The sequence below is a fragment of the Stegostoma tigrinum genome, chromosome 1 (genome assembly GCF_030684315.1).
Source record: "Stegostoma tigrinum isolate sSteTig4 chromosome 1, sSteTig4.hap1, whole genome shotgun sequence".
Classification (NCBI taxonomy): Eukaryota; Metazoa; Chordata; class Chondrichthyes; order Orectolobiformes; family Stegostomatidae; genus Stegostoma; species Stegostoma tigrinum.
This window is the reverse complement of record NC_081354.1, coordinates 164226204-164514561: the sequence shown is the minus strand read 5'-3', so window position 1 is coordinate 164514561 and position 288358 is coordinate 164226204. Positions and strand designations below refer to the sequence as shown.

At 42.9% G+C, this 288358-nt stretch overlaps 2 protein-coding genes across 6 annotated transcripts; both read right to left on the bottom strand.

Annotated features, from left to right (window-relative positions):
* Positions 1–69066: 69066 nt before the first annotated feature.
* Positions 69067–226592, bottom strand: ccdc142 (coiled-coil domain containing 142). 3 transcript variants are annotated; one of them, XM_059649983.1, is made up of 13 exons: positions 226033–226589; positions 217906–218056; positions 212002–212063; positions 204086–204215; positions 188329–190023; positions 173062–173148; positions 170600–170764; positions 137192–137367; positions 106888–107037; positions 89561–89675; positions 88371–88551; positions 86195–86403; positions 69067–69949 (listed from the first exon to the last, which is right to left on the bottom strand). In XM_059649983.1, the coding sequence occupies exons 1-13, from the start codon at positions 226249–226251 to the stop codon at positions 69684–69686; spliced, it is 3606 nt and encodes a 1201-aa protein (XP_059505966.1). In that variant the 5' UTR covers positions 226252–226589; the 3' UTR covers positions 69067–69683. The 3 variants fall into 3 exon arrangements, with proteins under 3 accessions (XP_059505966.1, XP_059505968.1, XP_059505967.1); XM_059649984.1 differs by having other exon boundaries at positions 69798–69949; positions 86184–86403; positions 226033–226592; XM_059649985.1 differs by lacking the exons at positions 212002–212063; positions 217906–218056 and having other exon boundaries at positions 226033–226588.
* An 11551-nt stretch (positions 226593–238143) lies between these two features.
* slbp (stem-loop binding protein) lies at positions 238144–268559 on the bottom strand. Of its 3 annotated transcripts, none has more exons than XM_048558942.2 (8): positions 268450–268559; positions 267591–267743; positions 256183–256293; positions 247227–247289; positions 246410–246544; positions 243483–243632; positions 243089–243206; positions 238144–239103 (listed from the first exon to the last, which is right to left on the bottom strand). In XM_048558942.2, exons 2-8 carry the CDS (start codon positions 267674–267676, stop codon positions 238993–238995), a joined length of 774 nt encoding a protein of 257 aa, XP_048414899.1. In that variant the 5' UTR covers positions 267677–267743; positions 268450–268559; the 3' UTR covers positions 238144–238992. The 3 variants fall into 3 exon arrangements, with proteins under 3 accessions (XP_048414899.1, XP_048414806.1, XP_048414990.1); XM_048558849.2 differs by having other exon boundaries at positions 268397–268553; XM_048559033.2 differs by lacking the exon at positions 243483–243632 and having other exon boundaries at positions 268397–268555.
* Between the last annotated feature and the right edge of the window lie 19799 nt (positions 268560–288358).

Here is a 288358-nt window from a genome sequence, read left to right as displayed (position 1 = left end):
GTCTATGCATTCACATACTCATAAAATTACTGATTTAGATCTCATTTATTTTTTCATTACTCTGATTCACCTACTGATTTGTTACTGTCTATACTAGTACCAACATTATCACCAAGTAAATGCTGACTTTCGGCTATTCTCAATTTTTCCTAAATCCCTGACAAACCCTTCCAATACTGCTAGCAAAATACTCTCCAGGGAGCTCGGTCCTATCTTTGTTCAGGCAGAACTCATCCTGCTTGTACGGGTGCCATCTCCCTGACAGTCATTCCCAGTGACCCAGGAATGTAAAGCCTTCATTCCTGCAGCATCTTTACAGCCACACATTCATCGGACTTATCTTCCTAGTTCTGTACTCACTTGTACATGGCACTGGGAGTAATCCAGAGATTACTACATTTGAGGTCCTGTTTGCTAACTTCAGATTTTAGGGAGCTATGATGAAAATATATTTCTAGAAAGTTTGTGGAAGTGGTGAAGTCACTGGTTTCAGAATTCCAGAGGCCGAGGTACAGGTTCAAGTTCAATCAAGGTCGCCGCTGAAATTTAAATTCATTTAATAAATCCTGCATTGAAATTTAGTCTGAGTAAAGGTAACCATGAAATTGTTCTTGATTGGAAGTAAAAGCCCATCTCATTCATAAATGTTCTTTGCAGGAAGGAAATCTGCCATCCTTACCTGGTCTGGCCTACACATGATTCCAGACCCTCGGCAATATGGCTTGATCTGAAATGGTTCAGTAAACAACTCAGTTTAAAGATGTTTAAGGATGCACAAATTATTAAAAAACTAAAAGTTGCTGGAAAATTCTCAGCAGGTCAAAAAGCATCTGAGGGGAGGAATGAAGTTAAAGTTTCAGATCAATGACCTTTCTAATGAAAAGTAATCAAGTTGAGATGTTATGTCAGCCAGATTCTGCCTGACCCAGTGATTATCACTAACATATTTGCTTTTAGTTTAAGAGTGGAAAAGTGGAATTCCTGTTATCAGGTGTCTGCTGGCACGTACAGGGCATTTTGGGTCTATCTACATTGAATGTGTTGCTGCAGTTTAAGACACTGTTCACCACTACTTTTGAGGGCAGTTAAGGATATGCATTATTACTGACTTGTCAGGGATGTACCAGATCCTGTGAATGAATAAACAAAAGGCACGTATCAAATTTCTGCTCACAAGGAATAGCACACTCAAACACTGACCTCAATATCTTTCTTAGGCAGGCAACAAAAATTTACAAGGATGTTGCCAGGATTCAATGGATTGAGTTATGAGGAGAGGTTGGACAAGCGAGGACTTTTTTCTTCAGAGCATAGAAGACTGAGGGGGGAATCTTACAGAAGCGCATAAAATCATGACAGAAAAGGATAGGGTGAATGCATTATTTTTTTCCCAGGGTTGGGAAATCGAGGACCAGAGGGCATCAGTTAAAGGTAAGAGGGGAAGGAATATATGGGAACCTAAGGTGCAATTTTTTGGCACAGAGGGTGGTACACGTATGGAATGAGCTATGAGCAAAAGTGGTTAAGGTGTGTACATTCACAACATTTAAAAGGCATTTGGACAAAAACATGAACATGAAAGGTTTATAAGGATATGGGCCAAGTGCAGGGAAATGAGGTTAGTGTGGATTGACATTTTGGTCAGCGTGGAACAGTTTGGGCCAAAGGACCGGTCTCTGTGCTGTAAGACTCTGTAACTCGATGACTCTACAACACACTTAATGAGAAACCTGCCTGATGTTGTCCATACTTCAATCAGAGCAAAGAGACGCTTGTATAATCCATCAAGAAACAGAATAAAATGTCATTATGTTACCATGTACATTTCATTGTGACCTCTAACTCAAATTTAAACATACGTTCTCATCTCTTTGCTTCTAATATTGAGACAACATTTGAAATTAGGTTCTGCAAGAAAGTTTTGTCCACACAAGCCTTTGCTGGATCAGGCACTTCAGTAATTTCTTCATTCTCTACATCAGATGGTGTTGTTCTAGGAGAGAACTGTTAGCTATTTGGGGGTGTGATTTGTCCAGATATCAGCTGGATAATGCACTAGTGAGTTTTGAGAAGATTTGTAGCTCAGGTTGAGGTTCTCGATGTAAGTTTGCTCGCTGAGCTGGAAGGTTAGTTTTCAGATGTTTCGTCACCATTCCAGGTAACATCATCAGTGAGCCTCCGACGAAGCGCTGGTGTTATGTCCCGCTTTCTATTTACCTGGTTAGGTTAACCTAAACAGATAAATAGAAAGCGGGACATAACACCAGCGCTTCGGAGGCTCACTGATGATGTTACCTAGAATGGTGACGAAACGTCTGGATAATGCACTTTTCAGCAGGCTGTTTGTTTAAAAATGTAAGCTGTGCTGCAAAAGTCCATTGTGTGTGTGTGTGTGTGTGTGTGTGTGTGTGTGTGTGTGTGTATAGCCTGGGTTTCAATTTGGTTTACATGCTGCATCAAGTTGTTATTGGCAAGACCTGACAATCAGACCACTGAGGCATTCACCGCAGTGAACTATTAGCCTGTTATCGAACCAACATCAGATGAACTATCAGTTACTGGTTGTGACGATGAAAGGAATGTTAGAGAAAGTGTCCATTATCACTTGGTCTTGGCACAGCTCAATGAATTTCAAAGTGTTTGGATGGAGGGGCAAACTAATTTATGCCTCAGGACTAAAGCATACAAGCACAGTGAGTGTTTAGATAAGCTGTCAGCCATGGCAAACACTATCTGATATCGTGGCGAACACTGTCCGATGACCCTTCTTTGGAACTGATGGTGGACAGGAAATTGTCAGTTTATATGCGGAAAATAGGTTGCGGGAAATGGGGAAGGGTTAAAGCAATATGTGAGGATAGAGCCCAAAGAGAGAGAAGAGCAGTTGGACAGATAAAGGAGTAGATAGCCCTCTGGCTAGGAGGTCGAATAGCTGTTAATGGGGACTGTTAGTGACTAACAACAGGTAGTGTATAATGTCAGACTGTGTCGTAACAAGGCCTGTCTGAAAACTAACCTTCCAGCTAAGTGAGCAAACTCACATCCAGAACCTCAACCTGAGCTACAAATCTTCTCAAAACTTGCTAACTGTGGTATTGCTCATGCTTTTGCACAGGTTTCATGTGAAATAATTTGCAAAGCATAAAACATTCTGAAAGAAAGCAAAAAGTTTTTGAGATCTCCTCGTATGTATGAACTGAGAGTTTTTGATTGGTTCCTGAAATTGCAAAGTGTTTCTCCTGGTCTTCAGTTATAACTTGTGGTAGGAGATTGGCAAACCCTTTGCCAAAGGTAATGGGAATATCCAACTATATTTACACTGGTTTGATTGTCTGAGGATGTCGCAGGGGAATTTACCAGACTTTTCTTTCCTTTCCACTGCTGCCTCACAGCGCCAGGGACCTGGGTTTGATTCCACCCTCGGGTGACTGTCTGTGTTTTGTTTCCACCAGGTGCTGTGGTTTCCTTCCACAGTCCAAAAATTTGCAGGTTAGGTAGATTAGCTATGGAAATCCAGGGTTGTGGGTGAATGGGTCCGGGTGGGATGCTCTTCAGAGGGGCAGTGTGAACTTGTTGGGCTGTTTCCACACTGTAGAGATTCTACGATTTACCACTTGTGCTTTCTGGGAGATAAACTAGTAGGGATTGGCAATCAGATGGAAGGAGTTTTTAGCGAAAATTTGTAGCTCGGGTTGTGGATGCAATTGTTCATTTGCTCCCCGAGCCCATTGTTCCATGGTGTGCAGATGTTTAATTACCCTGCTAGGCAACATCATCAGTGCGACCTCTAATGGCCCAGTAGAGCCACTTTTGTCAAAGGTCACAACAGTGACTGTACTGGGACAAGGGAACAACAGACATGCAAGGGAATTTCTGGAGGCCTGATTCTCAACACTGGATTCCATTAACAAACACACAAAAATAGACCCTGTATACAGACCATTGTAAAACAGAACTGGAAGTGACAAGACCCACCACACCAGAGAATCATATAAATGCAGAATGGAGCAGAACACCAACGCTTCGATTAGACATCACACCGATGATGTTGCCTAGAATGGTAACAAAACATCCGCACACCATGGAACAACTGGCTCAGGGAGCAAACGAGCAACCGCAGATGGAAGGAGAGTTTAGTCATGATGTCATTGTCACATGTGGTGTGGAAAGGCTTGATGGGTGAAGCTGTTTCATGTCATGTGTTTGTATTGCTAAGCTTATAGAATTGAGCTTGTGAGTTAACAATCTGTCTGAAACCTTCAGCAGGAAGAAGGCAATCCAGAGAGAGAGAGACCAATTATTGATTTCCTGCAGTGTGGAAGCAGGCCATTCAGCCCATCAAGTCCACACTGACCAACAGAAGACCATCCCACACAGACAAAACCACCACAGCTCCCGCTGTATCCCTGTAACCCTGCATTTCCCATGGCTAACCCACCTAGCCTGCAGGTCCCTGGAATACTATGGGCAACTTAACATGGCCAATCCATGTAACCTGCACATCTTTGAACTGTGGGAAGAAACCAGACCACCCAAAGGAAACCCCCATAGACACAGGGAGAATGTGCAAAACTCCACACAGACAGTCCCTGAGGGTGGAATCAAACCCAGGTCCCTACTGCTGTGAGGCTGCAGTGCTAACCACTGAGCCACCGTGCTGCCTGGGAATTCTGGATAGTCAGTTAATCTGCCTGGTTTAAAAATTTAAACAAAGTCAACATTTAACTGTCAATCAAAATTAATTGCTGCATTCTCTATGTCAATCCCTCCTCCAAGTTTCCCATTATAAGGTAAAAACGTTAATTTTCCTCTTGGATTTGTATTCTTGTGTAGGATGAAAAGAATTAATAAAATAGCTAACAAATGTTCAAAGTTGCTGCTCAATCTCTGACTTTTGAAGGAAATTACTTCACCAGTGACTTGTGGAAAGCACGATGGTGTGATGTAACCTGAAAACATATGATAAATTTCTACCTGAAAACACTTCCATATAAGTTAGAAATATTGAGGTCAAGTTGATAGCTTGAAATTAACAGGAGGATAAAAAATAGTTTTAAAAAAGAATGAAACAAGTGGTATGCAATGTTATTTTGTGAGCATTCTGAGTGGATTACGCAAGAAATCAAAGTGATCAGAGTTGCAGCAACACCAAATTAAGGAGAGCACTGTAGCTTGGCAAAGTGGCCAAGTTTTGTTTTTTAAAATTGAAACATATGTCAGTAAAATAACAATAGAGCTGAGTGTAAAGGTTCTGCCGACTCACTGGAAATAAAAATCTTAACTGTCTGAATACTGTTCAGCCAGTGGAGGATAAAGATCAAGAGATCTGTCGTAATAGTACTCGTCAGGATACATTTTCAATCTGGTTAAGGCAAGTCAAGAACATTGTTCCTCAGGAAGAAAGCACTTAACACTTGAAATTAATTTCTGGGCAAGCTGGGTAAGTAGAAGCATAAACCTTACTACAATTTAAGAGGCAGATGGATACTATTGGAAGCTAAGACAAATGAGCTAAGATGAATCCAAAGCTTCCATCATCCTCCTTATCTAAAACAAGTAAATGTGGAATTTGCTGTTGATTATTACATTGCCATTTTGGCTCATCTAACACAGAGAGGCAGTGGTGTAGTGGTAATACCATTTGACGAGTCGTAATGGCCACTGGGGTACCACACTGGAAATCAAACCCCACTATTCCCAGTCACCAGCAATGTGGAAGCATTTAACCAAACTATCAAAGTCTTCAATTTACCCTGACTGATGAATCAAAGTCAAAATAAAATGCTCATCAGGTTTCTGTAGGAAAATAGCCACTTATTGCAAACAGATTGTCTTTGGCAGAAAATCATGGAAGCCCTACAGTGTGGAAGCTAGCCATTCAGCCAATCAAGTCCACACCAACCCTCCGAAGACCCTCTGAATGTGGATAAATGTGTGGTTATCCACTTTGGTGACAAAAACAGGAAGGCAGATTACTATCTAAATGGAGTCAAGTTAGATAAAGGGGAAGTACAATGAGATCTGGGTGTTCTTGTACATCAGTCAATGAAAGCAAGCAGCAAAGAAAGCTAATGGCATGCTGGCCTTCATAACAAGAGGAATTGAGTATAGGAGCAAAGAGGTCCTTCTGCAGCTGCACAGGGCCCTGGTGAGACCGCACCTGGAGTATTGTGTGCAGTTTTGGTCGCCAAATTTGAGGAAGGGCATTCTGGCTATTGAGGGAGTGCAGCGTAGGTTCACAAGGTCAATTCCCGGAATGGCGGGACTATCATATGTTGAAAGATTGGAGCGACTGGGCTTGTATACACGAGTTTAGGAGGATGAGAGGGGATCTGATTGAGACATATAAGATAATTAAAGGATTGGACACTGTGGAGGCAGGGAGCATGTTTCCGTTGATGGGGGGTCCAGAACCAGAGGACACAGTTTAAAAATAAGGGGTAGGCCATTTAGAACAGAGTTGAGGAAAAACTTCTTCACCTAAAGAGTGGTGGATATATGGAATGCTCTGCCCCAGAAGGCAGTGGAGGCCAAGTCTCTGGATACTTTCAAGAAAGAGATAGATAGAGCTCTTAAAGACAGTGGAATCAAGGGTTATGGGGATAAGTCAGGAACAGGATACTGATTGTGGATGATCAGCCACGATCATAATGAATGGTGGTGCTGGCTCGAAGGGCTGAATGGCCTACTCCTGCACCTATTATCTATTGACCATCCCACCCAGATCCACCCCCTTACCCTAGTCTTGTAACCCTGCATTTCCCATGGCTAATCCATCCACCCAACACCCTGGACACTACAGTTAATTTAGCATGGTCAATCCACCTAACCTGCACACCTTTGGGCTGTGGGAGGAAACCCACACAGACACAGGGAGAACATGCAAACTCCACACAAAGATGCCCAAGGCTGTAATTGAACATGGGTCCCTGGTGCTGTGAGGCAGCAGTACTAATCACTAGGGCACTGCACCACTCATAATGTGAATTACTAACATATAACTTCCTGTAATTTAAATTCTAGCCATTTTTAAAGTTACCATACACATGCAAAGAAACACGCAGAGACATGGCACAAATATTGTAGGTTGGAACAAAGGAACAAAAAAGTGTTAGAGCATAGTCCTGACACCAGTCTGGATTACAGACATCCATGCGAAACCTTCCTTCTGTTTCCTTCTGATTCCTTTTGACTCAGTGAGGAGGACACAAGGTGTAGACTCACTGAACCTTAACCTTTCAGTCACCAGTTGAGGACTGATACTTCCAGTGTCTCTGAAGCCTTTTTTTCCCATTCATCTCTGAAAGAAGGAAGTTTGCAGAGAATGAGAGCAGCTAGCTTCCTGGGATTTCCTTTTGCTTCTCCATTCATGGAACAGAGAGAGGGAGAGGAGTGTTTCTGCACTCACAAGTAGTATTGGCCAAACGCAAAACTATAGCCACTAACCCAGGAACCAATCAGAAACTAGCTACTATGTTGAGTTCTCCTGAACACAAACAACCAGTCCGAGTTGAACAACCAATCAGAAGTCTGTTACTGGGCAAATCTGCCCATGGACAAACAGAACTGAGGTGTCCAGCAGCTTTCCCCTCACTGCTGGAATAAGGCAGCACTGCACTTACAACACACAAATAGCTCCAGTAACTGTGTTCCCTTTAAAAACGGCAACATGTCTTCCCACAGTGCCTTAGTTCAAACAATATCTTCTTCTATTGTTAAGTCCACAGTCCAAAACGATAAAAGTGGTATTTACATAAGTCAGAGGTTCAGGCTGGACTCCAGAGGTGAGGTGAGAGCCACCGCCTTTGACATCAAGCAGCATTTGACTGAACATGATGCCAACAAACCCGAGCAAAACTAGAATCAATGGGAGACAAAAACTGAAATTGCAGGAAAAGCTCAGCGGGTCTGGCAGCATCTGTGGAGAGAAATCAGAGTTAACATTTTGGGTTGACTGACTCTTCCTCGCATCAGAATAGAGTCAATGGAAATCAGGTGGAAATCCTTCTGCTATTTGGAGACATGGACTATTGTACAAAATGTGGAGGAATGGAATTGTGGGAGATATAGCAGTTTGGATCGGAAATTGGCTTGCTGAAAGAAGACAGAGGGTGGTAGTTGATGGGAAATGTTCATCCTGGAGACCAGTTACTAGTGGTGTACCGCAAGGGTCGGTGTTGGGTCCACTGCTGTTTGTCATTTTTATAAATGACCTGGATGAGGGCGTAGAAGAATGGGTTAGTAAATTTGCAGATGACATTAAGGTCGGTGGAGTTGTGGATAGTGACGAAGGATGCTGTAGGTTGCAGAGAGACATAGATAAGCTGCAGAGCTCTGCTGAGAGGTGGCAAATGGAGTTTAATGCAGACAAGTATGAGGTGATGCACTTTGGTAGGAGTAACCGGAAGGCAAAGTACAGGGCTAATGGTAAGATTCTTAGCAGTGTAGTTGAGCAGAGAGATCTCGGTGTCCATGTACACAGATCCTTGAAAGTTGCCACCCAGGTTGACAGGGCTGTTAAGAAGGTGTACAGTGTTTTAGCTTTTATTAATAGAGGGATCGAGTTCCGGAACCAAGAGGTAATGGTGAAGCTGTACAAAACTCTGGTGTGGCCGCACTTGGAGTATTGTGTACAGTTCTGGTCACCGCATGATAAGAAGGATGTGGAAGCTTTGGAAAGGGTGCAGAGGAGATTTACTAGGATGTTGCCTGGTATGGAGGGAAGGTCTTACGAGGAAAGGCTGAGGGACCTGAGGCTGCTTTCATAGAGAGAAGAAGGTTGAGAGGTGACTTAATTGAAACATAAAAAATAATCAGAGGGTTAGATAGGGTGGATAGGGAGAGCCTTTTTCCTAGGATGGTGACGGCGAGCACGAGGGGGCATAGCTTTAAATTGAGGGGTGAAAGATATAGGACAGATGTCAAAAGTAGTTTCTTTACTCAGAGAGTAGTAAGGGAATGGAACGCTTTGCCTGCAACGGTAGTAGATTCGCCAACTTTAGGTACATTTAAGTCGTCATTGGACAAGCATATGGACGTACATGGAATAGTGTAGGTTAGATGGGCTTGAGATCAGTATGACAGGTCGGCACAACATCGAGGGCCGAAGGGCCTGTACCGTGCTGTAATGTTCTATGTTCTATACGTGGCTCAAAGGAAGATGATTGTAGTTGATTAAGTTCAGTCACTGATGGAACCCCTCAAGGCAGCATCCTAGGCCTAACCATCTTCAGCTGCTTCATCTATGATATTCCCTCCCTCATAAGGTCACACCTGGAGATGTTCAGTGATGATGCCACAATAATCAATACCATTTACAGCTCCTTAGGTATGGAAGCAGCCTATGTTCATTCGCAGATGATAACATCTGCAATTAATGTATCACACAATTACCCTGCAATGACCATCACAAACAAGACAGAATCTAACCACTGTCTTTCATATTCAATAACACCGCTATCGCTGAATCCCCCAACTACCAATGTCCTGGAGGTAACAATTGACCAGAAATTGAACTGGGCTAAATATTGTGGCTGCAAGAGGGGGTCAGAGGCTACGAATTCCATGATGACTAACTCACTTCATATCTCCCCAGTGTCTGTATACATTTTACAAGGCACCACTCAAAAGCAGATGTAAGACTGCCCGCTTGCCACCAATATTGGACAATTGCATGCTATTCTGGTCTCCCCCTATTTGAAGGATGTTGTGAAACTAGAAAGGGTTCAAAAAAGATTTACAAAAAATCTTTCCAGAGTTGGAGGGTTGAATTGTAGGGAGAGGCTGAACAGGCTGGGTCTATTTCCCCAGAGCACCAGAGGCTTAGAGGTTTATAAAATCATGAGGGGCATGAATAGAGTAAGTTGACAAGATCTTTGCCCTGGGGGTAGAGGATTCCAAAACTAGACAGCATAGGTTTAAGGTGAGAGGGGAAAGATGTAAAAGGGGCCTAAGGGGCAACTTTTTCATGCGGAGGGTGGTGTGTGTATGGAATGAGCTGCCTGAGGAAGTGGTGAAGGCTGGTACAAATATAACATTTAAAAGACATCTGGATGAGCGTATGAATAGGAAGGATTTAGAGAGAGAGGAGCCAAATGCTGACAAATGGGACTAGATTTTTATAGGACATCTGGTCAGCCCATTGGATGAGTTGGACCAAATGGTCTGTTTCCGTGCTGTATATCTCTATGACTCTATGACTGTATGAATGCAACTCCAACACCATTTAAGATGCTTGACACCATTTCGGACAAAGGAGCTTGCTTCAGTGGCACCACATAAACCACCTTGAACATCCACTTCCCATCACTAATCAATGCATAACGGCAGCAGCGCCTACCTTCTACAAAATACAGCAACTCAGCAAAGCTCCTTCGAAAACTTCTTCCAAATCCGTAGCCTTTACCGTCCAAAAGAACAAGGGCAGAGATGCATGGGATCAATATCACTTGCAAATTCCCCTCTAGATCACATACAATTGTGATTAGTAAATATATTGCTGCACAATCAGTGTTGCTGGGTCAGAATCTTGCAAGTCTCTTACTAATATCACTATGGAAATTCTTACAGCCAAAGGACTGCAGTGGTTCAATGAGAAAGCTCACTGCCACCTTGTCTAGTGCAATCAGAGATGGGCAATAAATGTAAGCTTCACCAGCATACCTTGAACAAATAACTTTTTGTTTAAGAATCAGGAGCCTAGGGGATACTACATGTGTATAATTTAAACAAGAACAATTGCTGAATTTTCTGATGACAGACTAAAGGTTGAAAAGTAAGTTGTGAAGGGGATGTAAGGAGTTTGCAAAGGGATGATAGGTTATAGACAGAAACATTGAGAACAGGAGTTGCTGTACACAATGTTTGCAAGGCCACATTTGGAGTACTAGTACAGTTTGCATCACCCAGCTATTGGAATGATTATTTTCATTATTCATTTGTAGACGTAGGCATCACTTGCTGGCCAGCATTTATTGCCATCCCTAGATGCCTCTGAGAAGGTGGTGGTGAGCTGCCTTCTTGAACTGTTGCAGTCCATCTGCTGTGTTTGACCCACAATACCATTAGGGAGGGAATTCCAGGATTTTGACCTAGTGAAATGGAAGGAACGGTAACATATTTCCAAGTCAGGATGATTAGTGGCTTGGAGAGGAACTTGATGTTCTAATGTATCTGCTGTCCTGGTCCTTCTAGATGGAAATGATCGTGGGTTTGGAAGGTGCTATCTGAGGATCTTGTAGCTAGTACATTCTGCTGTTACTGGGCGTCAGTGGTGGAGGGAGTGGATGATTATGGATGTAGTGCCACAATCAAGCACGCTGCTTTGTCTTGGATGGTTCAAGCTTCTTGAGTGTTGTTGGAGCACTCATCCAGGCAAGTGGGGAGTATTCCATCACACACCTGACTTGTGTTCTGTAGATGGCATATAGACTTTGGGGACTCAAAAGGTGAGTTACTCACCACAGCATGCCTAGCCTCTGATCTGTCCTTGTCGCCATTGTGTTTACGTGGCAAGTCCAGTTGATCAATGGTAACCCCCAGGATGTTGATAGCGGGGGAGGGGGTGTGTGAAGATCATTGATGGTATCACCATTGAATATGAACGGGTGATGGTTATATTGCCTCTTATTTGTGGTAGCCATAGCCTGCCATTTTTGTGGCACAAAAGCTACTTGCCACTTGTTAACCCAAGCCTTGATATTGTCCAGATCTTGCTGCATTTGGACATAGACTGCTTCAGTATCAGAGGAGTTACCAATGTTGCTGAATATTGCACAATCATAGAACATAGAACATAGAACATAGAACAGTACAGCACAGAACAGGCCCTTCAGCCCACAATGTTGTGCCGACCATTGATCCTCATGTATGCACCCTCAAATTTCTGTGACCATATACATGTCCAGCAGTCTCTTAAATGACCCCAATGACCTTGCTTCCACAACTGCTGCTGGCAACGCATTCCATGCTCCCACAACTCTCTGCGTAAAGAACCTGCCTCTGACATCCCCTCTATACTTTCCTCCAAACAGCTTAAAACTATGACCCCTCGTGCTAGCCATTTCTGCCCTGGGAAATAGTCTCTGGCTATCAACTCTATCTTTGGTGAACATCCCCACTTCTGACCTCATGAAGGAGGAAAGGTCATTGATGAAGCAGTTGAAGATGGTTGGGCCTAGGGCACTACCCTGAGGAACTCCTGCAGAGATGGCCTGGAGCTGAAATGACTGACCTCCAATAACCACAACCATCTTCCTACGTGTCAAGTATGATTCCAAGCACCAGAGAGTTTGTCCCCTGATACCCATTGATTCCAGTTTTGCTAGGGATCCCAGAAGCCACACTCAGTCAAATGCAGCCTTAATGTCAAGGACTGTTACTCTCACCTCACTTCTGGAATTCAGCTCTTGTATTCATGTTTAAACCAAGGCTATAATGAGGTCAGGAGCTGAGTGGCCCTAGTTGAACGCAAACTGGCTGTCTGAGCAGGTTATTGCTGAGTAGGTGCTGCCTGATAACACTGTTGAAGGCATCTGTGATCATTTTACTAATGATTGAGAGTGGAATGATGGGGCAGTAATTGGCTGAAAAAAAAACAGAAGTTGCTGGATAAGCTCAGCAGGTCTGGCAGCATCAGTGAAGAGAGAATCAGAATTAACATTTCGAGTTCAGTGACCCTTCCTTAGACTGATGGGGCAGTAATTGTCCAGGTTGGATTTGTCCTGCTTTTCATACTTGGGCAATTTTCTATACAGTTGGGTAGACGCCAATTGTAACTTTACTGGAAGTGCTGGGCGAGGGGAGCAACAAGTTCTGGAGCAGAAGCCTTCAGTACTATTGCTGGAATATTGTCAGGGCCCATAGCCTTTGCAGTATCTAGTGTCTCCAACCATTTCTTGATTTCACATGGAGTAAATTGAATTTGCCGAAGACTGGTATCTGTGATGCTGAAGGAGACTGAGATGGATTTAAACCGGAAAGGGTGCAAAGTGTGTTACTGAGACCAGAGGGTTTGAATGATATGGTGTGGCTGGATAAGTTGGGACTTCTGTCCCTGGTGTGTAGGGGGCTGAGGGGAGACCTTATTGAGATTTATAAATTCATGATGGCAATAGATAAGGTGAGTAGCCAAGGTCTTTTCCCCAAGGGTAGGGGAGTCCAAAAGTACCAGGCATGGGTTTGAAGTAAGAGGGGAAAGATGGAAGAAGGACTTGAAGGGCAACCATTTCACATGGGTGGTGGTGTTTATATGGAGCGAGCTGCCAGAGGAAGTGGTGAGTACAATTATAACATTTAAAAGACATTTGACAAGGACATGGTTAGCAAAGGTTTAGAGAGATATGGGGCATATGCAGTCAAATGGGTTCTAGTTCGGATAAGGAAACCAGTTCAACATGGATAAGCTGGGCCGAAGGGTCTGTTTCCATGCTGTATACTCTATGACTGTGTGGAAAATTATGAAATTATCCATTTTAGCCATGATACAAGACTCTAGTTAGGCAGATGTCTCTAGCTGGTGCATGTACCTATACATGTGTATGTGTATTTCTAAATGGACTGTATGTTCTTTGCTGGGATAGACGTGTGTTGCTGTGGTACTTCTTCAGGGTGCAGTTTCATAGGCACCAGAAGTCTTTCATTATCGTTTGGAAGTTTCTATCCAATAGGATTCAACTCTAAACAGTTCAGATTTGAAATTCTATAGGGATTTTCCACGCCTTTGATTGGTCTACAATTTTTGTTGGGTATCGTGCTAGTTGTCCACCTGGTAATGACAGGAAAGTGGTAAATCACTGTGGATCGCTCCTTCGCCTACAGGGATGCTCCAAGGATTTTGGGTGGAGAGGAATGGGGGGCTGGGGACAGTGGAGGGAATGGGGCTTCTAGTGGGAAGGCATCACATTTTTGGCCTGGCCTGACCTTTTCAGACACACATGTACCCAGGAGAGTTGTCCAGGTTTGAATAGGTGAAGGATGACACTTTCCTTCCTTTGTCTGGAGATGCTGATGCAAGCTTTCTGCCCTCACTCCCACCCCAATCTTTCCAGTGATTCTTAAAGCACCTCCAGGACATTGTGTGGCTTTGTGGCTCATTATCTCCGGCACTGTGCCACCGAGCAAGAGACAGCAATTTGATTTTTGACATGCAGTGTGTTGTCAAATTTCTAAAGAGCTGAGAATGTCAATCTTTACAAACTTCGCAGCTTTGTATTGAATTGCAGAGGTGACACTCTTGACCTTGCCCAGGGCATGATTTTCACCAGCTAAGCAATGGGTCAGTCACCTCAGTCAATCGGCAGTTCAGGCTCAGAGCTATCACTGTTGAGCAGGATTACATTACAGCTGCTTCATTACTCCCCTGAGTTAAAAATTAAAATAAATTCCTTCATTTTAATGAGCAAGTTACAAATGCCATCAGAGAGGACATCAATACCAGCAGAGATGCTAATAGGGATCTATTTTGAATTGATGCATGTTACACGTCTCAAAGTTCAATTGTGTGTGTGTGTGTCTAACTGTTTATCTGTCTTGTGTGTAGATGAATGGAGACAAGAGTCAACGAGATGCTAAATACCTGGGTTCTTGCTTCTCATCAAGATCCAGCAATTTTTGCGAACTTTCTCATGATAACTTCAGCCTTAGCTCAGCATAATTTACAGAGTAGATGAGATCACTTTTCACTTTCGACAGTACCTTTATCACATCTACATTTGATTGCACTGACTGAAAATATCATTTCCAAATTTAAACAAAGCACTCCGAATCCAATTCATTCTGATTTGAACTTAAAAGTATCACGTATCTCAGTACCAATTATTGATCACTTGCCAAATAACAGCCAGTTGTCGTGGTGCATACAGGCACCAACGATATAGGCAGAAAACGGGATGAGGTCCTACAAGCAGAACTTAGGGAGTTAGGAGCCAAGTTAAAAAGTAGGACCTCAAAGGTAGTAATCTCAGGATTGCTACCAGTGCCATGTGCTGGTCAGTGCAGAAATGAAAGAATAGCCAGAATGAATGCCTGGCTTGAGAGATGGTGTAGGAGGGAGGGATTCAGATTTTTGGGACATTTGAACCAGTTCTGGGGAAGGTGGGACTATTACAAATTGGACAGTCTACACCTGAGCCAGACTGGAACCAATGTCCTTAGGGGTGCTTTTGCTAATGTTGTGGGGGAGGGTTTAAACTAATGTGGCAGGGGGATGGGAACCAAATATTGGACAGAAAAGAGGTAGTAATGACAGCCTGTAGGGAACTAGATAATGGAGTCAGTGTGACTAAAGGGAATAGCAGTTGGGAAGCAGATGATGAACACAAAGGGACAGGTGATCTGAGGTGCATTTGTTTTAATGAGAGAAGTGTAGTAGATAAGGCAGATGAGCTTAGGGCTTGGATCGGTACCTGGAGGTATGATGTTATTGCTATTACTGAGACTTGGTTGAGGGAAGGGCATGACTGGCAACTAGTTGTCCCAGGATATCGATGCTTCAGGCGGGATAGAGAGGGAGGTAAAAGGGGTGGAGGAGTTGCAGTACTGGTCAAAGACGATATCACAGCCGCACTGAAGGAGGGCCTCATGGAGGACTCAAGCAGTGAGGCAATATGGGCAGAACTCAGAAATCGGAAGGATGCAGTAACAATGTTGGGGCTGTACTACAGGCCTCCCAACAGCGAGCGTGAGATAGAGGTATCAATATGTAAACAGATAATGGAAAGGTGTAGGAGAAACAGGGTGGTGGTGATGGGAGATTTTAATTTTCCCAACATTGACTGGGATTCACTCAGTGTTAGGGGTCAAGACGGAGCAGAATTTGTAAGGTGTGTCCAGGAGGGTTTTCTATAAGAGTATGTATGTAGCCCAACTCGGGAAGGAGCAATACTGGTGTTGGGGAATGAACCCGGCCAGGTGGTTGATATTACAGTAGGGGACTACTTTGGAAATAGTGACCAAAATTCCGTAAGTTTTACAATACTCATGGACAAGGATAGGAGTGGTCCTAAAGGAAGAGTACTAAACTGGGGGAAGGCCGACTATACCAAGATTCGGCAGGATCTGAGGAATGTAGATTGGGAGAAACTGTTTGAAGGTAAATCCACATTTGATATGTGGGAGGCTTTTAAGGAGAGGTTGATTAGCATGCAGGAGAGACATGCTCCTGTGAAAATGAGGAATAGAAAAGGCAAGATTAGGGAGCCATGGATGACAGGTGAAATTGTGAGACTAGCCAAGAGAAAAAAGGAAGCATACATGAGGTCTAGGCAACTGAAGACAGACGAAGCTTTGCAAGAATATCGGGAATGTAGAGCGAATCTGAAAAAAAGGATTAAGAGGGCCAAGAGAGGACATGAGATATTGCTGGCAAACATGGTTAAGGAAAATCCCAAAGCCTTTTATTCCTATATAAAGAGCAAGAGGGTAACTAGAGAAAGGGTTAGCCCACTTAAGGACAAAGAAGGTGAGTTATGCGCTGAGTCAGAGAAAATGGGTGACATTCTTAACGAGTACTTTGCATCGGTATTCACCAAGGAGAGGGACATGACGGATGTTGAGGTTAGGGACAGATGTTTGCTTAGTCTAGGTCAAGTTGACATAAGGAAGGAGGAAGTGTTAGGTATCCTAAAAGACAATAAGGTGGACAAGTCCCCAGGTCCGGATGGGATCTATCCCAGGTTACTGAGGGAAGCGAGAGAGGAAATAGCCAGGGTCCTAACAGATATCTTTGCAGTGTCCTTAGACACGGGTGAGGTCCCAGAGGGCTGGAGACTTGCTAATGTTGTCCCCTTGTTTAAAAAGGGCAGCAAGGATAATCCAGGTAATTATTGACCGGTGAGCCTGACGTCAGTGGTAGGGAAGCTACTGGAGAAGATACTGAGGAATAGGATCTATTCCCATTTGGAAGAAAATGGGCTTATCAGTGATAGGCAACATGGTTTGGTACAGGGAAGGTCATGTCTTACCAACTTAATAGAATTCTTTGAGCATGTGACAAAGTTGATTGATGAGGGAAAGGCTGTAGATGTCATATACATGAACTTCAGTAAGGCGTTTGATAAGGTTCCCCATGGCAGGCTGATGGAGAAAGTGAAGTCACATGGGGTCCGGGGTGTGCTAGCTAGATGGATAAAAACCTGGCTGGGCAACAGGAGACAGAGGGTAGTAGTAGAAGGGAGTTTCTCAAAGTGGAGACCTGTAACCAGTGGTGTTCCACAGGGATCTGTGCTGGGACCACTGTTGTTTGTGATATATGTAAATGATCTGGAGGAAGGTGTAGGTAGTCTGATCAGCAAGTTTGCTGATGACACTAAGGTTGGTGGAGTAGCAGATAGTGAAGGGGACTGTCAGAAATTACAGCAGAATATAGATAGACTGGAGAGTTGGGCAGATAAATGGCAGATGGAGTTCAATCCTGGCAAATGCGAGGTGATGCATTTTGGAAGATCAAATTCAAGTACGAACTATACAGTAAATAGAAAAGTCCTGGGGAAAATTGATGATCTGGGTGTTCAGGTCCATTGTTCCCTGAAGGTGACAACGCAGGTCAATAGGGTGGTCAAGAAGGCATATGGCATGCTTTCCTTCATTGGGCGGGGTATTGAGTACAAGAGTTGGCAGGTCATGTTGCAGTTGTATAGGACTTTGGTTCGGCCACCTTTGGAGTACTGTGTACAGTTCTGGTCGCCACATTACCAAAAGGATGTGGATGCTTTGGAGAGGGTGCAGAGGAGGTTCACCAGGATGTTGCCTGGTATGGAGGGTGCTAACTATGAAGAGAGGTTGAATAGATTAGGATTATTTTCATTAGAAAGACGGAGATTGATGGGGGACCTGATTGAGGTCTACAAAATCATGAGGGGAATAGACAGGGTGGATAGTAAAAAGCTTTTTCCCAGAGTGGGGGACTCAATTACTAGGGGTCATGAGTTCAAAGTGAGAGGAGGAAAGTTTAAGGGAGATATGCGTGGAAAGTTCTTTACACAGAGGGTGGTGGGTGCCTGGAACGCGTTGCCTGCGGAGGTGGTAGACGCAGACACGTTAGCATCTTTTAAGATATATTTGGACAGGTACATGGATGGGCAGGGAGCAAATGGACACAGACCGTTAGAAAATAGATGACAGGTTAGACAGAGGATCTTGATCGGCGGAGGCTTGGGAGGGCCAAAGGGCCTGTTCCTGTGCTGTAGGTTTCTTTGTTTCTTTGTATAACACAGCCCTACTGTGCCTTCAGCATCAATTCCCACCCCATTCCAATCCCTGACCATCCACCCAACATTCCAAAAATCCCAGCCAATGGACAGGCTGAAAAGATTTAATTGTAAGGGTACATCCAGCATTGTTGCACTGTTCAGTTACATCATGGCTGATTTTTACTTCAGCACCATTTACCAGTTTCCTATCCCTCATCTCCCTTATCCAATAAAAATCCATTGATTTCAGCTTTGAGCATTTCAGTTGATGCAGAATCTGTTTCCTTTCAGAGGGGACAGTAACAGACTTCGACCACCCTTTGTGCGTAAAAAAAAGTACTTTCTGGTTTCATCCCAAGACTGCACAACCTAAGTTTTAAGATCTTTCCTATTCTGGATTTCTTCTCTGTGTACCCTTTAAAAATTCTCATCATTTTAAATACATTAATGAGATCATTCCTCAACCTTCTAAACTTAAGGAACTACCAGCCAAATTTATGCATTATGTTTTTGTAACTTAACCCCTGAAATGCAGGTAGCATTTAAGTAAATTTGGAATTATCTGTACAAGGGCAATAAATATTGTGTCCAAAGCTGTATTCTAGATGGGGTCTGGAAAGCACAATATCCTGCTCTTATATTCCAGACCCTTCAAAGCAAAGGACAACATTCCATTCAGAGATAATGAGAACTGCAGATGCTGGAGAATCTGAGATAATAAAGTGTACAGCTGAATGAAAACAGCAGGCCAAGCAGCATCTTAGGAGCACAAACGCTGACGCTTCAGCCAATCTTCGAGCCATGCCAGCACCTTGTCCCTAACACATTGAGCTCTTGTCTTGTTAAGCAGCCTCCTGCGCAGCACCTTATCAAAGGCCTTCTGAAAAGGCAAATAGATTACTTCCACCAGCTCTTCTTTGTCTAATTTGCTTGCCATTGTCTCAAAGAATTCTAACAGATTTGTCAGGCATGACCTCCACTTGACAAAGCCATGCTGACTCCACCCTATTTTACCATGCACTTCCAAGTGTCAGCAATAATGGACTCTAAAATGTTACTAATGACCGAGGTTGGACTAACCAGCCTATAATTTTCCATTTTCTGCCTCTCTCCCTTCTTAAACATTACATTACTCAAATTCTAGTTCTCTGACTTTTCCAGACTCCAGTGATTCCAGAAAGATCACCACCAATATCTCCACATTCTCCTCCGCTATCTGCTTCAAAACTTTGGAGTGTAGTCCATCCGATCAAAGTGATTTATCCACCTTCAATCCTTTCAGATTCCTCAAAAACTTGACCTTAGTGATGGCCATTACACTTACTTCTGCCCCCTGACTCTCTTGAAGCTCTGGTATGTTGCTGGTGTCTTCCCCTATGAAAACTGATGCAAAATACCTATTCAGTTCCTCCGCTACTTCTTTGCTCCCTATTAGGAATCCCCCAGCCTCATTTTGCAGTGATCCAATGTCCACGTTTTTGTTTTATTCATATACACAATGTGGGTGTCATTGGCCAGGCTGGCATTTATTTCCCATCCCTAACTACGCTCTGGGCAACTTAGTAGCAACTTCATTGCTGTGGATCTGGAGTCACATATAGGCCAGGATGGCAGATTTCCTTCCCTAAAGGTCATTAGTAAACAAGACGGTTTTTCCAACAAGTGACATTGGATTCACAGTCATCATCAGACTTTGAATTCCAGATTTTTATTGAATTCAAAGTCCACATCTGCCATGGCAGGATTTGAACCCAGATCTCCTATCATTGCCGAGGTATCTAGGTAAATAGTCTCCTGATAATACCACTAGGCAATCACCTTGCCTCTCTCAACCTTTTATAGACCTTTAAAAAATCTTGAAATCTTCTTTTATATTATTAGCTAGCTTACCCTCATACTTAACATTCCCTCTTATTGCTTTTTTATGTAAATTATCCTCTGCTGGTTTTTAAAGCTTTTTCAATCCTTTGGCTTCCCACTCTGTTAATCTTTAAGAAGGCAGCACACCACCACCTTCTAAGATAACAAAGTGTGGAGCTGGATGAACACAGCAGGCCAAGCAGCATCTCAGGGGCACGAAAGCTGACGTTGCGGGCATAGATCCTCTGATGAAGGGTCTTGTCCCGAAACGTCTGCTGTTGTGCTCCTGAGATGCTGCTTGGCCTGCTGTGTTCATCCAGCTTCACACTTTGTTATCTTGGATTCTCCAGCATCCACGGTTCCCAGCATCTCTGCTCACACCACCACCTTCTCTTGGGTAACTAGGGACATACAATAAATACTAGGCCAGTCAGAAAGGTCCACATTCCTTGAGTGATTAAAAGAAATACAAACAGCAAAAGACAGATAAAGTGTACAAGTGAACTTTCACATTTCAATAGTAAGCCAAGTACTTAAGCTGTTGAAGAAAAAAGTTGTGTGGGACTCATCAGCTGCAATATGATATCATATCACAATTTTGGAGAACTTTTCAATTATGAAGAGTTTACATCTGCCATTTATGACATTATCATAATTCCTGAAGACTTCCACCCTGTCTAACACTGCCAATGATTGTTATTTAAGCTGGCAGCTAATGCAAAGGATAAAGTGGATATATTCATGGCATGCTAAGGCTTGTTTGGGTGGTGCACAATTTATGGTTCATTTACTCACGATTAATAGACAATAACTAACTGTGCAAAATGCTCTATATACAGTTCTTTTGCAAGAAGCAACTGGCACATTCTGCAACATGAACTGAGCTTCATGGGTGTGGCTGTCGTTAGTTCTGGAATGAATAATTTATTTCTCAGCAAGGGAATATTTGTCCTTCAGATGGGAAATCCAATTACAAGATAGCCATAAGACTCTGTCCCCTCTTGCAAAGCCCATTCTGTTTTCCATTTACTGGCAGCCAGTACTGAGGGCAAGCTCAATATTTCATTGAGAAAAACTTCTGTAAACAAATGCTGAATTTGTAATCAGTGTAAATGGAGGTAGCGTACTCACTCAGTTTTTGCACATATTTCGGAAAATTAACATCATAGATCCCACTCTGGAAATATTAATGCAAATAAATAACTTCATTCTGCATTTTTATTGATATTTATAATATACATTTTAAATTATATCTACATTGTATATTAAAAATACTCTTATGGACCACATTTATCCACATTTTGTCTACATTTGAAGCATTGTGTCTAGTTCTGGACACCACACTACTAGAAGGATGTGGAGACTTTGGAAAGGGTACAGAAATAGTTTACCAGGATGTTCTGAGGAAGGGTGACGAGACCCAAAGCATTAACTCTGATTTCTCTTCACAGATGCTGCCACACCTGCTACTGAACTTTCTAGCAACTTCTGTTTTTGTTACCAGGATGTTGCCTGGTTTGGAGGGTATTAGCTACGAGGAGAGATTGGACAAACTTGGTTTGTATTCACTTGAATGTTGGAGGATGAGGGGGCAACCTGATAGAAGTTTACAAAATTACCAAGTTCACAAAGAGGCATGGATAGAATGGATAGTTGTAGCATTTTTTCCAGGGCAGAAATGTCCATTACCAGGGGATGCAGGCTAAGGTAGATGGGGGTAAGTTTAAAGGTGATGTGAAATGCTGCTTTTTTTTTACACAGAGTATGGTAAGTGCTTGGAATGCACTACCAGAAGAGGTGTTGGAGGCAGGTACAATCCCAACATTCAAGATGCACAATAACATATTTATAAATAGGCAGGAAATAGAAGGATACAGACTGCATAAAGGCAAAAGGTTTTTCGTTTAGAAAGGTATCCTGTGTCGGTGCAGTTTTGATGGACCAAAGGGCCTGTTCCTGTGCTGTACTGTTCTGTGTGCTATTTAAAAAGGAAAATGTTTTGCTGAAATGACAGACTTCTCCAAAGAGAGGACGCAGTGGCATCAGTTCCAGAAAAGCATAACCACTGGATATTTCCATTATAAAGGTAGACAGGTAATTATAATCGATAATTAAACTGAGGTGTTTCACCTTCCCAACTTGCTCTACCGTCCTGAAGGACGAGGGTAGCAGATACATGTGACCACCACCTACAGGTTCCCCTCCAAACTACTCACCATCCTGACCTGGAAATGTTTCACAGAATCATTACAGTGTAGATCAAGACCATTTGGCCCATTGAAATTACACCAAACCTCTGAGAGCATCCTGCCCCAGACTCAACCCCATCCCCAAACCCTCATTTCCCATGGTTAACCCACCTAGCCTGCACATTCCCAGACACTAAAGGGCAATTTATCTTGGTCAGTCTACCTAACCTGTACATCTTTGGATGGTGGGAGAAAACCAAAGCACCTGGATTAAACCCACACAGACACAGGGAGATTGTGCAAACTCCACAAAGACAGTAATCCAAAGCTATAATTAAACTAGGCACCCTGACGCTGTGAGGCAACAGTGCTAACTCCTGAGCCACCACATGCTGTCCTATCGTTCCTTCACTGTTCAGAACTTTTGACAGCCTTGCCAAAAAGCCATTCTTCAGAAATGAATCGTGGCAAATATGATGCCCAGTGCAAACATGAAAACATTGAAAATTTAAATGCTGTATTTTAAGAAATGAATACAAAATATATTAATGATAACAAGGTGTACAGCTGGATGAACACAGCAGGCCAAGCAGCATAATTCTTTCTGAAGAAGGGCCTAGGCCCAAAATGTCAGCTTTCCTGCTCCTCTGATGCTGCTTGCCCTGCTGTGTTCATCCAGCTCTATACCTTGTTATCTCAGATTCTCCAGCATCTGCAGTTCCTACTATTTCTGAAACAAAATATATTAAAGTGGCTGAAGTGTACAACATGAGTCTGTGACCAATACCTGATTTCATTTGAATCTGAGTGAAGGGGCTTCACAGTCACTTGTGAAATTCACTCAACCCAGTGCTTGTAAACTTTGGTTCATGTATAAGCAATGAAGTTTGCATTTAGCTAATCTCCATGTTGCATGATAAACAAAAGAGATATCAAAGTATTAGTTTGTACCACTTGTTTCTCTCATTGGTAAAGTTGGGGTTCCAGGTACAGTCCAGCACTTAATCTAGGGCAGCATTCTAGAACAGTATTGAGAGAATACTGCATGGCTAGATAGGCTAGCCTTTTGATGAGCTGCCTAACTCCAACTCTGCCCTCCTATTATACAGCTGCATGTAAAATATCGAAGAATGCTATTGACTAAAAAGCAAAAACATTCAACATGCACCATGAAACACAATTAGCAAAAAAATACATTTATGCAAGAAACAAGATTAAATTATTTCAACAGGTTTGGCCAAAATATAAAGTGATCTTTAAGCTTCTTAAACAGCAAACCGCATTAGGCCACAGAAAAATCTGGATAGTATTAATTTTAAGTTAACAATGCCACTCATCTTTAGTGAACTCAATCTCAGTGAAAGACAAAGTAAGCAGTTACAGGAACCCAGTCACCTCAAAGTTCCTCTCTAAATCAAACAATAAATGCAACCTTCTCAATATCACCTACATAGAACATAGAACATAGAACATGTTGGAACAAAGTTGAAAACATCAAGGGGTCATTTACAGGTTGTGAAATATTGCACTGTATGGAGCTGACTGGGACTCTCAGAATATGGTAAGCCACTATTTAAATGTAAGTCTTTCGAACTATCAATCTGGATAATTAATTTGAAGAAACATAGGATTAGCACAGAAAAATGTGGCGATTTTATTACTTTGAACATTGAAACAGAAAAGACAACTCTGTTCTGCTGAAAAAAGGGAACATTATCACAGTTCTGTTGGATGCAAAATCTTCTGCCAGAAACTAGTTCTAGAATTTCCTGCCATCTGGTGTATTAATGATGATGGAAAACCTGAGGTTTAATTACTTCACAAATGATGATTAGTTTAACAGCTAGCTTCTACAAATTGTTGTCACTGCCTGAAGTCACGCTGAGTAGTTTATAAAACATTCTTAAACAATGTTGATGTTACTCTGAGCCAGCAGCCTTCTGGGATACTTGCTGCTCCACTGTGTATTGTTTCTGACTGCTGTTGGTCAGCTACGATAATAAAATGTGAGGCTGGATGAACACAGCAGGCCCAGCAGCATCTCAGGAGCACAAAAGCTGACGTTTCGAGCCTAGACCCTTCATCAGAGAGGGGGATGGGGTGAGGGTTCTGGAATAAATAGGGAGAGAGAGGGAGGCAGACCGAAGATGGAGAGAAAAGAAGATAGATGGAGAGAAGAGTATAGGTGGGGAGGTAGGGAGGGGATAGGTCAGTCCAGGGAAGACGGACAGGTCAAGGAGGTGGGATGAGGTTAGTAGGTAGGAGATGGAGGTGCAGCTTGGGGTGGGAGGAAGGGATGGGTGAGAGGAAGAACAGGTTAGGCAGAGGCAGGCTGGGCTGGTTTTGGGATGCAGTGGGTGGGGGGGAAGAGCTGGGCTGGTTGTGTGGTGCAGTGGGGGGAGGGGACGAACTGGGCTGGTTTAGGGATGCAGTGGGGGAAGGGGAGATTTTGAAGCTGGTGAAGTCCACATTGATACCATTGGGCTGCAGGGTTCCCAAGAGGAATATGAGTTGCTGTTCCTGCAACCTTCGGGTGGCATCATTGTGGCACTGCAGGAGGCCCATGATGGACATGTCATGTAAAGAATGGGAGGGGCAATTGAAATGGTTCGCGACTGGGAGGTGCAGTTGTTTATTGCGTGCCGAACGGAGGTGTTCTGCAATGCGGTCTCCAAGCCTCCGCTTGGTTTCCCCAATGTAGAGGTAGCCACACCGGGTACAATGGATGTAGTATACCACTTTGGCAGATGTGCAGGTGAACCTCTGCTTAATATGGAAAGTCATCTTGGGGCCTGGGATAGGGGTGAGGGAGGAGGTGTGGGGGCAAGTGTAGCATTTCCTGCGGTTGCAGGGGAAGGTGCCAGGTGTGGTGGGGTTGGAGGGCAGTGTGGAGCGAACAAGGGAGTCACAGAGAGAGTGGTCTCTCCGGAAAGCAGACAAGGGTGGGGATGGAAAAATGTCTTGGGTGGTGGGGTCAGCTATTGGGCAGCCAATAGAAATTTTTATATTTTCTGGATCATTAATGTCCATTCCCAGATCTGTGAAATGTTTGGTCCCCATTAGGTTCTAGGGGACTGTTGTCAACTTACTTATATTGTGCTGCCAATTGCCAAGATAAATTCTGTGCCTCCAACCCCCGTTAATACAACAGGCATAACTACTCACAAGGGCAGGGCTCCTCCTGCTCAAGTCAATTGTACTCTCTGCATTCGACTTAAATTGCTCTCCCCTCTCCCATCTCTGTCTTTCTTGCTCTTTTCCTTTAGGTACTCAGAAAACTGCACTTCCATTCTGAGAAACTGATATCATTCAATTGTGAGCCAGTAGCAGTTTTTTTTAAAAAATTCCATTCAGGTAGGAAAAGTACTGTGTCACTATAAATATATCAATAAAGTCAACCAAAAAGCCATCAACACCATCTGTCAATTTCTACTGATAACCTAGTACTTCTACAAAATACTTAGTCTCTGTCTGTGAAATTAAATTTACCCTTCCTATTGGTAATCCATCGAAATTCACATCCAGAAAGGTGAAAGGACAAAGTGTATTAACCCAACATTACAGCCTGTCCTGTCCAAAATTAACTCAGCAGCTGGAAGCAAATGAGTTTTTGTGACCAGAAGGCAGTTCCCAGTTAGGTTCTGTGTCCCTTGTTATTCATGTTATGTATCGATTGCTTAGATTATGTGTGGGAAAATTTTAAAATCTTTTCACTGTACTCATTTGACTACATGCAACAATAAAGCTAATTCAATTCAATTTAATTGGATACAGCCTTGAAGTGCCATAAACTACAAGGGTGTGGCGAGGAGCAGGAAAGTGGGATTAAAGCTGGCACAAGCACGATGGACCGAATAGCCACAATTTGTTTTTATTATTTTTGTGTCTGTAAGGTGTTCTTTAATCCCTGAGGAAGGACTAAGTGCAGTTATTTCCCCATCACCATTACAAAGACAAAGGAGTTGAGAAGGATGAGGGGGTTCTGATTGAAACTTACAGAATACTGAGAGGCCTGGATACAGTGAATGTGGAGAAGATGTTTCCATTAAAAGGAGAGACTAGGACCTGACGGTACAGCTCAGAGTGAAGGGATGATCTTTTAGAACTGAGATGAGGAGGAATTTCTTCAGCAAGAGGGTGGTGAACCGATGGAATTTATTGCCACAGATGGTTGTGGAGGCCAAGTCACTGAGTGTCTTTAAGATAGAGGTAGATAAATTCTTGATTAGTAAGGGATCATGGGTTACTGGAGAAGAAAGAAGAATGGAGTTGAGAAACATATCAGCCATGTTTGAATGGTGGAGCAGGCTCGTTGGGCCAAATGACCTAATTTTGCTCCAATCTTTTATGGTCTTATGGAGACATAGAGTCATACCGCACAGAAACAGAACCTTTGATTCAATCAGCTCATTAACCCCAATGAAACTAGTCCCACCTGCCTGCTCCTTGCCCATATCCCTCCAAGCCTTTCCTATACATGAACCCATCCAAATGTCTTTTAATCATTGTAATTGTACCCACATCCACCATTTGGGTAATAAAAAATTTTGCTCCTTCTCTAGTAAGAGCAGCCCCACATTGATAAAGCAAATTTTCTCAAGCACAATTGACAAATTCTTCATCATTCAAACCTTTAACATTATGGTAGTCCCAATCAATGTTTGGAAAATTAAAAATCCCCATTATTACAACTTGATTATGCTTACTTATATCTGCAATCTCCCTGTATGTTTGTTTCTCAATTTCTCTCTTATTATTGAGGGGTCTATAGTAGAATCCCCTCAAAGTGATCTTTCCTTTCTCACATAATAATAAAATGTGAGGCTGGATGAACACAGCAGGCCAAGCAGCATCTCAGGAGCACAAAAGCTGACGTTTCGGGCCTAGACCCTTCATCAGAGAGGGGGATGGGGGGAGGGAACTGGAATAAATAGGGAGAGAGGGGGAGGCGGACCGAAGATGGAGAGTAAAGAAGATAGGTGGAGAAGGTGTGGGTGGGGAGGTAGGGAGGGGATAGGTCAGTCCAGGGAAGACGGACAGGTCAAGGAGGTGGGATGAGGTTAGTAGGTAGCTGGGGGTGCGGCTTGGGGTGGGAGGAAGGGATGGGTGAGAGGAAGAACCGGTTAGGGAGGCAGAGACAGGTTGGACTGGTTTTGGGATGCAGTGGGTGGGGGGGAAGAGCTGGGCTGGTTGTGTGGTGCAGTGGGGGGAGGGGATGAACTGGGCTGGTTTAGGGATGCAGTGGGGGAAGGGGAGATTTTGAAACTGGTGAAGTCCACATTGATACCATATGGCTGCAGGGTTCCCAGGCAGAATATGAGTTGCTGTTCCTGCAACCTTCGGGTGGCATCATTGTGGCAGTGCAGGAGGCCCATGATGGACATGTCATCAAGAGAATGGGAGGGGGAGTGGAAATGGTTTGCGACTGGGAGGTGCAGTTGTTTGTTGCGAACTGAGCGGAGGTGTTCTGCAAAGCGGTCCCCAAGCCTCCGCTTGGTTTCCCCAATGTAGAGAAAGCCGCACCGGGTACAGTGGATGCAGTATACCACATTGGCAGATGTGCAGGTGAACCTCTGCTTAATGTGGAATGTCATCTTGGGGCCTGGGATGGGGGTGAGGGAGGAGGTGTGGGGACAAGTGTAGCATTTCCTGCGGTTGCAGGGGAAGGTGCCGGGTGTGGTGGGGTTGGAGGGCAGTGTGGAGCGAACAAGGGAGTCACGGAGAGAGTGGTCTCTCCGGAAAGCAGACAGGGGTGGGGATGGAAAAATGTCTTGGGTGGTGGGGTCGGATTGTAAATGGCGGAAGTGTCGGAGGATAATGCGTTGTATCCGGAGGTTGGTAGGGTGGTGTGTGAGAACGAGGGGGATCCTCTTGGGGCGGTTGTGGCGGGGGCGGGGTGTGAGGGATGTGTCGCGGGAAATGCGGGAGACGCGGTCAAGGGCGTTCTCAATCACCGTGGGGGGGAAGTTGCGGTCCTTAAAGAACTTGGACATCTGGGATGTGCGGGAGTGGAATGTCTTATCGTGGGAGCAGATGCGGCGGAGGCGGAGGAACTGGGAATAGGGGATGGAATTTTTGCAGGAGGGTGGGTGGGAGGAGGTGTATTCTAGGTAGCTGTGGGAGTCGGTGGGCTTGAAATGGACATTACCCCGAAGCCTCTTTCCTTTCTCACATGTAGTTTTTACCCATATATTTTCATTGGACAATTTTTCAGAAATATCTTCCTTAGTTACAGCAGTAATGTATTTCTTAATCAAAAACACAACCCCTCCCCCCTCCTTTCTTGCCTCCTTTTCTATCCTTCCTACAGAATCTAAATCTCAGAAGATTGAATTGCCAGTCTTGTCCATCTCTCAGCCAAATTTCTGTAATATTTTCCAAACTGTGCTATTGATTCTAAAATCATTTGTACATTACAAGCGCATGGCACTCCCAATGTTTTTGCGAAACTGCCATTTAAAGGATCTAATGCCTTGATGTCGTCAGCAGAACTGGAGACAAAATGACTGCTTAAGCAAAATTGCTGTTAAACATGGTCATTGTTCCATTATTCATTCTGTAACTGTTATCTGCTTAACAATGTACTTGCCTGAGGAAAAAAACTAGGGTTGCCCCAGTGCTGATCAGTCAGGGCCAATAAATAGCAATCAGGTACAGTTACTCGTAGTGATACAATTTAAACTAATTGAAACACAACATTTACAGCTGAAATACGTATAGCATTTGCATTTGTGTAAAGAGGACTTTGAATTTTCATCTCATTATTCAAGATGCTTTCCTTCCTAAAACTAGATAATCTTTTACTTAAATTGTTGATAGGGTGGTGAAGCTGATGTTTGACCTTTAAACCGATTGCATTTAAACAATATTATTACACTGATACGTTAATGATGCACTGATTTAATCCAGAAATTTCCCAGGTGGGTCTGTCCTATGAGCAGCTAATAAATTACTCTGAGAAAAAATGGGCCTGGAGTTTCCAATGTGTGGAGCTGGATGAACACAGCAGGCCAAGCAGCATCTCAGGAGCTCAAAAGCTGACGTTTCGGGCCTAGACCCTCTCTGATGAAGGGTCTAGGCCCGAAACGTCAGCTTTTGTGCTCCTGAGATACTGCTTGGCCTGCTGTGTTCATCCAGCTCCACACTTTGTTATCTTGGATTCTCCAGCATCTGCAGTTCCCATTATCACTGGAGTTTCCAATGACTGGATAGCCATTTCCTTAGTGTGAAGGGGGTTTGCATGGTAGGGATAAGATTCTTGAGGAATCCATGACATGGCAGAAACCAAGGAAATTGTGCAGGAAATTGAAAATTCCCTTATACCAGGAACCCTCCAGGAGAATCCATTTATGTTTGAGCATTTGGAGGGTTCTCCGGAAGTTGTATAAACAGTAATTCAGGAAGTCTAGGCAATGAGAAACCTAATCTAACTCCTGAGTAAATATTACACTAACCACACTCCTCCATGTACCACATTCACCTCCCAGCACATCTACCACAAACTCCTTATGTTGCGCACCTGGCCCTGAAACTTCTCCCAACCAGTCCTGACACCATTTTACATACTCCCACATTTGGGACCTGAAACCTTTCCAAGTGCTGGGCTCCAGAATTAACATCACCCTCTCCCTCATCACTAGACCCAACATTCCTTTGTTTGCTGCCAAAGCCACACCAACTGACCCTAAGAAGATCATTAGCTGCTTGGCCCCTTTGTCACCTTGCACCCTGGCATCTGACACAGTAGGCATGTCTTACCACTTAGCACACCCATCTAAGTACCTGGAACCCTACTGAGCTGGCAGCCTACCCTTCTGACACATCCCACACTGAACATATATCTCCCCTTTTGCATGAGCTGTCAAAGTGGCAGCCTGTGATGCTGGGACCTTTGTATTACAAATACAGCAGCTGACTGCTGTGAAAAAGGGGACTTTGGTTTGATTTGTCCCTGAATGAGCTACACATGCAGGATTCACCTGTCAGAATAAAATTATATCTCCACATTTTCTGCAGGATTCCCAACCAGAATGTCCAGTCAAAAATCCAAGCTCTTTCATTCCATAATGGAGTGGAGCAGCAAACTACGCATGAGTGCCACTCCTCAGAAAATCCCCCCCTTACTTTCCGAGGTGGTCAATCTACTCTGGGCATTATTACCACAAAGCGCATCTGGTTTAGCAAATTAACTACTGAGTTTAAGTATTATAATTCAAACAAATTAAACGGCATTTAAACCAATTGCTGAGGGATGGGACAGCTTCTGACATTTCTTTTGAAAGCAACCAAGTCATCTTTTTCCTAAAATATTAAGCAGGCTTTAAGGTTCATCAGTATGATTATTTCTTAGCCTTTTTACATCTGAGGCATAAATCAGTCTGAGGAGAATATCCTCTTTTTGCCAAATCACTGTATGGACACTGGGTTTCAGCCTGAAGGTTTATAAGTGCAAGATTTCAGTGTTTTACTGAAAAGGGATAATTTTTATCAATTGGCAGATTCCACCCCCAACTCCTACAATCTCCTTGATCAATACTAAAATTGGTCTTCAGAATTATTATGTGAATGTCACATGCACACAGGCTCAACAGACTGTATGGCCTCCCCTGTGCCACAATAATCTATGAAAGATGATTAGTTCATCATCAAATAGGTTTCTTTAATGTTTAAGTGCCTATACTTCCTGTCTCATTGCAAATGAGATTATGAATGATCAAACAATTACTATTCATTAACAGAGACTGCAGCTTGTCAAGGAGTATCTTAGTTCCTAAGTAATCTAGATTTGCAACCTAGTTCCAGGAATTACAATCTATCTTGTGATACAATATATTTGAAGGAAGTGTACTGACAGCTATATAGAAACTGCACAATCCAATGACTTTTATGTATTACCTGCCACAAAAAGGAACGAAACAAAACAAGGTGACTCATGTGCCAGAACCCTTATGAGATCAATAATCCAGGAGTCCTGCAGTGAGTAACTCACCTCCTGCCTCCCCAAAGCCTGTCCACCATCTACAAGGCAAAATGTCAGGCTTTGTGGTGGAATTCTCTTCAATTACCTGGACTGCAACTCACTGCAGTATTCCTAGCCAGTAACCTGCTCTTGTAGTACTGGTATTTGCACAGCCAGTCCAGTTCAGTTTTTGGTCAGTGGCAATAGCCAGCATATTGATAGCGTAGGGAATTCAGTGATGGTGATGCCATTGAATGTCAAGTGGCAATGGTTATATTCTGTCTTGTTGGAGATGGCCATTGCTTGGCACTTGTGTGACACAGATATTAGTGCCAGTTGTCAGCCCAAGCCTGCCTGCCCAATAAAAACCAAAGGAACTGCAGATGCTGTAAATCAGGAACAAAAACCAAGTTGCTGTGAAAGCTCAGCAGGTCTGGCAGCATCAGTGGAGGAGAACACAGAGTTAAAATTTTGGGTCCGGTGACCCTTCCTCAGAGAACGGCCTGGATATTGTCCAGATCTTGTTGCATTTGAACATGGACTGATTCAGTATCTGAGGAGTCACAAATGGTGCTGAACATTATTCAATGATTGGTGAGCATTCCCATTTCTGACCTTATCATGGAGGAAAGGTCAGTGATGAAGCATGTGAAAACGAATGGGCTCAGGACACTACCCTGAAGACCCCCTGCAGAGATATCCTGGAGCTGAAACACTGATCTCCAACAACCACAACCATCTTCCTCTGATTCAGATATGACTCCGACCAGCAGAAAATTTTCTCCCGATTCCCATTTTGCAAGGGCTCCTTGATGCCTCATGTGATCAAATGCAGCCATGATGTCAAGGGCTGGCACTTCCACCTCACCTCTGGAATCCAGCTTTTTTGTCCATGTTTGAACCAAGGCTGTAATGAGGTCAGGAACTGAGTGGCCCTGACAGAACCCAAACTGAGTGTCACTGAGCAGGTGCTTTTTTTTAGCACAATTGATGACACCTTCCATCACTTTACTGATGATTAACAGTAGACCAATGGGCAGTAATTAGCTGTGTTGGATTGATTCCATTTTTTGTGCACAAGACATATTAGGTTGCTTGAACAGCAACTCATATTCTGCTTGGGAACCCTGCAGCCCAACGGTATCAATGTGGATTTCACAAGCTTCAAAATCTCCCCTTCCCCCACTGCATCCCAAAACCAGTCCAGCTCATCTCCACCTCCCTCACCTGTTCTTCCTCTCACCTATCCCCTCCTCCCACCTCAAGCCGCACTTCCATTTCCTACCTACTAACCTCATCCCACCCCCTTGACCTGTCCATCCTCCCCGGACTGACCTATACCCCCTCCCCCCACCCATACTCTCCTCTCCACCTATCTTCTCCTCTATTCATCTTCGGTCCACCTCCCCCTCTCTCCCTATTTATTTCAGAATCCTCCCCCCATCCCCCTCTCTGATGAAGGGTCTAGGCCCGAAACGTCAGCTTTTGTGCTCCTGAGATGCTGCTTGGCCTGCTGTGTTCATCCAGCCTCACACTTTGTTATTTTGGAAAATTTTCCACATTGTCAAGTAGACGCCAAAGTCGTAGCTGTACAGCATCAGCTTGGCTCAGGACATAGCTAGTTCTGGAGCTATTTCTGTATCATTGCCGGTATATTGTCAGCCACTATAGTCTTTGCAGTCTGCAGTGCCATTTCCAGATATCATATGGAATGAATTGAATTAGTTGAACTCGTTGCAAATATTCAGCCTTACCTTTTGCACTGATGTGCTAGGCACTTCTGTCAGTGAGGATGGGGATATTTGTGGAACTTCCTTCACAAGCGAGTTGTTTAATTGTTCACCACCATTTACGGCCGGATGTTGCAAGGCTGCAAAGCTTTGATCTCATCTGTTGTTTGAGGAATTCCTTAGTTATCACTTGCTGCTTAAGCTGTTTAAGAGCATAACACCATAAGAACTAGGAGCAGGAGTAGGCCAATCTGGCCCCTCAAGCCTGCCCCACCATTTAATAAGATCATGGCTGATCTTTTTGAGACTCAGCTCCGCTTACCCACCCACTCACCATAACCCTTTAATGTTCAAAAATATATCTAACCTTGCCTTAAAAACATTCAGCAAGGTAGCTTCACTGGGCGGGGAATTCCACAGATTCACAACCCTTTGGGTGAAGAAGTTCCTCCTGACCTCAGCCCTATATCTGCTTTCCTTAATTTTGAGGTAATGCCCTCTAGCCCTAGTTTCACCTGCTAGTGGAAACAACCTCCCTGCCTCCACCTTATCTATTCCCTTCATAATCTTATATGTTTCTATAAGATCTCCCCTCATTCTTCTGAATTCCAATGAGTATAATCCCAGGCTACTTAGTCTCTCCTCATAATCCAACCTTCTCAACTCTGGAATAAACTCAGTGAATCTCCATTGCACCTCCTCCAGTGCTAGCATGTCTCTTCTCAAGTAAGGAGACCAAAACTGCACACAGTACTCCAGGTGTGGCCTCACCAGGGCCCTATACAGCTGCAGCATAACCTCCTTGTTTTTAAACTCCATCCTTCTAGAAATGGCAGACAAAATTCCATTTGCCTTCTTACTCACCTGCTGCACCTGCAATCCTACTTTTAGCAATTCATGTAGAAGGACACTCAAGTCCCTCTGCACAGCAGCATGCTGCAATTTTATTACCATTTAAAACATAGTCCATTTTGCTGTTATTCCTGCCAAAATGGATGACCTCACACCTATCAACATTGTACTCCATCTGCCAGACCTTTGCCCACTCACTTAGACTATCCATATCCCTCTGCAGATTTTCAGTGTCTTCTGCACACTTTGCTCTACCACTCACCTTAGTGTCATTTGCAAATTTTGACACATCACGCTTAGTCCCCAACTCCAAATCATCTATGTAAATTGTTTGGCACGTAAGACTTCCTGTTTGGTAGCTTCACCAGTTTAGCACCTCATTTTCAGGCATACCTGGTGCTACTCCTGGCATGCCCTTCTGCACTCTCCATCGAACCAGGCTTGATCCCCTTTCTTGATGGTAATGGTTGAGTGGGGAATGCCAGACCGTGAAGTTGCACGTCACATTAGATTTGGCTGCTGTTGATGGCCCACAGCGGCTCGTGGAAGCCTTTCCTTTCAGTTTCCAGGTTCCCTGAGGTCCAGTAAATCCTTCCAAATATCTTAAATCAGAAGATCCCAGGATTGTTCAAATCAGTTTGAACATGGATGAAACATTCTATCAATTTTGATGGAGTTAAACATATTTCAGTACAACTCTAAACATCTACCAGTTGATCAGTGAATAATTGAACAATTCTTATGGTCACCAAACAGTACAGATAGCCTTCCCTCCGTTTTCTACATCCCAACAAACTGTGCACCAATATGATAACGTTGCCTCCAATTCAATGCCCTTTCTTCCTGGTCAGTAGTCCTTTAATGAATCATAGCAACGTCCTGATGGAGTGATACAATTAACTCACTGCTCATTTCACAAACATGGCAAAATGATGGAACAGCTCATTCAACCTCCACAGTTATTGGTTAACACCAACAGCACATTAAGAAACATCCTGGGAGAGGCCAAAAAAAAAATCCAAGGCTAATTTAAGGGGAAAAAGACATGCTAAACACCTCTTCACTGTGCTGAATTAGTCCAGAGGCCACATGGACCACGATTTCTCTTACTTAGCACTTCACTAACTTTTTGTTTGACAGGTATTCAACTCAGCTAGGAACAGCAATAAACCTCTTTTAAAAGGTGTGTAGCCAAACAGCACTCAGCACACAAATCACTACCACTTTCCATTGGTCTCTCATTCATTGATGAACGAATAAGAATTAGAATTACCTTTATTGTCATACATATTCACGTGAGTACAGTGAAAAGCAGCCCAGTTCTGCCCTTGCATAATTTATATTTTGACCCTGGTCTACTCAAACTTATGTAATTGCAGTAACTCATTAGTGTGATTGCAGTTTGGTCCCATCGCTAATTTAAGCATTTTGATCAGATTGGTCTGGAGTAAATAGTCTCAGATTTTTAAACATGCCTAGGTAAATCATGGGTTTTTACCTGGGTATCATTCTTGTGGCTGCCCTCGAACTTTCTCCAAAGCCCCATTATGTACAGGAACCAGAAGTTAACGCATATGGACCGACACAGTGACACTTTAGGCTGCCAAAGTAAATCTTCTGGGCTTGCCATTGGGGTACATCAAAGATGTCAAAGCAAGTTTTAATAACAATAAGCCTGAGTTGCTCCAATATTGTGGCAATTGACAGACTAGGGGTAGTGAAGAACAAAAACGAAGTTGCTGGAAAAGCTCAGCAGGTCTGGCAGCACCTGTGAAGGAGAAAACAGAGCTAACATTTCGGGTCCGGTGACCCGTCCTCAGATGCCACCAGACCTGCTGAGCTTTTCCAGCAACTTTGTTTTTGTTCTTGATTTACAGCACCCACAGTTCTCTTGGTTTTTATTAGGGTAGTCAAGAGATTAAGAGAGAAAGAGAGTGCTCAGTTCACTATACACAGTAAATGGGTCGTAGGCAAACACTGTACCGATAGGTGTTATCTTCAAAATTCTTCTGGAATATCCTGCGGAGTTAACAAAACTGTGCTATCTTTGGATACAGTGTAACAAAGATTAAGATTTAAGCATTGTAAAAATGTATCCAAATAAGACAGCTAAGGATTATATAAAACAATGTATAACATGTAACATCTTACCTCTCTTAAGCTAACAGTTAAATTGACTGGCACACTTTTAATGTATACATTTAATTCTCAAAAGATTAAATTTTAATAAATAACACAAACAGTTTATTTTATTCATTTTAGAACATATTCAACTTGTGAGTAGATAAATGTGATTAATGATGCAAAGATTTTGTTACAATTAGAAAATGAATCCTAAATGATTTTTTTCAATTTTTTTTGAGGTATCAAAAGTTTCGCTAGCAGCCTAGTAAAGCCAGATTCCTGTGAGTTCAGGCAGGTTTAGTAGGTAAGAAGGCAATTCACATTGGAAAGCGAGTCACAGTGGAAAGCAAGGAATTTTGGAGAAGATAGACAGGATTAATTCTTTTTACTTTTATTCATAACATGACTGACATGGAGGATAAGAGCATTCTTAATTAATTCTGCTCCTGAAAAATGAGAAACCATTAGAAATAGACTTAAAAAGGATGAGCTACTGAATTATAACAAATTTCTAAATGCCAGAGATGGAGGTATGAAGACACTTACTGGTGACTTTCAATCTTCAGTTTATGATCCCCAGCACCATCAAATCAAGGTTGTTGCCCTTGTGTTTAAAGCCTCCTGTTATTATTCTCTGGCTATAAATTGGTTAGCACCACTAACCCCAACCCCACCTCCCCACCTCACCCACAAAATGGACATGGGGATTGAAATGCGATTAACCCACTGCTCATTATGTGAAATGCAGGCAAAACAGCAACTTTATGTTGCTTGTTAATTATAATGATTGCTTCAAAGTTCATTGGCTTGCATGCATCACCTGGAGGCTGATGCAGTTAATATTCTGCACAACTTAAAGCAGTTCTACACTACTTACACTGAGCCTGCATCTCTTAATACAGAGATGAATTGTGGCTGAATCAGGCATAGGAAGTTGTTCTATAACTAAATCTGATCACTGAAAGACAGAAGAATATCTAGCTAGAGGAGAATGCTGACAACACAATCGTCAAACACTACAGTGAAGTCTCGATAGAGGAGGTGGGAAGAAGGGGAGGTGACTTGTGTTCTCAGGGTAGCAAGAGGCCCTCTAGATTCATAATCAAAATGCAGACGGCACAGATAGTCATGAGGATTAATGCAAAGGAACAGGATGCACTGCTGGAATAAGTTCCATGGGCTTACATGTGTTCTCAAGATTAATGAATGAGCTTCCAAGTGTCACATCCTACCATCGGCACCAATAATCTCAGCCTCTGCTCATTTTCCAGCACCGACATAACTCACATAGAAACAATCATCAGTCTGGATCAAACTTCCTCTCAGTGGGGAATGTAGGATATAGGGGCATAATTTCACAATAAGGGACTGATGTCTAAGATGAGGAGAAATTTCTTCATGTAGACTGTTGTGAGTCTCTAGATTTCAATTTTCAATTGCTGGAAGTATATAAGGCTGGGATGGATAGAAAGATAGATAGATAGATAGATAAACAGACAGACAGGAATATGTAGATAGATAGGTACATAGACAGGTAGAGAGAGAGAGAAATAGCTAAATAGGTAGATAAAGATATAGGTAGATAGATAAACAGATATATGGTGTTAGGAAGATAGATATATAGATAGAGAGAGAGAGAGAGAAAGATAGAGAGAGATATGCAGATAGATAGAGAGATAAATTGGTAGGTGGATAGATAGATAGATAGACAAGCAGATAGACAGATAGAGAGATATGTGGATGGATGGAAGGATGGATGGATTCATGGACAGGTAGACAGATACATAGACAGCTAGAGAGGTACGCAGATGGATGGATGGATCGACAGACAGACACAGAGATAGATAGAGAAATATGTGAATGGACGGATGGATGGAAAAACTGGGTTTTGGATACCATGGGTTATCAAGTGATTTGAGAAGTGGGCAAGCAAGTGGAGTTAAGCCACACATTCAGTAATGATTATTTTGAATTGCAGAATGGGTCATATACAACATTCCTTCTAATGTTACTTTCTTCTGCACAGACCTCTGAGGTACTGGTGTGGCATTGATGTCCAGAGAGTTCAGCGATGTGACCTACTTTCTGTGTATGTGGAAGATCAAAGTGGTTGTGTGTGGCCACAGCCTGGAAGGAACATTAACATGCTCTGCTCCTACTCCTGTGTTTATGCTCATACGTGCACTCAGAGCTGTGCAGCCACTCAACGACACATAGTTACTTCGCCAGCCTCCATAAATGACGGCATGTCTGCAGCCGCACAGATTAAAACTGGGAAGGCCATGTACTGTAAGAAAATAAGCATATGCTCAACAAAGTAATGAAAGGGAACGGTGTCTTCATGACTGTGTTGTCAGCACTACTGCAAGTCTCACAGTCACATCTCACAGTTTGTGCACATAAGAATGTCCAGCTAAACGACTGCATCATCAGCACAACACTCCAAATATTCCACATCTGCTGGTTCTTTTATCCACCTTTATTACATTCACAAAGGGTTCTCATAAATGTATCAAACACAATTCCCCTTCCATAAAACCATGCTGACTCTTTCTGACCAGGAAATAAAAGGAGGGACAGAATGTGTGAATGCCATATTGTACCAGGGAACCATAAAAGCGCAGGGAAATTTGATAATAAACAAACCTTAACAGCATAGTATCTTGTGACAATGGGAACTGCAGATGCTGGAGAATCCATGATAATAAAATGTGAGGTTGGATGAACACAGCAGGCCCAGCAGCATCTCAGGAGCACAAAAGCTGACGTTTCGGGCCTAGACCCTTCATCAGAGGGGGGGATGAGGTGAGGGTTCTGGAATAAATAGGGAGAGAGGGGGCCTACAGACTAAGGGGGTGGCCATGGGCACCCGCATGGGCCCCAGCTATGCCTGCCTCTTTGTAGGTTACGTGGAACAGTCCCTCTTCCGCACCTACACAGGCCCCAAACCCCACCTCTTCCTCCGTTACATTGATGACTGTATCGGCACTGCCTCTTGCTCCCCAGAGGAGCTCGAACAGTTCATCCACTTCACAAACACCTTCCACCCCAACCTTCAGTTCACCTGGGCCATCTCCAGCACATCCCTCACCTTCCTGGATCTCTCAGTCTCCGTCTCAGGCAACCAGCTTGTAACTGATATCCATTTCAAGCCCACCGACTCCCACAGCTACCTAGAATACACCTCCTCCCACCCACCCTCCTGCAAAAATTCCATCCCCTATTCCCAATTCCTCCGCCTCCGCCGCATCTGCTCCCACGATGAGGCATTCCACTCCCGCACATCCCAGATGTCCAAGTTCTTCAAGGACCGCAACTTTCCCTCCACAGTGGTCGAGAACGCCCTTGACCGCGTCTCCCGCATTTCCCGCAACACATCCCTCACACCCCGCCCCCGCCACAACCACCCAAAGAAGATCCCCCTCATTCTCACACACCACCCCACCAACCTCCGGATACAACGCATCATCCTCCGACATTTCCGCCATCTACAATCCGACCCCACCACCCAATACATTTTTCCATCCCCACCCCTGTCTGCTTTCCGGAGAGACCACTCTCTCCGTGACTCCCTTGTTCGCTCCACACTGCCCTCCAACCCCACCACACCCGGCACCTTCCCCTGCAACCGCAGGAAATGCTACACTTGCCCCCGCACCTCCTCCCTCACCCCTATCCCAGGCCCCAAGATGACTTTTCACATTAAGCAGAGGTTCACCTGCACATCTGCCAATGTGGTTTACTGTTTCCATTGTACCCAGTGTGGCTTCCTCTACATTGGGGAAACCAAGCAGAGGATTGGGGACCGCTTTGCAGAACACCTCCGCTCGGTTCGCAATAAACAACTGCACCTCCCAGTTGCAAACCATTTCCACTCCCCCTCCCATTCTTTAGATGACATGTCCATCATGGGCCTCCTGCACTGCCACAATGATGCCACCCGAAGGTTGCAGGAACAGCAACTCATATTCCGCTAGGGAACCCTGCAGCCCAATGGTATCAATGTGGACTTCACCAGCTTCAAAATCTCCCCTTCCCCCACAGCATCCCAAAACCAGCCCAGTTCGTCCCCTCCCGCCACTGCACCACACAACCAGCCCAGCTCTTCCCCTCCACCCACTGCATCCCAAAACCAGTCCAACCTGTCTCTGCCTCCCTAACCTGTTCTTCCTCTCACCCATCCCTTCCTCCCACCCCAAGCCGCACCTCCATCTCCTACCTACTAACCTCATCCCACCTCCTTGACCTGTCCATCTTCCCTGGACTGACCTATCCCCTCCCTACCTCCCCACCTATACTCTCCTCTCCACCTATCTTCTTTTCTCTCCATCTTCGGTCCGCCTCCCCCTCTCTCCCTATTTATTCCAGAACCCTCACCCCATCCCCCTCTCTGATGAAGGGTCTAGGCCCCAAATGTCAGCTTTTGTGCTCCTGAGATGCTGCTGGGTCTGCTGTGTTCATCCAGCCTCACATTTTATTATCTTAGCATAGTATCTTACTGCACAAAGCCTTCAGAATGTGTTCGATGGATTGTTGGCACAATTCGAGGTAAGCTGAGTTTACAAGGACTTTAAACTACATTAATAGGGGAAGAGCTCAGGAAAGGTTCATAAAGTTTCTAGAACAAGTAACAGGACAGACAGTATGGATAAAGGCAGGAATCTAACTTAGGGCACGGCAGCTAAGGGGAAAGCTAAGAGAAGGAGGCTAATCAATGCAGGACTAAGAGTATTGTACATAAATGCACACAGTGTACAAAACAAGGTGAATGAGCTTGTAGCACAGATTGAAATTGGTGAAATTGGTCTTTTTGGGTATGACAGAGAACGTGGCTGCAAGGGGATCAGGGCTGGGAATTAAATTTTCAAGGATTTGTGTCCTATCGAAAGGACAGGCAGAGAGGCAGAGCAGCCAAGGTTGCGCTGTTAGAAATGAAATGAAATTAAATCAATAGCAAGGGACAATATAGGATCAGAAGGTGTGGACTCTGTCTAGGGTAGAGTTCAGAAACCGCAAAGGAGAAAAGACCCTGATTGGAGTTGCATACAGGCCTCCTAGCAGTAGTCAGAATGTGGGGAAGTAAATAAATCAGAAGACAAAAAAGGCATGTATGAAATGCACTATTACAATAATCGTGGGGGACTTCAATATGTAGGTGGACTGGAAAAATCATTTTGGTAGCAAATCCAAGAAATGGAATTCGTGAATGTCCACGAGATTTTTTTTGGAGCAGCTTGTGGCAGACCCCACTAGGGAACAGGCAATTCTGGATTTGCTAATGTATAATGAGGCAGACTTGATTAGGGAGCATTGGGTAAAAGGATCCCTGGGGAGGCAGTGACCATAATATGATAGAATTTACCCTGCAGTTTGAGAGGGAGAAGCTGGAATCAGATGTAATGGTATTACAATTGAATGGAGGAGCTAACCAGGGTTAATTAGAAGGGGAACCTAGCAGGGAAGACAGTGAAGAAGCAATGGCAGGAGTTTCTGGGGGTAATTCGGGAGGCACAACAAAATTCATCCCAAGGAAGAAGAAACACACAAGGCAACATGGCTGACAGGGGAAGTCAGAGACAGCACAAAAGCAAAATAAAAAGCATTCAATGTGATGAAGACAGTTGGAAGCCAGATGATTGGGAAGGATCCCACGGGGCTAGAAAATGGCTAATGTTACACCGTTGTTTTAGAAGGCAGGGAGGCAGAAGACAGGAAATTATAGGCTTAGTCGCTGGTAAAATTTGAGAATAAATGAATGAATGAAATAGCTCCAGCTTTATTGTCACATATACTCAATGAGTACAGTGAAGAGTTTATATGTCACCACTTACAGTGCTATCTTAGGTACAAAGGTACCTAAATACAGCTTCTTTAGTTACAAGGTCTTAAAAAATAGAGAAATAAAATGTCCAGCATTGCAGAAATAAAAGTCCAGAACAGCAGTCTTCCAAACCATAGCAGCTGGCACCTAGCTTCCAGACCACGTCAGGCTTCACCTTAAAGTATTTGGAACTGCATGGTAAAATAGGGCTGCGTCAGTGCAGCATCATCAAGAGGTGTCCTGTCTGATAAATATCTTAGAATTCTTGGAGGAGATGAATAAGTTAGAGAAAGGAGAACCAAGGGTCTAGGCCCGAAACATCAGCCTTCCTGCTCCTCTGATACTGCTTGGCCTGCTGTGTTCATCCAGCTCTACATCTTGTTGTATCAGTTGATGAGATCTATTTTGATTTCCAGAAGGCCTTTGACAAAGTGCCAGACAGGAGGCTGCAAAATGACATAACTGCCCATGGTGTTTGGGGCAAGGTATTGGCATGGATAGGGGATTGGCTGACTGGCAGTAGGCAGGGAGTGGGTATAAAGGGGCCTTTTTTCATGATGGCAGCCCCTGAGAGTTGGAGTTCTGCAGGGGTCAGTGATGGGACCACATCTATTCATGTAATACATTAACGATGTGGGTGGAAGAATTGAGGGCATTGTTGTTAAGTTTGCAGATGACGCAAAGGTAGCTGGCGGGACAGGCAGTATTGAGAAGTGGGGAAGCTCAGAGTGAAGGGGAAACCCTTTTGAGTTGAGATGAGGAAGAATTTCTTCACCCAGATGGTGGTGAATCTGTGGAAGTCATTGCCACAGAGGGCTGTGGAGGTCAAATTTATTTTTATTCATTCACAGGATGAAATCATCGCTGGCTAGGCAGCATTTATTGTCCATCCCTAATTGCCCAGAAAGCAGTTCGCAGTCAACCACATTGCTATAGGTGTGGAGTCACATGTAGGCCAGACCAGGTAAGGTTGTCAGTTTCCTTCCCTAAAGGACATTAGTGACAATGAATTTATGGTCATCATTAGATTCGTAATTCCAGATATTTATTGAATTCAAATTTCACCATCTGCATGGCGGATTCGAACCCGGGTCCCCAGAACGTCATCTGGGTCTCTGGATTAACAGTCCAGTGATAACACCATTAGGCCATCACCTCCCCGATAAATCATTAGAGATTGATAGGTTCTTGATTAGAAAGGGGATCAAGGGTTACGTGGAGAGGGTAGGATAATGGTGTTGAGAAATATATAAGCCATGATTGCATGGCGGAACAGACTTGATGGACCAAATGGTTTAATTCTGCTCCTATGTCATCTGGTCCTACGCATGACTCCAGCAATGTGGTTAATTTTTAGCAGCTCTCTGGGCAATTAGGGATGGACAGTAATGACATCTTAGCCGGTTACTCCTGCATCCCATGAATAAATAATAAAATAATTTCTGGACAGTTACTGAGACTGCATGTGCTGTCCCACATTACTGGTTCAGAAACAAGAAATGTTTTTGACCACTATAACCTGTTGTATGTTCCACTGGATATCACATGGGTTAAAAAAAGTGGAACAGGTCCAGTGAAAGTTTTCCACAGTGAGTGTAGAGTTCTCAAAGAGATGTCATTTTAGATTCAATAAAGCTCTAAGTGAATAGTTTCCAGCTCCAAAGCAACTTACCCAGGCTCAGAGACTGCTTACTTAGTCAAACCATGGTAAATATATCACTAATATGTTCAGGAATGTTATACTTGGATCAGGAAAATGCCTCAATAAGGGCTTCTGTATAACATGTATAAATGAATGTTGGAGCTTTTCCCCTTGGTCAGGCACCCAACATCCCAGAATGCACAATCTCTTTACTATTAGGTGACAGTGTCTCAATAATCATTCTGTACTATCTCACACTTCTCTGCTACTTTCAGCAACATGGAAACTACATTTTGGGCAACAATATTTTAGCTGTGAATTAATGCATATTCATTAGAATTAAGGTGGCAGTACTAGGTCAGCCAGGTGGGCCTCGTAGAATATGAATTCCCTAATTGGGGCTGTTAATCTGGTCCAATCAGGGAGCCCTGGCTGGCATATAAGAACAGAAATGTCAGATATCCTGTTCACTCTGAGTTCTGGACCTGTGTCAATGATTGCTATGTATAAGTAAAAGGTGACTTAGTGAAGGTCTGTGGAGTTATTTTCAGGGAGCATGTTTGATCAGTCCTGACCTCTGAATCTGATCACCCAATAAATGCCATTAAGGAATACTTTAATCATAAAGCCATGAACTGTTCTTGACATGAGACTTATGTACTTTTTCATAAATTTCTGGCATGTATCTGCTTAACTTCCTTTTAAGTATAAATTGTTAATGCTTGTGCATGTTGACGGGCTCCAAATTCATCAGATGAGCAGAAATCAATAAAGTATCTTAAGGGGCATGTTTAATATGATATCAACTAATTATGTTTTCAGGCTTTTAGGTATTAAAACGCTAAGTTAATCTTCAATCTTAATGCAGATCTTGAAGTTAGGTAATATTATTCAATACAACTAGAATGCATTTTCTCATATATGCAATCCTAGAGATTCCTCCACTCCCTTGCACTAAGGGAGGTTTCATCAGGTTAGAAGAAAATTCTACTCTTCTATTGGATAGTCGCATCACATTTGTGTCTGTAATGTCTGTCTCTTGTAGCCTTTCCTCTCTTTTCTGCAGTTAGTTTGTGCTCTTTTGAATATTCTTTTCATTCTTACAAAGTTTCAATTAACTACCTTACACATCACCCCCTTTCTGAACACAAAAAAACCTTTCCTATTTTAACATTGTTTTCTAGGACCTTAAGACTGCTTTACTAGTTCAATCTTCCCTCCCCTCTTAATCTTAAGGTTTTAAAAACCTGATATTTGGCATTTCTGTTCACTAATATTTGATTTGTTTTGACTTCCCTCTTATTATTTTCAACCTTGAGATTTCCTTTCATCCCTTGTTCTCTTTTTGGTAGTTTTGATCACATCAACTCTCCTGGTCATGGTTCTATTCAGTCCACTTCCCTGCTCTCTTCTTTCAATCATATAAACCCTGTGAGCCCACTCCCTTGAGCTCACATCCTCATCAATCTCCAGCAAACCACAGGCTGACAATGCACTTAACTTCTTTGCAACTGACAAACAACAACCACCTTTATATTGCTGAAAAGATAGGTAAAAAAGATTTCATCTTACATTTGTAATTGCTAATGCAAGAATGTCAAATTTTAGATGATCATAAGGTATGCTGATTGGTTGGTGGGTTGACTCTGAGGGGTTGCCAATGGGAATGAAAAACATTGACACTTTTATCCTTGCTATGCCTATGTCATCTCAGCTCCTAGGTGAGATTTTACCACTCTCTTTAACAATGCTAACTTTCCAAAAGCATTATTTTAAAATCCAGCTCCCATTCTTCATACAGTACTACACCGGTGCAAAATCACAAAGGCCATTCTTCATATAGGAGGCCTGGGGTGATAAAATCAAGTTTTAAAAAAATGACTTATACAAAAGGTGTGCAGTTTGACCCTTTACTCTTTGGAGTTTTGAACAATTTAAAAGAGCTGTTTATCAAGTTGAAACCTCTATGATTTTGAGTGACTATGACAGGGTAGAGCCTGAGGAGATATTTCCTCTCCCAGGGAATCAAGAATGAGGTATACAAATTAAAAATAATCCTTCTAGTTTAACAACATCTTTCCTATAGCAGGGAGACCAGAAATGAATGCAGTATTCTAAAAGTGGCCTCACCCAATTCCCGTACAACCCTAACATAACATCCCAACTCTTATACTCAATGCTCTGATCAACGAAGGCAAGCACGCCAAATGCCTTCTTCATCACCCTGTCTACCTGCAACTCCATTTTCAAGGAAATGTGAACCTGCACTCCAAGGTCTCTTTGTTCAGCAACACACCCCAGGGCACTATCATTTACTGTATAAGTTCTGTCCTAGTTTACCTTAACTAAATGCAACACCTCACATTTATCTAAATTAAAATCCATCTGCCAATCCTGGGCCCACCTGCCCATCTGATCAAGGTCCTGTTGTAATCTGAGATAGTCTTCTTCACTGTCCACTGTACCACCTATTTTGGTGTCATCTTACTAACCACTCCTTCTAGATTCACATCCAAATCATTTATATAACTGACAAAAAACAGTAAACCCAGCACAATCATTGCAGCACACAGCTGGTCACAGGCTTCCAGTCCGAAAAAAACAATCTTCTATCACACCTGAGATAACAAGGTGTAGAGCTGGATGAACACAGCAGGTCAAGCAGCATCAGAGGAGCAGGAAAGCTGACATTTTGGCCTAGACCCTTCTTCAGAAAGACCATTCTTCTATCACACCCTCTGTCTCCTACCTTCAAGCCAATTTTGTACCCAATTGGCTGGGTCTCCCTGGATTCCAAGTGATCTAACGTTGGTAACTAGTCTACCATGCAGAACCTTGTCGAACACCTTAGTGAATTCCATATTGGCAATGTCTACCACTCTGCCTTCACCAACCTTTCTCATCTCTTCAAAAAACTCAATCAGGTTAGGTAGACACCATTTCCCATGTACAAACTCATGTTGATTTTCCCATCCAAATGCATGAATTTCTGTCCATCACAGTCCCCTCCAACAACAAATAATATGGACTTGATTTTCCACATTTTGCAGAGTGTATGTTTAACTAGGCCGAACAGTACAGTACCATACAGTAACTTCAAAAAACAATTTATTATAAATAAATCAAGTAGAATAACTTACCAGGTATTCACCAAATAGCTTTATCCCTCTAGTAAAGAAGGATCCAATAACCAATGGCTGACAAAGGCAGAAAAAGATAGGAGTACTTCCTTCCTTTCGCTGAACTCTCTCTAACTCATTGAACTTTTGTGGCAATTGTTTTGACTGGATTTGATTTGATTTATTGTCATGTGTATCGAAGTACAGTGAAAAGTTTTGTTTGCGAGCAGTCTAATAATGGCAGGGAAGAAACTGTTCTTGAACTATGGTTTTAAGAAGAGTATTTTGTCCATTTTTAATGAAGAGACTGTGGTATATAGACTGTTCCAAGTCAATAAAGGAAACAGAACTACGGTTTTAAGTTAGCTTTCAGCAGTTGTAGGGATTTTAAAGTCGGCTGTGAAAGCCATTATTCCTCTTTCTGTTAAAACTAAAAGCTGAAGTTCTCTCTGGTGCTAGAATTGCATGTAGGACAATCTATTTTACTGAATTTGCCTTTACCAAGTGTGTTTTTTTTTGGGACGTTACCATATTGGAACAGTTGCTGTTTAGTAGCTAAAGAATATTATTCTGCTCAGTTTTCCAATGGAGTTAAGTTATTCCAATTCTTAGCGAGTTTTGAGAAGATTTGTAGCTCAGGTTGAGGTTCTGGATGTGAGTTTGCTCACTGAGCGAGCAAACTTACATCCTATTCCAATTTTTTTTTGTTTTTATTTTAACTATAGCGTAAGAATAAAGTATGTTTTGCTTAAAGCTAAGTAGTGTAACTAATCAAATTATGTCTGGAACACAGCACTTTACACTTGTTTTTAAATGAGATAAATGTTAGGATCTAGCCACCTCATTAATTAGCTGCAGCTTTCTAAGAGAGCTGTACACCCATTTTAAGGTTGGGATAAAGTTTATTTTAACTTAGAGTAATTTTTACCTGATGTACAAGAACTAGGAAATTTAGGTCTTTGGCAAGAGATTCAAGAGACGCACTAGTGAGTTTTTTTTGTAGTGAATGTTAATGATCTGGAAGTCACTGCTGATGAGAGAAATAGTGAAAGGTTATTGAGAAATTATCTTGTAGGGCTAATTGAACAGAATAGGGGAAAGGAGGCTGGTTAGTTTGTTCTATAGGCAGCCAGCATAGCATTGGTGGAACAAGTAACCCTTAGCGCTGTAACAACTCTATGGCTATGATTTTCTAACTTTGGAAAAAAATCAGGAAAGTGGCACTAGCTGAGTAGCTTCCACAGAGATCTTCCAGCTTTTACATATGCACAATTGGCCAAATGGCCTCCTTTTGAGATATAAGAATTCCACAATTTAGTGAAATGAATACTGAAAGAATAAACATGCAAAATATACCATCAGTCACATGGACTGACTGCTCCAAAGAAGGAACAGCAATATATTCCAAGTCAGGATGAGGAACGACTTGAAGGGGAACTTTCAGGTGGTATTGTTCCCACATATCTGTTGCTGTTGTCTTTCCAGATAGTACTGGTTTGGTAGATGCCATCCTTGGTAGAAAGTATGATCTTGATTAGGTATATTCTCATTGTCTTCAGGTGGCAAACCCACAAATTGCCTGTACATAGCTAGTGATGCCAGCTGTGATAGCGTTTGTGCTTCTCAGTCAGAAGATGATGAGTTTAAGTCCCATGAGTACACAAATTAAGGCTGACTCCCCACTGCAGTGCTGGGAGACAGCTGCACTGTTAGAGATAACAAAGCGCGGAGCTGGATGAACACAGCAGGCCAAGCAGCATCTTAGGAGCACAAAAGCTGACGTTTCGGGCCTAGACCCTTCATCAGAAAAGTTAGAGATGCTGCCTTTACAATGACACTTATGACCAAAGCTGTATCTGTTCTCTAGAATCATAGAATCTCTACAGTGTGGAAAAAGACCATTTGGTCCATTGAGACTGCAATGACCTTCTGAACAGCGTCCCACCCAGACGAAACCCTCACTCTATTACTCTAACCCTGCACTTAGCACTGTTAAACCAACTAGCTGACACATCCCCAGACACTACAGGGCAATTTAGCATAGCCAATCCTATTTTGAAGAGCAAGGGAGTTATCGAAGTATCCTGGCTAATATATACCTCAATAAACATAAGGCCAAATTATCTGATCATTAACATATTTCTATTTGTTGGAACTTGCTGTGCATAAACTGGTTGCTGGCTCCTTTGTTACCCAAATGGTCCATAAAGGGAATAGGGAGAGAGGAATAATGACCAGAAATATAAAAATAGCTCTACTGTCCCAGAAGATTACTACAGTTTACAATTATACTGAAATAATATTTTAATTTAATAATTTCCAAGGCTCAATAGATCTTGCTAATTTTCAATTCATTATATTTGGCAGTCAATGCAACATTGTATATTAGGTGCCGAGTAGCAGTTAGTTCTTTAACTAAACAGGTACATCATAGATATAATGCTAACATTGTCTTAATACTGACTTAATATAATGATTACTCCAATTCCTTGACGGCAATATGGGATAAGCAATAAATGCTGGCCTTGTCAGAAATTCTCACATTCGAAGAACAAATTTTAAACAATTAGAAATCTACAGATGCAGATATCCATATGTCTACTTAGAATCAGTTGACAAATAAAGAAAAAAATACAAAAATGATTATTTATCTTTAATGCATTAAAGTGTGAAGCTGGATGAACACAGCAGGCCAAGCAGCATCAATGAAGGGTCTAGGCCCGAAACGTCAGCTTTTGTGCTCCTGAGATGCTGTTTGGCCTGCTGTGTTCATCCAGCTTCACACTTTATTATCTTGGATTCTCCAGCATCTGCAGTTCCCATTATCTCTAAAAATGGCATTATATAGTTCTTCCCATGAGCACCAGTTGTCACAAGTAGGTTCGGAAGGCAAGGGTTGAAGACGACACAAATAATCTACAGTGTCACATACACAGGTTAAGTGAATGTGCAAAAACATTGTAGATGATGTGGGAAAGTGTGAGGTTATGCAATTTGGGGAGAAGAACAGGAGAAAATTATTATTTAAATGGAGAAGGACTGCAGAAATCTGTAGGTCAGAAGAATTTGGGAGGCCTTGAGCATATGTCATGAAAAAGCTAGCAGATAGGATCAGCAGAGAACATAGAAGGCAAATGGAATGTTGGCCAAAATTTCAAAGGTAATGAAATATAAAAACAGGGAGTCTAACTAAAACAAGATAATAAAATGTGAGGCTGGATGAACACAGCAGGCCAAGCAGCATCTCAGGAGCACAAAAGCTGACGTTTCGGGCCTAGACCCTTCATCAGAGTGTGTTCATCCAGCCTCACATTTTATTATCTTGGAATTCTCCAGCATCTGCAGTTCCCATTATCTCTGAGTCTAACTAAAACCATAGGTTTGGAAGATCCTAAGGAATCTGAGTGCACGGATGCAGCGCAGGTGGCTTGTACACATGAGTGTTACTCCGTTAGGTATCAGTCACTCTGTAGCCTCTCTCAGTGAATGCTGAAGTTGATGGATGGACTGGTAATCAAGTGGGCTGCTTTGTCCTGCATATTGTTAATTGCTTTCTGTTTTGTAAACAAAATAAATATGGTTGGCAGAGACTAGTTGGACTGAAGGATCTGTTTCCATGCTGTATGACTCTGTGCTTCTTTACAAGACCACACCTAGCATTCTGTGAATAGTTTTGGTCCCCATACCCAAGGTTAGACTGCCAGCAGAGGCAGTCCAGAGAAGATTCAGGTATGCAGGGATTTTCTTATGAGGAGTGGTTGAGTAGCTGGGGTTTGTACTCGTTGGACTGCGGAGAGCAATCAGAGGGCACAGCAGTGACACAGAGTGAGTATAAAACTAACTGAACTCAGGAATCATGGCCTAGTCTGCAGGGAGCAGTCGGAGGGCAGAGCAGCAGCACAGAGTATGTGCACACAGCAGTGACACAGAGTGAGTATAAAATTACCTGAGCGCAGGGATCGCAGCCTAATCTGCAGGGAGCAGTCGGAAGATGGAGCAGCAACACAGACTGAGTATAAAACTAAATGAGCTCGGGGGCACTGCCTGGCTGCAAAAGAAAAACTGGAGTGATGTCACAGGGAAGCTGTGACCTGATTGGCAGGTAGGAAATCTGCATTAAAATTGAAAAAGAACATAGCAAACACGTATTAATAAATTAACTCAATAATAAATTTGTATACATCACTAAAGGATTCTTCTAATTAGAGATGGCTGGGCAGATAAAGTGCTGTAGCAGTATGATGTAGGAGCTGGCAGTACCCATTGCGAGCTGCAGTGACCACATCTGCAGCTAGTGTTGGTTGCTCGAGGAACTTTGGCTGAGAGGTACCGAGCTAGAATCTGACCATTAAATACTGCGGCACACCCAGGAGGGGGAGAAGTACCTGGACACTTTGTTTCAGGTGGTGGTCACACTTGGTAGATTAAACACTTCAAATTCAGTCGGTGATCAGGACAGCAGTTTGTGATTGCAAGGCAGGTTGGGGAGTCCTGAATTCAGGAACAGAGGAGCCTCAGCTCTTGACCTTGTCTAACATGTATGAAGTGCTTGCTACCTATAAGGGTGAGAAAAAGGGCTGTGGGGAGGATGAACCAGCTGACCACTGCACCATGGTACAGGAGGCCGTTCAAGAGGGGGGAGCAAAAAGACAAGTGGTAGTTGTAGGGGACTCTATAATTAGGTGAATTGGTAGCATCTTTTGTGAGGATCAAGAATCCCTCGTGGTGTGTTGCCTGCTCAGTGCCAGGATGAGAGACATTTCTGACCGGCTTGAAAGGATACTGAAGCAGGGGGACGAGAATTCAGTTGTTGTGACCTACGTTGGGTCAAACAACACAGGCAAAGCTGAAGGAGGACCTGTTGGGGATTATTAAGCACTCGGGACAAAATTAAGGAATAGGTCCTCAAGGGTTATAATCTCCAGGTTACTACCCGAGCCGTGTGCAAATTGGCTTAGGGATAAAAAAATTAGACAAGTAAACACATGGCTAAAGGAGTGGTGTGGGAAAGAGGGGTTCCACTTCATTGGGCATTGGCATCAGTTTTGGAACAAGAGGGATCTGTAATGTTGGGACAGTCTCCACCTGAACCATTCCAGAACCAGTGTTCTAGCAAAAGAGATAAATAGGGTGGTTACTAGGACTTTACACTAGTGAATTGGTGGAAAGGGAAGGCGGTAACGACAGGATGAGTAATGGTAAATAGAAAAGGAACTGCAGGTTAGCATGTATGCAGGAGGGTTTAACTACATTGAAGGCTACAAAGCAAGTTAACAGGAAGGAAAACTCAGGAGATATTATTTTTGGAGATGTTAGAATTCAAAAATCGGGCACCAAATAATAACATCACATTGGGGCAGGCAATAAACAAAAATAAATACCTGTAAAAATGATACAGCAATTATTATGTGGGATTTTAATCTAAATGTCGATTGGTCAAACCAGGTCAGTCAAGGCAGCCTTGAGGAGGAGTTCATTGAATACATTAACGATAGTTTTCTTCTTGAACAGTATGTAATTGAACTGATGAGGGAGCTAGCTATCCTAGATCTGGTCCTGTGTAATGAGACAGGAATAATAAGTAATCTAGTAGTTAGGTTTCTCTTGGAAGGGACGATCGCAGTATGGTTGAATTTCGAATACAGGTGGAAAGTGAGAAGATAAAATCCAACACCAGGGTCCTGCGCTTAAACAAAGAAGGTTAACATAGGATGATGGAGACGTTGCCTAAAGTAGACTGGAAACTAAGACTTTATGGTGAAATAGTGGAGGAATAGAGGAGGACTTCCAAAGCAATTTTTTAAAGTGCTCAGCAACAGTGTATACCAGTGAAAATGAAGAACTATCAGGCAGATTCTTCGCTTGCGAAGATCAGTTGGGAAGAGATTCGTCAGCGATTTCGTTGGCACAACCGTTGGTGGCTGTACAGTCCTATCCTGGACCTGCAGATCCTGGGGCAGTGCGGGCAGGGGAATGCTCTGGACAGTGGGGCTTGAGATGAGGGCTCCTTCCTGCGTTTCCATCTGTCCTCTGCAGCTGCTCTCCTTGAACATTCAAACTGCTCCGTCATCATCGTAGTTTTCTTTCACCACGTGTCCCTGTCAGAGGCCAGCTTTTGCCAGTCCATTGAGGCGATGCCGGCCTGAGACAGCTGTTGCTTCAGTTGATCCTTGCAGCGCTTGTGCGGGGCACCGTGGTTTCTTTTGCCGTCGCATGGTTCCCCGAAGAACACTGTCTTGGGTATTCTGGTGTTGTCCATCCGAAGTTGCTTCAGGAGAAGGGTCGCTTCGATGCTGGGGAGCCGGGCCTTTTCCAGCACTTCGTTGTTAGAGACTTGGTCCTGCCAGGTGATGTCCAATATAGAGCACAGGCAACGTTGGTGGAATCGTTCCAGCAGCTGCATCTGTTTCTGATACAGAACCCAGGCCTCGGAGCCGTAGAACAGTGTGGTGATGACCGCGGCCTTGTAAACCTGGGTTTTCGTTGACATGCTTATCGAGTGGTTTCCCCATACACGCTTCCGCAGTCCATAAGACCATAAGACCATAAGATATAGGAGTGGAAGAATGGCCATTCGGCCCATCAAGTCCACTCCGCCATTTAATCATGGCTGATGGGAATTTCAGCTCCACTTCCCTGCACTCGCCCCGTAGCCCTTGATTCCTTCTGAGATCAAGAATTTGACGATCTCTGCCTTGAAGGCATCCAACGTCCCGGCCTCCATAGCACTCCGTGGCAATGAATTCCACAAGCCCACCACTCTCTGGCTGAAGAAATGTCGTCTCATTTCAGTTTTAAATTTACCCCCTCTAATTTTAAGGCTGTGCCCACGAGTCCTAGTCTCCCCGCCTAACGGAAACAACTTCCTAGTGTCCACCCCTTCTAAACCATACACTATCTTGTAAGTTTCTATTAGATCTCCCCTCGACCTTCTAAACTCTAATGAGTACAATCCCAGGATCCTTAGCTGTTCATCATACGTTAAACCTACCATTCCAGGGAATCATCCGTGTGAATCTCCGCTGGACACGCTCCAGGGCTAGTATGTCCTTCCTGAGGTGTGGGGCCCAAAATTGGACACAGTATTCTAAATGGGGCCTAACTAGAGCTTTATAAAGCCTCAGAAGCACATTGCTGCTTTTACATTCCAACCCTCTTGAGATAAACAACAACATTACATTCGCTTTCTTAATTACGGACTCTACCGGCAAGTTAACCTTTAGAGAATCCTGGACCAACACTCCCAGATCCCTTTGTACTTCTGCTTTACGAATTTTCTCACCATTTAGAAAATAGTCCATGCCTGTATTCTTTTTACCAAAGTGCAAAACCTCACATTGAATTTCATCAGCCATTTCCTGGACCACTCTCCTAAACTGTCTAAATCTTTCTGCAGCTTCCCCCACCTCTTCAGTACTACCTGCCTGTCCACTTATCTTTGTATCATCAGCAAACTTCGCGAGAATGCCCCCAGTCCCTTCATCCAGATCATTAATGTATAAGGTGAACAGCTGCGGCCCCAACACTGAACCGTGCGGGACACCACTTGTCACCGGTTGCCATTCCGAAAAAGAGCTGTTTATCCCAACTCTCTGCCTTCTGTCAGACAGTCAATCCTCAATTCAAGCCAGTAGCTCACCTCGCACACCATGGGCCCTCACCTTGCTCAGCAGCCTCCCGTGAGGCACCGTATCAAAGGCCTTTTGGAAGTCTAGATAAATTACACCTACTGGGTTTCCCTGGTCTAACATACTTGTTACCTCTTCAAAGAATTCTAACAGGTTTGTCATGCGCGACCTCCCCTTACTAAATCCATGCTGGCTTGTTCTAATCTGACCCTGCACTTTCAGGAATTTAGAAATCTCATCCTTGACAATGGATTCTAGAATTTTACCAACTACCGAGGTTAGGCTAATCAGCCTATAATTTTCCATCTTTTGCCTTGATCCTTCCTTAAACAGGGGGGTTACAACAGCAATTTTCCAATCGTCTGGGACTTTCCCTGACTCCAGTGACTTTTGAAAGATCACGACCAAGGCATCCGCTATTTCCTCAGCCACTTCCCTCAGAGCTCTAGGATGTAACCCATCGGGGCCAGGAGATTTATCAATTTTTAGACCTTTTAGCTTTTCTAGCACTTTCTCTTTTGTAATGCCTACCATGCTCAACTCTGCCCCCTGACTCTCCCTAATTATTGGTATACTACTCATGTCTTCCACTGTGAAGACTGACGCAAAGTACTTATTAAGTTCTTCAGCTATTTCCTTATCTCCCATCACTAGCCTTCCAGCATCAATTTGGAGCAGCTCAATATCTACTTTTGCCTCTCGTTTGTTTCTTATGTATTGAAAGAAGTTTTTACTATCATTTCTAATATTACTAGCTAGCCTACCTTCATATCTGATCCTCTCCTTCCTTATTGCTCTCTTTGTTATCCTCTGTCTGTTTTTGTAGCCTTCCCAATCTTCTGCTTTCCCAGTGCTCTTGGCCACTTTATAGGCTGTCTCTTTTTCTTTGATATATTTCCTGACTTCTTTTGTCAGCCATGGCTGTCTAATCCCACCCCGGATAATCTTTCTTTTCTTTGGGATGAACCTCTGTACTGTGTCCTCAATTACACCCAGAAACTCCTGCCATTGTTGCTCTACTGTCTTCCCTGCTAGGCTCTGCTTCCAGTCGATTTTCATCAATTCCTCTCTTATGCCCCTGTAATTACCTTTATTTAACTGTAATACCATTACATCCAATTTTGCCTTCTCTCTTTCAAACTGCAGACTGAACTCTACCATATTATGGTTGCTGCCTCCTCAGTGTTTCCCTTACTTTAAGGTCTTTTATAAAGTCAGGCTCATTACATAGCACTAAGTCTAGAACAGCCTGCTCCCTTGTGGGCTTCATCACAAGCTGTTCCAAAAAGCCATCCTGCAAAGATTCCATGAATTCCTTTTCTTTGGATCCACTGGCAACATTATTCACCCAATCCACCTGCATATTGAAGTCCCCCATGATCACCGTAACCTTGCCTTTCTGACATGCCTTATCTATTTCTCGGTGCATCTTGCGCCCCTGGTCCTGATCACTGTTAGGAGGTCTGTACATAACTCCCATTATAGTTTTTTTGCCTTTGTGGTTCCTCAATTCCACCCACACAGACTCCACATCTTCTGACCCTATGTCATTCAGTGCCGTAGATTTAATTTCATTCTTAACTAATAAGGCAACCCCACCCCCTCTGCCCACCTCCCTGTCTTTTCGATATGTTGTGAATCCTTAGATGTTTAACTGCCAGTCCTGAACTCCCTGCAACCATGTCTCTGTGATGCCTACCACATCATAATCATTCAAGAGGATTTGTGCTGTTAATTCATCTACTTTGTTGCGAATACTACGAGTATTCAGATAAAGTGCCTTAATGCTAGCTTTCTTATCATTATGAGAGAGGTTGGAAATCCCAAGATGTCTTAAGCTATCCTTCCTTTTTGCTGTATTCCTAGTCTGCCTCGAGCTTAAATCCACCTGTGCACATGCTATCCTGTTGTTTATCTTGCCATTTGACTCCACACTCCCTGTCTCTTTCACTTTCCCTTCCCCCCGACTCAGAAGTTTAAAGTCCTACTGACCACCCTATTTATCCTTTTCACTAGAACACTGGTTCCAGATCGGTTCAGGTGGAGACCGTCCCAACGGTACAGATCCCCCCGGTTCCATAACTGATGCCAATGCCCCATTAAATGGAATTCCTCTTTCCCACACCAATCCCTTAGCCGCGTGTTTACTTCCCTAACTTTCTTTTCCCTATGCTAATTAGCACGTGGCTCAGGCAGTAATGTGGAGATTATGGCCCTTGAGGACCTGTACTTCAATTTCTTTCCTCGTGCTTCACAATCCCTGAACAGGTCCTCTACCCTAGCTTTGTCTATGTTGTTAGTCCCAACATGGACCACAACAACTGGGTCCTCCCCCTCCCGCTCCAACATCCTTTCAAACCGGTCGGAGATATCCCGCACCCTGGCACCGGGCAGGCAATACACCATGCGGGACTCCAGATCCGGCTTGCATAGGATATTATCTGTCCCCCAATAATAGAATCCCCTATAACAACTCCCTGTCTTTTTGCTCCCCCCTCTTGAATGGCCTTCTGCACCACGTTGCCGTGGTCAGCTGACGCAGCCTGTCCACAGTCCTTTTCCTCATCCGTACAGGGAGCAAGAATCTCATACCTGTTGGGCAAGGTCAAGGGCTGAGGTTCCTGCACTCCTGAACTCTGAATCCCCCTACCTACCTCACTTACAGTCACACCTTGTCCCTGAACACTTTCTGAATTTGAGTTATTTAATCTACTGGGTGTGACTGCCTCCTGAAACAAAGTGTCCAGGTAACTCTCCCCCTCTCAGATGTGCCGCAGAGTTTGAAGCTCAGATTCTAGATCATTTACTCTGATCCGGAGTTCTTCCAGCAACCAACACTTGCTGCAGATGTGGTTGCTGCCGTTCACAATGGGATCAGCCAGCTCCCACATCATACAGCTACAGCACATCACCTGTCCAGCCATTACTACTTATTTAGTGAACTTTTACAATTTGTGTATTAAACAAGGGGGCATAGCTTTAAATTGAGGGGTGAAAGATATAGGACAGATGTCAGAGGTGGTTTCTTTACTCAGAGTAGTAAGGGAATGGAACGCTTTGCTTGCAACGGTAGTAGATTCGCCAACTTTAGGTACATTTAAGTCGTCAGTGGATAAGCATCTGGACGTACATGGAATAGTGTAGGTTAGATGGGCTTCAGATCAATATGACAGGTCGGCACAACATCGAGGGCCGAAGGGCCTGTACTGTGCTGTAATGTCCCATGTTCTATGCTTTCTAGTACTTCTCTGCTACACTCTTTTTCAATTAAGCAATTAAACTTTTAATCAATTACACAATACACAAGATATAAATTGAAAAGCATTACTGTAACAGTTCTCGGTTAGAGCTCCCGCCCTTTCTGCTGCTGAAACGGGAATGGAATGCTCCACCAGTCAAGGTAGATATTTGCTAATCTTTAAAGCAGAGACTCACCCACCTGTAAGCCTCTGATCAATGCTCCCGCTCTTCCTGCTGCGAGTCTGTGGACTTTTAATTAGGTTAGAGGAGGAGGGAGGGAGGGAGGTCCTACTGTGTAGGACCTGGGGCTTCGAGGTAAGTGTTTAAAAAACAGTCACTTACCTTCCCAACTGCCTCTCTGCTCTGACCTCACTTCCACCTGGCTCCCGCTGCTCTCTGCTGAAGAAAAGCCCGAAGGCGCTACTTGCTTTCGCAAGGCGTCGACGTCTCCTGTGACTGTAGCATCGTTGAAGATTATGCTTCCCAGGTACGTGAAGCATTCGACCGTGTTGAGGGGGTGGCCGTCGATCGAGATTCGAGGTGGGTTCTATGCGCTACATGGTGGATCCTGGTACAGGATCTCCATCTTCTTCAGACTGATTGTTAGCCCGAAAACCTTTGCAGCTTTGGAGAAGCGTGTCACTGCAGTCTGTAGCGCATCTTCTGTGTGTGTGAGTAGGGTGCAGTCGTCCGCATACAGCAGCTCCATGATGGGATCCTGTGTTGACTCTGTGCGAGCGAGGAAGCAGCGCAGACTGAAGATATTGCCGTCCGGGCGGAAGCAAATGTAGGTGCTGTTCGTGATGCCCTCCTTCGCTTCCTGCAACATCATGTTGAAGAAGACAGCGAACAGCGTTCATGCCAAGGCGCAGCCCTGTTTCACGCCGTTGCTGATGGGGAACGGGTCAGATAGGTCATCGTTGTATTTCACCTTGCCGCTCTGAAGTGAAGTTGTTGTAGGATGGTTAAGAACTTAGGAGGGCATCCGAGTTTCCCCCCGATTTTCCATAGTCTGTCGCGGCTGACAGTATGGAAGGCTTTGGTGAGGTCAATGAATGCCGCGTACAGTCCAACGTTCAGCTCACGGCATTTCTCCTGAAGTTGGCATAGTGCGAAGATCACGTCGGACGTGCCTCTGTTCGCTCTAAAACCACATTGACTTTCTGTCAGGTTGTCCTCTGCAATGGTGGGAATCAGTCTGTCCAAGAGGATTCTGGAGAGAATCTTCCCGGCCGTACAGGGCAAAGTGACACCTCTGTAGTTCGAACAGTCCGATTTCTCATCCTTGTTCTTATAGAGGGAGACTATCACAGAGTCACGCAGATCAGCTGGCACCTCACCCTGTTCCCAACAGAATGCAAATAGGTTGGTGAGTTCGTTAGGAGTGAAGGTCCTCTTAATTTGTATACTTCTGCAGAGATTCCATCGATACCGGGGGCTTTGTGGAGTTTCAGCTTAGAGATGGCGGATTGAACCTCATCCAGCGTTGGTGAACGGTCGAGTTCGGATCTGATGTCCTGCTGCGGGATTCTCTCGATGGACACTGTTTGTACTTGGCGATTGTCCGCGAAGAGGCTCTCATAGTGTTCTGTCCATCGCTCCATAATGGCTTCTTTGTCAGTAAGCAAACTGGCACCGTCAGCAGAGCGCAAAGGGGCCTGAAGTTGGCGGGTCGGTCCATACATCATGCGCAGAGACTCATAAAAAGCTCTGGTGTTGCCAGTGTCTGCATACTGCTGTGTTTGTTCTGCCAGTTTTACCACCAGTCGTTTTGCATCGTTCTGAGGTCGGCTCGCAGGGTACTGCATGCAGCTCTGTATTCTGCTTTAGCTGTTTGGTCGTCAGATCTGGAGAGCAAGGTCTGATGGGCAGAGTGTTTCTCCTGGAGGAGAGTCTGTATCTCACTGTCATTTTCGTCAAACCAGTCTCTGTTCCTCCTAGAAGTGTATCCAGCCACCTGAACAGCTGTATCTCACATTGCAGACTTCAGGTGATCCCATGTCTTTCCTGTGTTTCCATCTGTGACCGATGAGTCCTTGGATTTCAGTCTCTCCTCTAGCTTGGACTGGAATTCGTCACAAAGATTGCAGAACTTGCTGACATGGATTTTCTTGGAACATGGTCCCCTCTTCTTTGTCAACGCCAGGGGCGTCAGGAATAAGGTGGGTGAACTTGCAGCATAGATTAGTACCTGGGATTTCGATGTTGTGGCCATTTTGGAGACATGGATAGAGCAGGGACAGGAATGGTTGTTGCAGGTTCTGGGATTTAGATGTTTCAGTAAGAACAGAGAAGATGGTAAAAGGGACGGAGGTGTGGCATTGTTGGTCAAGTACAGTATTACAGTTGCAGAAAGGATGTTTGGGGACTCGTCAACTAAGGTATAATGGGCTGAGGTTAGAAACAGGAAAGGAGAGGTCACCCTGTTGGGAGTTTTCTATAGGCCTCCGAATAGTTCCAGAGATGTAGAGGAAAGGATAGCAAAGATGATTCTCGATAGGAGTGAGAGAGACAGTTGTCATGGGGGATTTCAACTTTCCAAATATTGACTGGGAACACTATAGTTTGAGTACTATAGATGGGTCAGTTTTTGTCCAGTGTGTGCAGGAGGGCTTCCTGACACAGTACGTACATAGGCCAACAAGGGTCGAAGCCACATTAGATTTGGTACTGGGTAATGAGCCCGGCCAGGTGTTAGATTTGGAAGTAGGTGAGCACTTTGGTGATAGCGAACACAATTCTGTTATGTTTACTTTCGTGATGGAAAGGGATAGGTGGGTAGGCGTTATAGCTGGGGGAAAAGCAATTACTATGAGATTAGGCAAGACTTAGGGAGCATAGGATGGCGAAGGAAACTGCAAGGTATGGGCACATTAGAAATGTGGAGCTTATTCAAGGAAAAGCTCCTGTGTGTCCTAGATAAATGTGTACCTGTCAGGCAGGGAAGAAGCTGTACAGTGCGGGAGCCATGGTTTACGAAGGAGGTGGAATCTCTGGTCAAGAGGAAGAAGAAGGCTTATGTTAGGATGAGATGTGAAGGCTCCGTTAGGGCGCTTGAGGGCTACAAGGTAGCCATGAAAGACCTAAAGAGAGAGAGCTCAGAAGAGCCAGGAGGAGACATGAGAAGTTGTTGGCGGATAGGATCAGGGTAAACCCTAAGGCTTTCCATAGGTATTTAAGGAATAAAAGAATGACGAGAGTAAGATTAGGGCCAATCAAGGATAGTAGTGGGAAGTTGTGTGTGGAGTCAGAGGAGATAGGGGAAGCACTAAATGAATATTTTTCAACAGTATTCACTCTAGAAAACAACAATGTTGTCGAGGAGAATACTGAGATACAGGCTACTCGACTAGGTGGGATTAAGGTTCACAAGGAAGAGGTATTAGAAATCCTTCAGAGGATGAAGATAGATAAGTCCCCTGGGCCGGATGGGATTTATCCTAGGATCCTCTGGGAAGTCAGGGAAGAGATTTCCAAGCCTTTGGCATTGATCTTTAACTCGTCATTATCTACTGGAATAGTGCCAGACGACTGGAGGATAGCAAATGTGGTTCCCCTGTTCACGAAGGCGAGTAGAGACATCCCTGGTCACGAGTTTTGAGAAGATTTGTAGCTCAGGTTGAGGTTCTGGTTGTGAGGTTGCTCGCTGAGCTGGAAGGTTAGTTTTCAGACGTTTCGTCACCATTCTAAGTAACTTCATCAGTGAGACTCCGACAAAGCGCGGGTGTTATGTCCCGCTTTCTATGGTTTCCTTGAGTTGCTGATGTCATTTCCTGCGTTGGAGGTGTCATTTCATGTTCTTTTCCTCAGGGGATGATAGATTGGCTCCAAATCAATGTGTTTGTTGATGGAGTTCCGGTTGGAATGCCATGCTTCTGGGATTGAACACATTGATTTGGAGCCAAGCTACCATCCCCTGAGAAAAAGAACAGGAAATGACATCACCAACGCAGGAAATGACACCACCAACCCAAGGAAACCTAACCAGAAAAAAAGAAAGCGGAACGTAACACCAGCGCTTTGTCGGAAGCTCACTGATGATGTTACCTAGAATGGTGACGAAACGTCCGAAAACTAACCTTCCAGCTTCAGCGAGCAAACTCACATCCACAACCCTGGTAATTATAGACCAGTGAGCCTTACCTCAGTTGATGGTAAAGTGTTGGAAAAGGTTATAAGGGATAGGATTTATAATCATCTAGCAAAGAATAAATTGATTAGGGATAGTCAGCACGGTTTTGTGAAGGGAAGGTCGTGCCTCACAAACCTTATTGAGTTCTTTGAGAAGGTGACCAAACAGGTAGATGAGAGTAAACCGGTTGATGTGGTGTATATGGATTTCAGCAAGGTGTTCGATAAGGTTCCCCACAGTAGGCTATTGTACAAAATGCGGAGGAATGGAATTGTGGCAGATACAGCAGTTTGGATCGGAAATTGGCTTGCTGAAAGAAGTTGATGGGAAATGTTCATCCTGGAGACCAGATACTAGTGGTGTACTGCAAGGGTCGGTGTTGGGTCCACTGCTGTTGTCATTTTTATAAATGACCTGGATGAGGGCGTAGAAGGATGGGTTAGTAAATTTGCAGACGACTCCAAGGTCGGTGGAGTTGTCGATAGTGACGAAGGATGCTGTAGGTTGCAGAGAGACATAGATTAGCTGCAGAGCTGGGCTGAGAGGTGGCAAATGGAGTTTAATGCAGACAAGTGTGAGGTGATGCACTTTGGTAGGAGTAACCGGAAGGCAAAGTACTGGGCTAATGGTAAGATTCTTAGCAGTGTAGATGAGCAGAGAGATCTTGGTGTCCATGTACACAGATCCTTGAAAGTTGCCACCCAGGTTGATAGGGCTGTTAAGAAGGCATACAGTGTTTTAGCTTTTATTAATAGAGGGATGGAGTTCCGGAACCAAGAGGTTATGGTGAAGCTGTACAAAACTCTGGTGCGGCCGCACTTGGAATATTGTGTACAGTTCTGGTCACCGCATTATAAGAAGGATGTGGAAGCTTTGGAAAGGGTGCAAAGGAGATTTACTAGGATGAAGGGAAGGTCTTATGAGGAAAGGCTGAGGGACTTGAGGCTGTTTTCATTCGAGAGAAGAAGGTTCAGAGGTGACTTAATTGAAACATACACAATAATCAGAGGGTTAGATAGGGTTGATAGGGAGAGCCTTTTTCCTAGGATGGCGACGGCGAGCACGAGGGGGCATAGCTTTAAATTGAGGGGTGAAAGATATAGGACGGATGTCAGAGGTAGTTTCTTTACTCAGAGAGTAGTAAGGGAATGGAACGCTTTGCCTGCAACGGTAGTAGATTCGCCAACTTTAGGTACATTTAAGTCGTCATTGGACAAGCATATGGACATACATGGAATAGTGTAGGTTAGATGGGCTTGAGATCGGTATGACCGGTCGGCACAACATCGAGGGCCGGAGGGCCTGTACTGTGCTGTAATGTTCTATGTTGTATGTTCTTGCTTTCTGTTGGAACAGTGTGTTTGTAACCACCAGTCTGAGTTCTGTGCAGAGCTCCAGAAGCAGCCTCCCGTTGTCGTTACAGCTTCCAATGCCATGTCAATCCAGGACTCCGGGCCATGCCTCTGAGTCGTTGCCCAACCTCGCAATGAAGTCACCTAGGACGATGAGTTTGTCTTTCGTGCTGACTTTCAGGAGGAGAGACTTGAGCTGGTCGTAGAAGGCTTCTCTGACTGTAGGCTCAGTTTGTAATGTGGGGGCGTAGATGCTCACAAGAGTGGCAAACTGGTTGGCTTGTCGTGGGAGTCGCAGGGTCCTGAGGCGATCCGAATGGCCGATTGGTAGGCTTTGGAGCTTGGCGGCGATTATCTTCTTGATCATGAAACCTACTCCTGAGAGTCTGTTGTCAGTGCTGCTTCTGCCGGACCAGAACAGTGTGTTGCCTGCACCATGTTCTACCAACGACCCTTGGTCTGCAAAGCAGACTTCACTTAGAGCAGCGATATCGATGTTCAGCTGGGACAGTTCGCGTGCGACGAGGGCCGATCGTCTTTGCGGGCATTCATTTGCTGGCGAGTCTTGCATTGTGCGTACGTTCCAGCAGGCTAGCTTGAGGTTTGTTGAGTGTTTAGATTTAATCTGTTTGTTCTTACCACTTGAGGGAGATGCCCGTTGGCCGCGGCGAACTAACCAGGTGATGGTAAGGCAAGCTTTCTTTGAACCACCTTTTCTAGGTCCGTCTCCATTCGGAGCAAGCAGTGCTGTCCCTGAAGAGGGCTGCTTGGTCACTCAGAGGGCTGCCGAATGCTGTTGTTGCCTCGAGTCAACAGGCAGATGACCCATTGGTCTGAGCCGCCTAAATGCAGAGTTGAGACTGCGACTTCCAGTGTCATCTAACACCTGCCGGTACGCCCCTCCTCCATCGCTGTAGGACTTTTCTTCTCGCCTGCGTTGCGTAGTTTTACAGTGACAGTTGGTGCGCGCGAACCGTCGCCACTCTTTAGGCCAGGGGACGTTACACAGTGGCACAGCAAGCTGAGACGACTGCGGCGGCTGCGAGGCTGTAGGTTGAGATTCAGAGTTTTCCTTCGCCTAGAGGAACTGCCTGCTGAGGCTGACGAGTTCTCTCAACCCGGGTTTGGAGTCAGAGTTGTCCTTCTTCTAGGCTGGACTGCTCCGCTTTGGTAGACATGGTTATTTTTGTTGTTGTTACTAGTTTCGATGGCGTATGTCAGCAAACAATAAAATACGCCACTGCAGCACCTTCCAGCTGCTGGGGATCTATCTTCGCATCCACCGGAGGCCTCTCCTTCAGCCGGCTGCTGTCGTTGCTATGGCTGTGAGGAGATTGTCGCCAAGCAGCAGCGAGTGGACAGTGCACAGTCAACCTGACTCTGCGGCGATCCTAGCGCCAGCCGACATTGTAGGAGTTGGGGTTATGTGCGCGGGTTTTGTGCAGGGGTGTGTCTGTGTCAGGGTGTGTGTCATTCTGGGTCTGTGTGTCTCAGTGTATGTACGGGTCTGCATCTGAGGGTCTGTGTCAGTGTGTGGGGGTGTGCATCTGGGGGTGTGTCAGTGAGTGTGTGTGTGGGTGTGTGTCTGGGGGTCTGTGTCAGTGAGTGTCTGTGGGTGTGCATCTCGGGGTGTGTGTCAGTGAGTGTGTGGGTCTGTGTCTGAGGGGGTGTGTGTCAGTGAGTGTGTGGGTCTGTGTCTGGTGGTGTGTGTGGGTCTGCATCTAGGGGTGTGTGTCAGTGAGTGTGTGGGTCTGCATCTGGGGGTGTGTGTGGGTCTGCATCTGGGGGTGTATGCCAGTGAGTGCGTGGGTGGGTCTGCATTTAGGGTGTGTGTGTGTGTGTGTGTCAGTGAGTATGTGGGTCTGTGTCTGGGGGTGTGTGTCAGTGAGTGCGTGGGTCTGCATTATGGGGGTGTGTGTGGGTAATCAGCTGTGGCTGCCTAACGAAATAAGAGGGGCTATCAAATTGAAAGATAAGGCACACAAAGTGGCAAAGGCCAGTGGGAAACTAGCAGATTGGGAAAACTTTAAAGGTCAACAGAAAGCCACAAAATAACTATACAGAAAAGCAAGACAGATTGAGAGTAAATTAGCTCAGAATATAAAGACAGATAAGCAAATGCCTCTACAAATATATAAAATGAAAAAGAGTGGCTAAGGTAAATATTGGTCCTTTTAGATGATGACAAGGGGAGTTTAAAATGGGAAATGAGGAAATAGCCGAGGAACAGGTATTTTGTGTTGGTCTTCACAGTGGAAGACATGAATAACATGCCAGTAATTGGTAACAAGGAGACTAAGGTCGGTGAGGACTGAAAAATGATCATTATCATGAAAGCGGTAGTGTTGCGCAAGCTAATAGAGGTAATGGCTGGCAAGTCTCTTGGCCTGATAGAATGCATCCCAGGGTACTAAAAGAGATGGCGGGGGAAATAGCAAATGTGGTTATGGTAATTTTCCAAAATTAGCTGGACTCTAGGGCAGATCCAGCAGATTGGAAAATAGCAGATGTTACATCATTGTTTAAAAAAGGAGGCAGACTAAAGATGGGGAATTATATAATGGTTAGCTTAACTTCTGTAATGTGGAAAATGCTTGAATCTATCATCAAGATAGAAATAACAAGACTTCAAGATGGAAACTGTCCCATTGAGCTGATGCAGCATAGATTTACAAAGGGCAGATCATGTTTAACTAATTTACTGGAATTCTATGAAGACATTACAAATGCGGTAGACCCAGTAGGTGCGTTGTTACTGGATTTTCAAAAGGCATTAGACAAGGTACCACACAAAAGGCTGCTACGTAAGATAACGGTGCACGGCATTACAGGCAATGTATAAGCATCAATAAAGGATTGGTTAACTAACAGGAAGCAAACAGTGGGATAAGTGAGCACTTTCCTGGTTGGTAATCAGTGACCTGTGGTGTGCCTCTGTGATCAGTGTTGGGACTGCACTTGTTTACAACTTACATAGAGAATTTGGAGTTGGGGACCACATGCAGAATGTCAAAGTTTACAGATGACATTGAGAGAAGTGGTAGAGCAAAGTGTACAGAGGACTCTGGAAGTTTGCAGAGGGATAGAGATAGTTTAAGTGAGTGGGCAAAGGTTTCGCAGATAGAGTAAAATGTTGATAAATGTGAAGCCAACCATTTTGTAGGAAAACAGTAAAAAGGACTATTATCTGAATTGTAAAAATTTGCAGCATGCTGCTGAGCAGATGGACCTGAGTGTCTTTGTGCACGAATTGGTTGGTTTACGGGTGCAACAGGCAATTAAGAAGGCAAATGGAATTTTGTCGTTCTTGGCTACATGGATTGAGTTTAGAAGCAGGAAGGTTATGTTACTGCTGTATAGGGTACTGGTGAGGCTACACCTGGAGTACAGAATGCAATTTTGATCTCCTTACTTGAAAAAGTATGTATTGGCACTGGAGGGAGTGCAGTGGAGATTCACTAGGTTGATTCTGGAGTTGAGAGGGCTGGTTTATGAGGACAAACTGAGTAGCCTGGGATTATATTCATTGGAATTTAGAAGAATAACGGGGGACCTTATGAAGACATATAAAATTATGAAGGGAATTGATAGAAGTAAGGAGGATCTTTCCACTGGCAGGTGAAACTAGAACAAGTGGGCACAGCCTCAAAATTAGGGGAAGTAGATTTAGGACTGAATTGAGGAGGAACATCTTCACTCACAGGGTTGTGAATCTGCGTAATTCCCTGCCCAGTGACGTAGTTGAGGCTTTTTGTTTTTAAAGATGGATAATTTTTTGAACGGTAAAAAAAATGAGGATTATGGTGAGAGGAAGGTAAAGGGAGCTGAAGCCACAAAAACATCAGTCATGATCTATTGAATGGTGGAGCAGCCTCAAAAGGCCAGATGGCCTACTCCTGCTCTTGGTTCTTAAGCTAACAGGCCAGTTTGAAATACATAAAATTTTCGTGGTCTTGACAAGGTAGATTTCACAAGATCATTTCCCCTTGTGAGAAAGTCTAAGATCAGAAGGCATAACCTCAGAGTAAGGGTCACCTATCTGTGACAGAGATGAGGAGAAATTTGCTCTATGGGGTTAGTGATCTGTGGAATTCTTTACTGCACAGGGCTCTTGAGCTGGGCCATATATTCAAGGCTGAGATAGAAGGATTTTCAATCAGGAAATGACTCAAGGATAATGGAGATAAGGCAGGAAAGAGGGGTTGAGAATGATTAGCCATAATTTCATTGCATGGTGGGGCAGACTAAACTGCTTACTTCTGCTCCTAGATCTTAAAGTTTTATGATATAACAGTCTACAGATCTGCACCCAAAACACTAATCTGTCCTTTCCCTTTAGGGAAAGTTTATAGAACTTATTTGTAGCATGGGGGTGGTTCCTTAATAAATTACTTCTAGAACATACAACATAGAACATTACAGCACAGTACAGGCCCTTCGGCCCTCAATGTTGTGCCGACCTGTCATACCGATCTCAAGCCTATCTGACCTACACTATTCCATGTACGTCCATACGCTTATCCAATGATGACTTAAATGTACCTAAAGTTGGCAAATCTACTACTGTTGCAGACAAAGCGTTCCATTCCCTTACTACTCTCTGAGTAAAGAAACTACCTCTGACATCTGTCCTATATCTTTCACCCCTCAATTTAAAGCTATGCCCCCTCGTTCTCGCCGTCACCATCCTAGGAAAAAGGCTCTCCCTATCAACCCTATCTAACCCTCTGATTATTTTATATGTTTCAATTAAGTCACCTCTGAACCTTCTTCTCTCGAATGAAAACAGCCTCAAGTCCCTCAGCCTTTCCTCATAAGACCTTCCCTCCATCCTAGTAAATCTCCTTTGCACCCTTTCCAAAGCTTCCACATCCTTCTTATAATGCGGTGACCAGAACTGTACGCAATACTTCAAGTGCGGCCGCACCAGAGTTTTGTACAGCTTCACCATAACCTCTTGGTTCCGGAACTCCATCCCTCTATTAATTAAAGCTAAAACACTGTATGCCTTCTTAACAGCCCTGTCAACCTGGGTGGCAACTTTCAAGGATCTGTGTACATGGACACCGAGATCTCTCTGCTCATCTACACTGCTAAGAATCTTACCATTAGCCCAGTACTTTGCCTTCCGGTTACTCCTACCAAAGTGCATCACCTCACACTTGTCCGCATTAAACTCCATTTGCCACCTCTCAGCCCAGCTCTGCAGCTTATCTATGTCTCTCTGCAACCTACAGCATCCTTCGTCACTATCCACAACTCCACCGACCTTAGTGTCGTCTGCAAATTTACTAACCCATCCTTCTACTCCCTCATCCAGGTCATTTATAAAAATGACAAACAGCAGTGGACCCAACACCGACCCTTGCGGTACACCACTAGTAACTGCTCTCCGGGATGAACATTTCCCATCAACTACCATCCTCTGTCTTCTTTCAGCAAGCCAATTTCCGATCCAAACTGCTGTATCTGCCACAATTCCATTCCTCCGTATTTTGTACAATAGCCTACTGTGGGGAATCTTATCGAACGCCTTGCTGAAATCCATATGCACCACATCAAGCGGTTTACTCTCATCTACCTGTTTGGTCACCTTCTCAAAGAACTCAGTAAGGTTTGTGAGGCACGACTTTCCCTTCACAAAACCGTGCTGACTATCCCTCATCAATTTATTCTTTTCTAGATGATTATAAATCCTATCCCTTATAACCTTTTCCAACACTTTACCAACAACTGAGGTAAGGCTCACTGGTCTATAATTACCAGGGTTGTCTCTACTCCCCTTCTTGAACAGGGGAACCACATTTGCTATCCTCCAGTCATCTGGCACCATTCCAGTAGACAATGACGAGTTAAAGATCAATGCCAAAGGCTCGGCAATCTCCTCCCTGGCTTCCCAGAGGATCCTAGGATAAATCCCATCCGGCCCAGGGGACTTATCTATCTTCACCCTCTGAAGGATTTCTAATACCTCCTCCTTGTTCAGGTTTTGCTTCTGTGTTGTGAATGAATACTTTGTCTCTCTACCCCACTTAATTAGCACCTCTCCCCACAGTTGTACATGCAACTCATGCAAGAAGAATGTGTGTGGCACACAACTATACAGGAACTCAGCTGTTGTCACAAACTGAATGCAACATCAATCAATGCCTTATAAAGAGGCTGCATGGATTCAAAATAATTTAGGACTTGGTGCAAAGAGGAACATTACATTTTTAATGTTTGTGATTTGAATACAAAATCTTCTCTAGGAAAGATAATTAAAGACTGCAGGCACACATTATAGTTTCTTTTGCCTGACTTATACAACTAAGCAACTTCCAAGTTTCAATATTATAAACAGTTTTGGAGGCAGTATAAAACACCCAAAGATTAGAACTTTAGGAATAATGGCCCATTATGGTTCAGCATTCTTTATATTTAAAAGTATGATAAATTATTATGCTGTACATTTGAGTCAAAAAGTACTGGCTTTCAAAATAGCATTCTGAACTCCCTCAAAGACAAGACAACATAAAATCAACAGTAGCACAAATGGTCAAAAAATAATATCCACAGCTTTACCTTGCAAAGTTATATGAAAGGCATTTCATGAAAGGAGTTTTATTTGGGTTGATCAGGAGCTACTGTAGTGCCAATGTTGCAGAATGACAAGACTGCTCAAGACTATCTTGTGAATTTGGCTAAATTACTGACCATACAGAAGTCTGGGTTGCTCAAGACCATGAAATAGCAACACATTTATTTAACTTCAAAATAATTTCAAAAATACCTTAAAGTGCTGTGTCGTAAATACATTTCTGTGAATCAACTATCCAAAATAATAAACCAGAACAGCACTGACAGGTCACTGTTCTGCAGTTGTATTTATACAAGGCAAGCGGAAAACATTCCGACGCCTGTTGCTGTCCATTCGAAGGGCGAGCCACTCCTGCTGATTCATGGCTAAATAAGACTCTGGGTGCCCGGTTGCTTTAATCTTATTCAGCACATCAGAACCCGTGGATGCTTCGGGCTGAAAGTCTGCTCGAATTCTTTCAGTCCGCAAATCCAGGCTGTCAAGACTGTTCAGGCTCCCATGACTGAAATCAACTGTCCTGGTTGAAGAAGAGCCTACAGTAACGAGAAAAAAAATCAAAGAATCAAAAAGCCTGTTCTCGTGAACCTATGATAGATCATGAACAGGTTAAAATGTTTGAGCCACAGAAGTACTGTTGCTGTCAGTAACAGGGCTGCATGTGGGCTCTTGCCAGGGGCCCATCCTCTCCCATCTGCTTTCCATCTTTGTTTTACATTTGCTTCTGCTCTTTTCTTTTGTTCTATTTTCCTTTTGTTTTTATCTCCTCCTTCTCCAAAGTGGTTAGTGGCAGATGTGGCTTCTCCAGGCAATTGGAGGCACCAGCAGATGGATGCATTCTTCCACCATTCGGGGTCTGTAGCAGTGGCAGGGATGTAGTTCTCTTGGTGTTCAGAAGCGGTATTAGCAGCGGTGAGGTAATATTCCCAGCATTGGGGGCTGGCGGCAGTGACAGCAGACTCGTTGAGAGGGCTGCGCCAGCAAACCAACATCTGCAGCTGAAGCAAGACTCGTGGCCTGGTAGCGGCCTGCCATCGCAGTGGAGTCAGGGACTCTTGGTTGCAGGCTGAGTGTACAGCTGCATCAGTAAAGTGGGCCCAGTGGCTAAGAGATGACACCTAAATTGGAGTGATTCCTAAACTGGTGGGTCTGGTGCAGGCAGAGGGGGCAGTGGAGGTCTTCCTTGAGGCGAAGTGCTGGCATGGACTGGTTCAGAAAGAGTGATATTCTGAATTTTAAGCTTCATCATTTTTCTAATTTATTCTTATGACCTATAATGCTGGGCTATTCCTTTCTTTACCTGTCTAATTTTGTTTTGTATTCTAAGAATTCAATCTTCAGTTTCTGCCAGATACCTTTGTACCTAAGATGGTGCTGTAATGCTGCAACTTTAAGCTTTTTGCTGTATTCATTTGAGTACGTGACAATAAAAAAATTCAATTCAATTCAATAGTACACAGCTGATATTAATATCAAATCCGCAGCTGATAAAAGCATTTTATGATGACAGATTGGAGAACTATTGCTATGACAGAAATGTAAGAACATGAGAAATAGGAGCAGGAGCCTGCAGCTCCTCTTATCTGCCTTTTCATCATAAGACTAAATTCCTTTACTGTTCAAAAATCTATGTTCGCCTTAAAACATTCGGTGAGGTAGCTTCAACTGCTTCAGTTGGCATGGAATTCCACAGATTCACAACCCCTTGGGGGAAGAAGTTCCTCCTCAACTTTGCAACTATTATAAAGGATGTAATAACAGAATATTGAGGAAAAGAATAAGAGTCAACATGGGATTTATGAGAGAAAAGTCACGTTTGATAACCTTATTTAATTTTTTTAAAGGATATTACTTGTAGTATTGATAAGGGGCAGCCAGTGGATGTGATGAATTTGGACTATAGAAGTCTTTCAATAAGATCCCCCATAACATGTTAGTAAATAAAATTAGACTGCATAGGGTTATATGAAATATATTCATAAACATTGATAATTGGTTACGAGTCAGAAATAAGAAAGTAGAACTAAATGGATCACTTTCAGAATGTCAGGCTGTTACTTGTGGGGTACCAAAAGCATCAGTGCTAGGTCCACAACTGTTAACAAAATGTATAATGATTTGGACGTGTAGACCAATTATAATATTTCCAAAATTTGCTAATGCCATAAAACAGGTGTGATGTGGAGGTGCCAGTGCTGGACTGGGATGGACAAGGTCACAGAGGTCACACAACAACATAGATAGATAGAACATTACAGCATAGTACAGGCCCTTCGGCCCTCGATGTTGTGCCGACCTGTCATACCGATCTCAAGCCCATCTAACCTACACTATTCCATGTACGTCCATATGCTTGTCCAATGACAACTTAAATGTACCTAAAGTTGGCGAATCCACTACCGTTGCAGGCAAAGCGTTCCATTCCCTTACTACTCTCTGAGTAAAGAAACTACCTCTGACATCTGTCCTATATCTTTCACCTCTCAATTTAAAGCTGTGCCCCCTCGTGCTCGCCGTCACCATCCTAGGAAAAAGGCTCTCCCTATCCACCCTATCTAACCCTCTGATTATTTTATATGTTTCAATTAAGTCACCTCTCAACCGTCTTCTCTCTAATGAAAACAGCCTCAAGTCCCTCAGCCTTTCCTCGTAAGACCTTCCCTCCATACCAGGCAACATCCTAGTAAATCTCCTCTGCATCCTTTCCAAAGCTTCCACATCCTTTTTATAATGCGGTGACCAGAACTGTACACAATACTTCAAGTTCGGCCACACCAGAGTTTTGTACAGCTTCACCATAACCTCTTGGTTCCGGAACTCCATCCCTCTATTAATTAAAGCTAAAACACTGTATGCCTTCTTAACAGCCCTGTCAACCTGGGTGGCAACTTTCAAGGATCTGTGTACATGGACACCAAGATCTCTCTGCTCATCTACACTACCAAGAAACTTACCATTAGCCCAGTACTTTGCCTTCCGGTTACTCCTACCAAAGTGCATCACCTCACACTTGTCTGCATTAAACTCCATTTGCCACCTCTCAGCCCAGCTCTGCAGCTTATCTATGTCTCTCCGCAACCTACAGCATCCTTCGTCACTATCCACAACTCCACCGACCTTAGTGTCGTCTGCAAATTTACTAACCCATCCTTCTACGCCCTCATCCAGGTCATTTATAAAAATGACAAACAGCAGTGGACCCAACACCGACCCTTGTGGTACACCACTAGTAACTGGTCTCCAGGATGAACATTTCCCATCAACCACCACCCTCTGTCTTCTTTCAGCGAGCCAATTTCCGATCCAAACTGCTATATCTCCCACAATTCAATTCCTCCGCATTTTGTACAATAGCCTATTGTGGGGAACCTTATTGAACGCCTTGCTGAAATCCATATACACCACATCAACCGGTTTACTCTCATCTACCTGTTTGGTCACCTTCTCAAATAACTCAATAATGTTTGTGAGGCACGACCTTCCCTTCACAAAACCGTGCTTACTATCCCTAATCAATTTATTCTTTGCTAGATGATTATAAATCCTATCCCTTATAACCTTTTCCAACACTTTACCAACAACAGGTTATAGTCCAACAGGTTTATTTGAAATCACAAGCTCTCAGAGTGTGGCTCCTTTGTCAGGTTAAGTGAAGAGAAGAACACACACAGAATTTATAGGCAGAGAAATCAAAAGATCGTACAAATTGTGTAAGTGGAGCATTGATAGGCTGAATAATAAGTCTTTGCAGGTGATCAAAAATGTTAGATTTTGTCTTTATTTTTATTCATTCACAAGATGAGGGCGTCACTGGATAAGCAGCATTTATTGCCCATTCCTAATTGCCCACAGGACAGTTAAGAGATGTAGATATGAAGTTGCATGTAGGCCAATCCAGGTAAGGATTGCAGTTTACTTCCCTAAAGGATAGTAGTGAGCCAGATAGGTTTTCCAACAATCAAAAATGGATTCACAGTCATCATTAGACTCTGAATTCCAGATATTTATTGAATTCAAATTCCACCATATGCGAAGGCAGGATTGAAACCCAGGTCCCGAGAATGTTATCTGGATCTTTGGATTAACAGTACAGCAATAATACCACTAAGTCCTTGCCTCCCCTTAGATGGTGTAAGGAAAGTGTCAACAGCTGAATAGCAAGTGAAGGGATGACTGACCTATGATCTGATTAATTTAGGCAGAGAGATACTTAGAAAAAATCAAAAATAAGATCATGCTGGAGACAAACCAAATTGTCTGGAATAATAGGATAGATGTAAGAGCCGCATGCTAAGGGTATAACCAAAGTAACGTAATCTAAAACTGTACAAATTAATTGCAGTAAAATAGCTGGAAACAGGTTCTGAGGAAGATGGAAGGAGACATCAAAAAATACTTGGATAACCTACCTGAATAGGCTAGAATATGGCAATTGAAATAATCTGAAATAACTCACTTTGGCAGAAAGGCAGCATATTTCTTAAATGCTCAGTTTGAGAAGAACAGGTGTCTTGTTCGTGTGTCACTTGAAGTTATCATGCAGGTGCAGCAAAAATTGAAGCTAGCAAATGGTGTTATGCTGCACTCAAATCCCCTTGGGTGAAGTAAAGATGTCTTGCTGGAGATGGACAAAATCTTGAGGAGATCTCTCCCAGAGTTTTCTGTACCATATTGGTCTACTTGTCAAGAAGGGTATATCTACCATGGAGGGAGTGTAAAAGGGCTTCATTAGATTAATCACTGAGGTGACAGTGTCTTTTTATGAGGAGACATTGGAGGAGATGGACTCTGCATTTCCTTGAATTTTGAGGAATATGGGGTGATGGCATGAACTGACAAATACAAATGTTTCTCCTAGCTAGTGACTCTATATCCAGGGACATAATCATGGAACAAGGGCAAATGTATTTAGGCTAAAATGTGGAGGAATTTTCTCAACCAGAGGTAGTAGAAGCTCTGGTGGAAACTCTAGTGATATTGATCACATTTAAAATAGAAATCAATAGATTTTTGGAGACTAATGCTATTAATAAACATTGTGCAAGAATGTAGTACCGACATGAATGGGTCTTCCATGATCTAATTGAACTGTGGAGCAGGGTAACGGGCTGAATGGCCAACATCTGCTTCTCTGTTTCTCTGATTTATTGGTCTGCCATGTTGAACACCACTTGGAAGAAACACTAAGGGTACTCAGGGCATACGGTGAGGAACTCCAGTTTCCAACTTCTAAAGTGGCTTGATAAAAACCACTAGTGATGGAATTGGACAAGTTCTGATGGACATAAATGCAAAACTGTGTACGTGGCAGATGTTGCGAAGAACCAATAAGAGCATAAAATACACTTAGTCGTCTCCTTCGTAATGTATATGTTGCAACTGTATTTACATGGCAGCATCTAAGAGTGACCACAGCACAGTCATTATGAGAACGTGAAAATGATTCTGCCTCCAATGCATTCTGAGGCAGAGAATTCCAAAGTTGCACAATTCTCAGAGAAAATAACTTCGTCATCTCAGTCTTAAAAGGGCATGCTCTAATTTTAGAAAGGTCCTACATAGCTGAACTCCTTCACTGTATGAAATATTCTTTCCACTTACACCTTGTCAACACTACTCAGGATCTTAAATACTTCAATCAAGTTACCCCTCATTCTTGTCCAACACAGGACTTCATGCATACCAATCAGCAGAAAATAAAAACTTTCCACAATGGATGGATCAGATCAAAGCTTGCATTCTGGACATGTCCAGTCATGGATGACGAACAATTAAACATTTAATCAGAGGATGTGGCTCTGCACCCAGGTCTTCAATGATGACACAGCCCAGTGTGCCAGTGTGCAAAAGACAAAGCTGAAATAGTTGCTTCCATCTTCAGCCAGAATTGCTATTTGTTCCATTTTGGCTTCTACCTGATAGCTCCAACTTCATTGATATCAGTCATCACCCAATTCGATTTACTCCATGGTGGATGTACTGGATATGGAAAAAATGATGGGTCCTGACAGGTTGCCTAGTTTAATACTGAAGACTTGCATTCCAGAAAGCCACGCATTTTCTAAGCTCCTACCTGACAGGTATAATACTAGCACTTACTAACAAGATGAAAACTTGTCCAGGTATGTTCTCTCCACAAATACTGGTCAAATTCAATGTGGTTAATGATTACTCAATCAGTAAATGTTGAATTAATAGCAAAGTGATGGAAAATGACATTAATATTGCAATCAAACAGCACTCACTTGGAATACTTGGAATATGATGTTTACTAATGCTTAGTTTAAGTTCAAATTGGAGTATTCAGCTCCTGATGCGCAGAAGAATAGAACTCAAGAGGTGAGGTGAGAATGACTGCCCCAGACATCAAGGCAGCTTTGGACCAATTGGGGCTCAAGGCGTCCACTACTGAATATTCCACCATAAATGTCTTGTGTGGCTGTTACAGTTGACAAAAATCTTAACGTGGTTACTCACAAAACTACTGTGGCTACAAGAGCAGGTCAGAGGCATGGAATTCTAGAACACAGAACATAGAACATTACAGCACAGTGCAGGCCCTTCGGCCCTCGATGTTGTGCTGACCTGTCATACCAATCTCAAGCCCATCTAACCTACACTATTCCATGTACGTCCATATGCTTATCCAATGACAACTTAAATGTACCTAAAGTTGGCAAATCTACTACCGTTGCAGGCAAAGCGTTCCATTCCCTTATTACTCTCTGAGTAAAGAAACTATCTCTGACATCTGTCCTATATCTTTCACCCCTCAGTTTAAAGCTATGCCCCTCGTGCTCGCCGTCACCATCCTAGGAAAAAGGCTCTCCCTATCCACCCTATCTAAACCTCTGATTATTTTATATGTTTCAATTAAGCCACCTCTCAACCTTCTTCTCTCTAATGAAAACAGCCTCACGTCCCTCAGCCTTTCCTCGTAAGACCTTCCCTCCATACTAGGCAACATCCTAGTAAATCTTCTCTGCACCCTTTCCAAAGTTTCCACATCCTTCTTATAATGCGGTGACCAGAACTGTACACAATACTCCAAGTGCGGCCGCACCAGAGTTTTGTACAGCTTCACCATAACTTCTTGGTTCTGGAACTCGATCCCTCTATTAATAAAAGCTAAAACACTGTATGCCTTCTTAACAGCCCTGTCAACCTGGGTGGCAACTTTCAAGGATTCTGTGACAAATAACAAAACTTCAGACTCTCCAGAACCCACCCACAATTAAAAACTCTCAAGTTAGGAGCACAATTCAATCCTCTCTACTTGTCTGAACAAACTCCAATAATAACTCAAGAGACTTGATAACATGCCACTTGATAAGGTGGCTTAGTGGTTAGCATTGTTGCCTCACAAGCACCAGGGACCCTGGTTCAATTCTACAGCCGGGTGACCGCCTGTGTGGAGTTTACATATTCTCCCTGTATCTGCGTGGCTTTCCTCCAGTTTCCTCCCACAGTCCAAAGACGTGCAGGTTAGGTGGATTGGCCATGCTAAATTGTCTGTAGTGTTCAGGGATGTGGAACTTAGGTGGGCTATAGCGGGATGGGTTGACATGGACTTGGGCCAAAAGGGTCTGTTTCCACACTACAGGGATTCTGTAAATCATTTTAAATGTTTACATCCTTTACCAAAAGTTCACAATGACAGCAGCGCACACAAGATACGCTGCAGCAACTTACAAGTCTCCATTGACAATTCCTTCCGAACTTACAAATCATTCAACAAGTGCAGAAGGCATTTGTGAGGACTGCCAACCACAAGCTCCCTTCCTAACTCAATACTGGTACACTTATCACAGAGACGTCTGCATGAAGAGGGGAGTATATTCTGAAGAAGTGGGTAATAATTGATCTTACTGGTGATGTTCATCTCCTATGAAGAAATAAGAAGGAAAATCCAGTAGAAGTAAGGAAACATACTTTGTAATGTGCTAGCCACTCATAATAGGAAGACTGGACACGATTCTTCAAAAGGAAGGTTGATGTTGGGATAATGAATGAAATGGAGTTAATATGACAAAATTTAAAACTGAAGTTAACACTCAATGAAAGATCTTACTTGGCAAAGGAATCATCTCAAGCTATTCAGGCTGATGTAACCACAGCCTTCTTATGCATTCCTAATCCAACCTAAGTTAAATAATCAAACTAAGATCAACTTCATCAACAAAGCTGATATATAGCAAGTCTTTACCAACAGGACAGAGGTTGAGATGTTGCATCATACTACAAACTGAAGAATTTTAATAATATTTTGAAGATGTCAAGACTGGGAGATCAAAACATTTCTTTCCACGTCTACACAAACATAAACTTGATGTCAAAAATAAAGTTGCTCCAAATCATCTTTAGAAGTTCCAGTTCCTAAACAAACTTCAATTTTGTCATACTTTGTCAGAAATGTCTGTGGTGCTGAAAAACTTATTCATAAATTCGGTTGTCCCAAGACTTATACAAAGGAACAAAGAAACCTACAGCACGAGAACAGGCCCTTCAGCCCTCCAAGCCTACGCAGATCAAGATCCTCTGTCAAACCTGTCATCTATTTTCTAACGGTCTGTGTCCATTTGCTCCCCGCCCATCCATGTACCTGTCCAAATATATCTTAAAAGACGCTAACGTGTCTGGGTCTACCACCTCTGCTGGCAATGCATTCCAGGCACCCACCACCCTCTGTGTAAAGAACTTTCCACACATATCTCCCTTAAACTTTCCTCCTCTCACTTTGAACTCACGACCCCTCGTAATTGAGTCCCCCACTCTGGGAAAAAGCTTTTTGCTATCCACCCTGTCTATACCCCTCATGATTTTGTAGACCTCAATCAGGTCCCCCCTCAATCTCTGTCTTTCTAATGAAAATAATCCGAATCTATTCAACCTCTCATCATAGCTAGCACCCTCCATACCAGGCAACATCCTGGTGAACCTCCTCTGCACCCTCTCCAAAGCATCCACATCCTTTTGGTAATGTGGCGACCAGAACTGTACACAGTACTCCAAATGTGGCCGAACCAAAGTTCTATACAACTGCAACATGACCTGCCAACTCTTGTACTCAATACCCCGCCCAATGAAGGAAAGCATGCCATATGCCTTCTTGACCACCCTATTGACCTGCGTTGTCACCTTCAGGGAACAATGGACCTGAACACCCAGATCTCTCTGTTCATCAATTTTCCCTAGGACTTTTCCATTTACTGTATAGTTCGACCTTGAATTTGATCTTCCAAAATGCATCACCTCGCGTTTGCCCGGACTGAACTCCATCTGCCATTTATCTGCCCAACTCTCCAGTCTATCTATATTCTGCTGTAATTTCTGACAGTCCCCTTCACTATCAGCTACTCCACCATTTTTGTGTCATCAGCAAATTTGCTGATCAGACCACCTACACCTTCCTCCAGATCATTTACATATATCACAAACAACAGTGGTCCCAGCACAGATCCCTGTGGAACACCACTGGTCACAGGTCTCCAATTTGAGAAACTCCCTTCTACTACTACCCTCTGTCTCCTGTTGCCCAGCCAGTTTTTTATCCATCTAGCTAGCACCCTGGACCCCATGTGACTTCACTTTCTCCATCAGCCTGCCATGGGGAACCTTATCAAATGCCTTACTGAAGTCCATGTATATGACATCTACAGCCTTTCCCTCATCAATCAACTTTGTCACGTGCTCAAAGAATTCTATTAAGTTGGTAAGACATGACCTTCCCTTCACAAAACCATGTTGCCTATCACTGATAAGCCCATTTTCTTCCAAATGGGAAGAGATCCTATCCCTCAGTATCTTCTCCAGTAGCTTCCCTACCACTGACGTCAGGCTCACCGGTCGATAATTACCTGGATTATCCTTGCTGCCCTTTTTAAACATATGCTATATCCAAACTCCCATTGTTGCATTCTCCTATTATCCCTGACAACTTCCCTGTCTAGCTGTCCCTCAATTTCAGTTTTCGTATCCTTGCTTTCAATTCACTTGATTCTCTCATCTCTGCAATCTCCTCCAGCCCCACTACCCTCTGCGGGGATTCTGGCCACTGGGCATTCTTGCTTTCAATTACTCCATCAGTGAGATCCAAACCTTCAATATCATGGACTAGAAACTCTGGAATTTCCTCCCTCAACCTCTCTGACTCTTCAAATTTCTTCCTTGAATACATAAAAGAATAAATTAATGGATACATTACATTTAGATTTTCAAATGACTTTCAGTAACATGCTACATGGCAGGATGTTGCACTTGATACGATGTAATGACCAACATGTTCGTGAAGATAGAGGATTTGTTAAAGGATTTAAGAATGTCAAAATAAACAGTGTATTGACAGGGAACACTACAGTCAGGGTGACAGATACTGCAACTACCCTGTCTATCCCTTTAAGTATTTGTAAGTTTCAATTAGACAGAGTCACAGAGTCATACAGCACAGAAACAGACCCTTTGGTCCAACCAGTCTATGCCAACCATAATCCCAGAATAATACAGGAGCACCTGCCTGTGCTCGACCCATATCCCTCCAAACATTTGTTATTCATGTACTTACCCAAATGTTTTTTAAACATTGTAACTGTACTCGCACCCACCACTTACTCTAGAAGTTCATTCCACATACGAACCACTTTCTGTGTAAAACAGTTTCCCCAATGACTTTTTTCAAAGCTTTCTCCTCTCACTTTAAAAATATACCCAATAAAAACCTGAAAGAACTGCACAAGGTATAATTCAGAAACAAAGGCAGAAATTGCTGGAAAAGCTCAGCAGGTCTGGCAGCATCCGTAGACAGAAATCGGAGTTAACGTTTCTGGTTGAGTGGCCCTTCCTCAGAACCCCTAGGTTTCTTGTCCTGCAGCACTACCCAAGACCCATGCGCCTCCACTGTCGGGCACCCGGGCCTAACCACAATCTTGGAATCTCAGCTCAGCCTGCAAGTCTGGACCAGGGGATCAAGCCTGGGACCTGATCCCCGTTCGCTGGGAGATCTTGAGCTGGAGTGGAGCTCCATCCGTCTCATTCTGGCCTTGCTGCCACCACTGCTGGGCACGTCTTCCTTCACCATTTACTCGGCCTCATCATTCCTCATGTCTGCTCCAACATCTTCACTGCCATTCTGTGCAGGACCCACTCTCGCCAATGCTGGTGTTGCAACCAACATGCAATGGTAAGAGAAAAGATTTTAAAGAAATAAGAAAAACAAAGCAAAAGTAAAATGGAAAAAGGAAAGAAAAGCAGATGAAAGTGAATGATCCCTGGGCTCCGGAGCGCGAACACTGCTACTCTGCTGCTGCCATCTTGGAGTGATGTTAAATCAAATCTCTTAATGGAATTAAATGTTTCTGATTTTCTCCCTTATTTATTCTAAGATTCTCTCTCTCCAAGACTTTATTTATCAGTTAATTTTTATTTTAATTTGGGGGTTACTGGTTAGACAAGTATTTATTGCCTATCACTAATTAATCCCTCACTTAATACCTAGGGGGTAGTTAACTGTCAACCACATTGCTGTGGGTCTGGATATAATGCAGGCCAGACTAGATAAGAATGATAGATTTTGTTCCTAAAAGACACCAGCAAACCAGATGGCTTTTATAACAATTGAGAGTGGTTAAATGTTCATTGTAGAGCTAGCTTTTTGTTTCAGACTTTTATAGAGTTCAAATTTCAGTATCTGGTATGGAATCCAGACGCACTTCCCTCGGAGCATCTCTCTTTGGCTCTAGATTAGTAGTTCAGTGAAATTACCAGCAGGTAATTTCCTGCCCTATAACTTCTCTTTAGCTTCAGTTATTTTTTTTGTATAATAAGATCATGATCTGTTATACAACCACATCTGTAACTTGTGTAAGAATGTTTCACTGATTAAACACTACAGTAATCAAATGCAAAAATTAAACATATGCCCTATCATATGGACTGCATGGTTTCAAGAATACAGGTCACCACCACCTTCTCAATCGGGTGAAACAAGATATAGAAATCTAAAGACACAAATTAAGGTAATAGATCAGCGTAGCAAGTTGGAATAAACAAGCAGAGGGAGAAAAAGAGGCAACGAATTTAACGCTAATACCGTAAATAAACAATAGTGTCATAATCGTCATTCAGAGACAAGATTGCAAGATGATAAAGGCTTGAAACAAATATTCCAGGGTAGGCATCACTTTGAAAAACTGGCGGAATTAAAAGCAAGAAAGAGCCGTCGTGATACAATCAATAAACCTAAGCCGAATACAAAGAAAGAATCTTAGCTTAGAAAATACAAGCAGAATCAGTAGAGGTGGTGATTAGGAAAAAGGTTCAGAACTCAGTAGTTTATACGCCTCCTAACAGTTGTTATGCATACAGCATAAAGCAGTAATTGGAGTTTGTGACAAAGGCAGTTTAGTAGCTGGGGATGGTTGGGTCTGGGTCATAGCCGTGAGGAACATTTGCAGTGATGTCTTGGGGCTGAGATGTTGATTTCTAACAACAATCACTCTCGTTTGTGCTATGTATGAATCCAACCACAGTATTTTGCCTGATTTTCAATGACTCAATTTTTGCTAAGATTCTTTGATGCCATATTTAAATACTGCTTCAAAATCAAACACAGTAACTGACCTCACTATTGGAGTTCAGCTCTTTTGTCCATACTGTGACCAAGGCTGTAAGTAGCCATGGTGTTGTGGAACCAATTAGGCACTAAGCCACATTTGACTGAGTACTGTCTAAGGATGTGAGGTTGATTTGTAATCTCAGACAGCGTCAAAATACAACTAAATTTCATACTCAATTTGAGCCTGACATACTCAAGTTTGAAACAAGAAACTGAATAGCTAATTATGTAGGCATGTGGGAAAGAGGTGGCTGTGGTTGATTTGATAAAAAAGCAGTGGGAAGCATTAAAAGAAACATAGAAACTTAGAACAGTACAGCACAGTCGTACAGCCGTCCGGCCCACAGTGCTGTGCCGACCTATTATCCTACGTAGATCAAACTACCCCGCATATCCTACATCATACTGCACCTATCCAAGAGTCGCTTAAATGTTTCTAATGTATCTGACTCCACTACCACTGCCTGCAGCACATTCCACACACTCACCGTTTTCTGTGTAAAGAACCTACCTCTGACATCTCCCCTACACCTTCCTCCAATCACCTTAAAATTATGCTCCCTCGTAATAATCATTTCTCCCTGGGAAAAAAGATCTCTGGCTATCCACTATATCTATGCCTCTCATCATCTTGTGCACTTCTGTCAAGTTGAGAGTCTGAAACTTGGATACAGGCTAGGCTAGGGTATGGTGGCTCATGACCTGTGCCTGTGTGACTGGCTGCAGCTAGGAGCAACTGCCTGATGAATGTTCTTGGTAACCTAGACGGCAACAAGATGACTTCTCGATGAGAGTTAGCGCAACAAAAATGGCTTCCAGCCTGGGGACTGTAAATTCTGCTAGAGCTGCATAAGTAACTAAAGAAAGATTAGCAGACACTGCATCCTTTAGAATACAGAGGTAACTTGATAAAATAATGCAGTACTAACCATTCTAACTGACCTTCGAGTGCAAATGTTGCGGCACTACGTGGCGAGATAAAAAGTAACCTAAGCATTGTGACATAAGTTGTTCACCAGTTAACATCATTGGATTAAGTAAGTGTCAATGAACCAATATCATGTACTGATTGGTAATTGTTTGAATACACTACGCAATCATGCCATGAACCCTGCTTGAAGAAAAATATAAAAACGTCTTTGTATTAAGTTGCATGTGCAGCTCTTCCGAAAAATATGAAAGTGCTTAACTTCTGTGTTTCCGGATGATCTATGCCCGGCCGTATAAAGAAATAAAGAGTAAAGTCTTAAACAGCCAGTCGTCGAGTGCTTTGCTCATTGACCGATCATGGAATCGAGAGACCCCACCAGGGGTCGAGATTTTCAAAGTCACCTCTCATCCTTCTTCGCCCTAGCTCCCTCAACCTTTCCTCATAAGACCTGCCCTCCATTTCAGGCAGCATCCTGGTGAATCTCCTCTGCACCTTCTCTAAAGCTTCCACATCCTTCCTATAATGAGACAACCAGAACTGAACACAATATTCCAAGTGTGGTCTAACCAGGGTTTTATAGAGCTGTGGCATAACCGCGCAGTGCTTAAATTCAATTCCCCTGCCAATGAAAGCCAACACAACATATGACTTCCTAACAAACTTATCAACTTGGGTGGCAACTTTGAGGGATCTATGGATATGGACCCCAAGGTCCCTCTGTTCCTCCACACTGCCAAGAATCCTGCCATTTACCTTGTATTCTACATTCAAATTCAACCTTCCAAAATCAATCACTTCACACTTTTCTGGGTTGAATTCTATCTGCCACTTCTTTGCCCAGCTCTGCATGCTGTCAATGTCCTGTTGCAACCTACAACAGCCCTCCACACTATCCACAACTCCATCAACCTTCATGTCATCAGCAAACTTACCAACCCACCCTCAACTTCCTCCTCCAAGTCATTTTGTTTTATTATTCATTCATGGGATGACGGCATCGCTGGCTAGGCAGCATTTATTGCCTATCCCTAATTGCCCAGAGGGCAGTTGAGTCAACCACGTTACATTATAACAATCACAAAGAGCAGAGGTCCCAGAACACATCCCTATGGAACACCACTGGTCACTGGAGCTCCAGGCTGAATACTTTCAGTCCAAAGATGTGTAGCATAGGTGGATTGGCCATGCTAAGTTGCCTGTCATGTTCAGGGGTGTGTAGATTAGGTGGGTTGTAGGGGGATGGGTCTGGGTGGGATGCTCTAAGGGTCGGTGTGGGCTTGCTGGGCCAAAGCACCTGTTTCCACTCTGAAAGGAATCTGTGATTCTATGATTTTCCATCTACCACCAGCCTCTGTCTTCAATTGGACAGCCAGTTTTGTATCCAAACAGCCAAATTTTCCTGAATCCCATGCATCCTTACTTTCTGAATAAGCCTACCATGAGAAACCTTATCAAATGCCTTGCTAAAATCCATATTCACCACATCCACTGCTTTGTTTTCATCAGTGTTTTGTCACATCCTCAAAGAATTCAATAAGCCTTGTGAGGCATGACCTGCCCCTCACAAAACCATGCTGACTATTTCTAATCAAACTGTGCTTTTCCAAATAATCATAAATACTGTCTCTCTCAGATATCTTTTAGTGGTGGGAGCAGTGAGACCACGAGCCAGTGGGCAGCTGGGAAGGTAAGATTTCCCTGTTAAAAACTTGCCTTGTGAAGTAGCAGCCTTCTTGCTTTCAGAGGTGGGAGTGGTGAAAGTGCAAGCCAGGGGGCAACTGGGACGTGTACTAATATATTCGGGCACTGGCTAATTGTGATGGAAATTGAGTAAATGGCAGAAACGCAATAAATATTTTGTTTTTTGCCTTTGTAAAAGACACAAGTTACATACCAGAAATAGAGACAAACTACAAGGCTAATAAGAGCAAAATGATGGTAGGTGTCTTCAATATTATTATTAAGTAGCTCCCATCTCCAATAAATTGTATATTGATGCCTCAGTCTAGACCTTAAACTTGGTTCAAACTTATGTGTGAGACATGACTTACAGAAGTGAGGTGGAAATGACTGTACTCAATTTGATCAGTAATGACCAGTAATTTTCTTCTGAACCTCAGATGAGTAAGCCTGTTTCTCCTGATCTCACAAAAACAGTAACTGTTTATGAGCAATATTTAAGGACCCCTTTAAGAAGAGCAGGTTAGGTTGTTCAACTGCTTTCATAGATAAATGGGTTTTACATTATTCATGCTCGGCCCACTCGTCAGAACACACTACGTGCACTTTCAGCAGCATCACCCACCGTTTGGCACGAATGAGCTGGTCATACATTTAAAGCCTTGCATGAAAATTTGAGTAAGTAAACTTCAGACATCAATCAGACACCTATCCCACGCCCCCACCACTAACTCTCAATTGCCAGCACCTTACTATTTAGGAAAAAAAAATTAATGAGCCTTAAAGACACCTCTCTGTCAACATTTCACAGTAAGAGATATACTATTGGGATACATTAAAAAAATCACTCACGTGATGCTGCACTAATCAAGCCTAACTTACTAACCAGCATATATTGGTAGTTTTCTGGTAAAGCTCATAAAAGCAACTGGACAATGCTGATATTATGGGATGAATTCTGATTCCCATTAGGGTCAAGGAAAGCACACATGTTTGTATCCAATTCTTAAGAGGTTCTTATGGCACAATGGTAATGTCCTTACTTTGGAGCTAGGATACCTGGGTTCTAGTCCCACCTGCTCCAGATGTCATAACATCTCTGAACTTGTTTGCTTGTTAGAAAATATCTCGAGGTGGGTGGGGAAATAAAAGATAGCTTTCCTGACCAGTGCACATGTCCCTTGGTTCAACCAACAACTGGGTCATCTTTATCAAAGTAAGATTACGCATGTGCCAAGTAGATATCATGGCTCATTAAGGGGCTGCTGACAGGGCACATTCAACACACAAATAGTCCTGACTTCTGTTTTCCATGCCTGAAGAAAAATTCTGCCCTGCTTATACAAGAACAGTAAAAAGAAGATTTTTTTTGTTTTAGATGGCGCATAATACGCTTTGCATATCTCAACAAATATAAGCTGAGAAGTCAATAATGACTAAGCTCCCATAGTCCATGCTTCACTGATTGCCTGAAGTTAGTGTTGACACATACAGTCTGTTTCAACAACGTACAAGACTAAATCAAAAATGACAAATAATAGAAAATTACCCAACACGTACAGCATGTTCTGAACGGCTCACAGGTGTTTGTTGGAAAATAGGCCTTCCTGGTTGGTTGCTGAAGGAGGCAGATAATGGCATTGTCCACTTGATGGAAGACACGGAGAGAAAGAACAGCCTGCCTGAGTTCTGATGAAAGTTGTTCATCTGAACAGATTATGTCTCTGACTAGGTCAAAATCCTGTTTGAGTTGCAGAGCACCCTGAATGCTAAAGGACACAAATAACAAATTCACAATTTATTCAAACACTTGCAATGTTATAACAAATAGACAACATATAACCACTGGAATAAAGTTACTACCCATGTTTAAACAAAATAATTTAGAGAAAAGCAGTTGACATAAATGAACAGAGCCTCAGAGCAGAATTTACTGGCAACCATCCACTGCGGCATGTTTGGTGGTGAGCCGGAAGTTGGCATTTACCCACTTCAGGGACTTTTTAAAAATTGCCTTGCCCTAATTATCCTTTGCAAGGTGGTGGTGAACTGTCTTCTAAACCATTGCAGTCTTATGTGACGTAGATCCACCCACAGTGCATTAATAATGGAGTTCCAAGATCTTAATGGTAGCAGTGAAGAAACATCAATATAGTTTCAGCTCAGGATAGTGCACAGCTTAGAGGAAAACGTGCAGGTAAATGAATTTATTCTTGGTTGTAGATCTTCTATACAGGTTTGAGCATGTAACACTGAGGAATGCCATAAGTACTACCTATCATGATGACATATGGACTTGAGGGCAGAACAGCTTCAGATAACAGAGGCAGAAGACCTAATATCCTGGCAATCCTATAGATTCTGTAGCAATGTCTACAATATTAATGTAACCTGCTGTTAGTTGCTAACATTCAATAAAATATGTTGCTCAATTCAAAAGCCTCTTATGGTTAGACCAATAAGCAACTTTTCTCTACCATGCCTGACCAAGCAGGCCTTGTGGATCACTACATTAATGCAGATGGTAGCCAGAAACCTACCACATGGTGTGATGCCGACTCAGTTGGTTGCACATACAACAGATGACATTGTGGAATTTGAAGGTGTTGTCAAAGGACCTTAGTGAGTTGCTGTATCCTGTAGATGGCACACACTGCTGACATTCTGCAACTGTGGTGGAGGGAGTAAATCTTTAAGGTGGTGGATGGGATATTAATCAAACAGAATGCCATTATTATTCTCCGCATCCACATAGCCTGTTGCTGGATACTGTTTCCTAGCAGTTAAACAGTCCACCACATCAGGAATCCAGAGGCCAATCAGAAAATCCCAGTCATGCCACTTTCAGTAACCTCAAAAAGTCTCTTAATGAGCCTTACTTACTACCCACCTCATGGAGGCAGGCAGTCCCACTAAGCCCTGAACCTCCTCAGCAAAAATGATAAGGGTTGGCAAATTAGTATTGGTATTTTCGGGACATGCCCATCTCTTTTCATAATGTTGCTGAGACCTGAAAATTCTGTCGTGCATGTCTTGATAAAACGAGGCAGTGGTGAAATTTGGAGGAGTGGTGGAAAGACGAAACTGAGTATCATCAACAATCAAGAAAAATCTGATATTTTACAGCAATAAAATACTATATAAATGCAAAACGATCCTTAAGTAATAACAGAAAATGTTCATAAAATTGTTCAGCTTCTGAAAAAGATCAGGTTACCATTATGAGTAATAGTCACACCTAACATTATCTATCATATATATTACAACAATGCCAATACTTTTAAATTAATTTATTAACTGAGAGGTTATTTAATGTTTTGATGCTGCAAAACGTCATCAAAATGAAATCTTTTCTTAGGTTTCAAAATAAATGTTCTTTTTATGCAGTATTAAAGTGCACATTAAAAATCAATAGACAGAATGAAGCAGTAAAGAAATAGTGTGAGATTGTGACCGATGAATGAGAAATATTTTAACATAATATTTTAACAGATGCCCACAAGACTTGTTCATTGTAACATTAGGTGTTATTTAGCTGAATAATAGTATGTCTTTTATTAAAATTAGTTGCTGAAATTCAGAGTAAGCAACAATAAAGCACTTGAAAATTGGACAGTCTTTTTGCCAGTAGTGATTTTGCCTTGCCAGATAAAATTCAATGTGGAAGTGACCAGTGCTGAAGTATTCATTTTTCACAGGATATACAAAACAATAATAAAATTATGTGGGTTATGACCTAAATTTTATCTTTTGTTTCAGTATATGATCCATCCAGGCTTCCATGAAAGCAGTCAGAGCTTCTGTTAATGGAACAGTTTGATCATCTTCTGGAAGTGGTTGAATTCCCTTCAGAACCTGACCAATCACAGTCTGTGTTGCAGCCATTGCATATTCATTGGGTTTACTGGGGAGTTCAACTGAGATTAGAAAAAAAAGTTTCAGTTTCATTCATAAACTCTATAATCTAAGCCCAAATTCTTGAAAATGCATGTTTTAAACCCAGTGTTAATAAAATAGCATTTATCAAATCTTTAATCTCTGTTTTTCTATATTTTTCATAAAACGTTTGTCTCTTGTATACCCAAACAAATAAGTCAATACAATGAGGTGCACATGTTGGAATAACTATTAGTTTTAATGAAACATTACAAATTACTAAAGTATAGCAAAAATCAATCATGACTAGATATGATTGTGATAACTAAATTACATTTTGTTTTATAATCAGATTTAATAATTAGGCAACTGGAATAACAGTTTGATGTCTAACAAGACGGACTGACTCTTTCTGAGTGTTGTAATATCGCTACTGAATTTGTAGCTACTCAGATATATTCCGAGGGATTAAAGCAAAACATTAGAGATGCTGAGGGTGATGACATATTGGAAGAGTCTTTGGAATAAAAAAGGACAGTGTACAGCATGGGAGAAAATGTGAATAGGTTTCAGCTCATCAACCCTGTGGAAACATTGGTAGGCTGCCGAGAGAGTGTAAATTGCTGCTCAATAATGCTCCAGCTGTATCCTAATTTCAAGGAGTTTAGACAGCTGTAGCCATGCCACGGCACTCCCCTTTGTAGGAATGAACTCCAACTTTTGCTTCTTCCTGAAATTAACTCTTTCCCAGCTCGCATTGTTGTTTTCCAAGCACTGAGCCTGTTGATGGGATTTTGAGTGTAAGGTTTTCTGCTTTAAAATTTTGTATTGAAGAGTGGGACTAAGTAGAATCAGGGGATGAGATTAATTGGATTACTTTATCAAATGAGTTGGGACAAGCACAATAGGCTGAAGGTATTTCTGTTATGCTGTACTGTTCCATACCTCTATAATTTACCTGCACAACAAGGTACAGATAAATTTAACAATGCTAAGATATAAATATTACAATTAATGTCAAAACAAGGCATTTTTGAGAAACGTACTTACCTGATCGAAAATTTACCCTCCACTGCCTTCCCACAGGCATCGTCTGTTCAAATAAATCAATAGCCATTCTTTTACAGCTGGTTGAAAAAAGAGTCAGTACCTTTATTGGGAATGTCTGTAAAAGGAACATAATTTGCAGTGATGTTTGCAATTTATTTGGCATCTGCATGCACACATGTACAGTTGCTATTATATGACACAACAAGTCTTTTCCAGGAAGCATGCAAAACCATTCTGGAAAGGTGAATTTATGAACTCTTAAGCACAAGAGATGTAATTATTTTTAAGTAAGGTTAAATTTTAATTGTACTTCAGGGTACAGCTCATAACCATGGCTGTTTGTCTATTTTTAGGTACATTCACTAATTTCCAAGTTACATTCATTCTCACATTCATCTGGTATGGTTATTAATACGTGAAGAACAAAAAAGGCATACTCCATGTTACTTCTAGCTCTCATGTCAAATGCTCATAATGAGTCAGAGAGTTTGTAAGGGCCATTTGCAATGCTACTTAGTATTCCAACAGATAGATTGAAGAATATCTGGAGATAGTAGGAACCACAGATGCTGGAAAATCTGAGATAACAAGGTGTAGGGCTGTATGAACACTGCAGCCAAGCAGCATCAGAGGAGCAGGAAAGCTGACATTTCAGGCCCAGACCCTTGTTATCGAAGAATATCTGGAGGCAGGTCTCAGGTTCCAGCGTTGCTCAAAATGTCCCCAACATATAAAGCCATGGAGTATGGGTGGGAGTGAGTGTGTGAATGTTAGGACTACTCGAGAAAGGAGTTCTAAGAAATATATCACATTAATTTTGATCATTAGTAGAGGTTGTCTGAGATCCAGGTGACATACTGACAGACATACAGATCATCAGGCGCCATTTCCATCACCTCTAGCAAGATGTCACCACTAGACACATATTCCCCTCCCCTCCCTTGTCTGCCTTCCACAGGGACCGTTCCCTTCGGGATACCCTGGTCCTTCACCCCAAACACCTCCCCACAGTCCTACGGCACCTTCCCCTTTAACTGGCGAAGGTGCAACACCTGACCATTTACCTCCTCCCTCCCCACTATCCAAGGACCCAAACATACCTTCCAGGTGAAGCAACACTTCCCCTGCACTTACAAGAATCAAGTCTACTGCATTCGTTGCACACAATGTGGTCTCCTCCACATTGGGTAAACAAAGCGTAGTCTTGGAAACCGCTTTGCAGAATATCTACGTTCTGCTCTCAAAAAGGACCCTGAACTACCTGTTGCCTGCCACTTCAATGCACCATCTTGCGCGCTGGCCAACATCTCTGTCTCTGGCATGCTACAGTGTTCCAGTGAAGCCCATCGCAAGCTGGAGGAACAAGACCTCATTTTCCACTTGAGGACCCTACAGCCCTCCAGACTCAATATTGAGTTCAATAATTTGGGGCCTAAACTCTCCCATGTCCCAGGCCCCCACCCATCAACAACAGGCCTTGTTACCACATACCCTGCCACTACACACCCCTTGTTGTTAGTCATTAACAATCCCCATTAACAATTATTCACCCTCCCAGCCTGATCATTAGCAACTCCTTTGTCTGTCCCAACTGTCTTTCTCTCTCTTTGGGCTCTATCCTATCGGTTACTCCCTACCCCATCTTCCTCCCTATTTTCTGCGTATAAACTGACGTTTTCCCAGCCACCATCAGTTCTGAAGAGGGGTCACCGGACTCGAAACGTTAACTCTGTTTTCTCCCCAACAGATGTTGCCAGACCTGCTGAGCTTTTCTAGCAACCTTGTTTTTGCTCCTGATTTACAGCATCTGCAGTTCTTTTGGTTTTTATACTGAGAGAGATCTCAGAGTCTAGAAGCAACGGATGTTGCATGGGTTCAGGGGACACTGGAAATAAAGTCTTGATTTTTTTTTAAACAATTGTTTTATGGCATATTTCATGTTTTTCTAGCAAGACCAGCATTTGCTGCCCATCCCTAATTACCTTCAAGTGGTGAATAGGCTGCGTTCTCAAACTATTGCTATCCATTTGGTGCAGGTATATCCACAATCCTGTTAGGAAGTTGTAGATTTTGAATCATTGACAGTGAAGGAAAATAATTCGAGGTCAGGATGGTGTGCTCACTTGCAGGTGCTAATGTTGCTATAAATCTGTTGCCCTTGTCGTCTAGGTGGTAGAGATCACAAACTCTGAACATGCTGGTGAGGAAGGTTGGCAAATTGCTGCAGGGCATCTTGTATTTAGTGCCCACTTACTATCATTGAATGCTGGTGATGGCATTAAAAGATGGCTCTGTAATTTGGAATGGGCTAGAGAGAAGTCTGATGGCCTGGGGCCAATCAAGAACGCAAAGGAAGTTTTGGAATATTTTAATGGAAAAAGATGGCAGTCCTGGATGGATGAAACAATCAAGTAAATTCATGAAATGCTGGCTTTTCTACCCAGACATGTTATGTTGTAATTACACAAAACCCTGGATAGAGTAGGCTTGGAGAACTGCGAGCAGTTTTGGGCTCCATGCTTTAGGAAGGATACATCGGTCTTGGAGGGAGTACAACGTAGGTTTACAATAAAGATTTCTGGACATCAAGGGTTACATTATAAGGAAAGATTATTCCTAGAAATCTGGTAGTCCACAAAAAAAAGCCATCAACTAACACACAGAGCTCAGTGCCACATACACTCCATTGCGAAGAAAAACCAGAAGTGAGGTAATCCAGCTGAACCGACTCCAGAGTTTAAATAACGGCGAAAAAAAAACACATTGGCGCTTCATCGGAGGCTGCACAGATGATGTTACCCAGCAGGGTAATGAAACATCTACGGAAAAACAACGAACCAGCTCGGCAAGCCAACCAACCATACCATCCACAACCTGAGCTACAAATCTCCGTTAAAACCTTAGAAAGATTACACTAAGTATGTTTTCTCTCAAATTTGGAAGGTTATGGGGTGAACAGATCAAAGTCTTCAAGATGTTATAAGGAAAGGGCAGCAGATAAAGATAAACGATTTCTATTGGTTCGAGATTCTAGAGCTAGGGGGCAGAGTCTAAAATTAGGGTCAGGCTGTTCAGGAGAGAGATGAGGGAGCACTTCTGCACACAAAGGACGGTAGAGGTTTGGAACTCTCTTCCACAAACAGCAGATGATGCAAGATCGGTCATTAGTTTTAAATCTGAGACAGATACATTTTTGTTAAGCAAAGGTATTAAGGGATATAAGCCACAACATGGAGTTCGGCCACTAATCAGCCATGATCTAACTGAATGGTGGTACAGGCTTGACATGCTGAATGGCTTCTTCCTGTTCCTATGAGATATGGGGAAAAGGATCTAGGAGCCTTATTCTAAGGGCCCCAACAGAAAGTCTTGTTCAAACCATCAGGTATTATTGTCCAACCACTTTTCCAACTTGCAGTCTTCTCTCTAATTTGTATATTCTCTATATGAAAAAATTAAGATAAAGCAATATGCATCGTGAATTAATACTTTCTTACCACTGACGCCACTATTTCCCTTTTCACAACCAGCTTACCTTTCAAAGCAAAATGAGTTATTGCGTTTATGCCAATCGAAAGGATAACTTTTTAAAAAAAAGGACCCTTTTAAAAAAAGATTTTTTAAAAAATCTTAAAAATTCTATCTACATAAATGCTTTTTAGCCTTTTTTTTAATGGTTAAAGGGATATTAGTGGACAGTCTAGACCAATCACTGAAGCCAACCTCCCACCCATGGGACTCTATGCACACTTCTCATTGCCACAAAAAGGCTGCCAACGTCATCAAAGACCCCTCCCCCCAGTAATGCTCTCCTAAAATTCTTCAATCAAGCAAAGATACAGAAGCTTGAACACACACATCAAAATGTTGAAGAACAGCTTCTTTCCAGCCATTATTAGATTGATGAATGGAAATTCAAATAATGTTGGGTGTTGATCTTGCTTTGTGCATTTCCTGTGCAGTGTAATCTGTATGCCTCACTCTGTCTATGCATCTTATGATCTCTATGTCCCTGTTTGCTATTATCTGCCAGTACTGCTTGCAAAACAAAGAATTTCTCTATACTTAGATACATGGGACTGCAATAAATCAAATAAATTGTTAGATCACATGGGGTTCAGGGACAGCCTGCCAATTGGATACAAAATGGTATTGATGTTAGGAGACACAGGATAGCAGTGGAGGGTTGATTGTTAGACTAGAGGCCTATGACCAGCAGTGTTCTGCAGGTCCACCGGTGTTTGTGATTTAAATAAGTGATTTGGATGCAAATAAGACCATAAGACCATAAGACATAGGAGTGGAAGTAAGGCCATTCAGCCCATCGAGTCCAGTCCGCCATTTAAATCATGGCTGATGGGCATTTCAACTCCACTTTCCTATACTCTCCTTGTAGCCCTTGATTCCTTGTGAGATCAAGAATTTATTGATCTCTGCCTTGAAGGCATCTAACGTCCTGGTCTCCCCTGCACTCCGTGGCAATGAATTCTACAAGCCCACCACTCTCTGGCTGAAGAAATGTCTCCTCATTTCAGTTTTAAATTTACCCCTCTAATTCTAAGGCTGTGCCCACGGGTCCTAGACTCCCCACCTAACAGAAACAACTTCCCAGCATCCACCTTTTCTAAGCCATACATTATCTTGTAAGTTTCTATTAGATCTCCGCTCAACCTTCTAAACTCTAATGAATACAATCCCAGGATCCTCAGCCGTTCATGGTATGTTAAACCTTGCATTCCAGGGATCATCCGTGTGAATCTCCACTGGACACGCTCCAGTGCCAGTATGTCCTTCCTGAGGTGTGGGGCCCAAAATTGGACACAGTATTCTAAATGGGGCCTAACTAGAGCTTTATAAAGTCTCAGAAGCACAGCACTGCTTTTATATTCCAACCCTCTTGAGATAAATGACAACATTACATTCGTTTTCTTAAGCACGGACTCTACCTGCAAGTTAACTTTTAGAAAATCCTGGCCAACACTCTCAGATCCCTTTGTACTTCTGCATTACGAATTTTCTCACCGTTTAGAAAATAGGAGGAGGCATGGTCATGGAGTTTGTGGATGATCCCAGAATTGGTGCTTTAGTTAGCAATAAAGAAGATTATCTAAAATTGCAAAGTGATCTTAATCGATTGGGCCAATAGACTGAGGTGTGGCAGATGGAGATTAATTTGAATAAATGTGAGATGTACATTTTGGTAAAACAAACAAGGGCAAGACTTGTACAGTTAACGGTAGGGCCCTGGGGAGTGTTAATGAACAGAGATCCAGCAGTTTGGGTAAATATTTCTTTAAAAGTTGCATCACAGATAGACAGCGTGATTAAGAAGGCATTTAGTACGCATGCCTTCTTTGTTCAGACCATTCAGGGCAGGAGTTAGGGTTCATTTAAGGTCATACAGTTCATTGGTGAGACTAATTTTGCAGTACTGTCTATAGTTCTGGCTTCCCTCCAGGAAAGATCTAAAGAGAGAGCTACGAAGAGCCAGGATGGCATATGAGACGTCTTTGGCAGGTAGGATCAAGGAAAACCCTAAAGCTTTCTATAGGTATGTCAGGAATAAAAGAATGACTAGAGTAAGATTGGGGCCAGTCAAGGACAGTGGTGGGAAGTTGTGCATGGAGTCCAAAGAGATAGGAGAGGCGCTAAATGATTATTTTTCGTCAGTATTCACACAGGAAAAAGACAATGTTGTCGAGGAGAATACTGAGATACAGGCTTTTAGACCAGATGGGATTGAGGTTCATAAGGAGGAGGTGTTAGCAATTCTGGAAAGTGTGAAAATAGATAAGACCCCTGGGCCAGATGGGATTTATCCTAGGATTCTCTGGGAAGCTACGGAGGAGAGTGTAGAGTGTTCTTTGGCTTTGATCTTTATGTCATCATTGAGTACAGGAATAGCGCCAGAAGACTGGAGCATAGCAAATGTTGTCCCCTTGTTCAAGAAGGGGAGTAGAGACAACCCTGGTAATTATAGGCCAGTGAGCCTTAATTCGGTTGTGGGTAAAGTGTTGGAGAGGATTATAAGAGATAGGATTTATAATCATCTAGAAAGGAATAATTTGATCAGGGATAATCCACACGGTTTTGTGAAGAATAGATTGTGCCTTACAAACCTTATTGACATCTTTGAGGAGTTGACCAAACAGGTGGATGAGGGTAAAGCGGTTAATGTGGTGTGTATGGATTTCAGTTAAGCGTTTGAGAAGGTTCCCCACAGTAGGCTATTGCAGAAAATATGGAGGCATGGGATTGAGGGTGATTTCACGATTTGGATCATAAATTTGCTAACTGTAAGAAGACTGAGGGTGGTTGCTGATGGGAAATGTTCACCCTGGAGTTCAGTTACTAGTGGTGTACCAAAAGGATCTGTTTAGGGGCCACTGCTGTTTGTCATTTTTATAAATGACCCAGATGAGGGCGTGGAAGGATGGGTTGGTAAATTTGCGGATGACACTAAAGTCGGTGGAGTTGTGTGGGGAGGGATGTTGCAGATTACAGAAGGACACAGATAAGCTTCACAGCTGGGCTGAGAGGTGGCAAATGGAGTTTAATGCGGAAAAGTGTGAGGTGATTCACTCTGGAAGGCGTAACAGGAATACAGAGTACTGGGCTAATGGTAAGATTCTTGGTAGCATGGATGTGCAGAGAGATCTCGATGTCCATGTGCATAGATCCCTGAAAGTTGCCACCCAGGTTGAAAGGGCTGTAAAGAAGGGTCTGTTTCCATGCTCTATACCTCTATGACTCTAAATACGGGTACTCAGAACCATAGAGCTATACAGCATGAAAAAACTGCCCCTTAGGTCCCTTTTAAATCTTTTCTCTCTCACCTTAAACCTATGCATTCTAGTTTTTGACTAGTTTTGTACTAATTTCATTTTAAATAAAAGCAATGCTGGCAGACCTAAGTTTCTCTCTTACTTTCTGTTTTTATTTCAGTTCTCCGTCATCTGCAGTATTTTACTTTTATTTACCATTTCCATTTTGTTGGTGAAACATGTCTGTTTGGACTAAGTAATGAAAGTGGCATTCTGATTCATCTGTGTTCAAAGCAGAGGATTGTTAACATAAAAACTGAACTAACTCCATACAGGCCAGTATCCCAGCACCAAATCCCCCTTTATTAACACGTGGAGAGTCCTTGACACAAATCCAACTGCCTCAAAACCAGCTCTCAGACTGAACAAAATGTCAGACACTTCTGTTCTTATCTTTCAGACAGGGCTCTCTGATTGGACCAGACAATTGCCCCAATCACGGAACTCATATTATAACATAGATCACAGAATCCCTACAGTGTCGGAAACTGGTCCTTCAGCTGATCAAGTCCACACCAACCCTTGGAGCAACCCACCCAGACACATCTCCCTATAAACCCACCTAACCTACACATCCCTGAGCATTACGGGCAATTTAGCATGACCAATCCACCTAGCCTGCACATCTTTGGACTATGGGAGGAAACCAGAGCACCTGGAGGAAATCCACACACACACACGGGGAGAATAATCTATGAGGTCCATCTGGTTGACCTTGTTACAATCGCTACATTTCCCCACCTTTAAGGACATAGGTCAGTTTTTTTTGTAGCTCCTTCTGGTGCTTTTTAGCACTGGGTCAGGTTTCTCCAATTCCGACTCTGATACAGGCGGCATGTCTTGCACAGTAGTTCACCTTGCACCCAGAGCATCTTGGAAGAAATTCATTTTCTTCTTCAGGTGGCATTAACATCAAGGTGGTAACATGCATTGTGTCCAATTCAGATTCCAAGATATCTTCAATGCTTGACAGAGGGGGAGAACCCACGGGTTCCAGAATAGTCATAAACGCTGTCAAGAAGCCAGGAATATTTTTGCACCATTTGCAAGTTTGCAGCTTTCATTTGACCAATGTGCTTGTTCGGGACCGTGGCACATACCTGAACTTTATATGTCACTGGTCTTGAGCTTGCATCGACAATGTCTCTTACCCATGCAGGGTCATTCCCATGTTTCCTACGCCAAACCTCATCCCAAGAAGTAAACCATCTGTCTTGCTTAGTAGAGTCATGCCCGATATTGGCATTCCTGATGCTGTTACAGCCCCTCCCACCCGAGGTCTGGGAAGGTCAGATTTAACCAGGTGGAAAGTCTTCTCCCCATTAGCAACTCTGCTGAAGCTATTCCTGTAGGTGCGTGAATGCTGGTCCTAAAGTCAAATAGGAACCTGAAACGTCAGCCTTCCTGCTCCTCTGATGCTGCTTGGTCTGCTGTGTTCATCCAGCTCTACACCTTGTTATCTCAGGTTCTCCAACATCTGCAGTTCCTACTATCTCAGGAACTGGTTTCTTTAAACCTGCTTTCAAAGTTTGGAATGTGATTTCTGCCAGACCATTGGATAATGGATGGCATGGAACTCTCCTTATATGTCAAATACATTCAACTTCAGGAAGTACACAAGACTCCTGTTGGTAAACAATGGCCCATTATCTGTGATCAACACTTCCAGGGGAAGGTGATGGCCTAGTGGTACAATTAACGCTCTGGGGACCAAGGTTCGAATCTTGCCAAGGCAGATGGTGGAATCCGAATTTAATAAATATCTGGAATTCAAAATCTAACGACAACTGTGAATCTACTGTCAATTGTTCAAAAAACCCATCTGGTTCACTATCATCTTTTAGGGTAGGAAACTGCCATCCTTACCTGGTCGGGCCTACATGTGACTCCAGACCCACAACAATGTGGTTTACTCTCAACTGCCCTCTAGGGCAATTAGGGATGGGCAATAAATGTTGCCTAGCGATGCCCGCAGTCCGTTAATGAATAAAGAAAAGAGTCCATGTATTGCAAAAGATGCGCATAGCTTTTCTACTGTTGTCCCCGTATTTGACAAATCAATTCTATGTACAACCTGCCATTTTGAGGGAGCATCCACAACAGCAAAGAACATTGTGCCCATGAAAGGACTTGCACAGTTGATGTGTAATCAATTCTGGGGTTTATGTGCCATTCCCACCAATATGGGGGAGCTGCTGGCTTTTTGTCCTTGTTGGCATTCTAGGGACTGCTATGGCTGCATCCAATCCTGACCACCAGACATAGCTTCTCATCAATATCTTCATTTTGAAAACCCATGGATGATCCTATTTGAGTTCAGCCAGTACCCGGTACCAACTTTTGCTCAGGACAATCACTCTTGCTCCCCATGATAATATGCCATCCTCTACTCTGATTTGGTCTCTCCAGGTTCAAAAAGGTTTCAATTCTGGTTGTGACGGCCCTTTGTTTTGCCCTGTTACCACCAGCTATTTCAGTTTTGCCAGGATCAGGCCTTTTTAAGTCTGAAGTCTGATATTTTCAGCTGTGACTGGAAGTGAGTCCATAAAATTTAAAATCATTATGGATTCTTCCAGTGGCGGTACCACCAGTCGTGTATCTGCCAGCAAGAGGCAACTCAATGCATGCGCATTTGCTATTTGGCCCCCCCAGACCATGTTGCAACTCATAATTTTATGCACTTAGTGTTACAGCCCACTGCTGAATTCAGCCTGAAGCTAGGATTGACACTGTCTTGTCCTCTTTAAGTCCACTTTGTCTATCTGGACATATTTATTCTCTGCATTAGCCAAAATCCTCGTCATTCCTCTCCATTGGGCCACCAATGAGCTAGTACTACCCTGAGGCATCTCATGTCAATACCAGATCCTGCTTGAGATCATAGTATGTCAACTTACAGAATAACTGTTTCTTTACTTCCCTGAAAGCTATGTCTTGGATATGTGACTATTCCAAGGCTGACACTTTGTTTTTAGAGTTGACGTAAAGGTGCAAGGATGGAGGCCAGGTCATGTGTTAATTTTCTGTAATAATTCACCAGCTCAAGGAAAGATCTAAGCTCTGATGCAGGCTTGCAAGCTGGGGCAACTTTGATTGCCCTCATTTTATCTTCTAAATGGTGCAACCCAGTCATGCTGACTCCATAGCCCAAGAAGGTCACACGGGGTGCCTGGAACACATTTTTTCCCTTCTAAGCAGTACAGCGCCCATACAAAACTGTCTAAGAACTATGTCCAAGTTCTCTAAGTGCACCTTACTGGTCTTCCCCATTATTAGCACATTATCCAGATAAATGGTGACCTGGGACTTACCTTGTAAAATGTTCTCCATCGTCCACTGAAAAATTGCATAGGCTGACAATACCGCATATAACAGTCTCATATATTGGTGCAAACCTTTACACGTGTTAATAGTAGTATAATTCTGGGAATCTGCATCAAACCACAATTAAAAGTACGCATGACTCATGTCCAGCTTCATGAAGGGCAGCCCCCCAATCAGTTTTGCGTATAAATCCTTTATGAAGGGATTAGGTAGTTATCCAGCTGCAAAAAAAGCATTTTACTGTTTGTTTAAAATACCCACAAAGGTGAACTGGCCTGTCAGGCTTCACAATCGGTACGACCGGTTCCGCCTTTTCCACAAAGTGGCTTGGTTTGATGATTCCTTGGCTTTCCAGTCTTCTGATTTCTGCCTCTACTTTGCATCATTAGGCAAATGGCATTGGGTAGGCGTTGTTGAATGATGGAATTGCTTTATGGTCAACATGCAAGGTGGCCTTGGCTCCTTTGGTAGTTCCTAGACCTTCAGTGGTAACTGCACCAGCTGTTTCTTATAAGAGACCAGAACTGAACTTGTAATCTTAATCTGTATAGGCCCCCCCACATAGGTTTGCAGTCCAGCCAAGGTCTTGTGCAAACCTAAGGGTTGGAGTCCAGAGCGAACTTTGTTAAAGACTGGTTCTGCAATCACTGAAATGGCCGTACTGGTATCAATAACTGGGTGACCATTTAACCAGACGTTTATTATGATCAGTTCTGATTTGGATGTTGCTAAGCAATTTAACTGTTCCAGACTAGATGTAGGTTGACTTTCCAAGGTGTGCGCTGTCCTGTATATGACCAGAGTTCTCTTACCCAATTTAGGTCTAGTGGGGCTCTTTTACAGTCTTGAGTCTGCATATTGACAGCAACTACAACAGCTTGCTGGCGCGGATCTCTGAAGAAAATTTTAACCATTTGGCTGAGGCTTGGATTGTGATCAGAGATAATGGGAACTGCAGATGCTGGAGAATCCAAGATAACAAAGTGTGAAGCTGGATGAACACAGCAGGCCAAGCAGCATCTTAGGAGCACTGGCCTGCTGTGTTCATCCAGCTTCACACCTTGTTATCTTGGCTTTGTTTTGGGGTTTTGCTGTGGGCTGACCTAGAGTCTCATTGTTCAGGGTTTGTCCTGAGTGAGGCTATGCAGTTGCCTTCACGCAAGTGGTATTACGCAAGCTCAATCAGACTGGCGAGGGTGTCCACTTCCGTTGGTATATCTTGCAATACATATGCTCCAGTTGCTGCATTTTACAATGGTAACATCAGTTGTAATGCCTGTTTGAAGTCCAGTTGGGCTTCAGCTAGTAGGCGCTTTTGCATGGCTACATCATTAATCTCACATTCCAAATGGTCTCTCAGCATCTCATTAAGGGTTAAACCAAAGTCATATGCTTCTGCCAGTCTTTCTAACCCAATCAAAAATCCCGATTTGGATTCTCTGGGCTCTTGGATTGCTGAGTAGAATGAAAGTGTCTCAGAGTTCACAAGCTGTCAGGAAAATTACTTATCCCTTTTCATCTGCTCTAATATCATTTGCCCAGAAAAAGAAATCACATTCCTTCCACATACTCGTCCCAGTCTTCATTGGCAGAATCAAATGAGTCAAGCTTCTAAAATAATGGCACGATGCCAGAAATGTTTACCCAAACTCAAAGACGACTGTTATGAGCGAATTTCTTCAGCAGCATTTTTCAAGCCCTCATCCATGAATCACAGGAAGCTAGCGTCCAGGTTCAGCACATAATACGGAAGGGCAGTGGAATGTTGGTATTTATTTCAAAGGGAATGGAGTATAAAAATACGGAGGTCTTGCCAAAACTAGTTAGATCACACCTAAAATAACTTGAGTAGTTTTAGAGATAATGGGAACTGCAGATGCTGGAGATTCCAAGATAATAAAATGTGAGGCTGGATGAACACAGCAGGCCAAGCAGCATCTCAGGAGCACAAAAGCTGACGTTTCGGGCCTAGACCCTTCATCAGAGAGGGGGATGGGGGGAGGGAACTGGAATAAATAGGGAGAGAGGGGGAGGCGGACCGAAGATGGAGAGTAAAGAAGATAGGTGGAGAGGGTGTAGGTGGGGAGGTAGGGAGGGGATAGGTCAGTCCAGGGAAGACGGACAGGTCAAGGAGGTGGGATGAGGTTAGTAGGTAGCTGGGGGTGCGGCTTGGGGTGGGAGGAAGGGATGGGTGAGAGGAAGAACCGGTTAGGGAGGCAGAGACAGGTTGGACTGGTTTTGGGATGCAGTGGGTGGGGGGGAAGAGCTGGGCTGGTTGTGTGGTGCAGTGGGGGGAGGGGATGAACTGGGCTGGTTGAGGGATGCAGTGGGGGAAGGGGAGATTTTGAAACTGGTGAAGTCCACATTGATACCATATGGCTGCAGGGTTCCCAGGCGGAATATGAGTTGCTGTTCCTGCAACCTTCGGGTGGCATCATTGTGGCAGTGCAGGAGGCCCATGATGGACATGTCATCAAGAGAATGGGAGGGGGAGTGGAAATGGTTTGCGACTGGGAGGTGCAGTTGTTTGTTGCGAACTGAGCGGAGGTGTTCTGCAAAGCGGTCCCCAAGCCTCCGCTTGGTTTCCCCAATGTAGAGAAAGCCGCACCGGGTACAGTGGATGCAGTATACCACATTGGCAGATGTGCAGGTGAACCTCTGCTTAATGTGGAATGTCATCTTGGGGCCTGGGATGGGGGTGAGGGAGGAGGTGTGGGGACAAGTGTAGCATTTCCTGCGGTTGCAGGGGAAGGTGCCGGGTGTGGTGGGGTTGGAGGGCAGTGTGGAGCGAACAAGGGAGTCACGGAGAGAGTGGTCTCTCCGGAAAGCAGACAGGGGTGGGGATGGAAAAATGTTTTAGTCTCCTTCCCTAAGGAAAGATTTCTGACTTCGGAAGCAGTCGACACAAAGTTCAATGGTTGATCCCAGTTAAAGAGACATTTTCTTGTCTGAAAACGTGGAGTAGGTTGGGTCGGCACTCTTAAAGTTTACAAGAATGAGACAAACCTAATTAAAACACACAAGATTCTTAGGGACTTGACAGTGCAGATGCAGAAATGTTATTTTCCCTTGTAGGGAAGTCATTGGTGTCATATGATTTCATTCCTTCATGCCCAAATTTCAACTAGTCTTCCAAAAAGAATTCAATGGAATACCCATGTGCCTGGAAGCCTGATGAACAATTATTATTTCAATTGCCAGCTTATAGAAATGAACCTCCCACGAAACCGAAGGAAATCTAAGTGCCACTGCAGAGATTCTAATGAGAGGTTCTTTAGTGGTTTTAAAGTGTTATTTTGGCATCAGCGAGCATTAGGTAGTTGTTTCCATTTTACCTTCGTCTGAAGTTTAAAGTAAACTTTGGGCAATCTACCCAACTATCCACTATCATTAACACTAGTTTATTATTGCCATTAGAGGAATTTTAACACCCTCCCCACCCAAAAGAAAACAGTGGTTTGGGTCAGGTGGGAAGTTAAAATGGTAAAGATCTGAATCGTAATCCCAGCCTACGCAATACTGGCTCAAAAGGAATTGGGAAGGAGGCTGGTTAACAAACCAAGATTCAGTTTAGTAATTTAAGTAGTAATAATGGCTGAGACCCTATTGGACTAACAGGGCTCTCACCAATAGCGAAACAGTGGTGATTCCCATCAGTTCACACTGCTCCTTCAAGCACTTAAAGTCATAGAGATCTACAGCATGGAAACAAGCCTCTCGGCGCAATCTGCCCATTAAATTAAACTAGTCCCATTTGCCTGCATCTGATCCATATCTGCCCATACCTATCTCATCTATGTACCTGTCTAAATGTTTCTTAAATGATGAAATTGTACTCGCTTCCACCACTACCTCTGGCAGCCCGTACCAGTAGCCCGTTCCAGACACTGTCTATCTTCTGTGTAAAAAAATTGCCCCTCTGAACCCAATTGCATCTCTCCCCTTCACCTTAAACCTACACCCTCTAGTTTTAGACTCCCTTATCACAGGAAAAGCTGTTGGCTTTCTACCTTATCTATGCCTCCTATGCTTTTACACACTTTTGTAAGGTCACCTCTCAGTCTCCTATGTTCTAGGGAAAAATATCCCAACCTATCCAAACTCTCCTTATAACTCAAATCTGTGGCCACTGTCAGTTAACCACTGTGGAGGTCCATGGAGGCAGTAATCTTGCCTGACATCTGCCAGACTCTAATTGGTCAATTAAGGCTCCAAGTGCTGTCATCAAATGCAAGGGCAGTGGCAGATATTGGAAACTCATCCACAACTGGCTAGTATTTAAGACAGACAGGAGACCAAAGGCCAGTGAACGCAAGGTGGAGACAGCAGGATAGTCATCGCCGAGGTTGGAAGTGGGTGTGAGGGTGGAGGCAATGAGTGGAGGGGAGACAGAGGTTAGGCATTGTGATCAAGTATGCTGGAGGTGACCACAGGGTGTAGCTTCTAGCATCACCCCACCCTCCTCCAATTCCTACTGCCCAGTCCTTCAATCAGGCACAGAGCAATGAATCCTCCTGAACTCTGTTGACAAATCTGAAAAAAGTTTTCTGTGCCTTCTTCAAGACTTTGGAAGTCCCACATTTCATGGCTGACTCACTATTACATTGAAATGGGAGCATGGGTAATGAGTCACAATTGCTTCAGTGAGATTAAGGAGAAGGCACTCGTGAGACCTCAGCTGGATTACTATGTATAGTTCTGGGCACAACATTTTAAGAAGGATATGAATGGTTCCACGAATGAGAAATTTCAGCTATGGGAAAATACTGAAATTAGAACTATTCTGCTTGGAGGAAATTTGGTTAACAAGAGATTGGACAGAAGTTTTCAAAATGATGAGCTGGTGACATAGGGAGAAACTGTTCCCACTTGTAAAAGTAACAAGAACAAAAATACTTTCCTGCTCTGCCTGCTGTGTTCATCCAGCTCTACTAGTTTAACGGGCAGATTGCGCCGAGAGCTGGATGAACACAGCAGGCCAACTGTTTATCTCTGTGTACATTTAAAGTGATATGCAAAAGAAGCCAGTGCGATGCAAGGAAACATTTTTTCAGACAGTAGGCAGTTAGGGTATGAATGCATGCCCTGGTAATGTGGAGGAGACAGGCTCGATTTGAGGTAGGCAAAAGGGCAATGGACAATTATTTAAATAAAAATAGCAAACAAAACTATGGGAGAAAAAACAGAAGATTGGCACTGGGAGACAATGCTCATTTAACAAGTCTTTTGGGCAAGATGGGCTGAATGGCCTCTTTCAGTGCTGTAACACCTTGGCTTTGTGAAATGATATCACCCTGCCAAAGGCCACGATCTCCAACGTTCCCACTCCAACCAAACTGGCGAGGTAGCTTGAAACTGTTGGGAAGCTGACGTGGGATGCCTTAATAAATGGGATCACCACTATGTTTTATGTCATGAGGGGCTGTATTAAAGTTAACCTAATGAATCACAGAATTGTTGCAGCACAGAAAGACACTTTTTGCCCTATTACATGTACAGCATCTCTAAACAAGCAATTTGCCTTGTACATTCTTCCTTTTCAGATGACAATCTAATTTCCTTTTGAATGCTTTGATTGAAGCCTCCTCCATCACAATCTCAGACAGTGGATTTCAGACCTTAACTACTCTTTGTGTGAAACGTGGGGCACTCATATTAAGAATCTCTTGGGAAAGTCATATTGATCTCTAATTTCTAATTTCAAATTTAATTCCAACTTGCTAGGTTTCTTGAACTTTGGAAGTCAGCAGCTAAAAGATTGCAAGGACTGCTGGATCTATGGGTAAGTGTTTTCCTAATAACCAATCAGATCCACTAACCAATACATCCACTCCTCCCATCTCTTTCTCCAGGTCTCCCAACCAATGTCCAATCATGTAGGCCTTCAACTTCTCACATAATGGCCGCTAGGTCTCAAATCTCCAGGCCCAACTTCCCAATCTGACTGACTACAACCCAAAAATGAAGAAAAACAAATGTTAATATGGTCCTGTAATTAAATTCAACAGGACCTTCAGGATATGTTGAGTTTCCTGACATTAAACCAATGCTTCCACTTCTTTGTCACCTCTGAGTTAAAGTCCAGTTCCATATTGTTTATTGTGGTAAGTTGTCTAGTTTTAAGTAAAATTATTTATGTAAGAATATTTGAAATGAATTTTGTCATTAAAGTAGATTGGGCAGTTAAACAACCATGCATCAACTCATTTAGGTCATAATTGTTTGAAATTTTCCTGGAAAGGGACATGAAGGTTTTTGTCTTGCACACATCAGGACTGAAACACAAGCAAACTATCTTCAGAAAGGTACAACATGTGACATTATTCTCTTTGCCTGCTAAGAACAGGACCTGTTTATGAATGTTCAAATGAATCAGACTGGGCTGACTGATTTCTTTAAACTGGTTTCTGGTATGATTCTTAGCTCGGTTAGAATACTACACGTAGTCCACTACAAGAACCACATCAAATACTGGACACTACGTTCTGAATTTTGCAAATGTGTCTGCTTAGAACAGTTTTCACGCTACCTGCTGCAGACAAGTCAAAGGTACATGTTGTTTGATACAGTCTTCCAGTCATTGGGATATGCAAACTACTACTTGCTACTGTACAGAAATTCATTTTTGGCTGTGACTTTTTGGCTTGTCGGCCATATTCTGTTAATGGAGAATACAATTTGTGTGATACTGCAAAGTAGAAACGAAGTAAAGTACCATTGGTTATTTTCAGATGTTTTCCTCTTTATTCATTTAACCTTTCAAGAATTAGGGGAAGGCAGTGGTCTAACGGTAGTGTTGCTGAATCAGTAATCCAGAAACCCAGTGAAATGTTGTGGGACAAAGGTTTGAAACCCCATCGTGTCAGATAGTGAAATGTGAATTCTGCAAAATCTGCATTTAAAAGCTACCTCATGTGACCAAGAGCAATAGTTGTAATAAAAACCCATCTGATTCACTAATGCGCTTTATGGAAAGAAATCTGCATTCCTTACCCAGACTGGCCTAAATGTAACACACAGCACTGTGATTGACCCTTAACTGCCCTCCGAAATGGACTAGCAAGCCAATCATGTTAAGGACAACTGGGGATGGGTAATGAATGCTGGTCTTGCAAGCTGCTCCCACATCCCATGAATTACTTGAAATAAACAAACTAATTTAAAAGCAAGATTACTTACGTTGAAGATCGCTGCAACATTGGCAAGTTCTTTCAATAATGCAGATACTTGAACCAACGGTAAAGTCTCTTGGATTTCATAGCTATTTATTTCCTCAAAGCACAAGGTTTCTGCAAGTTGCAACATCTTTGATGCCATAACCCTGAGAAGCTAGTTCGAAAAGAAATGTTATCAGCAAACTCAAAACATTTTAGATCTTTATACATACACACACAAAAACATAAAAATATACAACTATCAGATAAACATGTTTGCGTCAGGAATAGACCAGATTTAATCTGAGCTGCAGTTAGTCTTCGCTTCTTTATTTATGCAACGTGGGCTTTGCTGACAGAGCAAAATTTGTACCAATTCTTAACTGCCCTTAACTGAGCAACTTGTTCAACAATCAAGATGGCAGTTAAGAATCAACCATGTGAATGCAGTCACACATAGGTGAGATTGGGAAAGGGCTGCAGATTTATCTCTCTGAATGACATAAGTAACTTGTTAGTTTTTACAATAATTAACAACTAATGACAACTTCAGAGGGACAGCTACTGAAACTATTTTCAATTCCAAACGTTATGAATCAAATTTAACTTCACCTACTGCCATGGTAAGATTTGAACCCGTGTCCCTGGAATGTAGCTTAATCACTGGATTACTAGTCCAGTGACATTACCACTACATCACTGTACCCCAATTTCATTGATCAAACTAAGCTTGGTTTTTTAACCTAGAGAATTCTTTGAATATTCACAATGAGAGACTGGGTAGCCAAAATAGCACTGGAAGTCCCACTCTCACAGCCAGAACCCACCATTGTTATTGGGTACTGGTGGCAGTCATTCATCTGTGTTTCACATTAACATTTGCAGGTTCCAAATTGTAGCTGCCTTCAAGCAAATCTAATTTTCACTAATGGAATATCAAAAGCATGACTTGTTGGTTTTACACCTTTCAGGAGAAGAACTAAGGCTGCTGGAGTTCTTTGCAGAAATATTGCAATCTTGTAGATGGTGCAGGGAACACCTTTAAAAGAGGTGAGATGATTTTTAGGAGAGATCTAGTACCAATGTGGATTGTTAAAGAGGACATGAAAATGTGGGTAAATGAATTGGGACTATCAGGGAAATGTCAGAAAAGCAAATTATTACAGACGAAGGTGATCTAAAATAAAATCAAAGGTCTGGAGAAATGCAGCAGGTCTCGCAGCATCTGTGGATAAACAGTCAACATTTTATTTACTATATAAACACATCTTCAGAACTCCAGGAACTGTCAAAGCATTTATGTCTCCTAATCTTTGAAGCTTTGAAATGTCTGCAGAGTTTGCTTTGCCTGTTGATATAAGCCTGAGGGTTATCATTATAGAATTTGTACTGCAAGTCTGATTTCACAATCCTTCTACATCATTGTGGGATGCTTATCAGCTCACATTTTGATTGTCAGCCCTACATGCATTTAAAATTGTTAAAGTGGTGTTAAGAAGGTAGAAACTATGAGGAAGGTAATGGCCTCATTGGACTGTTTATCCAGAAACCCAGGTTAATGTCCTGGGGACCTGGGTTCAAATCCCCCTTTTTTGGGATGGCCACCTGAGACCAACTGGGTTCCACAGGGATCTGTATTGAGACCACAACTGTTTATAATATTTATTAATGACTTAGAGTAAAGAAGGGGATGTACTATAGACAAATTTGTAGAAGACACAAAATTGTGGCAAGACAAGTTGTGAGAGGGATACAAGCAGTTTACAGAGAGACATTGATAGGTTAAGTAAGAGGGCAAAAAGTTAGCAAATGCAACATTGTTCATTTTGGAAGGGAGAACTGAAGAACAGAATATTAACACAAAGGGACTTGGGGATACTTGTGCATGAGACACAGAAAACTAGCACACTGATATGATGGCACAGTGGTTAGCACTGCTGCCTCACTGTACCAGGGGCCTGGGTTCTGATTCCACCCTTGGGCAACTGTCTGTGTGGAGTTTGCACATTCTCCCCGTGTCTACGTGGGGGTGCTCCGGGTTCCACCCACAGTCCGAAGGTGTGCAAGCTAGGTGGATTGACCATGCGAAATTGCCTGTCGTGTTCAGGGATGTGTAGATTAGGTGGGCTATAAGGAAATGGGTTTGGGTGGGATGCTCTGAGGGTTGTTGTGGACTTGTTGGGCCAAAGGGCCTATGTCAAGGGGGTTGGAGTATGAGAGTAGTAAAGTCTTACTGCAGCTGTACAAGGTGCTGATGAGACCACATCTGGAGTACTGTGACCAGTTTTGGACCCTGCATTAAAAGAAAGATTTCATCTCATTGGAGGTAATTCAGAGAAGGTTCACTTGGATGATACCTGGTAGAGAGGGAATGTCATATGAAGAAAGTTTAAACAAGTTGGATAGTATATTAGTTAATTCTGAGGAAGGGTCATTGGACCCAAAACATTAGCTCTGATGATTCTTCACATACGCTATCAGATCTGCTAAGCTTTTCCAGCAACTTCTGTTTTTGCTCCTGATTTACAGCATTTGCAGTTTTTTTAGTTTTTATTTGGTCATAAAGGCTGAGAGGAAGTTTCGCATCATGGGAGAGACTAGAACCAGAGGGCATACTCTCAGAATTGAAGGGTGTCAATTTAAGACTGAGAAGAAGAGAAATTTATTCTCTCAGACTGTTGACAGCCTTTGGAACTCATTGGCACAGAGAGCTGTGACAGAGTCCTTGTACATATTTAAGTCATACCATCATCAGCAAAGAAACAGGCCCATGTCTATGCCATCCAAAAACAAGGTAATCACTCTTTCTTTATTTCTAAGCTCTACCCAGGTGGCCTCATTTGAAGATCCTTCTAGGATATCCTCCCTCATTACTGCAGTGGCAGTTTCCTTTATCAATAATACAATGTCTCCATCTCTCTCACCTCCCCATACTGCGTTTGAACCTATTATACCCTTGAACGTTGAGCTGCCAGACCTGTCCTCCCTTCCACCATGTACCATGTCTCCATGATTGCAACGCCACCATTTTCCCATGTGCTGATCAATGTTCTAAGTTCAATCATCCTACCAGTCAAGCACCTTGCATTAAAATAGATGCAATATGGCTTTCTAGAGTCCCATGTGCCTTATCCTGCCTGTCTTCTCCACCTACTGAAGTGTCCTCACATTCCTTCTATACCTTGGGCCTTGCTTCCAACTTAACGTCTACTCTGTGCCCCATCAGTTTTAAACCTCCCCAAGGGCATGAGGAAACCTCTGAACAAGGATAATGGACCCATTCCAATTCCGGCACAACCTGTCCAGCTTGTACAGGTACCACCTACTCCAGGATCTGTCCCAATGATCCAAAAATCTAAAGACCTCCCTCCCTTTAGCCATGGGTTCATCTGACCTATCTTCCTGTTCCTATACTTAGTGATAATGTAGCAATGGAAGTAATCCAGTGATTACAACTTTCGTAGTCACTTTTTTAAATTTACTTCCTCACACTCTAAATTCCTGCTGCAGGATCTCATTTTGTTTTTAGCTACATCATCGGTATCCACTACAGCTGGCAGTTCATCCACCATTTTTAAAATGGCCTGCAGCTGCTATAAGACATTTCCACCCTGACAACAGGGTGGAAAGATACTATTCAAGAGTCTCGTTTGCTGCCACAGAACTCGTACCAGTTCCCCTTATAATCGAGTCCCTTATCACTAAAGTTCTCGAAGTCTTTTTACTCCCCTGCTGTGCAGCAGAGCAAACCATGGTGCCACAAACTTGGGAGTTGCTGCTTCCCCTGAGGGTCCATCCTTCAACAGTGCCCAAAACAGTACATCTGTTTGCGAGGCGGATAGTTGCAGTTGGCTCCTACACTGCCTGCCTACACTTGCAAGTCTTCCTGGTGGTCACTCAATGCTTTCACACCTGTGTAGTCCTTACTTATGGTGTGACCAGCTCACTAAATATGCTACCCACAGAAATAGATGGATTCTTGATCAGTAGAAGAATCAAGGGTTTTGAGGAAAGGGCAGGGAAGTGGATGTGAGGAATGGCAGTTCAGTCACGATCCTATTGAATGGCAGAGCAGGGTTGATGGACTGAACAGAATAGTTAATGAGTGGTAATGAGGGTGTGAGGTCATAAAGTGGCATTAGTTGGCATGAATAGGCAATAAAAGCTGGATTGACGTTTATTTTATTGCTGTTTTAACAGCTGTGTTGCAGTCATTGATCATTATGATGGGTCTTTCCCAAAGTCCATTTCCACAGTTGGCAGCCCTTGTAGCTATTTCCTGAACACTTTTTGGGGACCACGGGCAACCAAACTCCTTTTAAAATTCACCATACCTGGCACCAAGATTAGTCGATCTCAGGAAATTGAATCAAAACGTCTCGCCAGGAGAATGTACACCCAAATTGTGAACATTAGATGTATGATATCAATGACATTAAGTAGCTGTGTTGACTTTTACATGATGCAGAGAGTTGTGAATTGTTAACAGATGGTGGTTTGCTACCTGCAAGTTCATAGAATCATAGGAACCCTACAGTGTAGAAACAGGCCCTTCAGCCCAACAAGTCCACACTGACCCTAGGAGCATCCCACTCATACTTATCCTGTTATAACCCAACTAATTTACACATCCCTGAATACTATGGGCAATTTAGCATAGCCAATCCACCAAACCTGCACATCTTTGCACGGTGGGAGGAAACCAGAGCACCCAGAGGAAACCTACACAGACACGGGGAGAATGTGCAAACTCCACACGGACAGTCACACGAGGGTGGAATCAAAACTGGGTCCCTGTTGCTGTCGAGGCAGCAACAGTACCACTGAGCCACCATGCCGCTTGAACCATTTTATAAAAAGGGTCATGCTACATTACCACCATCCAACTGAACAACAGAGCAGATTCATGGGGTAAAATGGAACACTCCATAGAATTATAGAATCCCCACAGTGTGATAACAGGCCATTCAGCCCAACATGACCACATCAACTCTCCGAGGAGCATCCCACCCAGACTCACCCCCCCCCCCCACCCTATCCTCGTAAACCTGGATTTTCCATGGTTAATCCACCTAATTTACACATCCATGGACACTATGGGCAATTTTAAATGGCCAATCCATCTAACCTGCACAACGTAGGCCTGTGGGAGGAAATGGAGCACCCGGAGGAAACCCATGCAAACACAGGGGGAATGTGAAAGCTCCACACAGACGGTCGTCCAAGGCTAGAATTGATTCTGTGAGGCAACAATGCTAACCACTGAGCCACCATGTCTCATCTGTTGTGCTCATTCAAAATAATTTCTTGCCTGGCACCAAAATGAGAATTTTGGCAGTGCACGGCAGATGCAATTCTAGTTTCTAGTGTTTATTCAGCAAAAAAAATTGGAAATTGGCACTCCACACTGTCAAACACAGGAATTAATATAATGCTGAAGCATTTCAAAGCACAGTACAGAGCTCGGGCCGATTCATGTTCTAACATATTTTAGGGAGTACTTCCATGCAACAAACATGAGTCAAAATGATTGTTGATTTACAATGTAGCAATTCATTCCCATTACTGCACGGGCTTTTAATTTTTCTCTGAGCTTTCAGAATTACATATCATTCCCAATTCCTTTGTCACGTGATACATTTACTTTGCAGCATTACTACATTTGTTGCTGTTACTTTGCTTTCACAGACCACATAAAAGAACACTGATTGTTGTTACGAACGATCAGTTAAGTGTGTGTGGGGGGTGGGGGGGGAGGGTGTTAAAGAACAATGAAATGCTCAAGCTTCACATGCAGCATCCTCTGTACACATCACTCATTCTGAAAAAGTGAATTATTTATCTCTGAGTCTGGAAGCCAAACTAAATTTGTAATTAATTACCAGCAAATTTGTAAGATTTTAGGAAGATGATGAACAGTTTTCCAACTTAGAATGAAATCAGTCCACACAGGGCTTCGCAGCAACAATAAGACTATTCTCTAAACATTGATTCCAAAAGTACAGAAATTGCAGAAAATTACAAAACTACTGTAAGCAATTTTACAATAGATAAATATAGAAATCATGGGCTCGTTTCAACTGAGTAGGGCCTGTGAAATGAGTAGGACTGACAATCTGTAGATGAGTCATAGAATGATATGGAATAGAAGGGTGATAATCAGCTCATCGTGCCTTTGTTGGTTCTTTACAGACAATCTAATAAAAACATAGAAAACTGAGGCCATCTGGCCTTTCAATCCTGCCCCATCATTTAATATTGATCATGGCTGATCATCCATTTGAGTATCCTATTCCTGCTTCCTCCAGATACCCTTTGGCGCCTTTCGCCCCAAGAACTATATCTAACTCCCTACTGAAATCATTCAATGTTTAGTCCTCAGCCACTTTGAGGTAGAGAATTCTAGAGCCTTTAGCTGAGTGAGACTTTGCTGAAACCAAACCTGGAGAATTATTGGTAGTTTCAGTTTCCTTATCTGAGGAAGAATGTTCTACCTATGGAGGGAGTAAACTAAACATGTCCTAGACTGATTCCAGGGATGGTAGGATTGACATATGACGGGAGACTGGAGTGGTTAGAATTGTGTTCACTAGAGTTTAGAAAGAGGAGGAGGGAACTTCAGTGAGGAGACAGCAGGAACAGGTCTTGCCACTGGCAGATTATCCTTGGAGCACAGTGTTAGAGCAGAAGATCCCTCCCCGCATATTATCAGTGGCAAGCCAAGGCTCTAAAATGGCCCAAGATAGTGGAGGAAATATTGGGCAGTCCACTCTGCGCTGTCTACCTACTTATATGGCCCATCCAACTCTGCCCTACATTCACTCTTGGTGATCCCCAGTATGCAGTCCATGTTGACAGGAAACTGACATGTCAGCAGGCGCTACTATGATAACAAGTTGTAGAGCTGGATGCACACAGCAGGCCAAGCAGTATCAGAGGAGCAGGAAAGCTAGTGTTTTGAGTCGAAACCCTTCTTCAGAAAATGTGGTGCTACAATGCTCATTTCCTACCCATTTCTACATTGTTTCTGGCGACAGCTCATTTTCAGATCTATATCTTTAGTCATCCAAGGGGCTCTAGTCTTAAATGCCCTTTCACTTTCCTTCCCAATGGAAATAGTCTATTCTTCGAAGACCTCCCATCATTTAAGTGCTGTTCTGCCCATCAATTGTTGAATCCAATCCAGTTGAACCAAATCCTTTTCAACTCAGTGAAGTTAATCTTCTTTCAGCCAAATATCTTTAAACCTGATTGCTCCTGATCTTTTTCCATAACTATTCTGAACTGATATTACAATCACTGTTCCCCATATGCTCTCCCACTGAAATGCAGCAAACTTTGTTTTAACCGTCAACTTATGAACCGGCACAGTAAAAGTTATATCAGAGATAATGGGAACTGCAGATGCTGGAGAATTCCAAAATAATAGGATGTGAGGCTGGATGAACACAGCAGGCCAAGCAACATCTCAGGAGCACAAAAGCTGACGTTTCGGGCCTAGACCCTTCATCAGAGAGGGGGATGGGAAGAGGGAACTGGAATAAATAGGGAGAGAGGGGGAGGCGGACCGAAGATGGAGAGTAAAGAAGATAGGTGGAGAGAGTACAGGTGGGGAGGTACGGAGGGGATAGGTCAGGCCAGGGAAGACGGACAGGTCAAGGAGGTGGGATGAGGTTAGTAGGTAGCTGGGGGTGCGGCTTGGGGTGGGAGGAAGGGATGGGTGAGAGGAAGAACCGGTTAGGGAGGCAGAGACAGGTTGGACTGGTTTAGGGATGCAGTGGGTGGGGGGGAAGAGCTGGGCTGGTTGTGTGGTGCAGTGGGGGGAGGGGACGAACTGGGCTGGTTTAGGGATGCAGTAGGGGAAGGGGAGATTTTGAAACTGGTGAAGTCCACATTGATACCATATGGCTGCAGGGTTCCCAGGCGGAATATGAGTTGCTGTTCCTGCAACCTTCGGGTGGCATCATTGTGGCAGTGCAGGAGGCCCATGATGACATGTCATCATGGGCCTCCTGCACTGCCACAATGATGCCACCCGAAGGTTGCAGGAACAGCAACTCATATTCCGCCTGGGAACCCTGCAGCCATATGGTATCAATGTGGACTTCACCAGTTTCAAAATCTCCCCTTCCCCTACTGCATCCCTAAACCAGCCCAGTTCGTCCCCTCCCCCCACTGCACCACACAACCAGCCCAGCTCTTCCCCCCCACCCACTGCATCCCAAAACCAGTCCAACCTGTCTCTGCCTCCCTAACCGGTTCTTCCTCTCACCCATCCCTTCCTCCCACCCCAAGCCGCACCCCCAGCTACCTACTAACCTCATCCCACCTCCTTGACCTGTCCGTCTTCCCTGGCCTGACCTATCCCCTCCCTACCTCCCCACCTACACTCTCTCCACCTATCTTCTTTACTCTCCATCTTCGGTCCGCCTCCCCCTCTCTCCCTATTTATTCCAGTTCCCTCTCCCCATCCCCCTCTCTGATGAAGGGTCTAGGCCCGAAACGTCAGCTTTTGTGCTCCTGAGATGCTGCTTGGCCTGCTGTGTTCATCAGTAAAAGTTATATCGCTGAAATACTGGTGGTAAACTACATTATCACGACCTCCAAGATGTTGAGTGGTCAGTTGAAGGTGCAAGTGGGAAGGCTCTCTGCTGGCAAGTTTTATTTAAATTATTATTTGCCGGAAGGAAAGTAATACAGTGCATGCCTCCTACATTACATTTATTTTACTTAGGGTGTGTTTTTACATTGATTATGTGGATGGCTTGATGAACCAGAATATTTGATCATTTGGTGCGCTCCTGGTCCCATAGGTGCCAGTTAATAAAAGGTTTGCTGTATTTCAATTTGCCTCACTTCATTCTCCAGGACTGGTGCACCTTTCCTCATTGGATTAGAATCAATCCAATTTTAATCAAGAAAGCTCTCAGTATTTCTGTCAGGGTTTCATCTCATTCTTTGCCCTTAACACTGCTAACCCTGAACCTTAGCCTACTGCTGATGACAGGAAGGATGTTGTTAAACTTTACAGGGTGCAGAAAAGAATTACAAGGATGTTACCAGGACAAGCTGAATAGGCAGGCGTTTTTATCCCTGCAGCGGCACAGGTTGAAGGGTGACCTCACAAAAGTTTATAAAATCATGAGGGGCATCGATAAGGTAAATAGTCAAAGTCTTTTTCCTAGGGCAGGGATGTCCAAACCTAGAGGGCATAGATTAAAGATGAGACGAGAAAGATTTAACAAGCACTTGAGGATTTTAAATCATAGTGTTAAGGGAGTAGATAGGGTGGAATTTGTTACAAGTGTTCAGGAAAGTTTCCTCAAGCAGTATATAGAGGGTCTGATTCGTGGCAGGGCAAAAATTAACCTAATCTTGGGAAATAGGGCAGGACAGGTAACTGAAGTGACAGTGGGGGAGCACTTTAGGACCAATGAGCATTGTTGTATTAATATTACAATAATTACAGAGAAGGACAAAACTGGTCCACAGGTTCAAGTTCGAAATTGGGGCAAGATGAATTTTGATGGAATTAAAACAGGAGCTTGCAGGGGTTGACTAGAGTAGTTTGCTTGCAGGCAAAGGAACCTTTGGCAAGTGGGAGGTTTTCAAAAGTGTGATAGCAAGAGTTCAAGGTCTATATGTTCTGGTGGAAGTGAAAGGGACAAGGGTAGAAGGAACAGGGACCCTGGGTAACAAGAAATATTGAGGTTTTGACTAGAAGAAAGGAGGCATGACTCAGGAATAGGGAGCTGGGGTCAAGGGGAATCCCTGACGGTAAAAAGGGGAGACAGGAGTTTACAGAAAGAAATCAGGAGGATGAAAAGGGGGCATGAGATAGCTTTGACTGAGAAGATTAAGGTGAATCCAAACAGATTCTATAAGGGAAAAAGAATAACTAGAGAGAGAACAGGATCCCTCATGGGACAAAGTGGACATGTATGTATGGAACTGCAGGAGATGGGTGAGGTACTCAATGAATATTTCTCCTCTGTTTACCATGGAGAAATACATGAAGACTTGGGGAAGTTAGTGGTCATATCTTGGGGATAGTCCATATCACAGTAGAGGTGGTGTTGGAAGTATTAGAATATATGAGGTGGATAAATCGCCTGGCCCTGACCAGGTATATCCAACAACCCTACAAGAGGCTAGAAAAGAAACTGCAGGGGCCCTCGTTGATAATATTTACATCAGTGTCAGCCACGGGTGAGGTCCTGGAAGACTGGAGGGTAGCGAATATTGTGCCCTTATTTAAGATGGGCTGAGAAGAAAAGCATGGGAATTATATACCAGTAAGCTTAAGTGGTAGGTAAGTTACTTAAAATTCTGAGGGATAAGATATATATGCATTTAGAAAGACAGGTTTTGAATTAGGAATAGTCAGCATAGCTTTGTGTGTGGGAGATTATGCGTCACAAAGTTGTTAGAGTTCTTTGATGAAGTGGCCAGGAAGATTAATGAGGGCAGGACGGTAGACGTAATCTACATGGGTTTCAGTAAGGCCTTTGATAAGGTTCAACATGGTAGACAGCTCTGGAAGGGTAGATTGCATGAAATCCAGGGACAGCTGGCAAACTGGATATGCAATTGGCTTGATGGTAGGAAACAGAGAATAATAGTGGAAGGATGCTTGTCGGACTGGGGGCTTGTGACTAGTGGTGTGCCTCAAGGGTCAGTGCTGTTTGTTATCTATATAAATGATTTGGATGAGAAAGTACAAGGCATGATTAGTAAATATGCGGATTACACTAGAATGGGTAGTATTGTGGAGAGTGAGGAATGTTACCAGAAATTGCAGCAGGATCTTGATCAGCTATGGAAGTGGGCCAAGAAATAGCAAACGGAGTTTAATATAGATAAGTGTGAGGCACTGCATTTTGGAATGTCAAATCAAGCTAGGAGTTTTATGGTAAATGGCAGCGCCTTAAGGCATGTAGTGGAACAGAGGGACCATGGAGTTCAGGTGCATGGTTCTCCGAAAGTGGAGTCACAGTAGACAGGGCAGTGAAGAAGGCTTTTGGCACACTGGACTTCATTAGTAAGGGCACTGAGTACAGAACTAAGAAAGTTATGTTGTAGTTATACAGGACGGTGGTGAGGCTGCACTTAGAGTATTGTGTTCAGTTTTGGTCACCTTGCTATAGGAAGGATGTTATTAAACTGGCAAGAGTGCGGAAGAAATTTTCAAGGATGTTGAAAAGGACCGAATAATAGGGAGTGGATGAACAAGCTTGGGCATTTTCCTTTAGTGCATAGGGGGTTGGGGTGGCAGGGATCTTATAGAAGCATGTAAGATCATGAGAGGCACGGCATGAAAAGGGTATATGCACTCAGTCTTTTTCCCAGGGTTGGGGAATCGAGATCTGGAGGAACGGGAACCTGAGGGGCACTTTTTTTTTTAAACAGAGAGTGGCACGCATATGGGTGCTAGCGGAAGTGGTTGAGGTGAGCACATTTACAACATTTAAAAGGCATTTGAATGAATACATGGATAGGAAAGGTTTCAAAGGATATGGGCCAAGTGCAGGTTTAGTCAGCATGGACTTGTGTGGGCCAAAGGGCCCATCTCCGTGTTGTAGGACTCTATGATTGTAGGTATAACTATTGCATGCAGAGGGTGGTGCGTGTATAGAACAGGCTGCCATAGGAAGTGGTGGAGGTGGGTACAATTACAACATTTAAAAGGCATCAGAATGAGTAAATGAATAGAAAGGGTTAAAGAGGAATATGGGCCAAATGCTCGCAAATGGGATTAGATCAGATTGGAATGTCTAGTCAGTGCGGAAGAGTTGGACCAAAGGGTTTTATTTCCATGCTGTATGACGCTACGAGTCTATATGAAGGGAAAGAGCTCCTGCTCTGACAGTGATCAAAACTGCACACAATTTTCCAGATGTGGTCTCACTAAGGCATCACCCAGAGAGTGGTCAGTCTGTGAAATTCTCGCCGACAGCGACTGAGGACAAAATATGGAATGTTTTCAGTTAGGGGTAAATATAGTATCAGTGCTAAAACAATCAAAGGGTTTAGGGAGAAAGCAGGAACAGGATATTGAGTTGGATGATCAGCCATGATCACATTAAATGGCAGAGCAGGCACAAAGGACTGAACGGCCAACTCCTGCCCCTATTTTCTACGTTTCTATTTGAATGTCTATCAAAGAGTCAGCATAGGCACAATGGACTGATTATCATCTATTTTCAAGATCACTGGAAAAACTTACCAGGAGTTCTTTGGCAGCCCCCATCAAGCCTCCATACCTCTACAACTGGAAGAATGTAAGGCCTAGAAGGGGTGGACACTGGGAAGCTGTTTCCGTTAGGCGGGGAGACTAGGGCCTGTGGGCACAGCCTTAAAATTAGAGGGGGTAAATTTAAAATGGAAATGAGACGACATTTCTTCAGCCAGAGAGTGGTGGGCTTGTGGAATTCATTGCCAAGGAGTGCAGTGGAGGCCGGGACGTTAGATGCCTTCAAGGCAGAGATCGACAAATTCTTGATCTCACAAGGAATAAAGGGCTATGGGGAGAGTGCAGGGAAGTGGAGTTGAAATGCCCATCAGCCATGATTTAAATCGCAGAGTGGACTTGATGGGCCGAATGGCCTTACTTCCACTCCTATGTCTTATGGTCTTAAGAAGGTTGGCAAATGAATAGTTCCCAAACAAGCTGCATATCATCCTTACTTGGAATCACATTGTCACTAGATTAAAATCCTGACACTCATTTCCTAACACCAGGATGGATATACTTATACCAGATGAACTACAGTGCAAAAACAATCTGCTTTTTTATTCACTCTTAAGACATGGGCATTGCTGGCTGGGCCAACATTTATTGCCTGTCCCTAGTTGCGCTTGAGATGGTGGTGATTAGCTGCCTTCTTGAACTGCTGCATGTGTTATAGGTAGACCCACAATGCCTTCAAGGAGAGAATTCCAGGATTTTGATCCAGCAACAGTGATATATTTCCAAATCAGGTTGGTGTGTGACTTGGAGGGAAACGTGCAGGTAATGTTATTCCCACGTATGCGTTTGTCTTTGTCCTTCTATCTAGAAGTGGTCATGAGTTTGGAAAGTGCTGTCGAAGGATATTTGGCGAACTTCTGAAGTACACCTTGAGGACAGTACACACTGCTGCTAATGAGCATCGGTAATGGGGGGAAGTGGATGCTTGTACATATGGTACGATCAAGCAGAGTGTTTTAACCTAGATGGTGTCAAGTTTCTTGAGTGTTGTTGGGAGCTGCATCCATCCAGGCAAGTGGGAAATATCTTCCTTGCAGATGGTGCATAGGCTTTAGGGAGTTACTCGCTGCAGTATTCCTAGCCTCTGACCTGTTCTTGCAGCCAGTGTTTACATGGCAAGTGCAGTTGAGCTTCTGGTCAATGGTAACCCCAGCATGTTGATAGATGGTAAGGCCATTGATTTTCTAGGGGCAATGGTTAGTCTGTCTGTTTTGGAAATGCTCATTATCTGGTATTTGTGTAGTGCAAATGCTACTTGTCAGTTATCAGCCCAAGCCCAAAGGCTGTCCAGGTATTACTACACTTCAATGTGGACTGCCTAAGTATCTGGGAAGTTGTGCATGGTGCTGAACATGATGCAATCACCAGTGGACATCCCACTTCTGACATTGTGAAGGACGGAAAGTCATTGATGAAGCAGCTGAATATAGCTAAACCTAGGATACTACCCTGAGGAACTCCTTCAGAGATTTTGTGTAGCTGAGATGACTAGCTTCCAACAGCCACAATCATCTTCCTATGTGGCAGAGAGCAACAATGAGAGAGTTTGCTACCGATTCCCATTGATTCCAACTTTGCTAGGGCTCCTTGATGCCATAGTCTGGCAAATGTGGTCCTAGTGTCAAGGGCTCGAGAATTCAGCGCTTGTGTCCATGTTTGAGCCAAGGCTGTAATAAGGTCAGGAATTGAGTGGGCCTGATGGAACCCAACTGGGCATCACTGAGCAGGTTACTGTTAGCACTGTTGATTACATCTTCCTTCACTTTACTGATAATCAAGAATAGACTAATGGGGTAGTAACTGGCCAGGTTGGATTTATCCTGCTTTTTGTGCATACAGGATGTAACTGGGCAATTCTTCTACATTGTCGAGTAAATTCCAATGTTGTAACTGTACTGGAACAGCCTGACTAGGACAGCAGCAAGTCTGGAGCACAGATCTTCAATACTATTGCAGGAATGCTGTCAGGGCCCATAGCCTTTGTAGTAGCCAGTGTCTCTAACCATTTCTTGATATCATATGACTGAACCGACTTGGCTGAATACTGGCAACAGTGATGCTGGGGACCACTGTAAGCGGCCAAGATTGATCATCCACTTGACACATCTGTGAAGAGTGCTGTGAATGCTCTGGCCTTATCTTTTGCACTAATATTTTGGGGTCTTCTGTCATTGTGGATGGGGATATTTGTGGATGGGGATATTTGTGGAGCCTTCTCCTCCAGTGAGTTGTTTAATTGTCTTCCACCATTCATGACCCAATGTGACAGGACTGCAGAGCTAAGATCTGATCCGTTAGTTGTGAGATCACTTAGCTTTGTTTGTCACTTGCCAATGCTGTTTGGCATGCAAATTTGCTGTCTGGTAGCTTCACCAGGTTAACAGCTCATTTTTTAGGTATCCCTGGTGCTGCTCCAGGCATGCTCACTTACACTCTCCATTGTACGAGGGCTGATCCCCTGGTTTGATGGTCATGATTAAGTGGAGAATATGCTGGACCATGAGATTATACTGGAGTACAATTCTGCATTGTTGGTGGTCCACAGCACCTCATAGATGCCCAATCTTAAGTTCTAAGGAAGGGTCACTGGACCCAAAATGTTAACTCTGTTGTCTCCTTCACAGATGCTGATAGGCCTGCTGAGCTTTTCCAGCAACTTTGTTTTTGTTCTTGATTTGTTAGATCTGTTCAAAGTCTGTCCCACTTAGTACGGTGGTAGCGCCACACAGAATTACAGCAGGTATTCTCAATGTAAAGGTGAGATTTTGTCTCCAAAAGGACTATGTGGTGGTCATGGGCAGATGCATCTGCAGTTGGCAAATTGGCAAGGATGAGATCAAGTATGTTTTTACCTCAACACCTACTGCTGACCCAATCTAGCAATTATGTCCTTTACGGCCTAACCAACTTGATCAGTGTGCAGCTGCCAAGCCACACCTGGTAGTGGTCACTGAAATCCCCCACCCAGAGTACATTTTGACTCCTTGCCACCCTCAGTTTTTCCTCCAAGTGTTGTTCAACATGGAGGAGTACAGATTCATCAGCTGAGGAAGGACAGTACCCAGTAATCAGCTGGAAGTTTCCGTGCCCACATTTAATCTGAAGGTGTGAGACTGCATAGGGTCCAGAGTTGATGTTGAGAACCTCCACAATAACTCCTGCCCAGCTGTATACTGCTATGCCGCCACCTCTACTTAGTCAGTGGGACAAGTCATATCCAGGGACAGTGATGGTGATATCTGGGACATTGTAAGGTTATGATTCCATGACTGTGACTATGTCAAGGCTATTGCTGGCTCGTCTGAAAAATAGCTCTCCGAATTTTGGCACTAGCCCGCAGAAGTGATTAAGGAGGATTTTATAAGGTTGAAAGGGCTATCCTTACCATGGTCGATGCCAGTGGCCCATCCAGTTTCATTTCTTTGTTCAGACATAGTGATTGATAAAACTGAGTGGCTTGCTAGGTCATTTCAGACGGCAGTTGCTAATGCTCTGGAGTCAAACTTAGGCCAGATCAGGTGAGGATGTCAGATTTCCTTCCCCAATCGACAAAGACCTCATGATCATCAGTAAATTCATAATTACAGATTCTTTATTTGTTCTGAATTCAAATTCCACCACCTACTCTGGCAGAGTGCTAACCCAGGTCTCCAGAATATTCAGAGATAGTTGGAGCTGCTGATGCTGGAGAATCTGAGATAACAAGGTGTAGAGCTGGATGAACACAGCAGGCCAAGCAGCATCAGAGGAGCAGGAAAGCTGAGATTTCAGGCCTGTCCATAGTTGCCCTTGAGAAGGTTGTGGTGAGTTGCCTTACTGAACCGTTGCAGTTCACATGCTGTAGATAGATCTACAATACCCTTAGGGAGGAAATTCCAGGACTTAGATCCACCAACAGCGAAGGAATGGCGATATATTTCTATGTCAGGATAGTAAGTGGCATGGAAGAGAACTTGCAGGTGGTGGTGAAAAAGGGTCTAGATGCGAAACGTCAGCTTTCCTGCTCCTCTAATGCTGCTGGACCTGCTGTGTTCATCCAGCTTTACATCTTTTTGTCCCCAGAATATTGGCTGAGGTTCTGGATTAATGGTACAGCGATAAAACCACGACCAACCTCACCAAAATTTTTTGCTTTTCCTTAGATTTCCTGAATAATGTGAAGTTAGGAAAACTAAGTTGCCAGTCTTCCATTTCTTTGAGCTAGAGCCTATTGTTTGCTTCTAAATCTTGCACCACATGCCAACTTGTGCCTGAAAATTTGCTGACGACACTTAGTGCATTTCTTACAGACACTGCTATTTTAGACTGAGTCGTACGTGACTCTGTTCGAATGCTTCAATTTCTGAGCTATAAAATGATTCATAAGAAGTATTTCTATAGATAATTCACTGTAAGAAAAACCTCAAATTGGAAGGAGGGTTGTGATTAGAATCTCAAAACATACAGGGAATAACTCTATAATAAAAATATGCTTGTTGACATCATTGGTGATAATAATGTATGTGTGGTATATATGACATATATATAAAAATACTGTGACGGATATATTGAAGCTTTAATTGCAAATAATATTAGTTTCGTTTTTTTACCCTCTGTAAATTAACATTTTATGCAGATCATTGGAAGCCTCTGATCTGATAAATCGTTTTTCTCCTCTTAGTTCAAGGTCATCCCATCAACTACAGTTAATAATTATAGCTGAAGTAAAGTGTAAGGGTGAATAGGTCACTGAATTCTTAGTTATTATTGACTACTTTTAATAGTAGGTCGGACAGCATAGTTATAAGTAAATCAAAGCAGATTTTGGAATATACGCCAAGCGTGCCAATAATAGTTGATTTTGAAGCAGGGAGTGCCAGTTGAGTTCGTAAATGTAAATTGAGTGATTGTTTAATCTGGTTGTTCACATTGTCCCACTGTCCCGAATGGCCTTATTAATGCATCAGTTTGACAGGAAATCAATCCTGATTGGATTTAATTCAGCCTTTGACCAAGTGGTTTTGAATGGAGTTATAAGGATATAATTAAACATCATGCAATCATTTGAAAATAACTGAAAATGCATTTAGTATTGTGGATGGAGATTAATGCTTGGGACTTTTATTAACCCTAGCACCACAAACGCCTATTTATTGCACATTCTAACCTTAATGTATCAACACACTTCCTGTTTGTCTATCAAATAAATCATACATGCAGTATACAATGTAAATAACTTTTTTAAAAATTCATCCACAAGATGAAGGTGTTGCAGGATAGGCCAGCATTTATTACCCATTCGTAATTGCCCAGCGGGCAGTTAAAAGTCAGCCACATTGCTGCGGTCTGGAGTCACATATAGGCCAGACCAGTTAAGGATGGCAATTTCCCTGCCAAAAGAACATTGGTGAAGCCATCTGAACCAGATAGATTTTACTGACAATGATTTCATGATCATTATCCTTAATGCAGATTTTTTTATTGAATTCAAATTCCACTAGCTGCCATGGCTGGGTTTGAACTTGGGTTCCCAGAACATCACAGATAACAAGGTGTAGAGCTGGATGAACACAGCAGGCCAAGCAGCATCAGAGGAGCAGGAAAGCTGACGTTTTGGGCCCAGACCTTTCTTCAGAAAAACATCACCTGGGTCTCTGGATTAACAGTCTAGTGACAATACCACTATGTCATCACCTACCAAGTTTCTCACTTAAATTGAAAAAACTAATTCTATGAGAGATTATGACTATCAGTATATCATTTCCAACTTTTTCATGTGAGGCTAAACTACTAGTCAAATAAGTGGTAAACGATGGCCTAGTGGTATTATTGCTGGACTGAAAATCCAGAGACCCAGACAATGTTCTGGGGACCCAAGTTCGAATACCACCATGGTAGTTGATGGAATTTGAATTCAATAAATTATCTGGAGTTAAGAATCTAACAATGACCATGAATCCATTGACAATTGTTGGGGAAAAACCCATCTTGTTCACTAATATCCTTTAGGAAAGAAACTGCCATCCATACCTGGTATGGCCCACATGTGACTCCAGATCCACAGCAATGTGGTTGGCTCTTAACTGCCCTCTGGGCAACTAGGGATGGGCAATAAATGTTACCTAGCCAGTGACATCCTCATCCTGTGAATGAACAAAAAAGAAAAGAAATAAAAACAAAGTGTTAGAGAAACTCAGATAACAAAGTGTGAAGCTGGATGAATACAGCAGGCCAAGCAGCATCTCAGGTGCACAAAAGCTGACGTTTCGGACCTAGACACTTCACGATGAAGGCTCTCTGATGAAGGGTCTAGGCCAGAAATGTCAGCTTTTATGCTCCTGAGATGTTGCTTGGCCTGCTGTGTTAATCCAGCTTCACACTTTGTTATCTTGGATTCTCCAGCATCTGCAGTTCCCATTATCAGTGTTAGAGAAACTCAGCAGGTCTGGTGTTATTGGAAAAGTAAAAAACTGACGTAAGGTTTTGAATCCAATGACTTCCTCGAAACAGAAGACAGCTGAAAAATGATGTTTTTAATGCTGTTGACAAAAATGAAGGATGAGTGAATGGAAAGATGGTGAGGGTGAAAGCGTTAACGCTGAATGGGCAGAGCCGAAAAGATCCAAATGGACGTAGAATACCATAAATTCAATGTCCGAGACTATTTTCAGGAATTAAAAGAAAATGTGTGAAATGATGCACTTTGGAAGAAGTAACAAAACTAGGGAGTACTCATTGAATGACAGGACACTAGGAAGCTCAGAAGAACAAAAGGATTTTTGGATGCTTGACTACAGATCCCAGAAGGCAGGTTAGTAGGGTAGTTAAGATGGCATATGTGACACAACTTTTATTAGTTATGGTGTAGATTAGATCAGAAGTCATACGACATCAGGCTATAGCCCAACACGTTTATTTGAAATCAGAAGCTTTCGGTATGTTATCCCTTTGTCAGGTGAAGGGAGAGATTAAGAGATAAGCACAGAAGTTATAGGCTGAGCGATGAAAAAATCATACAAAGTGGAGTGTTGAAAGGCCAAATAATAGATCACTGGCGGTGATCAAGAGTGTTGAATGGTGTGAGTAAAATGTCAACTGAATAACAAACCTCTGCCTATAAATTCCGTGCCTGTGGGCTTCTCTCTCACTTCACCTATGGAAGGGCAACAATCCGAAAACTTGTGATTTCAAATACACCTGTTGGACTATAACCTGGTGTCATGAGACTTCTGACCTCGTCCACCCCAGTCCAACACCAGCACATCTATATCGTGATATAGATTATAACAATAGGGAAGTTATGTTGGAACAGTACAGGACCTTGGCTAGGCCAAAGCAGGAGGTATCATGTGCAGTCCTGGTCACTGCACTAAGAATAGCATGTGATTGCACTGGAGGGGATGCATAGGCAATTCACTGAATGCTGCCAGGGTTGCAGCAACTTAGCTATGAAAACAGGCTGAATAAACGTGAGTTGTTTTCTTCGGAGCAGAGAAGGCTGAGATAGCACCTGATCGAGGTGCATAAAAGTATGAGTGGCATGGACAAGGTAGATAGAAAGGTACAGTCTCCCATGGTGGGAGGAGGGTTAATAAGGAGGGGGAATACTTTTAGGGTGAAAGGCAGGACGATATTTGAGGAAAATACTTTTCCACCCAGAGGGTACTGGGAAGGTGGAATGCGCTGTATTGGAGGGCTAATCATAAGATCATTAGATATAGGAGCATAAATTAGGCCATTCGGCCCATCGAGTCTGCTCCGCCATTCAATCATGGCTGATAAGCTCCTCAACCCATTCTCCCACTTTCTGCACGTACCCCTTGATCAGCAAGAGCCTATCCGACCCCACCACCCAAGACATTTTTCCATCCCCACCCTTGTCTGCTTTCCGGAGAGACCACTCTCTCCGTGACTCCCTTGTTCGCTCCACACTGCCCTCCAACCCCACCACACCCGGCACCTTCCCCTGCAACCGCAGGAAGTGCTACACTTGCCTCCACACCTCCTCCCTCACCCCTATCCCAGGCCCCAAAATGACTTTCCATATTAAGCAGAGGTTCACCTGCACATCTGCAAATGTGGTATACTGTATCCATTGTACCCGGTGGGGCTTCCTCTACATTGGGGAAACCAAGCAGAGGCTTGGGGACTGCTTTGCAGAACACCTCCGCTCGGTTCGCAATAAACAACTGCACCTCCCAGTCGCAAACCATTTCCACTCCCCCTCCCATTCTTTACATGGCATGTCCATCATGGGCCTCCTGCAGTGCCACAATGATGCCACCCGAAGGTTGCAGGAACAGCAACTCATATTCCGCTTGGGAACCCTGCAGCCCAATGGTATCAATGTGGACTTCACCAGCTTCAAAATCTCCCCTTCCCCCACCGCATCCCAAAACCAGCTCAGTTCGTCCCCTCCCCCCACTGCACCACACAACCAGCCCAGCTCTTCCCCTCCCCCCACTGCATCCCAAAACCAGCCCAGCCTGTCTCTGCCTCCCTAACCTGTTCTTCCTCTCACCCATCCCTTCCTCCCACCTCAAGGTGCACCTCCATTTCCTACCTACTAACCCCATCCCACCTCCTTGACCTGTCCGTCTTCCCTGGACTGACCTATCCCCTCCCTACCTCCCCACCTATACTCTCCTCTCCACCTATCTTCATTTCTCTCCATCTTCGGTCCACCTCCCCCTCTCTCCCTATTTATTCCAGAATCCTCACCCCATCCCCCTCTCTGATAAAGGGTCTAGGCCCGAAACATCAGCTTTTGTGCTCCTGAGATGCTGCTTGGCCTGCTGTGTTCATCCAGCCTATCTATCTATCTCAGTCTTAAATGTACTCAATGACCTGGCCTCCAACAATCTTCTGTGGCAGTGAATTCCATAGATTCATCACTTTCTGGCAAAAGAAGTTTTTTCTTATCTCCGTTCTATTAAGTCTTCCCTTTCCTCTAAGGCAGTGCCCTCGGGTCCTAGTCTCTCCTACAAATGAAAATGTCTTCCCAACATCCACTCTGTCCAAGCCATTCAGTATGCAGGGGTGAGAAACCACATAACCTTTAAAAAGGTACTTCGATGAGCATGTGACATTTCATAATATTCAAGGCTACGGGCAAAATGCTACAATGATTAATATAGATTTTTCGCTGTACAGAATGAGAGTCTCTTCTATACCATATGATTCTTGGGAATGGAAGAACTGATGGAAGCCAAGAAAATCACAATCAACAGAGTTGCACTGAGTAAGTTTTTGGAGCCTGTGGACAGATGGACTTAACTGAGGGTCTTAAGAAGAAGGAGCAGGCACAAATTTTAATTTTTGAAAACCTATTGGTTTCAATAATGGTCCATTTGACCAGGAGGCAGCAAATGTAATTCCTTCAATCAAAAAGATAGCGAGGTTAAGCAGGAAACTGCTGGTCAGTTACCTTAACATTTTCCCAATTACAGATGTTAAAGAGTCTATCACTAAAGAAGTTACAGCAGGGGACTTGGAAAAGTTGAAGACAATCAGCCAAAGTCAATAAGGTTTTGTGAAAGTCATGTCCTAATCAATGTACTGATTCAGAACCCAACATGTGCTGGGGATAAAGGAGAACTGGTGGATGAATTGTACTTTGATTTCTAAAGGCAATTGGTAAGGTGCCACATTAAAAATTACTGCATAAAATAAAACCTCATGGTATAGGGGGCAATATGTTGTAATATATAAAAGACTGGCTAATTAGCATGAAGTAGAGAATTGGCAAAATGGTTATTTTTGGCAAGACATTATGAATAGTGTACGGCAGAGATTGATGCTGAGATCTCAACTGTTTACAATATCCATAAATGTCTTAGATGAAAGGATGGAAGGTATGATTTACAAATTAACTGACGATACAAAGATAGATAAGAAAGTAAATTGTTAATAGGATATAAGGAGGTTACAACAAGCTGTATACAGTTTACATCAGTATGAAGAGATGTGACAAATACAAAACAATATGGAAAAAAGTGAAACAAAAACAGAAATTTCAGGAAAAGCTCAGCAGGTCTGGCAGCATCTGTGGACAGACATCAAAATTAATATTTTGGCTCCAGTGACCCTTCCTCAGAACTGATGGTAGTTAGGAAAATGTTGGTTTTTATGCAGAAAGTAGGATGCAGGGAGGGGTTAAGCAGTGAGGAGGAAATGATTGGTGGAGATAGATCCCAAAGAAAAACAATAGTTGGACAAAGGAATAGATAACGGTCAGGATAGGAGGATGAATAGGTATTAATGGTCCCCATTAATGGCCGACAATGGTATTCTGTGTAGTAGCAGACTGTATGATAACAAGGCCCGGAGTGTTGGGGTTGGAAAAAGGACGTGGAGAAAGCTCAAGACCTAAAGTTGTTGAACTCAATATTGAGTGCAGAAGGCTGCAGAGTTCCCAAGCAGGAAATGAGGGTGCCCCATGCAACCTTCCCCAGCAGCTGTAGAAGCTGTAAAACCTGTTTACTTCCTCCCTCCTCAGTATCGAAGGATCCAACCACTAACTGGACACAATATTCCAGACGTGGCAACATCAACAAGCCTGTGTAAGTGCAGCAAGACATCCTTGTTTCTGTACTTGTATCCTCTCACTATGAAGGCCAACATACAGTGTGCCTTCTTTATTGCTTACCACACTTATGTGCTTACTTTCAGTAACTGGTGCACATGGACATTTTGGTTTCAAATATTCCGCTCTCTCAATTTCCAGTCATTCAAATAGTAATCTGTTTTCCCGTTTTCGCAACTAAAATGGATAAATCTCACACTTATCCACATTATACTAAATTTATCCACTCATAACCTATCCAAATCACACTGCAACATCCCTGCATCCTCCTCACAACTTACCCTGCCACCCAGCTTCGTGTCATCTGTTAATTCTGAGATATTAGATTTAGATCCCTCATCAAAATCATAAACATAAATTGTGAATAGCATATATCCTTACGGTATACCACAATCTGTCATTTATAAAAAGATCCATTTATTCCTATGCTTTGTTTCCATTCTGCTAATCAATTTTCTATCCATCTCAAAACACTACCTTCAATACAAGGCACTTGAATTTTACACATTAATGTCTTATGTGGGACTTTGTCAAAGGTTGTTTGACAGTCCAAATAATCTACATTACAAGAGATTGCATACTGCATGTCTTCAAAACACACACACAAAACGCTCTGGCAAAGCCTATATTTACTTCCATTCCTTTGTTGCCCTTGAACTATCACAGTCCATGCAGTGAAGATACTGCTGGAGTGATTTTACTGTGGTATCATTGAGTAGTTTGCTAGGCCAGTTAAGAATTAACTACACTGGATTGGAGTTGATGCCACATATAAACAAGACTAAATAAGGATGACAGATTTCCTGTCCCAAAAGGCACTATCAAATCAGGTGAATTTTTATGGTAATCTTGATTTTTCATGGTAACCATTGCTTGATAGTAATTTTACTAAAGTTGTAATTAGTAGATTGATATTAGTAAATCAGTGTCAGCAAGTGCTGCTAAAGTATGCAGAAAATTGGAGTGAGATAAAACAGTGTGGAGCTAGAGGAGCACAGCAGGTCAGACAGCATAAGAGGAGCAGGAAAGCCGACATTTTGGGTCGGGACCCTTGTTCTTAAATGGGGTTTTCTGCAGAAGGGTCCCGAACCGAAATATCAACTTTCCTGCTCCTTTAATGCTGCCTTGATGCTATGTCTCCCCAGCTCCACACTGTGTTATCTCTGACTCCAGCATCGACAGTTCTTACTACCTCTGAGAAAACTGGTGCAAACTGTTTTTTAAAAAAAATGCTTAAATGTTGGTTAAATTGTATATTACTTCCTATTGCATATTATTGAGAAGAAATGGAAAATCTACATAATTTAAATACCAACATTACTTTCAATATGTACTTTATTTTCCTGATAATGTGCAATATTGATTAGAGAATAAACTATAAGAATATTGATGACTACTGCCTGCCATATAAAGAATTAATGGCACTTTTGGTTTTATGAAGAGTGACTTAAAATAAGCAGCACAGAAGTAAAGATAAATTGATACAAAATATCACTTGGGCTGCAGTTCTGTATCCAGTCTGTGACACCCAATGCAGAAAAAATTCTACCTAAATAATGGAAATTAAAGTTACAGAACTTGCTGAATCTAAACAGAGAAAGATGGTGCCAGAGATGGAAACATTGGGCTGGATTTTACCAGCCATCTTAAGACAGGCTGAGAGGCAGGAGGGCAGGAAAAATGGCAACGGAAGCATGTGCATAATATTTTTGCGCTACCAGGACATATTACCAGTGTCAGGGCCTTTAGCTCAGGGGACATGATAGCCTTTTGCTATTATCGCTTAACTCAGAGACCCAAGAATCCAGGTTCCAATCCTACCACTGCAGAATGTCGAATTTGAAAGTAATGAAAATACAGAATTAAAAATCTAATTCTCTAACATTTTTACTAACACTACTTTCATACTGTTAGTGAATTTTATATTGAAACACTAAAATTAAGTCGAGGTTATAATTCACTCCTACAATAATGATCAGAACAGAAGTAAAGAACTGAAGTCTATAAACATTCTTGAAATAGCAATTAGCTAAGAAATCATTTATCTCATGCACAAATTACTGCTGCTAAATCAACAAACAGTACCTTTGGGATTTTAAGCATAAAATACATTCCATGAAATTGGATCTCAAGGACTGAGTCACCCCTGGAATATCACTCTGTTGGGCTATCAGGTAATTTATTTAATTAATTCATGGAAATAAGCACCACTAGCAAGATGAACATTTATTGCCCATTCCTGATTGCCCTTGAGAAGGTGATGGTGAGCCACCTCCTTGAACCACTTCATACCATCTGGTGGAGATACATCCAGTGCCATTAAGCAGGGAATTTCAGATTTTAATCCTATGGGAGTGAAGGAACAACAATGTAGTTTCAAGTGAGGATGATGTATGGCTTGGAGGGAAACTTGCAGGAGATGTTGTTCCTATCTGTCTGCTGCCCTTGTCATTCTAGTTGTAGTGGTCAAGGATTTTTAGAAATTAGGTAATTAGAAAAGTATGGACTTGGTTGGAACTGTGTTCAGTTTTGGGTGACCAATCACAAAACAGATGTTAAGATTGTGAAGAGGATACTGAACAGATTCATTCAGATAAGACCAAAGGTTATAAGGTTTTCTTTTAAGTGGATGTTTGTTGAGATACAGAATACTACAGTTGAAGGAGAAGTGAAAACAAAGACTACAACACCTTTTAAAAGAAAAATGGAAAATATTAGGAAAAAAGTAATTTTTTAAAGATACAAGGAATAGGATGAAGGTAACTTTTCCAAGGAAAAGTGAACAGACTCCTTCTGTACTGTACAATTCTGATTCCATGAGGAAGATCTGGGAAGTAGGAATAAATAAAGTTAGAATTATTATTCTAATGTAAGGTCATTTAACCTGAAATGGTCTCTTTACGGGCAGAAGCTTTGCTTTAGACAAAGTGAGGAGGCAAGCAGCCAGGGAAGAGGACCTTGGGTTAATGGACAAGACATGGGTTTCCTGCACTGCTACATTCTTATTCAATTCATTTCATGTTGATGAGCAAGTAAAATGCCAAACTATAGTAATAAGAAGACACGAAGCTCTCTGCCTTGCTAGCACATGCCAAGTTCTAAGTTTCAGGTACCAATTCGGATGGCAGTATTTCCACAAGCATCCACTCCCTCCAATGACGCTCAGTAGTAGTGTTGTGTGCTATCTACAAGATGCACAGCAGAAATTTACTAAAGATCCTCACAGCATCTTCTGAACTCTTAACCACTTCTACCTGGAAAGACAAAGGCAGCTGATACTTGGGAACACCTTCAAGCCACTAACACAACTGAATGGAAATATATCGACATTCCTTCACTGTTGCTGGATCAAAATCCTGGAATTCCTTCTCTAATGGCATTTTGGGTCAACCCACATCAGACAGACTGTAGTGGTTCAGGATGGCAGCTCACCTTCTCAAGGTCAACTTGCAGTGAGCAATAAAATGCTGCCATCCTGTGATGCTCACATCCCACAAATGAATAAAAAATTTTTAAAGCCACCTGGACACTCTGCACTAGACGTAGAACCATTACCCAACCTCTGCTTATCAGCCTTACCATGGGAATGACAAGAGGCCAAGTAAAATGTGGCAACAAAAGGCTTTCATGACAATATAAAGGCAGCCTGGAAAGACGTGTCTATTGAGGTTAGTACCCATGGGTGGCTCAGGAAAACTAGCACCAATGTTGCAAGAGGATGAATGCACTGCTGTGGTCTGCAAGGGTACATGCCACTGTCTATTTAATACTTCACATGCTCCTCTGAGAGAGAGTTGGCATTGCCAAGTTGACACAATAGGGAACTTCCACACATGAGATTGGCTGCATTAAGTGAAATTAAGGTGTATCACTTCTTTGCAGCTATCAATGTATCTCAACTGGCAACACATGGTATTGCCTCTCACACATCTAATACATAAAAGGACCAGCAACAATGAGCAACTCATAACGTTTTATCACTCTAGGAGAGCATACACTTTTGATAGCATTTCACCAAAGACTTGCGTGGAACAAGGACGTAATCACAAATAATGACCTTTTGAGTTGAACCTCCCCTTTGAATTCAGGCATGCTTACCTCAGGTTTGTTGGGATCAGACAATGTTGCTGATTCACCTGTACAGGCTTGGTGGCCTTGTCAAGCTTCATTCCTAACACTGAGTGTTTAACAACATCAGATCAGATGACACATGACGATCATGTTTCATGAGCTAATTAACATGGAGAGGGTTCAACCCTAACACTCTGGGCATTTGTTTAAAAAAAAGTTTTTTTCTGAAGGAGTCAGGTAGAGAAGATCAGTGTTCCCACTAATCTTGTTTCCATCTGCATGGGCCTCTGAGGTCTATGAGCGACAACGACTTCCAGAACCAAAATCACTGCTGCAACACAGTGTCAGCACACCAATTGCTGTATGCAGACTTTCTGAGTGGCTGTGCAGCTTAGGAGCAATGTTGGTGAAGGCATATGTACACACCACAGTTGGAGGAAGATGTTTACATTGCCAGGTAGATGTCCCATAATATGTTATAGATATTTTTGTTCAGACAAGTTGCCAATTTTAATTTGTCTACTAGGACAGCCTCCATGAATTCAATTTCAGCTGGTTGGATGTTAGTAAGTATTCATGACATGCTTTTAAATACAAAACAGATTTTCACTGACTACAAAGATGCAAGATGGTGCCGACACCAGATGACTCCTTGCGAGCTCCCTAAAGCAGATCTATCTCTAACATTTCTTATTACTGTTGTACAATTTTAAACATAAATTCTAAATTTGTAAAAATTATGTTGATCTCACGTTGCACACACCCTGTGCAATATAATGAGTATGCCTCTGTCTCAGTCTTTTTGATTTGTACATCCTTTACTTACTATGATCTGCCTATTCCACCAGCAAACAAAGCTTTTCACTGTATTTTGGTACACATCACATTACATAAATCAATCAGCTGGGAAAGCCAACCCACCAGAAATGTTCTGAGAATATAATGGCGAACGTTCAACTCATCTCTGGAAAAAGAAACTTTTCTTCCCACTCAATTACGTTCCTCAACCCATACTTCTGCAAAATCCAAGTGGTCCTGGACAATACTGTCTTATTACTCTGTCATCAAAAAGTGCCTGACCTGCTGAGTACTTCCATCACTTACGTTTTATATTATTATTATATATTTATTATACAGCATATCATATTCACTGTATTACTGTAGATTAAAAAGAAAATTGTATTAAGAAGGATTTTGTAAGAATAGTTTGTGGTAGTAGAGAAATTTTATTTATACTTTTACAGGAAAAACGTGATGTAAAATAGCATCGCAATATATACTTCAATGAAATGGATTAATAAAGTCAGGAGGTATGGGATACACGGTGATTTGGCTGTCTGGATTCAGAATTGATTGGCTGACAGGAGGCAGAGAGTGGTTGTAGATGGTAAATATTCTGCCTGGAGGTCAGTGCTGAGTGGTGTCCCGCAGGGCTCTGTCCTTGGGCCTCTGCTCTTTGTAGTTTTTATAAATGACTTGGATGAGGAGGTTGAGGGCTGGGTTAGCATGTTTGCTGATGACAGAAAGGTTGGAGGTGCCGTTGATAGTATCGAGGGCTATTGCAGGCTTCAGCGAGGCATCGACAGTATGCAGAGCTGGGCTGAGAAATGGCAGATGGAGTTCAACCTGGATAAATGCGAAGTGATGCATTTTGGAAGGTCGAACTTAAATGTTGAATATAGGATTAAAGGCAGGATTCTCAGGAGTGTGGAGGAACAGCGGGATCTTGGTGTCCAAGTGCATAGCTCCTTCAAAGGTGCCACCCAAGTGGATAAGGTTGTTAAGAAAGCATATGGTGTTTTGGCTTTCATTAACAGGGGGATCGAGTTTAAGAGCTGCGTGGTTATGCTGCAGCTCTACATAACCCTGGTGAGACCACACTTGGAATACTGTGTCCAGTTCTGGTCGCCCTATTATAGGAAAGATGTGGAGGCTTTGGAGAGGGTGCAAAGGAGGTTTACCAGGATGCTGCCTGGACTGGAGGGCTTGTCTTACGAGGAGAGGTTGACTGAGCTTGGGCTTTTCTCTCTGGAGAGAAGGAGGAAGAGAGGTGACCTGATCGAGGTGTACAAGGTAATGAGAGGCAGGGATAGAGTCAATAGCCAGAGACTTTTCCCCAGGGCAGGATTGACTGCCACGAGGGGTCATAGTTTTAAGGTGTTAGGAGGAAGGTATAGAGGAGATGTCAGAGGGAGGTTCTTCACCCAGAGAGTTGTGAGCGCATGGAATACTTTGCCAGTGGTAGTTGTGGAAGTGGAGTCATTAGTGACATTTAAGCGACTGCTGGACATGCACATGGACAGCAGTGAATTGAGGGGAATGTAGGTTAGGTTATTTTATTTTTGGATTAGGATTATTCCACAGCACAACATCTTGGGCTGAAGGGCCTGTACTGTACTGTACTTTTCTATGTTCTATGTTCTAAGTCTCAGGTCTATATCAGATTTTGATTCTGGAATCTGGAATAAAGAAGTAAGTAAGGTCTTAACTATGCCATGCTTTTTTATGGCTACAATGATACAGAGCTACACTGTCTTACTCTGAAACAGAACGAGTTCCACAATCAGCAATTGGATCTTTGCAGTAGATCAAAATTATTTTTTAGTTAAATTAATTTTCTCTATTAATTTACAGCTAAAGAAAAGGGACTGAAGAAAAAGTGGCACACTATGTATTTGACATAATACAGCAAATAGAATGCCATACGAAAACATATTTTGTTAAGGCATTTTGGCTAACATCATTAGTGGCTTATGACTTCTATTATACTGATGTAACACCTCAGAAACATGCAAATGAGAATCTATCAATCCAGCCCACTAATCCTTTAATTCCTTATTATGTGATCTATGTAGCAGATACATAATGAAATCAGTTTTGTCCAGCTGCAGAAAAATGTATCTTCCTCTTTCAAGTAATAGTTGCCGCTATGTTACATTTAAAAAAATGATAAGCATTAATCAATGGTGTAGAAAAGTTCAAGGCAGCATCCCTTTCATTTGTCATGTTCACTCACATCCAATTTTAACCGTACTGTAAAGAAGCTTAACAAATCAGTATGTGTTAATGAAAATATGATTCACGCTTGGATTCCAAACATCCTACATGTGGATTTTTGCTGGTTTAAAAACAAGCTTAAGAACAGTGATAAATATTTAGCCATACTGCTTATTAATGTGGAGGAGATAACCCAACTTTTAACAAAAAGCCTCAATACATTTAGAAGTTTAGAATGCTGATACTATGGCTACCATGGATCCAGTATGTGATCCATTCAATAAAAGTACACCAACTACATTACCTGCATACACATCTCAGCAAATGTGAATATAATCAAACAGTACGACACTCTAAATCAAAGGCTGGACAGAATGACTTCAACAGAACTCACTCCACCTTAAGACTGAATTAATTGTTCAGAACTGAAACCAAGATCTCACTCACTTTTAGATCTGCTTGAATTACTAGAAGAAACTGATTCATGGACCAAGAAGAAAGAAATTGGAATCCCTTCATCATTAGCCAATGGGATGAAGTTTGCACCGTTGTGATACAATGACTCACTGTCCGCACCAAGATTGATGGTACTACCAATTTTCGAACTACTCCAGTAGTGGCACCTGAAATGAGGAACATACCAAATCCAAATTTAAAATAAGCATTATTAAGGATTGTATCACACTAATTCTAACCCTGTATCTTATTATCCAGTCGTCATATTGTAGCACATAGTATAATTAGTTAATTAAAATTTGTGGAAAGTATGTTTCCTGAACAAAACATTTGAAAATGCAAGCAATCTCTGCACTAATTCAAAAGTTTTGATATAAATGTTGAAATCCTGTATGATTTCAAAAAACCATTGTCTTTAACGCATAATTTGGTTCAAGAATTGAACTTATAAAAGAGCTAAAGGTCTATGAAAATTCTATGCAGTCAGACAGAGGTCAACTTCATCTGCAATTGGTAACTGGGCTTATCTTTCATTGTTGGACATCTGTTTCATCACTGAAGAATGGGTGAGCAGCTATTGCAGGTGTCTCATGAACCCATTTGGCTGCTTGAATCAATGGATAGCAAGCCTTTAAATACACACATAGTATTATTGCCAAAAAGAGGCAAAAAGCTGGTGCAATAGATGAGTCGTAGTCCTAAATGCACTGTTTGGCCACTATTGTAACACTCACCGAGAACTGGTGATGCATACATGGTACTTGCAAAATAAAAACAAAATGCTGGAGAAAGTCAGTGATAATGGGAACTGCAGATGCTGGAGAATCCAAGATAACAAAGTGTGGAGCTGGATGAACACAGCAGGCCTTTTGTACTCCTGAGGTGCTGCTTGGCCTGCTGTGTTCATCCAGCTCCAAACTTTGCTGGGGAAACTCAGCAGTTCAGGCAAAATCCATATAACGAGAAATAAAAGCCAATGTTTCAAGTTCAACATGACTCCAAATTTGCAAGTCAAATTTTTTAAAGTTTTGAGAAGCCTATCATAAACACATAGGACTTTTAAGGAAACTCCTTTTATTTGAAAGCAGCAAGGCGTGAACAATATCCAAGCTTGGGCTGACAAGTTGCAAGTGATATCCATGCCACACTAGTAACAGACAATGACCATCTTTCTAAAGGTTAACCATCAGCCCTGACATCTCTTATTCATTCATGGGATAAGGATGTCACTTGCTGGCAGCATTTATTGCTCATCCCAGAGGGCAGTTAAGAGTCAACCACATTATTATGAGTCTGGAGACATATGTAGGCCAGACCAGGTAAGGATGGCAGTTTCCTTCCCTAAAGTGTATGAGTGAACCAGATCGGTTTTTCCAACAATCGACAATGGATTCATGATCATCATTAGAGTCTGAATTCAGTATTATCATTTGTTAATCCCCATCATAAATATTCTGGGCATTCCATTGACAAGAAACTGAACTGGCAAGACATTGAAATACGGTGGCTACGACAGCATGTCAAAAGTTAGGACTACTGCAGCAAGTAATTCACTTCCTGATTCCCCAAAGCCTATCGACCATCAAAAAAGGCACCAGTCAGGACTGAGATGGAATACTTCCCCTTTTCCTAGATGAGTGCAGCTCCAGCAACACTCAAGAAGCTTGACACCATCCAGGACAATAGTGTATGCTTGACAGGCACAACATACACAAATATTTAGGAACGAAAACAAAGTTGCTGGAAAAGCTCAGGGGGTGTGTAGTGGCAGGCTATGTGGTAACAAGGCCACTCTGTCACATATCTTCAGATCAGGCCTCCGAAATGTCCACTCTTCCTCAACCGAGGATTCTCCAGTTCCATTGTTGATAGGGCCCTCAATCGGGTTCAGCCAATCTCCTGCACTTCTGCCCTCACCCCTTCTCTTCCCTCCTGCAACAGTGATAGGGTTACCCTTATCCTCACCTAACATCCTACCAGCATCCACATCCAGAAGATCATCAGACACGATTTCCGTCACCTCCAGCAAGATGCCACCACCAGACACATATTCCCCACCCCTCCCTTGTCCACCTTCCACAGGGACCATTCCCTCCGGGACACCCTGGTCCATACTTCCTTCACCCCCAACACCTCCCCACAGTCCTACGGCACCTTCCCCTGTAACTGGCGAAGGTGCAACACCTGCCCCTTTATCTCCTCCCTCCCCACTATCCAAGGACCCAAACATACCTTCCAGGTGAAGCAACACATCACCTGCACTTCCAAGAATCTAGTCTACTGCATTCGCTGCTCACAATGTGGTCTCCCCTACATTGAGGAAACGAAGCGTAGACCTGACGACCGCTTTGTAGAATATCTACGTTCTGCTCGCAAAAAAAGACCCTGAACTACCTGTTGCCTGCCATTTCAATGCACCAACTTGCTTGCTGGCCAACATCTCTGTCTCTGGCTTGCTACAGTGTTCCAGTGAAGCCCAGCACAAACTGGAGGAACACCTCATTTTCCACTTGGGGACCCTACAGCCCTCCGGACTCAATACTGAGTTCAATAATTCTAGGGCCTAAATTCGTCCATGTCCCAGCCCCCCACCCCACACACCCCACAGCCCTTGTTACCACATGGGCTGCCACTACACAGCCCCTGTCGTTAGTCACTAACAGTCCCCATTAACAACAATTCACCCTCCCAGCCTGATGATTAGCAACTCCTTTGTCTGTCCAACTGTCTCTCTTCGGGCTCTATCCTATCGTTTACTCCCTACCCCACCCGCCTCCCTATTTTCTGCACATAAACTGACGTTTTCCCAGCCACCATTAGTTCTAAGAAGGGTCACCGGACCCGAAATGTTAACTCTGTTTTCTCCTCCACAAATGCTGTCAGACCTGCTGAGCTTTTCTAGCAACTTTGTTTTTGCTCCCGATTTACAGCATCCGCAGTTCTTTTGGTTTTTATGCACAAATATTCACTCCCTTCACCACTAACACACAGTGGCAGCAGCGTGTATCATCTATAAGATGCACTGCAGAAGTCACAAAGACTCCTTGACAGCACCTTTGAAACTCTACCATTAGAAGTACAACAGTAACAAATGGGCACACTACCAACTACAATTTCCTATCCAAGCTACATGACTGGCAACATATCACTGTTCGTTCAGTGTTGCTGGCTCAAAATCCTCAAACTTCCTCCACAATAGCATGGTCACTCTGCCTACACCAAATAGATTGTACTGGTTTAAGAAGGCAGCTCACTATTACCTTTTCAAGGGCAAGTTGCGATGGTCAGTAACTGCTGATCTAGCCAACGATGTCCACATCCCACAAGAGAAGAGGAGTCACTGGATTTGAAATGTTCACTCTGTTTCTTCACCATAGATGCTACCACACCATCTGAGTTTCTCCAGCAACTTCTGTTTCTGTTTGCTTCAGATATCTTTAGTAGCTTATTGCTGAGTAAGTTCCACTTGACAGCACTTTCCATGATTCTGCTGATTATCGAGACTATAATGGTGGCCACAAGTCCAATTAAATTTGTCTTTTTTTGTGGACAGCACATACTTGGGCATTTTCTACCACGACACGTTGGTACCTGTGGCCTTACTTGAACAACACAGCTAGCAATGTGGCACTCTGGAGAACACGTCTTTAGGATATCCACTAGAACATTATTAGAGTCCATAGCCATTGTTATATCCAGTTCCTCGAGGTGATCCTTGACATTGGATTGAATCAAATTCATTGTGATGTTGGCATCACCAGGAAAGGTCATCAATTAGCAATTCAAGGTGATGACAGTTGCAGATGTTTCAATCTTCCCTTTGTATTGAAGTGCTCCATTCTACCATTTTAAAGATGGGGATGTTCATGAACAATCCTCTTTCTATAAGTTGTCCATCTGGTTATGACAGGTCTGCAGAGAGTCTGAACTGATTCGTTGTTTGTGGGATCACTTTGCTCAAGTATTCCATTTCAGTCCTGACTAGTGACTTCTACTGTTTAGCATGTTTGTAATCACATGTTGAAGTTTAGTCTCAGTTTCATATTTTGGCCTGCCTGGTGCTTTTCTTGTCACATTTTCCTACACTCTTCACTGAATCAGGATTGGTCTTTGCGCTCGATGGCTATGGTTGAATAAGTGATTTGACAGACTTTGAAGTTACAGATTGCGGTAAAATATAATTCTGCTGTTGCTGACGGTCCACAGCATTTCTCAGATGCACAATTTCAGCTGCTGGATTTGTTTACTTTTAGTCATTCATGGGATATAGGTATTGCTGGCTAGGCAGGCTTTTATTGCCCATTCCTAATTGTCTTCGAGAAGGTGATGGTGAGCTACCTTCTTCACCCACTTCAGTCCTTGGTGTGTACTAACACCCACATTGTTGTTAGGAAGAGAGTTCCAGGATTTTGATCCAGCGGCCCTGAAGGAACAGCAATATATTTGCAAATCGAGGTGATGTCAAATTTTAAGGGAAAACAGCAGCCAAGTCCAATTCAACTGCAGGCTTTTCCCTTCTCTGTGGTGGAGGTCATGGTTTTGGAATGCACTGTTGAAGGAGGCTTGGTGAGTTACTTCAGTGCATCTTGCAAATAGTACATACTGCTGCTGCTGAACATCAGTGGTGAAAGGGAATTGGATCTCAATCAGGTGGCTTTCTTCACCATAGGGTCTAAAATCAAAATTGAGGACTGACAGAGCCTTCTCTTCTGATGATATACCACAGTGCCATCACATGAGGTTGGCAATCTTTACTGATGGGGAACATAGTCAGGAATGGTGATCGAGGTTTCTGGAACATCAAAGATGCAGCATTGTGCAGTTGCATGCAGATGTTTGACTAGTCTGTTGAATAACTGTTCCATTTTTTTATACCCTGATTTCAGCAAGAAACATTTGCACGTTCAGCTAGGTTAGGTATGACATACAGCTTGTCAAAGTCAATCACAGGTGGTCTGGTTTTCTTCAAACTTAACTATTCCTTAAAACGTGTGATACAACCTGAATCTAAGTAAAAGGAACAATGAGGGTACAAGGTACAAACCAGCAAGGATGGATTGGGGAACATTACAAAAATGGTTAACAGCTGATCGGTGATGGCTAATAATTAAAGAACACGTGCAAAGAATTACAAACACTTTTTGTTCCTGTTTGGCACAAAAATAATTCAGGAAAGGTAGCTAAACTATGGCTTACAAAAGAAATTTGGGATTGTATTAGATCCAAAGAGGAGACATATAAAATTGCTAGAATAAGCAGTAAGCCTAATGACAGCAAGCTCGTGAGAATTCAAGAGGAAGAAAATGGACTGTGAGAGCATATTCGTTGAGTTCTAAGGAACTGACTGAAAAAAGATTTTTTATGTGAAGAGAAAAAGATTATCGTAGAATCCCTACACTGTAGAAACAGGCCCTTTGGCCCTACAAGTCCATGGCAACCCTCAGAGCATCTCACGCAGACTTATCCCCTATAACACACCTAATCTACACATCCCTGAACACAACGGGCAATTTAGCATGGCCAATCCACCTAGCCTACACATCTTTGGACTGTGGGTGGAATCCAGAGCACCCGGAGGAAACCGACACAGACTCGGGGAGAATGTGCAAATTCCACACAGACAGTTGCCCAAGGGTGGAATTGAACCCAGGTCACTGGCACTGTGAGACAGCAGTGCTAACCACTAAGCTGTTAACAGAGCAAATGCAGATCCGTTACAGTCAGAAACTATGGAACTTATAAAAGGGAACAAAAAAGTGGCAGAGAATTTAATATATACTTTGGCTCTGGCTTCACAGAAGAGGACACTGTTCAGTCCCCAGAAGTGTTAGGGAACCAAGAGCCTATTGAGAGGGAGGAATTGTAGGAAATTAGCATTACTAAGAAAATAGTGCCAGGAAAATTAATGGGGTTAAAGCCTTGCTCACTGGCAAACATCTCTGTCTCATTTTCTACCTGGGAACTCTACAGCCTTCTGGACTCAATATCAAATTCAAAAATTTTGGGGCTTAAGGAACTTTATCCCATGCCCTTACCCCAACCTCCACATATGAAGCCTTGTTGTCACATGGTCTGCTATTACACACCACCCACTGTTAGCTGCTAATAGTTTCATTAGCAGTCATTCATTCTCCTAGGCTGACCATTATCCACTCCTTTGACTGGCCAAGTGTTCCTCTCTCTCTTTGGGCTCTATCTTCAACTATTGTTTAGTCCTTAACCACTCCCCTATCCTATCTTCTGCATAAAAAACAACTTTATTTCCCCCAACTACTGTAGGTTCTGAAGAATGGACACTGGGCCTGAAATGTTAACTAATTTCTCTCCACAGATGTGTACATATCAGGCCAATAACAGAGTCTGAATGTACATTATTTATTACCATTGAATAAATCAGAGTGGGCTACAATTTCCTCAGGACTCGTCAACTGAGATAGTGTGGGCTGAGGTTCGAAACAGGAAAGGAGAGGTCACTCTGTTGGGGGTTTTCGATAGGCCTCCGAATAGTTCCAGATATGTAGAGGAAAGGATAGCAAACATGATTCTCGATAGGAGTGAGACTGACAGAGTAGTTGTCATGGGGGACTTCAACTTTCCAAATATTGACTGGGAACACTATAGTTTGAGTATTATAGATGGGTCAGTTTTTGTCCAGTGTGTGTGCAGGATGGCTTCCTGACACAGCATGTAGACAGGCCAACAAGGGGTGAAGCCACATTAGATTTGGTACTGGGTAATGAGCCCGGCCAGGTGTTAGATTTGGAAGTAGGTGAGCACTTTGGTGATAGCGATCACAATTCTGTTATGTTTACTTTCGTGATAGAAAGGGATAGTTGTATACCACTGGGCAAGAGTTTTAGCTGGGGGCAAGGAAATTATGATGTGATTAGGCAAGATTTAGGGAGCAAAGGAAACTGTAGGAGATGGTCGCATTAGAAATGTGGAGCTTATTCAGGGAAAAGCACCTGTGTGTCCTAGATAAATATGTACCTGTCAGGCAGGGAGGAAGCTGTAGAGCGCGGGAGCCGTGGTTTACAAAAGAAGTGGAATCTCTGGTCAAGAGGAAGAAGAAGGCTTACGTTAGGATGAGATGTGAAGGCTCAGTTAGGGCACTTGAGGGTTACAAGGTAGCCAGGTAAGACCTAAGAGAGAGCTCAGAAGAGCCAGGAGGAGACATGAGAAATTGTTGGTGGATAGGATCAGGGTAAACGCTAAGGCTTTCCATAGGTATTTAAGGAATAAAAGAATGACAAGAGTAAGATTAGGGCCAATCGAGGAAAGTAGTGGGAAGTTGTGCGTGGAGTCAGAGGAGATAGGGGAAGCACTAAATGAATATTTTTCGACAGTATTCACTCTAGAAAACAACACTGTTGTCGAGGAGAATACTGAGATACAGGCTACTAGACTAGGTGGGTTTGAGGTTCACAAGGAAGAGGTATTAGAAATCCTACAGAGTGTGAAGATAGATAAGTCCCCTGGGCCGGATGGGATTTATCCTAGGATCCTCTGGGAAGCCAGGGAGGAGACTGCGGAGCCTTTGGCATTGATCTTTAACTCGTCATTGTCTACAGGAATAGTGCCAGATGACTGGAGGATAGCAAATGTGGCTCCCCGTTCAAGAAGGGGAGTAGAGACAACCCTGGTAATTATAGGCCAGTGAGCCTTACTTCAGTTGTTGGTAAAGTGTTGGAAAAGCTTATAAGAGACAGGATTTATAATCATCTAGAAAAGAATAACTTGATTAGGGATAGTCAGCATGGTTTTGTGAAGGGTAGGTCATGCCTCACAAACCTTATTGAGTTCTTTGAGAAGGTGACCAAACAGGCAGATGAGAGTAAACCGCTTGATGTGGTGTATATGGATTTCAGCAAGGCGTTCGATAAGGTTCTCCACTGTAGGCTATTGTACAAAATGTGGACGAATGGGATTGTGGGAGATATAGTAGTTTGGATCAGAATTTGGCTTGCTGAAAGAAGACAGAGGGTGGTAGTTGATGGGAAATGTTCATCCTGGAGTCCAGTTATTAGTGGTGTACCGCAGGGGTCGGTGTTGGGTCCACTGCTGTTTGTCATTTTTATAAATGACCTGGATGAGGGAGTAGAAGGATGGGTTAGTAAATTTGCAGACAACACTAAGGTCAGTGGAGTTGTGGATAGTGACGAAGGATGTTATAGGTTACAGAGAGACATAGTTAAGCTGCAGAGCTGGGCTGAGAGGTGGCAAATGGAGTTTAATGCGGAAAAGTGTGACGTAATGCACTTTGGGAGGAGTAACCTGAATGCAAAGTACAGGGCTAATGGTAAAATTCTTGGTAGTGTAGTTGAGCAGAGAGATCTCAGTGTCCATGTACACAGATCCTTGAAAGTTGTCACCCAGGTTGACAGGGTTGTTGAGAAGGTATACAATGTTTTAGCTTTTATTAATAGAGGGATCGATTTCCGGAACCATTAGGTTATGCTGCAGCTGTACAAAACTCTGGTGCGGCCGCACTTGGAGTACTGCGTACAGTTCTGGTCACCGCATTATAAGAAGGATGTGGAAGCTTTGGAAAGGATGCAGAGGAGATTTACTAGGATGTTGCCTGGTATGGAGGGAAGGTCTTACAAGGAAAGGCTGAGGGACTTGAGGCTGTTTTCGTTAGAGAGAAGAAGGTTGAGAGGTGACTTAACTGAGACATATAAGATAATCAGAAGGTTAGATAGGGTGGATAGGGAGAGCCTTTTTCCTAGGATGGTGGCGGCGATCACGAGGGGGCATAGCTTTAAATTGAGGGGTGAAAGATATAGGACAGATGTCAGAGGTAGTTTCTTTACTCAGAGAGTAGTAAGGGAATGGAACGCTTTGCCTGCAACGGTAGTAGATTCGCCAACTTTAAGTACATTGAAGTTGTCACTGGACAAGCATATGGACATACATGGAATAGCGTAGGTTAGTTGGGCTTCAGATTGGTATAACAGGTCGGCACAACATCGAGGGCCGAAGTGCCTGTACTGTGCTGTGATGTTTTATGTTCTACTGAATACAGAAAGAAAAAACTTAGGCTCCTTCTTTCCAATCATCACACCGAGGCCCTCCCCAACCCCCAAATACATCCTGAGGTGCTGTTACATGATCACTGGGCTGCCTGATTTTGGTAAGTCTGAAGCCACCCATCCTCGTAAATAGAAGCGGAATTAAATACCTCAGGACTCGAATCAATGATGTTGGTTGGGTTGTTGTTTATATTCTTTCCCTCACCACCTGCCCAAAAACCAACTTCCTGTTGAAATCCAACTCACCCCTCATATTTTGAGCAATATCTTTCTCCTAATACCAGCAAAAAGCAATCATTTTCATTGTTATGTCATACTGGTGGCATAGATTTTTATGCATTCAATAAAATCCTCAAGTTTCAAAAATAATAAAGCCTTTTTTTATTAGATCCTTGGATTGCCATCTTCCACACTACCAATGGCTGTGTAACATTAGGTCATGAGGTGGATGTAGCAAATGATCTTTTGACTAAATGACTGTTGAATATTATGTGATGGCAGCCAATTCTTTGGTTTTGTGAATGTAGCATCTCAACACTAATGTGCAGTATCCGAAATAGTTTTTTTTCTAAAAATTACAGTAGCTCAGACATTTCCAGTACTAATTCTCCAGTCTGAAGAAAACCCAAAACAAGCTAAATTAAAAGTATTTCAGAAAACAACATCAAGGGAAGCTTGAAAGCCAATTAGATCTCATTATTAAAGAATATAATGTCCAACTTCACATTAAAAATGAATAATTATGTCACAGATATAAACTAAGAATACTGGACTATTGAGACCATTATAGGCAAGACAGCAATAGGTATCTGACTATAAGGTGGCAATAAACTGAAAGAATAAGGGGACAACAAAATTTGACCAGTTTATTGTAACAATGTGCATTTTATGATTAAAGTATGTGAAAAGTACCAAGTGGTTTGAAATGGATTATAAAGCATCACTTTTAGAGTTTAAGATTGCACCTGCTTGTATGACAATATGTATTACAGCCCACCCATGGTTTTTTTTTAAAAAAGAGATTTGTTTTCCGTCCAATATTCTGCTATCAGAAAGAGAACATTCCTGAAATTATTCTAGCACCTTTTCCAAACAGCCATCCTTCAGTGAACACATAAGCAGTGAGCAGCAGTTGATTATTCTTCAGAACACTTACGACCCAACATTCAAGCTTGGCAAAATACAAAAGAAACCACCCCACTGCCTTCTTTTAGGTGAGCCTCAGTTCAGCTCAGCTTCAGCGTGCCTCATCTGTCAGAAGACCTTGAATTCAAGACCAACTTCAGAGATGTACACTGGTTGACACTTCATTGTGGTACTGAAAGAATTCCATACTACTGAAAATGCTAGTTTTCAAATGAGGCATTAAACGAAACACCTTCTGCCTCCCCATATCAGTGATGAGAGGGACCAAAGCCAAGAAGGTCTGAACACTTTTTGACAAGGAATTATATAATTAGGTTAAAACTAGAGTATTGTTGAAAAGAGACATTTTGTCAAAGCTTTTCGTGCTGTACTCATCAAAACAAGTCACAACAGGGACTTCCAATTCCCTGGCCACCAACACCTCATATTCACCATGGACGTCCAGTCCCTGTACACCTGCATTCCGCATGGAGATGGCCTCAAGGCCCTCCGCTTCTTCCTGTCCCGCAGGCCCGACCAGGCCCCCTCCACCGACACTCTCATCCGCCTAGCTGAACTCGTCCTCACACTCAACAACTTCTCTTTTGACTCCTCCCACTTCCTACAGACTAAGGGGGTGGCCATGGGCACCCGCATGGGCCCCAGCTATGCCTGCCTCTTTGTAGGTTACGTGGAACAGTCCCTCTTCCGCACCTACACAGGCCCCAAACCCCACCTCTTCCTCCGGTACATTGATGACTGTATCGGCGCCGCCTCTTGCTCCCCAGAGGAGCTCGAACAGTTCATCCACTTCACCAACACCTTCCACCCCAACCTTCAGTTCACCTGGGCCATCTCCAGCACATCCCTCACCTTCCTGGACCTCCCAGTCTCCATCTCAGGCAACCAGCTTGTAACTGATGTCCATTTCAAGCCCACTGACTCCCACAGCTACCTAGAATACACCTCCTCCCACCCACCCTCCTGCAAAAATTCCATCCCCTATTCCCAATTCCTCCGCCTCCGCCGCATCTGCTCCCACGATAAGACATTCCACTCCCGCACATCCCAGATGTCCAAGTTCTTTAAGGACCGCAACTTTCCCCCCACGGTGATTGAGAACGCCCTTGACCGCGTCTCCCGCATTTCCCGCGACACATCCCTCACACTCCGCCCCCGCCACAACCGCCCCAAGAGGATCCCCCTCGTTCTCACACACCACCCTACCAACCTCCGGATACAACGCATTATCCTCCGACACTTCCGCCATTTACAATCCGACCCCAAAACCCAAGACATTTTTCCATCCCCTCCCCTGTCTGCTTTCCGGAGAGACCACTCTCTCCGTGACTCCCTTGTTCGCTCCACACTGCCCTCCAACCCCACCACACCCGGCACCTTCCCCTGCAACCGCAGGAAATGCTACACTTGTCCCCACACCTCCTCCCTCACCCCCATCCCAGGCCCCAAGATGACATTCCACATTAAGCAGAGATTCACCTGCACATCTGCCAATGTGGTATACTGCATCCACTGTACCCGGTGCGGCTTCCTCTACATTGGGGAAACCAAGCGGAGGCTTGGGGACCGCTTTGCAGAACACCTCCGCTCAGTTCGCAACAAACAACTGCACCTCCCAGTCGCAAACCATTTCCACTCCCCCTCCCATTCTCTTGATGACATGTCCATCATGGGCCTCCTGCACTGCCACAATGATGCCACCCGAAGGTTGCAGGAACAGCAACTCATATTCCGCCTGGGAACCCTGCAGCCATATGGTATCAATGTGGACTTCACCAGTTTCAAAATCTCCCCTTCTCCTACTGCATCCCTAAACCAGCCCAGTGCATCCCCTCCCCCCACTGCACCACACAACCAGCCCAGCTCTTCCCCCCCACCCACTGCATCCCAAAACCAGTCCAACCTGTCTCTGCCTCCCTAACCGGTTCTTCCTCTCACCCATCCCTTCCTCCCACCCCAAGCCGCACCCCCAGCTACCTACTAACCTCATCCCACCTCCTTGACCTGTCCGTCTTCCCTGGACTGACCTATCCCCTCCCTACCTCCCCACCTACACCCTCTCCACCTATCTTCTTTACTCTCCATCTTCGGTCCGCCTCCCCCTCTCTCCCTATTTATTCCAGTTCCCTCCCCCCATCCCCCTCTCTGATGAAGGGTCTAGGCCCGAAACGTCAGCTTTTGTGCTCCTGAGATGCTGCTTGGCCTGCTGTGTTCATCCAGCCTCACATTTTATTATCTTGGAATCTCCAGCATCTGCAGTTCCCATTATCACAAGATTTCTACTTCCCAGGAAAGACCAACAATCATACTGTAATTCAAAAAAACCAAAGAACCACGGATGCTGGAGGTCAGAAACAAAAACAGGAATTCCTAGAAAAACTAGACAGATCTGGCAGCGTCTGTGGACAGAAAGCAGAGTTAGCATTCTGAGGCACTGGACCAAAAACATTAGTTCTGCTTTCTCTTCACAGATGATGCCAATCATATTATATGAATACTACATTATTGACATGCAGATTCAGGATGGTAGAATCATTGCCATAGAAAGTGTATCTATTAATGATGATTGACAGTTAACTGCCAGGCTTTGTTTAAATTTAAAACCAGCCAGATTCACTATGATTAGCCAACAAGTCTTGTCCTGAGAAATGAATTAGTAAATGACTGTCACCAATTTTGAGTTGTAACAGGCACAGTATGAAATATCAGACAGAAAGAACATATACTTTACTAGATTTCAAGTGAGTAGAAACTTAGTTTTACTTCTGTTTATCTACCATTCCTGTTAAGATTATGGACAATGCATTTGTATTCAACCACCAAAATAATCTCAGCATTTCATGCATTTGGTGCATGTAAGTGAAGTCTACACTAACAACAGAACGTGATCTTGCTGAATATTGTATGAATCGAACTGAAGGTCAATGGCAATGCTTCATAAACTACCTTCCAATGAGACCCCATTTTAACTCAGTGCCATTTTCTAAAGGGCAATTAGAAATGGGTAATATGGGTGGCATTTCCATTGACGACCATAGCCCATGAAGGAATAGATAATCTCTTGAAAATTAACACAACCCTAGAAATCAACTAAATCATAATTGCAATAAAAGCCGCCTATGAAAATTTAGTATATTATTAAAGTTACATATATAAATCAAGATAAACCTTCACATCACAGATGTATGAAAATCTGTTTTCCAAGTATTTCAATAAAAAAAACTTATTTTATGTGCATAGGTAGGGGTGTCAACCAAACTTTCCATATCCCATGGTGACAGAAGTCTCAGTGAAGCTCCTCTTTATTTCAATTGCATACTCACATTGTGATCAGCACCTCTCTCCCAACACACCAATATTCCCAATCTAACTCCCCAGTGCGGATTCATGACCTGTCCCCATACTCAAATGTTTCTCAGTCACTCATGACCTCCCTCTGTACTCAGACCCAACTCATTCACTCATGTTTTACCATCTCTCTCAGCTGCCACTCATAAATGCCTTCCCTCTCCCCTCAGGACCAACTCAGCTCACATCTTCCTCCTTCTTCATCTTCCCTGTCAGCTGGATTTCACCCAACTTGCACAGCTGTGTGGAAACTGGAGTCCAAAAGCAGCAATGATGATGGATAATGGGAAGCAATTTTAAATTAAACACAAAATCTTGAAACTTTATAAAACATTGATTAATGGGAGAGGGAAGTAACTATTCAGGCCCAACCTAAGGCCCCAGATCCCAGCTGTTGGCCTAGCTTCTCCCTTCAATAAAAGATATCTAGACACAGAGATGTATTTTATTTTTATAAAATGATGAATGATTGTGTACACATGTATGAGCTGAACAGTAAAGGGCAGAAATAGGCTATTTGCCAGCACACTACTTCATCTAAATACACCTAACAATTTTAATATGGATACTGCTGCTAGCACAAAACAAACAGAGCACATACAAATTGTGAACAGAAATCAAACTTAACAGAAAATCCAGACTGGACTGTCACAGAACAAAATTATTTTAGAAAAGTTTCAATCTCATATTTGTGACAAGTTTTTGTTTAATCTTTCACGAAAAATGGGCATCACCAACAAGGCCAACATTTCTTGCCCATCCCTAATCCCACTTGAATTGAATAGTATGCTCACGCATTTCAGAGGCAGTTAAGTGCCAACCACGTTGCTATAGATCTAGTGTTACTTTTCAAAAAATTCATTCACAGTATGAGGGTGTCACTGGCTAGGCAGCATTTATTGCCCATGCCTAATTGCCCAGAGGGCAATTCAGAGTCAATGACATTGCTGTGGGTCTGGAGTCACATGTTGGTCAGACTAGGTAAGGACGGCAGTTTCATTCCCTAAAGGGCATTAAGTCAACAAGTTGGGTTTTTCCCCAACAATCGACAATGGACTCATGATCCTTGTTAGATTCTTAATTCAATGTATTTTATTGAATTCAAATTTCACTATCTGCTGTGGGGGAATTCGAACCCAGGTCCTCAGAATATTACATGGGTCTCTGGAGTAATAGTCCAATGATCATGCCACTAGGCTATTGCCTCCCCTGTAAGGGCAGAACATGTAAGGATAGAATATTTCCTTCTCTAAAAGGCATTAGTGAACCAATTGGGCTTTTACAACAACTGATGATAATTTTATGATTAGCTTTCAACTGCAGGTTTATTGATTGAATTCAAATTCCACCATTGCCTGACATAATATGACTCTTCTTGAGGGTTCTGTGGAAAAACAGTTCTGAAGAAAAGTCAGATTCAGAATATACTCTATTTCTCTCTCCAAAGATATTGTCAGCACTTGTTGTTTTTATTTTGGCCAGGACATTAGCTTGAGCCAGATTACCAACCCAGTGCGATTATCACTACGTCAACATATTCCATAGATCTCCAAGGCGGATCAGCATTCATGTTTTCTGCTTCGACCGAAATTGAACGGGTCCTGGGATCCACTCTTATACCGGGAGCCAATGCCAATGCCCCCAGCCCTGTTCTTACTCCAGCTTGGTAACATCAGCTCCAACTGCAGAAACAGTATCAATTGCAACAAACAATTCTGCAGGCTGCACAGGGGAGCAGCTGCAACTACTGAGGGTGTGGCCCCTCCTGGTCTCAATCACAGCCTGTCAGATTGGAACCATTCAAAAGAGCTGAATGATAGCTACCCTGAGCCAGCCTGTGAAACAACATTAATGGGTAGAATTCTGTTTCTAAAAGACGGAATTCCGCCAAATGGCAAAGATCTCAATCCTGTGACATAAAGTATCCCGCAGAGTCATATAATGATGGGCCACTGAGCTTGCTCAATATGGATAACATTAATTACTAAACAGTATGAAAACACATCATCCTGTTCCCTGTCTCTGTTGTCTGTGGATCTTGCTGTACACAAAGTGACTATATTTCAAAAGTTCTTGAATAATTGTGAAATACTATATAAAGTCAGATCATGCTCAAACTGTCATGCACAACATGTCAACATGTCATGCACAACACTAGCATTTACAGACACCCTCAGTTTCCCTGAGAAGGTGGTGCTTAGGTTCATTTTGAATCACTGCAATTATTTGTAATGGGCAGTGGCTCAGTGGTTAGCACTGCACCCTCAAAGCGCCAGGGACGCGGGTTCAATCCCAGCCTCCGGCGACTGTCTGTGTGGACTTTGCACATTCTCCCCGTGTTTGCGCGGGTTTCCTCCGGGTGCTCCGGTTTCCTCCCACAGTCCAAAGATGTGCAAGCTAGGTGGATTGGCCATGCTAAATTGCTCATAGTGTTTAGGGGTGTGTGGGTATTAGGGGAACGGGTCTGGGTGGAATGCTGCAAGGGAGCGGTGTGGACTTGTTGGGCTGAAGGGCCTGTTTCCACACTGTAGGGAATCTAATCTAAAATAGCTGAGCAGCTTGCTAGGCTACTTCAGAGAGCAATGACACGTGCATCACACTGATAGAAGACTCTAAGCATGCCAGTGACAGACCATAAAAGGCAGTAGACTCTTATTTTTTGCCTCTCAACCCCCTCAAGCCTCCCACCCTGTACCATAGTGAACCACCTGTATTTTTATTTTATTAGTACCAGTTTATGGCTACTTTTGTGTTTTAATTCCCAGTTTCTGCTTTGAAGCCAAATTCAAAATCTCAAAATGTTGTGGTGGAATGTCAATTCAAGTGCTCTGGATTAGTGATCCATGCTTCTGTTACACAGTGACTAAACTACAACATCCACTAATGCAAGTCCTTTCTTCTTCCTTCAAAACAAAAATCAGCTGTACTGGAATTTGCAGAGTTCAATTCTTTCTTGAACCATTATTATTACAGTTTTCAAACTTTTACAAACTTTTCAATGTGTCTTTAAAATACAGAATATTAGATAAGTTTTATAGCAAAAGCTTTAGATACCATTCACTAAATTGATTTTGCTCAAAACCATTATATTCCCCATTATTAGATGAAAATATACCAATGTTATCCACTTTATTCTCTTTGTTGCACCATGCTTTGTGCAATGCCCTTGTTTTTGTAAACTATAAACTTAACGAATGAAGTGATTTGCAAAAGCAATAGCAAATGGATATGAAGTACAATTTTACTGCAGTTGTTAGCTTGGATTTTATATACCATATGTACAATTATTCAGTCATCCAAATTAATTCAATAAAAATACTGAAATCCAATTACTGTGTGGACAAAAACATTTAATTTTAAACTATATAAACTTTTATGAAGAATCCAAGGTGGAAGTCCAAGGTCATTGAACAGTCAACACAAAGATTTGAAATAAAAATACGATAAATCTAGAAATGATCAGTGAATTTATTCAAAAAGCCTAATTATTGTATACGGGGAAAAAGCCAGGAAAGACAAGTAGTTCTACTCTTAAATGAGTTGAAATAATTAAGAACAGCAGATAACGTGACGAATAACAAATTATAGGAATATTACATGGATTGATACACTTGCATTGAAAAGGGAGTGTTGGTGATACCTGAGAAATATGAATGCGCAATTTTTGATGTCTATTATCTGCTTTCAAGACATCTACGATCTTCATGCTCTAAAATGATTTTTAAGAAGGAAGAAACAGAGACTTAAAATGGCTACAGCAAACAGCTGGCCAAAAGGTTGAACCACCTGGCAAAAGCATCAGGGAGCAGATGAGCCTAAATTAACACTGTTATCAAAAGGCATTGAAATTCCAAGATACAGAACATCTATCTTCTGGCTGAATTAAAGTCTTATTGATACATTTCACAATTTGGGATGAAACACTAGCCTGCGAATTATCTAGCTTGAAAAACTGGACATGGGAGCTCAGGCACAGGAATACACAAATGAACTATATTTCAAACAACTACTTTTAGGCAGAACCAGAGAGACAAAATAGAGTTTTCACAACAGAGATGAGAGGCATTCAATACTTCTATCTCCCGGTATATTTCATCTTCTTGAAAAACAACATCTGATAGACAAAGCAAATTAGAACATTCAACAAAAACTCAAAAGGTATCTACAAAATCTTGCAACTGCAGTGAATACAGGACATCACCTAAACAAATGTAGTCTCAGGTTAAAACCTAAAACCTTAAGGGCTGTAAGGACTTTCAAATTGCCTATTTATGAATATATTACTGGATTATCTTTTTCTTCAGGGTTAGTAAGTAATAGGAGTCTTTACTTTTACTTAAAAGCTTTGCAATAAATTGGCTCCTTAAGTTTGAATCAGTGAACTACATTTTAATTGAAGAGTGACATTGTCACTTGCTAAAAAGAAATAAAGGGCTTCATCTAACTGTTTTTGGCAAAGACCCAGTTGTGTCACATTTTTTGGAGCGTTTATATCAGCAAGGTACAGCAGGATTTCTAATCACATCTTACCAAACTCGCCTCATTAACTAAGTACCCAGTCCCAATGGCATCCCTCTCATCCAATTCTATCTTCACCTTACTGTGCACCACTCCTGGAACAAATCATTATTCTGCCGATGTATGCCGAAAGATTGGCATTCCTGATGCTGCACCATCTTTTCAAAGCTGCTGTGATACCAGTTAAGTGTCAACTATCTAGTGATGCACCTCACCAGCAACGTCAGTAGCACCGCAGCCACAAAGCTACAGTGCTCACAGCAGATTGCTGGCATTACTGACACCAGAGACCCACAGCTCGTCATTGTCCATTAAGGGAACAACACCAACAGACAAGCAAATGGACAATTCTAGACATGAGCTTTTGCTTACAGCGAGCAAAAGTAAAAACAAGCAAAACCAAGAGACTGCAGTTCATCCCCACAACATAAACACAACACAAACAAAATAGTGGCAATGGCTATTCGACAATCCAAGATGGTCTGCTGCACCCAATTCTCATTTACAAGAACCAGCTATCAATCTGGTCCTCTTTGGCTGGTACTGTTATGTGTAGCTGAGTACTGTCATACACAAGGAGAGTTTCTGCCTCCTCAATATCCTTATGCTACTTCTTGGAAGACCACTCCCGTCCTCCCCATTCCTCCGCATCCATCACACTGCCATACTTGCTTGTTTAGAAATTTAGAACCCTTAGCGTGGAAACAGGCCCGAGATGTCCATACCAACTCTTTAAAGAACATCCCACCCAGACTCTCAACCCTACTCTATCCCTGTAACCCTGGACTTCCCACGGCTAACCTACCTAAACTATATATCCCTGGATGCTATGGACAATTTAGCCAAGGCAATCCACCTATCCTAAACATCCGTGTACTGTGGGAGGAAATCTGAGCACCCCAAGGAAACCCGTGTAAACACAGGGAGAGCACAAACTCCACACAGACCACCAGAAGCTAGAACTGAACGGAGTCCCTTGTGCTGTGAGGCTGCCGTGCTAACCACTGAGCTACCATGCCGCCCCCAAATGCCCGCTGCAATTCTGCAGAGAACAGCATGGCAGGGTGATGTGGCACACGTGTCTAGACTATACCGAAGGATCCTTCCCCAGAATGCTCCAAACAGTGGAGCCCTATTGTTTGTTCCACGACAGCTCTGGCCACAGCATGAACACCAACTTGGTAAAGATACCACATCAGCTGAATGCCCAACATATTATGCCAAAAAGGATGTGCCTGCAGTGTTCCAACTTTCTTTCCATCACAGCCTACATCAATTATTCAACTTTTCATTGTTTCCAGTAAATCATACTTAGACGACACCCTTGGAAGTTTTACAAATGATGGGACACTATTGCACAGCACTCCCGTTCTTTTAAGTCATTGCTGCTAATTTTTGTATTACCAAGATGGCAAAGTTAGATCTGCAAGCATCAGTGACACAGTGCCATTTGCCTTTGACAGCATTAGAAACATAAACACGCTCAATCTGGATTCTGCAAATGAGTGAAGAAATAATTGCAACTGAAATGTAGTTAGAGTTTGCAAATGTATGCTTCATGAATTTGGTTCATCCATACACTAATTTTTTTTTCTTTATTCATTCCTGGGATGAGGGCATCGCTGGCTAGGCAGCATTTATTGCCCATAGGGCAGTTCAGAGTCAACCACATTGCTGTGGGTCTGGATTCACATGTAGGCCAGACCAGGTAAGGATGGCAGTTTCCCTCCTGAAGGACATTAGTGAGCCAGGTGGGTTTTCCTGGCGATCAACAATGGGTTCATGGTTATCAATAGGCTCTTATTTCCAGATATTCATTGAATTCAAATTCTACCATCTGCTGTGGGGGGATTCAAAGGTAGGTCTCCAGAACATTAGAAGATAATAAAATGTGAGGCTGGATGAACACAGCAGGCCAAGCAGCATCTCAGGAGCACAAAAGCTGACGTTTCGGGCCTAGACCCTTCATCAGAGAGGGGGATGGGGAGAGGGAGCTGCATCCCCAAACCAGCCCAGTTCGTCCCCTCCCCCCACTGCACCACACAACCAGCCCAGCTCTTCCCCCCCACCCACTGCATCCCAAAACCAGTCCAACCTGTCTCTGCCTCCCTAACCTGTTCTTCCTCTCACCCATCCCTTCCTCCCACCCCAAGCCGCACCTCCATCTCCTACCTACTAACCTCATTCCACCTCCTTGACCTGTCCGTCTTCCCTGGACTGACCTATCCCCTCCCTACCTCCCCACCTATACTCTCTCCACCTATCTTCTTTACTCTCCATCTTCGGTCCGCCTCCCCCTCTCTCCCTATTGATTCCAGTTCCCTCTCCCCATCCCCCTCTCTGATGAAGAGTCCAGGCCCGAAACGTCAGCTTTTGTGCTCCTGAGATGCTGCTTGGCCTGCTGTGTTCATCCAGCCTCACATTTTATTATCTTGGAATTCTCCAGCATCTGCAGTTCCCATTATCTCTCCAGAACATTAGTTGGTTTCTGGATTAACAGCCATTGCTTCCCTAGCAGACATGGATTTTGCACTTCCATCCAAAATAACACTGACTCTGCCCACCTTGGGCATTGCCCCACCATTTTTTAATGCATTTCACATAATCAGAATGGAAAGTGATGGAAGGGAACACAGCTCACAGTGGGCACCATTAGCACCGGGATCTGCTTTGTTGTTTGCATTGCTTCGGTTTTTCAATGCTAACCTACAGGTTACGTTTTGTGGTTTCCTTTGTTCTTTAGCTCAGAGGCTCTTCACTGCTAAGTTGAGAAGCACAGAACCATTGAATGGCTATGAAGCAGAGAGAGGCCATTTGGCCTTTTATTTATGCACCAACTCCCTCAGCATTTCAACTCATTGTCGATCTCCTGCCTTTTTCTCAATAATCCTTCACATTACTTAAATACAAACTATCATCCTATGCCTTCTTGTTTAAAAGTTTAGAATCCTTAGTGAGGAAACAGGCCAACATGCCCACACCATTGAATGCATCAGTAAAATCTGCCTCCACCACGTTCCAAGCAGTGCAAACTACTAAATTACAGACCCTAACGACTACACTGCAGGCCTGAGTGGCTTATTTCACTCGTGGAACCTAGATGTTGCTGGTTGGGCCAGCATTTATTGTCATTCTGTAGTTGCCCTTGAGAAGGTGGTGAGCTGCTTTCTTGAATTGGTGCAGTCCATTGTGCTGTAGGTTGACCAACAGTATCCTTAGGGAGGGGATTCCAGGACATTGACAGAGCAACAGTGAAGGACTGGTGATAAATTTCCAACTCAAGTTGGTGAGTAGCTTGGAGAGAAACTTGCAGGTGTTGGTGTTCCCAAGTGTCTAGTGCCCTTGTTCTTCTAAGTTGAAGTTGTTGCAGATTCAGAAGGTGTTAACGAAAGAACCGTGTTTCTACAATGCATCTTGTACACAGAACATACTCTGTCAGTCCAACATGTCTATGTTGATCCAAAGACACCGAGATACCCTTTCTAATCCCATCTTCCTGTACATGACTGTGCTCATGATGTTAAGGTGCTTTCTGAAAACGTTGAGGGTCTCTGTCTCCACTACCAACTCAGGCAATTAATTCCAGACACCGACAATCCTCTGCATAAAAACAATTTTCCTCATGTCCCCTCTAATCCTTCTTCCACTTAACTTGAATCTATGGCCTCTGGTTTTTGAACTCTCTGTCAAGGGAAACAGGTTCCACCTATCTACTCTATCTCTACCCCTCAAAATTTTGTATACTTCAGTCATGTCACCCATCAGCCTTCTCTGTTCTAAGAAAAACAACTCTAACCTCTCTGATCTCTCCTCCTAGTTACAATTCCCCAGCCCTGGCAACATTCTAGTAAAACCTCCTTCTACGTTGATTTGGTTTTTTTTCTCCCCTTGTCTAGTCCTTTTCCACTTGCATCGCGATTTCTCTGGCGCTTTATATCAGTTTCAGAATTTTCGGTTTGCAGGCTCCAGCTGCCTTGTCATTACCATGAATGTGCAATCCTTCTACATGTCTATGCCCCACCAGGGTGGTCTCAGGGTTCTTCACTTCTTCCTGGAATAAAGATCTGAGCTGTATCTATCCACCACCACCCTCCTCCGCTTGGCTGAGCATATCCTTACCCTGAACAGCTTCTCTTTTAATTCCTGTCACCTTCTTCAGGTCAGAGGGGTGGTCATGGCTACCTGCATGGGCCCCAGTTATGCCAGTCACTTTGTGGGATACGTGGAACATTCCTTGTTCCAGCCCTAATCCAGCTGCCACTGACAATTCTTTTTCTGGTGTATTAATGGCATCACTAGTGCTGCTTCCGTCTCTCATCTGGACTTGGAAACATTTATCAATTTCACCTCCAATTTCCACCCCCTCTCACCTCATCCATTTCTAACTCGTCCTTTCCCTTCCTCGACATCTGTTTTCAATTCTGGGGTTAGAACATAGAACATAGAACATTACAGCACAGTACAGGCCCTTCGGCCCTCGATGTTGTGCCGACCTGTCATACCGATCTCAAGCCCATCTAACCTACACTATTCCACGTACGTCCATATGCTTGTCCAATGACCACTTAAGTGTACCTAAAGTTGGCGAATCTACTACCGTTGCAGGCAAAGCGTTCCATTCCCTTACTACTCTATGAGTAAAGAAACTACCTCTGACATCTGTCCTATATCTTTCACCCCTCAATTTAAAGCTATGCCCCCTCGTGCTCGCCGCCACCATCCTAGGGTTAGGCAGGCCACCAATTTCCACTATAAAAACCAAAAGAACTACAGATGCTGTACAAAAACAAAGTTGCTGGAGACGCCCAGCAGGTCTGGCAGCATCTGTGAAATTAAAAATAGAGTTAACGTTTCAGGTCCTGCAATCCTTCCTCAGAACGTGTGTGTTAATATCCCTTATCAGCTTTCCACAAGGATCATTTCCTCTGGTCCACTCTTCCTTCACTCCCAACATACCCCCTCCCAGCCATTTACTCCCTTCATCCTCATTATCCTAAACACACTTCCCAAGTGAAGCAGCAGTTTACCACACTTCACTCAATCTAGTCTACCACATTCGCTCCTAACAATGTGATCTCCTCTACATTGGGGGAATGAAGCATAGACTAGATGACCACTTCACAGAACACTTCACTGAATACATCACAGAACACATACATTCTGTCTGAAAAAAAATCTGACTTTCCAGCTCCTGTTACATCAACACAACATCTCGTTCCCTGGCCAAAATCTTTGTCACAGGCTTGCTACAGTGCTCTAAAGCTCAGCATCTCATTTTCCACTTGGGAATTCTATAGCCTTCTGCACTTAATATCGAGTTGAACAACTTTAGAGCTTGAACTTCTTCCATGTCCTTCGTCCAACCCCCACACTCCAGGCCTGGTTATCAGTCTAGGCCTGAAACGTCAGCTTTTGTGCTCCTGAGATGCTGCTCGGCTTGCTGTGTTCATCCAGTCTCACATTTTATTATCTTGGATTCTCCAGCATCTGCAGTTCCCATTATCTCTGGTTATCACATAGTCTGCTATAATACACAATCCATTGTTAGCCACTAACAATTTCCATTAGCTGTTATTCATCCTCTTAGCTTGACTGTTATCTACTTCTTTGTCCCACTATCTTTCGCTCTCTTTGGGCTCTATCTCCACCTATTGTTTACTCATTATCCCCTACCCCCACCCTATCTTCTGCAAAAAAACCAACATCTTCCGAGCAACCATCAGTTCTGAGGTAGGGTCACTGGATATGAAACATTAACTCTGATTTCTCTCCACGGATGCTGCCAGACCTGCTGAGATTTTCCAACAATTTCTGTTTTTGATTAACATCCTAGTAAATATTCTCTGCACTCTTTCCAGAGCAATTACGTCCTTCCTATAAAGTGGTAACTAGATATGCACACAATACTCCAGTGTCTTGAACAATATCATCACTATATCCCTACTTTTGTATTCTATACCTCTGCCAATGAAGAACAGTATTCTATATGCTCTCTTTAGAACCTTATCAACCTGTACTGCTACCTTAGGGACCTGTGCACTTGCACGCCAAGATCTCTCACTTCATTTACTGCTCTCAGTATATTCCCATTTATTGTGTATTTCCTTTTACCATTTGATCTCCCAAAATACATTACCTCACATTTATCAGAGTTGAACTCCATTTGCCACTTTCCTGTCCACCCCACCAAAACTACCTATACCATTTTGGAGCTTATAGCTATTATCTACGTTATTCACTACATGGCTAATTTTTATATAACCTGCAAATTTCCCAAATGTGCTCCCAACATTCAAGTCCAAATCATTAATGTATAAAACAAACAGCAGGGATCTCAACAAGGATCCCTGTGGAATACCACTTGAAACTGCCTTCCATTCGCACCTTTTGTTTCCTGTTACGCAGCCAACGTTTGGATCCAATTCGACATATTACTCTGTATCCCATGGGCCTTTACTTCTTTGACCAATCTGCCATGTGGGACCTTGTCAAATGCCTTATTAAAATCCATGTCGACAACATCCACTGCACTACCTTCAATTCCAACAACATGCATTTGAAAGTGGCAGAGTGACCAACAGCAGAATATTGGTGAATGGATGTTTTCCATGGGAGGAAGTTATTGGGGAGTTCTCCAAAAAGTGTTCTTCCCGCTACCTATATGTATCAGTGAAATAAAAACAGCATTCATGGTGCTTTGCTTTTTTATATAAATGGCCTAGATATGTGAAAAAGGCATAATTTCAAAAATTGCAGAAGATACAAAGCCTGGAAATACTATGAACCAACAGGAGGATGGTGTAAAAATTCAAAAGGATATAGACAAGTTTGTGGGATGGCAGACAAATGCAAATGAAATTTCATATAGAGAAGTTGAAAGTAATTCGTTATGATATGAAAACAAGAAGACAATGTAAGTAAAAGCAAAATACTGTGGATACTGGAAATCTGAAATAAAAACAAATTGCTGGAGCAACTTAGCAAGTCCAGCAACATCTGTAGAGAGAAAAACAGAGTTAATTTTTTGGGTCCATTGACTCTTATTTATATTTTGCTTTTATTGTTAATTTAAAACAAAGACTGCAATTCTAAAGTGGCTGCAGGAGCAGATTGACCTGAGTGTATAAATAAATAAATCCTTGAAGGTCCAGCAGGACAGGTTGCAAGAAAGCTTAATAAAGAACACAGAATCCTTAACTTTATACAACGGTTTATAACTGTGGGCGCAGAGGACCAAAACAAAGACAACATTAAGCCACTTGCTTAGCTTCAACTAGAGTATTGCATCTAGTTCTAGATTTTAGAGGGTGCAAAAAGATTGCTGAGAATGGTTCTAATGATGAGGAATTTCAGTTACTTCAGCAACCCTAACCCTGAAGAAAGACTGGAGAAGTTGGAACAGTTCTCTTTGGAGCAGAGAAGGCTGGGAGGAGATTTTATAGATTATGCAGTACTATGAGTAGGTAGGAAGAGACTGTTCCCATTGGTGGAAGGACCAAGAGCCAGGGGGCACAAATTTAAGGTCACTGACAAAAGAAGAAATGGTGACACAAGGAAAAATCTTTGCATGTCGCCTGTGGTTCAGAATGCCAACAGGAGAGGATAGATGAAGATACGTTCTTATAGCATTGATTTCCAACAATATGCTTTATTTCCTTGCTCTTTAAAATCTGTCTGCATGTCTTCAATCTCCTTACTATCCTTATCATTTAACTGATATGCACCACATTGTTCACCTCCTCACTCCTCCTTCAGGATGCCTAAGACACACAGTGACATCTGTGGCATGAGAGAATTAACATGCTCATCCTAGCAAGTGTGTGGTTGCAGATAACAAAGTGTGGAGCTGGACGAACACAGCAGGCCAAGCAGCGTCTTAGGAGCACAAAAGCTGACATTTCAGGCCTGGACCCGTCATCAGAAAAGGGGGATGGGGAGAGGATTCTGAAATAAATAGGGAGAGAGGGGGAGGCGGACCGAAGATGGATAGAGGAGAAGGTAGGTGGAGAGGAGAGTATGGGTGGGGAGGTAGGGAGGGGATAGGTCAAGGGGGCGGCATGAGGTTAGTAGGTAGGAAATGGAGGTGCGGCTTGAGGTGGGAGGAGGGGATAGGTGAGAGGAAGAACAGGTTAGGGAGGCGGGGACAAGCTGGGCTGGTTTTGGGATGCCATGGGGGGAGGGAAGATTTTGAAGCTGGTGAAATCCACATGGGAACCCTGCAGCCCAATGGTATCAAAGCGGAATATGAGTTGCTGTTCCTGCAACCTACGGGTGGCATCGTTATGGCACTGCAGGAGGCCCAGGACAAACAGGTTGTCAAAGGAATGGGAGGGGGAGTTGAAATGGTTCGTGACTGGGAGGTGCAGTTGTTTATTGTGAACCGAGCGGCGGTGTTCTGCAAAGCGGTCCCCAAGCCTCCGCTTGGGTTCCCCAACGTAGAGGATGCCACACCGGTTACAACGGATGCAGTATACCACGTTGGTGGATCTGCAGGTGAACATCTGCTTGACGTGAAAAGTCATCTTGGGGCCTGGGATAGGGGTGAGGGGAGAGGTGTGGGGGGCAGGTGTAGCACTTCCTGCGGTTGCAAGGGAAAATGCTGGGTGTGGTGGGGTTGCAGGGGAGTGTGGAGTGGGCAAGAGAGTCGGGGAGAGACTGGTCTCTCCGGAAGGCAGCCAAGGGTGGGGTTGGAAAAAGGTCTTTAGTGGCGGGGTCGGATTGTAGATGGTGGAAGTGTCGGAGGGTGACGGGTTGTATCCAGAGGTTGGTGGGGTGATATGTGCGGACCAGGGGGATTCTCTTTTGACGATTATTGCGAGGGCGGGGTGTGAGGGATGAGGTGCGGGAAATGTGCGAGACATGGTCGAGGGCGTTCTCGACCACTGTAGAGGGGGGAGAGACAGAAAGGTCCAGGAAGGTGAGGGATGGGTTGGAGATGGTCCCGATGAACTTAAGTTTGGGGTGGAAGGTGTTGGTGCAGTGGATGAACTGTTCGAGCTCCTCTTGGGAACATGAGGCGGCGCCAATATCGTCATCAATGTAACGGAGGAAGAGGTGAGGTTTAGGGCCAGTGTAGGTGCGAAAGAGGGACAGTTCCACATAACTTACAAAGAGGCAGGCATAGCTTGGGCCCATGCAGTTGCAGATATTCCAGTTTGTTCGCCTTGTTAATGAATCTGCAACTTGCAGTTCCCAAGTCCTCAATAAGGACTCACGCAAAGGCCCGACCTCAACTGATCAAGCCTGTTTTGATGAGAAGACGACATGAGGAGTAGGAACAGGAAAATGCTGTTCAGTATCTCAAGCCTGCTCAGCCATTTAATAGGATCGTGACTGATCCAACATTCCTCACGTCCACTTTCCTGTGTTTTCCCTGTAACCCTTAATTCCCCTACTGCTAAATGGATCTGAAAGACTGTTGTGTTTCTCCCCAACAAAATATCTTCCAGATAACCTCTTATTAGGGGTGCAGATATAAATCCTGAATAATGAACCCTCACTTCCCCCCCACTCCCAGCACAAATACGGTACAAGATAATAAAATGTGAGGCTGGATGAACACAGAAGGCCAAGCAGCATCTCAGGAGCACAAAAGCTGACGTTTCGGGCCTAGACCCTTCATCAGAGACCCTCTCTGATGAAGGGTCTAGGCCCGAAACGTCAGCTTTTGTGCTCCTGAGATGCTGCTTGGCCTGCTGTGTTCATCCAGCCTCACATTTTATTATCTTGGAATCTCCAGCATCTGCAGTTCCCATTATCTCTCACAAATACGGTACAGTCAAGTTCAAAGCTTAATTGTACAGAACACTGAGACACAAAAATAACATCTAAAATACACAAAATGCTGGAGAAACTCAGAAGGCCTGAGCTTCAGTTTCCGGTCTATTTATATGTTTATTATATGCAATTCATAGTCACAGGAAAGCAGTCAACTAGTATGGTAAGTAGGCCTAGGAAAAGAAAGAAAAATGTAATATTTGTGTAGCAAGTCTAGTTTTTAAATTCAGTTGTTGGTGTAGTAAAACATTTTAAGTAAGATATTCATCATTTATTAAAGTAGCATTTATCTCAATTTCCTCAGTAAAGGCTACAGGGTTTGTGAGATTATTCTGTTCTGTTTGAGGTGTGCATCTTAATTGCAATGACGTTTAGTTTTAGTTCCAAATATAGTTTTGATCTGCAATCATTTCTAAGTTGGTCCAGCCCTCCTTGATTATAAGAAAGTTCATAGAATTGTATAAATTACACATAAAACCTGATCTTTACTCTAGTTTGTCAAAATTCATGGTGGACACTTGGTTCACCAGTTAGGAGTCTGTGTTTTAAGATGGGATATAGCTCATGGGCTGTAGACAGCATTCGGAGCAGAGGCCTTGTGTATATTTTAGGCTGAGATAGATGCTTCGCACCAGCAAGAGAGGGCATTCTAATTTGGTCACTGGTCAGGTACAAGAGATTGTGACTCCTAGAGCCCAAATAGAAGTACATACAATTTCATCAACATTACAAAGACATGTCACAGGGTGACACAGGTTGGGCTCTGAATATTGAAGGATACAGGACAATTAGGAAGGACAGGATATGAGCATAAATATGTTAGATGCAGTTCAGAGAAGCTTTACCAGGCCAACAGGAATGGGCAGGTTATCTTATGAGGAAATGTTGGACATTTTAGGCTTGTAGCCACTGGAATTTAGAAGAGTAAAAGATGACTTGATTGAACCATGAGAATCTTTGGTGTTGATGTGAAGAGGATGTTTCTTCTTTTGGGAGTATCTAAACTATCAATGATTTTTGTGCGAATATGGATGACTTTGTTGTCATGTGTACATAACAGTGAGAAAAACAGTGGAATACAGTGAAAAGCTTTTCCACTGTTGCCATGATCCAAAATCATTTTTAATAGTTTAAGAATAAGAAAAAATATAGCTTAAAGATAATAGCTTAAAGAAAGTCCAACAGTCCTGAGCCAGCTCATCATTAATGACACCTGCACCACCATCCCTCCCACTTTAGTATCGTCTACATCGGACCAACAAATGTTGAAGTCAGCACCCTTCAGGTGCTATCTTTTGTCACAGGGTTGATTCTCCTCTGCCACTGCCCTGCTGACCCACCAACGTCAGAGTCACATCTCTCATCACTAGGCCCACCTCGTTGATGTTGCTGTTATGCCTTTCGGCCAACGCCAGTGCCGGGGTCAACCAACGACAAAGTCACCAATCATCTTGCTCTCTGTAGAAAATATCCTTTTGCCACATTTCACAGCTGGGTCTATCTCATCAATGTCACAGCTGCCAATTCCAATGCCAAGTCCTGTGCTCACCCAAGCAAAGTAAGGGCTTGCTCACTGCCACCACAAAGTTTGCACTGGGATCTGAGCTCAGGGCAAGGGATAGCAAAGGAAAAGAGAAGAACAAACAAGAGCAGAGGGGGGAGAAAAAAGAAAATAAAGAAAAGAGAAGCAGTTTGAATAGTTGAGCCCCAGCTCAGGAGCCCTACTCCACTGCCATCTTGATGACGTCACTGTTAGGAATCACTGTTTAAATATCGGTCACTGTTTAAAAGTAAGCAGTTATCCATTTAAGACAGAAATGAGGCAAAAGTTTTTCTCGGAGGGTTGTGAGTCTTTGTAAGGTCGTGGCACCAAAGGCAGTCAATGCAGACTTTTTGAATATTTTTAAAGCTAAATTCTTAGTAAGCATCGGGCAGACGGAATGTGGAGTTGAGATTACAATCATAATCTTACTGAATGGCACAATAAGCTTGAGGGGCTGAGTGGTCTACTCGTGCTTCCAAATCCTACTTGTGTTTGTCTAGCAGCATCCATGGAAAGTAAGCAAAGTTAACATCTCAAGTCCAGTGACCCTTCCTCAGAATTCTGAAGCATCTCTCCACAGGTACTGCCACACCTGGTAGTTACTCTCGCAATCTCTGTTTTTGCTTATGATCTTCGACATCGACAGTTATTGGTTTCATTTACCGATTTTTGTATGTTCTGCATGACAAAGAACTTGATTTGAAATGAACTGAATCGACAATAGGTGCAGGAGTAGGCCATTCGGCCCTTCGAACCTGCACCACCATTCATTATGATCATGGCTGATCATCCACAATCAGTATCCTGTTCCTGCCTTAGCCCCATAACCCTTGATTCCACTATCTTTAAGAGCTCTATCCATCTCTTTCTTGAAAGTATCCAGAGACTTGGCCTGCACTGCCTGTTGGGGCACAGCATTTCATTTATCCACCACTCTCTGGGTGAAGACGTTTTTCCTCAACTCCGTTCTAAATGGCCTACTCCTTATTTTTAAACTGTGTCCTCTGGTTCTGGACTCAACCATCGGTGGAAACATGCTTCCTGCCTCCAGAGTGTCCAATCCCTTAATAATCTTATACGTCTCAATCAGATCGCCTCTCATCCTTCTAAACTCAAGTGTATACAAGCCCAGTCGCTCCAATCTTTCAACATATGATAGTCCCGTCATTCCGGGAATTGACCTCATGAACCTACGTTGCCCTCCCTCAACAGCAAGAATGTCCCTCCTCAAATTTGGAGATCAAAACTGCACACAATACTCCAGGTGTGGTCTCACCAGGGCCCTGTACAGCTGCAGAAGGACCTCTTTGCTCCTATACTCAAATCCTCTTGTTATGAAGGCCAGCATGCTATTAGCTTTCTTCACTGCCTGCAGAAATACCTGTACTTTCTCTATTTGTTAGAGATATCTAAATTTACCAGAAACGAACATAGGACTTGAGCTTGATCCAGACAAAAATCTCACAAAATATTCACCAATCGCCTCGTTCCTTTCTGCTGGTATCATGCTGGTATCAATTTAGCTGTGTTTTGTCAATCTTCATCTTAATGCTTCGGCTTCCTTACTTCCAGACTTTCCAATTTAAATGATTTTTTATATTTTAAAGATTTTCAGTGACTTTTTGATTTAGATTTCCTTCTAAATAGTTAATTTAAATGATTACCTGTAAACGTACCCACTCTGTTTCTCCTTGAAGTGTGACATTGTCTGTATTATATGCCTGCTGTGCCATTCATTTCTCTCTGATTCTCTTCTGCTGCAATTCCATTTAAATCCTTGGAACATCTATTTCAGAATTCTTTGCTCTCCCGATTCTCAACAGCCACTCTGCCATTTTTTTACTTTAATCTTTGGGATAGGTCCTATGGTCCTGCTTGTTCTCCCAAATTTCTCTTACTGCAAAGCTACACTTCTGTGAGACCACGTGGAGGCTCGGAGACCGTTCTGTAGAGCATCTGTGCTCTGCAAACGACAACACCTTCTGGTCACGAACCATTTTAACTCCCCCTCCCAGTCCTTGGGTAACATGTCTATCCTGGGCCTCCCCAATATCACAATGATGCCTTCGCAAACTGAAGGAGCAGCTCCTCATTTTCCACCTCGGGAGCCTACAGCCCAATGGCCTAAACATGGATTTCACCAGTTTTAAAATTTGCCCACCTCCGGTCTCATCCCATGTCCAACCTCCCTCTCATCCCTGCCTGCTTGATCTGACACAACCTGTCCATCTTCTCTCCCAACTATCCGCCCCTTCCACCTCACTGACCAATCCCCACCACTCCCTACCTGCACTCACCTATCACCATCCCACCTGCCTTCCCCAGTCCCACCCATCCTCTCTATTTATTTCTGACCTACCTTACTCCTCCCCATTTCTGAAGAAGGGTCCTGGCCCAAAACATCTACTTTACTCCTCTGCTGTTGCCTAGTCTGCTGTGTTCTTCTAGGTCCACACTGTGTTACTCCTGTTTAAATAGCTGCTCACCACCATAGAACTTGAATATTGCTGAAAACAGTTGCCAAAGTCCCTTGCTCCAAAGCTTTTCATTTTGAGCTGAAGACAGTGCCAAATATCACACAGTCACAGTATCTAATCACAGAAGAAAGACCACAGGACATAGGAGCAGAATTTGGTCACTCGCCCATTAAATTTTGCTCCGCCATTCAATCATGGCTGGTATGTTTCTCAACCCCATTCTCATCTCTTCATTATGTAACTCTTGATCTCCATTACCAATCAAAAACCTGGGTCTTAAAAACACTCAGTTGATCTCCACAATCCACTATAGCAATGAGTTCCGCAGATTAACCACCCTCTCGCTTAAGAAATTCTCATCTCAGTTCTAAACTTGTCCCTCTACTCTGAGGCTGTACCCACATGTTCTGGTTTTTCCTATTAAAGGAAACATCTTCGCATCCAGTCTATTCATGCTTGTCAGTATTCTTTAAGTTTCAGTCATTCTTCTTACCTCCTAGTACTGAAATGGGTGTTTATTGTTTAGCAAATGGATACCAAATGGCTGAGGGTGTTGCCACGGAGAAAGAAATGGGAGCCCCAACACTCCTTCTAATCCAGGACATTTAAATGATGCACATTTTCTTTTGTTTGCAAAGAATGGTTCCCTGTGTATGAATGCAATTTGTTTCAACAAGTGTAAATAAGCCACTTTATTGGTTTGACTGTAAAACAAAACTTAAAAAAGCAAAATAAATCAACACTGCTGGTTCACAGTGTCAAATTATGTAATATTTTCCATGAAAAGAATGTTGCATCATTCTAAAAATATGTTCTGCCTGTCACACTGCTAATTGATACCTGGTACATAGTCTACATATTCCAATGAATCAAAGAACATGTTCCTCCAGCTCTTACTAATAGACAGACTAGAGACCTTCACAATCAGGCTGCATGTGCAAACCTCATTATGAAAATGCATCATGCTAGATGTGATCCTGCAACTGGGCAGCATTCGTTGAGTGATTCTGAGGACACTAATAGTTACACTGGCATCCAAGTTAAGGTAATCGGTTGAACTGGCAGGACCCTGGCCAATAAAGGGCATTGTACCACCCAATCAGCATCCTTAATCCCCTGTGGCATAAATTGGTCTGGCCAGCAGGGCAAGATAAAAATATAGCAAAGCATGTCAAATCCTTGGGGCTGCTTACATGATTCCACTTGCTAATTTCTTAATCTAATTTAACAGTATTCGCTTGCAACATCCACCTTCTTAATGTACATTCTATAAAAGAGACAGAATGTACATTTTCATTTGCACTGCCCGGGAAGTTGTTTGATGGAGCAGATTCTGTCTGACTTTCATTCCAATTATCAAAAATCAGGGAATCAGTCAATCACTAGGTGAGTAAATCAGCCCAGACAGTTGTAATGTGGTAACTTCTGGCTGATAAATATTCCAGATTTAAAAGCTTTATAACACATATCAGAAAGGATATTTCTAGTTAGAACATGTAAATTCAGAAACAAGGTTCTAAGAGAAATGGATTCATCAATTCAATAATTATTTGCCCACCGTGATTTTGAGCTTGCTCGACGTTCAACCAGGTCAGTAACTCACAGAGAGGGTGAAAAAGCTTCAGGAAAAGCCCAGCTGTCTTGCTTCTGACTGTATCTCCCTTCCTCTCAGGATCAGGAAAACACTTATCATTCAATGCTGATCCCAAAGCACTGCAGAAAACTAAAGCAAGCAAAGAAAAATACAATAGCAACTTTCTTTTTTGTCAATTTGTTTTAAAACTGATAAACTCAGCTTTGAGTTTTAATTACTTGCAAATTATATTGACAGGATATTTGCATACTGTACTGAAAGGACAGTGTTAAATAATTTTAAAATGATCGGAACCGAAGCAAAATAATTTTTTTTATTATTAGTTCATGGGACGTGGCCATCACTGACTGGGCTGGCATTAATTATATCACTAATTGTCCTTGGGCTGGTAGGCTATTCAGACAGCTATTAAGAGACAACCACACTTCTGCTGCTTCTAAAAAATTTTTTCAACGTATGTACACCTGTTTCCAATTAGGCCTCCATATTTTGAACTCCTTTACACTTCCCAAAATTACAGTTGCAACGTGTCAACAACTACCTGTTTCCTTTTCTCCTAATTTAATTCTATTTTCCTAATAACCATCTACATATGTCATCTGTTTCTCCAGTCAACTGCAATTGTATAAAGTATTCAAGCTACTAGAAGCTGTGTACATTGGCAGAAATAATTTTCCAATTATGGAAAACTGCCAGAAAATGAAATATGTAAATGTGAGGTTATCCACTTTGGTGGCAAAAACTGAAGGCAGATTATTATCAGAATGATGGCAGTTTAGGAAAAGGTGACGTGCAATGAGACCTGGATGTCATGTGGAACAGTTGCTGATGGTTGGCGTGCAGGTGCAGCAGGCAGTGAGGAAAGCTAATGGCATGCTTGCTTTCGTAGCAAGAAGATTTGAATATACGAGCAGGGATGTCTTCCTGCAGTTATACAGGGCCTTGATGAGGCCACATCTCAAGTATTGTGTGCAGTTTGGTCTCCTAGTTGGAGGAACGGCATTCATGCTATTGAGGGAATCCCGCAATGGTTCACCAGACTGATTCCCAGGATGGCAGGAATGGCACATGAAGAAAGACAGGATTGATTGGGCTTGTACTCACTAGAATTTAGAAGAATTGTGGGAGTGGGGCAGAAGCTCAAAGAACCATATAAAATCCTGATGGGACTGGACAGGTTAGATGTGGGAAGAATGTTCCCCATGTTGGGGAAGTTCATAACTAGGGGTCACATTCTAAGAATAAAGGGTATGCCATTCAGGACCAAGAGGAGGAAGGATTTTTTCACTCACAAAGTTATGAACCTGTGGAACTCTCTACCACTGTTGGGAGGGGCGACTTCATTAGATATATTCAAGAGTGAGCCAGACATAGCCCTTGTGGCTAAAGGGACTAAGAGTATGGACAGAAAGCGGAAGTGGGATACTGAAGTTGCATGATCAGCCAGGATTATAGCGTATGGTGATGCAGGCTTGAAGGGCCAAGTGGTCCACTCCTGCACCTAACTGTTAGGTTTCCCAAGTAAGTGCAAAGCTTTTATTTCATATACTTATGTATAAATAGACAATATTCGCAGTGTATTTTTTTTCCTTATTAACAAAAGTTCTGCATTCTCCTAAGGATGCGATAAAGCCCCATGTTTGATTCCTGATATACATTAAGTTATGTAATCTCAACTGAGGCAACAGTGGAAATGCTACAATTGCCTCAGTGTCTGCAGATAAGAGTAAGGAAAAATAAATCAAGTAGGGCTCTTGTTCTGTTCTCTGCCCATGACCTTACATGTGTCATGTGAAAACAGGATAAGGCTGACAACCAAAAGGCCATCCAGTGTTTATCAACAAGCTCACCTATGTAAAACGGCCTGCTTGGTGAGATAAAGGGTTTTTGACATCCAAGGAACGATTACTTAACTTGACTCACTGTCTTTGCAAGAGACTGAGCAAAGAATGAGCAAGAACAAAGACTGGAGAAAAAAAAATTAACTGCACCATAACCTTACTCAACTTAATATTAGAAACAAAGGGCATTGATAATCTAACTACAGAAAAATTAAACAAATCAAGAAAGCAATCAATGCTTCAATTTTCCCTCAAGTTTCCTATCGTTAAGGCCAATGTTCAAAAGCAAAAAAGAAACACTCAAAGAAGGATCAGCGACACCTAAAGTCGGTTATTCTTGAAGTTAAAACAAGACATAATGTTGGCCCCCCCTGTCGTGCTTTGTGAAATCTATCAAGCTAGGAATCACAACGATTGTTGCTTTGATAAAAATAATTACTCCTTAAACTGTGGGACCAACACAATTTTCACAGATTAAGATTTCACAAACTATCATCATTTCAGAGTTCCAAAGAAGCTGCTGTTGAACTACTGTCCTCTGCTGATAAATGGTTAATAGATGATTTGTATTTCATATTTAGATACCTTGATCCCAGTGAATGAGGGCAATCCTTGACAACATGTAGAGGCAAAGTTCCTGTACAAATGGCTCAGAATCCCTTGGCAGTAACCCTGAAAAGAAAATCAAATGTTTTAAATTCAAACACAGGGAATAAAATCTTAAAATAAAATTGAAAAACATTGGCATTTAAAATGATTGCAGTTGATCTTCTGCCACAACTTGGCTTTCTAGCACCGTTCTCTTATCCTCAAATGCCCCATTTATCAAAAATATCATTTTCTGTTCAAACTATCCTTAATTGTGAACATACTTCGTATTAAGAAATTTCTCCTTGTCTCTGCAGTAAATGGCCAAAATCCTTACTCTAAGACTGGGATTCCCAATTCTAGACTCCCCAACTAGGGAAAACATGCTCCGAGCATTCCCAAAAGGACTTTTCTTGTTTTACCAAAATTACTCACTTTTTCTAAACTCCACAGACTATGTGCCCAGTCTACTCAATTTTTCATCACCAGAGAAGTGCCTAATTAAATGATTCAATTTAGCAAACCTACAATGTATTTCTCTCGGACAGCATATGCTTCTGTAGGTATCAAGATGTAAACTGGGCTACACAGTATGTTAGATGTCGTCTCACCAAAACTCTATTAAACTGCAATAAAAACCTGTTCACTCATACACTAATCTCTGTATTATAAAGGTCAATGTGTCATTTGCTTTCCTAATTGCCTGCCGAACTGGCTTATCAACCTTTCTCTACACCTGCACAAGCATATCCAGATCACTTCTTATAACATTTCCAAGTCTCTCATCTATTAATAAATCTTTTGCTTTTCTATATTCCTATTAAGTACTGTAACTTCACACTTGGTATGGTAAGGTGAAGGAACCCTGGAAGACAAGACATGGAACATCTAGTTAAGACGAAGAAGGATCAGTCAAGACTCTAGAGGGTTACAAGGTAGCCAGGAAGGAACTGAAGAATCGATTTAGGAGAGCTAGAAGGGGGTATGAGAAAACCTTGGCAGATAGGATTAAGTAAAACCCCAAGGTGTTCTATACTTTTGTGAGGAAGAAGATGATGGCCAGAATGAGGGTACGGCTGATCAGGGATAGTGGAGGGAACTTGTGCTGTAGTCAGAGAAGGTAGGGGAGGTCCTTAATGAATACTTTGCTTCAGTATTCATCTGTGAAAGGGAACATGATGTTTGTGAGGACAGCGTGAAACAGGCTGCTATGGTCGTAGAGGTTGATGTTAGGAAGGAGGATGTGCTAGAAATTTTGAAACACATGAAGACTGGTAAGTCCCCTGGGTCAGACAGGATACACTCAAGGTTGCAGTGGAAAGCGAGGGAAGAGATTGCTGCGCCTTTGGCAATGATCGTTGAGTCCTCACTGCCCACTTGAGTAGTACCAGATGACTGGAGGGTGGCACATATTATTCCCTTGTTCAAGAAAGGGAATAGGGATAATCCTGGGAATTACAGACCAGTCAGGCTTACTTCTGTGGTGGACATTACTGGAGAGGATTCTGAGAGATAGTATTTATGATTATTTGGAATAGCATATTTTGCCTAGAAATAGTCAGCATGGTTTTGAGAGGAGCAGGTCATGCCTCACAAGCCTTATTGAATTCTTTGAGGATGTGACAAAACACATCGATGAAGGCAGAACAACGGATGTGGTGTACATGGATTTTAGCAAGGCATCTGATAAGGTTCCCCATAATAGGCTCATGCAGAAAGTAAGGAGGCATGGGATCCAGGGAAATTTGGCTGTCTGGATATAGAATTGGCTGTCCAATAGAAGGCAAACAGTGGTAGTAGATGGGAAGTATTTAGCCTAGAGCTCAGTGACCAGTGGTGTTCTGCAGGGATCTTTGGTGATCTTTAAAACTGACTTGAATGAGGAAGTGGGAGGGTGGTTTAGTAAGTTTAACGATGACAGTAAGGTTGGTGGAGTTGTGGGCAGCATGGAGGGCTGTTGTGGGTTACAACGGGACATTGACAGGATGCAGAGCTGGGCAAAGAAGTGGCAGATGGAATTCAACCCAGAAAAGTGTGAAGTGATTCAGTTTGAATGGTTGAATTTGAATGCAGAATACAGGGTAAATGGCAGGATTCCTGGCAATATGGAGGAACACAGGGATCTTGGGGTCCACGTCCACAGATCCCTCAAAGTTGCCACCTAAGTTGAGAGGATTGTTAAGAAGGCATACGCTGTAATGGCTTTCATTAGCAGGAGAACTGAGTTTAAGAGCCACAAGGTTATGCTGCAGCTTTATAAGACCCTGGTTAGACCACACTTGAAATATTGTGTTCAGTTCTGGTTACCTCATTATAGGAAGGATGCGGAAGCTTTAGAGAGGTTTCAGAGGAGATTTACCAGGATGCTGCCTGAAATGGACGGCAAGTCTTATCAGGAAAGGTTGAGGGAGCTAGGGCTTTTCTCATTGCAGTGACGAAGGATAAGAGGTAACTTGATAGAGGTGTAAAAGATGATGAGGCACAGAAAGAGTGGATAGTCAAGAGACATTTTCCCAGGGTGGAAATGACTATCACAAGGGGGCATAATTTAAAGGTGATTGGTGGTGGAAGGCATAGGAGAGATGTCAGAGTAAGGGTCTTTACTCAGAAAATGGTGGGTGCATGGAATATACTGCCAGCAGTACTGGTGGAGTCAGATATATTAGTAACATTTAAGCGACTCTTAGAAAGGCACATGGATGATAGTAAAATGAAGGATATGCAGGTTAGTTTGCTCTTAGAGGAGGATAATTGGTTGGTACAACATCATGAGCCAAAGGGCCTGTACTGTGTTGTCCTGTTCTATGCTCTACTTGTTAAAATTTGTCTCTCAGCTTCTTGTCCAATCAGTTTACCAGAGGCCCAGTTTAATTTTTGCCCCCGATACCCACTGATTCCAGTTTTGCTCGGACCCCTTGATGCCACACTCGGTCAAATGCAGCCTTGATGTCAAGGACTGTCACTCTCACCTCACCTCTGGAATTCAGCACTTTATCCATATTTGAACCAAGGCTGCAACAAGTCAGGTGTTGAGTGGCCCTGGTGGAACCCAAACTGGGCTTCAGTGAGGTGTGTAATAACATCTTTGACCAGGGTGATTAGAAAATTCGGGCTTTTTTTTAAAACAATGTATAGACAACTTTCTCGGATGGGACATGAACCTACAATCTTCTGTCTCTCAGCTGTGTAATCTCACTGACCCAGTGATATCCATAATTTAAAATTACAACTTAAAATTATCCTTAGGTTTTGCATTTGTTGCATTCAAATATAAAGCGCTGCACTTTATTCAGCTTTTCTTCTCACCCGACCAGCGGTTCATAATCTCCATATTTAAACAGCCCCTCCATCTCTTTCTCTGGGCTCCATCTTCACGTACTGATGCTCACCTCTGTGCCTCTCCCTGCCTTCACAAACTTCAGCTGCAGCATAAATACCACTTTTTCCTAGCTGCAGTTCTGAAGAAGAGTCAACAGACTTGAAACAGTAACTCATTTTTTTTCTAAAGACGTTGCCAGAGCTATTGAATTTCTCCAGGAATTTCTGTTTTTGTTTCTGTCTTGCCAGTTAGCTTATTAGTTGCAACTTGTCAGCCCCAAACGGTTACGTACATCCTGCTACAGGCAATTGTGAGCTGCTGACTATAAGTGCTTGCGCTGCCGAAGACTGTGGAGGTTAGTGACCCCTAGTGGAAAATGCAGGAAATTAGACCAGAAGAAAACCAAATATACTTGCAGACAAAGCCTCACTTCCGCCCCACGTAATAAGCTTCCAGAACAATATCGTAGAAGAAACTGTTGCCTTTAGGAGAAATTACCAAAAAAATTTAAAAAGTAACAAAAAAGAAGACAGGAAAAAAGATTTTGGAAAGTAAATAACATAACTCCAAAAATGCCAAAATTTGTATTATATAATTAATCTGCATCTGGTCATTGCAATGCAAGCAGCTAACATTTGAATGGTTGCGGATTTAAGTCCTTGCTAACCAGAGTGTTCAGTGGCTGCACACATTCACAAGAAGGACAAAGTCAGAATAGCACGAAGATTCTGACATCAAGCTCCACTACTCCACGAGATTTCCTCAAGGTGCAAGGGCCAACTGAAACACCAAGATGGTGAAATTATTTTTTTTACCGTCATCTACGATAAAATGAATGGCTCCCACTACAGAACATAGAACATAGAACGTTACAGCGCAGTACAGGCCCTTTGACCCTCGATGTTGCGCAGGCCTGTGAAACCAATCTGAAGCCCATCTAACCTACACTATTCAATTATCATCCATACGTTTATCCAATGACCATTAAAATGCCCTTAAAATTGGTGAGTCTACCACTGTTGCAGGCAGGGCATTCCACGCCCTCACTCATCTCTGAGCAAAGAATACACCTCTGACATCTGTCCAAGATCGATCACCCCTCAATTTAAAGCTATGTCCCCTTGTGCTAGCCATCATCATTCGAGGAAAAAGGCTCTCACTTTCCACCCTAGCCAATCCTCTGATCATCTTGTATCTCTATTAAGTCACCTCTTAACCTTCTTTTCTCTAACGAAAACAGCTTTTAGTCCCTCAGCCTTTCCTCATAAGATCTTCCCTCCATACCAGGCAACATCCTGGTAAATCTCCGTTGCACTCTTTCCGATGCTTCCACATCCTTCCTATAATGTGGTGACCAGAACTGTACGCAATACTGTAAGTGCAGCCGCTTCAGAGTTTTGTACAGCTGCAACATGACCTCATGGCTCTGAAACTCAGTCCCTCTACCAATAAAATCGAACACATTGTACGCCTTCCTAATAACCCTATCGACCTGGGTGGCAAACTTCAGGGATCCATGCACATGGACACTGAGATTTCTCTGCTCATCCATACTACCAAGAATCTTACCATTAGCCCAGTACTCTGTATTCCTGTCACTCCTTCCAAAGTGAATCACCTCACACTTTTCTGCATTAAACTCCATTTGCCACCTCTCAGCCCAGCTCTGCAGCTTATGTATGTCCCTCTGTAACCTACAACATCCTTCCCCACTATCCACAACTCCACCGACTTTAGTGTCATCTGCAAATTTACTAACCCATCCTTCTACGCCCTCATCCAGGTCATTTATAAAAATGACAAGCAGCAGTGGCCCCAAAACAGATCCTTGCGGTACACCACTAGTAACTGCTCTCCAGGGTGAACATTCCCATCAACCACCACCCTCTGTCTTCTTACAGCTAGCCAATTCCTGATCCAAACCACTAAATCACCCTCAATCCCATGCTTCCGTATTTTCTGCAACAGCTAACGTGGGGAACCTTATCAAACGCTTTACTGAAATCCATATACACCACATTAACCGCTTTACTCTCATGCACCTGCTTGGTCACCTTCTTAAAGAACTCAATAAGGTTTGTGAGGCATGACCTACCCTTCACAAAACCGTGTTGACTATCCCTGATCAAATTATTCCTTTCTAGATGATTATAAATCCTATCTCTTATAATCCTTTCCAACACTTTGCCCACTATGTTTCATTAATAAACATAAACGCTTATTTATTATAAAGAAACTTAAGTCTTTTAACAAGCACAAAAGTGAGTTATTAACTACCACTACGTACACTGAAATTACATCCTCTTTGCACTCAAATACAACATATACACATTCAAACACAGATAGGCCTAAACATCAAATACAACCCTGCAGACTTTTTGGGTGAAGAAAAAAAGTAGGCAAAAACAGAAAACCTTGTGTATCAAAAATCCAAACCACAAGAGTCCAACAAGGTGACTTTCTCACTGTTAATACAGTTCCCATTGACAAGATCAAATTGTTGTCAGTCGCAGGTTGACAGAAATTAGTTTGGTTAACCTGCCAGTCAGTTATACCCAGGTCTTATATGCAGTTAGTAGTTCAGTTTTCAAATTGTTGAGCATTACCTTTTGCTGAGAGACAGAGAAGAGAAAAATAGCAAACCTCTGCGAAACTCTAAAAGCTTTCTAATTTTTCCTGACAGAGAGACAGAAAGGGACACATGTTTTCTGCAGACTTCTTGGAAATCTCCTTTCAACATCACTCCCCAGACTATGGCAAAACAGAAACTCAGCCTATGATGTGTCAGTAAGCAACGTGCCCAATGCTCCTTTGTTTGATTTCTATAGCCAAAGTAACAAATTCATACCATCTATCTCTAAACGGCTCTGCTTTTTCAAAGATCACTTGACATTTTGAAAACAATCAGCAACGTATAACAGTTCCAATTTTCACCTTAGAGTTTGAAAAATACTAGATGGCAAATTCTCTGTACCTAGGTATTGTCCAAAAGTTTATTTACCCAGTTTTTATTCCAAACAATATTTGGGTCTCTTTCATCAACGCTTCTCATAGCTAGAGTGCAATACTTCAAATGTGCTTGCATCTCTTAAACAGAAAGTTCCGATCAGGTGTTGGCAGTCAGGATGGACAGGAAGATGAACTGCAGAATAATCAAGAATGACACAACGTGGGAAGCACAAGATAATAGACTGTTGTGTGCTATATTGAAATACTTGATGGAGGATGGAGGGGCTGGCAGTCAAACAGGTCCTTTATCTATATGGTGGAGCCCTGGGTGTCTGAAAAAAGTTGTACAATAAGTTACTAATTTAACTCATGGGTTTGTGCCAGGGCGTATTGAGCATTAGTTAAGGGAATGGAACTAGCTAAGTTGCTCTTTTAGAGAGCCAGTATAGACACAACAGGCTGAATAGCCTCTTTCTGTGGGTTAATCATCCTACCAAGTTCACCACTTAACAAATGGGCTTAAGGCTGCCACTTTCAAATCCAAACAGTGCTCAGTCTACCTCAAATTACCCTAGAAGGGTAAGGTCTCTGAAACATCTGAGCAACAAGTAGGGCTGCAAAGCACATGATTACTTTGTAGTTGCAAGATGAGTGGTATTTTCCACTAATAAGATGCTACAATCAAGTCAAAAAGACATTCCACCTACCCCTCAAATGAGAAATGAGGTACATGAATTTCAGGACCAGAACAATCTGAGTTACATACATACCACTGACAGCAGATCACGCCATATATAACGTCTCTTTAGCCTTTCATAATAACAGTAGCAATTATACTCAGATTACAAAGCTCAGAACTTTATGCTCAACCTTTGATGCAATTCCACAATTAGACAGCACTCTTTGAACAGTCGAGTGTGTGCTGGGAATTATATTAACAGCCAATCTTAAATATCAGATGGGCTCACAACATGGTTCACTTACACTTGCTAGTAGCTACAAACATTCACAAACAGGAGTCTAACCTCTACAGAAGAAAGCAACTTGTGTGGAATTGGAATTTTTCTGAATTAAGCAGTATTCAGGACAAAAGTTCTGCGGTACATCCTCCATTGTAATATCTCAACCAATTCACTCTCTTTTCTTATGCAGTATAACGTGTTACTTCCTTTGAAATTTGACACTTTTGCATTAGTCTTGATGAGCTCAAGACAAGAAGCTTTGACAATACATCTCTTTTTTAATCCCACCAACACTAAAATACTGGTTCTAGTTCTTGTTTGTAGTGTGCTATAAAATAATAGGTCCAATGGCACACAGATATCAAATGAATGTGCTCATCATTTTCTGCTTAAATGATGCATAAATAGAGCCAACAAATTTTATATATACATTCAAAATGTCAAAAAGCATTAATAAATAGAAGTAAAAGGAAAAACATGTCAAGTTTTTAAAGATAACAAGGTGTAGAGCTGGATGAACACAGCAGGGGAAGCAGCATCACGGGAGCAGGAAAGCTGACGTTTCGGGCCTAGACCCTTCTTCAGTAATGGGGGAGGGGAAGGGGATTCTGAAATCAATAGAGAGGGGGGGGCGGGAGGCAGATGGAACATGTATAAAGGAGCAGATTGTGGAGAGGAGACGGGCAGGTTTTAAAGAGAGTTTAGGAAGATTGGCTGAAGGCTTGGCTGGAAAGCTGTGCTTTAAAAAGAAGAGGGTAAGTGAAGAAGGAGAGTCTGGAATGTAATTTCAGAGATCTCAACATGTAAACAATTGCACCACTAATGGCTTGGGGAAATGAACAGTACCTAAAGTAGGAGAAACAATGCAAAAGGAAAGAAAGTTTGAAAGCGCGTGAAGAGTTATAGTGGAAGAAGCCATGAACAAAACTGACAAATAATGAAGTTTTGTCAAATATCCTGGTCAATATTTATCCCTCAACCAATATCACAAGGAAACAGACTATCTATTATTGTTGTTTGTGCAACCTTGCAGTATGAAAACTGGCTTTCACATTTTCTAAATTATAAGAGTGATAACAACACTTTAGAAACATTTTGTTGGCTGCAAAACACTTCGGGATGGTCTGTCATCATGAAAAGTACCACATGTATTGTAAGTGTTCATTCTGAATTTAAAATTTTCTGTTAATATTTCTTAATTATTAGAAGTCCTGCTTTAATATAGTTTAATTATACATTTCAACTGTTAGCTAAAACTAAAGTTTCCACAAATGTATGGAGGAAAGTCTTCTCAAATAGGAGTGAGATGGAGTCCTGAACGTGCACTCAGATCCTGTGTGGACTAGCTGGTGGGAGAATTCACTGACATTTTCAACCTCTCCTTAATACTATCTGAAGTCCCTACATGCTTCAAGAAAAGCACAATTATCCCAGTTCCAAAGCAAACAGTGTGCCGCAATGACTATCTCCCAGTGATTCTGACCTCCATAATTATGAAGTGCTTCAAGACGCTAGGCATGGCTCACATAGACTATAGCCTCCCAGCCTGCCTTGATCTCTTGCAATTTGCCTACTGATGCAACAGCACCTCTCCATGATAATCCTCAACACTTGCTCCCTGCAAGGATGTGTACTCAGCCCCCTACTGTACTCCCTGCACACTCATGACTGTGTGGTCAAACTTCATCCAAATGCCATCTACAAGTTTACTGATGACACCACCATTGTACGCAAGATATCAAACAATGACGAGACACAATACAAAAAAGAGACAGAATGCGTAATGACATAGTGCACACAAAACAATGTCAGAAAAACTAAAGAGCTGATCATCGAATTCAGGAAGTAAGGAAGGGCATGTCCCTATCTACATCAATGGTGCTGAGGTGGAGATGGTCAAGAATGTCAAGTTCCTAGGAGTTACAATCATCACCGATCTGTTATGGACCACCCACGTTGATGCGACTATCAAGAAGGCACGACAACATCTCTTCTTCTTCAGGAGGCTAAGGAAATTCGGCATGTGCGTAACGATTCTCACCAGCTTCTACAGATGCACGATAAAAAGCATTCTATCTGGATGCATTACAGCTTGGTATGGAAACTGCTCTGCTTGGGACTGTAAGAAACTATAGAAAGTTGTGAACACAGCCCAGACTGTCACGCACGCCAACCTTCCAGTGGTTTGATCAACCAGCCAATGGATATCTATACTTCTCGATCTGCAGAAAGGCAGCCAACATCAAAAACTCCTCGAACCCAGTGAACCTCTATTCCAACCCACTCCACCAGGGAAAAGATTCAAAAGATTAAATACGTGTATCAACAGGTTCAAGAACAGCTGTTATAAGTCTTCTGAAAGGACCTCTCAAATTTTAAATCTAATGCTGATCTTGCTTTTGGGACACTTGTGCAGCCATAACTTTGTATTTCTCACTCTATTCAATCATCGTATGATCTTTGTGTCTTTGTGTCTGAAGACAGACGAAGCTTTGCAAGAATATCTGCTATGTAGAGCGAATCTGAAAAAAGGGATTAAAAGGGCTAAGAGAGGACATGAGATATTGCTGGCAAACATGGTTAAGGAAAATTCCAAAGCCTTTTATTCATATATAAAGAGCAAGAGGGTAACTACAGAAAGGATTGGCCCACTTAAGGACAAAGAAGGAAAGTTATGCGTTGAGTCAGAGAAAATGGGTGACATTCTTAACGAGTACTCTGCATCGGTATTCACCAAGGAGAGGGACATGATGGATGTTGAGGTTAGGCACAGATGTTTGCTTAGTCTAGGTCAAGTTGACATAAGGAAGGAGGAAGTGTCGAGTATCCTAAAAGACATTAAGATGGACAAGTCCCCTGGTCCGGATGGGATCTATCCCAGGTTACTGAGGGAAGCGAGAGAGGAAATAGCCGGGGCCCTAACAGATATCTTTGCAGTGTCCTTAGACACGGGTGAGGTCCCAGAGGACTGGAGACTTGCTAATGTTGTCCCCTTGTTTAACAAGGGCAGCAAGAATAATCCAGGTAATTATCGACCGGTGAGCCTGACGTCAGTGGTAAGGAAGCTACTGAGGGATAGGATCTATTCCCATTTGGAAGAAAATGGGCTTATCAGTGATAGGCAACATGGTTATGTACAGGGAAGGTCATGTCTTACCAACTTAATAGAATTCTTTGAGCACGTGACAAAGTTGATTGATGAGGGAAATGCTGTAGACGTCATATACATGGACTTCAGTAAGGCGTTTGATAAGGTTACCCATGGCAGGCTGATGGAGAAAGTGAAGTCACATGGGGTCCAGGGTGTGCTAGCTAGATGGATAAAAAAACTGGCTAAGCAACAGGAGACAGAGAGTAGTAGTAGAAGGGAGTTTCTCAAATTGGAGACCTGTAACCAGTGGTGTTCCACAGGGATCTGTGCTGGGACCACTGTTGTTTGTGATATATGTAAATGATCTGGAAGAAGGTGTAGGTGGTCTGATCAGCAAGTTTGCTGATGACACAAAGATTGGTGGAGTAGCAGATAGTGAAGGGGACTGTCAGAAATTACAGGAGAATATAGATAGACTGGAGAGTTGGGCAGATAAATGGCAGATGGAGTTCAGTCCGGGCAAACGCGAGGTGATGCATTTTGGAAGATCAAATTCAAGGGCAAACTATACAGTAAATGGAAAAGTCCTAGGGAAAATTGATGAACAGAGAGATCTGGGTGTTCAGGTCCATTGTTCCCTGAAGGTGACATCGCAGGTCAGTAGGGTGGTCAAGAAGGCATATGGCATGCTTTCCTTCATTGGGCGGGGTATTGAGTACAAGAGTTGGCAGGTCATGTTACAGTTGTATAGGACTTTGGTTCGGCCACATTTGGAGTACTGTGTACAGTTCTGGTCGCCACATTACCAAAAGGATGTGGATGCTTTGGAGAGGGTGCAGAGGAGGTTCACCAGGATGTTGCCTGGGATGGAGGGTGCTAGCTATAAAGAGAGGTTGAATAGATTAGGATTATTTTCATTAGAAAGACAGAGATTGAGGGGGGACCTGATTGAGGTCTACAAAATCGTGAGGGGTCTCGACAGGGTGGATAGCAAAAAGCTTTTTCCCCAGAGTGGGGGACTCAATTACGAGGGGTCGTGAGTTCAAAGTGAGAGGAGGAAAGTTTAAGGGAGATATGTGTGGAAAGTTCTTTACACAGAGGGTGGTGGGCGCCTGGAATGCGTTGCCAGCGGAGGTGGTAGACGCAGACACGTTAGCGTCTTTTAAGATATATTTGGACAGGTACATGGATGGGCAGGGAGCAAATGGACACAGACCGTTAGAAAATAGATGACAGGTTAGACAGAGGATCTTGATCGGCGCAGGCTTGGAGAGCCGAAGGGCCTGTTCCTGTGCTGTAGGTTTCTTTGTTTCTTTGTTTTATGTTATGATCTGCTGCACTGCACACAAAATAAAACTTTTCACTGTACTTAGCTATGCGTGACAATAATAAATCAAATCAAAAGGACAGTCACTCTCATTCACCTCTTGAATTCAGCCCTTTTGAACCTTGGTCCAAACAAGGACCATGAGGTTAGGAGTCAACAAGCCATACCAGAATGCAGAATTGCGCATCAGTGAGGTTAATCCTCTGAAGTGCTATTTGGTAGCACTGTCAATGACTCTTCTGTCACTTTAATGATGATCAACAGTTTTACTGATAGGGCAGTAATTGGTCAGTTTAGATTTGTCCTATTTTATTTTGTGCACACGAAAAAGCTGGATATTCCCATTGATCCAGTATTGTAGCTGTACGCTCAAGTCTCAAAGAATCATACAGTAATGAACAGACTCGTCAGCCCATCAAATCCATAACCACAAAAAATATATTACTCCCACTTCTAAACAATTTGGCAGGTTCTGGAACACAAATCTTTAGTGATATTGCTGCAATGCTGTTCAGACTCTTGGTCTTAGGAATATACAGGGCTTTGAGCAATTTCTTGGCATCACAGAGTAAACTGACGACTGGCATCTACAATGCTAGGAATCTGAGGAGAATGAAGCCAAGAACGATAATCCATTGTGCATTTTTGGCTGAAAACAGAACTAAACGCTTCATCTGTATCCTTTGAACTGATGTGCTGGGCTTAACTATGAATGAAGTTGTGAATATTTCTAGACCATCCACCTCTTATTTGTCATTTAATTGTTCACCAGCATTTATGACTGGATGTGACAGAATTACAGAGTTTAGATTTGATTCACTGCTGTGGGATAATCTAGCCTTTTCTATTAAATGCTGCTTCTGTTGTTGGACTGCAATCACCTGCTTTACAGCTTCACAAATGTGATTGTTCATTTTCAGGTATGCCTTGTGCTGGTCCTGGTATGATGTGCTACACTCTTTACTGAACTACAGCTGATTTCTCACCTTGATGATAATGATATACGGGAAGATATGCCAAATCAGGTGGTTACAAATTGTGGTTGAGTACAGCTCTGCCAACGCCTCACAGCACTTCACGGATGCCAAGTTTTGGTTGCAATATCTATGCAAAGTTGTCTCTTTGGGAATGGTGGTAGTGCTGTACAAGATGATGGACAGTATCTTCAATGTGAAGACAGGACATTGTCTTCAGAATGACCGTGCATGAGTCACTTCTAGCAATGCGTTAATGGATCAATTTATCTGCAACAAGCAGATTGCTGATGATACGTCAAGTAGATGTTTTCTTCTTTTCAGTTCCCCGACTACCTGCTCAGACCCAGTCTAGCAGCCACGTTCATTAGGATTTGATCAGTTCAGACAGTTAGAAGGCTACTGAGCCACTCTTGGCACAGGACATTAAAGCCTCCTACCAAGTACATTTTGTACCCTCACCACCTTCAGTGCTTCTTCCAAGTGATGTTTAACATGCTGAAGTATTAATTCATCCACACAGGGGAGGTATGGTAGGTGTAATCTAGGAGGTCTTCTTGATCATGTTTGTTTCCGTTAGGTGGGGAGACTAGGACCCGCCTTAAAATTAGAGGGGGTAAATTTAAAACAGAAATGAGACGGCATTTCTTCAGCCAGAGCGTGATGGACTTGTGGAATTCGTTGCCACGGAGTGCAGTGGAGGCCGGGACGTTGGATGCCTTCAAGGCAGAGATCAACAAATTCTTGATCTCAGAAGGAATCAAGGGCTACGGGGAGAGTGCAGGGAAGTGGAGTTGAAATGCCCAGCAGCGATGATTTAAAAGGCGCAGTGGTCTTGATGGGCCAAATGGCCTTACTTCCACTCCTATGTCTTATGGTCTTATGGTCTTATGGGCCCAACTGCATAAGCTGCGTGGCATGTTGTCTGCAGCCAATGTTGAGGACTGCCAAAGCAATTCCTTTATGACTGTATACCGCTGCTCCAACACCTCTGGCAGGTCAATCTTGCTGTTTGGGTAGGATATACCCAGAGATGGCGGTGGTGGTGACTGGCACATGAGGAGGCATTATTCCACGAATATCCTTAAACAACCAGGCAGGGTGCGGCAATAATAGAACCCCAATAATCTACAAGCCATCACAGATGTGCAACAAAACAGATAAACCACCAAGATAACCAATTTGCCTGATGGACTGCTACTCAGGACAAAATAAATTCTTGCCAAGTTCAGTCATTAACAGGAAAATAATTTTATTTATTATAAAGGTTTATTCTTTAAAAACTGGAAAAAAATAAGGTGGACCAATTTACTACTAAATGTCTGAAGCAGAAAAATAGATGGTTTGACACAAATATTATAATTTGAAAGATGTAAATTTTTTTCTTCATCTATATCAGATCAAAGTCCAGAGAGGGTAGAGAGCTATTTCTCACAATTCTTTGATTATTTCAGTGATGTTGCCTGCAGAACGTTATTGATCTTCAAATCAATAACTGATCAAGCAGACGTAGGTCTTTTTTTAAAACTTTTTTTAGGCAGGACTAGTCTTTCGGGTTTTTTTTTGCCTTTTTACTCTCAGAGAGAAATAATCAGAGCTGCTTCTTGTTTGCAAGCTTCTCGAAGTTGACGGGATTGTACGGAGGTCTGTAACAAGCTACAGCTGGACCAATACTGGTTCACACTGTTTTGCCACTTCACTGCTGAAAAGTAACAACTTTGCATAGATTAAGTATATACCTTACTATGTTCAAGCAAAAGAACTCTTTGTCCTGGGGCAAAATTAACAATTAATTGTGTAAATGTGGATTAAGTAAGGAAAGCCTGCACAGACTTGTTAAGGTAACAAAGAAGACAAGGTGAAGGAAGAATTAAGACAGCCAGAGGTAATTTTGTGAAGAAGTGCTAACAACATTAAAACTCAAGCTGACATTGTAGTATGGAATGAAAGGCATCCTTTTGTAATGTATAATCATATGTTTCCTTGATTCTACAGCTTTACTGGACTACTTGGCCCACTGCGCCACTTTGCTATTTTGATGGTCGTAATAAAGTAAATGAAAGGAACAATGTAATTTAGGAGGATGTAACTGATTAAAAACATTGTGAAGATATGCTGTGGAGTGAGGACCACAGACATTCTGGAAACTTTTGGCAATGCAAGAGAATACTACATAAGCAGCAATGTATCAGGCAGAAATGTATACCATGAAACTCCTTTCAGGTGAAATAAAAGATCCCATGACAATATCAACTCTTCTAAAAGAGATGAGCTACCTTGGTGTAGTAGCAAATATTTATCCTTCAATTATCATCTCAAAATGACAAAAAAAAACTCAAAACATCTGATGATTTGTTTGTGGGAATCTTTTGTGGAACTCCCTTGCAAACAGTGCTACAGGCGTACCTACACCAAACGAACTGTAACAGTTTAAGAAGGCAGCTCACTACCATCTTCTGAAGGGCAAATAGGATGGGTAATAACTGCTGGCACAGACAGTACAGCCAACATCCCAGAATTAATTTTTAAAAATATGGCGGATACATATTAGGTGCTCTTACTCACATTAAAACAATGAAAACACTTCCGAAGTACTTCACAGGCTGTCGTTCTAATTTTCAATTATCTGCAGTCAAGCTTACCTTTATAACATGCTTCATGCAGTGTTTGAATAAGCAGTGCAGTAATTTGGGCTTTGCACTGATCCAGCTTTCCAACACTATATTTACAGGCTTCAGAAGAAAGCCCAGGTTGAAAATAGAAACTATCACTCAGATGAGTTGCAAAAGCTTTCCACATCATGACCTGGTATTTAGAAAGTAGTACAACTTTTCCTTCGCAATGCGAAGAGTCTTGCCAGTGCACAGATTTTCTCCTGACTGGGGGAATTGAAGGATGTTGACCTGTTTCATCATTTTGCCTGTCTTTTAAACTTTGAAATTTTTCTTCTGCTGAGAAGGTGGTGTGTTGGAATTGCAGATCTTCAGCTTTAGCTTCCTGTGGTATTTCAGGCTTGGGTCTGTTTAGAACATGCTGCCATAACACATTGGAAGTAGCAAGACCATCAACGATACGGTTAAGAAGCACTTCATCCTCTAGGCAGAATTCTTGAATGGCACTCTTACAGTTACAAGGCTCCAATTCCTGTTGTTTATCCTCTCGACACAGGTGAATTCCTTTCTCTTCGCTACAAAATACATTATGATTACCTGTAAAACTCTGAATAAAAGATAGTTTCATATTTTCCCAATTTAGACCTGCGAGGTTATTATTATTCAAAGTTGAAAGAAATGTTGCATTAGTCATAATAACTCCATAGAAACATTGAGCTGCTATTCTTCCTCTTTCATTAGCCAAAATACGCAATACCCTTTCTATCAGGAATGGTTCGACTTTCCAGTTCCAACTCTTGCAGCATAACATTACTTTCAATCTTTGAGACTGTAAATCAGTTTCATTCACGTTAATTTCTTCAATACTATTCTTCATTTCAAGGTATAACTGACGCATACTAGAATCTGCTACAATGCTGTTGAATATTTCCAGACCACGAAAAAATTCCCAAAGCCATTCTGATGGAAGGATATAAGGGTCAGCATTTGCCAGGGTGCAAAGCACTGTGGAAATATATTGCTCCATGAGAAAAAGAGCATCCATACCCAATAGTGTCAAAGCCTGCTTCATATGGTTAAAGGTTTCCTTCATATGTATCAGCTGATAATTTAACCAAGGATCATTCTTAATTTTCTCACTAAGGCAATTCCAGTGGCTTGTATGGTATCTCAGTTCTTCACACAGATGTCCAAGTCTCTTAACAGAAACGGCACTTGAATGGTCCTTGCTCAGACCTACTTTTTTGGATGTTTCTTGATCTTGAGTCAGCAATTCCATCAATTTTCTTACAAATTTAGATGCACTACTCACACTTATGGCATATTCTTTGTTAAGAAGAATGCAAGATCTACGTTCCAACAGTATGTGCAGCTTTGCATAATTGTTTGCTAAGCTTGATATCGTCCGATGATAATGGAAATCAGTGGTGTTCAGAATATCTGATGGCAATGATTTTACATGGCCATGAAATAAACCACCTTTGAGACACCGTTGCAGCTGGCAACATTTACCCAAATCAAAGGCAATCCTCTCCGCCTCAGCCAGTTTCCCTGAAGTAAATCTGTTATCCAGTTCGCGAGTTAGCAATGAATCATCACTATCAGTATCTGAACAACTGTCCTCTGCTTGGTGCTTAGCCATTAGCCATTTCCACCCAGGTTGAAACCGATTCCACAACAGAGTTTCAGCATGTTGCAGAGATTTTGCAAAACTGTTCGTTGGTCCTAAACATGAAAATACAGAACATTTCAGATAATGCAAGACAATTCAGAAACAACTTATAAATAGTCAGTATTAGATCCACAGTTTAGATAACAATTAGTCTGCACCCAGTTAACTAGCACACTACTTACATTCCCTGATGCACAGAGTTTGTTTATTTGTTAAAATAATTCATCCAGCGCTAGTAATCCTTGATTTGTTCGGAAAACCAATTAAAAACAAATTTGTTCACTTTAGTGATTAAGCCAAGACAACCAACAGTCCACTAAATTGAAAAATGTACTTTCCCAGCAAAATAGTTATGCAGGGAAATGTGGAAATTCAACACTTTACCAGAGCTATAGAAAACAATAAAAAAAAACACAATAAAGGTATAGGGTACAAAAAGATCCAGAAAATATATTACAAAGCATATTAAAGCAAACAGAGAAGTGTTACTAGATACATTAAGACAGTGGTACGGGAAATATGAGACCCAATTTGTTTGTGAGGTAAATCTTAGTTCCAAAAGGATAGAGAAATCTTACCACTACCATACCCATCCTGGCTTGTATTTCAATACTGGTCTTGGGGTCTTTAACTTCCATTGGGGGTGGGGAGTGAGGAGATCTACAGAGCCTTGATGAATTTCTACTCTGGATTTTGTAGATCATGATTAACTGGTTGATTGCACAGTGTGTGACAGTTTCTCTCACTACCCATCTACATGGCCTCACTGTGTACACACTGATCACACAACTTCCAATTCTGAAGTCCACTCATTGCTAACTCGCGAACTGGATAACAGATTTACTTCAGGGAAACTGGCTGAGGCGGAGAGGATTGCCTTTGATTTGGGTAAATGTTGCCAGCTGCAATGGTGTCTCAAAGGTGGTTTATTTCATGGCCATGTAAAATCATTGCCATCAGATATTATGAACACCACTGATTTCACTGAGGAAAGTGCATGCTCTGACAACCATTTTTGCAGCAACAGCAGGAGCAGTGAGAGCGAGGACTAGGGGGCTGCCAGGAAGGTAAGTTAATCCTTAAAAAACTTAGCTCGTGAATAGGCAGAGTACACGCTGAGCAGGAGCGGACACGGGACGGCTGAGTAAGTGAGGTAATATATTTGGGTGGTTGCTTTACCCGAAATACTACTTAGGTAGTGTCTCCCACCCAGCCTTTTCCTTTAACCTAAAAAAGAGGTTCTGAGCGCAGATTTGGTAAGTTACTAGTTTTTTTTTCAATAGTCTGTTTGGGAATTCAGAACAGTGGGAATAGATGTTAGGGCAGTTGCATCCTCCTCCTGTAGAATGTGGGAGGTAACGGTCACCTCTAGTGTTCCAACTGACTTCACCTGCGGGAAGTGCACCCAACTCCAGCTCTTCGGAAACCGTGTTAGGGAACTGGAGCTGGAGCTGGATGAACTTTGGATCATTAGGGAGGCTGAGGGGGTAACTGAGAGGAGTTACAGGGAGGTAGTCACACCTCAGGTAGAGGAAAAAGGTACATGGGTTACAGTCAGGGGATGGAAAGGGAACAGACAGACAGTGCAGGGATCCCCTGTGGCCGTTCCCCTCAATAACAGGTATGCTGTTTTGGATACTGTTGCCGGGGGGACGACTTACCAGGGGTAAGCCATGGGGTACAGGTCTCTGGCACAGCGTCTGTCCCTGTTGCTCAGTAGGGACGTGGGGAAGAGCAGGAGAACATTAGTCATTGGGGACTCCACAGTTAGGGGTTCAGATAGGAGATTCTGTGGGAATTAGAGAGACATGCGGGTGGTGTGTTGCCTCCCAGGTACCAGGGTCCGTGATGTCTTGGATCATGTTTTTGGGATCCTTAAAGGGGAGGGGGAACAGCCCCAAGTCGTGGTCCACATGGGCACCAATGACATAGGTAGGAAAAGGGTTGCGGATGTAAGGCAGAAATTCAAGGAGCTAGGGTGGAAGCTTAGAGCTAGAACCAACAGAGTTATCTCTAGTTTCTTACCTGTGCCACATGCTAGCGAGGCAAGGAATAGCGAGAGAGAGGAGTTGAACGCATGGCTACAGGGATGGTGCAGGAGGGAGGGATTCAGACACCTGGCTAATTGGGGCTCATTCTGGGGTAGGTGGGACCTCTACAAACGGGATGGTCTACACCTGAACCAGAGGGGTACCAACATCCTGGAGGAGAAATTAGCTAATGCTCTTTGGGAGGGTTTAAACTAATTCAGCAGGAGGTTGGGAACCCGAATTGTATCTCCAGTGTACAGGAGGTTGAGAGTAGTGAGGTCATGAATAAGGTTTCAAGGTCGCAGGAGCGTACCAGCAGACAGGAAGGTGGTTTGAAGTGTGTTTACTTCAACGCCAGGAGCATCCAGAATAAGGTGGTGGAACTTGCAGCTTGGGTTGGTACCTGGGACTTCAATGTTTATGCCATTTCGGAGACACGGATAGAGCAAGGACAGGAATGATTGTTGCAGGTTCGGGGGTTTAGATGTTTCAATAAGGTCAGGGAAGGTGGTAAAAGAGGGGGAGGTGTGGCACTGTTAGTCAAGGACAGTATTAAGGTGTCAGAAAGAATGTTTGATGAGGATTCGTCTACTGAGGTAGTATGGGCTGAGGTTAGAAACAGGGAAGGAGAGGTCACCCAGTTTTCTACCGGCCTCCGAAATGTTCCAGAGATGTAGAGGAAAGGATTGCAAAGATGATTCGGGATAGGAGTGAAAGTAACAGGGTAGTTGTTATGGGGGACTTTAACTTTCCAAATATTGACCAGAAACGCTATAGTTGGAGGACTTTAGATGGGTCAGTTTTTGTCCAATGTGCGCAGGTTTGCCTGACACAGTATGTAGATAGGACAATAAGAGGCGAGGCCACATTGCATTTGGTACTGGCTAATGAACCAGGCCAGGTGTTAGATTTGGAGGTAGGTGAGCACTTTGGTGATAGTGACCACAATTCAGTTACGTTTACTTTAGCGATGGAAAGGGATAGGTATATACCACAGGGCAAGAGTTATAGCTGGGAAAAGACAATTATGATGCTATTAGGCAAGATTCAGGATGCATGCTGGGCACAATTGAAATGTGGACCTTGTTCGAGGAACAGCTACTGCGAGTCCTTGATAAGTATGTGCCTGTCAGGCAGGGAGGCAGTGGTCAAGCGAGGGAACCATGGTTTACTAAAGAAGTTTGGGGTGGCACGGTGGCTCAGTGGTTAGCACTGCAGCCTCACAGCGCCGGGGACCTGGGTTCAAATCCAGCCTCGGGTGACTGTGCGGAGTTTGCACATTCTCCCCATGTCTGTGTGGGTTTCCTCCGGGTGCTCCAGTTTCCTCCCACAGTCCAAAGATGTGTAGGCCAAGTGGATCGGCCATGCTAAATTGCCCATAGTGTTCAGGGTGTGTGGGTTATAGGGGAATGGGTCTGGGTAGGATGTTTCAAGGGGCGGTGTGGGCTTGTTAGGCCAAAGGGCCTGTTTCCACACTGTAGGGAATCTAATCTTAAAAAAAGTTGAATCCCTTGTCAAGAGGGAGAAGGAGGCTTATGTAAAGATCAGGCGTGAAGGTTCAGTTCGGGCATTTGAGAGTTACAAGTTAGCTAGGAAGGATCTAAAGAGGGAGCTAAGAAGAGCCAGGAGCAGACATGAGAAGTCTTTGGCTGGTAGGATTAAGGAAAACCCTAAAGCTTTCTCCAGGTATGTCAGGCATAAAAGAATGACTGGAGTAAGATTACAGCCAGCCAAGGACAGTAGTGGGAAGTTGTGTGGAGTCCAAAGAGATAGGAGAGTCACTGAATGAATATTTTCCATCAGTTCTCACATAGGAAAAAGACAATGTTGTCGAGAATACTGAGATACAGGATATTAGACTAGATGGGATTGAGGTTCATAAGGAGGAGGTGTTTGCAATTCTGGAAAGTACGAAAATAGATAAGTCCCCTGGACCAGTTGGGATTTATCCTAGGATTCTCTGGAGATTGCAGAGCCTTTGGCTTTGATTTTTAAGTTGTCATTGTCTATAGGAATAGTGCCAGAAGACTGGAGGATAGCAAATGGTCGTGCCCTTGTTCAAGAAGGGGAGTAGAGACAACCCTGGTAATTATGGACCAATGAGCCTTACGTTAGTTGTGGGTAAAGTATTGGAGAGGATTATAAGAGATAGGATTTATATTCACCTAGAAAGGAATAATTTGATTAGGGATAGTCAACACTGTTTTGAGAAGGGTAAGTCATGCCTCACAAACCTTATTGAGTTCTTTGAGTGGGTGACCAAACAGGTGGATGAGGGTAAAGTGGTTGATGTGGTGTATATGAATTTCAGTAAAGCCTGTGATAAGGTTCCCCACGGTAGGCTATTGCAGAAAATTCACAGGCATGGGATTGAGGGTGATTTAGTGGTTTGGATCAGAAATTGGCTAGCTGCAAGAAGACAGAGGGTGGTGGTTGATGGGAAATGTTCACCCTGGAGTTCATTTACTCGTGGTGTACTGCAAGGATCTGTTTTGGGGTCACTGCTGTTTGTCATTTTTATAAATGACCTGGATGAGGGCGTAGAAGGATGGGTTAGTAAATTTGTAGATGATACTAAAGTCAGTTGAGGAGTGTGGGGAAGCATGTTGTAGGTTATAGAGGGACATGGATAAGCTGCAGAGCTGGGCTGAGAAGTGGCCATTGGAGTTTAATGTGGAAAAGTGTGAGGTGATTCACTTTGGAAGGAGTGACAGGAACACAGAGTACTGGGCTAATGGTAAGATTCTCGGTAGTGTGGATGAGCAGAGAGATCTCGGTGTCCATGTGCATGGATCCCTGAAAGTTGCCACCCAGGTTGATAGGGTTGTGAGGAAGGCTTACAGTGTGTTAGGTTTTACTGGTAGAGGGATTGAATTTAGGAGCAATGAGGTCATGTTGCAGCTGTACAAAACCCTGGAGCGGCCGTACTTACAGTATTGCGTACAGTTCTGGTCGTCGCATTATAGGAAGGATGTGGAAGCATTGGAAAGAATGCAGAGGAGATTTACCAGGATGTTGCCTGGTATTAAGGTCTTATTAGCAAAGGCTGAGGGACAAGTTTGTATTTTAGAGAGAAGAAGGTTAAGAGGTGACTTAATAGAGACATACAAGATGATCAGAGAATTAGATACGGTGGACAGTGAGAGCCTTTTTCCTCGGATGGTGATGGCGAGCATGAGGGGACATAGCTTTACATTGCAGCGTGATAGATATAGGACAGATGTCAGAGGTAAGTTCTTTACTCAGACAATAGTAAGGGCGTGGAATGTCCTGTCTGCAACAGTAGGAGACTTGCCAACTTTAAGGGCACTGAAATGGTCATTGGATAACCATATGGATGATAATGGTATAGTGTAGGTTACTGGGTTTCAGATTGGTTTCACAGGTCAGAGCAACATCGAGGCCCGAAGGGCCTGTACTGCGTTGTAATGTTCTATGTTCTTTGTCAACATGTTGCATTATTTGAGTTCAGCCGAGATGGACCATCATTTCAGAGTAAAGTTAATTTTGTGACAGCAACACAATCAAAAGTAATAGTATACTTGGAACTGATGTGTGAAGCCAATTCTCTTAAAATCCAGTGCATCATGTTCGTGTGGACTCTGTAAAAGTATCTCAATTATCCTACCACGCTGCCCATTCTCTGTAAACTTGCAGCTGGCCATTTAGGATGACAAGATTACGGGAAATGCTGTCACGCCCCACATTCAACATCCAAACAATGCACGAAACCAGAGGCCCTGGAAACAAATTGTGACCATGGTCAAGACCTCCCATGTCTCCACATTTAAAAGCAGCCAGCAACATTCTGGATATTCCAGAGGTGTAGAGCCAAAGGTCTATTTGCAACGTCACCAGCAGCACTGTGACATTACAAACTACAAAGATGAAGCAATAATAGTAACTGACGAACCTGGATTATCTAAAAATCCAGGTCAGCCCGGTGGCTCAGCAGTCAGCACTGCTACCTCATGGCGCCAAGGGACCCAGGTGACTGTCAGAGTGGAGTTGTTCCCTTACCTGCATTGATGCTCTGGTTTCCTCCCACAGTCCAAAGACGTGCAGATTAGGTGGATTGGCCATGCTAAATTCGCCAACTTTAGGTACATTTAAGTCGTCATTGGACAAGCATATGGACATACATGGAATAGTGTAGGTTAGATGGGCTTGAGATCGGTATGACAGGTTGGCACAACATCGAGGGCCGAAGGGCCTGTACTGTGCTGTAATGTTCTATGTTCTATGTACATTGCCCTGTTGTCCCCAGGGATGTGTAGGCTAGGTGGACTAAATGCAGAGTTACGGCGATAGGTAGGGGTGAGAGCCCAGGTGGGATGTTATTCGGAAGGCTGGTGCATACTCAATAGGCTGAATGACCTCTATCTGCGCTGTAGGGATTCTATGAAACCAAATGTGTCCCACTTCTATGTGGAATGTGAAAGTGAATTCCTGTTTCCAAGTGTAAAATGCAAGACAGCATGTCTTACGTCAGCAAAGTATGCCAACAAGTATAAACGAGAATTTGGAAAACACCATGCAACAAGGCACAGTAAATTCAATGATTTCTCTTGAACAGTATGCTTCGGACAAAGAAAGTTGACAAATTGAAGGTTGTTTTTTGAAGGCTCAACAATCATTTACTTCTAAAGCAACAAGAGGAGGTAAGGTCTACAAAGAGGCATCATTTCATGTTTTCCTCTGCTGGCAAAACAAAATAAATCATTCACAAATGAAGTAATTAAAGAAGCAATGACTATGACTGCTGACTCTTCATGCAAAGATTTCAAGAACAAAGAAAAAATAATCATGATCCAAAGCATGTCACTTGGTGCAAATGACAAAAAGGTAGTTGGAGGGCTAGGTAGCGTTGAGGAAGGGGGGAGGCTACAGAAAGTCTTGGAGAGGCTAAGAGAGTGGGAAAAGAAGTGGCAGATGGAATACAATATGGGAAGATGTGAGGTTATGCACTTTAGTAGAAGAATAGACTGTTTTCTACATTGAGAAAGGCTTTGGAAATCTGAAGCACAAAGGGACTTGGGAGTCTAGTTCAAGTTTCTCTTAAGGTTTAACATGCAGTTTCAGTTCACAGTTAGGAAGGCAAATGAAGTGTTAGCTCCCCTTCCCCCACTGCATCCCAAAACCAGCCCAGTTCGTCCCCTCCCCCCACTGCATCACACAACCAGCCCAGCTCATCCCCTCCCCCCACTGCATCCCAAAACCAGCCCAGCCTGTCTCTGCCTCCTTAACCGGTTCTTCCTCTCACCCATCCCTTCCTCCCACCTCAAGCCACACCTCCATTTCCTACCTACTAACCTCATCCCACCTCCTTGACCTGTCCGTCTTCCCTGGACTGACCTATCCCCTCCCTACCTCCCCACCTATACTCTCCTCTCCACCTATCTTCTTTTCTCTCCATCTTCGGTCCACCTCCCCCTCTCTCCCTATTTATTCCAGAACCCTCTCCCCATCCCCCTCTCTGATGAAGGGTCTAGGCCCGAAATGTCAGCTTTTGTGCTCCTGAGATGCTGCTTGGCCTGCTGTGTTCATCCAGCTCCACACTTTGTTATCTTGGATTCTCCAGCATCTGCAGTTCCCATTATCTCTGAAGTGTTAGCATTCATTTCAAGAAGGCTAGAATACAAGAGCAGAGATGTACTGCTGAGGCTGAATAAGGCTCTGCTCAGACCATATCTGGAATAATGTGAGCAGTTTTGGGCCCTGTATCTAAGGAAAGATGTGCTGGCTTTGGAGGGGGCTCAGAGGATGTTTAGAAGAATGATCCCAGGGATGAAGGGCTTGCCACATGAGGAGCAGTTAAAGATTCTGGCCTTGTACTCGATGGAGTTAAGAGGCAGAGGGTGGGGAACAGTCGGTGGAAATTGGATTAGCACTTACAGAATACTGACAGGCATGGATCGAGCGGACCTGGAGAATATGTTTCCACTAGTAACCGAGACTGGGATCTGAAAGCACAGCCTCAGAATGAAGGGAACAACCCTGTAAGACTGAGATGAAGAGGAATTTCTTCAGCCAGAGGGAGGCGAATCTGTGGAACTTACTGCATCAGAAGGCTGTAGAGGCTAAGACATTGAGTGTATCTAAGAGAGATAGCTAGCTTCTTGATTAGTAAGAAAATCAAGGGTTATAGACAGAAGGCAGGAGAATGGGATTGAGAAACTTATCAGCCATCATTGAATGGTGGAGCACTCTCAATGGGCTTAACAGTCCAAACCCTGTTCCTACATCTTATGGTCTTATGCTTCCACAGACGAGTGGAATTTTTGTCCAAAGACACCTTTCAGCATCTACAACAAAACTTAAGGACTGTGAAAGGTTCTCGTTAATTAGTTGTTAAGTCCTTAAAAACCATGCTCATGAAAAGCAAAGAGGATCTTCTCACCGTTTTGCTCTTAAAGAGAGAACAAGGGGTGAGAATATTTACAAATTCAAAAAAGTTCATACTTAAGAAAAATATTTTGATGAATACACTGGTTTACATTGTAAGTGATGGTGCATCAGTCATGCGTGACATCAACACATGCTTTGTTATAATTTACAGAAGTTATACTGATTGCCACTCTTGTCAAATGCCACTGTATATTACACCAACGAGTACCAGCAAAAGTTATGGATTTTTCTCATGTAATGAAAGTAATAAACCTGAGCACAACCTTTCAGCACCGTTTGCTTAAATCCTTGCTCAATGAGCTCGATTCTGCCCCTGGTGAACTAATCCTCCACACAACTGTGAAGCGGTCAAATTGAGGGAAGGTCTTGCAAAGGATTTTAGATTGAATGCCTAAAATACTCAATTAAATCAAGGACTGGAGGTTGCACTGTGCTGCCAGACATTGCATAGTTGCTCAACTTCAATTCTTTGTAGACATAGTATCAAAATTGAACAAGCTAAACTGTGAACTGCAGGGAGAGACAGACTTCATACATATAATCAGTGCTGTAAAGGCATTTAATTTGAAACTGGGTTTGCGGTCCTCCCAATTAAACAAAAACAAAATTAATGCTATAACCCTTGCTGAATCTGGGAAAAATACTAGAAAAAAAGGATCAAAGTAAAAAAAAACGGTTCCATCCAGAAAACTGTGCACAAATGAAAAGGTAAGCAGAAGATTTCAGGGATAGCACGGTGTGAAGCTGGATGAACACAATCGGCCAAGCAGCATCAGGCGAGCAGGAAAGTTTGACATTTCAGGTCGAGACCCTTCTTCAGAGAACCTTCAGATTTCCAGAAGAAGGGTCTTGACCCGAAATGTCAAATTTTCCTGCTCGCCTCATGCTGCTTGGTCTGCTGTGTTCATCTAGCTTCACACCGTGTTAGCTCAGATTCTCAGGCATCAGCAGTTTCTACGATCTCTGCAGCTAATTTCCGGAACTAGATGCAGTGGGAAGAAGTGTCATGTTTGACTCAAATCTATTCCTTCAAGTAGACATTGGTGGTTGGCTACCAAATTCATTCAGATATTTGATTTTCAAAGCAGTAGAGTAGACATGGAAATAACTATTATGCAAAATGATGTGGAGCTGAAAGTTAGATTAAGGGACAGCCATTTTGGGGGACTCAAACAGAGAAAAATAACTATTCCAATTACCCTGTACTTCTAAAGGTGAAATCTTACTTTGATTCTTCTGTATAACAGTGCTATCCCAAATGAAGACAATCAAGTTCAAGTATCAACTGTGAAGATACCTGTTTGATGAACTGTATACAACTGGCAACCTCAAACTACAACCCAGGATTAAAGCCACTAGCAGGCTTGGTAAGTCTTTAGTCAGTCAGGGACAAGACAAGAATAATAATTACACATACTTGGTCTTAGATTTATTTCGCACTAAAAATAAACTCGTTATTCTAAATTTTCTTTGGAGTCAATCCTAAGTTGCATGTAAATTCAAAAGTGATCTTTTCCTTAAAAAAAGGTTCGAGAACACTGTTTTACACAGCACACACTGCTGCAACCGTGTGCTATTGGAGGAGGATATGAATGCTTGTAGATACAATGACAATTAAGCAGTCTCTGTCCTGGATGGTGTCAAGCTCGAGCATTGGTGGAGCTGCCCACATCCAGAGAAATGGAGTATTCCCACATGCTTGACTTAGCTGCGTCTTTGGTGGACAGGTTATAAAAAGTCAGCACGGGAGTTACACACTGCAGTATTCCTAGCCTCTGACCTGTTTTATATCCAGAATATTCATTGAGCTAGTCCAATTTAGTTTCTATTCAATGGTAACCTCCAGGAGGTTGTTAGTGCCATTGTAATACCATTGAAATGTAAAGGGGCTATGGTTAGACTCTTGTTGGAGACGATCATTGCCTGGCACTTGTGTGGCTTGGATGATAACTGCCATTTGTCACCTTTAGCCTGGATATTGCCCAAGTCTTACTGCATTTAGACACTGGCTACTTGATTATCTGATGAAGAAAGGTGCTGGAGAGTGTGCAATCATCAGTAAACATCCCTAATTCTGACCTCATTATGGAGTGAAGGTCATCCATGAAGTAGCTGAAAATGGTTGGGCCTAGGGTACTATTTTGAGGAACTACTGCAGAGATGGTCTACAGCTAAGACGACTGACCTCAAACAACCATAGCTACTTTTTAGTGTGTTAGGTATAACTCCACCAGAAGAGAGATTACTAGTTTTCCCAGGAGTCCTTGGTGTCAATCTCACTCAAAAGCAGCACCAATGTCAAGGGCAGTAACTCTCATTTCACCTCTGGAGTTCATTTATTTTGTCCATGCTTGAACCAAGCTGTAATGAGGTCAGTAAATGGATCATCCTGGTGGAGCTCAAGCTCAGCAAATTACTGAAATGCAAATGCTGCTTGAAAGTACGGATGAGGACTCCATCCATAGTTTTACAATTGATTGAAATTTGACTGATGGAGTGATAATTGGCCAGATTGGATTTGTCCTGCTTTTTGTATACTGGACATTCTGGGCAACGTTCCCCATTTCAGCTAGATGCCAATGTCATAGTTGCAGTGGAATAGCTTAGATGGGGCTATGACAGGTCTTGAGCACAAGTTTTCAGTAATGACAGCATATTGTCAGAGCCTAATTCCTTTGTGATGCCTTCAGCCATTTCTTGATTTCATGTGAAATGAATTGCATTGGCTGGAGACTGGCACTTCTGGAGGAGGTGGAGATTGATAATCTACTCAGCAACTCTAGATGAAGATTGTTGTAAATGCTTCAGCTTCAGGTTTTGCACTGATCTCCTGGCCTCCCTCGTCACTGGAGGTGGAGATATTTGTGGAGCCATCTCATTCAGTGAGTTGTCTAAAAGTCCCCTTCCATTCACAAATTGAGGGGAGGGAATGGTCTAGTGGTATTATCACTGGACTACTAATCCAGAGGCCCAGATAATATTCTTGGGACACAGGTGTAAATCCTACTGCAGCAGATGATAGAATCTTAATTCAATATAAGTCTGTAATTAAGAGTCTAATGATGACCATGAATCCATCATCGATTGTCAGGAAAACCCATTTGGTTCACTCATGTCCTTCCAGGAAGGAAACTGTTTTCTCATGAATATGCCAGTGACTGACCACCACAGCAAACATATTTCAAAAAATAAAACTTGTCATCTATCAAGTTATGTTTCTCTCTGGGATTTAACTTGTTCAGTACTACTGGGATCGGAACATTTTCTAACAACCTGGTCAACTTGAACACATAAATTCCCAACAGCCCCTGTCATGCCCCTTTTTTAAAACATTTTCATTTTGTGTTTGATGCTTCTAATCCTTCCTGTGTTAATTTTATCATTCTGCATAACCACGTTAAATACCATCTTCTAGGTTATTCTTGCAGAGAACCAGAACCTACACCATTGCACGAATCTTAATTCAATAACACAAATGTTCATTCTGGAGACCAGTTACTAGTGGTGTACCGCAAGGGTCGGTGTTGGGTCCACTGCTGTTTGTCAGTTTTATAAATGATCTGGATGAGGGAGTAGAAGGATGGGTTAGTAAATTTGCAGACGACACTAAGGTCGGTGGAGTTGTGGATAGTGACGAAGGATGCTGTAGGTTGCAGAGAGACATAGATTAGCTGCAGAGCTGGGCTGAGAGGTGGCAAATGGAGTTTAATGCAGACAAGTGTGAGGCGATGCACTTTGGTAGGAGTAACCGGAAGGCAAAGTACTGGGCTAATGGTAAGATTCTTAGTAGTGTAGATGAGCAGAGAGATCTCGGTGTCCATGTACACAGATCCTTGAAAGTTGCCACCCAGGTTGACAGGGTTGTTAAGAAGGCGTACAGTGTTTTAGCTTTTATTAATAGAGGGATCGAGTTCCGGAACCAAGAGGTTCTGGTGAAGCTGTACAAAACTCTGGTGTGGCCGCACTTGGAGTATTGCGTACAGTTCTGGTCACCGCATTATAAGAAGGATGTGGAAGCTTTGGAAAGGGTGCAGAGGAGATTTACTAGGATGTTGCCTGGTATGGACAGAAGGTCTTACGAGGAAAGGCTGAGGGACTTGAGGCTGTTTTCATCAGAGAGAAGAAGGTTGAGAGGTGACTTAATTGAAACATATAAAATAATCAGAGGGTTAGATAGGGTGGATAGGGAGAGCTTTTTTCCTAGGATGGTGACGGCGAGCACGAGAGGGCATAGCTTTAAATTGAGGGGTGAAAGATATAGGACAGATGTCAGAGGTAGTTTCTTTACTCAGAGAGTAGTAAGGGAATGGAACGCTTTGCCTGCAACGGTAGTAGATTCGCCAACTTTAGGTACATTTAAGTCGTCATTGGATAAGCATATGGACGTACATGGAATAGTGTAGGTTAGATGGGCTTGAGATCGGCATGACAGGTCAGCACAGCATCGAGGGCCGAAGGGCCTGTACTGTGCTGTAATGTTCTATGTAACATTATCTATGTAAATTATGTGCCCATATGTCTCGATGTTTATCGCTTACTATCTTCTGCATTTTGCATCACTTGACAACATTGATATTATCGTCTTGAATATCTAAGTCAATGATATACGAGCCAAAAAAACTCAAGGTGTATTTGGAATTTTAACTATAACAATCAGCAATCATGATGATTAAAGATGTAATCATTAAAGACTTTCACCCCAGCAGTTTTTACAGAAGCACAGAGTCACATGGCATGGAAACAGACCCTTCAGTCCAACTAGTCTATGCCAACCATAATTATTTTGTTTACAGAACGGAAAGCAATTAACAATATGCAGGGCAAAGTAGCCCACTTGATTACCAGTCCATCCATCAACTTCAACATTCACCGAGAGAGGCTACAGAGTGGCTGACGCCTGACAGAGTGACATTAATGTGTACTAACCACCTGCACTGCACCAATGTTCTCAGAGTTCTTTAACAGGCCCTTCCAAATCTATGATTATCGTGAAGGAAAAGGGTAGCAGATGCATGGGAACACCATCACCTTCCGATTCATACACAGGATTAGAACAACAAAGATATTTGCAAGTTAACTGCTTGTACATGAACGACAATTCTATAAAGTGGAATTTAGTGGTCAGATGTAAATTAGTTATTAAAAATGCCAGAGTCTGTATCAAAAAATAAGATTTGAAGTAATGGAATATTTTTATTTTCTCTTGTTGTGCCAACGAAGTTAGATCTAGTTGTTTATTGTGAACTGTTTTTAAATTTAACAACAAAGGCTTTCAAATCCAATACAGAACACAGTCTTGGTTAAAGTCAAAATGGAGTTCCCTTGCCTAACCTCAACATCCCCAGCAAAACCCCCCAAAAATGAACATTTCTGTTACTGACACAAATCATCTTTGTGGCCCAAGTGAAACAATTTAGTGCACATATGTGTACTAATTTTTATTCGCTATAATTGTATTTTGTACCAGATGGGTTCAGGTTAAGTACATAAATCAACTGAACCATCACTGGGAATAGCAGCATTAAAAAAAATTCGCATGAAAATTAAAAAGTTGTTTTTCAGATCACTGCAATTTCTTTTTTAAAAATATCATAAGTTATGCCGATTGATTTCAAAAAGATGTTCATATTTCTCAATAACTCAAAAAAAAGAGCATATTTTCATTCAACCAACTTACCCGATCCAGTTAAGTAATCAGCCTTTTCACTCTGCATAAATTCCTTCGTTGTTATAGATTCCTTTGATGGCTTGGATTCTGGAGAGGTTAATGATGTCTGTAAGCCATTGCTCTCTTTGACTGCAGGGTTCTGGAATAAATAGCTTAAACAGTTAAACCAAATTATTGGGTAAATTCTCTCACAAACAAAAGGTGAAAAAGAGAAGTACGCAAGAAAGCATTTTTGGCAAACGTCATTTCTTCCCTTTCGAATCATGCAAGTCTTTAGACTGCAAGGTTTTTGCAGCACTTTACAGGTCAGACACAAGTTGACAGCAACAGATACAATCTAGTGTTTACTCAAAGAACTGCTAAGGCACATTAAGTTGGCAAATCCCAGGTTCAACTCTCCTGTCTTGTCCCAGCTAGCTGGTCTCAACTAATGTTGAGGCAATAAATAATGTTAGCATTGCTTTCTGAATTCCCATATTAGACAGGGAAAACTACTCAAGGTTCTGAATGTGAGAAGTGTGCCAACAGTGGGTGTTCGCTAAATCACAGAATAGTACAGTTCAGAATGAGGTCATTTCACCATAAAGTTGGCAAATGGCTTTTAATGAGTTTTTTGCACTATTCCCCAGATCTTTCCCCACATCCCATTTCTTTTTCCTTCAACAATTTATCCAATCCCTTTTTAAAAGCTTTCACTGAATCTGTTTGTATTATATGATCAGGCATTACATTCTATACTCTAACCAAGTATTGCACAAAGAATCTTATCCTTATGTTACCTGTTTCATTAACCAATTACCATAAATTACCTGGATATTGGTCCTTCATTTATTGAAATCAATTTTTAACTGCTTCTCTGCTCAAAAGACATAAATTAATATTCAAGTATGCTTTTAAAGATAGAATCGAGCTCACCAAAGCACATTCACCTTCAAACAGAATTTCCAATAGCCAGTGTTAAGGAAGACCCTGGGTCTTCGTCCTCCTTTTCTTCTCTATCTCCTTTACAGAGTCAGAGGTCTATAGCATGGAAACAGGCCCTTCTGCCTAACTTCTTCACGCTGCTCAGTCTTCACAATTAATCTAGTCCCATTTACTGACGTTTGGTCTGTATCACTCTACTGCTATCCCAATGTTTCTTAAATGACAAAATTGCATTTGCCTCTACCACTACCTCTGGCAACCCTTTCCAAACACTCACCACCCTCTATGTGACAAATCTGCCCCTCTGGACCCTTTTTAATCTCTCCCCTCTCACCTTAAATCTATGGCCTCTAGTTTTAGACTCCTCTACTATGGGGAAAAGCAGTCGGCTATCTACCTTATCTATGCCTCTCATGACTTGATAGATGTTTATAAGATCACTCCTCAGTCTCCTACGCTCTAGGAAAAATAGTTCTAGCCTATCCCATGTCTCCTTATGACTCAACCTTCCAGTACAGGTAGCATCTAAGTAAATCTTTTCTGCACTCTTTCTAGCTTAATAATATCCTTTCTATAGTAGGCCGACCAGGATTGCACAATGTATTCCAAATGTGGCAGTCTTGCATCTTGCAGTCATATCTCAATGGTGACTTTCAGATCGTACAGGTTTATTTCTAATATTACAACCAGACCATGATCAAGGCCTCAAATTATTGTGGTTTCAGATAGAACACCCCAAACTGTCAAGTTCCTGGTGGGAAAAGGTGAACTGCCTCCCTTTGCTGTTCACATGTCCATTTGCTTGGTTGCAAAAAATCAATTTGTCATGGATTTGAGTCTGGAGTGCCTCTCTGCCATATTTTAATCCTTCAGTAGGATTACTTATGCAGTGGAAGCCTTGTTGTTTCTCAGCTGTGCGGTTTTTCAACCTCTCAGTGAGCTAGAGATGCACAGAGATGGCAATGTTGCAGAATGGGATTCAGCACACTTGTGCATCGAAGGTTGTGTCTTCATTGAGGAGGTCCTCGAAGTGCCCTCTCCAAACAGTGTTGACTGCATCTCGGTCTTTGCGAGTGACTGTCCGTTACTGGAGAAGTCAGGTCTCCAAGGACGATCTGACAGAGGTTGCCCTCTGAGCCCAGGAACTCATTATAAGGCCTATTTCCAGGAGTTGGTAGTTTATATTGTCTCAGATCAAGAGTCTTATTCCTACTGGCCAAAGGCCATGGAACAATTACTTGCTACGTCAGATGACCAACGCCCCCTATCCCACTTCCATTTGAAAGCTGGTTTTCATTCAAAAGCTAAAAAAAAACTTATTTTTAAAAACACTGCACTCACAATATGGCAGTGTGGTGCCCAATAAATCTATTATCTACTCTTGTAAAAGGCAAGTAATTACCGTAACACTGTTAGATAAGGTCTCATGCAACAGGGGAAATAATGAATATGGAAGACTAAGATAACACAATTTTAAAATGGGACTCCAATTGCAAATGCTGTCCTCATGCAATATCAAAAACAAGCTTCTAGCAGGTATTGTTGGATAATTATCAGTGTTGGAATCTCGTCCACTTTGCTGCCCTAGTACAAAAGCATATAAGCAACTGCAGTATCTCCATTACCTCCCCAACAGCAGCTAAACCTAATCCACCAATCAAACCAACACTGTGTAGGTAGGATATTCATTACATTTCTGAACATTCCAACTGATTCTTCAACCCACAGCCTTTGCTCAACATGCCCCTGCTGAAATTATTGAGATCAGGAACTCAGCAGGTGAGGAAACATCAGTCGTGGCTCTATATACTCAACAATGCAGTAAATTAGTACATCAATGTCAGTCACTACACAATATCTGAAACCTATATGAACATATATATATTACACCATCAATACATTTTTTAATGATGCGTCTAACGGCAAACACTCTTAGTAGAAGCATAAACAGAGTATACTGTTCCTCATCGTCAATGAGACGAATAGGGACAAGAAGTCAGAAAGGGTTAGATCAAAAAAAAGTGACAGAAATGGAATTGGGCAATAGTCCAACAGGAAAGGAAAATACATCCAAGTGCGCGCGCGCGTGCACACACACACACACACACACACACACACACACACACACACACACACACACACACACACACACACACACACACACACACACACACTCGCTAGCCAGTTCCGGGGTAACAACTTGCATTTGTTCAAAAGTACCCTAAAACATTACACAATTGAACAAAATTTAAGAAGCAAAAAAAAATTGAGGCAGGTTGCCAAAAGATTTGTCAAAGGGACAAGTTTTAAGAAAGAGACGAAGACAGGCCAAAAGATTTTAGGAGGGAATTACAGAGCAAGGGGCCTAGGCAGCTGAAATAATGGCTACCAACAATAAAACAAAAATATATATCAGTTTTGTGTCAAAAAAACAGTATTGGATAAACACATAATCTCAGAGAACTGTAGAGCGAAAGGAGATGTCACAGACAGACAGTGGAGATACTTAAAGGGTTCTCTCATGTTTGTGGAATACAAAAGATGGGAAGCTGAATAATATGATAAGTTTTAATCTGCAATTTGAGAGGGAGAAGGGAGAATCTGAAGTGTCAGTATTGCAGTTGAACAAAGGGAACTATGGAGCTATGAGGGAGGAGCTGGCCGAAGTTCAATGGTTCAATACCCTAGCAGGGATGGCAGTGGAACAATAATGGCAGTTACTTCTGGATATAATGCAGAAGGTGCAGGATCAGTTCATTCCAAACAGAAAGAAAGATCCTAAGGGGCGGCAGGGGTGGCCGTGGCTGATGAAGGAAGTTAAGGACTGTATAAAGATAAAAGAGAAGAAGTTTCACATAGCAAAGATGAGCAGGAAGCCAGAGGACTGGGAACCTTTAAAGAGCAACAGAAGATAACTAAAAAGGCAATACGTAGAGAAAAAATGAGGTACGAAGGAAAACTGGCCAAAAATATAAAGGAGGATAGTAAAAGCGTTTTTAGGAATGTGAAAAGAAAAAAAAAATGGTTAAGTATAAAATTGGGCCCTTGAAGACAGAAACGGGTGAATTTATTATGGGGAACAAGGAAATGGCAGAAGAGTTGAATAGGTACTTTGGATCTGTCTTCACTAGGGAAGACACAAGCAATCTCCCAGATGTAATAGTGGCTGAAGGACCTAGGTTAATGGATAAACTGAAGGGAATTTATGTTAGGCAGGAAATGGTGTTGGATAGACTGTTAGGTCTGAAGGCTGATAAGTCCCCAGGACCTGATGGTCTGCATCCCAGGGTTCTTAAGGAGGTGGCTCTACAAATCGTGGATGAGTTGGGAATCATTTTACAATGTTCTACAGATTCAGGATCAGTTCCTGCGGATTAGAGGGTGGCTAATGTTGTCCCACTTTTCAAGAAAGGAGGGAGAGAGAAAACAGGGAATTATCGACTGGTTAGCCTGACATTAGTGGTGGCAAAGATGCTGGAGTCAATTATAAAAGATGAAATTACAACTCATTTGGATAGCAGTAACAGGATAGGTCAGAGTCAGCATAGATTTGCGAAGGGGAAATCGTGCTTGACTAATCTTCTGGAATTTTTTGAGGATGTAACTATGAAGATGGACAAGGCATAACCAGTGGACGTAGTGTACCTGGACTTTCAGAAAGCCTTTGATAAAGTCCCACATAGGAGATTGGTGAGCAAAATTAGGGCACATGGTACTGGGGGCAAAATACTGACTTGGATTGAAAATTGGCTGGCTGACAGGAAGCAAAGAGTAGTGATAAACGGGTCCCTTTCGGAATGGCAGGCAGTGACCAGTGGGGTACCACAAGCTTCGGTGCTGGGACCGCAGCTGTTTACAATGTACATTAATAATATAGATGAAGGCATTAAAAGTAATATTAGCAAATTTGCTGATGAAACAAAGCTGGGTGGCAGTGTGAAATGTGAGGAGGATGTTATGAGAATACAGGGTGACTTGGACAGGCTAGGTGAGTGGACGGATGCATGGCAGATGCAGTTTAATGTGGATAAATGTGTTGTTATCCACTTTGAGAAGAACAGGAAGGCAGATTACTACCTAAATGGAGTCAAGTTAGGTAAAGGGGAAGTACAACGAGGTCTAGGTGTTCTTGTGCAACAGTCAATGAAAGCAAGCATGCAGGCACAGCAGGCAGTGAAGAAAGCTAATGGCATGCTGGCTTTCATAACAAGGGGAATTCAGTACAGGGCCCTGATGAGACTGCACCTGGAGTACTGTGTGCAGCTTTGGTCTCCAAATTTCAGGAAGGACATTCTTGCTATTGAGGGAGCGCAGCGTAGGTTCATGAGGTCAATTCCCGGAATGGCAGGACAATAGACAATAGGTGCAGAGTAGGCCGTTTGGCCCTTCGAGCCAGCAGCACCATTCATTATAATCATGGCTGATCATCCATAATCGGTATCCTGTTCCTGCCTTATCCCCATAACTCTTGATTCCACTATCTTTAAGAGCTCTATCTATCTCTTTCTTGAAAGTATCCAGAGACCTGGCCTCTACTGCTCTACATTGGGGAAACCAAGCGGAGGCTTGGGGACCGCTTTGCAGAACACCTCCGCTCAGTTCGCAACAAACAACTGCACCTCCCAGTCGCAAACCATTTCCACTCCCCCTCCCATTCTCTTGATGACATGTCCATCATGGGCCTCCTGCACTGCCACAATGATGCCACCCGAAGGTTGCAGGAACAGCAACTCATATTCCGCCTGGGAACCCTGCAGCCATATGGTATCAATGTGGACTTCACCAGCTTCAAAATCTCCCCTTCCCCTACTGCATCCCTAAACCAGCCCAGTTCATCCCCTCCCCCCACTGCACCACACAACCAGCCCAGCTCTTCCCCCCCACCCACTGCATCCCAAAACCAGTCCAACCTGTCTCTGCCTCCCTAACCTGTTCTTCCTCTCACCCATCCCTTCCTCCCACCCCAAGCCGCACCCCCAGCTACCTACTAACCTCATCCCACCTCCTTGACCTGTCCGTCTTCCCTGGACTGACCTATCCCCTCCCTACCTCCCCACCTACACTCTCTCCACCTATCTTCTTTACTCTCCATCTTCGGTCCGCCTCCCCCTCTCTCCCTATTTATTCCAGTTCCCTCCCCCCATCCCCCTCTCTGATGAAGGGTCTAGGCCCAAAACGTCAGCTTTTGTGCTCCTGAGATGCTGCTTGGCCTGCTGTGTTCATCCAGCCTCACATTTTATTATCTTGGAATCTCCAGCATCTGCAGTTCCCATTATCTCTGGCCTCTACTGCCTTCTGGGCCAGAGCATTCCATATATCCACCACTCTCTAGGTGAAGAAGCTTCTCCTCAACTCTGTTCTAAATGGCCTACCCCTTATTTTTAAACTGTGTCCTCTGGTTCTGGACTCCCCCATCAACGGAAACATGCTTACTGCCTCCAGAGTGTCCAATTCTTTAATTATCTTATACGTCTCAATCAGATCCCCTCTCATCCTCCAGAACTCAAGGGATTATCACATGTTGAAAGATTGGAGTGACTGAGCTTGTATACACTTGAATTTAGAAGGTTGAGAGGGGATCTGATTGAGACGTATAAGATCATTAACGGATTGGACACTCTGGAGGCAGGAAGCATGTTTCCGCTGTTGGGTGAGTCCAGAGCCAGAGGACACAGTTTAAAAATAAGGGGTAGGCCATTTAGAACAGAGTTGAGGAAAAGCCACTTCACCCGGAGAGTGGTGGGTAATGGAATGCTCTGCCTCAGAAGGCAGTGGAGGCCAAGTCTCTGGATACTTTCAAGAAAGAGATGGATAGAGCTCTTAAAGATAGTGGAATCAAGGGTTATGGGGATAAGGCAGGAACAGGATACTGATGGTGGATGATCATAATAAATGGTGGTGCTGGCTCGAAGGGCCGAATGGCCCACTTCTGCACCTATTGTCTGGGCTGGACAGTATTGAAATACTCATGTTGAAGCTTTCAACAGTAGATGAGTTAATGGGAATAGAGACAGATGACGTTGCAGAGACAGAATGACATGGATTTGGTGATGGCATGGAAGTTCACCCCAGGTTTAAATTCATCCTCACACAATAGTCAAGGAGAGTGATAGATTCATGGTTAGGGATTGAGGTACGATGGTGTCTGAAGACAATAGATTTGTTCTTCTTAACATTTAGATAACCAAATTGCCAGAGATCCCTAGACAACAGCTTGCAAATCCACAACTACTTCCTTCCAGACAGCAGCAGGTACTTAGGAACACCACCAGCTGCAAGTTCCCCTCCAAGCATACATCGCTGTTTCTTCATTGTTGCAAAGTCAAAATCCTAGAATCCCTTCCCTAATGGTCTTGTCTGTCTACCTACAGCAAATGGACTGCAGCAGTACAAGAAGGTAGCTCACTAGCATCTTCTTGAGGGCAGGTGGGGATGGGACAAAAAAATGCTGGCCAGCAGCAATGCCAATATCCCACGAGTGAATAAAACAAAATTCCCAGTACTGAATGCTGGACAAAGAAACCTACAGCACAGGAACAGGCCCTTCGGCCCTCCAAGCCTGCGCCAATCAAGATCCTCTGTCTAACCTGTCATCTATTTTCCAACGGTCTGTGTCCATTTGCTCCCTGCCCATCCATGTACCTGTCCAAACAGTAATACAAATCACAAGCAATGAAGAGGTCAGTTGAAGCCAGTTGGTACATGAGGAACCAGAAATTGTGTTTTTCAGATTATCTTTCCAACAGCAGTATTTAGATAAGAAGTAGGAGCTAGTCAAGTATAGGTCCTTGATAGGTCACCTACACAAAACAGAAAACCGAGGGAGATAGCAAAAGGAAGAATGAAAACACTAGTTAACTGAAGAGTTTTGAGGTAAATTTTGCAAGACCTTGTCACACCTTGGTACAAGGTCTCCCAAAACTTATCTTTACGTGAAATGGAGATAGGCAGTGATCACCTTCAACACATGGTGAAAAGAATTAAATTTAAATAAAGCTTACTTTATCTTCAGCTGAGGAAGTCACTGCCAATTCACGAGTCTTTGGAAATGATTTTTCCTTACCTAAGGAAAAGGAAATTTAAAATTATCTTTCAGCGATAATGGGAACTGCAGATGCTGGAGAATCCAAGATAACAAAGTGTGGGGCTGGATGAACACAGCTGGCCAAGCAGCATCTTAAGACCACAATGCTGCTTGGCCTGCTGTGTTCATCCAGCCCCACACATTGTTATTTTAAAATTATCTTTAACCTTTACTCCAGTAAATACCAGACTCCAAACACCCAAGCACCTACCCTGTTGAATAAGAATGAAAGAAAGAATTTAAGTTCTAAGTCATGCCTTTCAGGAACCTAGGCCATCAGTTTTTACAACCAAGTTCCTGTTAATGAAACAAAAAGAACTGTGTATGCTGGATGTCTGAAACAAACAAAAACAGAAATTGCTGGACAAGCTCAGCAGATCCAGCGGCATGTGCACACAGAAAACAGTCAATATGTTGTGTCCAGTGACCCTTTTTCAGAACTGAACCGTTCTAAAGAAGGATTACTTGGCTCTGTTTTCTCTCTGCAGATGTTGTTCGATCTGCTGAGTTTCTCCTGCAACTCCTGCTTTTCTCTTTTTAATTTCCTTTTGAAGTGGAGTCACTGCTAGAATATAAGGAATCGTAATGTTGCATAAAGATCTGCAAAATAAATTATCATGACATTGTTTTATAGATATTGGTTGAGGGGAAAGTATCAGCCAGGACACCAGGAAGAAGACTCCTGTTCTTGAAATACCATGGGATGGAATTACAATTTGTGCTTAACTTCTAATCCAAAAGATGGTTGTATCAGGATTGCTGTTCTCTGTTACGTATCAAAATGTTGTCTTGCATTATGTCCTCAAGACTATAAAGTAGGATTCAATCCATAACCTTCTGACTAATAACTGACAGCATGCCAAAGCTGATACCTAGCAACAGAACATGAAGGACCAACATCCTGGTGGATGAGTTTGCTAGCGTTATTAGAAAGAATTTCAACCAGTTCAGCAGGGGATGGGAGACGCAAACTGTTAGTTTAATAATGACATAGAATCAACAACAACAAAATCAGAAATGTTGGTAAAACACAGCATGTTAGACTGTGGAGAAAAAGCAGGGCTTAAGTTTCAGGTGCAGTGATCCTTCTACAGAACAGTTCAGATACTACTAAAATAAGGCAAGATTAGCCAAAATCAACAAGATAATTAGATCGAGGCTTTCAAAACGGAATTGGCACAATTTTAGGACCTAGCGTGTTCCCTGTAGGGTGAAATGCAGAAGCACAAATGTCAGAGAGCTCTGAATGTCTAGGAGTATTTGCAAGGATGTTGCCAGGTTTGGGAGGTGTAAACTATGCAAGAGGTTGAATAGGCTGGCTACTTTCCCTGGAGCAGCAGAGTCTGAAGAGTTCCCTTAGGAAGGTTTATAAAATCATAAGGGGCATGGATATGGTGAATAGCCAAGGTCTTTTTCCCAGGCTAAGGGAGCCCTAAACCAGACAGTATAGTTTTAAGGTGAGAGGAGAGAAATTTAAAAGGGACGTAAGGGGTGCCTTTTTCCACACAGAAGGTGGTATATGTATGGAATGAGCTGCCAGAGGAAGTAGTGGAGCCCCGGACAATTACAACATTTAAGTGGCACCTGGATGGTACACAAATAGAAAGGGTTTAAAGGGAAATTGACCAAATGCTAGCAAATGGGACTGGACTAATTTCAGATATCTGGTCAGCGTGGGTGAGTTGGACCGAAGGGTCATTTTCTAAGCTGTACAACTAAGTGACTGGATAAGAAGGAAAAGACAGGCTTTTAACGGGTACAAAGGAAGACAATCAATGGAATTCCTTGTACAGTATAGAAAGTGCAGAGAGTAACTCAAGAAAGCAATTAGGACATCAAAGAGAGAGCAAAGAAAAAACAGGTGAAATTATGAGCCGTCCCAAGATATTCCATGACTATCAATTGGAATAGGATAACTAGGAAAAGAGTACTGTCCATTAGGGACCATGGGGGCAATCTGTGAGTGGGCCCAGAGGGCTCTGGTCAGTACTTTGCATCTGTCTTCACTTTGGAGGAGGAGGATGCAGGCACAGAATTCAAGAAGAGGGACTGTGTGGTTCTTCAGCAGTTTGAAATAGGGAGTGAAGATGTATTGGAGGTTGTAGCAGGCTTAAAAGTAATCAAACCCTCAAGTCCAGATGAGTTGTATCCCAGGCTGCTGTGGGAGGTGAGGGAGGAAATCATAGGGGCTCTGACTCAAATTTATAATTCTTGTCTGGACACAGGTGAGGTGTCTGAGAATCAGAGGACAGCTAATGTAGCTCCACTTTTTGAGAAGTGTGGTAGAGATAAACCAGTGAACTGTACACCAGAGAGTCACACATCAGTGGTAGGGAAATTATTGGAGAGTATTCTGAAGGAGAGAATTAGCCTTCACTTGGCTTTGTCAGAGGGTTATCACACCTACAAAATCTGGTCGACTTTTTCAAGGATATGATCATGTATATAGATGAGGGTAGTGCTGTTGTCATGATCTATATGGATTTCAGTAAAGCCTTAGTGGTAGGAGTCAGACGCCAGAGGTAGAAGGCTGTTTGTGTCACCAGAAGCCAGTGTCCAGTGACTTACCTCGAGGATCACTGATAACAAAGTGTGGGGTTGGATGAACACAGCAGGCCAAGCAACATCTTAGAACACAGAACATAGAAAAGTGCAGCACAGTACAGGCCCTTTGGCCCACAACGTTGTGACGTGGAATAATCCTAATCCAAAAATAAAATAACCTAACCTACATTCCCCTCAATTCACTGCTGTACATGTGCATGTCCAGCAGTCGCTTAAATGTCACTAATGACTCTGCTTCCACGACTACCATTGGCAAACTATTCCATGCGCTCACAACTCTCTGGGTGAAGAACCTCCCTCTGACGTCTCCTCTATACCTTCTTCCTAACACCTTAAAACTATGACCCCTCGTGGCAGTCAATCCTGCCCTGGGGAAAAATCTCTGGCTATCGACTCTATCAATGCCTCTCATTACCTTGTACACCTCGATCAGGTCACCTCTCTTCTTCCTTCACTCCAGAGAAAAAAGTCCGAGCTCAGTCAACCTCTCCTCGTAAGACAAGCCCTCCAGTCCAGGCAACATCCTGGTAAACCTCCTTTGCACCCTCTCCAAAGCCTCCACATCTTTCCTATAATAGGGCGACCAGAACTGGACACAATATTCCAAGTGTGGTCTCACCAGGGTTATGTAGAGCTGCAGCATAACCTCGCGGCTCTTAAACTCGATCCCCCTGTTAATGAAAGCCAAAACACCATATGCTTTCTTAACAACCTTATCCACCTGGGTGGCAACTTTGAGGGAGCTATGCACTTGGACACCAAGATCCCGCTGTTCCTCCACACTGCTGAGAATCCTGCCTTTAATCCTATATTCAGCCTTTAAGTTCAACCTTCCAAAATGCATCACGTCGCATTTATCCAGGTTGAACTCCATCTGCCATTTCCCAGCATACTGTCAATGTCTTGCTGATGTCTGCAATAGCCCTCGATACTATCAACAGTACCTCCAACCTTTGTGCCATCAGCAAACATGCTAACCCACCCCTCAACCTCCTCATCCAAGTCATTTATAAAAACTACAAAGAGCAGAGGCCCAAGAACAGAGCCCTGCGGGACACCACTCAGCATTGACCTCCAGGCACAATACTTACCATTTACAACCACTCTCTGCCTCCTGTCAGCCAACCAATTCTGAATCCAGACAGCCAAATCACCCTGTATCCCATACCTCCTGACTTTATGAATGAGCCTCCCATGGGGAACCTTATCAAATGCCTTGCTGAAGTCCATGTACACCACATCCACTGCTCGACCCTCGTCAACCTGTCTCGTGACAAGTTAGGAGCACAAAAGCTGACATTTCGGGCCTAGGCCCTTCAATCAGAACTGCAGGGTCTCTTATTGCCTGATAAGAAAGAATTGTGGATGACACTAAGATTGGCTGGGAGCTTAATACTAAGGAAAAGGTTTACAGGAGGATTTCAACAGATTGGTCAGATGGGTGGACCAGTGGCAGATAAAATTTAACACTGATAAGTGTAAGATGATGCAGTTTTGAAGACGTAACAAGACAAATGGGCACTCAATGAATGATAGGACGCTAGAAAGCTCACAAGAACTGAGGGATCTTGGGGCATTTGCCCACAGGTATCTGACGGCAGAAGAACAGATTAATATGGTAATTAAGAAGGCACATGGGCCAGGTGCTGGCACAACAGCATAGAGGTCTTTATCAGTCCTAGCACTACTACAGCATAGAGGTTATGTCTGAGCTGCACAAGTCTTTGGTTAGGTCACAGCTGGAGTGTTTTCTAGTCATTGCACTATAAGAAAGATGTAATTGTACTGGTGTGTTTGCAGAGGAGATTCACCAGGATGTGGTCTGGGATGGAGCACTTGTGCTATGAAAAAAAGGCCGGACTGCTTTAGTTATTTCCTTTGGAACAAAAAAGGCTGAGAAGGCAGGACATTTAGCGTGGATTTGAGAACTTTTCTTTCAATCAGAAGTCGGTGGGAATCTGAATTGCATTGCCTGGGAGGATTATGGTGGTGGGAAACCTCACAACCTTTCAAATGTTCTTAAATAGGCACTTGAAATGGCATAAAATTCAAAGTCATGGACCAAGTGCTAGAAAGTAGGACCAGTGTAGATTGTGAGCAGTTTTTAAGAGAATAGAGGGTCAGAAATATGATGCCATCTTCAAAAGGAAAAGGAGACAGTGATAAAGCAGAAAATTAGAGCCAGAATGCATAAATTAGTACTGGTCATTAGTAAACTGCTAGAGTCTGTAAGCAATGGACAAAATTACTAGGAGGAATGATGGTTGACTTGAGGTCACACAGTCAGTTAGATGGAATTATAAAGGCAGCTTGATGAAGGCAAGAACTCAAAAGACCAAGGATAACTCCAGCTAAGTAAGAAGGTTCTTCTCCTTGATTAGCATATGATACATTATGGGAGACAGTAGTATAGTAGCATAGTATCATAATATTAAAGATGTATAACCCAGAGGCTTAGGTGAATTCCCTGGGGACTCAGGTTCAAATGTCCCTACACCAGATAGTCGAGTTTAAATTATTGAATTAAAAGGAAAAAGTTGGAGTATAAAACAGGGATAATGTTGTTATTATTCATCATGGATCACTGATCAACGAAACACTTTTTTTGTTACAATGACCCTTCGGGGAGGAAATACCACCTTTACGTACTTTGGCACTGAGTGACTCCAGACCAACAGCACATTATTTGACTCTTAACTGCCCTCTGAAATAGTCTAGTCTATTTCTCAGTTCAAGGGTAACTAGGTCATACGCTGGCTCTTGCCAGCAAAGTCCAGATCATATCAAAGAATAAAAAACAAAACAAAACCTCCACCAAGCCTCTCCTTCCATTGTTTGAAGCAACACGTTCTGCTTAACATATGCATTAAAGTCTTTCTCAGCAGCCTTGAAATTTTAGAATTTTCTTTTTTGCTTTACCTGCAAGAAGTGAACAAAGTACTTGACTTGGAATCTACACAGAATACTATATAATTTCTGTATGGGTTTACTTCTTAGTGCTATGTGAAATTTTAGAGAGATACAAAGCAATGACAAAGGGGGGAAGCTAAATTATGAGGATACCAAATTTGAGTAAGTCTTGGAAACAAAAATGAATTCAGTATAAATTCTCAAGCTCTTCTAAAGAGTCAGGGTCACTTAAAATAAAACAATGCGCACTCACATTTGTTTATTTTTGGAAATTTCTGAACTACTATTTATTTTAGTAAAGGACTTGAATTGACTCAACAAGGTAGAAAATATTGTGGCTCCTTACTCGATTTGGTGAAACTTTCGGTTTCTGCTGGAGAAACCCTTTTTTGTCCCATCAAAGGGCCCAAAGGAAGCAGAAAACCTCCAGATGCCTGTGACATTTTCTCAATTGTGAAGGCACCAGAATTCAACCATGAATGTGCTATATCAGTTTCCTGAAAGTGCAAAATGAAATGAAATAAAATTGAAGAAATTTCAACATTACAAGTAAAATAACATCTTGATCTTATAGTAAGGTGTTAATAATAACAGCATATTCACCGGGATCAAGTTCACCAGGGAAGAGGAGAACAATCAACTCCTATTTCTAGACATAACAGTGGAACAAATGAACAAAGGTGAATTCCTTACCAGTGTATACAGAAAGACTGCACACACAAACCAAATCCTGAATTACAACAGAAACCACCCTGGCGTCCATAAACAGAGTTGTGTCAAGACTCTGTTTAAACAAGCGATAACTCACAGCAATGCTCCAGAGCCGTGCAAAAATGAAGAGGAACACCTATATAACAAAGTGTGGAGCTGGATGAACACAGTAGGCCAAGCAGCATCTCAGGAGCACAAAAGCTGACGTTTCAGGCCTAGACCCTTCATCAGAAAAAGGGGATGGGGAGAGGGTGGTGAAATAAATAGGGAGAGAGGGGGAGGCGGATCAAAGATAGATAGAGGAGAAGATAGGTGAAGAGGAGACAGACAAGTTAAAGGGGCAGGGATGGAGCCTGTAGAGGTAAGCATAAGTGGGGAGGAAGGGAGGGGATAGGTCAGTCCAGGGAGGATGGACAGGTCAAGGGGGACGGGATGAGGTTAGGAGGTAGTGAATGGAGGTGCGGCTTGAGGTGGGAGGAGGGGATAGGCGAGAGGAAGAACAGGTTAGGGTGGCGGGGACAAGCTGGGCTGGTTTTGGGATGCAGTAGGTGCAGGGGAGATTTTGAAGCTTGTGAAATCCACATTGATGCCATTGGGCTGCAGGGTTCCTAGAGGAACACCTATACAGAGTCTCTGAAGGCAATGGCTATCCTAACAGCTTCGTCTGCTGATACCCGGCAAACAACACCAAGATGACAATGTACATCGCAACACACTGGCCACCCTACCCAATGTTAGGAACACATAGGAACTGACTACAAGACTCCTATGACCTCTTGGGAGAAGAATAGCACACAAACCAACAGCCACACTTTGCCAGTTACTCTCAAAGACAAAAGGCCCCATACCCACAGTGAACAAGACAAATGTGATATACAAAATACCATGCTGCAATTGCAAGAAACACGACGTAGGACAGGCAGGCATGAAACTCGCCACCAGGATACATGAACACCAACCCGCAGCAAAACGGTACAACCAACTCTCCCTCATTTCAATACACTCTGATATAGAAGGACATCAATTTAACTGTGACAAAGTTACAGTACTAGGACAAGCAAGGCAAAGACAAGCACAAGAATTCCTAGAGCCTGGTTTTCAACTACCAATGCAGTTAACAACCATGTTGAAATAGATCCTATCTATATACCACTAAAATACAAAACCAGAAACAAGACAGCCCACCATGACAGACAGGACCATATAAATTCAGAGCGGGACAGAACAACAACACTTCAATGGAGGTTACACAGCACCAATGACGTCACCTAGAAGGGAGACAAAACATTTGTAGAAAACCAGTCAGCTTGGCGAACCAACCAACAGCTCCAACCATAACCTGAGCTACAGATCTTCATTAAAACATTTCAAAGCATGTTTCTTGCTGATATTCAGTAACGTCTTCATTATTAAACTCTGCTCAAGAAAGTAGAACAAATGGATATCAATAACTTATTAATAATAAACATGAAGGAAAATTGAGAGGAGATGGGCAATCATGAAATAGAACACTTTTGGAGGTGGCATCTTTCAACCAAGGCTCTATCTGCCCATTAACTAAATGTAAAATATCCCATGGCTCTGTTTGAGGACTCACATTTGTACAGAGGATTCAACATACCAGAACATTCCAAAGAAAATTCAAAGGATAGCAAGAGTAATTTAAAACTTAAGTATTGCTGAAAATAAGAGACAACTCATCAGCACAGATGCAAGAATTTGAAATATTAAAAGACAGCAACAATACAAACAATGAGAAAAGTATGCTGACCGGTTGCCAATTCAGCTCTGGTCAAGATGTTGCCAGGGAGATTGCAGTAGGGAACAATCATCTTAAATTGGTTGTTAGTGCATTTCTTATCACACTTGGGTTTGTAATGTGGTGCACTGACCAGAAGCTGCATATTCAGAAATATCAAAACAGGAGAAAGTCATTCATCATTGCGCCTATTCTGCCATTCTATTACATCCAAGCTGGTCATATGTTTCAAAACCACTTTTCTGCAACATCTCCATATCACTTGATGCAATTCATTTCCCATGGTTTCTTTGGTTTCTCTGTCTTGAACGTGCAAATGATTGAGCTAGCGTAGCCCTCTAGGGGGGACAATTCCAAAGATTCACCACTCATTAAGTGGAAAATTCCCTCTGCCTCTCAAAGGCCTATCGCTTATTCTGAGATAATGCTCCTTGGTTCTAAGGCTCACCAACCAGAGTAAAAATTGAACTACTGACATGCTCTCTAAGAACTTCATAGGTTTTAATGAGGCCACTTTTCAAACTTCAAAATTCTAGACAGTGCAGGCTCAATTTCCTCAGTCTCTGCTTATAGGACAATTCCACCATCCAGGAATTAGTCTAGGGAATCTCTGTTGCAAGAAAGAGCATAAATGTGGTGGCATTTAGTGGGAAGCCAGAGGATTGGGAAGCTTTTAAAAACAATCAGAGGACAACTAGAAAAGCAATAAGGTGGAGGGAGAAGATAAATTATGAGAGTAGGCTAGCCAGTAATATTAAAGAAGTTTGCAAGAGGTTTTATTTTAGATACAACAAACATTTTTAATGAAAGGCACCTATTGGATCAGAAGTGTGACAGTTGATCAAGAGCTCTGCATAATCAGTGTAAAAACACACACAAAGTATTAGAAACGTATTGTAGAGGGTATGCACATCACTGTGATACTTCATTTACCACAAAAGTAATAATGCAACTTTGCCTTAAATAAAGCTTAACAACAGAGAGTCTTCTCACTTGCACCCTCAACTGATTACTTGGACATCACGCAGATCGCAAAAATACAGTGAATTTCCAGTATTTGAGATACATAATTTTTGCTAATCTATTCAGTGTGCCAGTTCATAAGGTTCCGTTTAAAACAAAGTTTGCTGTATATAAAAGGGTAGAAAGAGGCAAGAGTAGATATTCGGCCACTGGAAAAAGAGGTTGACAAATCAGTAATAGGGAACAAAGAAACAACAGAGGAACTGAACAGATATCTGGTAAGAGTCATCACAGTGGAAAACACTAGTGGCATATCAGAACTTCAAAACAATCAGGGGCAGAGGTGAACATAGTAGCCATCAGTAAGGAAAAGGTGCTGGGAAAGCTGAAAGGTCTAACTTAGATAAATCACCTGGAACAGATGGTCTACACCGTAGCGATCTGGAGGAAAAAGCAGAGAAGATAGTGAGGGCATTGGTGGTGATCTTTCAGGAATCACTGGAGTCAGGGGATGCTGCAGAGGACTGGAAAATGACTAAAGAAGGGAGGGAAGCAGCCAACAGGAACGGTGGGGCTGAGGAGTATTGGGAGGAGGTTATATGGGGGTGGGTAGTATAAATGTGAGGAGGTTGAGGGTAGGGACTGAGACTAGAAGAGCAATTCTAGACTGTGGCTAGGCAGGTTAGCCTGACCTTGGTCGTTGATAAGATTTTGACTGCATTTGTAAGGATGAGACTGCAGAATATTTGGAAGAGCATGGTAAAATAGAACTGAGTCAGGAAGCTTCATGGGAGGTCAAAGTTCACAAATTGTTAGAATTCTTTGAGCAGGTAACAAGCAAGTTAGACAAAGGAGAATCAGTAGATGTGATCTATTTCAATTTCTAGAAGGCCTTTGACATGTTGCCACATAGGACGCTACTAAATAAGACAAGAGCTAATGGTGTTAGGGACAAGATACCGACATGGATAAATGATTGGCTGACTGGCAGAAGATAGGAAGTAGGGATAAAGGGGTCTTTTTCAGAACGGTAGCTGGTGGCTAATGGTGTTCTGCACATGTCAGTGTTCAGGCCACAACTATTCATGTTAAACATTGACAATCTGGACAAAGGCACTGAGGGCATTGATGCTAAGCTTGCAGATAACACAGGGATAGGTGGGGGACAGCTGGGTTGAGGATGTGGACAGGCTGCAGAAGGATTTGGACAGACTAGGAAAATGAGCAAAGTAGTTGAATACAATGTGACCAAGTGTGATTTTACATACTTTGGTAGGATGAATAGAGGTGTAAACTATTTTCAAAATGGGAAAATGCTTTGGAAATCTCAAGTACAAAGGGACTTAGGAGTCTTAGTTCAGGATTCTGTTAGGACTCAAACAGGTTCAGCTGACACTTAGAAAGGCAAATGCAATGTTAGTAGTTATTTCAAGGGAGAGCTAGCCATTTGGATACAAAATTGGCTGTAGGGTAGAAGAAAAGGTGGTGGTGGAGGGTTGTTTTTCGGACTGGAGGCCTGTGACGAGCAGAGTGCCACAAGGATCAGTGCTGGCTCCATTGCTTTTTGTCATTTTTAAAAATGATTTGAATGTGAACATAGCAGGAACGATTAGTAAGTTTGCAGATGACACTAAAATTGGTGGTGCAGTGGACAGCCAAGGGACCTTGATCAGATGGGCTGAAGGCCCAAGGAGTGGCAGATAGAGTTTAATTTCACTAAGTTGCATTTTGTAAGGCAAATCAGGGCTTAAAGACTTAATGGTATGGTCCTCGGGAGTGTTGCTGAGCAAAGAGACCATGAGATGTAGGTTCATACTTCCTTGAAGGTGGAGTCGCTGGTAGACAGGGTAGTAAAGAAGACACTTGGTATGCTTGCCATCATTAGTCAGTGCATTGAGTATTAGAGTTGGGCTGTCATGTTGGTTCGGCCACTTTTGGAATACAGCATTTGAATCTGGTCTCCCTGCTATAGGAAGGATGTTGTTAAACTAGAAAGGGTGCAGAAAAGATTTACAAGGATGTTGTTGGGGTTTCAGGAATTGAGCTATAGGGAGAGGCTGAATAGGGTGGAACTATTTTCCCTAGAGCTTTGGAGGCTGAGGAATAACCTTATAAAAGTTTATAAAATCATGAGGGGCATGGATGGAGTGAATAGCCAAGGTCTTCTTCCCAGGCTACGGGAATTCAAAACTAGAGGGCATAGGATTAAGGTGAGAAGGACAAGATTTAAAAGGGACCTGAAGGGCAACTTTTTAACAAAGGGTCACGTGTATGGAATGAGCTGCCAGAGGAAGTGGTGTAGGCTAATATAATTACAAAATTTAAAAAGCATCTGCTTGAGTACATGAGTAGGAAGGATTTTTTTAAAATTCATTCACAGGATGAAGACATCACTGGCCAGGCAGCATTTACTGCCCCATTCCTAATTGCTCAGAGGGCAGTCATGAGCCATCCATATTGCTGTGGATCTGGAGTCACACGTAAGCCAGGCGAGGTAAGGCTAGCAGTTTCCTTCCCTAAAGGACATTAGTAAACCAGATAGGTTTTTCCAACAATCGACAATGGATTCATGGTCATCATGTTCCTGGAACATTATCTGGGTCTCCGGATGATCAATTCCAGTGATAATACCACTGGGCCAAATCCTGACAAATGGGTCTAGAATAATTTTGGATATGTGGTCGGCATGAATGAATTGGACCAAGAAGTCTCATTACATGTTGTACAACTCTATGACTCTATACTCTGCTGAGGCTGCAGTCAGACTGCATCGGAACAATGGTGAACAGTTTTGGGCCCTGTGACTAAGGTAGGGTGTGCTGGCATTGAATGGGGACAATTTACAAGAATGACCAATCAGACGAAGGGCTTATCATATGTGAGTAGTTGATAACTCACAGACTACACTTGGATTTTAGAAGGATGGGGGTAGGTGGGAGATCTGATTGAAACTTACAGAACACAGATGCCTGAATAGACCTGACCTGGAGAAAACGAGAACTGGGATAAAGAGGCATTTCTCCAGAGTGTGGTCAATTTGTGGAATGCAATGCTGCAGAAGCCAAGCCATTGAGTGCATTTAAGACAGAGCTAGATAGGTTCTTGATTGGTAAGGGGATCAAGGGTTAAGGACAGAAGTTACGGGGAGAATGGGTTTCAGAAACATATCAAATGGTAGAGCATTCAAAGAGCTAATCCTGTTCCTAGATTCATAGAATCCCTACAGTGTGAAAACAGGCCATTCAGCCAAACAAGGCCACACCACTCATCCAAACAGCATTGCACCCAGGCCCATTCCTCAACCCCTGCATTTCCCATTTCTAACCCACCTAACCATCCCTGGGTACGAGGGGCAACTTAGCATGGCCAATCCACCTAGTCTTTGGATTGTGAGAGAAAACTAGAGCACCCAAAAAAACCCATGCAGACAGGGGGAGAATGGGCAAACTCCACAGACAGTTGCCTGAAACTGGAATCGAAACCAGGTCCCTGGTGCTGTGAGGCAGCAGTGCTAACCACTGAGCCACCATGCCACCCTATCTCTACAGTTTGGAAACAGACCCTTCAGCCCAACAAGTTCACACTGACCCATCCCCTGTAACTCACCTAATCTCCACATCCCTGAACACTACAGGCAATTTTTCATGGCCAATCCACCTAGCCTGCACATCTCTGGGCTGTGGGAGGAAACCCACACAGACATGGGGAGAACACGGAAACTCCACACAGACAGTTGCCCGGCAGTGGAATCGAACTTGGGTTCCTGGCACTGGGTCAGGCAGCAGTGCTAACCACTGAGCCACCATACCGCCCATCTTATGGTCTTCTATCCTTTCTTAGATACGGTGTCTAAACTATACACAATACAATTATATTCATTTACAGGGACACATACTTTTTCTCTGAAATTAACAATGTATTGGGAGTGTGTTACAGAGATAGTAGGAACTGCCGATGCTGGTGAATCTGAGATAACATGGTGTGAAGCTGGATGAACACAGCAGGCCAAATAGCATCAGATGAGCAGAAAAGTTTGATGTTTCTATCCTGCTCCTCTGATGCTGCTTGGCCTGCTATGTTCATCCAGCTTCACACCATGTTATCTCTAATGTATTGGGAGTCACTGATTCCCTCACTGTTATTTGGTCAGAAGCCTGGAACTCCTTTTCCAACAGGACTGTACATGTATCTACACCAAGCTTGTTAATGAAATTCAGTCATTACTGGCTAAGCCAACGAAAGTTCTTGGAGCGTAGGTACACCCACACTGCTGTTAGGAAGGGATTTCAAGTCTTCACCCAACAATAGTAAAGGAATGATAATATAATTCCAAGTCAGCATTACGTGTAGCTTGGAGGGGTCCTTTTCCTGTTGAATGTCAAGAGATCATGTGCTTGAAAGGTAGACTCAAAAGAGACTTTGTCAGTTGCTGTAGTGCAACACAGATAGCAGGAATGGCTGCTATGAGTCCAAGTGAAAGGACCGATTATTGAGGATGGATCAGAGTGCCAATAAAATGAATTACTTTGCCCTGGATGATATCAAGCTTCTCGAGTGTTGCTGAAGTTGCACCCATCCAGGCAACTGGAGAGCATTCCATCACAAACCTGACTTATGCTTTGTCAATTACATTGATGTGGAGATGTCAGTGATAGTAAGAACTGGGCCAGTGTTGAACCGGGCTGGACAAGGTCAGAAATCAAAAGACACCAGGGTATAGTACAGGTTTATTTGAAAGCACAAGTTTTCTGAGCCTTATTAACACCTGAACAAGGAGTAGGGCTTCGAAAGCTTGTGTTTTCAAATAAACCTGTTAGGCTGTAACTTGGTGTTGTATGTTTTTTGATCTTGTCGATTGGAGTCATTGAGGAGACAGAGATAATTATTCACCACAGAATTCCCAGGGACTGCTCCCTACCCTCAAACGCCTCACATTCACACTCGCCCCCACCTCCCCATTCTCCCAAACCCCACCGTTCCTGTTTACATCACATGATTCGCCAGAGCAACGGCCCAAGAACGACAGAAAACATCGCTCGCCTGTGCACCAAAACGAGAGGCCGCGACCCCGATCCTAGTGCTGGTCCCGTGGACCGTCGATCCGCCATGTGTTAAAATCGGTCGCTCTGTACGATCGCTTGGCGGTGACCGAAACTCTTCAAACGGGTTCCCCTTGACCCCCTCCAAAACACCTCGCCCCACCCACAAACTGCTGTCAAGACCCGCTGTCCTCGGCGGCACTGTGCAGCAAGCCGGCATCTGACTGGCTGCTGTCCCCCCATAGCGACCACAGGGCTGCCGCGTGCTTATCAAACCAGGCCGCGATTGGAGAGCGGCCCCTTCCTTGGAGACGGAGCAGTGAGTTTCTGGAAAGCCGGGGGATGCCGCCGATGACGTTGTGACCGTTGGCTGGGGGGAAGAACAGTCCGGGTGGATAATTCAGCAGGATTAAGCAAATTTATGGTGCTGCCTTATGAAATCGTGCTCGGTCATTATATCCAGAAGTAATACGGCAGCTATACAAAACCCTGGTTAGACCCCAGAGATGGTAAGAACTGCCGATGCTGGAGTAGTATCAGAGATATTGGGAACTGCAGATGCTGGAGAATTCCAAGATAATAAAATGTGAGGCTGGATGAACACAGCAGGCCAAGCAGCATCTCAGGAGCACAAAAGCTGACGTTTCGGGCCTAGACCCTTCATCAGAGAGGGGGATGGGGAGAGGGTTCTGGAATAAATAGGGAGAGAGGGAGAGGCGGACCGAAGATGGAGAAAAGAAGATAGGTGGAGAGGTAGGGAGGGGATAGGTCAGTCCAGGAAAGACGGACAGGTCAAGGAGGTGGGATGAGGTTAGTAGGTAGATGGGGGTGCGGCTTGGGGTGGGAGGAAGGGATGGGTGAGAGGAAGAACCGGTTAGGGAGGCAGAGACAGGTTGGACTGGTTTTGGGATGCAGTGGGTGGAGGGGAAGAGCTGGGCTGGTTGTGTGGTGCAGTGGGGGGAGGGGACGAACTGGGCTGGTTTAGGGATGCAGTAGGGGAAGGGGAGATTTTGAAACTGGTGAAGTCCACATTGATACCATTAGGCTGCAGGGTTCCCAGGTGGAATATGAGTTGCTGTTCCTGCAACCTTCGGGTGGCATCATTGTGGCAGTGCAGGAGGCCCATGATGGACATGTCATCTAAAGAATGGGAGGGGGAGTGGAAATGGTTTGCGACTGGGAGGTGCAGTTGTTTGTTGCGAACTGAGCGGAGGTGTTCTGCAAAGCGGTCTCCAAGCCTCCGCTTGGTTTCCCCAATGTAGAGGATGCCACACTGGGTACAGTGGATGCAGTATACCACATTGGCAGATGTGCAGGTGAACCTTCTGCTTAATGTGGAAAGTCATCTTGGGGCCTGGGATAGGGGTGAGGGAGGAGGTGTGGGGGCAAGTGTAGCATTTCCTGCGGTTGCAGGGGATGGTGCCGGGTGTGGTGGGGTTGGAGGGCAGTGTGGAGCGAACAAGGGAGTCATGGACTTCACTAGTTTCAAAATCTCCCCATCCCCAAACCAGCCCAGTTCGTTCCCTCCCCCCACTGCACCACACAACCAGCCCAGCTCTTCCCCCCCCCCACCCACTGCATCCCAAAACCAGTCCAACCTGTCTCTGCCTCCCTAACCGGTTCTTCCTCTCACCCATCCCTTCCTCCCACCCCAAGCCGCACCCCCATCTACCTACTAACCTCATCCCACCTCCTTGACCTGTCCGTCTTCCCTGGACTGACCTATCCCCTCCGTACCTCCCCACCTGTACTCTCTCCACCTATCTTCTTTACTCTCCATCTTCGGTCCGCCTCCCCCTCACTCCCTATTTATTCCAGTTCCCTCTCCCCATCCCCCTCTCTGATGAAGGGTCTAGGCCCGAAACATCAGCTTTTGTGCTCCTGAGATGCTGCTTGGCCTGCTGTGTTCATCCAGCTCCACACTTTGTTATCTACTATAATGTAGACTTTTTTCAAGACATCAGTGTTTATTTCCCCAAGTCACACAGACACACATACAGCCATTGCACATCCCCTTTGTAGTGTAGATGTAGATCTTGCCTAAATGACAGACACATTGTCAGATGGTTTTGCCATAGACTCATCAGGACAAATGCAAGAATGTCCAATTTCAAGGTCACAACTGGTGGAAAGGTTGTTATGATCATTTGAAATTTAGCATTTTTGAATTTGTGCTAATGACTGTAAAATGGAGAAACCTGAGCAATACTCCTGTCTTTTCAACAATATATATTTGTATGTTCTTGTAACATCATCATTCCCATCACTCTTCTCTTCCAGATGCTGCCCTTCTCCTTCTGGAAATGATGGGCCTCAGCACCACCTCAGACTGGGGACATGTTCGACAGCACAGTGATTCAGTGGTTAGCACTGCTGCCTCAAAGCACGATGGACTGGGTTCAATTCCAGCCTTGGGTGACTAACTGTGTGGAGTTTGCAGGTTCTCCTTGCGTCTGTGTGAGTTTCTGTCGAGTGCTCCAGTGTCCTCCCACAGTCTAAAGACGTATTAGTGAGGTGGTCTGGCAGTGCTAAATTGCCCATAGTATTCAGGGATGTGTTGGTTAGGTGTGTTAGCCATGGGAAATGCAGGGTTACAGGGATAGGGTAGGGAGATGAGTCTGGGTGGGATATTCTTCGGTGGGTTGGTGTCAACTTATTGGGCTATATGGCCTGTTTCCACACTGGTGATTCTATAAAAAAAGGTGGCACTCTCAGATGGCCACAAACATTCCTGCTCAGTAATTGGGAAGTAAAGGCAAGTTAGACTTGGTAACCAAGCCCAAAAGGCCTGTCCTCTCCCCCTCACTCACCCCGCTCCAGCCTCGGCCCTTGGTAGGTTTCCCACTGCCACCGCCTCTCAGCCCCCTATTGGATAGAATATGTGGAAGCTGATACATGGGATTAATCCATATTCATCAGGGTCAGCTTGATTATGCAGACTCAACAGTTGAGTGTCAGCGTCTAGAGTTTGACAACACTATAGCTTGTTGGTATTTAGAGCTTAGTTTACTGAATCATTATGATCTGTTACACTACTAAAATATACGATTTATGATTTGCTATTACAAAAATTACATTATCCAGGAATTTGAATGAAAATAAAAAGAGAAGATAGACAACCTGGAGATTGATGAAACACAATTTGCTTATAACATGATGACCAAGTGTTAATCTACAATGAATTAACTGGCATAGACTATACTCCAATTTACATGTTTTGTACCGTGAATACATCATTTGTTTCTTATTTATTCATGGGATGTGGGTGTCACCTGCCAGGCCAGCATTTAATATCTGTCCCTAATTGCCCAGTGGGATGTTAAATGTCAACCATATTGCTGTGGGCCTGGAGTCACACATAGATCAGACCAGACCAGGTAAGGATGGAGTTTCCTTCACTAAAGGATATTAGTAATCCACACGTGTTTTATGATAATCAATATGGTTTTATGGTCATCATTAAACTCCTAAATCCAGATTATTTACATCCACTTTTTAAAACTTGCCCTTGCAATAATGTCACAGAAGATTTTATAGTATATGTAACAGTGGAGATGTATCCCCCACACTTGTTATAACCATGCCTGTATTTATTATGGGCCATCAATATTTAATATATAACTTTTGATTGTCATACTTTAAGCTTTCACAAACTAAGATGACTTTTAATGAGGTCAAATACTGAACTGAAATGGCTGCTATGTTCACCTAACCGGCTTGAGCTGTCGAGGATGAAATTGATAGTTAAAGATGACTTTGGTCCAGGAGATCAGGATGTAAAATGGAATATGAAACAGTAGGAGAAAGAAATTAGTCATAGGAGTTGTTGACAAGTCCCCTAAACTGTAATAACAATGTGGGACGAAGTAAACAAAAATAAATACTGTGATAAAAGAACTGCATCTATCATGGATGATTTTAATCCATATATAAAATGAAAATTTAAGATTGGCATGGTGGCCTGGATGAAAAATTCATAGAATGCTTCAGAGATAGTTTCATAGAGCAGCATGTTGCAGAACCAACCACAGAATAAAATTCCACTAGATTTTGTACTGTGCAATGTGACAGGATTATGTAGTAACTTCTGAGTAAAAGGTACCCACAATTAGCATTGACTACAATAGGATTAAACTCTACATCCTATCTGGAAGGAAGAAGAATGGGTCTAGGACTAGCATTGCAAACTTAAATAAGCATAGGCATGGGGAAATGGAAGCTAGGCTAGCTGGGATACTTGGATTTAAATTTAGATTTTATTGTCATGTATACTTAAGCACTTAAATACAGGAGTACGATGAAAAGTGTATAATGTTACCACACATGGTGCCACCTTAGGTACAAATGTAACTAGGTACAAAAAACTTAGGTACAAAGTAGTAAGAGAAACAGTTAAAAAGTTAAGTATTACCTTTATTGAATAAACAGAAAAATAAAGAAATAAGGCTTAAAAAGCAAGCCACCGAGAGACCAGACAGAGACCTCATCATCAATTGCCAAGAGACCAGCCTGAAATTTGCTATGAGCTGCCAAGATACCAGGCTGAGACACCATCATGAGCCTCTGGGTGACCAGGAAGAGACATTGCCAAGAGAGCAGGCCGAGATACTGCCATGGGTGCCTTGATGTGTCCGCGCCAAGGCTAAGTAGGAACAACAAGAGAAAAGGAAAGGAAAGAGAAGGAAACAAGAAGTACAAGGACAGAGTGGACGAGCTCCAGCTGGAATGTCCTACTCTGATGTCATCTTGGATCTAGCTAGGGGATACTAGACTAAGAGAGGTGATAGAGAAGTGAGGCAGACATTTATGGGATTTTTCAAAATATTCTATCTCAAGGCATCCATGATCTGTTTGAGAACTACTTACATGACACCGCCTGCCTTAATTTCCATATTTCCCTCATCCACTTCAACCTATCTCCCTCTGAACTTGCTATACTCTATTCTCTGAGATGTAACATTGACTTTATCAAACCCCCTGACAAGGGTGATTCAATAGACATAAGTATGATGTCATTTGGATCTTTAAGTCTGCTCTGTCATTCAATAAGGTTGTGGTTGATTTGTTCTTGGAGTTATGCAGAATGTTCCAAATTCTATTCAATTTATTTCCAATAACTTTTAAATAGTTCTGCCTCTCAAAAATCTCTTCCCCCATCCTGCTTAAAAATATTCAATGACTCCACTTCCACTCTTTTCTAATGTGAAGTTCCAAAGTCATACAGTTGTGTCAAAAAAATTCCCCTCATCTGTTCCAAAAGGACAACACCTAATTTTAAAGAGAGTCCCCAGTTGTGGACTCACCCACAAGAATAACCCTTTCTTTTTTACTGGTCCATCTTGTCAAGATCATTCAGAATCTTAACTGGAATCAAGTAATCGCTCATTCTTCTAAATTCCAGCGAAAATAAACACAGCCTTTCCAATTATTCTTTATCAAGACAACTTCCTCAGCCCAGGTATCAATCTAGTAAACCTCTGAATCACCTCCAACTCATTCAGACCATTCTTTAAATAAGCAGACAAAAACATCATACTGTATTTGACAAATGGTCTCACTAACACTTTGCATTAATTGAAATATAATGTTATTACTTTTATAACAAACAAAAAAAAATTGCTGGAGAAACTGAACATGGCAGCATCTGTGGAGAGAAAGCAGTTAATGTTTTGATTCGTCTGACTCTTCTTCAGAGCTTGAAACAGTATTTATGCTGATGAAATGGGGTGTCAAGGAAAAGGGGTGAGTGAACAATGGAGTCAGAGTCGAGAGAGATAGAAAAATGGGTGGGCAAAGGGATTGCCGATGGTAGGCCAGGGAAGAATAGAAGATAGATAATAAAGTGTGAAGCTGGATGAACACAGCAGGCCAAGCAGCATCTCAGGAGCACAAAGGCTGACATTTCGCGCCTAGACCCTTCATCAGAGAGGGGGATGGGGTGAGGGTTCTGGAATAAATAGGGAGAGAGGGGGAGGCGGACTGAAGATGGAGAGAAAAGAAGATAGGTGGAGAGGAGAGTATAGGTAGGGAGGGGATAGGTCAGTCCAGGGAAGACGGACAGGTCAAGGAGGTGGAGGTGCGGCTTGGGGTGGGAGGAAGGGATCGGTGAGAGGAAGAACAGGTTAGGGAGGCAGAGACAGGCTGGACTGGTTTTGGGATGCAGTGGGGGGAGGGGACGAACTGGACTGGTTTTGGGATGCGGTGGGGGAAGGGGAGATTTTGAAGCCGGTGAAGTCCACATTGATACCATTGGGCTGCAGGGTTCCCAAGCGGAATATGAGTTGCTGTTCCTGCAACCTTCGGGTGGCATCATTGTGGCATTGCAGGAGGCGCATGATGGACATGTCATCTATAGAATGGGAGGGGAAGTTAAAACGGTTTGCGACTGGGAGGTGCAGTTGTTTATTGCGAACCGTAAGCGGTCCCCAAGCCTCCGCTTGGTTGCCCCGATGTAGAGGATGCCACACCGGGTACAATGGATGCAGTATACCACATTGGCAGATGTGCAGGTGAACCTCTGCTTAATATGGAAAGTCATCTTGGGGCCTGGGATAGGGGTGAGGGAGGAGGTGTGGGGGAAAGTGTAGCATTTCCTGCGGTTGCAGGGGAAGGTGCCGGGTGTGGTGGGGTTGGAGGGCAGTGTGGAGCGAACATGGGAGTCACGGAGAGAGTGGTCTCTCCGGAAAGCAGACAAGGGTGGGGATGGAAAAATGTCTTGGGTGGTGGGGTCGGATTGTAGATGGCGGAAGTGTCGGAGGATGATGTGTTGTATCCGGAGGTTGGTGGACTTCACCAGCTTCAAAATCTCCCCTTCCCCCACCACATCCCAAAACAAGCCCAGTTCGTCTCTTCCACCCACTGCATCCCAAAACCAGTCCAGCCTGTCTCTGCCTCCCTAACCTGTTCTTCCTCTCACCCATCCCTTCCTCCCACCCCAAGCTGCACCTCCATCTCCTACCTACTAACCTCATCCCACCTCCTTGACCTGTCTGTCTTCCCTGGACTGACCTATCCCCTCCCCACCTATACTCTACTCTCCACCTATCTTCTTTTCTCTCCATCTTCGGTCCGCCTCCCCCTCTCTCCCTATTTATTCCAGAACCCTCACCCCATCCCCCTCTCTGATGAAGGGTCTAGGCCCGAAACGTCAGCTTTTGCGCTCCTGAGATGCTGCTTGGCCTGCTGTGTTCATCCAGCTTCACACTTTATTATCTTGGATTCTCCAGCATCTGCAGTTCCCATTATCTCTGATACAAGAATAGAAGATAGATTGGTGATAATGGGGTCTGAGTGATTGAAAATGTATCGGCTGTGCTTAAAGCTACCCATTTTATGACAGGACTTGGGGATGTGGGAGTATGTAATAGACAAGGAAGGAGGTATTTATGCTGTGAAATCGTTACACTTGACATCAAGTCCTGAAGTCTGTAAGGTACTTAAACAGAAAATGAGGTGTTGTTCTTCTTCTCTTCACAGGTGCTGCCAGACCTCCTGAGTTTCTCCAGCAATTTCTGTTCTTGTTTTTCTTGCAGATCTCCAACATTTAAATTGTTTTGTCTTTTTTTGTTCAACTCCTCTTAAGTTAAAGAATAATGTTTTATTAGATTTCTTAATCACCTGCATCTGGACTGACTCGTGCTAGAATATCTAGATCACCCACCACCTTGGAATTCTGCAGTTGTTGTCCATTTCAAGTGTTCATTTCATTCTTCCTGCTAGTGAACAATTTCACACTTCCTGGTTCTACCTTGCAAATTTTGAACACCAACTCACAGACACTTCTTATTATCCAGCTGGACCATAAGCCCATTAAATATCATGTTGTTTCCAGGAGTGTCACTGACTTCATCTCCAGAGAGATCCCCACCTCAGTCCCTCAGTGCTGCATGGCCTGCTTCTCCCTTCTTCCTGAAATTTACAAACAAGACAGACCCATAAGTTCAGAGATTGTAGGAACTGCAAATGCTGGAGAATCTGAGATAACAAGGTGTACAGCTGGATGAACACAGCAGGCCAAGCAGCATCAGAGGAGCAGGAAGGCTGACGTTTTGGTCCTAAACCCTTCTTCAATTCAACCTGTTCTTTTCCCATTGAACATTCTCCTTCCCAACTTGACTTTTTCCTCCCACAAAACTCTTACCACTTACATTCACAATTTTTCTGACATTCCTATACGAAGTCCACAATTTCCTGACCCCAGCTGCCTCTTTTTCACCATGCCTGTTCAATTCCTCCAGAGTACCCTTCGCAAACAGGATGGTCTGACAGATTTCTGTCTCATCTTTGAAGGGAGGCCTGAGCGGTTCCTATCCACTAAAACCTGGCAAAACTAGTCTTCACATTGAACAATTTTGCCTTGAACTCATCCTTTGCCTTGTAAAAAGATGTACAGGTACCCACATTATCCACAAAGAGTCACGAAGAACTAGGGTCAATGTGAAACATTCTTTATTCCAGTCCTACTTGGGCCTGTTCCCATTGCTGTCTTAGGTGCATTGATGGCTGAACCTGTGCTGCTCCCTGCTAGAATTGGAAAAAAAAGATTTTTGCTTTCAATTTCCATCCTTTTCTCACCTTCACCTGGTCCATCAGATTCTTCCTTGATTTAATGGCTTCCATTTCTGGGAAAGACTGTGTATAAATATCCATTACAAACATACTGACTCCCAAACCCAGCATTGCACCTGTTCCAATGATTCCACTACCTGCTACAGTGGTGCTTTCAATATGTCGTCCTTTTCAATGAGAATTCCTATGCCATCATTGATTGGGCCTCAGTCACGTATGATCCATTTTCCCGCATGTCTGCCTTCACCCGTTCCCTTCCTAGAATTATAACATTCCCTTGTTCTCCCATTCTGATTCCACCAGCCTCTGCATTTACAGGATCATCCTATGCTATATTTCCCTACCTCCAACAGGGTGCCACCACTAAACACCTTCCTCTTCCATCAGCATTTTACAGGTACTATTCCCTCTATGACACACAATTCAATCTTTTGTAATCTCAACATCTCAAACGTTGTGGGAGGCAAGGGAAGAAATTGCAGAGATTTTTGCTTCATCTTTAGCAACTGCTAAAGTTCCAGAAGACTGGAGAGTGGCTAATGTAGTTGCATTGTTTCAGAAAGATAGCAAAGAAAAGCCAGGGAACTACAGGCCAGTGAGCCTGACATCAATGGTAGGCAAGTTATTGGAGAGGATACAGAGGGACAGGATCAATCAATGTTTGGGAGAGTCGTGGCCTGATTAGGGATAATCAGCATGGATTTGTGCATAGGAAGTCATATCTGACAAATCTTTTAGGCTTTTTCCAGAGGTAACCAAGAGGATAGATGAGCAAAGGGCAGTGGATGTTGTCTATATGAACTTTAGTAAGGCCTTTGACAAGGTCCTACATGATAGACTATTATGAAGGTTAGGTCACATGGGATCCAGGTAGAGATAGCTAATTGGATTCAAAACTGAATCGTTAGTAGGAAACGCTGGTTGAAGGTTGTTTCTTGGACTGGAGGCCTGTGACTAGTGGTGTGTCACGGGGTCGGTGCTGGGACTTTTGTTATTAGTTATTTACGTAAATGATCTGGATGTGAATGTACAAGCATGATTTAAGTTTACAGATGATAGGAGGTAACATTGATAACAAGGAACATTATCAGTGAGATCTTGATTAGATGGGGAAGTGGGCTAAGGATTGGCAAATGCAATTTAATACAGATGAGTGGGAGTTGTTGCATTTCACAATGTCAAACGAAGGTAGGACTCTGAGAGTAAATGGTAAAGTCCTGAGGCGTGTTCTGGAACAAGGGGACCTAGGAGTACAAGTACATAGAGATAATGGGAACTGCAGATGCTGGAGAATCCAAGATAACAAAGTGTGAAGCTGGATGAACACAGCAGGCCAGCAGCATCTCAGGAGCACAAAAGCTGGCGTTTCGGGCCTAGACCCTTCATCCTGTGAAGGGTCTAGGCCCGAAACACCAGCTTTTGTGCTCCTGAGATGCTGCTTGGCCTGCTGTGTTCATCCAGCTTCACGCTCTATTATCTTGAGGTACAAGTACGTAGTTTGTCAAAAGTGACATCACCGGTGGACAGGGTGGTGAAGGAGGCATTTAGCATGCTGGCCTTCGGCAATCGAGTATCAGAGTTAAGACATTGTTACAGTTGTATAAGTTGTTGGTGAGGCCGCATTTAGAGTATTGTGTACAGTTTTAGTCACCCTTTTATAGGAAATACATAGGTTAAAGTGGAAAGTGTGCAAAGATTTAAAGATGTTGGAAGCACTAGTAGGCCTTCCCTATAAACTCAGAAGTTGGCCAGGATAGGAGTTTACTCCTTGGAATGTAGAATGAGGGGTGACCTTATTGAGGTGAATAAAATCATGAGGGGCATCGATAGGATGAATGCATTTAGTCTTTTCTCCCCCCCACGGATGAGGAATTGAAAACTAGACGGGATAGGTTTAAGGTGAGGGGAAAGATTTATGAAAGGACCTGAGGGAAGACTTCTTCATGTAGAGTGATGGATACTTGGAATGGGCTGCCAGGCAAAGTGGTTGAGGCAATTACAATAGAACATAGAGCCTGTACTGTGCTCTAATGTTCTTCGACTCTATGTTGTACCATCCTGTGAAACCAATCTGAAGCCCATCTAACCTACACTATTCGACTCTCTTTCATATGTTTATCCAATGCCCATTTAAATGCCCTTAAAGTTGGCAAGTTTACCACAGTTGCAGGCACAATAGCAACATATAAAAAAAAAATTTGGATAGGTATAATTGATGGGAAGGGTTGAGGGATACAGACCAAAATGGGGCATTTGCACCTAACTGAGTGGGCATCATGGACCAGTTTGGGCTAAAGGCCCGGTTTCAACGCTGTATTACTATCACTTTCAACTCCTCATGGCATGTTACATTTGCCCTCAGTCATCCTCACAGTCCAAAGCTCCACATATGTTTTTCTGGCAAAAATGTAGTTTACTTTTTATTTGTTATCTAGTATGTTGTATTTGCTGCTCAATGCAGTCTCTACATTGAGATGACCTACAGACTGAGTGCTGTAGAAAACCTAAACTGTCTGAAAGACTGGCTGAAACTCTGGTCATTGAAGCTTTTCAATAGAACATTTTGGTCTTATGGGTGAGCATGCTAGTAAAATGGAAAGCGAGCAGCAGGTGACACTGTAGTTATAATCATGTCTAGACAAATAATCAGGCACAGGTTCAAGTCCAACCATGGCAGTGGTAGAATTTTAAGTGCACTTTTTAAAATTCAAAGTCAAATCAATGACCTTGAAACCACCATCCTGTTGGCATGGTTTGCTCCAAATGGAACAAAAAGTTGCTGTATAAGCTCAGCAGGTCTAGCAGCATCTGGAGGAGAAAACAGAGTTAATGTTTCGGGTCCAGTGACCCTTCCTCAGAACCCAAAATGTTAACTCTGTTTTCTCCTAACTCCTACTCTCACCTATATCATTTTTGTATTACCATGTGCACTGAAACACCCTTACCATCTGTTCTTCCTGCTCCTCCTCCCCACTTTTATTGTTACAGCACAAAAGAAATCATTTTTCAGCCCCTTCAGTTCTGAAATATTAGACTTGAAAGACTAACTCTTTTTGTCTCCATATGGATGCTGCCAGACCTAGCACTTTGTAGAATCAGTATTATCAAGAGAAACAGTCAGTTACGTAGTCAGAGATAATGGGAACTGCAGATGCTGGAGAATTCCAAGATAATAAAATGAGGCTGGATGAACACAGCAGGCCAAGCAGCATCTCAGGAGCACAAAAGCTGACGTTTCGGGCCTAGACCCTTCATCAGTTACGTAGTCAGCTTGTTTCACTAGATGCTTCTGCATTTCAGTCCACTCAGATTTATGTGACAGCTTAAAGTCATGACAAACGTGTGTGTAACCTGAAGCCTTGAAATGAACAACTAAACGAATGACTTATTGTCATATGTAATGCTAAATGACCAGTTTGGGCCAGACTTTCAAGTGGTTTAGGTACAGCAGTACAGTAAAATACACATTCTAGCGCCATTTTGAATTGCTTAAGTTAATTCAATGTAATGAGAATAAACACAGGCAATACATAAGCAATCCAAGTTTTATTGTATAGCTGCAGATTTACAAAAAACTAGAAATATTAAAAATGCTAAGTTCAACAATTTATATTCCAATAGCAAATAATTTCAAATATCTATGACATCTAAGTGGAGTCTGGCTACATGCAAGACAAGTTGCTTTAAATACAAAATAAAATCAGTACAAAAGAGTTTTACAGTTTTCCATTAACAAATTAGACATGCGTCAGTGGATTACTTTTATGCAGATCTGTTAAGTCACGAACAGTGACAGTATTTTAAAATTCACAGGTTAAACATTCCCAAAATTTAAAACTTATTAACTTTATTCAATGTCAAATGGGAAACTGTAGCAATTAGCACCCATTCCATTTGATTTTGATCAAGATAACAGAGACTGCTCCAAGAATAAACACTGAAAACATAACAATGGAATAATCTAGCAACTACAGGTTAGAAATAGGCTTAGTTCTCATATTCCCACCTCTGTATCAATCTTATATAGAAATAGACAAAAAGGCTCAAATCTGCAATCACACAACTTCATCCACATGCCTCAGGTTGTTCAGATAGCCATATCTCATTAAGAAATTCACGGGGGGGGTCAAATTAACCCAAGTAAAATATTTTAAGGATAAGATCTAACATTAACATTGGATTTTGGACACGTTGTCAGAGAGCATATTTCTTAGATAACAAAAAAGCAATTACGTTAATGGATTTGCTGGACTGCAAATTACAAACAAATCTGCACACTGGCATACGAATATGGACAAAGCAAAAGACATTAAACCCTTTAAAGGGTGAGATCATCACAGCATTTGTAGACCTGGTCCATCAAGATAACGTTCTCAATTGCAAGCAGCCTCCTTTAGTTTAACCAAGAACCAACTTCATTAGTTTCAGCTAAACAAGCTTGCAAATCAAACTCTTTGCCCACATTAGGGTACACAAATTCCCTGGTTGGAGCGGAGGAAGATATCTAAAAAAAAACCAAAGCATTAAACCATTAGCTGAAAATGTAACTTGATACTGCCACTTCATTGGACAAAAATAAGATCTCTCACAATAGCACAAACTGGACTATGTCACATAACATTGCGCAACCCAACTCCCATACGCCATTCCTTCTTCTCCTCCCATCTTTATGCATTTGGGGGGGGCGGGATGTGTCAAATTTGTGAAGACCTCACCACAACTGAGTCTCTGTCAAAGAAATGTAATTTTCATTCAAAACAAATGCAAGCCAGCAGAGCAACTGCTACGTGCAAGTTTTTAAAATGGGACCACTGGGGGTGGGGGTGACCTAAAATAACTAGTTCACCAGTTATAAACAAGAAAGAAATCTCAGTGTTTACACAAAGCAGCTTGGTCAAGTAACTGATCTGAATCTTGAATAAGTTAGTGTTTTTTTTAAGAATAAATTGTTACAGTGCACAAGGATATTCAGCTCATTATGTCTGGAGCTGAATTCCAGCCTTTCCGCACAACCCTGTGGGTTGCTTTTTTTAAAATCATCTAATGCCTTTTAGAATGCCTTAACTGAACCTACTCCCATCACACTTCATGCAATGCATTCCAGATCTGTACTACCCTCAAAAGGTGTTTTTGTAAATCCTCACTTCAAATTTATTTCCTTCGCAAAACAAACTGTACCCTGTGCCTGGGAACCCTGCAGCCATATGGTATCAATGTGGACTTCACCAGTTTCAAAATCTCCCCTTCCCCCACTGCATCCCTAAACCAGCCCAGTTCATCCCCTCCCCCCACTGCACCACACAACCAGCCCAGCTCTTCCCCCCCCACCCACTGCATCCCAAAACCAGTCCAACCTGTCTCTGCCTCCCTAACCGGTTCTTCCTCTCACCCATCCCTTCCTCCCACCCCCAGCCGCACCCCCAGCTACCTACTAACCTCATCCCACCTCCTTGACCTGTCCGTCTTCCCTGGACTGACCTATCCCCTCCCTACCTCCCCACCTACACCCTCTCCACCTATCTTCTTTGCTCTCCATCTTCGGTCCGCCTCCCCCTCTCTCCCTATTTATTCCAGTTCCCTCCCCCCATCCCCCTCTCTGATGAAGGGTCTAGGCCCGAAACGTCAGCTTTTGTGCTCCTGAGATGCTGCTTGGCCTGCTGTGTTCATCCAGCCTCACATTTTATTATCTCAGTACCCTGTGGTTTTTTTGGTCCTTTTACAAGTGGGAACCAGTTCTTCTCTCCTTTCCCTCCTTCATTATTTTGAAACAATCAAATTTTTTTCAACCATCTGTTCTCCAAGTGAACAGTCTCAACCTCTCCAATCTATCCGAACTAAGTATCTCATCTCTGGAAACATTCTCAAGCATCTTCTGCACACGCTCCATTTCATGCATATTCTTCTCCGCTGTACCACTATGTCTTGCGTAGAGGTCAGTGGATCTAACCTCCTTGCTCTTGGATTCTACGCCATTATTACAGAAGCCTAGAATGCTGTGTTATATTTTAAACAGCTCTCTACTTTACTTCAGTAAAGCCTTTGATAAGGTTCCACATGATTGTATTTTCTCCAATAGCCTGAGGCACGGGATTGAGGGAGATTTAGCAGTTTGGATTAGAAACTGGCTTTCTGTAAGAAGGCAACTAGTGGTGGTTGATGGAAAATATTCAGCCTGTAGTCAGGTCACTAGTGGTGTGCCTCGAGGATCTGTTTTGGGACCACTGCTGTTTGTCATTTTTATAAATGACTTGGACGCAGGCATAGGTGGATGGGTTAGTAAGTTTGCAGATGACACTAAAGTCGGTGGTGTGATGGACAGTGTGGAAGAATGTTGCAGGGAGACTTGGATAAACTGCAGAATTGGGCTGAAAGGTGGCAAATGGAATTTAATACGAATAAATGTGAGGTGATTCACTTTGGGAGGAATAACAGGAAGGCAGAATACAAGGTCAATGGAAAGATTCTTGGTAGTGTTGATGTGCAGAGGGATCTTGGTTTCCGTGTACATAGATCCCTGAAAGTTGCCACCCAGGTTGATAGTGCTGTTAAAAATGCTTACGGTGTGTTAGGTTTTATTGGTAGAGGGATTGAGTTCTGGAGCCGTGATGTTATGCTGCGACTGTACAAAATGGTACTGCGGCCTCACTTGGAATATTGCGTGCAGTTCTGGTCGCCCCATTACAGGAAGAATGTGGAAGCATTGGAAAAAGGTGCAGAGGAGATTTACCAGGATGTTGCCTGGTCTGGAGCACAGGCCCTGTGAAGAAAGGCCGAGGGACTTGGGTCTGTTCTCATTGGAGAGGAGGCGGCTAAGAGGGGATTTAATAGAGACATACAAGATGATCAGAGGATTAGATAGGGTGGACAGTGAGAGTCTTTTTCGGAGGATGATGACTTCAGCTTGTACAAGGGGGCATAGCGACAAATTGAGGGGTGATAGATTTAAGACAGATGTCAGAGACAGGTTTTTTACTCAGAGTGCCTGCTAATGTAGTTAACTCAGCCACATTAGGAGCATTTAAACAGTCCTTGGATAAGCATATGGATAATGATGGGATAGTGTAGGGGGAGGGGCTTCGATTAGTTCACAGGCCGGCAGAACGTCGAGGGGAGAAGGGCCTGTTCTGCGCTGTATTGTTCTATGTTTTACATGACCTGTCACCTTTAAACGACTCATACATATATATTCAAATACTGCTGCACATTCTTTTGAATAGTACCCCTTCATGTCTCTCCGCATTCTTTGTGTCAAAGTGTATCATTCCACTTGTCGAGATTGAAATTCATCGGCCACCTATTTACCTACTCCACCAATCTGTCCGTTACTTAAATTCTACACAGTCCTCCTCGCAGTCTACATGATGGCCCTGACCTTATCATTTCAAAGCTTCCCCCTTTCCAGCTGTCCCTTTACAAACATCCTCCATCTATCAACTTGTGCAAGTTGTTAATATCATCAATATTGGTCTTTAGATTTAACTTGTGAACCAGGCCAGTGATTTTCCGTAACTATTCTAAAGCTAATAAAATTACGGTCACTGATCCCAAAGTGCTCCCCGACTAACCCTTCAGTCACTTGTCCTGCCTTATTTCCCAAAAGGAAGTCAAGTTTTGCCCCTTCTCCAGTCAGGCCATCTATATATTGATTGAGTGTGAGTGTTTTCCTGAATACTTAATTCACCCCCATTCAAGCCCTTAATACTTTGGCAGTCCCAGCCATTTGGCAAGTTAAAATCCCTACTATTACAACCCTATTATTCTTACAGTGTTCGGTGATCTCCCTCCATATTTGCTCCTCAATTTTTCACCGGCATTTGGGGGTCTATTGTACAATACCAAAGTGATCACCCCTTTATTTCTCAAATCCACCCATAGAGCTTCACCGGACAATCCCTCAGAAGTATCCTCTAAGTAGTGCAGTAATGTTTTCCTCAATCAATAACACTCTTTCCCAGCTTCTCTTACCTCTTCTATTGTTCCTATTGCATGTGCCCTGGAACACTAAGCTGTCAGTCCTGTCTCTCCCTCAGCCATGTTTCTGTAATAGCTATGATATCTCAGTCCCAGATTTCCATCCATGCTGAGTTCATCTGCCTGACCTATCAGGCCCCTCGTGTTGAAATATATGCAGTTTAATTCATGTCTTCCCTCATTCCCTGCCGTGCTTTTGCGTCTCTAGCTTCTGTATTAGCCCTCTCTCGTCTCTCTACTGCTTTGGGTCCCATTCCCTGCCATACTAGTTTAAATCCTCCCAAGTGACACTAGCAAATCTCCCCGCCAAGATATCGGAACCCTCCAGTTCAGGTGCTACCTGTACACCTTGTACAGGTCATTTCTGCCCCAAAGATCCTAATGATCCAAAAATCTGAATCCCTGCCCCCTGCACCAGCTTCTTAGCCAAAAATTATTCTGCCCTATCAATTACATATACACATGGAAGGTTTACCGTTCATCAAGCAATCCCTTAGCTTTAAGATTAAGTTGTTCACCTGGGGGGATGGCGCGCGTGTGTTGGTGGGAGTGCATCCTCTTTCATCATGGAGGCTTGTTCGACTCCCACTTGAGCTGTTCACAGATTCTGTTTCCATATCAAAGTCAAACTCCGTACTGAAAGACACAGGAAGAGTTTACTGTGCTTGCAGCTTAAGCATTTGTAACTAGTGCAAAATTACCATAATACTCAACCCATTATTTCAACAAACAGACCATCAATCACAGAGACAAAATGTTATGCCTTATTTCACAAAAAGGTCACCATCTATAAATGAAATCTAGTCAAAGAGAACAGCACAATTCATTTCAAAATCTGAAACCAATAACTGTACCCTCACCCCAAATATCTTCCATTCTAGTCACACTGATACCTAATAAATTTGAACATACACTGCTTGTAAATCACTGCCTTCTTCTGCTGGTGGATCCCAAGCATGCAGTGCAATTCTCCACAACCTAATTTGCTGGTCCCAGGATCTACGACTGAATTTCTTAAATTTGTTGGGAGTCCTTGGATGAACACCTGGCTTCCGAAGGTGTCTGAAAGAATGAGTTTAGCAAATGAGTACAGAGATAACTTGCTTTAAATGTATAATCTAAATATTAACAGCATATTCTACACCCATCTAACGTTAGCCATCAAAAGACAGTCAGATAAAATTATGTTATGCAATCATTAAAAGACATACTGTGCAGGTTCTACTATTGGGAGTGTAAATACCTCGAATCAGTCCTCATCTCAATTGGATGCATTCAGGGGAAGGCTACAATCCCTTAGATGCAGAATAAAATCACTGAATTTGTTTGTAATATTTTCTAAGGACTTTTAACAGGAGTTTGTTGTAGGAAAGTACTCGTGATGGGACTCTATTTAATGTACTAATAGCTTTAAGAGATTATTTAATCAAAGACCTGTGATCTGTTATTCTGTTTTATTCATTTATGTAATCTTATAATGAACAAGCAACCTTCCAGAAATGAATCACTAACTTCAAACTTTTGATATGCAAAAGAATTTTAAATCTGGTCATATTGGAAGACTGTGGGGTTGAAGTTCTGAGCACTCTTCTTCACCTACATGCTGTTCCTTGGAAGAATCAACCTTCATTTTATATTTGAAGGGTATACCCAGGGTCAGCACTTCCCTCAACCTTTGCAATGCACATTCAGACAGATTCCTTCAACATGCATTCTTGCATCTTGTCCAAACTTAGCTTCAGTCACATCCATCATCTTAGTCATCTCTAATCTCCATTCCCTTGCCATAGTTCAAAGATGTGGATATTAGGTGGACTGGCCATGCTTAATTGCCTATAATGTCCAAGGATTTGTAGGTTAGGTGGATTAGCCATGGGACATGCAGGGTTACAGGGGTATGGTTGGGGTGAGGGGAAATGTAGTGGTGAGTCTGGGTGGGTGTTCTTCAGGTAGACAGTGTGGACTTGTTGGGCCTGTTTCCACACTGTAGGGATTCTATGATTCTACAGATTCTCTGATTCTCTTCTTTGGCCACTGCTGAAATTGACCCAATTTCACTCTCACCTGAGAGGCTGTTTAATTAGACCTCAACAGACCAATTGCCTCCTTTTATACTGTAACCATGCTATGACTTTACCATCGTCTAGGTCAGCCCATCTGCTATTGAAAACCACACCTTCAAATCTGATTACTCCATTCATATCTTGAATAATGTCCCATCCTCCATACTGAATTTAAAGTTCAACAAAAACAAACTAACAACCCACTTTGCAACAAGCTCCATTTATGCACCGTTAATACCAGTGCTTCCTAGACCCCAAACTCAAAACTGTGGTTTTATTTAAAAACTAACTGTATTCCTCCCATCTTCAGGATTCTCAGGTACTTAAACTTTAAATTGGGAATTGGGGATTATGTACTGAAGCCGTTGAGAACTGGTTCGCAGACAGGAAAGAAGAGTGGGAATAAATGAGTCTTTTTCCAAGTTGCAGGTAGTGCAAGGATTAGTGCTTGGAAACCAGTTAGTCACAATATATTTTCACAATTTCAATGAGGAAATAAATCTTCAAATGACAAAGCTGGGTTGGAGGATGCAGAAATGCTTCAGTGTAATTTGGACAAGCTGAGTGAATGGGAAAATACATAGCAGATGCAGTACAATGTGGATTAACATGAAGTTATCCACTTTGGTAGCAAAAACATATCTGAATGGCAATAAAGTAGGGAAAGAGGTAGTGCCATGAGACATGGGTATTTTCATGTCACTGAAAGAAAGCATGCAGGTGCAGCAGGTGATCAAGATGGCAGACAGTATACTAGTCTTCATAGTGAGAGAGGTTGAGTGTGAAGCAGGAATGTGTTGCTGCAGTTGTACAGAGCATTGTTAAGATATCTGGAGTAGTGTGTACAGTTTGGTCCTATCAGTGGATGGATATTCTGGTCATTGAGGGAATGCAACAAACGTTTACAAAACTGATTCCTGGTTTCTGTGTTTACAACAGAGATCTTTCAAAAAGCTTTTAGTCCTCTGTCAATCATCTTGCCTCGTTTAATATCTATTTTCCATCGCCTCAATCTCTCTGAACCATCTGACTCTTACACACTACAGGCATTATACAAAAGTAGGTTCTTTGTGTTTCAATTAACTTAGATTAAACATTACAAGAAAACACAAATGTAGGTTCCACTATTTCTCAAGAATGTCAAGACTCAATTTGACCTACATTTCTCCCTTCCCTCTTCAGACGATCCATTGAGAGCAATCCTGACCAACTGGAGCAGTGTGATTACATAAATAAATTAAGAGGAACGGGAATAGTTTCTAAATACCAAGTGTCATACAATGCATTTAACCAGCTATAACAAATAACTTGAGCAATGTCATGATCCTTCAGCATAAAGAAAGGACAGATGTGCTTTCTTGGTCACAAACAAAAACTGCTGCAAAATCTCAGCAGGTCTGGCAACATCTGGAGAGAAATCAGAGTTCTGAGGAAGGATCACTTGACCCAAAATGTTACCTCGGGTGTCTCTCCACTGATGCTGTCAGACCGGTTGAGCTTCTCCAGCAATTTCTGTTTTCATTTCTGATTTACAGCATTCGCAGTTCCTCAGCTTTTATTTCACGCTCTCTTTGTAGTGATCTCAGTCATATTCAATGTAGACCAGTCACCTCTAGGACAGACTAAAAAGCTTTAATGTTTTCTGTTTTACCACAGATAATCAAGTATGGTCAAGTATGTCAATATAGTCTTAACTGTCCCAACCCTAAGCCTGGCAAAAAAAAATGAACCTCAAAAATATGTGGACAAGAATTTTAAAAAGCATTATGATCTTACTTGGGGACTTCCTGAATGAATCTATCATATGCAATAGTATTCTTTCCATAGTTGATTTGCTTCTGTCTTCTCATCAATACTACTTCATCAGTTTCAAGTTCTGATGGTGCCAGTGATTCTCTGGAGCCACTCGAGCTGAAAATTAGTAATTAGAGATTTGAGAGATCTCCTTGTTCCTTAAATCAAGAAGTTGTTAGTGAAGGAAAAAAACTGGACAATCAATGCATTTTTTTTCGTGTACACTGTGCTGACAGTGACCCCTTTCTGCACTGTAACAATTCTGTGATTGATACGCTACAAACGAACTTAGAGGACTTTTCCAGATTTAAACTGCCAAACCTGAATAAAGGTAAACACCAGTTTCAGGTGCCACAGCACAGCTTGGCAACATTACATGGAGGCTTTACATCGGAGTATGAAATCCCATTCCCAATTGTATTGCAGGAGAAATAATATAAACCAGCAAGAAATCAAGAAACCCTGTAACCCTCACAGCCGGAAATGCTGGTAAACATCTGCTGGGGATATGGCGCTATAGCAGAGGTTACAGCCAGGCAAATCTGGGTTTTTTCATTTGAAACACACAATAGTTGGGGATTACAAGAATCTCTCAGACTTCCAACCGTCATCTCTTCCCAAAATCTCATTCTCACAAAGACACAACAAGCTCCATTCATGCACCGTTGATACTTTTGGAATGAAATTTAATACTTTGATTTCGGTTTCTCAATATCTTGAGAAACTTTGCAATATATTTTTGTGCAGTAGGTTGTGACCAAGCATATATTAATTATTCCTGTAAACACTTTGGCTATACCTTTCAGAAGAGTAATCCTTTTCATGATCATTAAAATCGCTGAGCAAGAGACGTCTTTTGTATCTGAAAGAAAACATTTCAAATATTGAATAAAAATACAATGAAGATTTTAACAAAAGGGGCACAATGATAATGTCATTTAACTAGTAATTTATTGGTAAGGTTATTGGTCTGGGACAAAGATTCAAATCTCACCACAGCAACTAGGAACTTGATACAAATATTATGTCTGGAACAGAGAGTAGTCTCAGTAAATTAACCACAGGTCACTGATAATGTACAAGAAAGTTATTCTTTTAAACAAATGTCCTCTGGGAAAGATAGCTGCTGTCCTTACCCAGGCTGCTTTACATGAGAGCGACACCCACATCCTACAGGAATAAAAAGTTGTACAATTTTTAAAACTACAAATACAGAATAGCATAACTTGCTATTAACAAAAATGGAAGCAGTTCTCCAATTCCAATCACATGCTTCCTTCCTTCAGGATTTGCACATTTTAAACTAAGAAACACATTTAAACAACAAGAGGCCACTTCAGGATTTATTACAACAGGCTTATTTTAGAAGAGTCGAGAGAGTGACCAACACTTTAAACTAGACTACCTGATAAAGCAATGAAGGCAAAAGCAACTAAGGAATCCAAGGACCAGACACAGCAACTGTGACAAGAGGAGAGATTTGGTATCATTCTTCATTGACAAACCCCAGACATTATATGAATGGGTTGCCTCGTTGCCCCAAAAATAAATCACAAGGATTAGGTTTACTGGCAAACAAAGTAAAATATCACATTTTCCAAACCATCTCAAAAGCTGGATGCATTTTACACACAAAGTTCTTTTGGTAATGTTTATGACACCAGCAACTATGCACGTGTTTGTTTGGGAAAGCACACAGTTCTAAACAATAGTCATCAGGTAGACGTAACATGCGACATTATAAGCAAATGTTGTACTGCACATGTGATTTTGTCATGGGGTAGAGTAAATGTTGCCACTCCTGTTTTTCCACCTAGATCTAAGTTTCTAAGTTTACCTGTTCAAAATCGGGAGCTGGGGTGTGGTTTCTGCAAGACCCTATTACATATATTTATTAGATTAATTTTGGAGCATTAGATTTCATAATTTTTCTGCATTATCACCACTGACTAAATTTGTTTCCATTTCAAGGCAATCAGGCCAACGCTGCATCATTTTGTCATCTGATGCGGTGTCAGACCCAGTGCACGCACACACCTGGCAGTTATTGAGTCATCATAGTGTTACATTCGTATGAGTATTCACAAAATATATAAAAGTATAGATGTAAAGACATGGCGGTATATTTTAGTTGTTCACGTGACATTGTTCTGATAAATAACTTTTGATTACTTCATGTGGTCAACTCATAACTGTTAAATATGATCACTATTTTGGGACAGCAGAGGTTAAAACTGTCTGTATTTTTCCAGGTTTTTTTTAGAAAAAATGCACTGTCTAGGTTTTTCCCAAAATATACAGTGACAACACAGGTAAGAGTGGTGAGCACAGGAGGATAGGCACACGTACAAAGAAAGACACAAGGTAGACCCAGGAGCTTGGGCCTCTCCCAGATTCTCTCTCTCCTCTCCCAGATCCCAACGCAGTTCCCCAGGTGCTGATTTCTTGCCCCCTCCCATTCCAATTTCTCCCCCCTCCTCCTCTCCCATGGTTTGTGAATGGGTGAGATAAAGCAACAGATTGAGGTCAGCAGCCTTTTGATTTGTTGATAAAAGGACCTCACAACCATCAGTGAAATCTATAGTTTTGGTCCTTTTTATTAGGCCCGCAGAAGGTACAGCCCAGGTGTCAGTGTCCCTGCCAGAGACAGCAAAAATGAAGACAGTTGAACACAAGCGGTTTATAAAGAAAATTGCTTCCTGAAGTTTAAATGGTGCATCCAGTAGAACATCTTCCAAGATCAGCCAAGCGATGACTCTCCTCCTAGTTAAATCATCTGGGATTTAATCCAAAGCAAACCAATGTCATCCAAAGTTCCATGGAATAAATATTCCGACACGCAAAGCCCAGGTATATTAATTAGTGAACTATGGCAAAATAGGTGTTGCAAACATCCAGTTAATAATTCTCATTTTGTTTTTTTTTTGTAGAAAATGGGCTTCGTTAAGGAACTAATAAGCAACCCAGGAATAAATGCAGTTCAAACAAGCTTGGAGTTTATTAAACTTAACTGTGTCAACATAGGTCCAATCTTCAAAAATAAGACGGACAAGATCTTCAAAGCAGGTAGGTTTACTTAGCCAAGAAGCTTTAGACGTGAAGTTTGCAGTTCAGTAAAAGGACAAGTTATTCATGTGGGTTCCTAGAATTAAGGAAAACTTTGGAACTGAATAGTAGTAATTTGAATTTCTACCTCATTTGTCACATGACTATGGGTGGAGCTCAAAGATGATAGACAACATTTTCCAAGTAGCCCCCCCTTTTTTAAAAAGAAAATGAAACAGGGGTGTCAAAATAGCTGAAAGAAGGTTCCAATCAGGGCTCCTTCTGAAATTCATAGCCATTCTTATATTCTGATAGTTCTTTTGTAGTTAGAACTGTCAGAGAGTAGTTAACCTCATCCTTTTTACTGCAATCAGCTATCATATTGTGGAATCTAAAGCTCCAAACAGCTATTGAGATAGCTGTTTTCAGATCACAAGTACACAAGTGTGATGTTAGGATGCTTGGAGTGTGGTTAGGTAAGGTACCAAGTGGCAGGTTCATATAAAGTAGGATGGGGTGGACGAAACATTGGCTCAAAAGGAGGCAGGGGTGCCAGTGTGATATGGGAGTCTGTCCAGTGGGTGCTGAATGGAGCTAGTTGAATAAATACTCAGGAGTTAACTCTTCCTAAGTAACAACTTAAAATGAGCATTCTAATGAAGTTAAGTGGATTGAGGATTCCATACATACAGAATTGCCCAGCAGAATCAATTTCCCAGAAAATTCCTCATGAGATTGCTATGTCAGGAATTCTGCCTGGTCACCATACGCAATTCACAATTAAACTGGAACAACAGCTGTCAGGCCATCAGAAGATATAAGCCCTTGTTTGTGCAGCTTTACCTTTGAATCAGTCAGCACATAACCACAGATTGGTTGAAAGAAGCAGCTAAAAGATAGTTAGTTCTGTGTCCTTTGTAGCTTCTAACTCCTTGCAAATTAGGCCTACACCAAGTGAAAAATTTTCTGCCTGTGATTAGAATCTGGCATCCAGTATGAAACAAATTTGGAAAGTGGTAAAATAACTGGAGGAGCTGTTTAGCTGGTAGCTGATGTCAGTAATCCCCTCAAAAGCCGTTAAATTTTTTTGCAGTCAAAGTTCTAGAATCAATTGGTCTTTGCAGTTTGAAACCACAGTAGCAGGCCATTGGAAGGAAAATTGTTTCCCTAATGTTTTACTCTGCAGGAAGACAAGCGTTCAAGCTGTGGCATTCAGATTCTCAAAGTAGTAAAAAAAAGTTGGCAGATCATTTAACCAAAACTAAATTGAAGGATTCCTATGTAATCTTGAATCTTCGTATTTCTTGGAGAAATGCGATGATCCTGAAAGGCAAGGGAACTATTACGACAGCAACGTGGAGAATAGCTTATTTTAAAGTGTTAGGTCAGTGGTACCTGTGACACACATGAAATTTATTTTTTTTTATTTATTTGTGGGACTTGGGCATTGCCTGTCCCCAGTTTCCCTTGAGCTGGTGTGATGAGCTGCCAACTTCATGCATGGCAGTCGACACGTTGACCCACAATGTTGTTAGACAAGAAATTCAGGCTTTTGATAGCAAGTGAAGGGACACCGATAAGTTTCCAAGGATGGTGAGTGGCTCCTAAGAGAATATGCAGGTGGTGGTATTCCCATATATCTGCTGCTCTTGTCTTTCTAAATAACAGAGTTGTGGATTTGAAAAGGTGAAGGTTAAGGAGCTTTGGGGAATTTCTGCAATACATCTTGTAGATAGTACATACAGCGGTTACTGGGTGTCAGTGGTGAGTGAGTGGATGTTTGACAATGTGGTGTCAATCAAGCAGGCTGCTTTGTCCTGGTGTCAAGTTTCTTGTGTTTAAGGAGGTACACACATCCCACAGTGGGGACGTAGTCCATCATACTCCTGATTTGTGCCTTGTAAACATTGGACAGGCTCTGGGGAGTCAGGAGGCAAATTACTCATCTAGTCTCTGTCCTGCTCTGGTAATTAGTATTTATGTGGTGAATCCACTTGAGTTTCCAGTCAATGGTAACCCCAAGTTGTTGATAATGAGTGATTCAGTGAAGGTAACACATTGCATGTCTGGGGATGGTTGTCAGATTTGTCTGGTGCAAATATTACTTACCACTTTTCAATTCAAGACTGGCTATTGCCCAGGCTTTGTTGCATTTGAACATGGACTGTATGTGTGACTATTCAGTACCAGAGGATTTATGAATAGTGTTGAACATCCCCATTCCTGACCTTTTGACAGAGGGAAGGTCATTTCTGAAGCAGATGAGGACCTGTGGGCCCAGGACACTACCCTGATGAACTTCTGCAGAGATGTCCTGGAGTCAAAGTGATTGACCAACAACCACAACCATCCTCCTTTGTGCCAGATGTGATTCCAACCCGAGAGTTTTCCCCAATACCCATTGATTTCAGTTCCACCTGGATTTCTTGATGTCAAGGGGTATCACTCTCGCTTCACTTGTCCAGATTCAAACCAAGGTTATTACGAGGTCAGGAGCTGAGTGGCGCTGGCAGAACAAAAACTGGGTGTCACTGAGCAGGTTATTGCTGATGCTTTCCATCACTTTACTGATGATAGAGTGTAGACCGATGGGGTGATAATTGGCTGGATTGGATTTGTCCTGCTTTTTCTGTACAGGACATACCTGGGCAAGTTTCTGCATTATTGTACCTGTATTGGAAGAGTTTGACTAAGAGATAAGCAAATTCTGGAACACAATCATTTCTTGAGATCATGTGGAGTGAAACAAATTGGCTGAAGACTGGTATCTGTAATGCTGAAGACCACAGGAGGCAGCAGAGATGGAAGTGGTACTTTCAGCTGAAGATTGCTGTGAATGCTTCAACTTAATCTTTTGCAGAGTTGCACTCTTCCATCATGGGGGATGGAAATATTTGTGGATCATCCTCCTCCTCTAGTGTTTAATTGCCCTTCACCATCCACAATTTGATGTGGCAAGACTATGGAGCTTAGATCTGATCTGTTAATGTGGGATCACTTAGCTGTCAATCAATTGCTGCTTATGCTGTTTTGAATGCAAGTGCTCCTGAGATGCTGCTTGGCCTGCTGTGTTCATCCAGCTTCACACTTTGTTGTCTTGAATGCAAGTAGTCCCGCTTGGTAGCTTCACCAGGCCAACACCTCATTTGTAAGTGTGCCTGGTGCTGCTCCTGGCACACTGTCCTGCACTCTCCATGGAACAAGGGCTGATCTCCAGCTTGATGGCAAGAGTTCAGCAGAGGATAGACCAGGCCTTGACATTCTAGATTGTGCTAAAATTCTGCTGCTATTTATGGCTCATAGCACATCATGGATGCTCAGTCTAGAGTTGCTCAATTTATTTGAAATCTATCCTAATTAGCACAGGTCAATGCCACATAGAGGGTGTTCTCTATGCAAGGATGAGATCAAGCATATTTTTCCCTCTTGTTGATTCCCTCACCACCAAATGCAGGTCCAGTTAAGCAGCTATGCCCTGTAGGGCTTTAATCAGTAGTACTGCTGCCAAGCCTGTCTTGGTACTGCACAGTGAACCTGCCAAGCCAGAGTACATTTGTTTTCTTACCACCTTGTGTTTCCTCTAAATATTGTTCAGCAAAGAGTACTGATTCATCAGCCGAGGAAGGTACAAGGCATCCAGCAGGTGATACCCTTGTCTGTGTTTAACCTGAAGCCATGAGACTTCATAGGATCCAGAGTAAATGATAAGGATTCTCAGGGCAACTCCCTCCCAACAATATACCAACTGTGTGGCCACCTCTGCTGTGTCTGTCCTGTCAGTGAGTCAGGACATATCCAGGAATGGTGGTAGCGTCATCTGGGACATTGTCTGTAAGGCATGATTCTCAAAGTATGACTGTGTCAGGTTGTTGCTCGATATGTCCGAGAGACAGCTCTCCCAATCTGGAAACAGAAGGTTATGTAGGAGGACTCTGCAGGGTCAACAGAACTATTTCTGTTATTGTCTCTTCCAGTGCCTAGGCTGATGCCAGGTGGTCCATCAGGTTTCATTCCTTTGCCGAGACTTCCTAGAGATTGACTCAACCAAGTGGCTTGCTAAGCTTTCCAAAGGGCAGTTGAGAGTCAAACACATTGCTTTGGGCCTGGAGTCACATATCAGCCACACCAGGCAAGGATGGCAAATTTCTTTTACTGAAGGACATTAGTGAGCCAGCTGGGTTTTTTTTTGACAATCATCCTTTGTTTCCTGGTCATCAGCAGATTCTTGATTCCAGATTATTTTTAGTATTAAATTCAAATTTACAGCAAGATTCCCACCCAGATCTTCAAAACATTGGCTGAGTTTCTGAATTAGTAGTCTAGCGATAATACCATCACCTCCCTATAAAAGACACGGATCTTGCGATATAACTAAGTACTCAGTTTATACATTTTTAACAAAAAATATTAATATTTCCAGAGATGATCAAAATAGGCAAGCAGTTTCCATGGTGTATGACTTAGTGAGGAAATGTCCAGCTACATGGGATTCAAACGAGTCCTTCAACCCCTTGCAACTGACAGTGGAGCATTTTAAGCCTCAAGATTTAGCCATTAACTATCATATAAATTGAAAGGCCTGGGAGGCAACTAAGAAAAACACATTCTGTTCCATTTAGGAAATCCAGCACACTCCTCACATCTTGGACACCTACTTTTGCAGGTAATGTTGTTAGCCGGAGAAGGAAGTTCCAGGTTGTGGAACTGCAGTTGGCCTAAATGCAGTGCATTCCCAAGGCTAGGAGCTTAGCGGATAATAAATTTCTCAGGGTGGTCTGTACAGAGGACGCGAGAGGAAGGGTGACTGCCAGGCAGCTGAGAACAAGGAGGCAGTCAATGAGTTGTATTTTCCAACAAGTGTTCCAAATCAAATACTGGTGACAGTGATGGTGCTTTTGGAGAATGCAGCGCAAGCAAAGTCTGTCACACTTCCAAGTTCAAGTTCAGTGGACAGGGGAAAAACTTGGAAAGCAATAGTGAAAAAGGAACAGACAGCATCTGTGACCACAAAATGACTTCAGAATGTTTCTTGCAAAGCCATGCTTAAGTATGTCAGTAAATAGCTATAAACTTTGGCTGAGTAACCTCTTACTTTGCAACCATTAATTTTATAAATCATTAATTATAGCAGAACAGGGTTAAAACTACTGTACAAGCACGTTCCAGTTGCGATCCATTTCAACTCCCCCTCGCAATCCTCAGACAACATGTCCATCATGGGCCTCCTGCAGTGCCACAATGATGCCACCCGAAGGTTGCAGGAACAGCAACCCATATTCCGCTTAGGAACCCTGCAGCCCAACGGTATCAATGTGGATTTCACAAGCTTCAAAATCTCCCCTCCCCCCACTGCATCCCAAAACCATCCCAGCTCGCCCCCGCCTCCCTAACCTGTTCTTCCTCTCACATATCCCCTCCTCCCACCTCAAGCTGCACCTCCATACCTCATCCCATCCCCTTGATCTGTCTGTCCTCCCCAGACTTAGCTATCCCCTCCCTACCTCCCCACCCATACTTGCCTCTACAGTCTCCATCCCCACTCCTCTAACTTATCTGTCTCCTCTCCACCTATCTTATCCTCTATCCATCTTCGATCCGCATTGCCCTCTCTCTATTTATTTCAGAACCCTCTCCCCATCCCCCTTTTCTGATGAAGGGTCTAGGCCCAAAACGTCAGCTTTTGTGCTCCTAAGATGCTGCTTGGCCCGCTGTGTTCATCCAGCTCCACACTTCATGATCTTGGATTCTCCAGCATCTGCAGTTCCCATTATCTCTCATATTATGGCTGATTTGACTTTAACCTCAACTCTGCAGTCCTCCATATGTCCAAGTATTCTTTCATCCTTTCAGTGGTTAAGAATATACCTCTACCATTAACTTTTTAAAGATTCTGCAACCACTACGTTTTGAGGAAGAGAATTCCAAAGAAAACCTTCAGAAAAAAAGTTTCTTCATCTATTTTAAATGGGCACTCCTTTATTTTAACGCAATGACCCTCAGTTCTAGATTCTCCTATAAGAGGAAGCATCTCTTCAAATACAAGGTCCTGAGGGAACTTGACTGGGTATGCTTCAATTAAGTCACCACTGATTTTTCCAAACTCTAGAGGATATCAGCCGAGCCCTTCCTCAAGGCAATCTGCTCATTCCTTGTATTAGTCAATTAAACCTTTTCTGAACTGCTTCCAATCCATTAATATCCTTCGTAGGTCTGGTGACCAGTATTGTACACAGTAGTCCAGCTAGTCTCGCCAATACCCTGTACCTGCACTTTCCAGATGTGCCACTCCCATCACTATTTGAAATGGAATACTTGAAGAACACAACTCAGACTCTTGTGCTAACTGCTTCACGGTTCTCAATACCCACTAACAGAGACAAATCTTCCCTGCTCTTGCATTCAGTTTCTCTTGCAATAAACCATAACATTCTATTTACTTTCCTGATTACTTGTTGTACTTGGCATACTAACACTCTAGATTCATCTATTCAACTGCAATGAAAAAACACAATGATTGGAATTTGTACTGGATATTCACTAACATCTAAAATGAGAATTCCATAACAGCAATCATTTAAGATCAGGCTGAGAAAATCCTTGGAATAATATTGAATGAAAATGACTGGAAGGCACAGAACCTCTGTGTACAAGTTGGTTGCAACACTTGACAACCTCCAAAAAGGCTGTTCACAAAAAAAGAGCATACAAACCTTTTCAAATCCCGATAAACAGTCTGTCTTGTTTCTTCATCTTCAACTGCAGTACCCCAATCTGCAGAACCACATCTGGGGACTGCTCCGTCACCTTCTGGTGTTGTGAAACTGGAAGAAAATAATTTTAACTTAGCCATGTTAACATCAACTACATTTTTTTCCTGTTAAACGGACCTGGCTACAAAATTAATGATCCACCACAAAGCCTTGACACATCATTTGATAGAACTGAGAGTTTCCAATTGAAAGCACTGGAGAACTGTCAACTCAACCTCAAGACTGGTTCAGGAAATACATTTTTACTAGAATGGGCTTCATACTGAACATAAATTAAACATTTTCCAAATTTTAAAAAATGCCTCAATTTAATTCCAAGTTGATATAAGCAGCCAACCAATTCCCCTAGGACATGCCACAACACACAATTTGGCTTAAGAACTAGCATCTCATTTAGAACTGTCAATGTTATAAATACAATAGAACGAGCATACTTCACCCCAATGAGGTGCAGCATCTTATTCATTGCTGTCACCGGACCCACTGGATTATTTTGGCTGCAACCTCAGGTTACACCTGCAAGTTTCAAATAGCAACTGATTCAGAAATTATTCTAACCTAGTGATATGATTAAGGCGTATCCGAGACAGGGAACAGGAAGCATTCACCAAAAAAAATGGGCAGCACCATTTGCTAAAATTTGATATATTTATTTTGTCGACCTGCAACATATATTTTAAAATATTGAAAGCTACAGTTTAATAATGAAGCAACTTAGTCACAACAAGGTTATTTACACAACAACAGGAATCATAGCAAAGAGAAAAAGCCCTTCAGTCCACCATGTTTATGCCGATATCAAGCTACACTTATCCCATTGACCTGCACTTGGTCCGAAGCCTAAAATGTCCTGGCATTGTAAGCACTCATCCAGATGCTTCTTAAATGTTATGAGAGCACTTGGCTCCACTACCATTTCAGGCAGTGTATTCCATATTTCTCCAACCTTGTGGGTAGAAAAAAAAAAGCTTTTCAGAACTCCTCAACTTCAACTTAAGCTGTGTTCAGTGATAAAAGGTTGCTTCTTTTTATTCCCCAACCTTTTTAGTTCTTAGTAACTGTTACAATTCAATCCATATTTACCATCTCTAATAAACAGACATAAATCATGAGGTGTGCAGGTAGGGTGAATGGCAGGTGCCCTTTCCCTAGAGTGGGGATTTCAAGACCAAGGGGCATATTTTTAAGGTGAGAGGAGAAAGATTTAAAAAAGACTGAGGGGGAACTTTTTTTGAAAAAAAAAAGTGGTTCATGTAAGAAATGAGCTTCCAGAGGAAGTGGTGGATGTGGGTACAGGGACAATGTTTAAAAGATATTTGGATAAGCACATGAATAGGAAATGTTTGGAGGGACATGGACCTAGGGAGAAAGTTGCCCAAAAGCATACAGCGCACAAATTGCAGAGTAGTGACAATTAATACTGCATTAGTTTGCACTCAAAGTGAAGGAAAATGTGTTTCACACTGTTAGCGAACGACGTTTATAGAGCAACATCTACTCACCAACCCTCATCCTAGGTCTTGTCAGGGTTGAGGTTTGGATTTGTACCCTGATAAGAGAAAAAAAGAACTGATTTCGAGAAATGAGGGGAGAATGGCTACCTTTGATATAGAAGCACATAGTGGAAAAGAACTTTTCAATCCATCTGGTCTGCAACAAAGTACACTAAATCTGACTGGCCACAAGTTCCAGCACTTGGCCCATAGACTTGAATATTATGACATTTCAAGTGCTCATCCAAGTACTTTGAGATTTCTCATCTCAACCACCTTTCCACAATGAATTCCAGACCAATCCCTTTATATCCTCTTGTAATCCAGGCAGGCATTCCTGACTATCAACCACATACATATCTCTCCCACCACACCCTTTTCCCCCTACCAATCCATATCAAAGAACGGCATAAAGTCTCAAGGTAATGAAGCCAGACAGACCAAATTACATCGACAAATGTACCGAAAACGACAAAGACCCTACTGTTGACCCTGCTAGATCCTCCTAACAAATGGCAATTGTGCCAAAACTGGGAAATCTGTTTCACAGACCAAACAAGCAACAGACAAATGTAGTTGTACTCTCAGAATCATGCCTTAGACAATATTCCTGACACTACCATCAACATCCACAGCAGGACATACCCAGCAGAAATTGTTTCACAGTAGTACACAGTCAATAATGAGTTGCTTTAGGAGTCAATATTAACTCGGGACCTCATGAAATCTCAGCATCAGTTCAAATATGGGGAAGAAAACCTCCTGATGATTACCACATACTACTAGCCCGCTCACCCCAACCCAGCTGATGAGGAAGTCCTCCACGTGGAGCACAAATCAGAAGTACTGAAGGTGACAAGGATACATAACATCCTCTGGATGGAGGACTTCAAAATGTCCATCATCACTGGTGACTTAGCAGGACCACTACTAGCTGTGCTGGTCCAGTAGTACAGATATAGCCAGGAGGTCTGCAGCAAGTGACCAGGGAACGAAAAGAAAAAAAAAACAAAACAAAACCGGCCTCATCCTCACCAATCTATCCAGCAGACGCATCAGTAGTAGTACAAGTGAACATTGCACAGTCCTTCTGAAGACCAAGTCTCGCCTTAACATTGAGGCTGCAATCCACTGTATTATAACTCTACCATCATGCTAAATGGGATAGTCTTCTAAAAAATCCAGCAACACAAGACTTGACATCCATGAAGCATTGTAGCCCATCAGGAGAATTATATTCAAACAGGCTATGACATGCTTACCTTCACCGGAAGGGGCCTGAAGTACATGGACAGCTAAGTTATGCTACAGCTTTATGCAACTTTAGTTAGGCCACACTTGGAATATTGTGTACAGTTCTGGTCACCACACTGCCAGAAGGATGTGAATGCTTTGGACAGGTTTACCAGGATGTTGCCTGGTATAAGGATTTTAGCTACAAAGAAAGGTTGAATAGACTGGGTTAGTTTTCACTGGAACACAGTAGGTTGAGCAGTGACCCCACAGAAGTTTAAAACGTTGTGAACTGCATGGATAACGTAGAAAATATCAGGCTTTTTTCTGAGGGTGGAAGTGTCAATTACTAGGGGAACAGATTCCAGGTACAAGCGTGGGGATTGAGAGATATGCGAGGCAATTTTTTCAGACTAACGCTGGTGAGTACCGGGACCGCATTGCCAGAGGTGTTGGTGGAAGCAGACACAATAGCAGCATTCAAGAAGCACCCTGACAAATACATGAATAGGAAGGAAACAGAGGGATATGAATCCTGTAGTTGAAGACAGCTTTATTACAGAAGGGCAAAATGTGTCAAGTGCAAGCTTGGAGGGGCATAAGGCCGTTTCATGTGTTCCGCTGTTGTTTGTTCTTAACGCTATCTGCAACCTCATGCCCCAACATATACCTCATTCTACCACTACTGTCAAGGTAGGGAGTCAAACTTGGTTCAAACAGTGCAGGAACGGATGGCAGTCGCAGTAACAAGCATTTTTAAAAAAAGATGTATCAAGCTGATGAACACGTGCCAAATAGCATAAGGAGCAAGGGACGGAGCTAAATCGATCTCACAACTGTGAAGTAAACTGTGGGATTTATGTATGCTTGAATACTATTTATTACAAGTTTGAGTTTCTGTTTTTTGACTAAGTAACTTATGTTGCTTGTGTAACTGGAATTAATAATTAACTTGCAAGTATTTCTGTAGTAATGGAAATGTCTTTCAAAACAAGGTTCTGAGGTTTTGTACACATTTGTAGAGTTTTATAACCGAACAAGTTTAAATCGTCTGGAGAGTTTCTTCTTAAAAAAGCTTAAGGGAGACACACATAGTTTAAAGAGTGAGGTATTTTCTTAAGTTTCAGCTTTGGGACAGTTCTGTGAAGTCCCTGGAATAGAATGGCTGTGAACAGCAGTGAATCATAGAATTCGTACAGTGTGGAAGCAGGCCATTCAACCTGAGTCCACACCAACCATTCAACGAGCATCGACCCAGAACCACTCCTGTCCTATCCCTTTAGCCCTGCATTTCCCATGGCTAATCCACCTAACAGGCACACCCCTGGACACTATGGGCAATTCAGCATGGCCAATCCACCTAACCTGGACTGTGGGAGGAAACTGGAGCGTCCAGATGAAACACTCAGACCCAGGGAGAAAGTGCAAACTCCACACAGACAGTCACCAGTGATGGAATCAAATTTAATTCCCTGGCTCTGTAAGGCAGCAGTGTTAAGCACTGAGTTACTGTGTCCCTCCCCCCCAGTGCTCCTGAGAAGATAAAGATATATATAGTGAACTAGATTAGCTTACAGTAAAGAGTTTGTATTAGTCCGAGGCCAAAAGTATTGATATAAAACTGCGGTTAGTTCAAGCAAAATACATTTAAGCAGGTATATAAATCGGCTCCAAGAGAAAGCTTCCTGCTGTTTCAGTATAAAAGTTGAAGTCAAATGATCGAGATTTACTGAGATGTTAGATCTGGGCACACTGATATGAATATTTAACAAGTAGTATTTTGGGTCCTGTACCAAGGGTATGTTTTAGATATTATACAAAAGCTGATTTATTTCCATTTATAAAAGGAATGTTTTGGGATTAATAGGAGTATACCTTTCCTGTGTGGCTAAGATTTCTGAATTTATATTATAAAGTAGATGATTTAGTTTATTTTTCTTCAATAACCTGTTATTTATTCTTTAAACAAAATCTGCAGCACTATGTTTCAGCAAAGACCACTCCAAATAGGGTCTATTAACCAGGAATCTTTCTGGGATCGGACTTGTCTGGTAAAATCAACTGGGATCACAAAATAACCAGATAACATCCAAACTTTGCAGTCCTGCCACATCTAGTCACAAACAGTAGACAATTAAACAACTTATGAGGCAGCAACTCTACAGTTATCTTTATCCTCAATGATGAGGAAGCACAGCTCATTACTGCAAAAAGAGAAGGCCGAAGCATTTGCTATTATTTACAACTAAAAAAGTGTTAGGTGGCTGATCCATCGTGACTTCCTGCAGAGGCAAATTTTCAGTCAATTCTATTTAACTCTTGATATCAAATGGTTGAAAGTACTGGATATTGCGAGGGCTGTTGGCCTGACAGCATTCCAACAATAATACTGGAGACTTTTCCTGCAGAATGTGTCACACCCCTAGCTACGCTGCTACAGTACCAATGCAACTTCCTTGTATTTGGAAATTTGGCTATGTATATCCTGTACACAAAAAGCACGACAAATCCAATCCGCTCAATTAACACCCTATCAGCCTAATTTTGATCAGTAAGGTAAGGGGGGGGGGGGGGGGGGGGGGCGCCGCGGAAGGTGTCATTGTTAACGCAAACAGCAACTGCTCAGCAATAACTTGCTTGCAGATGCTCAGTTTGAATTCTGCAAGGTCCACTTAGCTTCTGATCAAACTTACGGCCTTTGTTCACACATAGACAAAACAGCTCAACTGCCAAAGAAAGTGTGACTTAGCCCTAAACTTGAGAGACTGCAATTGACAGTGTGGCAAACAGCCCTAGCAAAAAGCTATAGTCAATGGGAATGAGAAAAACTTTCCACTCATTGAGAATCAGCCTAAGCTCATTACAGCAGAGAAAGTCTGAAAAGGACCCGACTGAGGTGTACAAGTTCAAGGGACGTGGACATGGAACATAGATGGCTACATTCATTATACATAAAGCTAATATTTTCTCTCTCAAAGTATAGAACAGCAAGCAGACTTGACAAGAATGCTTACTTAAGGTGTATGCAGATGAGCCACGCTATACCACAACTCTACATGCAGAATGTGCAAAGTCCCGCCCATGCTTGTTGCTTTGGCTCAGAAAGGCTGGCCAAGGTTTGTGAGTTTAACTACATGTTCGAATGCCAACCAGAGCCAAACAAAAGGAGCTGGATGTCTCTAGTTGAGCTTGTGCTCAAGTCAGAACATTCCACAAGGAATGCTGATGACCATAACAGTGACCAAACAAATATCCCAGCTGGAAAAGAGTGTAGATAAAAGGTCCCATGTTATCAAGATAGCGATTTTAAAGCATGCTGGCATTTTGTATATTTTAAAAATTGGTTTGTGGGAATTGCTGAAAGGGACAGCGCTAATTGCCGGTCCCTAGCTGCCCTTGAGAAGGTGGTGATGAGCTGTCTTGAACTGCTGCAGCACCTGTGCTACAGGTAAATGAACAATGCCATTAGGTAGGGATTCCAGGATTTGACCCAACGACACTGAAGTAGCAGCAATATTTCCAAATCAGGATGGTGACTGACTTAAAGAGGAACTTGCCAATGGTGTTCCCAATTAGCAGCTACCCTTGTCCTTCTAGGTAAGGGTGGCCATAGATTTGGAAGTTACTGTCAAAGAAGTTTGAATTTCAGCAGTGCATCTTGTGGATACTACACACTGCTGCTGCTGAGCATCGGTGGTGCAGGGAATGGATGTGGTACCAAACAAGTGGACTGCTTTGTCCTGGATGGTGTCAAGCTTCTTCAGTGTTGTTGGAAGTACACCCATCCAGACAAGTGGGGAATGTTCCATCACACTCCTGACTTGTGCCTGGAGAATGGTGGACAGGCTCTACAGAATCATGGGAGTTACTCATTGCAGTATTCCAAGCCGCTGACCTGCTCTTGTAGCCGTTATCTTTAAGGCTAGCCCATCTCAGTTTCCAGTCAATAGTTACTCCCAGGATTTTAGTCATTGGTGACTCTCATGGTAAAACACCATTAAAAAGTCAAGCTGCCAGTGATTAGACGTCCAGTCCCTATAGACCTCAAGGCCCTCCGCTTCTTCCTGTCCCGCAGGCCCGACCAGTCCCCCTCCACCGACACCCTCATCCGCCTAGCCGAACTCGTCCTCACCCTCAACAACTTCTCTTTCGACTCCTCCCACTTCCTACAGACTAAGGGGATGGCCATGGGCACCCGCATGGGCCCCAGCTCTGCCTGCCTCTTTGTAGGTTACGTGGAACAGTCCCTCTTCCGCACCTACACAGGCCCCAAACTCCACCTCTTCCTCCGGTACATTGATGACTGTATCAGCGCCGCCTCTTGCTCCCCAGAGGAGCTCGAACAGTTCATCCACTTCACCAACACCTTCCACCCCAACCTTCAGTTCACTGGGCCATCTCCAGCACATCCCTCACCTTCCTGGATCTCTCAGTCTCCATCTCAGGCAACCAGCTTGTAACTGATGTCCATTTCAAGCCCACCGACTCCCACAGCTACCTAGAATACACCTCCTCCCACCCACCCTCCTGCAAAAATTCCATCCCCTATTCCCAATTCCTCCGCCTCCACCGCATCTGCTCCCACGATAAGACATTCCACTCCCGCACATCCCAGATGTCCAAGTTCTTCAAGGACCACAACTTTCCCCCCACAGTGATCGAGAACGCCCTTGACCGCATCTCCCGCAACACATCCCTCACACCCCGCCCCCGCCACAACCGCCCAAAGAGGATCCCCCTCGTTCTCACACACCACCCCACTAACCTCCGGATACAACACATCATCCTCCGACACTTCCACCATCTACAATCCGACCCCACCACCCAAGACATTTTTCCATCCCCACCCCTGTCTGCTTTCCGGAGAGACCACTCTCTCCGTGACTCCCTTGTTCGCTCCACAGTGCCCTCCTACGCCACCACACCCGGCACCTTCCCCTGCAACCGCAGGAAATGCTACACTTGCCCCCACACCTCCTCCCTCACCCCTATCCCAGGCCCCAAGATGACATTCCACATTAAGCAGAGGTTCACCTGCACATCTGCCAATGTGGTATACTGCATCCACTGTACCCAGTGTGGCTTCCTCTACATTGGGGAAAAGAAGCGGGGGCTTGGGGACCCCTTTGCAGAACACCTCCGCTCAGTTCGCAACAAACAACTGCACCTCCCAGTCGCAAACCATTTCCACTCCCCCTCCCATTCTTTAGATGACATGTCCATCATGGGCCTCCTGCAGTGCCACAACGATGCCACCCGAAGGTTGCAGGAACAGCAACTCATATTCCGCTTGGGAACCCTGCAGCCTAATGGTATCAATGTGGACTTCACCAGCTTCAAAATCTCCCCTTCCCCCACCGCATCCCTAAACCAGCCCAGTTCGTCCCCTCCCCCCACTGCACCACACAACCAGCCCAGCTCTTCCCCTCCACCCACTGCATCCCAAAACCAGTCCAACCTGTCTCTGCCTCCCTCACCTGTTCTTCCTCTCACCCATCCCTTCCTCCCACCCCAAGCCGCACCCCCATCTCCTACCTACTAACCTCATCCCACCTCCTTGACCTGTCTGTCTTCCCTGGACTGACCTATCCCCTCCCTACCTCCCCACCTATACTCTCCTCTCCACCTATCTTCTTTTCTCTCCATCTTCGGTCCGCCTCTCCCTCTCCCCCTATTTATTCCAGAACCCTCACCCCATCCCCCTCTCTGATGAAGGGTCTAGGCCCGAACCGTCAGCTTTTGTGCTCCTGAGATGCTGCTTGGCCTGCTGTGTTCATCTAGCCTCACATTTTATTATCTTGGATTCTCCAGCATCTGCAGTTCCCATTATCTCTTATCAGTGATTAGACTGTCTCTGATTGGAGATGGTCATTGCCTGGCAGTTGAGTGCTAAGTGTTGTTAGGCACTTTTCAGCCCAAACCTGGATATTGTCCAGGTCTTGTTGCATTTGGACCCACACTGCTGCGGTATCTGAGAAGACACAGACAGTGCTGAACATTGTTCACTTGTGCTTGCTCCTCCCCACATGACCTTGAGATAGAGTGGAGATTATTAATGAAGCAGATAAACCTGTCTTGGTCAAGGCTGCCGTGTCAAAAGCCTGACATTTCCTCCCTAATGGCATTGTGGGTCAATCCACAGCAGGTAGACTGTTGCAGTTCAAGAGGGCATCTCACCACCTTCTCAAGGGCAATTAGGGATGGACAATAAATGCTGCCAGCCAGCGACATCTTCATCCCACAAATAAAAAAAAAAGAGCTACCCCAAGGGAGTTGTGCAGGGATATCCTGGGGCAGAGATAACTGACCAATGTATCCGGTTTGACTCCAATCTAAGAAGAGTCATCCCTGTAATAAATTTGGAAATGAAACTAATGGGGCACTTCTCCAAAAAGCTGAACAAATATCAGACAGTACTCCCCACCCCAGGGAAGATACCTTGTCGACTGATCCCACCCATGCCTCTTACAACTTTTATAAACCTCAAAGGTCATCCCTCAGTCTCTGGCACTCGAGGGTAAATAGCCCCAGCCTATTTAGCCTCTCCCTATAGCTCAAACCCTCCAACCCTGGCAACATACTGGTTAATCTTTTCTGAACCCTTTCAAGGTTCACAACATCCTTCCGATAGCAGGGAGACCAGAATTACATGCAGTATTTCAAAAGTGGCTTAACCAATGTCATGTACAGCACAACATGACCTCCCAAATCCAATACTCAAAAACACCTTCTAACATTAAACTATCCATCCTTCAAACAATTCAGAAGCTGATTCTTATGACTAGCTTTTGCCCTTCAGGACTCACTTCTTAATTCTAATCTATAAAGATATTGCATTACTAATTTGATTCATGTTTATTAATGAATAAACTTCTGTTAATTGAAGAAAGCCTAGTTAAAAGTTTCTCCTTTTAATAAACATATTTGGGCCTTGGAGAAAGGTATTCACGAGGGAAGGGACACTTTTTAAACTTAACCTTGTTACAACCAAAGGGATGGTAAATAAAGGAAAGGGAGCCACATCATTCCTCTTCAACAAGGAGTAGAAGTAGGGGTATTCATCTGAAATTATAACAAATTGGAGGACCTCACCCATGATCAGCAGATCAGTCATCTCCCCTCCAGGACATCCTTGGATGAGTTATAGAGTAATAGAGTAAACAGCATGGAAACAGAACATTTGATCCAACTCATCCAAACGGACCAAGTTTCTCAAATGAAACTTGCCCGAGTTTGGCCCATACTCCTGTAAACTTCTCCGATTCATTTATCTGTCCTAATGTCTTTTCAATGTTGCAACTGTACTTGCATCTACCACTTTGCTTGGCAGGTCACCCCATGTGTGGAAAAAGTAGTCCCTCACACCCCTTTTAAATCTTTCCCCTCTCACTTTAAAAATATGCCCTCTAGACTTGAAATGCCCCACCCTTGGAGAAAGATTTTGGGTAAATAGCCAATCTATGCCTCTCATGATTTGTAAAATCTCTATAAAAAGGTCACATCTCAACTTGTATTTTCCAGTGAGGGAAAAAAATCCCAGCCTTTTAACTCAAACCCTCCAGTCTCAGCAACATCCTGGTAGATCTCTTCTGAAACCTCTCCAATTTAACAATATCCTTCCTATAGCAGGGTGTCAAAAAGCTACACAAGCAGTAAAGCAGAAAATGCTAACTGAACAAAGCTACTGACACATCTTACATACCTTATTTCACAAACGGGAGATGGAAGATAATTCAAAAATCAATTGCTTGTCAATTTCTTTGTATAGATCGTATATCAATGCTTTTATGATCTGAAAATCTATATATTGTAGATTCACAAGCCAATATATTAATTCATGCTAAATTTACAAGTTTTATAACAGTTTATCTCAACAGAAAATTCATCATAATATTACTCTCAAACCTGGTGATGCAGGTAACACTTCCATTTCAATTCTGGTGACAATTTTATCAGCATTCCAAAAAAATTGTTTAATCTATCACAGTATATTCCACATATGCTACTCCAATCTTCAGAGTTGTGTCCTAGATCAATCATGCTCAGCTGCTTCAATGACCTGCTTCCCACCATGAATGCTAGATGGTGGAATATTCCACTGATAATTGCATTGCTCAGCACCATTCCTGATTCCTCAGATATTGAAGCAGTCAATGTCCAAATCCAATCATACTTGGTAAATGGCCAGGTAATTCCTGGTCCTAGTGTGTCCTTGTAAATTTCACTGATGGACTTCCCCTCTAAGCACATCTTGTCACTTTTGAAAAGACAAGGATGTCAGGCTACAAAAGACTCACGGGTCATCACACTGCAAACTTACTTGGGACTTAAAGGCAACTACATTCATTTTGCAAATACATCTCATCAGACCGAATGGAATGGCTAATGCAGCTTGCAACACAAGTACAGACCGGCATTTCCAGGGGGAATGTTAACATTTTGATTGCGCATACAAGTACTTTAGGACTTCTTAAAATACAAAATGTGTAGTTTTTAAGTGAACTCCTTTCTCGGACATGCACTTCAGGAGGGTCAAGTCGGTGGGCTGCCAATTCATCGTTGCATTTAAAACGTTCCCATCATTTTCTCTCAACCTCGAGGTTTAAACCTCTCCCCACTAACCTGGAGACTCTGTCATCTGGCCAAGATGGAGAATCGTCCCACTCCTTGATCTCATCCTCAAACACGGTGGAGTCCGAGTCGCCCATTCTCCGCAGTTTGCCGTCGGCTCCTCGTTTCCTGCCCACAGACCAACGACATGGCGGGGGCTTCCTCCTACCCAAGAGGAGGGTAAACAAATCATATTATCAGAACCAGGGAGCAGAAAGCAGCCTGTTTTGACAGATGGTGCTCGACCGAGATAGAGAGAGAGATGAAAGGTGAGGAAGAACGAAGACGGGAAACACTGTCTCTCTCTCTCCCCCCCCATGCAAGGCGGCTGTATTTTTCCCTCCATCTACCCGGAACCTCACTGTGAAATTGAAGAGGGAAAAAAAAACTCTGAATGAAATCGGATAAGTTATTGATGCACAAATATGTGACACCAGGTAATAAATAAAGGCACTCATTTACATTTTCATACGAGGGCATTTTTATGAAGTGTGGGAAAAATTGGTTGTGGATGTACGCGTTCTGAGGGAGTGGGACAATGGCGGAACAGGGGACCCGGGATCAACGAACGGGGCAATGGAGGGGGGGGGATTTGAAACCGCTATTGTTTTTTCGCGCCACTGGCGATCCGCGCGGAAACATTCAAAGTTTGTAACTGCCATGACCCGCGTCTCAGTCTCGATCAGTGTCGGAGGGCGAAGGCAGGAGGACTCAGAGACTCCACTTCCCTTTCTTTATATATACGTACACAGAACACTCTTACGACGCTTACAGATCACTATTTTTTGGCCTTTGACACAAACGCTATTTCAGAATACCTGAAGCGTTCGTTTTTCTGACAAGCTGACACCGGGCTATAATGAGCCATTACCAACACAGCAGTGCCGCTGCTCTCCCTGACACTGAAACTGCTCCTGTTCCGGCTCCAACATAACCCCCGCGGCCTCCCGCCCGTTCGGCAAGGCCCAGACCAGACCCTACCAAGTTTCACAGGAAAGGGAGGAACAGCGAGAGCGAAGGAAAGATGACAGATAAACTATCTGGATAAAACCGGACTAGATGTCTTCTCAATCTGATTGAACAAGTTCTGCCACATTTCGAACCGGTTAATTCTTGCTTACTCAGTATAAAGCCATTTCGATCCCTTAACTAATATCTGTTCCTCCCTACATTAGGAAATAGTTTATTCCTCCCCGCTTCCTATCCTGCTGAAATCGAATTATTTTTATTTTTGATTATTTTAGTAAATCTATTTACTATCTAAACTTTCTGGGTTTTTATTATTTCACGTTTAGGTCTTTTATTGTTTTGTTTCTTTTACTTCGTCTTAATTGGGCCATTGGTCGTGATTATCTGATTGGCTGATTGGATTGATTGACAAGCGGGAAATTGACACTTGTCATTTTCTCCGTAATGTTCTAATATATTTTTTAAAAGCTCTTGCAACCGACCTACGTTTTTTTATGTGTAGGAAATGGAAAGCATTAAGGCAACTGTAATCCAAGAGTCTAGGCCCAAAACGTCAGCTTTCCTGCTCCTATGATGCTGGTTGGACTGCTGTGTTCATCGAGCTCTACACCTTGTTATCTGTAATCAAAGTTATGGATCCTCAGCTTTCTGACCCATGGGCTGCAATCAGTGAAAATAGGAAACTGCACCTTCACCACAATAACACTCAACACCAGACCGCCCCCCCCCCCCCCCACCCCACGAAGGATGCATACTCAGCCCCATACTGTACTCCCTGTTCACCTACAACTGTGTTGTCAAATTCTGAATGAATGCCATCTACAAGTTCACTGATGACACCACTGTATTTGGGATGGATATCCAACAACAGAGTCAAAATACACAAGGGAGACAGAGGACTTCGTCCATGATGCAATGAAAACAATCTGTCTCTCACCATCAGAAAAACTAAAGAACTGATGACTGCCTTCAGACAAAAAGGAGGAGAATATGCTCCGATCTACAGCAACAGAACTAAGGTTGAGAGAATGAAGAGCATCATATTCCTCGGAATGACAATAACTGACAATCTTTCCTGGATTTCCCACGTAAATGCGACAGTCAAGAAAGCACAATAGTGCCTCTCCTTCCTCAGGCAGCTCAGGACATTGATGCTGCTTGGCCTGCTGTGTTCATCCAGCCTCACATTTTATTATCTTGGAATTCTCCAGCATCTGCAGTTCCCATTAGCTCAGGACATTTGGCGTGTTCACAACGTCCCTCACCAACTTCTTCAGATGCACCATTGAAAACATACAGTTCAGGTACATAAGGGCCTTATATGGCAACTGCTCTGCCCAGGACTGTAAGAAACTACAGAAGGTGGTGTGCACAGCCCAGACTATCACGGAAGTCAACTTTCCATCAATGGACTCTATCTACATGGCTCACTGCCGTGGAAAGACTGCTAACACGATTAAAAACCCATCACACTCCGGTAATGACCTCCCATAACCTCTTCCGTCAGGCAAAATATACAGAACCCTGAACACCCACACAAGCGCGTTCAGAAACAGCTTCTTTCTGGCTGTATTCAGACTGTTGAATGGACTCTAGCCTCAAATAATGTAACCTGTATGCCTCTAAGTTTTTTTGATCTGTACATCCTTTGCTTGCTGTGATCTGCCTGTATTGCTTGTAAATAAAGCTTTTCACTGTATTTCAGTACACGTGACAATAAGATCAATCTAAATCCAAATTTACCACATTGGTTCAATACTGAGGGAGTATCTATGCTGTTGTTGATGTGGGTTTTAGATAATTTGCAAATAAATGATCTTAGGACATCACTAAGAAGAAGAATAAGGAGTTGTCCTTTATAGCCTGGCCGCATAAAAATAAATAAATGCCATCATGTTTCTGCTCAAGAGACCTGTGTGCAAATTGGTTCTTACGTTATTGGTTTGAATTGTCCCTACTGATACAACCCTGAATTGATCTGTTTCAGAGGTGATGCCATGGAATCTATTATTTACACATTGTTGTGCGCTGTACTGACTTTGAGAATAGGTTATTCCTCTCTCGAGTAGATAGCAAGATCATTGTTGTCAATATTACATCATGTTATAAAGCCTAAAGGGATCAAAAAGTTATGGGAGGATGGGGGAGCAGACTGAGTTGTATGAACAGCCATGGTCATATTGAATTGCGAAGCAGGCACAAAGGCCCAAACAATCCACCCTTGGTCCTATTTTCAATGTTTCTACATTCATACACAATTCTGTCATTGATGTATGCATAATAGAATGACAACATTTTCCTAGGAATGTGACGGCGAGCATGAGGGGGCATAGCTTTAAATTGAGGGGTGAAAGATATAGGACAGATGTCAGAGGTAGTTTCTTTACTCAGAGAATAGTAAGGGAATGGAACGCTTTGCCTGCAACGGTAGTAGATTCGCCAACTTTAGGTACATTTAAGTCGTCATTGGATCAGCATGTGGACGTACATGGAATAGTGTAGGTTAGATGGGCTTCAGATCGGTATGACAGGTCGGCACCACATCGAGGGCCGAAGGGCCTGTACTGTGCTGTAATGTTCTATATAACAATAATTGGCAATCAAAGTACTGTTATAATAAAATTGGTGATTTACAGTACATATAAAAGCAAGTTTATTAAAAATTATTTTTTATACATGTGCCAACTGGTACAAAAGATAAATATCAAGGAGTGAGGGGATGTTTCTAAATTCACCACACCTGAAATGTTGTCTGTAAATTCTGTGATGCATTTTTTTAAAGTTACCTGTTTCCCTAGTTTCGTTATTGAAAAGTAAATTTATGAAATTTCTTTCTCACCACACCCTCAATACTTTCACGGTGCACCATTAATGGAAGAGTTCAAATATAAAACAGACTTTCATCAAAATGAAATTTCTAATGCTAAATCATTATAATATTGTTTTGGCAATGAATTTCTTACAATGCCTACTGACGGCAGAAGAGCTTGACCCCGATTCTGAATAACTCTATTTGATATTCTATTTATAACTAATGATTTCTGACTAACTACCCACAGAACAAAAAAAAGCCTTAGGGATAGTTGAATTAATACTGCTATTGTGCACATAAAGAGATAACATTGCACAGCTCCAGTGAAGTTAAAATTGTGAACAGAGATAATGGGAACTGCAGATGCTGGAGAATCCGAGATAACAAAGCGTGGAGCTGGATGAACACAGAAGGCCAAGCAGCTTTTTCTGATGAAGAGTCTAGGCCCGAAACGTCAGCTTTTGTGCTCCTAATCTGCTGCTTGGCCTGCTGTGTTCATCCAGCTCCACACTTTGCTATCACAGCTCCAGTGAAATGCAGTTTATGGGTAGAGCTTAGAAATACCAAGGCACAGAAAATAATAGTGTGGGTTGTATTTAGACCCCAAACTGTAATGTTGAGGAAGGCATTAAACAGGAAATGACATATATGAGCAGTAAAGATCATTGTGTAATTATGCACAGCTTTAATCCGTATATAGAATGGGCAATGTAAAACAATACCTTACAAGAAAAATTCCTGGAATGTATACAAGATGGTTTTAAAACAAAGAAATTTACAGCACAGGAACAGGAACTAAACCAGCACTAAACATGCTGCCTTTTCTAAACTAGAACCCTTTTGCCTCAACATGGTCTGTATCCCTCTATCCCCTGCCTTTCACATATCTGCCGCGATGCTTCATAACATTGCTATTGCATCTGCTTCTACCGCCTCCTCTGGCAGTACAATCCAGGCACTTATCACCCTCTGTAAAACAACTTGCCCCTCACACCTCCTTTAAACTTCCCCCCCTTTTATCTTAAACCGATGTCCCCAGGTAATTGACATTTCTACCCTTGGATAACGACTCCTTACTATACATTCTATCCATGCCTCTGAGAATTCTGTAAACCTCCATCAGGTTGCCCTCAGTGACTGACATTTAAGTGAAAACAAACTAAATTTTTCCAATCTCTGCTCATAACTCTTACCTTCCAAACCGGCAACATCCTGGTAAGCCAGTTCTGTAATTTCTCCAAAATCTCTTCACTTTTCTATCTGTGTGGCAACCAGAACCATACACAACATTCACAGGTGACATAACTAAAGCTATTTGCATCTGCAACATGACTTGCCAAGTTTTATACTCTATGTCCTGGCCGTTTAAGGCAAGCATGCCATATACCTTTTTGACCACCTTATGCATTGTGTTGTCACATGCAGGGAACTGTAGATCTGTACTCCTTCATATCGCAGTGATAATGCTATTAAAGGTTCTGCAATTTACTGTTTTGCTTCCTTCCTCCATTAAACATTCCAAAATTACCTCACATTTAGAATAAAATAAACCCTACAGTGCAGATAGAGACCATTCAGCCCAGCAAATCTGCGCTGATCCTCTGGAGAACATCGCAGCCAGGCGCAACCCTACTCCATCCACGGAGCCTGCAATTACAATGGCTAATCCACCTAGCCAGATTAAACTCCATCTGCCATTTCTCCGCTCATGTCTCCAGCCTATCTGTATTCCATTGTATCATCTGGCAATCCTCTGCACTACCCACAACCTTTGTGTTGTCTGCAAAATTACTAGCCGATTGCATTCTTCTCCAAATCATTTTTATGTATTACAAACAGCAAGGGTCCTAGCACAGACCCCTTCAGATTTCTGTCTTCCATGACCAAACCAGTTCTGAGTGCACCTTATCAGCTCACCACCCATCCTGTGTGACTTCATCTTCAATATCAGCCTGTCATGAGGAACCTTTGTAAAGGTGTTGTCAAAGCCCATATAGACATCTACAGCCCTGCCCTCACCAATCATCCTTGTCAGTTCCTCAAAAAACTCAAATAAAGTTTTGTGACATGACCTTCCTTGCATTAGGCCATGCTGCCTGTTTCTAATAACTCCATTATTTTCCAAATGTGAATAAATCCTATCCCTCACAATCTTTCCCTACCACTGATGAAATGCTGATTGGCCTGTCATTTCCTGGATTATCTCTATTGGCCTTCTTAAATATTGGCTATTCTCCAGTCATTGGGAACCTCACCTGTGACTAAAGAGGGTTCAAATATTTCATACATGGCCTCAGCAATTTTGCCCCTTTCTTCCCTCAGTTTTCTGGGATAGATCCCATTAGGTCCTTGGAATTTGTCTAGCTTCATGCTTTTTGAAACTTTTTTTTATATTAAATGCCCTAGAATATCAACATAGCCCTCTCTAGATTCACTACCCACCATGTCCTTTTCCTTTGTGAATACCAATGCAAAATATTCATTAAGGCCTGCACCCATGTTCTCTGTTTCCATGCATAAATTCCCTGTTTTTCCCTTAGACATACCCAGTCCCTAGCTACCGTCTTGCTTCTTATATGGGTGTAGAAAGCCCTGGGATTTTCCTTAATCCCATTATCCCATGTCATTTCATGGCCTCTTTTAGCTATCCTAGTTCCTTGTTTCAGTTCGTTCCTGCTTTCTTTGTATTTTTTGAGGACTTTATCAGTGCTCAGTTTTTGAAACCTTATGTATGCCTCCTTTTCCTTTCTAAGCTCCTAAATTCTCTTTTCACCCAAGGTTCCTGAATTTTGCCAATCTAATCCTTCATTTTCATAGCAACATGCTAATCCTGAACGCTAATCAAGTGTTTAGCTGACAGATGCGGAGTTATTCTTAAACAGCCACACCCAATCTACATCCCCAATTCTTACCTAATATTATTGCAGTTAATCTTTCCCCAAATCAGAACTTTCCCTTATCCTTATCCATAAGTAGCTTAAAACTTACAGAATTATGGTCACTGGTCCCGAAATGCAACCTCACTGAAACTTTGATCACCTAGCCAGCATCATTCCCCAAACCAGGTGTTGTAAACTCCTTTCCTTAGTTGAACAATTTACATATTGAAATTTTCCTCGATGCACCTAACAAATTCAAACACACCCAATTCAAGCGCCTGGCACTAAGCTGGTCCCAGTCAAGATATGGAAAGTTAAAATCACCTACCACAACCTTGCTGTTTTCGTTGTTTTCCATAACTGATCCACATATCTGTTCCTCTATCTATTGCTGGCTGTTGGGAGGCTTGTATTACAACCCCATCAAAGTGATTGCCCTCTTCTATTCATGAGCTCTACCCACTTTGCCTTGCCAGATCAGCCCTCCAATGTGTCCTCCCTGAATACTGCTGTGATATTCTCTATAATCAGTAATGCAACACCCGCAGCTCTTTTACATCCCTCTCTATCTCACCTGAGACATCTAAATCCTGGAGCATTTAACTGCCAGTCTTGTCCCTCTTGCAACTAAGTCTCTGTAATAGCTACAACATCATAGTTTTGAGTACCAATGCAAGCTCTAAGTTCAACTGCCTTACGTGTCATACCCCTTGCATTAAAATAAGTACACTCAGACCACTAGTCCTGCCACGTTCAGTAATTTCTTCCTGTTTGCGTTTCCTCTTGGTTTTACTCCTCCTTGGCCATTTTACTGTTGACTTACTGCTCTGATTCGCCACACTTCTGCCACACTAATTAAACCCTTCTGAGTGACACTAGCAAACTTCCCTGCCAGGATATTAAAATCCAAAAGAACTGCAGATGTTGTAAATCAGGGACAAAAACAGAAGTTTCTGGAAAAGCTGAGCAGGTCTTGCAGCATCTGTCCATCTCAATCCACATGGACAAAGAGGGCCGCGACTTTGACTGGGACAACACCAAGATCCTGGGACAGGCTAGGCATAGACAAGCACAAGAAATCCTGGAAGCCTGGCACTCCACAAAGCATGCTATTAATAAACACATTGAACTCGACCCCATATACATTCCACGATGGAGGAAACCCAGAAGTGAGGCAATCCATCGCAACGGATCCCAGAGTTTAAAAACCAGGCGGGAAAACACACTGACACCTCATCAGAGGCTGCACTGTGCTTTGTTACTAAGCACGGTTATAAAACATCTGCGGAACAACAATCCAGCTCGGCGAGGCAACCAACATCAACACCCACAACCCAAGCTACAAACCTACTCCAAAACCTTCAGGACCTGATCTATTTGGATTTTCAGAAGGTCTTACAGGAGGCTGCTAAATAAGATATGAGTCCATGGTTTTAGGAGTAAGATGCTGATATGGGTAGAGGATTGGCTGACTGGCGGAAGATAAGGAATAAGGGTAAACAAGTCCTTTTCAGCATGCCAGTGTTGGTACAATAATTATTCAGGTTATCCATTAACAATCTGGATGAAGGAATTGAGGGCGTTGTTGCTGCATTTTCAGATGACACAAAGATAATTGGACTGTTGAGAAAGCAGGGGGGCTGCATAAGGTCTTGGACATACAGGGCAAATGGGCAAAGAAATGGCAAGTGGGCAAAGAAGTGGCAGATAGAGCACAACATGAGACAGTGTGAAGCGATGTATTTTGGTAGGAAGAATAAAGGCACAGACTATTTTCTAAATGGGGAAAGACTTTGGAGATCTGAAGTGCAAAGGGACTTGGGAATCCAGATCAGGATTCTGTTAAGATTAACATGCAGGTTCAGTTGGTGGCATGGGATTGTGTACATTAGGGGCCAAGATAATTGAGTGGCGAAATAGCCTCTTTATTGAACACCCATAGTATGACAGTTTGAGATGGCGATGAAAAAATACAGTTTACAGTAGCCTCTTTATAAACAGTTTTTACACACATTAAAATTTTAGCACTATGGTATCACACAGTTGCATCTATTGTACGCACATTCGCGTGATACCTGTCCTGGGGAAGCAAGAGATAGTTTAAGCTCTTGCCAAATGCTGGCTGTTACTCCTGATGGGATTTAAATGTCTGTCTGTTCTAAACTTGCATAATTAAGAGGTGTTAGTCTTTTTGTCTTTAAATTTACTAATGTCAGTAAAAATACCAGACCTATCTGATCTAAATATGTGAGAAATTATACATGTACTAAATAAAAATATAGAGGATATAGAGGATACTGCTGGGTCATGAGATTTCATTTACAATTTCCAGTTTTTGACAGTTCCTATAGATTCATTTATGCATTTTCACAGAAGCACTGTTTTGATAGTAGATTTCTTATAGGGGGTAACGGCCTATTTAATATGTATTTAAAAAATATAAATCTGTATGTTAACACAAGATGGTGGTCCTAAATAAAAGTTAGAAACACGTAGTACAGTGTTATAGAAGTAGGCAATGTATTTAAGACAGAAATAATTAGATTCTTGATTGGTAAGGAAATCAAGCGTTATGTGGAAGAAGGAGGGGAATAGGTTTGAGAAACATATAAACCACAATTGAATAACAAGTAGGCTTGATGGGCTGATCGGCCTAATTCTGCTCCTATAATCTCTTGATGGTGATAGTGCTTGGAGCAGGGACTTGTGGTAGCTGTGGACCCAGCGCCTCAACCCTTAATGGCATCAGTGAGGTAATGGTTACGGTAGAGCTGGGTCTCCTTTGGCATCAGTTGTCATCATTGCTGTTCTGGGAACAGAACTCCATGAGGTTATCAGACTACCTTCCAGACATCTTGCAGAAGCCCTGAAGCTGTACTTCAGACCCCAATTTGAACAGAAGGTGAACTTTTATCCTTGTTGTAACTCAAAAAGGCGATGTATTGTGGTGGCACAACACTTTTCACTGTATCTAAGAGAAATATGTGACAATAAATACATAATTCAAATCATATCTGCAGGATCTCATCAGCAGTCCTGGCAACCAGTCCGCTCACTGATGGCCAGTTTTGGTTCCGCCAGGGCTATTTAGCTTCAGGACATGTCTGTTGAAGTTCCTCATGATAATGCCCTTGGTTTCCCTCCATCATAAGGTCAGAAGTAGGGATGTTCATTGATGATTGTACAATATTTAGCACCATTCAAGACTCAGATACTGAAGAAATCCATGTTGGCGTTCAAACATATCTAGGCAATGCCTGGGCTTTGGCTGACAGGTAGCAATTATCATTTGCCCCACAGAAATACCATGCAATGGCCATCTGCAATAAGAGATAATCTAATAACCAGTCCTTGCTATTCAATAGTGTTACCAACACTGAAACCCCCTATTAAAATCCTTGGGGGTTACCATTGACCAGAAATCAATTGAAATCAACAGAAATCTAACCAGAAGGTTATGAGATGTTGCTTGTTTGCATTCAGGGAGCAGACTTCATAGTCAGCGCAGGTGTGAAGGGTATCGTGGAAGAACCTATTGTTAAGGAGCGGTTAACACCAAACATTACATTACAGTTTCCATCCCTCCTTCCTCCTCAAACCAAAACAAAAAGGGGGGATTCGAGGAGAAGAGACAGAACGTCATTAGAGGAAGCTCAGCAGCAAGTATTCCAGTGGGTAAAGGAGCACAAATCTAAACAACTTCTGGAAGCCCTTGTTGGTGAGTAACAATTGAGTTTTCAGAAAATGTTACTCGAGCGGAGATAAATCAGAACCTTCAATTTAATATTAAAAATATTTAACATCATAATGATTAATTACCAATTACTTAAAGGGGTAAGACATGACAGGAGAGTGGGCAGTGAAGAAGGTTACCTCAGAGTAGAATGGGATCTTGATCAGATGGGCCAATGGGCTGAGAAGTGGCAGATGGAGATTATTTAGATAAGTGTGAGGTGCTGCATTTTGGAAAGGCAAATCAGAGTAGGGCTTAAACATTCAATGGTAAGATCCTGGGTAGTGTGGCTGAATAAAGAGACCTTGGAGTGCAGGTTCATATATCCTTGAAAGTGGAGTCACAGGTAGATAGAATTGTGAAGAAGGTGTTTGATATGCTTGCCTTTGGTTGGTACATTGCATATAGGAGACAGTAAGAACTGCAGATGCTGGAGTTTAGAATCAATAAATGCGGAGCTGGAAAAGCAGAACAGGTCAGACAGAATCTGAGGAGCAGGAGAGTCAATGACAATGAATTTTGGACCCAAACATTGACTCTCCTGCTCCTCGAATGCTGTCAGACCTGCTTTCCTTTTCCAGCTCTACATTCACTGAGCATAGGAGTTGGTAGGTCATGTTGCGGTTGTCCAGGACATTTGTTCAGCCAATTTTGGAGTATTGCGAACAATTTTGGCCTCCCGCCTATAGAAAGAATGTTGTGAAACTTGAAAGGGTTCAACAAAGATTTACAAAGACATTGCCAGAGTTAGAGGGTTATGAACTATAGGGAGAGGCTGAATAGGCTGGGGCTATTTTCTCTGGAGTGTTTGAGGCTGAAGGCTGACCTTATAGACATTTATAAAATCAGGAGGGACATGGATAGGGCGAATAGGTAAGGTCTCTTCCTTGGGGTGGAAGAGTCCAAAACTAGAGGGCATAGGTTTAGGGTGAGAGGAGGAAGATATAAAAGGGACCCAAAGGGGAACTTTTTCACACAGAGGGTGGTACATGAATGGAATGAGCTGCCAGAGAAAAGTGGTGGAGGCTGCTATGATTACAATATTTAAAAGGCATCCAGATGGATATATGAATAGAAAGAGGTTAGACGGATAAGGACCAAATACTGACAAATGGGATCAGTTTTATTTAGGATATCTGGTCAGCATAGACAAGTTCGACCAAAGGATCGGCTTCCACACTGTATATCTCTATGACTCTATGAGAGCTCCAAATTAGAGTCTGCTTCTCAGAACAGGCTGGGAAATGCTGCTGAAAAGAGCAGGGGAGGTAGTCTGAAGTGCAAGAAGTATAAAAGGCAAGGTAGATGAGCTTTGGTTAGTACTTGGAACTTCAATATTATTCTGATTTCAGAGACTTAGCTGAAAGAGGGTCAGGACAGGCAGCTGAATGTCCCAGGATTTAGATGTTTTAGGTGTAATAGAAAAGAATGTAAAAGGGATGGGGGAGTTCAATTACTGTTAAAGGAATATCTCACAGCTGTACTGAGGGAGGATACATCAGAGGACTGATGCAGCGAGGCAATATATATAGAATTCAGGAATAGCAAAGGTGAAATCACAGTGCTAAGGGTATACTACAGGCCTCCTAACAGCCAGCAGGAGATAGAGGAGAGAATATGTAAACAGATTTTGGAAAGATATAAGAACGGCAGGGTTGTTGTTGTGAGTGATTTTGACTTCTCCTATATTGAGTGGGACTCACTTCGTGCTAGGTGCTTGGATGGGGCAGAATTTGCAAGGACCGTTCAGGAGGGTTTCTTGATATAGTATGTTAAATATTTCAACCAGGGAAGGGATTATATTGAAGCTGGTTTTGGGAAATGAGACTGGCCAGGTGAGTGAACTTTCAGTAGAGGAGCATTTCGGGAGTAGTGACCATAATACCATGAGTTTTAAGATACTCATGGATAGGGAAAACAGCAGTCCTTGGGTGAAGGTGTTAAATTGGGGGAAGGCAAACTACAACAATATTAGGCAGGAAATGGAGAGGGTCGATTGGAGGCAGCTGTTTGAGGGTAAATCTACATTGGACATGTGGGAGTATTTTCAATGACAGTTGATAAGAGTTCAGTTGCGGCATATTCTTGCAACAATGAAGGATTGGTATGGCAGGGATGTTATGGTCTTAGTCAAAAAGAAAAATGAAGCATAAGTAAGGTCCAGGAGGATGGGAACTGACAAACCCCTTGAAGTACATAAGGAAAGTAAGGAAGAACTTAAACAAGGACTAAAAGGTGTCCTGAAAAGTCATTAGCAAACAGGATTAAGGAGAATTCCAAGGCTTTTAATACACATATAAAAAGCAAGAGGGTAGCCGGGAAAGGATTTGCCCACTCAAGGACAAGGGGTGAATTTATGTGTAGCCATAAAAGGTAGGTGAGATCCTAAACAAACACTTTTGTCAGTTTTCACCAAAGAGAAGGAATTCGTGGAGAATAATCTCAGGGAAGGGAGTGTTGAATTTCTAAGCCAAGTTACTATTAAAAAGGAAGATGTGTTGTGCAACTTAAAAAAGTATTACAGTAAATGTTACCATGGGCCCTGATGGGATCAATCCCAGAATATTGAGGGAGGCAAGAAAATAAATTGCTGGAGCATTGACAGATATCTTTATATCCTCTTTGGCCATAGGTGAGGTCCCAGAGGGCTGCAGAGTAGCCAATGTTGCCCCATTGTTTAAGAAGGGTGGGATAATCCTGGAATTTACAGGTCTGTGAGTCTCATGTCAGAGGTAGAGAAATTATTGGAAAAGATTCTCAGTGACAAGACCTATATGCATTTAGAAGCAAATAGACTTATTAGTGATAGGCAGCATGGTTTTTGATGGGGAGATTGTGCCTCAGTGACTTGATTGAGTTTTTTGATGAGCTGACAAAGATAATTGATGAGGGAAAAGCACTTGATGTTGACTACATGGATTTCAGCGAAACTTTTGACAAGGTCCCTCATGGTAGACTGGTATAAAAGGTGAAGTCACATGATATCAGGGGTGAGCAGGCAAAATGGATACAGAACTGGCTTTGACATGGGAGACAGAGGGTAGTGATGGAAGGATCCTTTTCGGAATGGAGGGTTGTGATCCACAGGGATCAGTGCTGGGACCTCTGCTGTTCATGATATAAGTCAATGATTTGGAGAAGAACGTAGCTGGTCGAATTAGTACGTTTGTGGATGATACAAAGATTAGTGGAGTTGTGGACTGTGTTTCAGGATTGTCAAAGGATACAGCAGGATATAGATCAATTGGCGACAAGGACAAAACAGTAGATGGAGTTTAATCTGGACAAATGGAATTTGAAAATTCAAATGGCATTTTGGAAATTCAAGTACAGGTGGAAATTATACAGTGAATCACAGAAGCCTTAGGAGTTTTGATGTGCAGAGAGATTCTGGGTGTGCAGGTCCACAGATCACTGAAGTGGCAGAACAGGTAGATATGGTAGTAAAAAAAACACTCATGGCATGTTTGCCTTCAATGGAAGGACCATTGAGTATAAGGATAGAACATAGAACATAGAACCTTACAACGTAGTACAGGCCCTTCGGCCCTTGATGTTGCACGGACCTGTGAAACTACTCTGAAGCCCATCTAACCTGTACTATTCCATTATCATCCATATGTTTATCCAATGACCATTTAAATGCCCTTAAGCTTGGCAGGTCTGCTAGTGTTATAGGCAGTGCATTCCAGGCACTTACTACTCTCTGAGTAAAGAACCTACCTCTGACATCTGTCCTATGTCCATCACCCCTCAATTTAAAGCTATGTCCCTCTCTGTGCAAGCCATCACCATCCGAGGAAAAGGGCTCTCACTGTTCACCCTATCTAACCCTCTGATCATTGTGTATGTCTCTATTCGGTGACCTCTTAAACTTCTTCTCTGTAATGAAAACAGCCTCTAGTCCCTCAGCCTTTCCTCATAAGATCTTTCCTCCATACCAGGCAACATCCTGGTAAAACTCCTCTGCACACTTTCCAATGCTTCCACATCCTTCGTATAATGCAGCGACCAGAACTGTACTCAATACTCCAAGCATGGCTGCACCAGAGTTTTCTACAGCTGCAACATGACCTCATGGCTCCGAAACTCAATCCCTCTACCAATAAAATCTAACACACTGTATGCCTTCTTAACAATCCTATCAACCTGGGTGGCAACTTTCAGGGACCTATACACATGGACACTGAGATCCCTCTGCTTATCCACACTACCAAGAATCTTACCATTAGCCCAGTACTCTATTCCTGTCACTCCTTCCAAAGTGAATCACCTCACACTTTTTCACGTTAAACTCCATTTGCCACCTCTCAGCCCAGCTCTGCAGCTTATGTATGTCCCTCTGTAACCTGCAACATCCTTCCCCACTATCCACAACTCCACTGACTTGAGTATCATCCGCAAATTTACTAACCCATCCTTCTACCCCCTCATCCAGGTCATTTATAAAAATGACAAACAGCAGTGGCCCCAAAACAGATCCTTGCGGTACATCACTAGTAACTGAACTCCAGGGTGAACATTTCCCATCAACCACCACCCTCTGTCCTCTTACAGCTAGTCAATTTCTGATCCAAACCGCTGAATCACCCTCAATCCCATGCCTGTGAATTTTCTGCAATAGCCTACCATGGGGAACCTTATCACATGCTTTACTGAAATCCATATACACCACATCAACTGCTTTACCCTCATCCACCTGTTTAGTCACCTTCTCAAAGAACTCAGTAAGGTTTGTGAGGCACAACCTACACTTCACAAAACCATGTTGACTATCCCTAATCAAATTATTCCTTTCTAGATGATTATAAATCCTATTTCTTATAATCCTCTCCAACACTTTACCCACAACCGAATTAAGGATCACTGGTCTATAATTACCAGGGTTGTCTCTACTCCCCTTCTTGACCAAGGGGACAATATTTGCTATCCTCCAGTCTTCTGGCACTATTCCTGTCAACAATGATGACATAAAGATCAAAGCCAAAGGCTCTGCCATCTGCTCCCGAGCTTCCTCGAGAATCCTAGGATAAATCCCATCTGGCCCAGGGGACTTATCTATCTTCACAATTTCCAGAATTGCTAATACCTACTCCTTATGCACCTCAATCCCATCTAGTCTAATAGCCTGTATCTCAGTATCCTCCTTGACAACATCGTCTTTTTCCTGTGTGAATACTGACAAAAAATATTCATATAGCGCCTCTCCTATCTTTTCAGAGTCCACGCACAGCTTCCCACTACTGTCCTTGACTGGCCCTAATCTTAAACTAGTCATTCTTTTGTTCCTGACATACCTATGGAAAGCTTTTGGGTTTTCCTTGATCCTACCTGCCAAAGACTTCTCATGTCTGCTCCTGGCTCTTCTTAGCTCTTCCTTTAGATCCTTCCTGATGAACTTGTAACTCTCAAATGCCCTAACTGCGCCTTCACGCCTCATCTTTACATAAGCCTCCTTCTTCCTCTTGAGGAAAGATCAACTTCTTTAGTAAACCACGGTTCCCTCGCTCGGCCACTTCCTCCCTGCCTGACAGGTACATACCTATCCAGGACACACAGTAGCTGTTCCTTGAACAAGCTCCACATTTCAATTGTGCCGAGCCCCTGCAGTTTCCTTCCCCATCCTCTTCATTCTAAATCTTGCCTAATTGCCTCATAATTGCCTTTCCACCAGCTATATCTCTTGCCCTGCGGTATATACCTATACCTTTCCATCGCTAAAGGAAACATAACTGAATTGTGGTCACTATCACCAAAGTGCTCACCTACCATGCTGCAGCTTTATATGACTTCAGTTAGGCCACGCTTGGAATATTGTATATGATTCTGGTCACCACAATACCAGCAGGATGTGGATGGTTTGGAGAGGGTACAGAAAAGGTTTACCAGGATGCTGTCTGGTATGGGGATTTTAGCTGTGAAGAATGGTCGGATAGACTGGGTTTGTTTTCACTGGAATGCAGGAGGCTGAGGGGTGATCTGAAATAAGATAGTGAATGGCATGAATAGAATGGAAAGTATGAGGCTTTTTTCCCAGGGTAGAGGGGTCAATTACTATGGGACACAGGTTCAAGGTGTGAGGGGGCAAGTTTAAAAGAGATGTGTGAGGCAGGCTTTTCATACAAAGGGTAATGAGTGTCTGGAATGCGTTCCCAGAGGAGGTGGTAGAAGCAGCATTCAAGAAACACCTGGTTTTATGCATGAATTGGAAGGAAATGGAGGGATATGGATCCTGTAAGCGAAGACAGTTTTAAAATAGAAGGGCAAATGTGTTTGTGTAGTCTTGGAGGGCTGAATAGCCTGTTCCTGTGCTGTATTGTCCTTCGTTCTTTGTTCTTGGACTCACCAAATAACCACGGTGGCTACGAAAGCAAGTCGGAGACTAGGAATCCTGCCATGAGTGCCTGACTTCCTGACTACCCAAAACCCTGTCCACCAACTACAAGGCATAAGTCAGGAGTGTGATGGAATACTCACCACTGCATGAATGGATGCAACTCCAACAACCCTTGAGAAGCTTGACACCATCTAAGAAAAAGCAGCCCGTTTGATTGGCTCCACATGTGCAAACTCCCTCCACCACTAATGCTCAGTGGCTGCCGTGTGTACCTTACAAGATTCACTACAGAAATTCACCAAAGCTGCTCAGATAGCATTTTCCAAACCCATTCATTGAGAAGGACAAGGGCAACAGCTACATAGGAACACCACTACCTGCAAATTTCCTCGAAGCCACTTGCCATCCTGTCTTGGAAATGTATTACCTTTCCTTCACTGTTGCTGGTAAGAATCCTGGAATTTTATCCCACGTTGAAGTGTTGCTGTATCTTAATTGAAATATGTTATTACAATTCAAGGAGGCAGCTCACTACCACCTAATCCAGGTAACTAGGGATGGGCAATAAATATTGGCTGGGTGAACAGTACCCACGTTCCATGAATAATTTTTTCAGAATCATTTACCTGATTTCCAGCAGATCTGGCAAGGTCTAACAACACAGTTGGATGTGGATTTCAATCGCCCAAATTTTCTCACTTTCAGGCACCAAAATTGGGAAATTCTGGCCTTGAACTCTTATCTCATTCATGCTTTTATATACTCTAAAATAATTTTAAAACACTCTTAGTATTCATTCCTCGTTTTTCAAGGACCGCAACTTCCCCTCCACAGTGGTCGAAAATGCCGTCGACCGTGCCTCTCGCATTTTCCGCAACTCATCCCGCACACACCCTCCCCGCAAGAACAACCAAAACAGAATCCCCCTCGTCCTCGCGTACCACCTGACCAACCTCCGGATCCAATGCATCATCCTTCGGCACTTCCGCCATCTGTAATCCAACTCCACCACCAAAGACATTTTTCCCTCCCCGCCAGTATCTGCTTTCCGGAGGGACCACTCTCTCCGTGGCTCCCTTGTCCGCTCCACACTCCCCACTAGTCCCGCCTCCCCTGGCACTTTGCCTTGCAACCGCAGGAACTGCTACACCTGCCCCTACACCTACCCCTCACTCCCATCCCAGGCCCCAATAAGATCTTCCATATCAAACAGATGTTCACCTGTACATCTGCTAATGTGGTATACCGTACCCACTTTTCCCAATGTGGTCTCCTCTACATTGGGAAAACCAAGCGGAGGCTGGGGAACCGCTCTATGGAACACCTACTCTCAGTTCGCAACAAACGACTGCACCTCCCAGTCGTCAACTGTTTCAACTCCCCGTCCCACCTCTTGGACAACATGTCCATCCTGGGCCTCCTGCAGTGCCACAATGATGCCACCTGAAGGTTGTAGGAACAGCATCTCATATTCTGCCTGGGAACTCTGCAGCCCAATGGTATCAATGTGGACTTCTCAAGTTTCACAATCTCCCCTCCCCGGACCATATTCCAAAACCAACCCAGTTTGTACCCACCTCTCTACCCTGTCTTTCCTCCCACCTATCCACTCCTCCCACCTCAAGCCCCATCCCCATCTCCTGCCTACCTGCCTCATCCTGCTTCCTTGACCTGTCCGTCCTTCCTGGACTGACATACCTCCTCACTAACTCTCCACCTACACTCACCTTTACTGGCTCCAACCTCGCCTCTTTCTGACAGACCCCTGTCTGTCTCCTCTCCACCGATCTTCTTTATCCATCTTCCAGCTGCCTCTCCCTCTCTCCCTATTTATTTCAGAATCTCCTTCCCCTCTCCCATTTCTGAAGAAGGGTCTTGACCCAAAATGTCAGCTTTCCTGATCCTCTGATGCTGCTTGGCCTGCTGTGTTCATCCAGCTCTACACCTTGTTATCTAATATTCATTCTACTTGCTCTCGCTTTTGAATCAACATTGTTCCATTGTAAATGTAATTATGTCAGTGTATTACATGAGAATTCACCTTTCTGGCTTTCTTATCTTCGCATAATGATTTGGACGCAACAATTCTTTTCCTCTCTTTCTTTTAGGAAGTAACGATATGATAGATAAAGTGGAAGCAGTGGATGTAATGTATTTGGATTTTCAGAAGGCATTTGATAAGTTATGCTACATAATTAGACACACAACTATTTAATAAGATATTATTGTTTCACGGGGCAGCATAGTGGCTCTGTGGTTAGCATTGCTGCTTCACAGCACCAGGGGCCAAGATTTGATTTCTCGGACAACTGTTAGTGTGGAATTTGTACAGTCCCCCTATGCCTGTGAGGATTTCCTCCAGGTGCTCAGGTTTCCTCTCACTATCCAAAGATATACAGGCTAGGTGGATTAGCCATGGGAAATGCAGGGTTACAGAGATAGTGTAGGGACTTGAGACTGGGCTGGGTGCGATGACCTTCGCAGGGCCATATGGCCTGCTTCCACTCTGTAGGGATTCTCTGCAATTTTATTCTATGAAAAGAGCCCATGGTGCTGAAGGATGTACAGAGCATTGGCGAACAATTAGGAGACAGAGACTTGGGATAAGGGTGGGAACCTGTAACTAGTTTTATGCCACAGGGATCAATGTGAGGCTGCAATTATTTACAACATATATTAATGACTGGATGAAGTGAGTGAAATTATTGCAGCCAATTTTGCAGATGACACAAAAATAGATGGGAAGGGAAGTGATGACAATAATAGAGTCTGTAGAGGGAGATAGGTAGGTTAAGTCAGTGGGCAAAACACTTGGCAGATGTGGGCAATGTGAAGAAGAACAGAGGAGTTGAATATTATTTAATTGATGAAAGACTGCAGAAAATTACAGAACAAGCAGATGATGAAAGCAAACGGACAGGTGGTCTAAGGTGCACTTATTTCAATGCGAGAAGTATAGTAGGTAAGGCAGGTGAACTTACGGCTTGGATTGGTACCTGGGAGTATGATGTTATTGCTATTACTGAGATTTGGTTGCGGGAAGGGCAGAATTGGCAACTAAATATCCCAGGATATCGATGCTACAGGCAGAATAGAGAGGGAGGTAAAAGGGTTGGAGGAGTTGCATTGCTAGTCAAAGAGGATATCACAGCTGTGCTGAAGGAGGGCACTATGGAGGACTCAAGCAGTGAGGCAATATGGGTTGAGCTCAGAAATAGGAAGGGTGCTGTAACAATGTTGGAGCTATACTACAGGCCTCCCACAGCAAGCATGAGATAGCAGCACAAATATGTAGACAGATTATGAAAAATGCAGGAGCAATAAGGTGGTGGTGATGGGAGATTTTAATTTTCCCAACATTAACTAGGATTCACTTAGTGTTAGGGGTTTAGGTGGAGCAGAATTTGTAAGGAGCATCCAGGAGGGTTTTCTAGAGCAGTATGTAAATAGTCCAACTTGGAACGGGGCCATTCTGGACCTGATGTTGGGGAATGAGCCCGGCCAGGTGTTTGAAGTTTCAGTAGGTGAGTACTTTGGGAATAGTGATCACAATTCCGTTTGTTTTAGAATGCTGATGGACAAAGACGAGAGTGGTTCTAAAGGAAGAGTGCTGAACTGGGGGAAGGCCAACTATAGCAAAATTCAGCAGGAACTGGGGAATGTGGATTGGGAACAGCTTTTTGAGGGTAAATCCACATTTGATATGTGGGAGGCAGTTAAAGAGAGGTTGATTAGAGTACAGGACAGACATGTCCATGTGAAAATGAAGGATAGAAAGTGCAAGATTAGGGATCTATAGATGACAGGTGAAATTGTGAGACTAACAAAGAGGAAAAAGGAAGCATACATAAGGTATAGGTGACTGAAAACAGATGAAGCTTTGGAAGAATATGGGGAAAGTAGGACCAATCTGAATGAGGAATTAAGAGGGCTAAAAGGGGTCATGAATCATCTTTGGCAAACAGAGTTAAGGAAAATCCCAAAGCCTTTTATTCGTACATAAGGAGCAAAAGGGTAACTAGAGAAAATGTTGGCTCATTCAAGGACAAA

Bases quoted from the DNA above. Each gene is read 5' to 3' on its own strand.
- slbp (XM_048558849.2), bottom strand. From the start codon at position 268,446: ATGGCTCATTATAGCCCGGTGTCAGCTTGTCAGAAAAACGAACGCTTC. The intron at 267,744-268,396 runs GTATTCTGAAAT...CCTCTTGGGTAG, and splicing joins CAGAAAAACGAACGCTTCAG to GAGGAAGCCCCCGCCATGTC. The intron at 246,545-247,226 runs GTATAGCCAAAG...ACTAATTTTCAG, and splicing joins AAGGATTACTCTTCTGAAAG to CTCGAGTGGCTCCAGAGAAT.
- ccdc142 (XM_059649983.1), bottom strand. From the start codon at position 226,251: ATGCCGGCTTGCTGCACAGTGCCGCCGAGGACAGCGGGTCTTGACAGC. The intron at 173,149-188,328 runs GTAAGCTTGACT...TTTTCTTTTCAG, and splicing joins GCATGAAGCATGTTATAAAG to GGTTACTGCCAAGGGATTCT. The intron at 137,368-170,599 runs GTGGGCAAATAA...TCCTCATTTCAG, and splicing joins CGAGCAAGCTCAAAATCACG to GTGCCACTACTGGAGTAGTT.